The 288,358-nt window shown below is 40.5% G+C and overlaps 12 protein-coding genes across 47 annotated transcripts in view; 8 read left to right on the top strand and 4 right to left on the bottom strand.

Annotated features, from left to right (window-relative positions):
• Positions 1-8,431, top strand: part of lrrc41 (leucine rich repeat containing 41) — an 8,693-nt gene extending 262 nt beyond the window's left edge. The window contains exons 2-9 of the mRNA XM_077534333.1: positions 462-613; positions 2,075-2,768; positions 4,531-4,755; positions 4,825-4,992; positions 5,879-5,977; positions 7,140-7,268; positions 7,357-7,429; positions 7,710-8,431. Of these exons, the coding sequence (XP_077390459.1) occupies positions 462-613; positions 2,075-2,768; positions 4,531-4,755; positions 4,825-4,992; positions 5,879-5,977; positions 7,140-7,268; positions 7,357-7,429; positions 7,710-7,929 (1,760 nt within the window). The 3' untranslated portion in view covers positions 7,930-8,431. The remainder of the gene's footprint in view (positions 1-461; positions 614-2,074; positions 2,769-4,530; positions 4,756-4,824; positions 4,993-5,878; positions 5,978-7,139; positions 7,269-7,356; positions 7,430-7,709) is intronic.
• Positions 8,432-22,232: 13,801 nt separating this feature from the next.
• Positions 22,233-62,224, bottom strand: LOC144027210 (cadherin-2-like). The gene is made up of 16 exons (XM_077534565.1): positions 62,083-62,224; positions 59,234-59,342; positions 42,226-42,452; positions 39,754-39,957; positions 38,451-38,606; positions 35,884-36,028; positions 35,619-35,791; positions 34,710-34,847; positions 34,444-34,629; positions 34,115-34,368; positions 31,984-32,126; positions 30,630-30,866; positions 29,550-29,783; positions 28,930-29,069; positions 27,976-28,143; positions 22,233-24,660 (listed from the first exon to the last, which is right to left on the bottom strand). The coding sequence occupies exons 1-16, from the start codon at positions 62,128-62,130 to the stop codon at positions 24,451-24,453; spliced, it is 2,772 nt and encodes a 923-aa protein (XP_077390691.1). The 5' UTR covers positions 62,131-62,224; the 3' UTR covers positions 22,233-24,450.
• LOC144027209 (desmoglein-2.1-like) lies at positions 27,087-97,638 on the top strand. 10 transcript variants are annotated; one of them, XM_077534554.1, is made up of 20 exons: positions 27,087-27,205; positions 27,936-39,969; positions 42,248-42,497; positions 45,539-45,665; positions 49,588-49,674; positions 84,043-84,132; positions 87,687-87,764; positions 89,312-89,440; positions 89,559-89,714; positions 90,170-90,311; positions 90,881-91,041; positions 91,139-91,273; positions 91,428-91,613; positions 91,701-91,966; positions 92,059-92,201; positions 92,972-93,193; positions 93,263-93,505; positions 94,734-94,864; positions 94,955-95,194; positions 96,252-97,638. In XM_077534554.1, exons 4-20 carry the CDS (start codon positions 45,570-45,572, stop codon positions 97,194-97,196), a joined length of 3,450 nt encoding a protein of 1,149 aa, XP_077390680.1. In that variant the 5' UTR covers positions 27,087-27,205; positions 27,936-39,969; positions 42,248-42,497; positions 45,539-45,569; the 3' UTR covers positions 97,197-97,638. The 10 variants fall into 10 exon arrangements, with proteins under 10 accessions (XP_077390680.1, XP_077390681.1, XP_077390684.1 ...); XM_077534555.1 differs by lacking the exon at positions 42,248-42,497; XM_077534558.1 differs by lacking the exon at positions 49,588-49,674.
• A 5,052-nt stretch (positions 97,639-102,690) lies between these two features.
• On the top strand, positions 102,691-114,981 carry dsg2.1 (desmoglein 2, tandem duplicate 1). The gene is made up of 14 exons (XM_077534553.1): positions 102,691-102,941; positions 107,518-107,640; positions 107,760-107,918; positions 108,283-108,427; positions 108,507-108,667; positions 108,991-109,125; positions 109,214-109,399; positions 110,021-110,514; positions 110,927-111,069; positions 111,291-111,512; positions 111,599-111,841; positions 112,035-112,165; positions 112,237-112,482; positions 112,649-114,981. Exons 1-14 carry the CDS (start codon positions 102,894-102,896, stop codon positions 113,783-113,785), a joined length of 3,573 nt encoding a protein of 1,190 aa, XP_077390679.1. The 5' UTR covers positions 102,691-102,893; the 3' UTR covers positions 113,786-114,981.
• Positions 114,982-115,651: 670 nt separating this feature from the next.
• Positions 115,652-123,489, top strand: LOC144027455 (divergent protein kinase domain 1A-like). 7 transcript variants are annotated; one of them, XM_077534993.1, is made up of 5 exons: positions 116,813-116,989; positions 119,320-119,454; positions 119,550-119,657; positions 120,140-120,319; positions 121,485-123,489. In XM_077534993.1, the coding sequence occupies exons 1-5, from the start codon at positions 116,909-116,911 to the stop codon at positions 122,274-122,276; spliced, it is 1,296 nt and encodes a 431-aa protein (XP_077391119.1). In that variant the 5' UTR covers positions 116,813-116,908; the 3' UTR covers positions 122,277-123,489. The 7 variants fall into 7 exon arrangements, with proteins under 7 accessions (XP_077391118.1, XP_077391117.1, XP_077391119.1 ...); XM_077534995.1 differs by lacking the exon at positions 116,813-116,989 and adding exons at positions 117,065-117,581; positions 117,759-117,869 and having other exon boundaries at positions 119,320-119,657; XM_077534998.1 differs by lacking the exon at positions 116,813-116,989 and adding an exon at positions 117,066-117,869.
• Positions 123,490-123,943: 454 nt separating this feature from the next.
• Positions 123,944-132,137, top strand: fbxl5 (F-box and leucine-rich repeat protein 5). 2 transcript variants are annotated; one of them, XM_077533491.1, is made up of 11 exons: positions 123,944-124,188; positions 125,256-125,471; positions 125,801-125,896; positions 126,688-126,883; positions 127,073-127,273; positions 128,037-128,180; positions 128,477-128,622; positions 128,939-129,021; positions 130,105-130,686; positions 131,373-131,521; positions 131,640-132,137. In XM_077533491.1, the coding sequence occupies exons 1-11, from the start codon at positions 124,105-124,107 to the stop codon at positions 131,714-131,716; spliced, it is 1,974 nt and encodes a 657-aa protein (XP_077389617.1). In that variant the 5' UTR covers positions 123,944-124,104; the 3' UTR covers positions 131,717-132,137. The 2 variants fall into 2 exon arrangements, with proteins under 2 accessions (XP_077389617.1, XP_077389618.1); XM_077533492.1 differs by having other exon boundaries at positions 123,948-124,188; positions 127,088-127,273.
• Positions 131,350-171,177, bottom strand: cc2d2a (coiled-coil and C2 domain containing 2A). 11 transcript variants are annotated; one of them, XM_077533481.1, is made up of 41 exons: positions 170,924-171,175; positions 170,718-170,802; positions 169,733-169,786; positions 169,544-169,624; positions 169,260-169,380; positions 168,163-168,254; positions 167,981-168,085; positions 166,578-166,661; positions 166,291-166,482; positions 166,027-166,186; positions 165,075-165,211; positions 164,868-164,999; positions 163,489-163,698; positions 163,310-163,416; positions 163,094-163,234; positions 161,788-161,944; positions 160,675-160,943; positions 160,316-160,493; positions 159,296-159,449; positions 159,046-159,199; positions 157,470-157,602; positions 157,197-157,400; positions 156,071-156,163; positions 155,858-155,949; positions 154,306-154,410; positions 154,073-154,219; positions 152,393-152,560; positions 151,036-151,084; positions 150,845-150,954; positions 150,669-150,765; positions 150,491-150,589; positions 148,759-148,935; positions 147,548-147,562; positions 147,259-147,453; positions 147,097-147,186; positions 146,107-146,220; positions 145,478-145,612; positions 145,278-145,400; positions 145,148-145,206; positions 133,072-133,270; positions 131,350-132,962 (listed from the first exon to the last, which is right to left on the bottom strand). In XM_077533481.1, exons 1-41 carry the CDS (start codon positions 170,935-170,937, stop codon positions 132,777-132,779), a joined length of 5,217 nt encoding a protein of 1,738 aa, XP_077389607.1. In that variant the 5' UTR covers positions 170,938-171,175; the 3' UTR covers positions 131,350-132,776. The 11 variants fall into 11 exon arrangements, with proteins under 11 accessions (XP_077389607.1, XP_077389605.1, XP_077389606.1 ...); XM_077533479.1 differs by having other exon boundaries at positions 163,310-163,698; XM_077533480.1 differs by having other exon boundaries at positions 154,306-154,407; positions 163,310-163,698.
• A 684-nt stretch (positions 171,178-171,861) lies between these two features.
• c1qtnf7 (C1q and TNF related 7) lies at positions 171,862-177,207 on the bottom strand. 4 transcript variants are annotated; one of them, XM_077534352.1, is made up of 3 exons: positions 177,039-177,207; positions 174,518-174,742; positions 171,862-172,741 (listed from the first exon to the last, which is right to left on the bottom strand). In XM_077534352.1, the coding sequence occupies exons 1-3, from the start codon at positions 177,043-177,045 to the stop codon at positions 172,113-172,115; spliced, it is 861 nt and encodes a 286-aa protein (XP_077390478.1). In that variant the 5' UTR covers positions 177,046-177,207; the 3' UTR covers positions 171,862-172,112. The 4 variants fall into 4 exon arrangements, with proteins under 4 accessions (XP_077390478.1, XP_077390480.1, XP_077390479.1 ...); XM_077534354.1 differs by lacking the exon at positions 177,039-177,207 and adding an exon at positions 176,137-176,189; XM_077534353.1 differs by lacking the exon at positions 177,039-177,207 and adding an exon at positions 175,703-176,085.
• Positions 177,208-178,159: 952 nt separating this feature from the next.
• Positions 178,160-228,258, bottom strand: cpeb2 (cytoplasmic polyadenylation element binding protein 2). 5 transcript variants are annotated; one of them, XM_077534939.1, is made up of 14 exons: positions 227,848-228,258; positions 219,031-219,143; positions 205,724-205,982; positions 201,204-201,322; positions 194,358-195,551; positions 193,434-193,709; positions 190,696-190,786; positions 188,954-189,004; positions 188,847-188,870; positions 187,653-187,826; positions 186,071-186,279; positions 185,006-185,120; positions 184,738-184,919; positions 178,160-183,607 (listed from the first exon to the last, which is right to left on the bottom strand). In XM_077534939.1, the coding sequence occupies exons 5-14, from the start codon at positions 195,141-195,143 to the stop codon at positions 183,380-183,382; spliced, it is 2,136 nt and encodes a 711-aa protein (XP_077391065.1). In that variant the 5' UTR covers positions 195,144-195,551; positions 201,204-201,322; positions 205,724-205,982; positions 219,031-219,143; positions 227,848-228,258; the 3' UTR covers positions 178,160-183,379. The 5 variants fall into 5 exon arrangements, with proteins under 5 accessions (XP_077391065.1, XP_077391064.1, XP_077391067.1 ...); XM_077534938.1 differs by lacking the exon at positions 227,848-228,258 and adding an exon at positions 226,535-226,657; XM_077534941.1 differs by lacking the exon at positions 227,848-228,258 and adding an exon at positions 226,568-226,583.
• ndnf (neuron-derived neurotrophic factor) lies at positions 205,841-219,924 on the top strand. Its single transcript, XM_077534949.1, has 4 exons — positions 205,841-206,147; positions 213,645-213,848; positions 214,082-214,206; positions 217,532-219,924. The coding sequence occupies exons 2-4, from the start codon at positions 213,646-213,648 to the stop codon at positions 218,917-218,919; spliced, it is 1,716 nt and encodes a 571-aa protein (XP_077391075.1). The 5' UTR covers positions 205,841-206,147; position 213,645; the 3' UTR covers positions 218,920-219,924.
• Positions 225,513-267,260, top strand: prdm5 (PR domain containing 5). Of its 3 annotated transcripts, none has more exons than XM_077534946.1 (16): positions 225,513-225,795; positions 227,160-227,243; positions 227,423-227,545; positions 229,361-229,529; positions 229,768-229,945; positions 230,297-230,392; positions 231,132-231,253; positions 231,930-232,009; positions 232,362-232,446; positions 232,522-232,679; positions 233,088-233,181; positions 234,947-235,107; positions 239,755-239,848; positions 257,253-257,338; positions 264,928-265,032; positions 267,096-267,260. In XM_077534946.1, exons 1-16 carry the CDS (start codon positions 225,703-225,705, stop codon positions 267,258-267,260), a joined length of 1,893 nt encoding a protein of 630 aa, XP_077391072.1. In that variant the 5' UTR covers positions 225,513-225,702. The 3 variants fall into 3 exon arrangements, with proteins under 3 accessions (XP_077391072.1, XP_077391074.1, XP_077391073.1); XM_077534948.1 differs by lacking the exon at positions 225,513-225,795 and adding an exon at positions 226,439-226,513; XM_077534947.1 differs by lacking the exon at positions 225,513-225,795 and adding an exon at positions 226,519-226,632.
• A 16,023-nt stretch (positions 267,261-283,283) lies between these two features.
• The window catches only part of LOC144027433 (chymotrypsin-like elastase family member 3B), a 56,949-nt gene continuing 51,874 nt past the window's right edge, over positions 283,284-288,358 (top strand). The window contains exon 1 of the mRNA XM_077534950.1: positions 283,284-283,412. Coding sequence (XP_077391076.1) covers positions 283,371-283,412 — 42 coding nt within the window. The 5' untranslated portion in view covers positions 283,284-283,370. The remainder of the gene's footprint in view (positions 283,413-288,358) is intronic.

The following is a 288,358-nucleotide window of genomic DNA, read 5'->3' as shown; positions in this document are numbered from 1 at the left end:
AAACAAGGCAAATGTTTGTTTTTTGACACTTGTCTTCTCTCTTTTTTTGGGGGGCATATACGTTTACCAAGAGAAGCACTTTTTTGCTTTATTTCGTTGTCGTATCTCAATTTTAAGAAAAAAAAAAAAGTCAATCTAACAGCGCAATTACGCCTCCTGTAAAATCCAAAATTGTTGATTATTTGGCCATTTTACGTTAATGTCGGTCACACAGTGGCCAGCAAAATTGTCATTGTCAACCCAACTGAAGACATTTTTTTCTCTCAAGAATTAGGATAGGACAAAAAAATAAATCAATCAATCAATCAAATAGCGATTCACCCCACACCCATTTGAGATTACAGTTTAAACGAGCTCATCAAACTATGGTCTTTACATCCAAGAAATACATTCCTATGAGACAATGAATGTATTTCTGTGTCTCCATCTCTGACAAACTTTTCCCCTTCCCTTCGTGTCAGATCTGCCAGCAGACCTGTTGAAAGATCTCCTTCCTTACTTGGACCCAGTTCAGCTGGATCATCTTCAGCCAGACCTTGAGGTCAAAGGAATATCCACCTTCTCGGCATGGATGAAGATGTACCAAAACTCGGTGATTGGCAGGGACGACAAGGTCGGTGTCGTGACAGTAAAGAAACCACACATTGACTCAAGTTCACACACAGTGAAACACTGGTTCACCTTTGCTATATTGTAGATTTTTTTTTCTTTTAAGCAGTTGCATTCTTTCTTTGACTTGAGTGCTCGTGTGAATGAGACGCTCCAGCGAATCTTAAAGTGGCGATTGAAGGACTGCGCCCGTGAAATTTACTGTCGTCCTAAAATAGCGGCTTTAATTTAGCGATGACAGAAGCCCGGTTAAAATAATGTTGACAGATTGATGGGTTGACGATTAACAGCTTGGTTCTGTTTGAAATAATTGACAGTGACGCGAGGGTGTCCTCGCTTGTTGACGAATGACTGACACTCAAAATTCAGTGACAAGCCCACCTCTGCTTATCATTTGATTTGAATGATGTCAATGTGTCAGTACAGATGAACAATTCAGTTGAATTTATTGAAACAATGGAATTGACATGGCGACAGTTGCAATGAAAATGGTTTATAGGGAAAAACAATTTCTAAAATGGGAGCGAAAAAAAAATAAAAAGGATTCCAAGTGAAGTAAATAATTAAAATACTGCAGTGTTAATGTAGGAAAAAAAAGTCAAGGTAATTTTACTAGAATGTTCATCTTTCTCATAAAATAATAAATGAATTGGATGATAAAGGATAAAGAATGCCATCATAGGTGCAACAATTCATGTATTAATTGATAACTGATCGATTATCAAATTAATCAACTATTTTGATAACCAATTTATCATTTAAGATGCATTGTTTAACTTCCAAATGTCCAAATTATTGTAATTTCAGCATTTCAACAGTAAATTTTCTCCTCCTTTAATGCAGGCTGATTGACAGATGGATGAAAATAATTGTTAGCTGCAACCAGTTTGCCTTATTGCAATAGGCAACTAACAATTATTTTAACTCATTGACTCACAGCCATTTTCACAGAAGCAACCCGCTTCGTTTTACTGGATTTTGACTGATTTCACAAGCCCCATAGAATATTGTATTTTATTGCTATGATAAAAACATGTACCCTATCAAAAGAACGATTAGAGTCTCTTCTTTCATCAGGAAAAAAAAGTGTGTTTGTATCTGTTTCCATTTTGCAGTAATTAGCATTAGAATAGAGCAAAGTTTCATCATTATTCACAAACCTGTTGAAAACACTGGCAAAAAGAGCTTGTTGCAACATGGCCCTGGTTGATCTCTTATACGCTGCTGCCACCTGCTGGCCGCTTTTTGTAAGAACTACCATTGCTTTTAGCGACCTCTTCAGGTCAGAGGCTGCATCCAATGTGCTCTAGCATAAAAATACACAAAGAAGTTAAAAATACGTTTTTGGGACCATGGCAATATTTAAAATAGGCAGTTTTTCTACTTTTTGGGAGTAACTTCATCTCTTGATTATTTCTTCAATTTCTGCCTCATGTTTACAGCTTGTGGTCTTATCTGATTCCAGAAAAGGACGTTTGAAACGTCACAAGAGGCGAAAGTGGAAGTGATGCGACGGCTGTTTGCCCAGTGTGTCTGCGAGAATTCCGACGGCTTGGGCCAATGGTTTTACATGAGCAGGAGCGAATTCCACGCGACGGCGGTCAAATACGTCAACCGCCTGGAGCTCAGCTCTGACACGATGCCCGACGTGGACTTGCGTGCGCTTCTCTCCAGTCTGGAAAGGACGGTGGAGTCGCTGACGTTTGCGTGGCCGGACGACGACGCGTCCCGGGAGATGGCCGGACTGCTGTCCTTCTTGGCCCATCGCTTTTTGGATCACGGCGTGGTGAAACACGTGGAACTCCGCTCGCCTTTCAGCAACTTCTTGCCCTGGCTGTTCACGGAACGCGGCCATCTGTATAAACCTGCCCTGGTGGAGGACAACCTTGACAATTTGGTTCACGCTTTTACTGGCTATAGTGAAAGTTCGGACCGATATTGTGATGAAAACGGTCCAAGCGTCAAACGCTGCCGGGTGGCCAGTGAACTGTTTTATGGGCATCGTTGTGCAGACTCGTATCCCGGCTGCGTGAGGCCGTGTCCAGATTTAAAGATCCAAACGCTGGTCGTGAATGAATGTACTTTGGATCAGGTGGAATATGTCATCAACATCCTGCCCACGTTTGACAGCCTGACCACTCTGACGCTGTCAACACCCTGTGAGTTGAGTGTATAATATGTGATAAACTTGTCGTTCTGATTAATATTACATTAGCGGAATCTGAGCTATGAAGTAAAATCCAGTTGTTTTTATCCGTCTCAAGGGGCCATTTTGCCACTTGCTGTTGACTGAAGATGACGTCACAGTAGCGCAGGTCTCAGGTAACAACCGGTCACAACTCAGCTTTAAAAAAACAAATAAATAAATAAAAAAGGTGAGCTATGATTGGATGTGGCCTGAGCCCTGAGCAACTGTGATGTCATCTTCAGCCGCCAGAAAGTGGCAAAATGGCCGCCCCCTGGAGATGGATAAAAAACGGCTGGATTTTGTTGCTAAACTCAACCTGCGATTGGCTGGCAACCAGTCCAGGGTGTCCCCCGCCTACTGCCCAGAGCCAGCTGAGATAGGCTCCAGCACCCCCCGCGACCCTTGTGAGGAATAAGCGGTCAAGAAAATGGATGGACAATATTAACCAGAATACCTATTTAGACTAGTCTGGCTGCATAGAACATGTTATTGTCAAGAATTTTTTTTGGGGGGGGGAGTTGACTTCCCGTTTAAACCCAAGTACATTTCCTTAGCCGTCCTGTTAGCGGCTAACGCTTTAGCCAGTCCTCATTTGCTCACTTTCACATCCCTCAACAGCCAAGGTTCACTTTTTACAGGCATGCACACGCTTTCGTCAACGCAGACAGTGTGGAATGTAAAGATTCATCTATAATGCATACCTGGTTGTTATTTTGCACATTTTTCCCATCGTGGAGGTGTTCTGGAGCGTAACCCCCAGAGACAAGCGAGGAATAGCTACTATATAGATATCATACACTGTTGCGCACTAACATCAATACAATTCTATTATAAAATAACGTTTAACACAGACACAAAATCAGTAGATTAATAACGTGACAGCTAAGGATGTCCCATTCACATGAAATGATTGAATAAAAAGGGTCTGATCAGGTGATTTTCAGCTGATTGGAGAAAAAAAAAAGTTTTTTCTTAACTCTTTGACCACCAAAAACGTTTAATGACGTATTCTGAAATCCTAATGAACGTCGCCAAAATCGTTAATTTACGTTTATTACTTTTTTGTTTTTGTTTTTTCTCTCAATGTTACTAAACAAAAAATATTCCTGTCCAAGTCACTGTTGTGACACTGTTGTGTTATGTCACTCAAATGACCTAATTTGAAATGGTGATTACTCAAGAACGGATTAAGGTCGAAACATCCTTTTTTTTTTTTTTTCTCATGAAAGAATGGAATCCAATCTTTCATATGGTATCCACCATATTCTATCTGCTTTGACAGATGAGTGAAAATGCTCAAAATCGGCCGGCACCGTTGGGTTTTTTTGGATAACGTTTGGCAGTGAAAGAGTTAATTTTTTTAGAAATTTTTCAAGGCATAAAGTGGCCAAATAAGCCAAAGATATATACATTTTGCCAAAAGGAACGGTAAAAGCTTATGTTACACAATGGTATGTTCTTTTTTTCTGTTTTTTTTTTTTTTTTTTAAGTGGACAGTGACAGTATAGGGACCTTTTTAACAATTTGTGAAAAAAAAAGCTGAAATTGACCATATTTAGTTGTCAAAGGTTTTTGACTGACAGCGATGCAACTTTTTTTTTCTCTTTTTTTATTTTTATGCTCATATTGTTTGCTCTTCCCATTTTCAAAGATCAAAAAAGGAAGAAAAGTGTCGTGACTCTAATGTTTGGTGTTGTTTTTCTTCATGGACCGTTCAACTTGTGTTTGTTTAGACATATGTGCGCTTCCCATCAGCATCATCGAAGACATGGCGGCAGCGCTGGCGTCTTTATCTTCACGTCCGCGCCGCTCCCTCCGTCGTCTGTCCATCCACAGGCTGTACCGCGGGGACCTGCTGTGCCACCTGCTGGAAGCTTACCGGGAGCTGAAGGAGCTGCACGTGGGGGTCACCACGCATGTCACTCACGAGTCCAGCAACAAGCGAAAAGAACTCGGAGGTGAGTGTATGCGGGATTGAAATTGCCAAACGTCGGTCATCTCGATCCGCTTTGCCGATCGTCCCTCAGGTGAAGTTCAGCTGGAGCGTCTGTCAGTCAGTGTGGACATGTTGACGCAGGACGCCGGCTTCCTCTTGTCCACGTTGCGAGCGTGCCCCCGTCTGCTCTCGCTGCGCCTCTCGGGCATGCGCTTGACCGCCCGCCAATCCCAGAAGGAACTCCTCAAAACACTCGCACGTGAGCACGTTTCTATCTTATGTTCGTTAGTCGTCATCATTTGAAAATAGGGAAGATACATTTTCTCCACATCAGTGACTTTGACACTAATATTTTTAGTGACATTTGTTGACTGACCATTAGTATTGATTTTTAGGAAATATAGGAAATATACCCAATTGTGACTTAGGAGGTTTCGGGCCGACGCCCACAATGTGGTGATAATTGAACTTAAAAAAAAAAAAAAAAAGTCTGTTGATAAAAATAAATAACAATACAACAAATATGAATTTGGATAACATTTATCAGAATCCAATTTATTGTCAATGTACATGCAATTATTGAGAATTGAAATCTCCAGTCAGAATGTAAAAAAATAAAATAAAAAAAACTTTGCACATCCTGCTGCAAAATAGTGCATACAAAAAATATAATCTTGCTATTTTAAATGAAAATGCATTGGAGAGTTTTTGCACGTAAAATAGTTTTGGTTTCTATTTTGTGCATTGTACGTCTTGTACACGTCTGATATGATTTTATTTCCTGTATTTACCATTGCTGCTGAAATGATGCAAATTTCTCCAATGTGGGACTAATAAAGTTAATCATATTCTAAATATTTAATATATTACTGTAATATACTTTGAACCTTACACGCCACTTCCTCAGTTTTTGCAAATTTCCAATTTGCAGTTCTCCGTGGCTCTGCACACTTTATTAATGTCTCTCCAGTCAATTATGTTGTTTGACGGTATGTACGATAGCTTAGCAATTAGCACGTCATCGCCATCTTTCTGTTGTTGTTTTTTATTTGATGGAGGTCTTTTTTTTCCCCCCACATTCTCTTGCGGCTAGCCAAACAATTTGTATCCATCTGATGTATATGCCTGATGATGTGTGCGTTTAGAGTCGAACGTCCGCCTGACGAGTCTCATCTTGCAAGACCTCAACTTGTCCGATTGTTTGGAGGAGATCGTGAAGCTGCTGAGCGTCTGCAAGCTGGAAGGTAACGCTCCTCTATTTCATTCACAACTTACCTTCTGGTTTCCCTCCTCCCCCATCTTTCATGCTGGTCTTCATTTTCACCTCCTCTTCCACCTCATCCTTCTTGTTCTTCTCCTTTTTCATGTTTGTCTTATCCTTGACATCACCATTTTCTCCCCCTTTGTCGACTCTGAATACACCGCTAGTGTTTTATTTAAAGAAACCCTGTTGTGGATTTGTCCTCACAAGGGTCGCGGGGGGTGCTGGAGCCTATCTCAGCTGGCTTTGGGCAGTAGGCGGCGTACACCCTGGACTGGTTGCCAGCCAATCGCAGGGCACACAGAGACGAACAACCATCCACACTCACAAGCACACCTAGTGACAATTCAGAGCACCCAATTAACCTGCCATGCATGTCTTTGGAATGTGGGAGGAGACCGGAGTACCCGGAGAAGACCCACACAGGCACGTGGAGAACATGCAAACTCCACCCAGGAAGGCCGGAGCCTGGACTCGAACCCAAGTCTTCAGTACTGGGAGGCGGACGTGCTAACCACTCACCGTGCCGCCAAAAACAATTTATAATAAAAAAAATAAAAATAAAAAAAGTAGGGATGCACGCACGATAATGCTATTTTCAACCGATACCGATAAATCAATAATTTAGAAGTGCCAATGTCGATAACCGATGAGTAAGCCGATAATTGTTTGTAAATGTGTATTGCTTTCGAGTCCCACTATAAGACTAACAAATGCATTGAAACATTTAACATTAAACTTTGCACAATATTTCAATGTATGTAAAGCACCATGAAGCTGAATTTTATTGATATGAGCCACAACAGATGTCATGTCTATAATTATTGCTGGATTTCTTTATTATCTGGTTTATCTGTATGAAATCAAATTGCCGATAATTATCGGCAGATTTCTCGATTATCTGTTTTATCTGTTTGAAGTCAAATTGGCCGATAATTGCCGATAATTATCGGCCACCGATATTATCGTGCATCCCTAAAAAAAAAGAGGAACTCAAACCTGATAAAATAGATTAAAAATCCTCCACAAATTCTTCCTCCCATCCTGTTCCTTTTTCTCCTCTTCATAGTTTCTCCTTCCTCTCCTCTTCTTTATATTCTCATCTCGTCCCCACCTCCTCGTTCTCCTCCTTTGCGGTCTTCCAGAGCTCCACCTTGCCGACTGTCGCCTTCTGGAGCTTGCCGCCGACAAGGCTGCGAGTCTGCGTCAGCTGACGGACGCCCTGAAGACGCAGCCGTCCCTGCGCAAGCTCAACTTGTCTCACAATCGGCTGGGTAAGCCACGGCGTCACCTCACCTCATCGCGCCCTCCGTTTTCCTCGCTGACGGCCAACTAACTCGGTGAGTGTTTGGACGTTTGCAGCCAAACACGTGCACGTGCTGGCTCAGCTTTTCTCCGGACCTGCGGCCGGCTCGCTGGAGTATCTCCATATCGGGTGAGTGCTTAGCATCGCAGTCGCGAGTTAGCTTTTTCAATAAAAATCACATTGCATTTTTTTTTTTTTTTTTTGGAACGGATTAAGGGGATTTCCATTCATTTCAATGGGGAAGTATGATTTGGAATGTGTTATTGTGGTCAGTTTGAGCCTCATTCCCACCTCAATTTCCAGGAACTTTTACTTCCTCATCCTCACACTTGGTTGCGCAGAGAGAAAGTACATCACATTGTAACTTCCAAAAGTTTATTCATTATTTATTTATTTATTTTTTGTCCAGGGCCAACTTCATCCAACCAGCAGACCTGCTGCTGTTTGCCGATGCCTTGATCTCGCATCCTCCCCCGCGCCGACTCACCCTGGACCTCACGACCAACCCGGGAGATCGCGACGCCGGCACGTGGAAGGCGGCGCTGGCCAAGCTCCGCCCCTTCTGTCATCTCCTGACCAACGCGTGGAACTCGAGGAACGTCATGGCCGATTACGTCAGCGTCATGTGAGGCGGCTGAAGGGCACGTACGTACCAACCAGAGAAAACGTTTCTTTTCTTCAAACGCAATGCAAGGAAGTGACAGCGACGTGCTGGTCGTGTTCGTCGCTGTTGGTCAGTATGGAAAAGCGTTTTGAGTAATTTGCTGTTTTTGATATTCAGCTCACACATCTTTCTCCATTGAAATCAATGGATTGCACTGATCAACACTGATGTCAAAGTACATCGTCATGGCGTGACCAATCAACACGCATTATGTACATACTTGAAACGTAATTTTGTTTACTTTTTTCCCATGTTTTGACTTGGTTATGTTTTCTACTACTACATTGGCCCGTGTGCACAATTAGTCAAGGGACTGGAGGTCAAATCTGGGTCAAAGTGAAGTCTTGTGAAAACTTTCTGGATGCAATAAAAGCGCATCCAGTGCTTCACTTTTAGACTTTGATGAGGAAAAAAAATAAAAAAATTATCAACCGGTGACGTCTTGCATACATGGGATTTTGTTCTTTTTCGTTTTTAATAAATGTGCAAGAATTTCTCAAAACTGTTTCACAGTGTCATTATGAGGATGCGTACTATTATCTAGCTAATCAACTACAATATCTTGTGCTATGGACACAACCCAACAGAGATACTAACTGTTGGTTGGAATTGGAGCAGAAGGATTGTAATAATCTTAGACTGTCAGATTTACTCTTTATTACAAAATCAATAAGACGACATAATTGTTTTAAAAACCCAATGATAGCCGCCACCCTGACTGCCTGGTGGAAGGCATTAGAAATTACAAACTCCCAATTGGCGCCCTGTGGGCTCTCTCCCATTTGGCATAACCCCGACTTTCAACTTAATAATCAGTCGTTCCATTTAAGCCTATGGGAGCAGAAAGGAATTACACACCTTCATCATCTTTTCTCAGATAATAAGTTTATATCGTATACAAACTTGGTCCAGAAATATGAAATAAAAAAGGGAAATTTCTTACATTATCTGCAAGTTAAAAATATGGTTAAGAAACAAATCCCAACACTTCAGGATACGCTCCAACTGCCTGTCTTAGCTAAAGATATTATAAAGCTTTCTCCAACAACAATAAAGAAAATATCAAAAATATATAAGTTATTTTTATACACAAATAAAACGTATTTACCGACTTTAAAATGGGAAAAAGACTTGTCTATAGTTCCGGAACCAGACTTTTGGACCCAAATCTGTGAAAATGTATTTAAAATGACCAAACAGACAAATTTGCAACTTATCCAATATAAGATACTTCATAGAACATATATTACACAATATATGATGAAAAAAATGGGACTCTCTGACTCCGACATTTGTCTCCAGTGCTCACAAAACACTGCCGATACTTATCTTCATGCTTTATGGTCATGTACTCCAGTGCTGCATTTCTGGACTAAAATCTTGGAAAAGCTCGCTGATATATTAAACTGTAGGCTTCCTTTATCTCCAAGACTGTGTTTACTAGGTGACTTAACAATAACTGAGCTACCATGTAAACAATCTCAATCTATATTTATAGCCCTTACTATTGCTAAAAAAATAATCCTTGTCAATTGGAAAAATAAACAATCTCTAAATATCGACCACTGGTTAAACTTACTAATAAATTATATCTCACTGGAAAAAATCTCTGCCTTAAATAAAAATCAAGTATCAAGATTTAAACAAATATGGTCTATGTACATAGAATATTTTAATCTCAATTTGGCAACTTAATCCTGCCAAGATTCTGCCTGTTAACGAGAGCCACCACATCGTTACAACTTCTGTTTTCGCTGCTCCTGTATTTGGTATTTTGTATCTGATTGTTTTTATTTTTATATAGTCAGGAACCTAGTTGCTGCTAGTGGGCTCGAGCATACCACACTATACGACACTATACTCAATAACTCCTTAAGATCTATTTCTAGTGGGCACTAAGCATCAACACTTGGTGTTACTGCATGCTAATTAGTCAATTTTCTTGATGCCGTCCCCTGTGGTCGGGCGGGGGTGGTTCTGCACCCCCCCCCACCCCCCCCCCCCCCCGTTGTCTGCTCGGTGGCGGTTGCGTCTTGGCCGCTCCCTGGGCCCCCTGTGGGGTGCGGTGTTGGGGTGCTTCCCCTGGTGCCCGGGGCGGTGCCGTCCCGGCGCGGTCCGCTGCTCCGTGCCCGGCGGCGCGGTTCGGGGTGGGTGGGCCTCCGGTGTGCCCCGTGGTTCCCTCTCCCCTCCCCCTTCCTCCCCCCCGTCGCCTCTCCCTCCTCGCCTCCTCCCGCCCATCCTCCTCTGCCTCCCGGTCCCTTTTCCCTTGTCGCCCTCCCTCCTCCTCTCCCCTCCCGCCTCCTGCCCTGCAGCCGCCCTTTCGCCTTCTTGTCGTCTTCTCCCCGCTTCCCCCGCCCCCCCCCCCCCCTTCCCTGTCTGCCCTGCGGCCCCTCCCCCTCCCTCTCCCTGGGCCTGGGGCTCCCTCCCCGGCCCGGGCGTCGGGCTCCGGGGGCCGGGCGAGGGTTTGGGGCCTGCCCCACTCCGGTATAACTCCTGGCGCCCCGGGCGGGCTCCGGTGGCCGGTGGGCTGTCCGGTAGCCCTGCTGCGCTGGCTGTCCGCCCATTGTGGTGCCGGGTGGATGAGGTGGGGGGCGGCAGGGGGTGGGGGTGCTGGGGGGCGGGCGTGCCACCTACACCCGCCGGGTTGGGTGAGGCCCCGCTGGTCGCTCCTCTTACTCACTTCAATAGCTTGCACTATACACTTTGTAAATATACACATAGGGCACACAACACATTTCTTGGTGGGGTGGGGAAGGGTGGAAACACCGTCTTCACCCTTCAACTCCCCTCCAATTTTAATGCACCTCACGTCCAAGGGGAGGGGTGAGTTGGGGCGGGGAGCCATCAGAGGGGATGGACTGCAGTGCCTGGCAGCGCTGTGGTCCCCCCCATTTGTGTCCCTGCCCCACCACTTTGTCCCTCCATTCCCTTTTTTTAATGCACCACACATATACATATTCATTTTTTGGGGGGGGATACGGGTGTGTCGGAGTAGGGGAAATTTTTTCCCTCTGCTCCGACTCACCTGCTCCCAATTTTAATGCACCACACGCACACACTTGTATATACACTGGGTGGGGCCACATTCACGGTGTAAGGGTAGAGCTCGCCAGTCGGCGAGCTGGCGGACTCAGTAACAGGGTTAGGTGTCACTTGTACTCTGGCGTGACGACCGGGGCCTCTCCCCACCGGGCTCGGTGTTCTGGTGTCCCGCCTTCTCCCCTGGTGCTTCCTCCTCTGCTTCCCCCCTCCCGCCGCTGTGCAAATCTCGCGCGGCTGGAGGTGGGGTGGGCACATCTTCCCTCTCTGCGCTGCTGCCCGGTGCCGGTTTCCGGGGGGGGGTGGGGGGTTCTCGCGGGGGGCCGGGTTCGCGGGGGGGGGTGGCGGCCGTCGGGGGGGGGGCGGCTTGTTTGGGGGGGGGGGGTGGAGGTATGGGTGGGTGGGGGGTTGGGTGCTGGGGGTCGGGGTGTGTTCGGGGGTTTGGGGGTCGGGGGTGGTGGGGCCTGGGTCGTGGTGGATGGCGGGTTTGGGTGGGGTGCGGGGGGGTCGTGGGGGGATGGGGGCTGGGGACCGGTGGGGCGCTGTGGGGGCCCGCTGGGCCTCGTTCTGCGGCCTTGGGCTCGGGGGTGTGGGCCGGGGCTGGGGCGGGGGTGTTCCGGGTGTCTGGGTCGGCTCGCCGACCGGTGTCCGCTCGGGTGGCTTGGGGGTGGCCTTGGTGCTGCCGCGGCCTGGGGATTCCGGGGGGGGGGGGGGGGGTGCTCGCTTTGCTGGACCGCGGTTGACGGCTTCTTTCTTTGGTGGTGGTCCTTATGCATGCCAGATCCGTCGCACCAGCATCTACTGAAACTCAACAGAAGTACCCTCTCCCTCCCACAGCCCCTTGAATCAGTTGGTGCTGGTGTCTGTGGTTCTCACTTTGCTTTATCTATCCTTCCCTCCTTCCTCTCTTTAGTTTTTCCTCTGGTCACTTGAGATCTTAATTTATTAGAAGTATGAGGTTTCTGGGGTTGGCATAAGACTCCGGTTTTGTAACCACGCAGGAGGGGTCTTGTTGGTGCTGGACTTCACTTTGATGGATTGGATGTACTGGCTTCTATTGATCTCACTCTGCCTTATCGATCCTTCCCTCCTTCCTCTCTTTAGTTTTTCCTCTGGGCTCTTGAGATCTCGCTAAATTTGCTGGAATTTAGAGGCTTCCGGGGTTGGCGTAAGACTTTGATTTTGTAATCATGGGGAAGGCAGGAAGTGTTTGGTCGGTGCTGGATGTCACTTTGATTTACCTTTCTTTTCTCTTTATTTCTTTTTTTTTCTGACCTTTTCTCTGGTCTCCTGACCATTTAAATCTCACGACTCTGGCAAGATTCTGAAGTACCTGGTTAAGGCGAAGGGTAATGGGATATTTATAAGGTTTTAGGTGAATGAATGAGTATAAATTTATACGTATTTGCACGCACGCACACGCACGCACGCAAACGCACGCAAACGCACGCAAACGCACACACGCAAACGCACGCACGCACGCAAACGCACGCACGTAAACGCACGCAAACGCACGCACACATACACACACAAAAAAAAAAAAAAAAAAAAAAAAAAAAAAGAGCAATGATGACAAGACGTTGAATCGGTAAGACCACCGAATGAACAATTCTGAGCTCTTCAAAAAAAAAAAAAAAAAAAAAAAAAAAAAAAAAAAATGAGGATGCGTGAAGAATTTTAGAGTGTTGGGTGGAAAAGTAACAATATGGGGGAAAAAAGTGAAGCGGTGTGAAAACTAGCACTGGCCAGTCTGGCAGATAAAATTATGGACCATTTTTTGTTGCAAGGATTACTGGGAAATAAACAAAAAACTAGCTTGTTGCGGAAAGCAAAAATGTTTCACATGAACATGATTTTGAAGGATGAGTGTAGTAAAAATGAAAAAGTAGACTTATAGGGCTGATTTTCAGCACCAAAACATTAATATTTTGTCCAGAATTAATTTGATAAATTCATTATTTTTCATGTAGAATTAATACCTTTTAAAAACTATTTTTTTCCACTTGCTGTCGACTGAAGATGACATCAACTGCGCTGAGGAAGTAGGTGGAAAAATTAGTTTTCAGAGGTATTAATTGTATATAAAAAATAAAGTAATTATCAAATTCATTCTGGACAAAATACTAACCTTTTAAGTGCTGAAAATGGCTCCTTTCCCCCCCCTCACATATTTGTTCTCCATAGTTAGCTTGCGGGTGTAATGACATCCGTGTCCTCTAGAGGGCAGCATATATCTGCTAGCAAAAACTAGAATGTGAAGTTGTCCCTCATACCCAGTGACGTCAACGACACGTCCAGTCCTTGAGGGCCTGAGTCCTGCATGTTTTCCAGGTTTTCCATGTTCAACACCGTTGACTTATATTTACGCTCATTAGCAAGCTCTGCGGGGGGGAAAAAATTACTTACTATTTATCACGTGAGTGTAATAACACCTGTGTCCTCTAGAGGGCAGCGTTTTTCACCCTCCCAGTTTTTTGGTTGTTGTTTTTTTGGCCTGCAAAGAGAACGCCGCCGTAACTCAAATGTGCTCTCTCATCTTTCTCTCGCTTGCCCCTTTGCTGCTTCCCACAATCTGCCGCTGTCTCCAGGGAGGCAGCCATGTTTGTTGTTGCTCTCGAAATAACCTGTTTATTCTGCATGATGCTCTCATCTCGTGACTGGATTTTTTTTTTTTTTTTACGATCTGAGGTGTCCTTAGCTTGCCCGCTCGCAGTCACCATATTGCAGTGAAAAAAAAAAACAGTAGTAGTAACAATATCCAAATATCACGATATGATGTTATCACGATATGAATCTCACGATACAATAATTATTACGATCTTGTGAGGAGGTTGGCGATATTTTAAGTAATAACCTTATTTATTTAATTTGTTTTTTTTTTTATTCTTTATTATTATTATTATTAGTAGTAGTAGTATTATTATTAGTAGTATTATTATTATGATTAATTCACTCTGGTGTAATAACCTTATTTATTTATTGATTTAATTTTTATTTATTATTATTATTATTATTATTATTATTATTATTATTAATTCAATCTCTGGTGTAATAACCTTATTTATTGATTGATTGCATTTTTATTATTATTATTATTATTATTATTATTATTATTATTATTATTAATTCAATCTCTGGTGTAATAACCTTATTTATTGATTGATTGAATTTTTTTTTTATTTTATTATCTGTTCTTATTGCTGCTGGACATGTAAATTTCCCAGAGGGAGCCATCCCAAAGTCAAGTCTAAGTCTAAATCTAAGTGTAGCTTTTAAATATCGTGAACATGACGATGACGATATTGTGGCAGTTTTAGTATCACAATATCACGATATTGCCGGTATCGTTGCATATGAAAAACAAAAATCACCTAAGGCGCCATGTTAGCAGATTGGTAGCTAGTGTTGTGACAGGGTTATTGAATAAATGGTAACAAATACAAAATTCTACTTTTAAGGGCTGCCAGGTGGCGGGCGACATGCAACCCAGAATACTTGCCAAATAAAAGAATTTAACAGGGATTCGGACTCGAAGGTACGACTGCGCTTCCCTTGTGACAAGTCGACACAAACGCGACGTGATCGCTAACCGACGCGTGAACAGAAAACTCGTTGAAAATGAGAAGAGCTCCGGATGATTTACAAGAACGACTTGCCATGGGAGAGTCTTTCTTCCTGAGTTAAGGTTTCGAGTCTTGAGCGAGCTCAGTGTGTCTCTGCCAGCGCACTGATAAGAGTCACGCTGCCCGCTTCCCCTGGCAGTTGCCACGGCAACCAGTGTGTCTCAGCAGCACAGGGCCCCGCAGGCGTACCGGAATAAAATATTGCCAGTCTCCGGATGGACCAGCAAATAGACACATCCTTAGGATAGCAAATAGTCTCATCGCTGGTCAGTCGGTAGACAACGATGGGTAAGCAAGTGGATGCATCCATGATGTCCAGTAAATAGACACATCCCTTCGTCTGGAGACACATTCATGTACCACGAAGTAGACACATCCGTGGGGCTAATAAATTGACTCATCTCTGGGCTACTCGGGGTGTAACGATATCCAAAACATCACGATACCATATTATCACGATATGAAGGTCACAATATGATAATTATCACGATATTGTGGGGACGATGGCGATACAAAAAAAAAGTCACAATATAGTAAAAAAAACAAAAAAAAAAACAGTATTGTGTGTATAAAATATATATAAAAATTAAGGGTGTCAAAATTAGTGCGTTAATCTTGAGTTCATTTAAAGTTCCTTTAATGCCACTAATATTTTTTTAACGCGTGGTTAATGACCGCCCCTGACTTTGAGAGCAAATTCTGGGGGAATTCCAGTCGCAATGCAGCAGACACGTCCACATCAACAAGTTTAGCAGTAACAAATTTAATAAATAATGCATATATTTGTGGAGACTGCCGTCAAGTTGTATTTTACAATTTTAAAAATGTGCAGAATTTCACAAGTTACTTGCGATTATGCCATCTAGTGGCAGAAAAATGACCAACACAAATCAATATCACACTTGTGTTTTTTTTTAACATACATCTTTATTCAATTTTAATATTTATTATGAATTTATTGTATCAATGACATTTGCAGCCATTTTCCCACTTTTATATTAACAAAAATATGAAAATTGAGGGAAAAATATTGTATTGTACACTTAGAACAGATCTAAAATTTGTGATTAAGTCGTACCATTATTTACGATTAACAATTTGAATCGCCTGACAATCCTAATAAAAATATATAAATATATATATAGAGGCACTTTACTTGCTCTAATGCAAGCGCACATTGAGTTCACCATTAGCGTGGATTTTAAACATCGAAGGGCCAAAACATGCCGTATGAAAATTAAACTAGTCACCAGATATCACGATATTGCCGTTATTATTGCATTTCTAGGAGCATTTCCCTTTCATGCAACCATGGGCCTCGGTCCAGTCAATAGACATATCCTTTTGATACATTAATTTGCAATAATAAGTCGAGGTGTGTTATCATCACAGTTTGGCACAACTTAGAAGACGGTCGAGTGTCAAAAGAAACTTTGAATCATGGGACGTCTTTTATTTTGACGAGTGAGCGACAACAATCCGATGTGCTTTTATTGTGCTGGGAAGAGAGGCAGGAACATGAATGATTGATGTCGAGGAAAAAAGGAGAGAAAAAAAAGAAAAGCTCCTCGAAAGTTTGGACTTCACAAAAGATGCCAAGACTGACTTCCCATCCATCCTCAATCTGTCAGGAAGGAAGAAAAAGTCAGCTTGTCCTCCATCTTTTGTTCTTCTTCTCCTCTTCCGTCTTTCTTCTCCGCTGCCAAAGTGAAAGTGGAGCAGCAGATTTTTGAGCCCTGCAGCGCCGACGGGCTGCAAAATTCAAAACGACTAGCGGCGTGCGATACCGCAAATTTTGGTATCGATCCGATACCAAGTAAATGCAGGGCCAGTATCGCCTATAGCGATACTTTGTGAAAATTATGTATAATTATTTTTCTTAAATTAAGGTATCATTGAATTGCTTATTCACAATCACATTTCAACCTTTTAGTGTTTTTGTGTTTACTTTTTAAACAAGACATTAGTACAGTTTGATAAATCGAAAATACTTTATCAGTGTTTTTCCCCAACCTTCCAACATAACAAAATATTTTTCTTAAATAAACAAAGTATACAAAGTGACCATAGAAAAAGAAATTTAAACAAGTACTTTCTTATAATGTTCAGAAACTACAAATATATAAAAAAAAAAAACTAAAAATGTTGTCGTTTATCGCTTCTTTTTCACCCTAAATAAAGATGTTGAAGATTATCATGCAACAACAAATATAAAACATAAACCATACCAAAAAAAAAAAAGCCCGTTAATCTGTTTGACTAAACCGCAGCCGTGCATAAAAAGAGTCGAACTGAAACTAAACTGCTAGATCGATATTTTAGTAGCAGTATCGATCCGATATCAATACCGACTTTGTATCCGTCTACCACTCACTAACATCCATTTTATTTTGTACTGTAAACTGTCATGGGGCGAATTTTTTTTATTTATTTTATTTTTTTTTACAGAATTGCCTACATTCATAATAAAACGCCAAACTATGTCCTAGTAACATTTTCATATAATTTCAAACTACTAATCTTACAGCGTCCCATGTAAAGTAAGAACTAGTCTAATCCGGAAGTAGTCTAATTACTGGAAGTAGGGGGCGTGTCTATTTTTAGTGAGCGGTGCTGCTGTAAAATGTTTGACTGACTGATGGATTTGAAAGATCTATTTTTGGCCACTCAAGTGTCAACCGATGGCAGAACAGTCCGACAGCCGGAGAGGAGTAATACATGCCGACTGAGCGATATGTGTTGCTCAGCCAATAACAAACACACGGCTGGCGCGGTTACAGAACGCATGGCAGCAGGAAGTCAACATAGAAGAAGAGAGAAAAACAAAAACAAAAAACCATTAGAAGTGTTTGCCAGAGTTAGCATAACGCCGCCAAGTTGTAGGTAGCAACGGTGTGTGAGTGGTCGGTCGCCAACACCTTCCTCACTCGCGTGTGAGCGGAGCAAGAAGCAGATGGCGACTGATATCGCTGATATGTGTCTTAGTAAATAGACGCGTCCCAGAATGTGATTACATTGGCACATCCCTGGGTCGGGAAATAGATAGACACCATCAAGTGTCAGGTTTACATCTATTAAACACGACACATCAAGGAGACAGTTCAAGGCTCGCAAGGACTGACTGATACAATTCACTCCTGCACTCTCTGAAGAATCCTCTCCTCACCCTCTCTTTTTATTTGGTTTCCATGCGGCCGCGCCCCCTAGTTTCAAGTGTAACAGTTATTCCGACATCAAGTAAGTAGTCACATCACTGGGTCAGGAAGTAGACATATCTATGGTTCAGTAAATAGACACATCCCTCTGTTCTAGTAAGTCGACACATTCCTGGGCCAGTACACAACCAAATACCATAAAATAATAATAATAACAAAACCACAGGTACGCAAATAAATAATAACAAATTAATAACCACACCCTTAGCCCGGTTATCCAGTAAATTGACACATCCCCGGGCCAGCAACGACACACATCCACATGATCTAGTAATTAGAACACCTGTCTGGGCTAGAAAAATGTTTTATTTATTTAAAATTGTCCAAATCCTCCGATTTCAGCACATCAACAGTAATCGTTTACTGATTTCTGTAGTTATTGATGAAAGAAGACTGATTATCTTCTGTCTTTAGTCAAAATAAGACATTTGCAAACATCTGTTTTTACTTTGGAAAACATTGATCGAATCGGGTACCACAGTACATCAATCTATCATTTTATTATTTTTTTATCACTATATGAAATTGGGGGCGGCACGGTAGTCGAGTGGTTAGCACGTCCGCTTCCCAGTTCTGAGGTCTCCGGTTCGAGCCCAGGCTCGGACCTTCCTGGGTGGAGTTTGCATGTTCTCCCCGTGCCCGCGTGGGTCTTCTCCGGGTACTCCGGTCTCCTCCCACATTCCAAAGACATGCATGGCAGGTTAATTGGGCGCTCCGAATTGTCCCTAGGTGTGCGTGTGAGTGTGGATGGTTGTTCGTCTCTGTGTGCCCTGCGATTGGTTGGCAACCAGTCCAGGGTGTCCCCCGCCTACTGCCCAGAGCCAGCTGAGATAGGCGCCAGCAGCCCCCGCGACCCTTGTGAGGAATAAGCGGTCTAGAAAATGGATGGATGGATGGATATATGAAATTGAACTACCAGAATAAATACCAATCACTGGTTAATAAACAGTAATCAAGGGGAAGATGCTTTTGTAATATACTTTAATGCAAAATTCAAATGAATCCGATTAATCGATTGAATAATCGATAGCTTATTGATTGATTGATTGATTCTAAGAATATTCGATAGTGACGGCACTAAGACAGTGAATGACAGGAGCAAGTCACCAGTGGAAGGGGGGGAAAAAAAAAAAAACATTTGAAAGTGTTAGCTAGCGTTAGCGCAGCGCTGCCAATTTGTGGCGTTGAAAATAAATGTGCAAATGACGTGAATGGTTGCCAACACCTTCCTCACTCGTCAATAGAAAGAAGCAGAAGCCGACCGCATACTCGCAAAAATAACTGACAGAATCTTCTAGAATTTCAAAAGAAGTCCAATCTTAATCCGCTTTCTGCATTTGATGCTAATATGCTAGGAGACGCATGACGCGATACCTTTCGCCACATGATGCCGTAATCTTCATCCCGGAGGAGCGGGACAACGCTGTGGAACGTCAGTCATACTCACGAGCGCACGTCCTCCTCCTGTCCCGCCGCTAAATGCTAAACGCTAGCTAGCGTCCCGCAGGGGAAGGACATTTGTGGATTAGGTCTTTCTTTTGCGTTGATGCTAACTGTCGTCTGTCGCTTGTCGTCCTTGTTGGCGACAACATGGCCGCCTTGACTGTGCAAAGTGTAAATGCTCACAAAATGTGATCACGCCATGTTTGACAGGGTTCAGGGTTTAATTAGTTGAACAAGGACGAGTCTATTAACCGGCCCGGCGGACGCGTCTATTTACTGGATCGCAGTCATTTGTCTAATTACTGGTCCAAGGATGAGTCCGTTTCCTGGTCAATTTCAGATATGTTGTCTATTTATTCAATCACAGTGATGTCCACATTGGATGTGTCTTATTTCCTGCACCATGAATGTATCCATGTATTGAGGTCAGGGATGCATCTATTTAATGGATCAGCATGAGTACGTTTACCTTGTAAATAAACTAAATTCCCTGGCCAGTAAATAGCCTCATAATTGTGATGTGTTTATATATTGACTCATTAGCTCCCAAAAACGTATAAATACGTCATATTTTAAATGTCTTGTGTCCCAAAGACGTATTTATACGTTTCTTGTTGTTGTTGTTGTTGTTGTTTTTTTATGCCAGAGCATAGAGAAGGCTTTGATGCAGTCTCTCTACTGCAGAAAATGGTTGAGTGGCAGCAGAGTATAAGAGATCAACCAGGCCATGTTAAAACAAACTGATTTCCCCACAATTCTAAGCAGAATTGTGAAAAACGATGAAATTTAGCTATGTTCTATTGCTAATTGACGCACAGCGGAAACAGATAGGAAAATACTTTTTTTTTTTTTCCTGATCAAAGAAGAGACTCTAATCTCTCTTTTGGTATGTTCTATATTTTTATAGCAATAGAACATAATATAGGGATGTGTCTATTTACTGGACTGTTAAGTTTTGGCTCTGATCTAGACTTACTGCAATGGATTTGGATTTTTACCTCTCACTTTTGTTATTTTTCCTTTTATTCTTGTTGCATCAAGTGTACGCCACAATGGATGACTGCTTCCAGAATTTGTAATTTTTTTTTCTTCTTCTTCCAGAATCTTCCACTGACATTTTCACGCGTGTGCGTGCGTTTCTGCGCGTGTGTAACAAAAGGCTGGCTAATGAAGGAGCTTAACGGCTTTTCATCAGAAGCAGCAGGCTGAACGTTTTTTTTGACACTAATTGCAGGTAATGCAGACACTTGAGTGGACCAATCACAGCTAATTATCCGGTCCCGCTGCGCGCGTGCGCGTGCGTGTGCGTGTGCGCGCTTTATAGAATCTCTCCCCCGCTGTTTGCTGATTGCAGTGGTCCCTCGCTACTTCACGGTTCACTTATCGCGGATTCATGATATTGCACATTTGCATTTGGCTCCAAAATTGATACATTTATCTTGGGTTGTACCTCACTATTATTATTATTATTATTATTATTATTATTATTATTATTATTAGCAGAGATTATAACTTGAACTTTGACCCTAGGGGGCAATTAGGCCACAACATAAAAAGTTTCCGGCTACACTGGACAGACAGACAAGTTTTCAGAGCTCGAAATTCACTTTTGGAATTTTGCATACATTTAAAAACCTTAAATGGGAAAAAAAAAAAAAAAAAAAAAAGTAGCAAAAGTATTGAGAGCGCGCGTGCGTGCGTCCGGGGGCGGTCTATGTTCTGGGAGGATAAGCGGCGACGAGTGCTTGAGCGAGAAGTCTCTTTGACGTGAAAAAGCTTCAGGCGGACGCTCCACTTTGATGATGCTTTGATTTTAGTTTTTTTTTTTTTTTTTTTAAAGCCGCTTTTCGACTTCTCTCCTTTCTGTGACTCCACGGTGACTTCATCCCCTTGCGGTCACTTTATTCGCAACACCACCTTCATCACATTGCCAAGAAAATGGATAAAAAAAAGTCAAATGATTTTTCTGGTTACATAAAGATTTCCGTTAATTGCTTGAATAATTGGAATGAACCTTTCGATATATGTTTTGATTTTTGGAGTGACTAAATCATTTCGTAGCTGCAATTTTCACAATGTTTTTCAAAATCAACAAATAAAACCTTTTTTAAAAATCATTTCAATAATTTGTTACACAATTTTAAATGTATTTATTCAATTTATTTCATGCTAATTAAAACTAAGATTTAAATAAAACATTAAAAATGAAGGCATTTTTATTTTGCAATTAAATGTTTTAATCTAAATTTTTCTATTTTAACTGGAAAATCAATTAAAATTAAATAAAAAAAACAGAATGTCTTTTAACAGAATGTAAAATGAATTTAAACGTCAATTAATAAAAATAAATACATTTCTCAATAAAAGCTTTAAAAATGGAAAACTACATTAAAACATAAAAAATGACATTTTTAATTTGAAAATTTTATTTTAATCATTTTTTTCTATTTTAACTGAAAAATAAAATAATTTAATTTAAAAAAAATGATTTAATCATTAGTAATGCAAATCTTTTCACAATATAAAATGAAATTAAAAGTCAATTAATAAAAAATTAAAATTTCTCAATAAAAACTTTAAAAAATTGAAAACTACATTAAAACAAAAAAATGAAGACATATTTTATTTGCAATTAAATGTTAATTTAATCTATGTTTTTAGTTTAACTGGAAAAACAAAAATTAAAAAACAAATTGATTTAATCAATAACAATGCAAATGTTTTAACAGAATATAAAATGAAATTAAAAGTCAATTAATAAAAAAAATAAAATTTCTCAATGTGGTTTAGGTCTTTCTTTGCGTTGATGCTAACGTTGTGAACGGAAAACTACAAACATAAAAAATTGAAGTCTTTCTACATTTAAATTGAAATCTAAGACACGTATGTTGTATGTATGTTTTGAAATTTTGCGTGTGCACTGGCGAGAAATGGCACTTTGGTCACGATGAAAAGCTGTAAACATGCAAAAACATTTTTAATGTGTAATCCAAAGAACATGTACAAGGATTGCGATCGTTATCCAACAACGAGAAAAAGTAAAGAAAACAAAACAAAAAATTTGTACAGTTTACAGTGAGAATCCATCTGGAATGTTCCCTTCCCGACAAAAACGACAACAAGGCCTAGAAAAAAAGCCAACGCAAAGCTTTGCTTCGGCGTCGCTCGTTTGGCGAACTTGTGCGCTACCGAGTGCAACTGACGCTGGCTCCCTCTGCTGGCCGGAGGCTGCATACATTTTATTTTGCAAACAGAAAGAAGAGCTTGGTGTTCACTGTACATCTCTTCTTGCCAACAGTTTTAAAAACAAACAAAAAGGAAAATTACGTCAACTTTTGTGTGCAGCTCAAACTTTTCTTAACCACTTTTCTTAAAATTGACTTTGAATTTTTTTTATTTATAATTTTAATGTATTTTTTTAAATACCTCAACAAAATTGTAAATTTAAGATTTTTTTTCAATTTATTAAACTAAATGTATTTTTATTCCATGCAGATTTCAATCAAATGGTGACAAGGTAAATTATTATTATTATTATTATTATTATTATTATTATTATTATTATTATTATTATTATTATTTACTGTTGAACTTAATTTGAAAGTTTTTTTTTTGTAATAATGTAGAAGCAAAAAAAAAAAAAAAAAAAAAAAAAAAATTTAAATGTCCAATTGTCACTTTTTAAAATGAAAAATGAAACTAAAAGTTGACCAATAAAAATTATACATTTAAAAAAAATACAAATCCCATATTTGGTGGCTAAATGCTAACAGTGTCGTACACGTTTGTGGTTATGATGTCAAGTTTTGAGCAAAGTGGAGCAGCACAAGAAAGCTGACACATTTTTGTTGACCTTTCACCCATCCGTCCGTGTGTCCATCCAGCCGTCCGATGTGTCTCTGTGGGAACTGCACACGCACGCACGCACAAAATGGTGGCCAGCCCTGGGCTTGCTTGAAATGAGGGGTGGGCAAACTTTTCAATTTTTAGAGTTTTTCAAATGGACACGTGCGCAAAAGTCATTTCAGAGATGGAAAAAAAAAAAAAAGTGTAAATGTTAATGTCAAATTGTTCATTTCACTTATTTCATCATCATTATTAATAAAACAATGATATAAGAGCTTATTCTGTTTGTTATGTTGTTTTAATTTTTGCTTAATTGTAAAATTGTTCATAAATGAATCAGATAAAAAAAAAAAAAAACTCAATTCCTTTATTCAAAAATGGCAAATATGCAAGGACCACTGTATTTTACTTAACCATTATTTTAAAAAATAAAAATATTTTAATGTGAAGTCAAATACCGTAGTAAATTTTTATTAATAAATAAATTATTTGTACTTTTGATCATTTGTTTATTTTAATTATAGTTAGTTCACCTATTTAATATTATTATAGAACTCATTTTAATCAATAACAAATAATTTAAGTAAAACAGGTAAATATTTTAATTTTATTTGTATACTAATGTAATTAATAGCCATTTAATATTATCTTTGACCTTTTTGTAATTAATATATGATAAACATAAATGACTGGAAATTTAATGCAAGTAAAATGGGTTTATTTTTTGTATTTTTATTCTCGCTATTAACTTATTTAATATAATTAATATGATAAAATACTAATGTAATAAATTATTCTAATATATATGAAGTGTCTTAAATTGTTTATTTTAATAAGAAATTGACTCTAAATTAAAATGTAAAATAAATGAAAAAAGGGAGAAAAAATAAAAATCACTAATTTTGATCCTCATAATTAATAAGACCAATTAAAAAGTTAATTAACCAATTATCTAAATGTAATAAATATTTAACTTTTGCCTGTATTCTGTTATTTACAGTAAATCCATTTAACAATTATTAATGACTCCTAAAAAAAAAAAATACATTTAAGGGAAAACGGGCAGAATTAATTACAAGACCGTTGATCATATAAAGGTTTGCTGGGCCGCCTGTTGCCTGCGGGCCGCACTTTGCCACACCCCCCTGCTCCAAATGGACCAATCAGAGCCAGCGCAAGCCAACAAGAAGAATGTACATAAAGGCACGTTTGACCTCAGTGTTCGCGTGAGATTCAAGTGGAGTCCGCGTCGTCGTCGTCGTCGTCGCGCGTTCCCAAATAAAAGCCGTCCCTCCTGGTGGGGGCTCGCCTTTCGGGCCCTCAGTCGTCGGCGCCGCCGCCATAGAGGTCGGCCAGCTTGCGGAACCTGGGCCCCCAGTCGCCGAGGTAGTCGTAGTCCTGGTCGGCGCAGCTGGAGGCCGAGTGCAGGCTACTGAGCGAGCCGGCCGTCGAGCCGCCGCCCTCGTAGTCGAACACCAGCAGCGAGTCGTAGGGCGGCGCCGTCGGGTCGTTGTCCGCCGCCTTCAGGCCCTGGAAGCAAGTATTGCGTCATCATATCACACAGACAGTCAACTGTAGGGGTGTTAAAAAAAAATCGATTCGGCAATATATTGCGATACTACAGCACGCAATTCTCGAATCGATTCAGTAGGCAGCCGAATCGATTTTTTTAACATCCATTTTTGATGGAAATATATTCAACAACACGTCTAACTTTCACACTTTAAGCATGGAAGAATGTTATATTAATGGAACATTAAGCCTGAATATTTTATTTCAATTCCTGTTTGTTACATACAGCGGCTCACAGTTATAAAACTGAAGTTTCAGATCAATAAATAATACAATTTCATACAAATCTTACAGGGTACATGTACAAGTTTACTGAACGGTATTTTCTAAATTGAGTAAAAAAATAAAAAATAAAAAATCGCAACAATCGACTTGTAAATTCATATCGAGATTAATCCGTATTGAATCGAATCGTGACCTATGAATCGTGATACGGATCGAATCGTCAGGTACAAGGCAATTCACACCCCTAGTCAACTGCATAGTCCACTGCATAAAAATCCATTATGAAGTCAAGTCAGGTGTCAGTCAGTCATCGAAACACACAATTTGCCGAACCGGCGGGCTGCGAGTACCCGCTACGGATTACGGCGGTAATCCGTTCGCGTCGCCAGAACCCACTTCAAGCCTCTCGTGACCCGTGTTGGACCCTTTCACGCAGTCTGACAGGTGAGCGGCGCCCCCAATGTCAAACTGGCTAACCTCCTTGTTAACACCCCCTTCCCCGAAGGAGGAGACCTGTCACAACTCACGTGAGCCAAATCGCTGGAATGGAAAATTGCACAGTTGAGTTGGAGAAGACGTTTCTTTCTTTCTTTCTTTTTTTTTTCTTTTTTTTTTTTTTTTTTGGTACAATTTCTTTGTTTAGAATACACCAGAAGTGACGTCAATCTGACTGCTGCGGAACAACTGAAAGGGGGAGGAGCCAAGAACACTGCCGGCATTGCAAAAGCAGCAAAGGGTGCCAGTTCCGTCAAAGTAGTCATTGTGTGAACACAACACAATTACAGTACATACGACACAACACAGACACACGCTTAAATTACACAGTCCAGAGATATTTTTTATTTTTTTGCCATAAATATTAATTTGGCCACTAGAGTGCACTATAGAGCTGTCAAAATTAATCAATTAATTGACAACTAATCGATAATTATCAAATTAATTGACAGCTATTTGAATAATTGAGTAATCATTAGGAGCGCCATTATTATTTATTATTGTTTTTATTATATTTATAAATAATAAAATAATACTAATAAATAATATCAACACCTTTAAATAATCACTAAGTATTTTTTTTCAGATTTTTCAGGAAACAAAAAAATAACCATGAGGAGATGATTTCGGCAAAAAAAATTCACAAAAAAAAACAAAACTGATGTAGGCAATATTTCAAGAGGGTGACGATACGTAATTTAAGTTATAAAGTTAATAAATATAAATATATTATGCAATATAAATAATGTAATAGACATTTAATAAAGCAATACAAATAATACTACAAAATAAAATTATGGGAAAATGGTCTTTTAATACTGTACACTTAATTACGATTTTTTTTTTATTAATTAGATTATTCGATTAATTGATAGAATAATCAATTCTGAATGATCATGACAGCCCTAGCGTAGTATTTGCAGGAAATACGTGTGTTGCAGGAGATGGACAGCAGGCGGCGCCGTGCAAAAAACAAACAAAAAACAAAGAAAAAAAAAAACAGATTACGAAATGGGGAGGATTTGGGTCAAACTGGAGAGACGCTGCCTGTTTCTCCTACTAGAGGAGATTCCACAGATTAAGAGATGAGTAACTTCCATTTGAAAACACGCACGCACACATTCACAAATAAAAATGCATACTTGATTGATGATGAGCTGTCACGTCGTGTCATGTGTCACAAGCTCATTTCAACCCGTTTCGCAATCAAATGGATCCAAATGCAACAACTCCTTTCCAGCCACACAACAGAGCCGAGTTAAATTTAGCTTCTCTTTATGAACGTGTTGTTAAAAATAAATACTGTATACAGAAGGAAATAAAAATATATCTTAGCGATTCTCTTTTCTCTTGTTGTTCGGTTTGTTGCATGATTAGTGTGATCGCCACAGAGTATGGGTATTTTTCTTATTATTATTTTTGAATTTTCCCTGTAAATCTATTTTTCTTTTTTTTTTTGCTGGAGGATTACATTTATTGTCACCAACAGTTTCCTCTTCTTTCTTTTTTTTACGTTAGTTTTTAACTCAATGAAAGTTGGTTAGAAATCCAGTTCGCCCCTGTAAATCTCTTTTGTCTCTAATGTTTTCATTTAATGCTTAGGACGAAAAGTACTCAATTTGGTCAACAGGTGGCAGTGTAAGGCCACGGGTCATCTTTGGAGTACCGGACACTTGTAGTTTAGTGCGCATGCGAGGCGAGCGGCCATTTTCTGGAGAGAGCCGATGAAAACTGGCGAACGGCAGACGGCAGGTGTTGCGGTACTGTCTTCATTGTTTTACAGGTGAGTAAAGCTTTATGAAATTGCTTTATTATAGCCCCATATGTTTGAACACGTTCTATTTGTTTTCTTTTTGTGTAAAATAAGTACAGCCGCTGTGAATCCACACCTTCTGTTACTGAGCGTGAAGTAGTAAAATGGCGTCTACTTGCGATGTGATGTTTCAGTGTGTCAAGTCAAGTGTAACGTGACATTATTTCCACTCAAATAGTGTTTTGGTTTATTGATAAAGTGGCTCCAATTGTGTATATACTGTGTTCTTTAACAATTTAAGAAAGCAATTGACAATTCCGAACATTGTATTGCCTTTGCATTTGACTAGCATAGAAACAACGGATAATGTTATAGTAGTCAAACATTTCATCACATTTTGAAATCAACATAATACTCACAAATTACAACAATCCAAAATCCAATGTTTTTCAATGAATGGAAAGAGTCATTTCACGGAGTAAGAACGCCTTTTTCACTTGTGACGTAAGCTCAGAAATGTCAATAAGAAGTTTACATTTCAAGTATTTTACTCATCTATATAACATTTATACCATCGTTGTGACTTTATGCTATATTTTAGGCCTATAGATGTTTCTCTAGCATCTTGATAGATTAAAACAACAACAAAAAAACAACTCATTTGTCATGACTACAAGAGTCTTACGTACACACACCTTGAAAGCAGAATTTGAAGCCCTACTCGCAGTTTGCAACCCTAACACCATTTGAATGTGTACAGGTGGTCAAATTGAAGCCACTCGGAATCCAAATCCACCAACCTCATGGATGAAGTCGCCGATGTCTCCGGGGTGCGGCGCGGCCGACCTGAGCGGATAGCGGTGGTCGTGGTGGAGCGGCCTCTCGTCCAGACGCCGGATGCCCACCTTGGCGCCGCACTCGTTCTCCGCCACCGCGTCGGGCTGCTGCAGCTGGCTCAGGTCGTAGTCCTGAATGCACACAAACACACAAAAAAAAACATACGTGACGCCATTGGAGACGCACAAGCCGTCCTCACTGAAAGTTCACCTCTGCGACAAGCTGAGGTGCTAAGGCCACGACTGAAATTGAAAATGAAAATAACGCTTAGACGTACTTTGAATCCTTAATCCAAAATGATAATCCAGGATCCAATTTTAAAACCCTAAATTGAAAAACTACTTTTAAAGAAACATTCACTGTTGTAAAACCATAAACTTAAAAGTTGACTTTGAAACATGAACTCTAGTTCACAACTTGAAACCCCAATTTCAAACCCTCACCTCTTGACACCCTACTTTGGAACCATAACTGTAGTTCACAACCCAAACCTTGGCCCTATCTAAGTGTGAAATACAACAGTCAAAATAAAAATAAACAACATAAAATGACCCAAAATAATCAAGTAAAAATGTAATCAAAATTAAAATGTAAAATTTGATATTTTACACGTTTTTTTGTAATAAAAAAAATCTCAAACGTGAAATGTGCATTGCAAAATGAAACAAAAATGTAAAATGACTTAAGATATAAAATGAAAAATTAAATAGACAAAAAAGACCAAACTGTGAATTAAAAAAATAAATATTGAGTTTAAAATTAAAGAACAATGAAAAATGACAAAATTATAAAAATAATTGAAAATAAAATAAATATTTAAAAAATTACATAAAATTAATAACATATTTTTAAAAAACACAACTTTGAATTCTGAATGAAAACTTTGGAATGGAATATTTAATGGAACTTGTTGGTACCTGGTCCTCCTCGCCGCCACCTTCCTCATCATACTTGAGGATGTTGTCGCGCACGTCGTCCTCGGGGTCGATGAGGAGTTGCTTGGCCTGCCGCTCTTTGTCACGCCGTTTCATCCACACGCCCAACAGCAGCACCAACACTAAACACACACACACACGCACAAATCTTTTAGTTTTTCCACTAAAACTTGTTCACATCTCCAAAAGTTTCTTTTCAAGCTTTTTGAAAGCTGACAACTGATTTGAAACCCAAACCTGACTTTCAAACCCTTCAATGCCTCCAGTGGAGAACAAGCTTGCTTGTCACCAAACAATTTACACTTGTTAAACTCTTGTTTGAAGCTACGTGGTTTGGAACGTCACAGCTGCTAGCTTGTCTGTTGTACTCTCAACTCTTGTTGTTTAGCGAGGAGGAGGCTGCTTTATATCAGGTGAGGCAAACTTATTTTGGAGTATCTTCTGTCCCGTTCAGTGTTGAGTTTTCTCTATATTAGGCAAGGTAGACTTATTAGGGAGTATCTATTTGGCTTGCAAGCAGACAAACAAGCCTCTGCGGAGGAGGCACGTGCGGCATGTGTGCGTGCGGCTCTGTTACTCTCAGTGTAAATCGTCCACATTACCGAGCAGCACGATGATGCAGATGAGGATGCCGATGACGGCGCCCATGCCCAGGCCGGCGGCCATGACGCGCTGCACGTCCACGCAGTCGCCGTGGCGGTCGCAGCGGCACACCTTGACGCGCAGGTACGACGTGTTGGTCATGGGCGGGTTGCCCGAGTCGGTGATGCCCACGGGCACCTCGTAGACGCCGTGCGCCAGCGGCCCGCCGCGCAGACGCAGCTGAGCGTGCTCACCTGCCGGGTCCAAAACAGCAGAACATTTTGGTGACGGTTTGCCATGTGAATGGGATATTTTGTCGTTATGGAGATGTCATGGTGTCTGATTAATATTGTGTTTGTGGAATATGAATTAAGCAGTGAAATCCACCTGTTATCATCCATCTCAGGGGGCAGCCATTTTGCCACTTGTTGTCGACTGAAAATTACATCACAGTGCCTAATGGCTCATCTTGAAAATGTTACATGAGCAAACCAAGCGAACAGGTGAGCTGTGATTGGTTGTTACTGAATCCCGAGGCACTGTGATGTTATTTTCAGTCGACAGCAAGTGGCAGTACAGAGCAAAATGGCCGCCGCCTGGATTTTGCTGCTTAATTCAGATTCCACAAATGCCATGTTAATCAAAATATTGTATAGAACATATTTTTGGAAAGAAAATGTTTTGACTTGGCGGCACCCTTTAAAAAAATAAAACACCTCATATCGTCACAAAAACATTGTATTTAGCATCAATAGGCTACATTTTACCATTAAAATATTTGCTCACAAAAGGCTTATGTATGATGTTACATTTTGCCACAAAAACACTTAGCTCAAAAAAGGCTTTACCAAAGTATCATATCGTCGCTCTCCTGTGCAAAACTAATAATTAAGTCCTTTTTTGATTTTATGTTTTGGAGATTTCTGCACTCCCTTTTATCCCATGTACGTAAAAATGTAAAAAAAAAAAAAATGGACAGAACTGTTTTTTACAGGACAGCGACGATATATATTTTAAAAAAAAAAAGGTAATTTTAGATTTTGACAATGTTTTTCCACCAAAAGATAAATTTGGTCTCACTGTTGAGTGCGTCTGCTTACCGGTGAGTCGGCTGAGCGTCCAGTTGCGTCGCACGTCCGACGGCCGGGCGGGCAGCTCGAATGCGAAAGGCCCGCCGTTGGAGCCGAGGTCCGGGTCCACAGCGGTGATGTTGATGCCGCTGCCGGTCTCGGGCCTCTCGCACATCTCCACCTCAGGAGGGAAGACGTGCGGCGCGTTGTCGTTGATGTCCATGAGGTACAACTGGAGCGTGCCCGTACCGCTGGCAGGTGGCACACCTGTGCAGTCATGAACATGGAAAACACACAATACATAAATACACAAGACATGCATATAAAACACAAATGCATACATAAAACACAGACGAGCAGTTTAAAGACACAAGACACACACACACACACACATTCAGAACAGATGCACACAGACTTTTAACACAAATACACAACACACGGTGTTTAGTGAAGCTGGTGATGTGGCATTTCCGGGCGCAAACAGAGGAAGCACGGCTGTGACATTCCGTTCTCGCCGGCCATTTTCCATTTTAAACAGACAATTGTTTTTTTTCTGCGACTAGAAAGAACGATTATGAGCAGAACCAGAGGAAGAATTTGGGAACATGGGGAATAAATGCAAGTATTGTAGGCAGTGGACACTACAGATCTGTTGTCCCCCGGAGGGCCAATGGTGGGATAATGGAATGAATTGCTCCTTACAAGTAGTCTCAAAATAAAAATTAGCTCTAGATGCTTACATTATACTGCATGTAAGAAGCTTGTAAGCTCTCTTTTGAATCCATCAAAAATCAACAAGAACACCTTTGTCTGCTCCTAGCAAAGCAATTTATAATTTTTTTAAATGCTATATTGCTGATAACTCAAAATGCTCACGTCATGCTACCTAGACTAGACGTAGGTTGCTATGTTGACATCCACAGTCATTTCTGTCCATCGGAAATGAACAAGAGTAATTCATAATTTTGTAAAATAAAGCTATGCGTAGGTAGCATGATGTGCTATAATGCTAACATCATGCTACTTACGCTAAGCCTAATTACTTGAATTGATGGGGGGGGGGGCGTGGGGGAATGAAACCATTCTTATTTCTAACATACTCGACACTATGTGGTGTTATCTCCAAATGCTAATGCTACGTTAATCACGTAAGACCTAGTTACTATGCGAGCCGATTGAATCTGTCAGAAATCAACAGAAACACATTCACTTTCTGCTCCAATATCAATCATGTATTTTCTGTAGAATGCTATGTTATTAGCTTATAAATGCTAACACAACTCTACTAAAGTTTGCAACGTCAATGGTCTTGGCTAGACAATCATCAGGACACTTCATTAGGCACACGGTGGAATCAAAACCTTTTTGTTTTTTGTAGTCTCACCGTTGTCTATGGCCATGAACGTGATGTTGTACAGGTTGTTCTTGACGTATGGCGATTCGCGGTCCAGAATGGCAATGGTGGAGATACGCCCGTTGACCGGGTCGATCTCCAGCCAATTGGCGGGGTCGAACATCTTGGAGTACCTGGAATGGTCAGTTCAAGAAAGCCAGCTGTTAGCAACGGCTAATTTATTCATACACTGCTACTAAATAAAGAAGGCCTTAAGAAAACAGGTGCGGTAATTAAAGCGGATAATCTCAACTTTTCACTGTAACTATGCAGTCACATTTAGTTAAACCACACATAGTCTAGTCTCGTTTCACGCAATAACTTTAAAGAAACATAAAAACATCTCAGAAGGTAAGTAAAAGCACATGACTACATATGACACATTCCAAGAGAATCCGTTAAAAGTGAGCCACTGAGCATTTTAAATACAGGCGAGGGACAAGTTCTTTTAAGTTTCACATATTTTTGAAGGCTATTCCCGGAAAGTGGAGCAGAGCACGAGAAAGCCTTTTGTTCAATTTCAGTCCCGCAACTCGGAGGAGAATCATTCCTCTAAAAGATCTTTGAACAATCAAAGAGCAGATTTAAGCCGGGAGCATAACGACAATCTCTCTGTCCCAAAGTACATTGGCACATTTGCCATTTGTTTGACTTGACTCAACTTATTTCCCTTGGAAAAATTTATAATTCTTTAAAAAAAAAAAAAAAAAGAAAAAAAAGAGGATTCAAGCTGTTCACTGCTACCCAAAGTTGAACTTTACTATCAAACTAAATGTAAAACTATGAGAATTGGCCATTGTGTATAGCATAGCCTTTTATCCCGTAGCTTAATGCTCATGCTAATACACAAACAGTGAAGCCAAGCCACACATTTATTCATCCATCAATCCATTTTAATACAGTCATAGAGTATATTCTTTATCCTCTGTGAGGAGCTTAGAGGATGTCAAATACTGTACAATATATACTGATTGCGCTCCATTTTTCTGAGCAGTGTATATATGAAAGTAGACATTTAGACACACACTGATGACGAGTCAAAACGGCTTGGTTACAATCAAAATGCAACAACAAAAACGAGCATTGCAAACCACACAGCGTGTGTTGGAATGTCCACGTGTCCAGACCCGTCACCAGAGCCCAGACTTAAGGGGGGGCACATGAAATGCATGGGTGGTGGGCCCAATTATTATTATGAATACCCTACAGACAGCATTAACTTGCCCAATATATTTGGATAAATTAATGTAGCACTTCAGTCCATTGAATGGCGCCCTCTGACAGTATTATCATAGATAGCATTTACAATACATACACATACAGTGGACTGCAGCGGCGTCGTGAGTACATTGACACTGCAGCCATATTGGATGAGGCAAAGTGATGCTATTTGTAAAGATGCCTCGTTACGTTTCTCCTTGGAGATGCATAAAGCCACAACTCATTGGATTAATTAGGAACTATTACCTTTGATTATATTACCTCATTCAAAGTCAATCTTACACTTGCCGATGGCAAATACAATTGTCACATCCAATGTGGCGGATGCGCTGACAAATCGCCTCAAACGGAGAATGCCGCCAGAAAACGTTGCTTGGGAATGTCACCCTTTTTGTCTTGAACAAAGGGCTACCTTACCGTTGGCCGTAGCCGACGCCGAAAACGAGAACAATTCACAAGCGGCGAGCATTAGAGCATTATTTTATTTATTTTTTAAATCTTGCAGGGGAAAAAAAAGTTAAGGGGGTCTTCTCTCCGCCGGGAGGCAAAACTTTGACAATATGAGAGTGTGAAAGCGCCACGACGGATGGATTTATTCATGGCACTTTGATGTCACGGAGAGAGGAACGCACTCTAGAACCTGACGGTAAAAAGCAAAAACCTGGTTGCACAATCCAACTGACAAAAGTTACAGACTTCAAACCCCGCAACGTGACTGTAAAATGCCAAAACCTGACTAAAAGAAGTCACAACCAGCCTGCAAAATGCCACTGGTAAAAGCCAATCCAACTACACAAAAGCACAACTGCAAGAAGCTAAACTGAATAATAAAACTCAAATCAGGATCTGACGGTAAGACAACGATGCTCAAAATAGCTGTAACCCTCCTGGAGGTTCTCACCGGATGGTCTGCCTCATGAAGCGGTCGGGGTCCTGCGCTGTGAAGGTGGTGAGCGGCGAGCCGGCGGCCAGGCCCTCGTCCAGTTTGATGGGTTTGGGATTGGGGCTGAACTCGGGGCTCTCGTTGAGGTCCAGGATGCGGATGGAGACGGTGGCGGTAGACTGGCGTGGCGGGTGGATGCCACGGGCCAGCGGGACTTCATTCTCTGCCGCCACGTTCAGCACGTACGAGCGAGACAGCTCGAAGTCGATGGGCTGAGGAGGAACACGTGATGGATATCAGTGTTGGACGGCACAAGGGTAGTTGGTTAGGCGTCCGAGGGTTCGTACCTTGACCACGGTCAGGAGCCCCTTGTTGGTGGAGGGGTCGGTGGGAATGGAGAAGTGTCCTTTGGAGTCTCCACTGATGATGCGGTAAACGGCGTTCCAGGCCGAAGAGTGCGGCTGGTCCTTGTCCGTCACCGTCAGGTTGGTTACGATCACGTTCACCAGGTTCTCGTGGACCTCGCCGAAGAACTGCCGTAGTCGTCCAGCAATATTAGCGGAGGAAACCGTTTGGCATGCGTCAGTGAAAGATGAGATGAGACGAGACGTACCGTGTCGGTGGTGAATTCCGGCGGGTTGTCGTTGACGTCGGTGATCCTGATGACGGTGGTGGCCGTGTTGGAAAGGCCGTAAGTGGGGTTGCCCTCCATGTCGGTGGCTTGGATGATCAACGTGTACTGAGACACTTTCTGAAAACAAACACAACCGGGAAGAACACAGCATGAGAGATGACTTACCATGTGAAAACATACGATACAAATCACGCCAATCACCATGTGACAAGCTTAGCTATGATTCAGCCCATTTACCATGTGATAAGATACCTTCAATTACATGCCGTAAGATTCAGTCCAACTGCCAAACCATATAATATGTTTCAGGCAAATTACCTTGAGACAGGATGCGGTATAATTTGCTCCAATTAACATGTGACAAGATTCAGTCAAATTTACAGTTAACATCATTTACCATGCAATAGAATACGATTTAGTTAAATTAGCATGTGATATTAGACAATTCACTCGAATAATATACACTTCAAATGTGACACCATCCAATTTCCTCCAAATAACATATAACAAGATACGGTTCACTCCAATTACAATGCAATACCATGTACTACAATTAGCAGAGACCTTCTCTGATTTTTACTAATAATCTTCACGTGCAACACCTGCGCTGTCATGAAATGACTTATCGACGGGCATCCACAGCCTCCATCTTTTTGACGGCCCCGTGCTGGCATGCAAATGACAAATGGCGTGCCCGTCGGAATGGCGAGAACATTTTGCCGGCTCTACTAGTGTTGGATTATGACTAAAAAAAGACACAATCTGTCTTAGCGCTGCGGGAAGCGCTGCGGGCCAGACAGACGCTGACAGGCGGAGAGTCCATATGGCCAACGACGCACCCCCCCCCACCTACCCGTCACCCCAACCCACACACAAACACACACACACCTCGCGGTCCAGGCCTGCTGCCACGGTGATGATGTCACCAGTCTTGTTGTTAATGGTGAACATGTTGGGGGACGGGCTTTGGGGACTCTGAGTCAGGATCTTGTATCGCAGCATCCCGTTCGCCGTCTTGGGATCGTCCTTGTCCACAGCCGTCACGGTCATCACGAAGGTCCCTGCAAGGAAGTTGAAATATTTTAAGAATTTCTGATATGCTCTATCACAAACCTGCTTGGCAATGGGAAAAATATTTGTGCAGATAGCGTACCCGGCTTGGAGCCCTCTGGCACGGTGCCGTTGAAGACGTTGTGTGTGAACTCGGGCCGGTTATCGTTCTGGTCGATGACGTTGATGTGGATCTCCACTGGCGTCTCCACCTGGTTGCCGTTCAGGTCCACAGCGTGGGCGCGCAACTGCGCACAGCAAACACACAAACGGAGGAACACGCCAAAAGGCTACGTTTAGCATTAGCGGGTCAGTGGGGTCCCATCCTGGGATAGCAAAACGGCAGCAATGTTTTGGTTTGTAGATTTGTGAGGGTGAATATGTGATGCGAATGCCCTCTTGAAAGGTCGTACTTATTATTCTTGGACCAAATATGCATACTCCCTGATTTTGAAATAGATTTTTTATTCAGCTCCTGAAGCCAATTTCACTTAGCCACTTACTATGAGTAGAACCACCAAAAAGTCTGATTACCTTTAGTGGTGCGTGCTGCTCAAATTCAGAGAATTATACTTTGAGTATATAAACGCAAAAACATAGCCTCCACTAGCTTAATGCTAACATACATGGGCTAACAATTAGCAACCATCTTGTTGCATCAAATCTTGTTACCCTTTAGCTCGATATCTGAACACAGTGCAGCCATATTAGTATTGTATGTTTTTAGAGCAATGTTATTTTTTTTTCTCATTAAAAAGCAATTTTATTTTATATATGTTTTTTTTTTTTTGGGACGTTTGGAACAGATGAATTCAGTGGGGAAAGATGCATGTGCTTTTCCAATAACAGCAATCCTCTGATAGTGTGCAAAACTGCCTTCTGGGTTTGTGAACAGTAACGGAATGTATATTGGACACCTCATGCGCATGTAATAATCTCCCTTTAAAGCTACGCGGTTCTATTTATGTTCACAAATACTCCATGTAAATGCATTGCCATGAACGTTTGTCTCAACATTGGCATGGTACAAAGCACCAATGTGAATGCTTGACTCTCAGCATCGGGCCAATTAGACGCCTGGCTGGCCAGCCTTCGCGTGCCTTGTTTTTGTCAGCGTGGCAGAGGAGCAAGATGAATGCGGCAGGCATGAAAAAAAGACCAAATATGATGAATAAAGCTATCGGCTGGCCTGCGACCCTCGGTCATTAATTCGTTTAGGGCGTCCTCTCCCTCATGAATAAACATGGCGGCCCATCTCGGCTCACACTTCTGACAACTACATCCAGCGCCATGAATATTCATCGGGCGGCTTAAATGAAAATGACCCTGCTGCGACTCCAGATTTGCACTCCCCGGTGCTCCGCCGCGCAGCTTCCGATCAAAAGGTTACGCTCGTCTCTCGGAGAGGCGGGTGTGACTGCGGTAGACGCCGTCGGGCTTGATTTTAAGGAGAACTTCATCGTTTTCATCTTTAAGCATGAGAGAGAAATTATTTGGTAGTCATGTTGAAAATAAAACAGGATGCCTGATTCTGACTAGCGCTGCATTCCCCCATAGTACAGTACATCGCATTACATTTGCAGGTTCTGGGTTCCATTATTTCGCAGTCTTTTATAACTACTTTGTTCTGTCTCCCATTTATTATTATTGTTATATGGTTGGACACTATATCTTTGACACAAAATTTAACAGAATGACAACAGGAAGTATTTCAAGCTTAGCCTTATTTTTGCTAAAGACGATTGAATCTGAATACCGCTTTAATCCTGATTTTTGCGGCTACAAAAAACAATGGCTGTAAGTTGTTGCTGTAAGTTGATTATATAATGTACATCTTTTGGCACAATTAATTAGGTTTATTGTCATAAGAATTTAATTTTGTTGGGATAAGAGGTTTTGTTTCCTCAAAACAGGTGGCTTGGTACGCCGTTAGTTTGTACAATGTTTTTGTCTCATCCATTGCTCTTGTGATCTCACTCTATTTCAGTGTTTTTAAATGAGCTTGTATTAGTTTAAAACTGCATTTTAAGACCTTGAAAATAAAGTGTTGAAATACTATAAAAACAGGCCTAGGCAGTACAGCATTTTTATATTGCGTATTTCACTTATTGTGAAACGTAAACCCCACGATGGAGGGATAATTGTTGTTGTGTTTACACGGTTATGCCTGTCTGCCACACAGTTCTAAGGTACAGGGTTAGAATCTCCTCCTTCCTCTGTTGAATTTTCATGTTCTACTTCCCGCATGCTTGGGTTACCGCGAGGTAATTAATATTCAATCACTGTTGTGCGTTCACCTACTCACAGTTGTAACAGTATCTGGAATCATGTTAAGTTCAAGGAAGTGTTAAAACGCCCACTAGCATGAGCAGAAGAGTTGTGAGACAAGAATTTGAAGAGACACCGGCTTTGTTCAAATTTCTGGTCTGGCTTAATTTTTAATAAACGTGGATCAGTGATTTTTGTGGATTAATCATCCATCCAATATCTAGTACGCATCTTATCTTCACCAGGGTCGCGGGCATGCTGGATTTTATCCCAGCTGTCTTTGGGCAGTAGGTGGGGTACACCCTCGACTGGTTGCCAATGACCGAGATACTTGATAAGGGCCTTGGCACCGCATACCGAGCCCCCAACAAATCCCCAGACCTCAGTCCGGTCAAAACTTACATGAAAGTTGGAAATGTGCTCCCGGTCAAGAGGCTTGGTGACGGACAGCTGACCCGAGATGGGATTGATGATGAAGATGCCCGTCGGCGGCTGGTCGGCACCAGGACCTGTCACGCTGTAGCGCAGCAACCAGCTCTTGTCTCGGTCCGATCGGATCTGCGGCACAGGCAGAACCCACAGATGGAGTACTTGGGACGGCGTGGAAGGAGTTTTAGGTTAATTGGAGTGAGGGTTGTGGTGTGCATGGTGAGCAGGCGGCAAGGATCGGGTGGGAGTCTTGCCAATCTGTTTAAGATAAACAAGTATGTTTTTTCTGCGTGAATGAATTTAAACAAAGTTAGAGAAGCCCTGCTGTGAAAAGTACCGTCCAAGGTTTAATTCCTGTCAGTTGCCACGGCAACAGTGGATCGCCTTCATGTGTCAAAATTCTTGTTGCGTTTGGTTCCCAAACAGGAAGGAGATGTTTGGCCTCACAGGCTCTCCATCACTTTGGGATGAATAATGAAAACGTACATCTGGGCCCGTAGGGCCCGGCGGCGTGTTCGCTCGGAGCGAGGGTTAACCGCCACGCCTAGGGGCACGCGTTCACTTTCGGATCGCTGCAACTGTCAGACTGCATTAAATTGTTAATACTGAAAAAAGAAGAAGGCTTTCCCAATGCTGGTAAGTCCAAAAAATCTTATGCGACCGTGAACGATCAGGGCACACTATGACTATTGTAACCCTTTTCCACTGCTCTAGAACCTTTTCACATTTTGCTGAGCTCTGATTTCATAGTCTGCTTCTATCTCATGTACTGATTAGCTTTCTACCAGTCAATCAAGGTTAACATTTTGCAAATACGCCATTTTGCATACATTGAGATCTTTATGTAAATATGCAGTTTAAAAAATATATTGTAGCAGAGTATCAAGTGGTCTAACAAAGTTGCATCCAGGTGAAAATGGCAGAAAAATTAGATATCAAAATTGGCCTGGGGCGTGGCCAGAGAGTGGCAAGAGGTGGACATGTAGCTCCGCCCCTGTCTGCCCACCAAAACACCGACGATTTATATTTGGCTACAAATATGAATAATTATACACAGAAATGCAATAGTTGACCACAAAAAAAAAAGTTATTTTCCCACCAAAACATTAATACAAAGGCTATATATACAGTTACAAAATTACAGATTTTTTTCTGGCTATTTAACATTTTATGAATGCATATTGTGCCTTTGCAATATTTTCTATGTATCCAAAATGTGCTGCAGTGCTTTAGTCTGTTCTGGCAGCGTGCGTGTTGTGTGTTGCACGTGTCTTACTCTGACAAGGTCCTCGGGGAACTGTCCTCGCGAGTTCTCGGGCACGTTGATGGGCGGAATGACCCAGTCCCTCTTGACTCGCCGCAGAGCACCGTCACCCCTGACGACCGCTCGGCTGCTGCTGCTGCGCCATGGGAACAGCATCTTCATCTCCGTCTTCATCTCGGGTGCACGCTGAGTCAGCGTTGCGTCAGCGGGCTTCACCTGCAAGACAAGGTAAATAAACAAGCGTCATGCGCTGCCTGTGGGACACGCACGCATGCACACTGTCAACAACGTACATGCACACACGCAGACTGGAATATACTCTGACATGCACACTGTTTGTCACAATTACACTCTATCTATCTCTCGTGCACAACACTGAGACAGGCTCAGCGACTGCATGTACTGTATGAATCTCTGCTCTTATCGCGCTGGCTTGGATTAATGCCCTCATTACTGTCTCCAATCTCTGATAAATGGCCGCCACCTGTCACTGTGCGTAGGCATGTGTGTGTGTGTGTGTGTGTGTGTGTGTGTGTGTGTGTGTGTGTGTGTGTGTGTGTGTGTGTGTGTGTGTGTGTGTGTGTGTGTGTGTGTGTGTGTGTGTGTGAGAGCACAGCTCCATCATGGTGGCGGGTCACCACCAAGAACGGACGCCGGAGGCTTCACCCTGACTTGTAATAAAAGAGAGAAAAAAGGAAGAAAAAAAAAAAGCGCCTGATCTCGGACATTTTCAGCCGCCGTTGGCCGGCCTAAATGCTGTCCGGGGAATAAAAGCCTCATAAAAAGGCCATAAAAAGTAAAATCGTTTGTTGAATGGCATGAAAAATGCATTCTAGGAGGAAAGGGCTAATGTCAACGACAGTCTAATTACAATTAAAACCAAACAAAAAAAAAATAAAAAGTGTGTAAAAATGTGATGCACTTTTGATCAATTTTCTGATCCACTTTTGTGATAGATTTGTGTTTTCTATGCACAAGATGAAAGAGGTAAAAAAAAAAAAAAAAAAAAAATCACATTACTCCTATGGCGCCATGTTAGCTAGTGAAGGTTTAGCTAGCATTGGCAGGCTGATTGTCAGCCGGTTTGATGGCGAACAGGCGCATAATTCCAGTTAAATTCAGTAAAAGCAGCCCCATTTGATAACGCAGCGTTGTAAACTTCCACGGCAACAGAAAATGAAGGTTGCGTGTGTATTCCTCGGTCAACTTTGTTCTCCTGCTGATTACGAAAGAAACGAGAAAAGGTAAAGCAAACTTTTTTTTTTTTTTTTTCCTCTAGTGAAAGAAGAGTTATTTTATTTGGTAAATTTGGTGTATGCTACACATATAGTCAAAGATGTAGAGAAATTTCGGGATGGCTATCGTCAGTGGTTAACAGCGGATCAGGTCAGATGCTAACACCTAGCATACGGTACAGTAAGTGTGCAGCTAACAAAGTATACGCTATTTTATGTAGCACTGAGTCTAAAACATAATTAAATGGCTAATAGAAAAGGGTTAGGGTTAAATTATTAATACAGGCAATTGTAAACGTTTTAAAAGAGGAATCTTGTTATATTAATGATGGGTCTTGGTCTCTAACCTCCACTAAGAGTAAAGTTTCACTGTACTGCGTAGTCAAGGCTAGTCGCAGCGGAGAGTGTTGACACTGCTTGTTTGCCTGGCTGGCTGCCAAGATGCGTTCAGATGAGAGCAGACAATCAAAGGCGGGTTAAATGCATTCTTATTAACAGCATTATGTGCAAAACAAACTGACAGATGGCTCTTTGACTCGCATTGTGTCTGCGGCAATCGACGTTCTGCCAAACCAACGCCTGCCGGCTGTGAATTTTATAGTGTGCTAGTTACATATGTGCAGAGTTCATGTTAAATGATTGAGGGCACCCTGGGGGTGGGGGTCTGGGTTCAAACATTGTAAATTCAGAATCCTGGTCTCCTCGCAAGGCCATTTGACTTTAAAATAGTAAAAAATTGTGGCCGCTAAAAGGGTTTCTAATTTTTACTTAAATAGGGAAGTTTGATATCACTTTGATATACTCACCGATGCTGATATCATAGAGTGATACCACTGGTTCTTTTAATACATACAATACCCCCCCCCCCCCCCCTAATAAAAAAAACACCAATATGTCCCAATGTGACATTTTTTTCATAATCTTAAAATTGCATGAAATTAATGGCCATGTTCTATTCTTTGAATTTCTCATTTTTTGTTCCTGATTATAAAACGGCCACAAGACAGCTGTCATTTGTACTGATGCCTATATATAAGTACAAGATACAAGTCTCCTATTTCCACCTGGTATCGATATCGGCCATTCTAAATGAATATTTTCAACCATAAATATACGGGTACGCTATGATCTCAGAATTCATCTTTCATTATTACTCTTAAAAATAAATGGCTGCCAACAGGCCAAGCTTAGCTCCTCCCCTAACATGCAAAGATCTTAAACAATCATGATGTGTCCTCGTCAATCTCACCTGTCCACTCCCCGTTGTGTAGGGCTGGACAAGAAGGCGCACTCTGGTCTTCCAAACCTGTCTGGTGCGAGGGTCTCGAGCGTAGATGACCGCCATTTTCTCCCCTTCTGTCGCCCGATTCACCGTGTAAACCACACCCTCCTGGCTCACGTGGAAGTCGGACGAGTCGTCGGCGTTGAGTTGCACCTTCCCTCCGCCGCTGCCAACGTTGCAGTCCCGGAAGGTCACTGAGGACAAGAAAGGGAGGCGGACTTAAGCGAAAACACTCACAGGTTGACACAATACACACAGTAAAGCACTGTAAAAATGCATTTTATATGCTCCACAGCGCCACCTGCGGGTCTTGCCGCCTTTATACAAACAAAACTTTGATGGTTTCGCAGTGGCATGTCAGCGGCGCGTAAACGAGTTGACGCGCTGTGTGATGTGCTAATTAAACAAGCGCTTCAAAGTGATGAAAGTAAATCCATTTAATCCTCCAATCAAAAACAAGACGTCAGCGCCGTCAGCTTTGTTCTGCCCGAGAGCGCGGCGCCTGCTCGCATCACACCGCACCTGATTTATACTTTAATTGCAGTCACAGCTCGCGTTCACGCATCTATTTTTAAAAACGAATCTACTTGGGAGTCAAAACAAGAAAAGCTTCCACTTTTACATAAAAAAAATATTCACATGCTGTCGAGTCAAATGTGGGTGGGGTGGGGGCACAGCATGAACCTGGAAAAATAATTGAGCTTAAATGAAACACATAACAGGGGTGGGGCTGGGGTGTTGGGGGGATCAACTAATATGATTGCAGCTTTCTGAGGCTTTCATTCTGTATGACCTGTATTATACTGTCCCCTGGTGGCCAAGACGAGCACACCAGAAGGAGCAGCACAATGAATCAGAGGGACAAACATTTAATTATTATGTTACTCTTTATATAAAATACAATTTTATAGACAGCTATTTTCCTTAAAAAAATACAAAGATGTAAAATGGTGGTCAAACCATTCCCATGATGCATCAGTTCTTGGAAAGCTCACGCATCTGTCCCACTCCGCCCTCCTTTCCTGCCGACCTGCCGGCCGTCAATGCGCACTCATTATAAACGCTGGCGTGGAAAAACAGCCACACCGTCGGATTTAACACACCGCTGCTCCACATGTGAGTGCGAGGAGGAGGAAGTGGAGCGGAACAAAAGAGATGTTGCTGACTGTTTTGCCTCGGACCGCTCGCGTCGGCTGGAAAACAAGCAAACGCCTCACTCGGGCGACGTATGGCGAATAATTTATAGGTTTTCTTTCTAACCTTTCGAAGGACATCTTTACAACATCTTCCACTACGGCAGCACAAGCTCACCCAGCAGGGAGGTTAAAAGGCACTTTTGCCCTGCAACTTCCCCTAAGGACTTCAGTGATGGCCGCAAGCAATGCTTAAAAGGTCCCTTTGGAAAATGTGCCATAAAAACACAGCTAACTTTTCGTCTGTGCGTATTCACACCGAGCAATAATTGGGGATGTGGGCCGAGGGAAAATCTGGGAGCAATTGAGGCCCCCTAAAACGTAAACAATTTCAAATAGATGTCACCAGATGGCGGCAAAGCACTACATGAAGCTCTTCAACTTACTTCAACATAGTTTCTACAACAAGATGCCGCCAGATGGTAGCAAAGCATTACATGAAGCTCCTTAATCCATCCATCCATTCATCCATCCATCCATTTTCTTAACCGCTTGCTCCTCACAAGGGTCATGGGGGTTGCTGGAGCCTATCCCAGCTGGCTTTGCGCACACCTAGGGACAATTCGCAGCGCCCAATTAACCTGCCTTTCGTGTCCTTGGAATGTGGGAGGAGACCGGAGTACCCAGAGAAGACCTCCTTAATTCACTTGAACATATTTCCTTGGCACCAAGATGCCACCAAATGGCGGCAAAGCACTACATGACGCTCCTCAACTTACTTCAATGTAGTTTCTCGACAACAAGATGCCAGCAGGTTGCGGAAAAACATAACGTGAATGTGCTCAACTTCAATAATATATTTCCTTGGCACCAAGATGCCACCAAATGGCGGGAAAGCACTATATGAATTTATGCAACAAATTTTTGTACTTTCCAGGGTGTGTAAATGTAACATACTTCACACAATCTCGCCCCATCACAGTTTTTCTTCTGCCCCTAACTTAGCAAGGCAGGATGAAGATCCGTTCTTTTCAAATTGGGGGGGGGGAAAAAAACATAAAAAAATGGCACCATGTGTCTCTGCACTTAGATCAACTAAAGAATATATTGACAATTAACATGCTTTAGTGGCAAGCTGGCACAACAAACAGGCCGTGAGCAAACAGAGCGAGGGTCACCTCGACGTGTTTGGCGGCACACCGACACGGACTTTGACCACGGGGGACGTAGAGGGCCGCTTGAACGCTGGTCGGGCTGAAAACACGGAATGCTTGCTACGTGTAAAGATGGATTTTTGTAGGCCAAATCCCGCCACGGTCGACCGTGATAGGTTTAGCGCACAAAAAGACGCGCACGTTTACATAAACACGCACGCACGCACGCACGGAAAGAGTAAAGATTAAAAGTCAACAAAGGGAACTTAACAGGATTAAAGCCTCACTAGTGAATTTTTTCCAAACAATTTTCCCTGTGTGCTAAATAATCACAAATGCTGCTCAACTTTCCAGCCTGGCGGCGTGTGTGCGTGCGTGTGCGACAGCTGGGTGTTGCTAGATAAAGTGTGTCTTGAAGCCCAGCCAGAGGTTGCGTCTTGGCACTGTCAGCCACCCGGGAATGTGGATAATATGATTTTTCATGAATTTCATTAAGACACGCTCGCTCCCTCTCTCTCACGCACCGCACCTTCACACACAATCAGCACTGTGGAAAATACTCAATTACACGTTGATTATCACCGTAAAAAATGGACGCCTTGTAAAAAATAATTGACTGAGAAAATGTGGTTGCACAAGTGCACACACCCTCGGTGGTGACTCGAATAGAGATGTGAATAGCCCGTTAAAAACAATTTTATTTATTTATTTATTTTGTATTTGAGTCAGCATTGTTGCGTCTGTTGTCACTGAGAATGTGGAATGAACACGTTTCAGTTTGTGTCATGTATGTATAGTATTTAGCAGTGGGTCCTGGGTTGTGAGAAAAGCTTGGTGCCATCTAGGCGGACGCCCAGAATTGTTTGTGCATGTATTGGAATATTTATCCGGCTAATGAGCCTTAAATTCGACTGCTAAACAGTCAGTCAATAAAGCACAGCTCGGCAGTGCATCAACACTTTGTATACTTTCTCTTTGTTTACTTCATTGCAGGCCTCTCACACAGTCGCATACGAAGGGCGCCATGACACAATACCGATGGATTTACTGGAACAATGCAAGAAAAACACCCTGTATTCTACGGTTGGTCAACGTACAACGAGGGATCCTGGAAGTTGAAGTAAGTAAAACTAAAAAGGAACACACCAGTGTAAACTCCGGTTTTAATATCTTAAGAATAAATTATTCTATTAATTATACCATCAATTAATTGAATAGTCAGATTCAAATGTATTTTGCAAAACAAAAATAATCTTTTTTTTTTTTTAATTATTATTAACCAATTGATGTTGGTTAAATAAAAACCCAGAAAATGGGGGGGGGGGGGAATAAAAAGCAAATCTTGTTTTGAATGCCATCATTGTCATTTGCCTTTTATATTAGCAAAGCTGGGGAGTATTAAAATCAGAAATCTGATTGTGAAACAAATGTGAGATCTAATTTTAAGGCCATATCACCTCCATCCACTGTTAGCTTTAGCCTGCTAACAGCATCTGTTAGCTTCTGTGCCCGCCAAGTTTGCTTGCCATCGACAGACGAGCTGTGAAATCCAAATGAAAAGCTTTGATAAAACAGTCTGTCAGCACCAGGAACGACCATGAAATCTTCCCCGAAATAGCCACCACTCTAGTGTAACATTTTGTTGGCATCACCTCGGTCTCCATGGCAACCCCCCAGCCAGGAGGATGTTGTCCTCTATGGAGCCGTCAAGCAAGCACGTCAAATCCATCAAAACGTCGCCCGGCGAGGTAAACAAAAAGGCACGGCAGCAATTCACACGCTTCCCAGTGCGACCGGCTGACGGACGAGCGGAGGCCAATTAGCGCCGCGACAGGCCGAGGCCGTCACCTGCTGTTCGCACGTTTGTCCGTTCATGGACTCCACAAGTGGCAGCGTTAATGCGGCCACAAGAAGGAAAAAAAAATCCATACACTTGAGCGATGGCGGCGGTCCAACGGGAATGCTAGCCTCAGCTCCACCGCTGCCATTCATCTTTTTATTACTGTCAGGAAATATGCGCCCATGTTTTTTTGCCAGCTCGGCACAAATCAGCCACTGCAGCACAGAAACGCAGGAAATTAGAAATTTTTGATTTTCTCTGAGAAAATTGCAAAAGAATGTGGTAATAAATTGGAGTTACTTTGGGAGACTCAGCACAAATAAACTTGCTGACATTCTAGAAAATTGGATTTCAGACTTTGGGCCCCATTTTGGTAGGCAGGCAGGCAGGCACGTGCGCTCGGCGTAACAACGCTGGCATATTACCGTGTATGTTGTACCTCGCTGGGCATTTAATACATTACACGCCTCCGCCTCACCTGACAATTTGGTGACAGAAAGCAGAGTCGAATTCATTTTGGGATGTCAGCACAAATCAGATAGCGTTCTTCATTCATAAATATTCGTTATAACTCCACGTAACACAACATACGTGACAGTATGCCGCTATCTCCCTGCATAAAATTATGCGGTGAACTACTGAATTGTATGGAATTCTTATAGAATAAAAACAACAAATGAAGCAAAATTGCAAGAATGTTAGTTTGCTGGAAGTTAAAATGAGTTTTGAGGACCAAAATAAAACAATTTATCCCTATCCGCCATTTTGGTTGTTAACTTTTGAACGCTTTCAGGTCAGAACTGGGGAAAAAACGACGACTTCCCACCATCCTCAAATGCAACATAACACCTACATGTAAATGCTAAAATTAGCCAAAAATGTCCACCCTGTTAGTTTGACTGAATGGGTGGGTGGTGGTGGTGGGGGGGGGGGGGGGGGGGGTGTTAACGCTTGACCAATATGCAGCGTATCATCCACTTAATGAACTTCAAATGAAAAAACCTAAAAGCCTAAAATCACTTCTTGCTAATATCGACCACTCTCGATTCCAGAAAGGAGTATGTATATTGGAAACTTCAGACTTTCACATTTAAGAAAAGTGCAGTGAAATAGAAAATTCAATCAGAAATTAGTAATTTAAGAACATCTGCGAAAATTGTCAGATTTCCCAGAAATGTAAAACGTCAACACGGGTAAACAAAGAAGTCCGCCAACTTTCTAATTCGGAATATTAGCACTCGTACTGATGACGTAGCGCGGAAGCGAGCATAGCCAACCGCCCGCGCTCATCGTAGCAACACAGCATCACCGGGCCTTCTGCTTCGCGTCAAACGGGATGTTTTCATTGCGTTTATGTGGCGGCACTGCGTCATGCCGAGGCAGCGCATCACGGCAAATTGACAACAGAGAAGCGCTGACTCGCCGCCAGATGTAAATCCACTTGATGATGGACATATAAATCTGATACATACACACACACAAACGCGGAGCGATGGAAGTGGTTTAAGGAAAGGCTGCGCTTAAAGCCAGTCGCCATCTGTTATTGCGACAGTCCAGGACACACAATCAATATTTGTAGCGCCGCGCTGCGACAAGCGCTGATGGGCTGGGCCCGCACTCGTGGCCAAATGAGATTTACTTCATTACGCTTCTTTATTTAATTGTGCCAGCGCCTGCACGGAGACGCCAAAGAGCCCGCGGGGAAATCAAACTGCCCGCCGCATTTTTTCATTTCATTTTTAATAGAGCCATTCGGCTTATAAGGACACAATAGACGACGACGTTGGCCGTCAAAGCAAAACAACGCGGCGGCTATTTAAGATGACGATAATTGACTTTTAGCTTTGCGCCTGCTTTGGTCCCACAAAGCAGAAATTTCACGAGGGCTTCGTTCAGAATCACTCTGTCTCCTACTGTTTAAGGACCCTATATAATGAACGACACCCGAGTGCAGTGTTACAAACATTTTTCTTGTGATGAGTCAACTATACTGTATATTTCACTATAAAAATCCCCTTTATACTTTCTAGTCATTAGGGAGGAAGGGAAATGAGTAAAGTGACTCAATTAACCACTATTGTATGTCAGATTTTTCAGTGGACTAGTTAGTCAACTACATAAAAATCTCTATCTAGTAATTTAGGAGTACGGAAATGAGTAAAAGATTCCAACATGGCCAGAGTCTGGTCAACTTTTGACACCTTCCAAACAGATTCTACTGTGCTGGACTATGAAGGTACACTGAAGACCGACTTCTGAGACTTCCGGAAAGCTTTTGAGCGGTTACACAGTGACACCCGCCACCTTGTGGAATCTGGTGTACCGCAGGGATGTATCATCTTCCCGATACTCTTTCTGAATGCTTTTGACTCTAGACCCTGCGTAAGACCATATCAGTAAAACCTAGCCTAGAGACACCCGGTGGATGTTTGTCTAGAAAAAAAAAATGTGGATTGGAATGCTACTATGGTGCGGCACGGTAGATGACTGGTTTAGCACATCCGCACTCCAGTACTGAGGACTCGGGTTTGAGTCCAGGCTCCGATCTTCCATGTGGAGTTTGTATGTTCTCCCCGTGCCTGCGTGGGTCTCCTCCGGGTACTCCGGTCTCCGCCCACATTCCAAAGACATGGCAGGTCAATTGGTGTGCTTGTCCGTTTGGATGGTTGTTTGTCTCTGTGTGGCCTGCGATTGGCTGGCAACCAGTTCAGGGTGCACCCCGCCTGCTGCCCAGAGCCAACTGAGATAGGCTCCAGCACCCCCCGCGACCGTTGTGAGGAACAAGCGGTTCAGAAAATAGATGGATGGAATGCTACTCTGATTCGGAACTGCTTTTGAAAAGTCCACACAACCGCAAATGCCATTCAAAGTTTAAGGTTCTTTTGGAAGGTCAGCACAAATCAACTTTCGTGTTGAAGAAATTGACAAAATCAGAAATGTATGACTTTCCAAGTCGTATTTGCAATTCCCAAAAATTAGACCCTCAATGACGTCATGGCATACATGGCAGGAAATTCCAATCCTATGTCATGCCTATCCCGCTCACAACCACTTGGGGGCATAATTTGCGCGGTTTGCGATCATTTTTGTGATGTAGCATCGTTGTCTGCGATTCATTTCTTTCTCTGGTGACACCATCTCTCAGCATTTCACCTGCCATTACTGTGAGATAATTGCATTTTCTCGGCTGTTTGTTTCCAAGATGATTATGCCGAGAAAAGCGATTTCCCCTGGGGCATCCATCTTGCATTGGATTTTCCGACCGGATCTGAGACTTGTGACTTCCCAGGTAAATTACAATCCGTGCTTCAGTGATTCCGCGACTAATGGCAGTCGCCATCACCGCACACACAGACGCGTACACGCACGTACATGCACACACCGGGTGTTAAAGGAGTCATTCACAGGTCTGCTCGCTCCCCCTCGAAAAATAGATCACCGCTAGAATTTGGGCGAATCAAGCGCACCTTGTGTCCGTCTCGGGAACGTTTAGCGTCGTTCTCACCGCGGCCCCCCCGAGGGAGGAACTTCACTTTCGAGGGTGTGGGGGTGAAATAGTTGCGGGAAAAAATGATCCTGAGTTTTCATCCGAGACCGCCGGTAAACGACGTAAATCTCGTTGGCGGAGGAAATCGATGGCGGTGCTGCAGGGGACGAGCAGCCTGGGAAAAAACACATTCGCGCGCGTACACACACAAGAACACACACACGGAAAGAGATAAAACGGCGTTTTAGAGCACCTGAGGCTGCTGGGAAGTCTGGCCAGGCTTAGTATTCTGAACAACTACGATGTGAGCTGTTAGCTACATGAAGGCGCACAAAAACGTGGACTTCGGCTGTTTACGGAATCACTCGCTTATCCACAATACAGTGGTGCCTCGACTTACAAATTTTATTAACCAAACAAGCGTAATTAATCATTTAAATGTGTAAGTCAACGTCATTCAATTCCCTACTCTCTCATCACTACTATGAAAAGTATTTTCTTTGACGTTCAAGCTCTTCTTCATGTAATTTGTCTGTATCAGAGCCGTTGACCAAGTTTGGCCAACTCTGTTTCAGCAGGGTAACAAGATGGTGTCTGTCATGTGACTGGCAGTTGACTAATCACAGCGTAGAGTACTACTCTATGACATATGGACGCCATTGGCCATTACAACGGCTCTGGTCTGTATTATACTGTACTGCCCCCTAATGGCTTATTACAGTATTTTAACTTATTACACTGTACAATATAGTAGCTAGTAGCTAGGGAAGGAGGATTCAAGACTTTTGAGTCATGGAACAAATTCAACTCGTCATCCAAGCCCCCATTGTTGTTCACTTTGTGAAAGTCCCGATAGAGCGTTTAGGGAGTACGAAACGAGTCCCAACGTCTTCGTTAGCCGCTAGTTTGCCAGCTCCCATTTTTGAGTCGCTCTCATCTCCCGCAAGCTCACCATCATCATGTCGAAATGAATGAATGAATGGAGTCCAACAAAGAGAGCACAGAGGCCTCTAACAGTGACGCAGATGGCTCCATTTGGCACGCCGGCGTTTACTTTGCACCACCTCTCGTTTGCTGACGTGTCACATTTGTGCCGCAATTACGGTTAATTTAATAGCATTTTGGCTCCACTGGCCCCCGGATTACTTTCTGCTGCTCGGCGTGCAGCCTTTTTAAACGGCGTCCAGGATAACGGGTGTCGTTTAGGTTAACGTGTGTTGTGTTGTACAGATGATTGATTTGGGAAGCAAGTAAAGCCTACGCGTTTGTTTGTTTTTTATGATCTGATGATCATTTTTTGTGTGTTGCTTTTTGTTGACAACGGTAATCTATAATCCAGCCTCATGCATTGTACGAGTAGAAGCTTTAGCAAAACAAATCAGTATTTGTTGAGCAAACATTTGATTAAATCGCTACCGAGTTCAATAGACACACATGCTAAACAGTAAAGTTATGACCCTCGAAAGCAAATCGTGACTTATGTAATGGTTTGTAACCTCATGACCTCATTTACTACAGCACATCTTCAGATTTCCTGGTAAAATTGGCACCAAAATGGAAAACTGTCGTTGCTTGTAGATAGATATTGATAGAGGCTACTTTACTTATCAGAAAACATATCACATCCTAACCCTTTTTTGTGTGGGTTTGGGGTGGCTGGAACAGATTAATGGCACGTCTATTCACGTCAATGGGGACTCAATTAGCCTAACTCCCAACCACCTCACGTAAATATCCCGACGCGCCCTCCTACACACACGCACGCACACGCATACGCTGGTAGCGGTTAGTCAGATGTGAGGTCGGGCGTGCAGACATCATTCATTTAGCAGCAAATGGCTGAGAGACAGCGAGAGGGAGGAAGACAAATGGGCGGACTGGATTTAACGCAACACGGCGAGCGAGAGTGAGAGAGAGAGAGCACCTAGGGGACGTCTAACACGCACACACACATGACATAACACAGACAAACGCACACTAGCTTGAACTGTGGCGTTGGGATTTGTAAACTCATTGTAGAGATTATAATGAGAAACAGGCCTCGCACGCACGCGTATGCGTGTTTGCTGTGTTTTCATGTGATGAAGAGAAGCCGTGACTTTTGTCAATGTCAGCATTTTTTGACACGCCGAAAGTGGAAAAATCCTCGACAATTTACCATAAAATGAAATAAGTCTAATTGGTTTTCTTGTCTGGTAGGAGATAAAAGGAGTGAAGACAAATCTTCACAGAGAAGAATCATCATTTGCTTTTCTCCAGGAAATATTATACTGCTTAAAGGGGCACTCTAGGCAAAACTTTTCTTTGCTGTAATATGTTCTCGTTACACTAGTTTACACACGGTATTCTGAGGAATTAAGCAGATGAAGCCATCCATTTTCATCCGTCTTTTGGCTTGTACCACCCTCTGCTGTCAACTGAAAACTGACGTCAAAGTGCCCTCGGGCCCGCATTGCGAACGTCACGTCACTATTTTTGACAAGTTATTCATTGCAGAAGATAAAGAATATATGCCAATGAGTCTTATTATAATGTTACAGTTGTGTTCAATTAATTTGTTGCTTGAGGGCTTACAAGACTGCAACGATTAACGCTATCCGTTAGCCAGTCAGTCCTGTTTTTACACTATGTGCTAGTATTAAGCTAGCGGGGAACGTTCTGAAGGCACATATCTCAAGGCTCGGCTTTAGTCGCACAGAATGACTTCCACGCATGCTGCGTGTCAACGTCATGAGCGTTCTCATCTCCGCGTTTTGTTTACACCTTTAAACGACGTCACTCGCTGACAGCTCTCGCCGGGCGGCGCGGGCGAAGACGTTAAGTGTTGGGAAGCACAACTGCAGAGGCGCTAACAAGCGGAGGAGAGAGCAGCGGGATGGAAAGGCGCATTCAGAGAGCAGGGATGAAGGGATGGAGGGAAGGGAAGGGGAGGATGCGGAGCGCTTTGATTCGGGATCCCCATCTCGCTCCATCCCGCATGCAGCTGCCAGGCTGATGTATGAGGCCGGAAGAAAGGAGGACATGCTCCCCCTCCCCGGCTCGCAAGAGGAGGGGACCGTTCAGGCTCATTTGTGCCACACGTGAGAAAAAAACGCTTCCGGAGGCTTCCGTCCAAACGCATTGCAGGAGGATTTGTGTCCAGAAATGGGGGACAGTCAAATGAAAAATGCGCATATCTGGAATTGAAGCATGTTTATACCAAGCGCCACATTTACTATTTCAATGTTAACTTCAAAAGTACATAATCACAAAAAACAAAACAAAAAAAACAAAAACAATAATCACCATAATTTAAAAATGTATATTCGCTTGAAAGAATCACACATTAAAATCATAAAATGGTACAGATAAATTATTATTTTTTTAATAATACATATTTTCTTCATTTTATTAGTTAAAACTGACAAAATTTAAAAAATGGAAATTACATGTATTTGCGATTGGCTGGCAACCAGTCCAGGGTGTCCCCCGCCTACTGCCCAAAGCCAGCTGAAATAGGCTCCAGCCCCCCCCCCCCCCGGGACCCTTGTTAGGAATAAGCGGTCAAGAAAATGTATGAATTGATTGATGGATGGAAATTACATGTATATATTCCCTTGAAAAATAATACATTTAAACTATGAATAATAATTATGATGCATACATATTAATATAAATGATTTTTAAATTAAAAATTGAAACTAAATGCAAATTATCTAAAAATAAATAAATAAATAAAATAAAATAAAATTAATGGACGGATGAATCAGGCCAAGAAAAACTGTAATAAAGCAACCTATTATTGAATAAATTAAATGTGGTACATAAATATTTGGATGAAATTAACTTTTATTGGCAAGTTTTTCCAGAGCGGTTTTGGATGTCTTTATGTTGCAAACCTAACACGTCCAAGAAAATAATTCCATTAAAAACAAAGTCCAAAGTTTTCACAAAACATATCACATATGCTGTATATATAGATAAACTTGACTTGACTTGTATGTGCTCCGCGGGCCATACCTTGCACACCTTTGATTTTGATTAGAAGAGGCGCCCTCTAGTGGATTCATTGCTAAAGCTCCATCAGTGGTTACATGTTTTCAAATTTCAATCTATTTTTGCGTCATACTGGGAGCAGAAAAGAGCCTCGAGTGGGAGTGCCACGCTTGCTTAATGTGTGTGTGTTGGCTCAAATAGTGGGGTTTTTCCAGAGTGCGTGCGCGCGCGCGTGTGTATGCGTTGTAGTCGTATCACTGATGGATGGACGCTTTCTGCCTTAATAGGACGGATGGATGGGAAAAGGACCAAGGTCAGAACAGCCGGGCCTGTTGCTCGCCACAGGAAGTGCAGAATAGCAGCTGACCTCGGTGTGACTCACACACACACGTGCACGCACGCACACACACACTTAGCGGGGGGACAGTCCTCTGACTAACATGCTGGCTTGGCAGCTGTATCAACTTTCCCTTCCCACATTTTGTTTTTGTTTGCTGGCGTTGTGAAACAGAAACCTGACTCAGTTCCCCGAAACCGTTTTCTCCGTTTTACGACGTTTCCAAAAAAAAAAAAAACTTTTAAGAACGGCGACAGGATGCTGGGAATATTTTCACCGTTCAAGACATTCCAGGAGCTCGTTTAAGGCCGTGTTAAATTTGATGACGTATTCACACAGTTGTTAAATGACAATTGCCACTTGCACAACTTGCACTTGGCTTCCTGTGGCACAGTAGACATGTTCATCTATTACTGTAATGTGACCATCCCTCACATAACCATCATATTGCATAATAGAAATAAATAGAATGACTAGAAATAATCCATAGTATGAAACATTGTCTGACTTGGTCATGCACAGTTAACGTGTGAAAGCCATAAAATTAATGTTCCTAATTGCTCCTCTCACAAGTTATTCACAATAACCGCACCTTGCACAATAGAAATCAATAACTAGAAGTAATCCACAGGGTCAAAAAATTGTTACGGCAAGCTAGGCCGCCTGTGATACAGTAGACGCGACAAACAGAATGACTAAAAATAATCCATAGTGTCAAACAAAATTCATCTGTGGCGTGCTTGGTTACACATGCCTGCACAAGTCGTACAATTAATCCTCTCGACCGTTATTCATGAATTGTGCACAAGGAAGATAAAGAGAACCACCAGAAATAAAACACAACAAAAATCAATCATCGGCATGGAAGGAAATGGACACGGGCACAACTAAAACATGTCATACAATTAATATAATGCACTGATTTCTTTACGATGAACTATATTTTGCACAATAAAATACCGCGGAGTGTAAAATGCTGAGTCATGCTGCATCTCCCAGAAATACACGCGCACAAAAGAACCCATTATTAAGATGGAAAGTTTTTTTTTTTTTTTCCCCACTACTGGTGAAAGTCAATGGTAAGCGTTTTCAAACAATTGACCATCATATTATCTCCAATTCCTGTTTCCTGTTAGCTATCTGTTAACTGTCACCTTTGACCTCCTTCCCCATCATCCCCCACCGCCATCAGTCTGTCTGGTCCCTCCAACTTCCATCCTCTTATTAATAACAAACACTTGCTCTGCTCCAATTAAATAATTCACAGCGCGCGGGGCCGTCTGATTGGATTGGAGGGCGGCCTGCTAGCCAAATGATACTCGGATAGCTTCAAGCGCTAATTCGCCGGCGGCCCGTCGGCCATTTTGGGTGGGTCGCCAGCAGCTAGCAAACAAAAAGAAAAAAAAAAAATGAATTGGAAAAATATGGGTATGTGAATTATTGGCTGTTATAATTGAAAAGAAAAAACGAAAAAAAATAAAATAAAATAAAAAGAAAAGAAAAAACACGGTAATGCCAAAATGTCTTCATGATTTTCATATATATTGTGAAAATGTTAATTCCATTTGTGAATGTATAGGATTTTTTGTTTCCTGTCGCTTAATGTGACTTTTCCTGAAACCTAACACTCGCATGAAATCATCAACTCTTTAGGCCCAAAACCTCGTCTCCGGCTTCTTTGTGAACCCTACTTTGCAACCCTCACTTGTTAGGCGGTAATAACGTAAACGAGGCCGGCTGTCAGCCGTGTCCTGTTGTTGTTCTTGTTGTTTTGTGTTCGTTTGTTTGACCGCGGTGTTGTGTCGGCTGCAGACGCTCTCGCCTTGTTCCGCTTCGCCGCGTCTGGACAAGCTCAGTCAAGCGCAAAGGCGCACACACGTTCAGCTTTGTGTCATTGAGACTTTTTGCTGGTCTCATCTATCCAAAGTCACTTTTTTTTACCTTTTTGTGGCGGAGCCGAGAGTTTTTTCTTTGGTCTGATTTTCACAGTCGGAAGGTTCAAATCAATTTGCAAAAAGTGAAGCAGAAGCTTCCTCTTGACATTCTGGATTAGCCGCGCATCGATCGATGTTTTTGCGAAAACAGGAGACGCTTCCGAGCAAAAGTCTTGCCTTGATGTTTTTATGGCTTCTGCTTTGAAGAGGCTGGAAAGCAAGTGGCGTCCATTTTGGTGCAGGAGGAGGCTGCCATCTGTTGGGAAATCCTCACTTCACCCTGACTTAAGTTGAAACCTGCATTTTTAAAACTTGAAATATTAACACAGACTCCAAATTTGAAACTGTAACTTGAAACCCTAATTTGAAACCATATTGTACTTTAAATCCCTAACTCCGCCTTAAAAACCTGACTTAAAATCATCCTTTGAAGCTCTGATCCTAACTTAAGTGTGACTTTAACCTAAACTTGAAGCCCTATTTTAAAAGTAAAACCCTTGTTTGAACCCGTACCCATGACTTGAAACTAGGGAGGGGCGCGTACCACTACCAGGTATCAGTACCGGCCACATGCAAGTCTTATTCTAAGATATCGGGTTCTCGCGGAGGGTTTCAATACCAGCCATTGATACTTCAGGGGCAAAAAAAAATATGATGTAGACTGCAGCAGTTAAAACCTTAGCACTTGCTTCAAACACTCACTTGAAACCATACTTTGAATTTCTGACGCTGACTTAAGACTTAAACCCTGTGATTTTAAACCTTAACACAGGCTTGAAGCAATAATTTGAAACCCAATCTTGAAACCCTTATCCTTGTTTGACAACCAAACACGGACGTGAAATCCTAACCCTGTCTTGAAACCCTATTTTTAAACTGCATTTTGACACCCTGACCTGACATTTAACTCTTATTTGAAACCGTAACCCAGACATGAAACCATGTCCCTTGTTTGGAAAACAAACTCTCACCCAGACTTGAAACATTAACACTGGTTTCCAAACGTAACTTTAAACTCCAGCTTTAAATTGTAATGCTGACTTGAAATCCTAACCCAAGGTCAAAACCTTGATTGTGCGGCGGTTATTGTTCTTTTTGGAAGGTTCTTTCCTTGACTGAAAACAAAACAAGAAGTGAAGAGAAGAAGTTTTGAGTCAGATGAGAAAGTCCCCGGTTGTTGTTCCACACCAGGCCTGACATGACTGAAGGATTAAAGCCAAAGTTGTGCCAAACCAAGTTGAATCAAAAGGAATCCAGTTGAGCTTCAACTGTGAAGCGATTCATCAAAGTTCAAAAGACAATTCACAGTTGAATTAGTGTGAAAATTAAAAACCTTTGTCGAATTTTCCACAGTGTTTTATATTCTGTGAAGAAATCATGCGTCAGCTCTGGCTTAAAACCCTAATTTGTAAGCACTAATACTTGATACCTGAGCTATTTTTTTTGTTTTTGTTTTGTTTACCTTTTTGTACTTGTTTTGAGATAAATAAAGATCAAATCAAACCCTAACAATGGCTTAGAAACTCCAATAGTGGCTTGAAGCTCTAATTGGAAGCCTTGAAACCTTCATTTGAAACTCTAAACCCGTCTCGAAAATTTCACCCTAACTTGAAAACATCACTTGAAATCTTTCAAATTTTAAAAACCCTAACTTACCTTTACCCCTGACCCTTGAACTTGAAACCTTACCCTAACTATAAATCCCTAACTTGAAACCCTACCTTAAATCCTTCAATCTGAAAGCCGTTGAGTTCATAGCAGTGACAACGATGCATGTCGCAAAAACAGCAACATCATTCCCTTCATGTAAACTTGTTTTTAATTTCCCCCCCCCCTTTTTTTAAGGTACTGTAATCTCTTCTGGTGCAAAACAAACAGCTTCTGCTTTCATGCCGGGAATCAAACGTAAATATTTAAGTCCCTTCAATCTTAAACTTAAGCTGCCACCACTGCGCATAAGCTTCACTTTTTTTTCTTTTCTTTTTTTTTTTAAACTCTTTTTAAATCCTGTTGCTGAGTTGAGGCCAAATATTTGCATGCCTGTGATTAAGTCCACGCGCACATGACCGCGCACACGTACACACACGTGCATGAATGTATTCATTTGCCTCCAAGTAAAAGTTGGAAGCTGAGCCGCATCCACGCTTCTGGCATCCAAAAAGAAATTCGGGACTTTCAGGAGGAGATGTTCACATCGCGTTAAAATCATAGATTTGTTTAAGAAAAAAAAAAAAAAAGAAAAAAAAAAGGGGTAAAAGTTTATAAATGTACTGGGTGCGGCAATTACAATTACGGTATATGGAACACACAGACAAAAGTAAAACTGATAAGAAATATTTAACTTTGTAAATAAATAAATAAATACTCTTGTGAATTACAAATCTACATTAAAAATACGATCATGTGCTCCTCCTTCAAAATGCTAAAAACCACACCCACAACAATAAATAAATCACCAATAAATTATGCTAACTGTAATTATATAATACGACGACGACAATTATGATTATTAAGATTAAAAAGTAAGGCGACTTGGCAAGTATACATATGGTGTGACGGGAACGATTCCCAGTTCTTTTTGTTGTCTGCAGGCATGTACACGGACACCTATGAGTGTCACTTGGCCAATCGGATGAAAATGTATTCCGTCGAGTCAATACACTGCTGACCTTTGAACTTGTTTTTGTCCTCAAATTCAAGTATTGTGCAACCAGGCCGAGCACACAAAAACCTCAAATGTTGAAAGCAGAAATACATGGAATGTGTGTGTGCGAGGGGTGTATTAAGGGTTTGAGTTGTGTGAGGCAAGCGTGTGTATGCGTGGGCATGTCGAGTCGGCGTGTTCGCGTGTGCGTGTGCTGGTGTGTGATCACAGACATCCAAAATGTGTGTGGGCTGCTTTAGCGGATGCGCCTAATCCAGCTCCACTCTCAGTCTTTGCAAAAGCCACCCACCCTCCCCTTCAATCTCCATTGTGGCTCAAATGGCGGCATTACTCTTAAACAACCCCCAACCACCAGCGGGAGATTATTACTCCGTCTTTGTGTGTGTGTGTGTGTGTGTGTGTGTGTGTGTGTGTGTGTGTGCGTGCGTGCGCGTAGCGTGCGAGACTGACCGTTGACGACGGCCTGTCCCTGTTCCAGCTCGCGCTGCGTCTCCACCGTGTATTCGTCCTGCGAGAAGCCTCTCATGCATGGCCAAGGAGGCCCGCCCAGGGCCGCCACCTGCATGCACACAAAAAAACAAATGTGGGACAAATGTTGTGCAAAACAAAGCTAAGACTTTTGGCTTTAAAAAAAAAAAAATATTTTTTTTTTTGTGCTCTTTTGGTAACACCCCTAAAACATGTTTGTTTTTGTTTTTTTGTTAATGTTGCTATAAGATACTAGAAGTTGCTTTTGCCAACATTAAACAATACAACCAACCAGCCAGTTAACCAATTAACTAACCAGACAACCCGCAACTATGCAACTGAACAAACCAACCAAACATTGTCCAACAGCCACACAACAAACAACTCAAAACAATGATGACATTTCTCATTAACAATAATAAACCAACCATCTATCCAACTATGTACCAACCAACCAACCATTCTGACAACCAACAGACCAATCAATTGTACAACTATGCTGCAAACAAACCAACTAATTAACCAACAATGCAACTAACTATACACCAGCCCAATTAATCAACCGACCAATTAACCACTGACCAACTAAATAACTACTCAAACAATTTAAAAGAATTAACCAAGTAAGCAACCAGTTAACCAACTCGTCAACTAACCACTCAGCAGGAGTCATTTCGCAGTTCACAGGTATGCTTGGCTTTTTCTTTGGCTTTTTGTGTGTGCGCGTGTGTGTGTGTGTGTGTGTGTGTTCTTTTTATTACTAATGAATAATATCAGTGATGTCAGGAAATGGAAGCTATTGCAACATAGGAAGTAAGCCGCAAAATCAGATGAAACCCAAGACTCCCTGCGGGAATAATAACTGCAGCGTGCACAATTAATGAGGTCAGATCATCGCGATGATCATTAGTGTGTCTCCTGTTGTTTCCAACATGGACCCTGATGCCCCCCAACCCCTTTTCCCGTCTGACATGCTTGCATGTAAAGCATCTGTTGCAGCTTGTTACCGCGCTAATGGGTTAGTATGTGTGTGTGTGTGTGGGGGGGGGGCGATTAAGTGGGGGCGGCGGTGGCGGCGTAGTATGGCCGCTGATTTGCTTCCACTTAACCCAAAAACTTGGATTTAGCGTAGCCGGATTATGTCAGCAGGAAGTCGGCTCGGCTCACATATGGACCAGCCAGCAAACGTTCTACGACCGAGTCTGCTTCCCAAACTAAGCGAAGCTAAACTAAGCTAGGCTGTAAGCTATCCAAGTTTTTTTGAGCAAATGAGCGTCTCATATTCACTCATGTAAGGATCCATTTTACGTTGACCCTCTTATCCCGGACTAGACGAAAGAACTAGGAAAGATGATACTGCGGGAACGCTAAAGGATTGATAGTAATAGTAACAAATCCAATAGAACTAAGTTAATATAGCTATATATCTAGCGAAATATAACTAGTCAATATCGATAGAACTTGTGAAGATTGATACGAGTAAAATGTTTCAAACTAGTAAAGTTACCTATATAGATAAAGAAAGTTGGTAAATGTCGGTTGACCTAGTAAAGATAGAACAAATGTAGGTAAGCAAAACAAGTACAAGGAGTCCTCGAGTTAAGGCACACTCGACCTAAGACGTTTCGACTTTACAATGGTTACGCCCAGTCCGCCATTTTGGACCCATCCACCATTTTAGCTCCTCCTCCGCCCTATAGCCTGCAGTGTTTTACCCTTGTGTGTTTTCCGCTAGCCCTTAGCTAATGCTAGCGCTTGTGCCCTTGTGGGAGTATCTTTATTTGTTTTTTTTGCCCTCTTTTTTTGCACATCCTGGCGCCAAAGAAGAAGAAAGCTTCTATCAATGTTGTTCCAGCCAAAAGAAAAGCAATCATCATGGAAACGAAGCTAAACATCATAAAAATATCGCAGAAATGAGAGACACCGACGAACATCGGCAAAGACTTGGGCTTCAGTCAGACAGTAGGACAGCATCTTATTTACTTTTATTTTTTTAATGTGTTTTAGATTTTTCTGATGCAAATTTTGATGGAAATATTGACTTTAACGGGGCAATTCCACTTAAGTTGAAATTCGGGTTACGTCGCTAGCGTAGGAACGACACTCCGACGTAACTCAAAGACTCCCTGTATACTGTAGCTCAAACTGGTACAGATAGAACTACGCTAGAACTAGAACAGCTAGATATCCAGATAAACAGAACTAGTCAGCAAACACAGAAAGAAATATAGATCAAAATAGTAAAGATAGCTATCGAGACAAATAGAACGAGTAAATATAGATGATGCTCGTACAGTATAATTTGCACAGTATATAACTTGTTTCGAGAGATATAAAATACTATACACAGAGAAAACAATAGAACTAAACTCGTACAGAAAGATAAATAGAAGCAGCAGAACAGATTTGAACAGGAATCATTATGGGATGCAAGCAAAGAAGGGGTGCGCGTGTGTGTTTATGTGCATGCGTGCGCCTTCTTCAGTGTGTGTGTTGCCTCCCGCCCTCCAGCAGCCACAGTGCAAAGTATGAAACGAAGGCATGTCAAAATGAATGACAGGATCGCCATGGCAACGTCATCATTACGAGCCGCTCTCAAATCAGCAACAAGCGCCCTTTCGCTAATCGTACTGTACACTGTACTGACGCTACATCACGACGATGTGAGCTGCTCCCAGATCAGCCGCCAGCCCCATCATCCCCATACTGTACTATCACAAAACGCGTGTGCGCAAAATCATTATCAGAGCATCTCTATGTGCGCTGCAGCCGGGTGGGCTCGATGAGGATGGGTGGGGGGGTCTCGCAAGGGTGCGCGTGTGTGCGTGTACCTGCAGCGGGGCCGCCATGAGCGTCCAACAGATCCACACTGGCCGCATGTCGAGCTCGTTTCTCGGGATCCTGCGTCCCTCCAGCCGCCCGCCTCGCTTGTACTGTGAGCCCTCTGCGCTCAGCTGACGAGCCAGACCCCCACCGCCTCCTCTTTCTCCTCTTCTTCCTCCTCCTCCTCCTCTCCTCCATACCCCGCCTTATAACGTCTCTCTGGCGCCCCCTACCGCTCAACACACTCATGGCGGGCATGCTGTCACAGCTAGTGCACTTTTTTTCATCCCAGGGGAATTGAACAGGGTACATTGAGTGGCATTATGTTTTGTAGTCATTTTAAGTTGTAAATATTGTTTATTAAAAAAATGTAGGTAATCTAGCAGAGAAGTAACGACAAAGCAGAGATGAACAAGCAACTTTAATTTGACCATAATATTGAGATTTGCGTTTACAAATCATGTTTCAGTCGTGTAAACTGGACTGACACTGGTAGATGTTTGTCTTTAAACGTCACCTTTACTCATCTTTAACCTTTTACTGTTTACCCTTGCAAGAAAAAAAAATAATTCTTTAGCCTTTGAAAATTAAAAATATTCACGTTTGACACCACACTCTAACACATTGCTGTAAAAATACGGGAAATTTTCAACAGTAGTGCACCGTTTTTTATTAATACAGTTGAATACTGTAAATTCTGACGTAATGGAGGAACAAATACAGAAAGCTGCTATAAAATAGTACGATACAAAGCCGTTCCCTTTCTTTTTCTTTTTTTCTTTTTTTACAGTAAGGCACTGCAATTGTACGGATGAGTATTTTATTTTTCATTCAACTAGGACCCTTGCAATTTTCTACTCCTCTGGAAAAAATTCACAGACATATAGTCAACAGAACTAGTAGTACAGAAAGGTACAATTATAGGAATAAATATAGATCTCAACTAGGTAAACAGCTTTTCTGTATATTGTCAAGTCATCTTTATTTATAGAGCGCGTTAAAACAGCCTTAGCTGTCTCAAAGCGCTTTACAGAAACACAACAAAACATAAAAAGATTGTGTCACATTCTGTGCCATTGTGGCAAACGGTAGTATACTGAAGCACATTGCGGCGCATTTGATCACATTGTAGCACAATGCAGCCCTTTGACGCACATGGTAACAGATTGTAGCGCAATGTAGCTTGTTGTTAATAAATGTGAGCGTGAATGCATGCTTCCTGTACACAAATGCAAATCGATACTTTTTATATAAAGATTGCACGCGCGCACACGGGCGCGGAGTTGAAGCGCAGAGGCGGATGAAATGTAAAAAGTTTTCTGTAAAGATCACAGAGGTGAAGGAGACGGTTTCATGGGAACTTGAAAAGAAAGAAAAACAAACCAAAAAAAAATGCTATAACAAGCTTTGGAAAATGAGCGGCACTACAGCAGAGCTGAATTAGCCAGGGGTGAAAGGTCGTATCGGTAGCTACATTCCAGATACTTTTTTTGAAAAGTTTGGCCCTGCAACAGACTATTTCTATTTATATCACGTCCGGTGCATGTTTTAATCCAAACTATCAGTTTTTATCTGTCAATATGACCAGTGCTTGACATCTTTTTAAATGTGTTTTAAACAGTTAAATTGCTACAAGTGCACTTTTCAAAGCAGACGTGCGGATGTGGGGGGGGGAAAGCTGCGGGAGGAAAAAAAAAAAAAAAAAAAGATGAAATAAAATGTCGGATTTGGGACGCGGCGACGAAACACAAAGAACGGCTTTGAAAGTGTGACGAGAGGAGGAAGAGGAGGAGGAAGACGATGATGGTGATGCTGAGATTTGGCTCACATGAACGCTAGATGGGGATTTGGACGGAATGAAAAGAAAAAAATTGGCCCACTGCATCAATAAGGATATGAAAAGGTGTGTGTGTGTGTGCGTGTGTAATGTGTTAGTGTTTGTGCAAACTCCTCATCTTCTTGCTTTTTCCGCCACGTGTCCATCCATTCCTCCTCCTTATCGTCTTTTCCATTCTTCTTCCTCTCTCTCGTTCTCTCTCTTAAGTAATCTTTTCTCTCCCAGATTGTTGTGTTTGCCCGCAGGCGTTTTCCCTCTTCATCTGTTTGCTCCCTCGACGCGTTCTTCCCCGCTCGCTCCTCACACAAACTCGCAAACATGCCACATACAGTTAGTGGACAAATCTTTAGGTACACCCACACCAAAGGTTCACCAAGTAGTGGTCTGTAAAGGACAAGTAACATTGCTGTTGTACTGAGAAGTGAGACCATTTTATGTACACTTACTTTATCTGTATACTGCCCCCAAGTGGCCAAGGTGTGAACACCAGAAGGAGCAACACAATGTCAATTGAAAGGAAGCAAAAAAACGTGCATTCTGTTTAATGATGTCATCCTATCGTGCATCACTAGTGCGCAGCAACGTTTTGTACGTTTTGCACGGCGCCGGCATAGCTCATCAAATGCTACGTCACGCGTGCGTGAATTGTTTCATCTCGTGTGCCAGCATGCGTGGCTTCCTCCTTTACTGGGTCTTCATGTCTGATGCTCGGGTTTGTGCGCCGCTCGCTCGTCTGTCTCCTTGATTACTCTGTGCTCTCCTCACCGCTCACCGCTGTCAACTCCAATTAGACCACAATGCCAGCCTAGTGTGTGTGTGCGCGTGTGCATTGTGTGTGTGTGTGTGTGTGTGTGTGTGCGTGGGAACGGAGGATCCTTGAGGCAGCAGAGTTTTGTAACATCGTGTTTTTTTCTTTTTTATGACACAAAATTGGCTCCAAACGTACACAGATACAGGCACAATTATTTACAGTTATAATTGTTTACAAACATACGATTGCTCAAAAATTGTATGCAAAACAGTTTACAAACCACGCCCACGGCCATGTTAAGAATCTGGTTAAGAAATACAACAAGACTACGGTAGTCAAAAACCAGGTCAAGAAACATGACAAGAACCAGTACAGAAACAAGAACCCAGGCAAGGAGCAAATCTAGAATCCAGTTAGAACCGCAAGAATCAGTGAAGAACAAAATTAAGGATGAAATCGAAACCTATGCCAAGAACCAAATCAACAACTAGGTCCATAACCATGGCATGAACCAATCAAAAACCAAGTCAAGAAACAAGATAAGAACAAAGTACCAAGTCCAAAACCAGGTCAAGAACCAATGGCAAGAACCAGTCAATAAACAATTTGAGAACCAAGTGAAGAAATAAGTTAAAAACAAAGTCAAGCAGTAGTCAAGAACCCTGGCGAGTACCCCGTGAAGAAGAGAATCTAGACTCAAGTCAAGAACCACATGAAGAACCAGTCAAGAACAAGGCCAACAGTCAAGCATCAGTCAGAATCCAAGTCAAGAAGCAAGTCACAACCCAAGTCAACAACCAGTCCAGACCAGAATCAAGAACCCGTCAAGAAGCTAATGAACCAAGTGAAGAACCACAATTAAGAACCAATTAAGAACAAAGTGAAAAATGAAGTCAAGAACTATGTTGAGAAGCAGTCACGAAACAAAGAACCAAGGCAACATCCCATCAAATACTAAAACAACAATTGCAAGAACCCAGTCAAGAAGTAAATGTAGAACTAAGTCAAGAATTACCTTAATAACCACTCCAGAATAGAGTTAAGAACTAAGTCAACAACCAAGTAAATAACAAGCCGAGGACCAAGTCAAGAAAAAGCTAGAAATAAAATCAAGAACTACTGCATGAACCAAAACTAGGACCACGTTAAGAACCTAGTTAACAACAGTGTCAACAACCAGGTCAATAAACCATGACAAGAACCAGGATGTTCTCTGAAACGATCAAGCTGATCAATGAAATGTGATCATGATCACCATGTTTCACGTGCCAGCGCACGCACGTGTGTTGTGGTGCAGCAAAGTGGGCCAGCTTGACACCCCCCCGACATCAAATAAAAAAGAATACATCTGCAAAAGTTGGGGGCGAAAAAGATGTGAAATCGAAGGCGCTTACTTATTCAGAGCCGACTGACTATGTGGGACGTCAAAGTGGGACACGTTCCTCTTTCATCATTCAGCACCAAACTGCACTGTAAAGTAGAAGATGTCATATATATTTTTTTTCCACAAAAAAAAAACATTTCTACCTGAGGAGATGGGGTGGAAGCGTTTACGAGACATTTGATTGGGTACACCTTCAGCACCGGGGACAAATCCGTTGGTCCATTGGTCCCCGAATTCCTGCCTAGATAATGGATGTTGTACGACGTTTATTATTTCCTTGCCACCTTGAACACATCATTAGGCGACTGACTGACTGAACGCACTGTGTAGCTGACAAACTGGCTGGCTGATTATTTAGCGTACTGACTAAACGACAAGCTAACTTATGAACTGACGGGCTAATTAGCTAACTGATTGAACGACTGACTGACAAACGATCAGACTGGCTCATTAACCACCTGGCTGCTCCCAGTCATCTAAAAACAGTATCCCGACTTGCTGATGCAATACTTGATTCACTGACTGATTAACCAAAAATGTACCAAATGGCTGACTGACTAATTAACTGACTGACCGACTTCACTTGGTGATGCAGGTTGAACACTTTCGGAAGCGGTTGCCCGGCGGCCATCCGGCAAGTGAAGCAGATGGAACTGGGAGGGGGGAGGGCGACGATGTCGTGTTTGTAGTGCCGTTAGTCACCGTGACGACTTTGCCCTCCCGAGTGCGGCGGCCATCTTTCATCACCCCTCCCAACCTCTCCCGTCTCATCCATCACAGCCGCCAGCCAGCCTGCAAAATTAACGACTGCGCGTGAATCAAAGTTTTCCTGCAGGAGATCACATTTGCACATAAAACAACATCTCTCGCATGGAAAGTTTTTTTTTCCTCCATCTGTCATAGGAGATATTGTTGAAGCCCACTCACATCCATCCAGACCCTCCATCTTGGAATACAGTGAACTCTCACCAAACAGCCATACGCAAAATGGCTTCCTTTATTAGTCAACACTTTTATTGATGCTTCTACAGAGGAAACGGGCAAATCAGCAACGGTTTCCCGTATGATTGCAAGCGTTTGGGGCGGCAGCGGGAACGAAGAGACTGAAGGAAACGGAGTGTGTGGGCGCCAGGCAGCAGATTGAAGCCCGCGCGCACGCGCCGGCACGTCTCATAATTAAAAGACGCCAGCTGCCAAGTCGTCAGCGACTGGCGTCGCTTCTGCTTCCGCTTCCCAATCCGGCCCTTCATCTTCCCCGGCACGATCACCTCGGCAATCGCAAGCTTGTGTGACGGGATGATTGGAATGGTCTGCTGGACAATTGGCAAATATCAACCGGGTGGGATAATATGAGCTGGACGGGTATGAATTTGGTGGTCATGAACTTGACAGGTGTTAAGTAGGCGGGTATGAACTTGGTCGGGTATGACTTGGAAAAGGAGCCGGCATCCACGAGGATGCGACAGATGTTAGCGGCACCATTGAGGGACACCAGGATCTATTTTTACGCACTGTGAAGAGGAAGAATGCACTCAAAGTTAAAGATTGATTAACGAACGCTGAGTGGAACCCAGAAGTACTGAGCAGGATGAAGTTGTTAACGTCAAAGTGACACAAACGACAAATGACGGCTGCGCACGGAGGCGGCACCAAAGGTGTTGGAAAGTTGACTGTGGCACCGGTGACCTGTAGATGGCGCTAATGCGCACTTCACAGGCAATGACCAAAGGCTGAAAAAAAAAAAAAACTTTTCAACCTGCACCTTTTTGTGGAGCTGGACCAAAATGTCAAGTGGCTGAACTTGTTCAATCAGGGAATCTGTTCTGATGTCGTATTTGCATAATTGACTTACCAAATAATTGACTGAAAAACTATCTGACTTAATGCTGCACTTGTAAATGACTAACCAACTAAACAAGTAACCGACTGACTGACTAAATAAACATCTAACTAAACTAACTGACCCAAATGACTAGCTGAATAACTTAAAAACAAACAAACGTGTAAACCAGAATTTTCTTTTTACATTAAGTCTTAATTTTCCTAAATGAAGTAAAGCCACAGAGTGTAATCTTTAGCGCCATCTAGTGATAACTAATAATTGACTAAAAATTCAAAAACTCACTATTGATTTCAAGAATATACAAAAATAATGTTCTATCACATCAGCGTACATTATTTAAAATATAATCATAGGTCTTGTAACCACTAATTATATGGCTTGTAGTCTCACCTTACAAGATGATGACATGTTTTGCCGCCAACTTGCTGCTACGGATGCCCAAAAGACAACTTTGCGAATGTAGTTAGCCCTGGTGGAGATGTACCAGATGGATATTGCGGAGAACTCACTTGAGTGAACCATATCAATCTGGCTATAATGCCAGGTTACTTTTTTGGGGGAGGGGGGGATAAATATATTGTTTTCCCTGTCAAATTACAAATTATGCTTGCAAAAAAAAAATTACAAATCAATCTATGAATGGGCTACTTTTGGTACAAGTTGCACGTATGTACGGTAATTGTGTTCATAAAACACATTCCGTTGGAAGGCGATGCCAGTTTTGCTTGTCGGCCGTTCGGAGTGACAGCAGAGTGACACGCGTTGTGAAGTCGACGTGAAAAGCTGCTTTGTGCTTTTTGATGCCGCTCGACAGCTTCTGCTTTCATATGCTAATGCTGAGCAGAAATGACTCACTGCAAGGACGCAGGGAAAAAAAGTCGTTTTCGAGAGAGAAAAATCACATTGGAAGTGTAAATAAATAATAATAAAAACTACTTCTAGGAAGAGCTGCAAATGGGGTGACAGGATAATGCTGTTTAATTTTTTTTACATTCTATTGAATTCAGTCATTGCAGTATCTTCATAAAATACAATATTAAGTACAAATTGCCTGATTAAAAAAAAAAAAAAAGATAGGATTCCAAATTTTTTGTTGGTGTTTTTTAGGGTGCTGGAACAGATTAATGACGTTTCCATTCGTTTCAGAGGGGAATCATGATTTGTTATACAGGCTGCGAGTTACAAGCGTGGTCACTAAACTCAAACTCATATCTCAAGGCACCACTTTTGGTTCAGTATTTTTTTTTTCAACTGTAAAAAAATACTTAGGCCATTATTTTTTAAAAGATTATATTTTTAATTTGCAACATTTATGTGGCTACCAAGGAGCTGCTGTTTTGACAAAAATTGCGACAAAAATTAGCTAACGCTTTCAAGTCCGTGAAGACTAATATACTTTTGGACAAAAAGTCACATTTTTGTCAAGAAAAAAAACTTTAGAATCCAGAAGAGAATAAAGTCGGATTTTCTAGATAAAAAAAAATAATAATAAGATGAAAAGTTTTTTTCAAGGCTATATTTTCTCTAGTCACACTTTCATTTGCTAACGCAACGAGTACAAAGCGGCGTTCAAAGGAGCTCAGCAGTGAAGTCGATGAATGACTGTTAATTCCACTTAGCATCATTTTTTTTTTTTTTTCTCTCTCCCAGAGGGAGGCAAATATCAAACGTCGTCGTGTCATCGACATGACACCTCAAAGCGGCAAACAATCACGCACGTCGCTACTCTTACAAGTGCGTGTGCGCTTTGCCTCCTTCAATATTTGCGCGGCTAAGCGGCAGCGAGCTGACAGGCCCCACGCAAGCGCCGACATCCTTCTGCTGTCAAGAAACACGCCGGCTGAGCTCGCGCGCCGGCTTTTCACGCAGCTCGTCTGCTCGACTTCGAAAGCGCACGCGCACAAACGCGTATGTTCAGGCAACAATTTGCTGAGCGTTGTGCGGAATTTTTCCTAGTTTCTCTGAGTCCTGGATTTGGATTTTGGCCTGTTTTACTGCCATTTTGTTGCTTTTTGTCAGTTGTGGACTGACAAAGGGCTTTAGTTGAAGGGCTACATAAACAATCTTGACTTGACTTGATTGTGTGATGCTTTGGCTTGAGGCCCTCACACTTCTACCACATGTTCTGCCCCATTTTCTGTGTGAAAGGTACAGATAAGGAAATGGCGAGTTGAGGTCAACCAGAAAATTTGTTGCGAGCAAAGGGAAGTGCCAGTGTCAGACAAGTATTTCTCTGTCATCATCTAATGTAGTTGTGTAATTGCAGGAGATAACGTTTTAAGACCCTTTCACACAGCTATAATAAGCACAGGAGTGGAAAGTTTTAACACCCACTCGACAGAACTGCGAGGAGAGGTTGTCACGCGAGCGGCGCGGCGGATGCGGCGGCACGACTGGCCTCTTCATCCATATTGATGGCGGAGGCGTTCAGTGTCACCGGAGACTGCGTTTCCGTCCGCTTCCGCTAATAGCGACGCCCGCGCAAAACCCCAAACCCGCCACGTTTAGGTCTCATTGATGTCCCGTCTTGCTTTTCACGGTCACCGGCAGAACATGGATCGTATTTGCCTTCGTTGACCAGTGACTTCGGGGAAAATGCAGCAGAAGGGTTTGTGTTGTTGTTTCCCAACTCTTAAAAAAATAGCAATTAGTACTTCCCTATTCGTCATTTTATAATGTTTTAGAGTCAGTGATGCAAAGATATTCATTTTTAAATAGGTATTGTATAACAAAATGACTTGAATTGGTGACTCACTAGCTGCTAGCACTAGCCATTAGCAGCTAATGAGTTCATGTCCACCTTTCTCCGCATCATCTTCACAAGTTGACTTCCCTGCTGACTGACTGACTGAGTGACCGACTGACAACTCACTGAGTAATCGGCTAAGTGATAATGACAATCGAGGTGATATACTCCTAACTGACCGACTGAGCAACTGACTGACCGTCGCGTTGATGTTTTTGTCCCTTTCGCTTTTTATGGACACTGGCAGAACTTTTTATTTTTCCTCGAGGAACTTTGGCTCTTACCCGCCGAGTGCTTCTCAGCTGCACTGAAGCTGGAAATCAACTTTCCCAATTACATTGGCGAGATAGAACTTCTCCCAACGCTTGCTACGCATCGACTGACTTCTCTGTCGGTACTTTTTTCTGTCCAGCTGTCTACAAGCCTATCGAGTAGGAGCAACTCAAACCGTGTTAATTATTCATTTGCATAGTTGGTTGTTGAAATGGTTAATTGGTTCATTAGTTGTTTTTTAAATTGGGTAACTGGTTTGTAGGTAATTTGGTTAGTTGGTTAGCAGTTGGGTGAGTGAGTATTGAGTTAAAGATGACTTGACTTAATTGGTTGATTTAGTGCATTGGTGTCCAAACGATGGCCCGGGGGCCATTTGCGGCCCTCCGTCCATTTTTCAGTGGCCCGCGACATATGCTAAAAATGGCATTTGACCCAGTTCAAATAAAATAAACAAAATAGAAATGCTTGGAGATGGTCAAAGTAAGAAGGGAGGGTATCGAAAAACAGGTGCCGTTTAAGGTTATTTTAGTTAACTAAAACGAATGAAAAAACTAAAATTCAATAAACAATATTTTTACCGAAGTAAAATGAAAATGCTTTTTAAAAAATGAAAACTAACTGAATGTTTACAAAACTAACTGAAACGAAAAAGTTTGGACACCCCTGATTCAGTGTGTACGTATGTACAGTCTTCCCTCGCTATAACGCAGTTCACTTTTCGCGGTCTCGCTGTATCGCGGATTTTTTTTTAAGTGCAATTTTGCATATTTTTTTACAGTAATATACCCATTTTATAAAATTTATGAAGGTTTGAACATTGTCAATGTTTGAACAAGAGAGAAATGTGAGAACATGTAAATGCCTCAATGAGAAAAGTGTATACATTGTGCGGTCGGGGATTTTAGAGCCTTAAAACATTTATAAGAGTTGTAAAACAAAGTTAACTACTTCGCGGATTTCATTTATTGCGGGTATTTTTTGGAACCTAACCCCAGCGGAAAACGAGGGAACACTCTAGTCGGTTGTTTAACTGGTGAAATGGTTAGTTTGTGAGTTGCACGTGCAAAGCCACCTGCGCCATGCCTCATTTGCACACTCCAAGCTTTTTATAGACAATTGCACCTTCAAGTGAGCCTCTCGCGTGTTTTTTTTTTTTTTTTTTTTTTTTTTTCCCCCCCAATCCCCTGTGGCGGTCTCGTGGCGAGAGGCGCGGGATGTCGGGGATCAGAGGGAGAGCCGGGCTGTCGGCGGTAATTGATGCGTTTGAGGAAATTCCGCTACACTCGACCCCGCGGGGACGCCGAAAGGCAGGCAGGAACGCTAAATAGCGAGACGCTCAGCGAAAGGCTGTTTCTGTTGTTGACTCTTTCGTCAGCTGACATGCACAGAAATGCAATCGGTTTGTGCACCTTAAAAATTCAACTCTCACTTCCGTACTATATAGCAAGTGAAACATAAACAGTATGTGTGGATGCATTTATTACCAGCTGAAGTAAACATTAACTCAACTAGGGGTGCACCGATCACAATTTTCTGGCCGATCCTCGATCTTTTAAAAAGTCTGATCCCCGATTATTGCCGATACCGATTTTTTTGAATTACAAGCAGCATATACCTTCAGTGTTCCAATCTTGTTTTATAGGAAAACACTGAACAATATCGGCGAAATAAAATTTAATTGCACGTGAAGTGGTTCTCTCAAATAAAAATTAAAATCCTATGAATCATCTCAGCAGAAGAGGACAGTGGCTGACTTTTTCAGACCTCTGAGGAGGGAGATGAGATTGGTGGAAAAGATCGGCCGATCACCGATCTTCCAAAATTAACTCTTTTTACTGCCACACGTTATCAAAACGTTATCATTCACATCATCCTTGAAAACATTCTATTTCATCAGATTTCGTCACGTTTCATTGTAATTTGGCAGCCCATTGAAGAGATGCAATGCTGCCATCTGGTGACCATAGTTAGTGAGTGTTTTTGATTCTACAACCCATTGACCAGGCAGCGCTGCACTTAGATGTTGCACTGCCCATTGATGAAAAAACAAAACAAAAAAAAAACATAGTTGACGTCATTTAACGTTTACGGCGGCGTACATTGTGATTTTATTAATTGTAATTAATCGTTTTTGATGGTCAAAGAATTAAGGAAATCGGGGCCGATAAATCGGTGCACCCCTAAACTCAACTGAAACAAATTTAGAGCTTCGGGGTACATCATTTCTCTCGTATTATTGTGAAAAGTGCCATATTGGTTGGTTGGGTTTGTTGTCTAACTAGTTGGTTTGCTGCTTAGTTAGTTGGTTGGTTGTTGAGTTATTTGGTTTTTGTCGTTTGCATAGTATGTTAGCCAATTTTTGTAGTTGGCTATTGTCATTTTCATGGTTTTGATCAGGCTGTTGGTTGACTGGCTGCTTTGTTGTTGTTGTTGTTGTTAGTTTGACCAATAGTTTGCAAGATGGCAAGTTGGTCAGTTTGTTGGTTGGTCAAGTAATTATTAGGGTAACTTGTAAGTTAGTTACTAGTTGACTGACTAAAGATAGTCAAGTCCTTAGTAGTTGGTTGACTGACTTGCAGTTTGGTTAGCTTGCTGGTATGGTTAGTTGTTTAGTTGTTTTGTCAGTTATTTGGTTGGCTACAGGTTTGTTATGTTAATTTGCGGTTTAGTTGACTGTTTTTTGATTGAATGATAACGTTTCTTGGGTAATTCAATGGCTAGTTGGCTCATTAACTGGATGGATAGTTTAGTTCTTCTGATTTCAATTTGTTGGTTAATTGGATAGTTAACTAGTTAGTCAGTCAGTCAGTGGTGTCTACTTGCAAGGAATCCTTTAAAACGTTGCCAACGGAATGCCGGTAAGAATAAATGGGAGCTAAAATGGTTTCTTATCACATCTCATCATCACCGTCTTATCACCTCCGCTGTGTGAACATGTTTTCTCTCTTTTTTTTTTTTTTTTTTTTTTTTTTTTTTTTTATAACAGCCCACGTGCTGCGTTATGGTGACGTGCTGATAAAGCGTCGCGCGTGCACGAAGTTCACGGCACACGCTAACACCACTTTTTCCGCTGACTGACAATCATTTTGAAACTGGAGATTCAGCATGCAGGTTGCCATAGCGACAAACTCAAAGTGAGATGTAATTAAAGACAAAAAAACTCCAGCGTCAAACTTTCTCGGCGGCTAAATTTAGGCTGTAGGGACTCAAATGAGAACATCTTCTGAAGATTTTCTGATTTTCAGGAACATGCTACCTGGAAGTTTCACTGGAGGTGTGAGGGTCTTCAGTTACCATGGAGACCAGTGTTAGTGTTTAACTCATTCACTCCCAGCCAGTTTCACAGAAGCAATCCCGTTCGCTCCCGGCTGTTTTACTGGATTTTGACTGATGTTGAAAAGCCCACAAATATTGTGTTCTATTGCTATAAAAGCATGGAACCTATCAAAGGAAAGTTTAAAGTTTCTTCTTTGATCAGGAAAAATAAGCATGTTTCTATCTGTTTCCGTTTTGCAGCAATTAGCATTAGAAGAGCGCTAAGTGTCATCAGTTTTCACAAATCTATTCAAAATTGTAAGTAATTGAGCTTTTTTTCTAGATGGCCCTGGTTGATCTCCTTTGCTCTGCTGCCACCTGTTGGCCGTTTGTGTAATAACTACCATTTCTGCAACCGTTTTTTGCAGTTATGAGGCTGCATCAAAGCCTTCTGTATGCTCTAGAATAAAAAAAAACAAAAAAAACGTATAAATACGTCTTTGGGACACTTAAAACATAAAAAAAAACGTATTTACACGTTATTGGCAGCAAATGGGTTAAGGGACAGGATAGGAGTTAACGTTACCATATGAATATTGAGGTGATAGGGTACATTTACTATCCTGGTATAAAGACTAATCCTGACGTGAAATCTCAATTTGAAACCCTGAATACAAATTGGAACCCTAGTTTCAAACCCTAGATCTAGTTTGAATCATTTGAAAATCTAATCCTTGTTTAAAAAACCAATTTTATTAATCATGACACATCACTAAACTCGTGTGTCGTGTGTGTGTGTGTGTGTGTGTGTGTGCTACCTGGCTGTGACTCAGGATAGACTTGAAGCTCATTAAAAGTTTGTTCCTCTGGAGGAGACTTGACTTGTACGTTTGCTTGGAGTTCTGCAAGAAGGATGATGATGATGATGAAGAAAAAGATGATAATGACAACCCATTTAGTCTTTTCATGCTGATAATCGCGGCTAACTGCCTGCACTTGTTTGACTGAAGGCATGCCGGCGTGATGCGGTAATGAGCGCGCGTGCGTACAGTCAGGTCGCCATGGCAACGCAGCTCCCCCGCGGTCAAATGAGTCAAATGTTGACGGAGGTCCAAAATCTTGACAAGCACACTATACCATATGTTTACAGTAATACATAGAATACGAGCAAGACAAGGATGATGATGATGATGATTTTATATGAAATTAACCGTAATTTGAAACCCCAACAGTAGTTTGACAGCTATAATTTGAAACCTTAGCCCTGTTTTGAAGTCCTCATTCAAAACATACAGCATAGTTATTAAGCTTTTATTCATACCTGGATTTAATATTATTTATGACATCATTATGATTTCTTAGATTCAGGATTAAAAATGTTGACAAGTTGAATAATCCTTCATTTAAACCTATCGTGAGCCTGTCTTGAAATCCTGATTTGAAATCCTGACCTAAATCAGGCTTAAAACCAAAAATGTGTGACCAGGCTTGAAACAGTTTCTTTGTGTCCAAGTATTCATAATGTGTTGGTTGGGATTTGTCACCATGATAAAAAAATATTAACCCAAATCATTTTTTCCCAATACTTTTTTGTTTCAAGTGGCGCCATGTGACCCAGCAATTTTTTTATTTTTTTTATTTTATTTTTTTTTTAATGTTGCGTGTTTGAGGACGGCGCTTTAATGAATAATTGAGAGCACGTTCTCTTGTCAGCGCGTCACAGGGCATCTTTGATTCAAACACTCCGGGACATCCCGTTCCTCCTAACATCCTCACACCCTCCCGCCGTCACTTCGGCTTTTGATTAAAAAAAAAAAAAAAAAAAAATCGAGAAAAATCTCTCTGCGGTGATGATGAGAGCAGGAACACTTCATCAGGAAGACACCGTCAGGATCAAATCAGGACACTTGTGCTGAGAAGGAGCTTCATTAACAAGACACCACCACAACAGCAGCAAATACCTCATAACGACCAGCAGAATCTACGACCGCTACATTAACAATAATCAACACATTACAAAAACTACAAAAATAACCGCACCAGAAACTACAACAATCGACAAAAAACAAAAACTCTGCCTGCACCACCTACGACAGAAAACCTTGTTTTGTTTTCCTTAACCCACTTTTTAAACCCTAATATGAACCCCAAATCAAGTTCTAGTATGGGCCCAATAATCGAGTTTTAAAATGTTACTTGCAACTCTCACTTGAACTGTGAATAAAATGTGAGTCTTCAAACGCTAGCCTAGTTTGACATCCTAATCGGAAATAATTTTAATCCGAAGACACAATGTAAACACTACTTTGAACCACTAATCCAGGTTTAAAACACTAATCTGGAACCGTGACTGTAGTTTGAAACGGTAAACCTGTTTTAAAGCCCTAATTCGAAAGCTCAAATTTCCATCCATCCATTCATTCTCTCAATCACTTCTTCGCTCGTCTTCACATTCAAAACCATCGCTGAGTGGGAGGTGAGATCAGGCGAATGCACCGCTACACCAGTGGACAAACCCAAATTGGAACCAGTCATCATATTTTATCGTCAAAGTATCATTTAGCATGTAATAACAAGTACGACTTTTATGTGTTGAACATTACATGAGGAACGAGGCTGCGATCCGGCGGTTAGCTTAGCGTGCTATCGCTAACCGACATTAAAGCTGATTTGTTGCAAACGGCTCCCGTTAGCCTTGGTCTGAATATTAGCATGGCACTGAATTATGAATTGCTGCTTGTATATTTTAAAAAGGAAACGTTGATCGGCGTTGCACGCCCTCTGGTGGCCGAGTCTCACGGGAGCGACGTTAAAAAATCCATGAAAACTCGTTCGCGCGACACAGATCTCAAATCCTGTTTTACGATGAATTATGCAAACCTTTGCATTTATTATTTGGGTGGAGTGGGGGTGGGGGGGTGGGGGGGGGGGGGGGGGTGAACTAATCTGTACCGCCAACCCAGGCTCGAAACGCTAATTTGAAAGCCTTAACCAGGCTTGAATCCTTGTATGAACACTAAAGCAGGGATTTGATTCACAGCGGTGGAGAATCACATTCAGATTTTGATTCTGAACTGCCTTGAGATAAGAATAAGAAAAGCTGTTTCGGACCTGCAACAAAAAACAAAACAAAAATACTTTTCAATAAAAAAAAAAAGCAACCTACCATATTGTGTTTGATAAAACAACAGTAAGTAAAAGCACAATTTAATGAAATGCTTCAAAAGAATGGACATTGTTCTGCTCCTTCGGACTCTTACTTTTCATTTCTGTCTTATTGTTATCACGTACACTACAGTAAGGATTTAAAAAGTGTAAGAATCACATTCTGATTCTTTAATCTAGCGGAGGGGTCACCAACATGGTGCCCGTGGGGCACTAAGGTAGCCCCCCAAGGATGACATGGGTAGCCCACAGGATCTTCTCCAGATCCTGCGTGAATACTCATCATGGAGAATGTGAGCGTCAGATTGTATTGTTATCCATCATTTCATCATCACAAGAGGGGCACGCGACTTTTCGTGGCCCGGATGTGCGTGACAAGTTATTGGTCGTTTTCTTTCATCTTTGATCTTGTGCGCTCGTGTTTCATTTTCCACAGGAAGCCGTGGAGCAAATTCGGCTTCCTCCCAGACAAAACCCAAAACACACAAACACAAAACAAGACAAGCCAAGCATTTTGCTTGGGTTTCCTCTTTCCGCCGCTGATGTGTTGCGTAGTAAACAAGAGGCCTTAATGAAATCTTTCATCAGCAGCTGACTGGCCGCTGGGGACCGCCGCCGTCTAATGCGCCAATTCATTATGAAAATGACTTACGAGACGCCCGTTCCAGGCGGCGGCAGACATTATTACGCGCCCGCGCTGATTGCATTATGGCAGCGGAATAACGGAGATGTCGCAGCTCAGTGGAGGGATGTCGCCCGTAATGACACAACACAAGAAAACATTCGCGAGTGACGCGTCAAACACTTTCATTGGCTTTATCGCGCTCCATCTTACGCAAATGATCCATCCGTCCATCTTCTTGAGCGCTTATTCCTCACAAGGGGTGCTGGAGCCTATCTCAGCTGGCTTTGGGCAGTAGGCGGGGTACACCCTGGACCGGTTGCCAGCCAATCGCAGGGCACACAGAGACGAACAACCATCCAAACGCACAAGCACACCTAAGGGACAATTCGGAGCACCCAATTAACCTGCCACGCATGTCTTTGGAATGTGGGAGGAGACCGGAGTAGCCGGAGAAAACCCACGCAGGCACGGGGAGAACATGCAAACTCCACCCAGGAAGGCCGGAGCCTGTCCTCAGAACTGGGAGGCGGACGTGCTAAAAATCAGTCAAAATCCAGTAAAACAGCCGGCAGCGAAAATGGCTGGGAGTGAATGAGTTAATTATGTTATTAGGTATTTAGAAAATACTACTTTAGTTTAATCAATACATGTCTAAATTATATATTTTTTTCTGAATATATCCATCCATGTCTTTTCTTTACCCGCTCATCCCCACGAGAGCAAATGAGTTAAATGCTCTTGCGCGTGTCCCATTTTCTTTCTCTCAGCGTCGTTCTGGCTCCAAAAAAAGCGATAAAGGCGCATCACAAAGAACTCAAAAGTTTTGTTTTTTCTGGCACACGCTATAAAAGAGTGAGTTGAGACGCGCGCCCAGACTAAATGCATTACTGGCCTCATAAAGTCAAACGAGAGACTTCCAAGCAGAGTTCACTGAGAAGATTTAACAGGAGGTGATGGAGGGGAAAACGTTCCAGAAATTTCAAAAGTGTGACGTGAAGTAAAAGTCTCAAGTCAAGAGCCGCATTTGGTATGTTTGGGATTTGATGGCGCAACATCAATGGCAACGTTCATGCCAGTGAAAAACCACATCACAGAAATCCGGAAACGTGCTGCATTCAAGGAACATGTGAAATATTTAGTGGTTTGAAATATTTAGCGATTTTACAAAGTATGGACCGATCTGTGCTGCATGAAAATTGGTGTGTATGTGTGTCACTGTCACGATATGACCCACTCCTCGATCTTTAATCTGTATTAGGGATTTACATGATCAAAAGTCCGGTAATATTTGTTGCAATCATTTAGCTGTTTTTGAGCTGTATTTGAAATTAGCCCATTTTTATGAATTAATTTCTTCATATATATATATATAATTAAAAAAAATAATTATTGGTTTGAACTTTATGATGATAATTTTAAATGATGAAATAAAAAATTGCACTCCATTTAACAAATCCATTGTGGTCCTTGATCCCAAAGATTTGTCCACTTATCCTTGTTTGAGTGGATCTCAAAAGTCTACACACCCCTGTTTAATTGCCCTGTTTTTGTGATAGAAAAAAAAAAGAGATCCAGTCGAACGGTTGAGCTTTATTTTGGGTTAATTAGTGGCGTATTAAAAACTTGCAGGTGTTTACCAACTCTCATTTAACGTACAGTTGAATGTGATTGGTTATTTCTGAATGCAGTCACATCTACTGCACACTTTTACTGAGTTGCACCAGTTATAGGTTATATTAAATTAAGCTTGGAAAAATGTTTTGACATGATTTATCTTGGTCTCATCTTTTTTTATATATAACATAAACCTGGCTTTTCATATCCATTGTAAATTATCAATGCATGAATTATTTGGCAAGTTAGCAAATAAAAAAATTACTAAGGCTGCCAAAGGGGGAAAAAAAAAAGGTTTGCTGTTTGAGGTCAAAACAAAATACTGTACTAGTTGATCGTGATTTTCAGCCATGTTTTTTTGTTTACAGCCAGCTGGAAGTCTTTCAAGTCAGACCTAGTAAACTTCCAAGTTTTTTTTTTTATTCCCAGTTTTTCGGAGGCGGCAAATTATTTCCCAGAAGCCTCACCGACACAAACTCAGACATCCAAAAAAGTTGAGAGTGAATAACAAAACACTCCACAGAACAACAACAGCAACAGGAGCTACAAGAGATTCCGACATGTTCTCAAGCTGTAGGATCCAATTAGAGACCTGAGTCGTGTTTTGGTAGCAAACAGTTCAACCTCAAAAATTCATTCGCTAGTACGTGTTCTTGTTTTTTGGCGGAGGCCATGGTTCGCATATGCGATAACAAAAAAGTCAGTTGTTTAACTTTTAAGGGTCACCTATCTGTCTGCTATACAAAATTCAAATTTGCTGACAATCAAGACAAAATAGGAAACAGAATTTTGTTTTCAAGGACCACCTGGAAGTGGCCAAATAGATTATGTTTTTGAAGGACCAGTGACCAATCCTAAAATGGCCCCTTTAAACCAAATCTGCAGGTATGGCTTCTTAAGACTTTTTTTTTTTTTTCTGAGGTCTACTCATGACAGACGTGTACCAAATTTTGTGTTGCTAGGTGAAACTGGCTTGAGATGCTTGGAGATATTTTTTGAAACGGCATCATTTGATTGGCTTTCGTGTTAACATGCATGATCTCACTTTCCAGTTGCCGGATCTTGCAAAATAGATGTGCATTGTAATGCTCTATAGTGCCCCCAGAGGCCTGTTTATTTATTTATTTTTGACGGAAATAAATCCAATCATGACTGAGCATTGCTGTTCGACAAGTTGGCTTGTATTTTTTTTTTTCTTAAGAAAAAGGACGAAAACAAAACTAGTGTGAGAATTTAAAATGACAAGAAGTCGTCCTCAGAGAGAGCCTGCCAGAAAGTAATAAATAAATAAATAAACGAACGAATAGATGAGAGTCAGCATCTCCTGTTTGGTGTCTCGGCTTGCAGCGGGCTCATGAATATTTGATGACATCATTTTGGGGCTGTCAAGTCACATGACAAGACGCATACACGCTATTGATTAACGGCCGAGGCGCACTGATTGTCTTACGGTGTCAAAAACGCTGTCATTATTGCTTCTCCGCGTCCTTCGTTAATTATGCAGCACATAAATCATCAACTATATAAAAGCTTTTTTCAAAATTATTATTACTGAAACAAGAATGGGGTAAAATAATCATTAGGATATAAGAACATGAGTTAGGTTTATTGAAAACTTTCTTCCATATTTCACCTTTTATACATTAACATTAGCTTCCTTAACGTCTAGATACAAATTTCCCTGTTACGGAAGTAACAAATGATAATTTTCTTATAGGGAGAAACAATTGTTAAAATATTTATTTTTGAGATTTAGTTTCTATACTTTCCATCTAAATTTTCCGCTGCCTTCTTTTGCAGGCTGTCCTTTTCGAACAGCGTCTTTCTGCTGAAGTTGATAAAGCGCTAGCTCAGCTAATGCTAACAGATGGTTAGCGCATTCTATTTAAAGGTTCAGCAATCTCAAAGTTGAGATGCGGCAAAATCGGCATTAGTGCTCCAAATGCTCGAATAAGTCCGGCAGGCTAAAAAAAAAAAAAAAAAAAAAAAAAAAAACTCAGATGGCGCAGTCCAGATGAAAATAAATACTGTGCATGTTGACACTTTAATTTGAGTGCCGCCGCTCGTTGGCTGAAAGTGCTGCGTCAACATTTGTCAGGCCCGGGAGCACGAGGCGCTAACGTCTTGATGGAAGGCGCCCGATCGATAGCAATAGCCGATCGAGTTCCGCTTCGGTAACTCCGGCCTGCCGCGCGCCTGACGCTAAGCTAATTAGCAACGTAATGGAGTGAACGCTTTGCGATGCGTTTGACCGCGCTCTTGACACCAAGCTGCTGACTTTTCCGGCCACTTTTAACCGCCGCACTTCACAAACACTTCATTAGCCGGCTAATTAATCCTGTGGTTGGGGTGCAGCAGGAACAGGAACGCAGTTTAACACATCACTTTAAGAGCGTAAAAAGCTTAATATCGGAAATGACCACATGGTTGTACGGAGCACCTCTGGTGTCAGGGTCTGATTATTTTTTTTTGGCTAATCTGTACCCACAGTTTAGCAATCTGTACCCACAGTTTAAAACTGTACCCAACGTTTGAGTGGTTGCTTGACAACAGTATTAACAGCGAACGGCTGCTTCTTTTACTAAACTGTGGGTACAGATTAGTAAACTGTGGGTACAGATTAGTAAACTGTGGGTACAGATTAGTAAACTGTGGGTACAGATTAGTAAACTGTGGGTACAGATTAGTAAACTGTGGGTACAGATTAGTAAACTGTGGGTACAGATTAGTAAACTGTGGGTACAGATTGCTAAACTGTGGGTACAGTTTACTAAACTGTGGGCACAGATTATTAAATTGTGGTTACAGTTTACTAAACTGTGGGCACAGATTAGCAAAAAAAAATAAAATAAATTCAGACCCTGACACCAGAGGGGCTCCGTATGGTTGCTAGAAAAAAAGTCAATTAAATAAAGTAAAAGGTACTCGCATGTTTGCGAGGTTCCGAGCAGAATGACACGCCCAAATAAGGTCGCTTTGTTCTTGTTAGAAACGGGCACAAGCATATATGTACATGTGATGTTTGTTAATAAAGGGACAGGAACACTTACGGTTCACAGTGCAGCTAATTAGAGAGTTAAAAATAGATTACGCTAACAAATGGGGTGTCAGTGACACTCCCAGGAGGGGGTGTGTGCGCGTGCACAAAAATATTTATGCAGAACCGCATTTGATACGTGTGTTATTATGTGTCTTTATGTGTTTGTGTAGAACAATGTGTGAGCGTGTGTGTGATGTGTAGCGTTTAATGAAAGCAGCTGTTTGCTGCGACGGAACTAATTGTGCTTCCTTAAAGCGTCGCATCCGTCTTGATTTGCCTCAGTAAGCCGCCGGAAGCCGTTTGGCGGAATTAATGGAGGTGAGGCGGGCAGGGCCGCACCAACCAGCGGGAATCGCCGCCTCCATTAGCGCGACGACGGCGCAAAGACGACGGTGACATCACTGCATAGGGACAGTCTCAACTGTCGTGACTGATTCATAACGTCGACATCAGCCCGTTTCTATAGCAACGGATCGCTAACAGTATACTTTGACATCGAAGACCTGCTGCAACTGATTCCGTATCCCACCGTTGATTTAGTCCCTCCTTATCACCAACACGCACATTTGCAGAGGTGAGGCGCCAACGACTCCACAGAGGCGCTGAAATTGTGGCGGCTTTTATGATAAACAAGTCTTCATTAAAGAAGACAAAAAAAAAGAGGACGAGCGGGTTTGAAGGCACAAAAGCGCCGCGGGGATTTTCAAGGTCTTGTCTAATCCGCTGAAGATTGTTTACGGCCGGCGCTAAAAGCCTGCAGAAGACTAAGAACAAAAACGTGAAGATGAGCAAGAAGATGGACAAGAAGAGCAAAAATAAAAAGAAGAAAAACAAAATCAAAGAGAATAAAAATGGAGAACATTAACAACAAAAAATAAATAAATAATTTCTACTGGCTGTATTTATTTCTGACCAACCACTGTGGATTCAAAGAAAGTCCTTCAGCATTTTCAAGTGTTGTGGAATATTGATCAATGACAGTCATACAAACATGTAGCGAGCTGAAGCTGGGATGTGCAAAATTGGCAAACATTTGCCGCCAATTTCGAGTCAACTGTTTAAGGAAATTAATAGCAGGAGAGAAGAAGATAATAGAATGTCTGCTGCTTTTAGTGTACATTGTTCGATTGTGCTTGCCGGAGGGGGAGGAGCTAGAAGAGGTGGTGACCCGAATGTGAAGGGTCAGAGAATTTGGCCTGCCCTTGTCTTGGTTCTGGGTAGGGGGCACCAATGATTTTGTCAGCAGTCCGAACTGTCCGTTGTAGTCACATTTTGTTCTTTTTTTGTGGGAAGGCTTCAGTTACATTTGTCAACAACTGTCTTGGCTATGTCACATATGCTCAAATGCGAACATTTCAGCCTTTTTAGGAACAGAGTAACTTTAGAACGTCACCTAGAAAGTGTTGAAGTAACTCGTAACTACTCCTCCCATCAGGTGACCTCCATACTAACACGACAGTCTGGCTCCATCACCTCATCCGTCTCCACCTTCTCCCCTCCCCTCTCTCCACTTGAGCGCAGACAGGTAGGCAAGCAGTGACATCTACGGGCTGAGTGAGTATTTGCATGTGTGAGTTTTTTTTTTTTTTTTCTCTGTTGACGTCTGTGTTAGTGTATATGTATTTGGTCCATCTTATTTCAAGGTATCCGTACTCACAGATCCGTACTCAAGATGGCATTATGTATGATCAGGGACTAGGATTTAGAAATTAGAAGAATAGTAACTGTTCATTCATTTCATAGAATTTGGTGACTACTCATTACTCGACTATCGGTCTAAAAAAAAAAAAAAAAAAAAAAAAAAAAAGCAACCTAGCATGCTCTGATGCTAGTAACACATCTTCGTTCGTCACTGTCGCGACCGAAACCAACAAACAAAAAATATAGCCATGTATGCTAACTTAGCAACCTAGCATTCTCTGATGCTAGCAACGCATCTTCATTCGTTACTGTCGAGACCGAAACAAACAAAAAATATAGCCATGTATGCTAACTTAGCAGCCTGGCATGCTCTGATACTAGTAACACATCTTCGTTCGTCACTGTCACGACCGAAACAAACAAAATATATAGCCATGTATGCTAACTTAGCAGCTGAGCATTCTCCAATGCTAGCAACGCATCTTCATTCGTCACTGTCGTGACCGAAACAAACAAAAAATATAGCCATATATGCTAACTTAGCAACCTAGCATGCTCTGATGCTAGCAACACATCTTCATTCGTCACTGTCGCGACCGAAACTAACAAACAAAAAACATAGCCATGTATACTAACTTAGCAGCTTAGCATGCTATGATGCTAGCAACTTTTTTTCCATTGGTCTCTGTAGCAACTGGAGCTCAAAACAAAAACAATAATTGTCTTGTATGCTAATTTAGCAGGTAGCATGCTATGATGCTAGCAACTGTTCTTCCCTGCCTTCATTCTTTTGTTGATTGACATGCGAGACTGTCCAAACTGTGACTGAATCATGCAGGATCTAAACCCTCTCTCTGCTCTGATTGGTCGACCATATTGAACGACGGGAAGATAAAGTAACCACACAAACAATGAGCGTCTGTTCCAAACGGTCATGTCAATCAACGTGGTCTCCCACGGCAACGCTGATATTGCCTTTGTAGTCCTCTTGTACTTTCCCACCGCAAGGAGAACGCAAGCAGCGTCGAGCCATCAGAAATGATGAATATTGTAACGCAAAGATGTTAAAGGTAACGTGCGAACGTGTCAGCTCACGCCGTTGGAAATATTTGTGTGCATGGGCGGAATCAAGCATGAATGTTTGCGTTGGACTTTAATGCATGAGGGACTCTTAAAAAGCTCGTAACACACCCAAGGTGTGCTGGACTTCTGACTTCTTGATTGATTGATTTACACTAAGGTGCCTTTCTCACCAGTACAACCAGTTTTTGAGACCTTTGAGGTCTCCAGTGGTTGACTGAGATATGTGCAAATATTCAACAGCTAACTTGATGAAGCAATCAGTCAACCCAATGTAAATGAGAATGTCCCAATGAGAGAAGACTGGATGGGTGCCATCGCCTCATGAACGGCGTCCTTCCTTAAATGCAGCGCTCCCTGAGCCAAAAGCTACCACAATAAAACCAGCAATTGTCTGAACTGCTGACGGAACGTTGTGCACCAACATTTTGGTGGCCTGATTTGGAGCGTTCCAACTTCAACGGAACTGTGTATGAAGACAACGTTTTCTCTCATAATGAGCTTCCAGTGTTGGTCAATTAGCATACATCGCATGAACTTTGCAGCCGATTGAACCTTGACCCTTTGGAGGTTCAACTCCTCATGGCCGAATGCCAAGTTTGCATTAATAGAAATATGTCAAGCAGTTTTCTGACTCACGTCCAAGTGACACTCCTGCATTCAAATGGAAAAATACCGCACACCCTTCCTGCCCCCCGTCTGATACGGCAAACACTTGTTGTACGACTCGTTTGATGGATGCCGCTTTAATCGCTACGTCCACCCTGTCATCAAGTTTATCACCTTTTAATGCATGTGTCAAACATACACGGCTGCCAAGGGAATGCAAATTAAAGCGGAAACCGGCGTTTACGTCGGGGTAGGGCGATGGTGACAACTATAAAGTTTTTCCTTTACGATTGAGAAAAGTTTTGCAACAGACGATAACAGTCGAAAATACTGCATTCAGCATTCCTGGCCAGAAGGTGATGTCATTGAATGTACACAACATTGTGGAGAGACCATATCATCGTCAACTGATGGGGGAGGGGGAGTACTTTCTGGGCAAAACTAAGGAAAACATTAAGAAACCAGGTAGATGACATGGAAAAAATAAGTGCAACAGTGTTCCAAATTGTAACACAACACACACAGCATTGTGGAGTGACCACATGTCATAATTGACTGAAAAGTTACAAATCTGGGCTAAACTAAATAAAATTAAGAAATTAGCCAGACTGCATGGAAGAAATAAGTTTTGTGAAATGTACACACAACATTGTGGCGCTAACGCATGCCATAATCTATTGGAAATTTAAAAAAATAATAATAATTTTTAAAAAAAGCACTTTCTGGGCAAAGCTAAAGAAAACATTAAGAAACGAGGCAGACTGCATGAAAGAAATTAGTGCAGTAGCATCCCGAAATGCAAACTTGTGGTACTACTGCATGTCAGATTGTATTGTAACCGGTCCGGTCACTTGCTGAGAAGTCGGCGAAGATTTACGCAGGACACGCTTGACTGATGAGCCCATTCAAAGGCTTCGACTTCTTCTTGTGGCTTTTGTTGGTGCTGTTGGCAAGCGCGGACATGTCACATGCCAACTGCATAAAAAGTATGTTTAACAAAAAAAAAAAAAAAACATGCACAGGTCCATGACACACGTCCAGTATGAAAGATTAAGTGCATAGGAAAACTATATTTTATTGATGAATTAATTTATTCATATACAGTATAGTAAATCAGCAATATAGTCAGTAATCAGTAAAATCAGCAATACACAAAACAATTATTTAACAAATGTTTAAAATGTTATCCAATCAATATATAAATACCAATGATTTATGAATGTATTTATTTTGATTTTATTTTTTATGAATTTATAGATTACACAAAATACAATTTGTCATGTTCAATATTGAAATTATCTAAAACTATACAAATACTGCAAATACACAAATAATATAATGGTAAATTCAATATATTTGTATGTTTTTACACATTTGGAATACTGCGGATAAAATAAAACACTGACTAACACTATGCCAATAATTCCCATTACCAATTATAGAATTAAAAAAAAAAATTGAAGTGTGATCTACTCAGTGACTGGATTTAAAATCTTAAAACCTTTTGTAGTAAAAGTAAAAGCACACTTTGAAGAACAACTTCAAAATGTTGATCAATGTTGCTATTGATGCTTCAACGTGCCAATAAATTTAAGTTAAAAAAAATGCAATCAATTTCATGAATTTTTTTCGAGGGCATCTGAGTTGATTGTCAATAGGCGGTCCTTATGTCACAGCTTCATAACATTTCATGCACACACCCTGAGAGGGCGTTCTGCTTTACAAAGCTTTCCCTCTCCTTATTCTCAGCTCAGACCTGAAGAGGACCTCCTGCAAGGCATCATTATGGTCCGAGCGCTTTTTCCTGCCAGTATTTTGTTTCTAATGGTGAGTGAATTTGAATTATTAATCATTTTTTCGTGTCAGTCAGGAGAGGAGAGGAGAGGATGTGGGCAGGTGAACATTTGGAATGTATTTAGGTGGAAAGCAGTAAACCTACTGACATTAACTCACCACACATAAGAAGTGGCTTTTTTTTTTTTTTGCCTTACATGTTACTCTACACTACAAAACGTTTTGTTGGAGTGAACAGGTGGACAGTAAGGATATATACAGGTGGATGTTAAACACTTCCACCCTTGTGAGGAATGTCCTACAGCATTCATAGATGGACATCGGGGAGAGACAGACAATCGGACATGGACCGGATATAATGCGGAGGTTTTCCTGAGGTGCATGGGCGCACACGAAAGGCATTTTCCTGGAAAGACGGAAGGTTAAAAAGTCTAAATCAAAAGTGTTTTCAGGCTTCGTTCCTCAGCCAATGAATGCAGGTTGCCATGGTGACCAGTCACGTGCGGGTTGACCTGTCTTAAGTTTCACACGAACAGAGCACCATTCATTGCATTCATTGACTTTTTTTTTTTTTTTTACGAGACAGGCAATTACAGCAAAAAAAAAAAAAAAAAAAAAGATCAGGAAACCATGCTGGAAAGAGTGTGACATTTTGCTACCAATTGGCTATTTTGGAGTCATTTTGGACATTTCCAGAGGTACTTCAAAAACAAATTGGTCATATGGATAATTTATTATTATTATTATTATTGTTGTTTCTATTATTTAATTCCGCTCCATAAAACAGTTTCATGTAGCAACAGGAAATTTGGCAGAAAAGCTTCAACAGACGAGACACAGGAAGTCAGCCATTTTGCTATGAAGCGGCCATTTTTTCGATCATTTTGGATCATTTTATCCAACTGCCACCAAATTTGATCAAATATTCTAGACTTGAGTTTTCTGTCCCACTGTGCAGCTTGTTTTCTTAACCATGGACAAAATCGTCCACGAAGACAAGAGGTTTGCTTAACTCATTGACTGGCAGACATTTTCGCTCTCGGCTGTTTTACTGGATTTTGACTGATTTTGCAAGTCCCACAGAATATTGTGTTCTATTGCTATAAAAACATGGAACCTACCAAAAGAAAGGTAAGTCTCTTCTTTCATTGGGGGTTTCCGTTTTGCAGCAATTAGCATTAGAATATAGCTAAGTTTCATCATTATTCACAAATATGTTTAGAATTGTGTGGAAACAGTTTGTTTTCAACATGGCCCTGGTTGATCTCTTATACTCTGCTGCCACCTGCTGGCAGTTTTTGTCATTACCACTTTTTCACTCGTTCACTGCAGTCCAGAGGATACATCAAAACCTGTATACGCTAGCCTTAAAAAAAAAACAAAAAAAAACAATGTGTATATATATATATATATATATATGTATGTCTTTGGGACACTTAAAACATTTAAAATAGAACGTACTTATACGTTTTTGGGAGCAAATGAGTTAAACGGAAGCTCATAGACTGTAATATATGTGTTGAATGATAAATCTGCTCCCGGTGATGTCACGGACTTTCTTGTCGTCTACTGCATTACAGCTCCAGAACACACTTGTACTGACGCTCCACTCTGGGAATGAACCAGTCCGGAAAAGAAGAGAATGGGTCATCCCTCCGAAGCAGCTCAAGGAAAATGAAGATTACACTGGGAAGCAGTATATCGCCAAGGTAAGAGCCACTTTTGTCCACCGGGAGGCGCTACTGGAGCATGTGAAGCATCCCCAGCATTTCAGTTCCATTTTTGCAGCTCCTATTCAGTTTTTGTATGTCATGTGTCTTATTTCAGATTCGGTCAGATTTTGAAGTTGACAGGGACATCAGCTACTCCCTGCAGGGCGTCGGCGCAAGCGAATACCCCTTCGACGTCTTCGTGGTGGACCCCAAAACGGGACTCATACGCGTCACCCAAAAGCTCGACAGGGAGAAAATCGATAATTACAATGTGAGCGACCCCTCCTGTAATTACTCACCTTTTTTTTTTTATTTAATACCTGTAAATAAATATAGATTTGTACTCCTGAATCAGAAATAATTTTACTTTTTGATATTTCATATCACAATGCTTGGCAAAAGGGCCATTTCATTAGGTACACCTCCACACTTTATTTGTATTTTTTTATTTTATTTTTTTTTTTACAAAATAAAGACATTGATGAATGTGAATATTAACATTACATCATTTTCTACCCAAACTTTTAACAAAAAAAAAATGAAAAAGAAAAATTTGAAGACATAATAGCAACCTAGCTATATGCCAAACTAAAGTGGATGCATAGCTCTAAAATGAAAAAAAAAAAAAAACGAATTGGGAAAGGTTATTGTAATACCTCAAATCGGCCACTGGTGGTGCTGTGGAGGAAGTCAAGTCAAAGTTGTTTGTCCTATTTGTCCTTTCAGCTGTTGGGCATCGCCAGATTCAACGACGGCACCGAGGCGGAGAAAAGGATTGACATCCGCGTAAAGGTGCTGGACGAGAACGACAACGAGCCGCGGTTTGACGCCATGCAGCCCGTGGACGTGTACGAACGCAGCCCAGCGGGTTAGAGAACAGATGAACAATAACAACACATGAGACATACAGATCCATGAACGTAGAATTTTGTATTTTATTGAGGTACAGTATTCTTGTCTGAATTTTCTATAGCGTTTATCTTGATTAGGGTCAGACTTGAAGCCATGCGAATGTACAGTACCATTACATCATCAGTGACAAGTCTCTAGCGACTAGCCATACATTCCTCCGGTTCTGATCATTGCATAATTTTATGGAAAATAAGGGGGAAATGGTGAAAAAAATGCCAAAATGTCTCGCACTGTAAACAGGTGTGATAGACAAAACAGATTCACACCAAAATAGATTAGCGATTAGAATTTAAAGTAAACTAAAATATGTTTGTTGCCATTCCACTTCAGTCCTGTAGATGGCAGTGTAGCATTACAAAGCATGTGACAACTGACAGCCATGGGCTGGATCATTAGGCCTCAATGCCATTTCTTCTTCTTTGGCCCCAGGTTTTTTTTTTGTTTGTTTTGTTTTTGCATTTTCCTAGCATGTCTCCTTGGTAGAGTCAAAACGTATCATGTGCTTGGATGTCTTGTATTTTCCAGGGACTCCCGTCACGACCGTCACCGCGACCGACGCGGATGAACCGGGCAACCCCAACTCTCAGCTGTTCTACACCATCGTGAAGCAGGACCCGCCTCACAACATGTTCCACATGAACAGCGACGGAAACATCTACGTGGACAAGTCTACTCTGGATAGAGAGGTGCCGGCTCCTCCAAAAATAAATTCAATGTATGAAATTTGAATTTTTCTAAAAAAAAAACCCAAAACTTTTGAATGTTGTGGTTTTGTGATGTCAGACAACAGATCAGTACTTTGTGACGGTGCAAGCTCAGGACCTCAACGGCGACCTTGACGGACTGACAGGAACCAGCACGCTGACCATCAATGTGCTGGACATCAACGACAACCTTCCAATGCTGGAAAAAGACCGCGTAAGTTTTGTTTTTAAACCACAAGCTGGTCATCTTATTGGTCACGTAATCTGCTCGAGTAGTCGATTGAGTCTGGACGTTCTGAAAGCATGGATCAGATTTTCAGATGTCTTGTCAAAGGTCACGCGATGAACTGACTAGTCGTGCTTTGCAGTACGAGGGCAGCATCATGGAGAACACGAAGGGTGTGGAGGTGATGAGGTTCAAAGCTCAAGACTTGGACCTGAAGGACACGGAAAACTGGCAAAGCGTGTTTGATATCGCCAAAGGCAACGAGGCCAAATACTTCAGCATCAAGACGGACCCAAAGACCAACGAGGGAATCCTGATGCTTGACAAGGTACGCGCGAAAAATAAACAGACGCAGGCTAGCCACGTTAGTGTCGCAACGTGTCGCAATTTGAAAAAAAAACGTCCGATTTTGCAGCCGGTGGATTATGAGGACGTGAAGGATCTTGTCCTTGAACTCACCGTGAGGAACAAGGCTCCGCTTTATGAAGGACTTCAGCAAAGCGCGCCGCCGAAAACCTACCCGGTCAAAATCAACGTGCAAAACCAGCGTGAAGGTCCACATTTTGATCCCAAAGTCAAAGTGATCGCCATGTCGGAGGGAAGCAGCACGACCGTCAATGACGTCATTGCTCGCTACCCGGCACTAGATGGCGACACCGGGAAACCGGCGGAGAAAGTCAAGTGAGCTGCTGCACACCGAATCCAAAATACACGGCATGCCGCTGGGTTCTTCACCGGAATGAATCGGTGTGATAGTTTGAACTGTCTTGTAGGTATCTTAAAGGTTCGGACCCTGACAACTGGCTCACCATTGACCCAGAAACCGCTGACATCAGACTGAACAAGATGCCCGACAGAGAGTCCACTTTCTTGGTCAACGGGACGTACTACGCTCAAGTCATCTGCGTTTCGGAAGGTGCGCTATACCGCAGTTGAATCATTTTGGTGGTGTCCCGGTAGGGGAAGTAACACAGTACAAATACTTATAGAACTGTATTTGACTCGATTTGAGATTTATGATGTTGATTAGGGATAGACCGATATGGTTTTTTCAGGGCCGATATCAATGCTGATTATTAGTACTCGAGGAGGTTGATGACATCGTCATTTTCATTAAAAAAATAAATAAATAACTAAATAAAGAATAAAAAAATTAATTAAAAAAAAGCTGGGAATCTTGCCGTCAAAATGTTTTTTAAATGCATATGGCAATCTTGACGTTGTTGTAATATCTTAAAGCTTTTATTGAACTTTTTTTTTCTTAGGCAATAGACATCCTTTAAAATTTCTAAATAAAAAAAAATTAAAAAAAAATGTTCAAGAAGTGCCCTCGGTCATCAGTACGTCTTAAAAAGTTAAATGGAAATGGAAACAAGTAAATATCATGGCTCTCTATAGTTTTCTACAGTAAATCTTTTTTTCAAAATTTAAAAATAAGGCAATTTCATTTTTCACATTTCTAGTTTTAATGTCAGATCAAAACAAATGTTTCAAAAGGTTCCCGGCATCTCTTTTAAAGTTAACGGAAAATTTAAATAAATAGTTTCCTGAGATGTTAAAAAAGTTTTGGATTATATTTTATGGGCTGCCAGATTTTTCAAAAAGGCAGATACTGATATTCGTTAAAATGCACCGGTATCTGAACTTAATTAGACGGTTGTTTCCGCTTGTGGTTGCCACAAACAGACACCCCCTCGAGCACCGCCACTGGCACTGTGGCCATCCAGGTGGAAGACTTCAACGACCACTGTCCCACCCTGACCGGCACCCTGCAGACATTGTGCATCCCTGACGACACGGTCATCGTCAGCGCTATCGACAGAGACGACTTTCCCAACGGAGCTCCTTTCACCTTCGATATCATCCCGGAGGGAAGTCCGGGAAAATGGCAGGTGGAGCATCTCAACGGTGAGGAGACGACGTCTGCTTTGGATCTCATCGAACGTTCATCTCATGAAGGAAATCTGTGTTGGGCAGATACCGCAGCCATCCTGAGGGCCCAGCACTCCTTACGGTCGGGTCCGCATCAGGTGGAATTATTGGTGAAGGACCAGCAAGGGAAGACGTGCTCGGAACCGCAGAAGGTGACGGTCCGGGTGTGCACCTGCGAGGACGGAGTGATTTGCGGAAAACGAGGCGGACGAGGTCAGCCTGACAAGAAATCCGAGTTGGGACCCGCAGGCATCGGACTTCTGCTAATGGGCCTGCTGCTGCTGTTGCGTAAGTGCCATCAAACCAGTGTGAAGGTTGGACGGAAATCAGGGGGAAGAGTTATAGCACCAAAATATATTGTTACCACTAGGGGGAGCCTGTGCATCTCTTCATGTTGACACCTTCATCACACGTTTGACATTTCAAGATGTGACTCAGAGTTTCGTTGTTCTTTTTTATTGCGAGTAGTCAAACTTAATAACAAAAACTTGAAGTTAATATTTGATAGCAAATAAATCTGTATGAGTACATCTGGTAATCAACAAAAGTGATGCAAAAAAAAACAAAAAATAAATGGGAGACATGCTTGGCCTTTTTCAGGAACGGCTTCATGAGACTTGTTTGTGGTTTTGCTTATGATAGACGAGCCTACAAAATTTGATGTTGAAGGGAAACTTTTTTTGTTTTTTTTTAATGTCTTTTTGTTATTCAAAGAAAACGACACCTTCAGTGTCATCCGATTTTGAGCATTTTCACATAATTCATCTTTCAAGGCAAACAGAATATTGTGTGCTATGACTACGTAAATGTGGTGGATACCATATGAAAGATTAGATTCCATTCTCTTGTTAGAAAAAAAGGTATGACTCTACCTTATTCTGTTCTTTAGTCATCACTATTTGAAAATAGGTCATTTGAGTGACACCAAGCTATAATGTAAAAAAAAAAAAAAAAAAAGAAGTAGAAAACAAGCGTTTTGCGAAAAGATACATTTTCTGTACAACAGTGAATTTGACACTAATATTTTTTGTTTAGTGACGCGCTGTGGATTAGATTTAATGTGACAAAAACTTTGATCATTCACGACATCCTTGAAAACGTATTTCCTAAGTTCCGCCATGTTTTCATGTCATTTCATCCACGGAATCCCATTGAAAAGAGATACGATGCTGCCATCTTCCGGCCATACTTAGTGTGTGTTTATTTAACTCATTCATGAAACCGGAGCTGCCCAAGACGTTGCACTGCCCATTAAAAAAAAAAGACAAAAAAAAAACTAGTTGACATCAATTAATGTTTGTGGCGGTACTCGTTGGGAATTCCATGAACGTCAATTCACGTTAACGGCAGGAAAAGTTAAAGATAACTCTCTCACATGTATGATTCAATTTTGGTAGCAATTGGACAAAATCTCAAAGACGAGTTGCCATTTCTCGTTGATATGCCCATTCTTAAGAAGTAAATGACAGATGAACATTTTAAGATATGAAATACAAGCGTATTGTTGTTGTTCCAGTGGTTCCCCTGCTGTTGCTCTTCTGCCAGTGTGGAGGCAATCTGGGCCTGCCGGGAGGTGCTGCGGAAATCCCGTTTGAAACCACGTCCCACTTGGTCAACTACTGCACCGAAGGCCAGGGGGAGAACGCGGTTAGTCCCGCTCCACTCGGCCAGCTCTCGAAGTCGCTTGTGCAGTTTTTTAAACAACGTTTCCATCCCTTTTGTCGGCTCGGTGGCCAGGAGGTGCCGCTAAACTTCATCCCGGCACAGCAGGTGGCCGAAGACGTGAGCGATCGCGTGAACCAGTCGGCCTTTGTAGACGCCTTCCAGGGAAACGTGGAGCAGTCTTGGGCGAGGAGGCAGGCCAACATGAACACCTTCTACTCCAGGTTCGGGGGCGCTGCGGTGGGATGCCAGGCCGTGGCGGAGTACGACAGCATCGCTCTACCGGACCACCTGATCGCCCAATACTACCAGCAGGTGAGAAATAGCTTTGAACCTGTGATTGAACTTCTCTGCTGGCCAACTGTTGACGAACTTGATTGCGACCGACATCAGCTTTGTGGGACAAAACGGTGGACCGGATCAAACGGTGGACCGGATCACGAACACCAATCTCCTCGTCGTTCATGACATTCTGAAATAAATATAATATATAAGTAGCTTTGGTGCCCAAAGCGCTTTACAAAGCCTCACATTCACCCAATCACACACCGGCAGTCGACTGCAGCCATGCAGGGCGCTGGGAGCAAATCGGGGTTCAGTGTCTTGCTCAAGGACACTTTGACGTGGTCACCCAGGGGTGAATGTTGAACTCGCAACCTCACTGATGGCAGACGACCACTCTACCACTGAGCCATGCCACCCCGGGAACTCCCACGTTTTTGTATTCTATATTGAGTGGAATTTATAGCAACATTAGGTCAACCACTATGTAGGACCAAAACTGCCAAAACAAAAAAATAAATAAACAAATAATAAATAAAAGTGACAATAAAAATGGATATAGAAAATATATTCAGGGAGTCCTCGAGTTAAGACGTTTCGACTGTTTGGCCCCGTTTCGACTTTTTGGCCCCATCCACCATTTTGGCCCCTCGGCCGTTATTTAGCCCTTAGCTAGTGCTAGCGCTTGTGCACTTTCGTTGTGGTAGTATCTTTGGCTTTTTCGCCCTCTTTTTTTTTTTTTCACTCTCCCCTTCTTTTCCATCCACCTCTACAGCATGTTCTTATTTTTTTTTATTTTTATTATTATTATTTGAATGTATTTTAGATTTTTTATGGAAATTGATTTGATGTAAATATTGAATTTAATGGGGAAATTCGACTTAAGTCGAAATGCGGGTTGCATCCCTAGCGTAGGAACGGAACTCCCATGTAACTTGAGGACTATATATGATATATATATTTATTCATTATTTATTTATTTAATTTCAATTTTGGCAGTTTTGGTCCTCCATAAACCACAGCTCTGGATCAGTTGTAATCTTCACGACTTTCACATAATTTTTTTTTTTTTTTTTACTTGTTTCAATAGAAGGTGTACAGCGAAGGCGGCAGAGGAAACCTGGCGACGAAGGACGCTCACTTGAAGTACAATTTTGAGGGCCAAGGCTCCTCGGCCGGCTCGGTGGGCTGCTGCAGCCTCCTGGGGAACGACAACGACCTGCAGTTCCTCGACGACCTGGGCCCCAAGTTCAAGACCCTGGCGGAGCTGTGCGGCGGCCAGAAGATCCGACCAGATGTCATTCCGCCACCGGCAAAGATCTTAACGGAACCAAGGCCGGAACTCGCCAAGCTGCCGCCGGTCGTCCCCGCGGTAGACCAAACTGTGACTCGGCTGGCGAAGCAAAACACGACTACGTGGAATCAAGACATGGCGGCAGTGGTGGAAGGGATGGAAAACCAAGGCCAGATGTTCTTGCTCCAGCAGCAGCAGCCCGTTTATTACGCCGCCACCGCCGCTCCCATGCAATACGTAGTCCAGCCACAAGTCCAGAACGCCGTGCTGCTGGCCGAGGCACCGGCGAGCCATCTCCAGGGTGTCGTTCTGGCAGCGCCTGCGACGCAAGGCGTGCTCGTATCTGGCGGACACACCAAGGATGCCGGCGTGGTGCTGGTAGAAAACCCCAAGATCCAGACCCAGATCCACGCCAGAAATCAGCCCAGCCTCCAGAAGATGGTGGTGGTGGAAAGCAAGCTCCCTGTGGGGTCTGTGAAAGTTGACGGGGGGATCGGAACCTCGTTGGTGCAAGGAGGTGGAGCAGCTGAGCGCATTTCTGGAGCTCAGAAAGTCCTGTTGGTGGAAGGCTCATCCAGCGTAAACCAAGCTGGAAGCGTGTCCCATAAGAGGAACACCTCCGGATCCAAAATGTCCTGCAACGTCAAAAGCACCGCCACCAAGTCCACTGGACCTCAGGCGGCTTCTTCCAGAATCCCAACGTACCGCAAGGTTGTGGTGCAGCAGGAGACACGCAAATGACGGATTTTGGTTATCAGACGTTCCCGTTGTAAATGATACTCGGATACTTTTCCTCAACTGGATTATGAGGCAATCCTGCTGTTTCCAGTGCCCTTATCTCAATTCCCTCCCTCTCTTTTTTTGGTATGTAAAAGCATGTTTGTTTGATTGTTGTTGTTTTTTTATACACTTGTCAGCACTAGCAACAAATATTGTGGAAGCTTTCATACGTGCAGTTGGATTTCTCCGGTCTGAATCAGTTGTGAATCATTTGTTTCAAAAATACATTGCACATGTTTGAAGATAATTACTAAAAAATGTGCAAACTGAATTTTGGCGCTAGAGCTTTAAACACTTTTTCACCATTTCAGTGTTCCTGATTTTTGAGGGGGCGTGGTTAAAATGGGGCCTGGTGTCAGGCATCAGAACCAATTTTACGGCAAATAAAATAAACATAAAAGCAGTTGAACTGGCGAACGCCACATGCAAGAAAGCGTACAAATGAGGAACGCTTTTTGGGTGTGTCTACTGAGATTGTGTGTGTGTGTGTGTGTGTGTGTGTGTGTGTGGGTGTGTGTGTGCCTGTGCATGTGTGAGTCTGTCGCGGAACCGGTTTTCAAACCCCCAACACACACGCAACACGCTGACACTTAACTGTTGCCACTCTAAAGCTCAACATGACGCTTCATAAGCGGATCTGCTCATTTGGTCATTTATGTTTCATATCATTAAGTGAGCAACCAGGCCCGTGTCCTTATAGATGCATGTACTATCTTTCTGTCTCGATTCGTGCATATGTTATGTACTTCTGTAGTTTCTCCTACTCGGATGACGTTTGTCGACGACTTGCGCTCGGACACACCTGTGCAAGAGGGGAAACAAAGCAGCAGGTTGCAAGGCCACACCCCGTCATCTGTGCTCAGAAGCTTTGTAATTAGAAAGTGCAACAGAAATACTTAAAAGTGTGTTCCTGTCGCAAGGTCAAACGAATGATGCATTGAGGATTAGGGTTGGAAGCCACAATGCTAAATGTTGCTTTTTACATGGTTTGACACATATCAGAACGCATTTGCAAATATTCATGTTAGATTAGATTATGCTGTGATATGTTAATCCTAACCCCTAACCTTAAAAGCATCCCCTAAATTTAACTCGAACCGGAACCCTGACCCCCGAGCACTATCACCAACTGTTAAAACACTTGAACGCATTTCTCTAACCACTAAGCATTATAAACCCTAAACTTTTTTTTGTTTGTTTGTTTTTGTTATTACTTGCATCTAACACTAATCATAATTGCAACCCTCATAATGGTATTATTATTTTTTTTTTCCCTGGTAAAAAAAAAAAAAAAAAAAAAACAGCAAGGAAAATGACTTTTCTTTGTGATATTGGTCAAATAAAAAAATGAGATAAATGAGTATTAAAGTGGGCTAACAATTTTTTTTTTTTGGGGGGCAATAAAGGCATATACTATTGGAGACGTCAAGGAAAAATACAATAATATATTCTGTGCGGTGTTCTGATTAATATTGTGCATGTGGAATAAGAATTAAATAGCAAAGTTATCTAGGGGGCGGCCATTTTGTCTTTTACAGCCATTTGTTGAAAACGACATTTCAGTGCTAAAGGGCTCAGCTAACGACCATCACGGCTCACCTGTTTTCTGCGTTTGGTCCATGTGACCTTCCCAAGTTGAGTCCTGAGGTACTCTGATGTCATTTTCAGTTGACAGCAAGTGGCAGTAGAAGATAAAATGGACGCCCCCGTGGATTTCACAAGCGCAACATAAATCCGAATACCATGTTTAAGACTAGTTGTGGACACATACAAAATGTTATTGTGATGAATTTTTTGGGACTTGACTTACATTTTAAGATGAATGCTGATGTTTTAGTTCCAATTGTGAACTATAGGATGCAGGCAAGAACTCCTTTATTGCACTCAACACTTCCTCCCCATTTCCAAGATGGCTGCACCCCATGAAAGCAGGCTTCACCATCCCAGAAAGCGAGAAGAGAGTCACGGAGATTGACATGTAAGTGCGTCTGCATGTTATTATATTAGTGAATTAGTGAAATGTTATTTGTCATCTTTCATAACCTATTGATAGAGTTGACAAATGTTTGGACTAAAGTAAAATCGTAGGAAAACCACCATTTTGGTCAAAACAAGTAACCAGCGGAAGTAATCATTGCCATATAAACCACACCCCAAAATCGCAAATTGAAGCTCAGCAGCGGCTGAAATATTCTCACTAGCGAGCGAAACGAGTTGTTTTGATGGATGACTTGTTTTTGGGCGTGGTGGCTACTCTTAAGACTTTTCATCCACAGTTTGTCTCCTCCAGTCATCATGTGAGTCAATTAAATGTGACTCATAGACTCAGGTCTTTGTTTATGCTGTCGAGTCTCGGCAACACCGACACCGACTCATAATGTTTTGGCCACTTTTTTGTCAAAACACCAGGTGAGGGCTCCAAAAAGAGGACTTTGGGGGCGGCATGGCTCACTGGTATGGTGGTCGTCTCCCAACCCAGAGGTTGTGGGTTCGATCCCAGGCCATTGTGACCACGTCGAAGTATCCTTGAGCAAGATACTGAACCCCCAATTGCTCCTGATGCTGCGTCATCAGTAGGTGAATGGGTAGTCAAAAATGTAAAGCGCTTTGAGGGCCTTGAAGGTGGAAAAGCGCTATATAAATGAAGTGCCATTTGCCATTTGCCATTTGGATCCAACTTTCACCTCTAGGGGGCTATTTTAACTCATTCACTCCCAGCCATTTTCATGTTCTATTGCTATAAAAACATGGAACCAACCAAAATAAAGATTAAAGTCTCTTCTTTCACCCAAAAAAAAAAGTATATTTGTATCTGATTTTACATTTTGCAGCAATTAGCATTAGCATTAGCTAAGTTTCACCATTATTCACAAACCTGTTGAAAATACTGGGGAAAAAGAGCTTGTTGCAACATGGCCCCTGGCTGATCTCTTATACTTTGCTGCCAACTGCTGGCCATTTCTTTTCTTTTTTTTTGTATAACTAACATTGCTTTAAGCGACCTCTTCAGGTCAGAAACTGCATCAAAGCCTTCATAATGCTCCAGCATACAAAAACCTAATTAAAAAAAAAAAAAAAAAAAAAACGTATAAATAAGTTTTTGGGAGTGAATGAGTTAATTTGGCTAACAATGTAAATGCATATGCAACTAAATAATAAATATAATACAATTTTTAAAAAATCAGTGATGACCTAAACCTGGCAATAAGTGAACCCCAATGGAGCAGGAAATGACTTTATAGTGTAAGAATCCAGAAAAATGGTCACTTAAAAATCAGCAGTATAGCGGAAGGTGGTCCATTTTTCAATTAAGGACAATAGACGGCCATTTTCTTGCTGACAGACCTACTACTAGGTGAGTCAGCCAATCACGAGGCTAAAGTGAAACCGATCCGATGACATACGATCCAGCGGCAAAACAGGCCCGACCACTCTTTGTCTTCATGAAACGCGGCCGGTGGAAGCCCAGCTTAGAGTGACAGCCGCATTGTTCTGCTGGAACGAGCTCCCACCGCTAACTATAACTCACACTACACTTACTTAACTTACTTACTCACACTTTCTGGGCGTGGCACTCCTGTCAGCAGTTTTTGGGCGAGACAGCGATTCTCACTTTTTCTTTTTCTTTTTTTTAAACTTTCTTCAAAACGTCAGCATATCTTTTGGATGACATTGATGTTTCTGACATGTGATAAAGCCTAAAAAAATGTTCAGAGATTAAATGACATTGATTAGATGGTAGATGCATTAGAAGTAAAATATGATATAAGTATGGTAAATTAGAGGTACACGTTTTCAAGTATTAATATGGTGAAGTATAATTAAAATTCAATTACAATTTCAATTATTACGCTCCACAATTACAAAATTGGCATAATCGTAAAAAAAAAAAAAAAAAAAAAAAATTGAGTCATTTAAATTTATACATTTTCTCCTTTTTTCTTTTTTTTTAAATTATTATTTAAAAATAATTTAATACATTTTGTTGAATTTTATTTGTCTTAATATTTTATATGTTTGAGCATTTTCTTGTTTTGTACCAAAAAAATCAAATGATCTGCAACCAATCAGTTCATGACACGAAGCCAACTTAACCAATCATCAACTCGATAACGTGCTCCCTTGCTTTTTTTTTTTCCCTCAATTCTCTCAGCAGCTGCCAAAATGTCACAGCAGCATCGCTTGCGAGTTTGATCAAGTTCTGCTCCGTTTAGTCACGAGAACAACAGGAACTCTTCAAAGGTGCACTTTTCCGCCACGGACAATTGTGTTGAGAATACATCAATACTTTAGCAGGTGTGATTAAACAACAAAGTAATAGTCAAAACCTTGACATCAATCTGGGACCATTAAGACGTTGCACAAATGAGTTTGTTATCATTAACAACAAATGTGTTAAGTGGTCTCAAATGTGAAAACTGTGCAAAACGGTTAATTAAAATGTTGTGAAAGTAGTAAATAGAGAAAATGTTAAAAATGCAGAAAATGTAATGTTGCATAGGGAGTAAAATGTTTATAAAATTTAGTAAATGTGCAGAAATGTAGCTGAATATTGGGTCAAAGGAGTGTAGTTGAAATACTGTAAAAGGACTAAAACGCTGAAATGTAGGTTAAATGCTGGGTCAAAATGCAGTAAATGTAAAAAAATAAAATAAAATATGGTCCAAATATAGTCAAAATGTATTCCAGTGATTAACATGATGCCCACTATAAGTCGTCCTTTGACAAAAATAACCATTAAACCCACAGGCTTGTCCAGTGACAAGATTAATTTTAGCCAATCATATTGTGAACAGATGGCTTTTGTTGACAGTTTGACAATTTGGTGGGAATTGACCGAGGTCAGGAATCCTCGGGCTGGAGGTGGCTAAAATGTTGGTCAAAATGGGGTAAAATGTTCGTGAAGTTGTAAAATGGAGGTCAAACGGGTAAATAGAGAATACGGCGGTCAAAATGTAGTTAGTGTTGAAAAATGTTTGGTCATAATGTAGTACGTGTTTTTCAAATTGGGTTCAAGGGTTGTAAAATGGAGGCCAGATGCCATTAATGGTGTGCAAAATATCGTCAACAGTGTCAAATGGAGAGTTAAATACGTGTCAGATGTTTGGTCAAAATGGAGAAATTGTGTTAAATGTAAATGGTGAGAAATGCGTTGGATCAAAATGTGGCGTGACGTGTTCAAACGTAGGAAATAAAGTTTAAAAAAAATCAAGTGTAAATAAAATGCAGGAATAGCAAAAATGTTCCTCAACTTTTGTCCTGAATTGCGTAAAATATCAAATCACATTTTGCAAAACGTTAAAAGTTTGCATTTATTGTCGCCACAATTGTACACGGGACACATTTGTTGTCCCCACAGGCACTATTAAAACATAGACAGTAAGTGGCTAATAACTACGTACACAATGTGTATCGTAATCATAGTGCAGCAAACAAGGGAACAAAATGGAATCTCGTAAAAAGAAAAAAGATCACCGAGGCCAAATATTTCTGCCAGTTCTCTCATACGCACACACACACGCGAACCTGTCACGGCCTGCTAGGTGTGTGCGTGCGTGTGCGGTGAGAATAAAGTACTCCTCCCCTTGATAAATAAGCCTCCTCCCTGGCCCGGTCGTGTCAGATGATCAGGAAGCGAACGCGGGCATCGTTTCATGGATGCGGGCAGCAGTCATGATTATCAAGCTTGTGTCGCTGTTGTTGGCTGTAAGTACGAACTTTTGACACGTTTTGACATTTTTACGGTTGTTTCACCTGTGTGGAATTTTGGAATGTGAAACTTGGACCCTCCCATGCGTTACTTATCCGTACCTTACATAGAATCTAAGGTAGGTAAGGTAGTTGATAGTTTGGGTGTGTTTATTTGACACTTGAATGTGTTGATCCCAAATAGATGGTTGTCGTAGCAATGCAGGTGCAAGTTGAAACTAACCCTAAAGGCAGTCAGGTGCAAATTACGGTTGTGTGTTTTGGTAAGATAGTGGAAATGGTGTCAAATTGTGGTCAAAATTTAGTAAATTGTGTAAAATGTGGGTTGAAATGGTGTACAACGCAGGTAACATTTAAAAAAAATGTAAATGTTGTAAATGGAAAAATTTGTTTTTAAAAAAAATGAAGGAAATGGCATCAAATGGTGGGTAAATGTTGGTACGATTGTTTAATAAATCGGATAAATGCTTGCTCAAGATCTGTTCACTGTTGTAAAATGTAGTAAATTGCGTAAAATGTTGTGAAATGCCAGTAGAATAGTGGTCTAAATGTTGTAAACATTGGAAAAGGCTGCTCAAAATGCCATATGTGGCGTAAAATACGAGTTATAATTCAACAACTTGAGTAAAATGTTGGTCACAATGAAGTAAGTTGTGCCAAAATGGATTAAAATGATGTTACATGTTCAAAAAAAGGTTGAAAGGTAATGCAAAGAAAATTGTGAAAAGACAATAGCTCATAAAAATATGCTAAATGGTGTCAAATGACTTTCAAACAATTTCAATGATTTTATTAATTTACGCCAAAGCTCCCGATATTTCCAAGTGCATAATTCCGTATATCTTACGATTAAACAAGTTATCTAGCCACGTCAGCCAATCATCTTCTCAACAAACTCACCGTGTTCATTTTCCAAGTTTGTTTGTGCTTGTCATATAAAACCAAAAATGTTTGGCTGCGCTTGTGGGAAAAAAAGCATGACCCGAGAAAACATATTTGTGTAGGTCGTTGAGATAAGCACGTCATGTTGCAAAGTCAACATCAAATACACAATGTTGGACGTCGGGCAACGAGGATGTCGATAGCGGACGATAACATATTGATACAGTATTGAATTGGATGCTAACGTAGCGATACTGTATCGATATTGGATGCTAGCATGTTGATATCGGATGACAACCAGGTCTTGGGTCACCATGTTTTAGCTATTTCACACTTAACTGCATAAATCCTTCACAGTTAAATTGACGCTACATTTGAACAATATTTAGCAGTTTGTTTTGATGGCGAGAACATGAATTTGCTTCATTCACGCCACACGGAACCGGAGAAAGGATACCAACAACACCGACTGTCAGCTGTTAAACAAGTTGCAACATAAATATGCTTGCCAGATACGGCAACTTCTTCGCTCACCGTTCTTCAGGCCGGCTCTTTTTGTGACTATTATGCTAGCTAGTGCGAGGTGGTTAGAAAGAAGATTATGTTTAGGTCCACATATGGTATCTTCTGATTAGCGTTTGTGTATTAGCGTTTGTGCTAGTTTAATTCTAGGGTTTGGGCCTTGGATTTTAGGGATAGGGTTAACGTTGGAGTTAGACCTTCTGAATAGTTTACGGTTAGCATTTGGGCCTTTCAAAAATAGTTTAGCATAAGACATTTGGGCTAATTTATATCGGGTTAGTGCCTCTAAAAGTAGTGAACTTGATCTTTCTGGCTAATGCTAAGCTGCCCCTTCTTTTTTGCTACATGGGTGAAAACGCACGAGGAGCAATTCCCCCCCCCCCCGGGAAAGTTTCTTTCATACCGATTCTGTACATTCTTTACGGAGCGCGTGTGGCGACTTGATGGTTTTGGCAGCCAAAGGATGCGTTGCCACGCCCGCTTGTGTGAGTTTGTGTCATCGCCGCTCGCATGCCCCGGCACGGAGTTCAGTCTGCGGGCGTGGCAGGTAGACGGGCAAGTTGACGGCCCGGCGGGTAGCAAGGGTGTGTCGGCCGCTCCTCTCTATGTTCGTGTGGCTGTTGGGAGGCATGAGCAGCAATATCGTCACCGCATGTGGACGTGGGGGTTAGGGTGATAATTTAGGATTTGGGTTGATGTCTGGGTGTTTGAATGTTAGGATAGGGTGCTAGGGCTTCAGGTGTTGCAATGTTAGTGTCAGGGATACAGTTTTAGGATGTCAGAGTTGGTTTTAGGGTCTTAGAGTTATACTTAGGGTTTTTGGGTGTTATAATATTACGATTAGGGTGTTAGAATTTGGTTGTTAGGGCTTCAGGATTGTTGGGCATGAAGATATTAGCATGTTCTGGGTCTGGGTTGCGAGGGTTAGTGTGATAGGGTCTAAAGATGTTAGAGTGAAGGCCTTGGGATTTTAGGGTCGGATTTAAGACAAGGATTTTCAGATGTGAGAGTTAGGACACTTGGATGTTTGGTTTAGCACGTTAGCATGATGTTAGCATGTTAGGATTAGAGTCTTGGGATGTTAGGGTTCGAATAATAAGTTGTTGTTGTTGTTGTTGTTGTTGTTTTTTAATAGAATAATAAGGTGTTAGGATGAAAGCCAGAAGTTTGGTTTAGCACGTTAGCATGATGTTAGCATGTTAGGATTAGAGTATTGGGATGTTAGGGTTAGAATAATATGTTGTTGTTGTTGTTGTTGTTTTTTTTTTTTTAATAGAATAATAAGGTGTTCGGATGAAAGCCAGAAGTTTGGTTTAGCATGTTAGCATGATATTAGCATGTTAATATTAGAGGCTTGGGGTGTTTGGGTTAGAATAATAAGTTGTTGTTGTTGTTTTTTATAGAATAATAAGGTGTTAGGATGAAAGCCAGAAGTTTGGTTTAGCACGTTAGCATGATGTTAGCATGTTAGGATTAGAGTCTTGGGATGTTAGGGTTAGAATAATATGTTGTTGTTGTTGTTGTTGTTGTTGTTTTTTAATAGAATAATAAGGTGTTCGGATGAAAGCCAGAAGTTTGGTTTAGCATGTTAGCATGATATTAGCATGTTAATATTAGAGGCTTGGGGTGTTTGGGTTAGAATAATAAGTTGTTGTTGTTGTTTTTTATAGAATAATAAGGTGTTAGGATGAAAGCCAGAAGTTTGGTTTAGCATGTTAGCATGATGTTAGCATGTTAGGATGAAAGTCTTGGGCTGTTAAAGTTACAATAAAAAGGTGTTGTTAGATGGTAGTTGGTGTTATGATGATAGGGTGTGTGAATGTTTGGGTTAGATGGAATGCTAGTGCGTCGGGCTGGGGCTACATTAGCATTTAGGAACATCATATCATGACCATGATTGAACATCACATTGTAGTGTGAACGGAGCGAAAACATGACCATTGTGGTGTAATTAATGCGAACAATATTATTGCCATGACGTTTTCATGACTGTGCTACATGGTTGTTGTCTTATTATTCATTTTGCTGACTGTTGACAAGAGCAGGGCCGGGCCATGTGTTTCACGTTAAGCCCGCCTGACTTTACTGTCACCTTGCCACCGCCTCAACTTTCAGTTGCAGGCCCGACAGGTTTGTCCGCATTCAGCCGCCAACTAGCTAGCGCCGGCGGACGTCAGTCAGTGCCTCGGGCTCACACGACTGTGGGAAGACGAGTAACACGGTCTATACAAAAACCTCAAGCATCTTGCAAGATACTGGGAACAACAGAGTCAGCAGTATGACATGCTTCCATAAATACGACACATACGTTTGTGAACATGAACAAGGAACAACAGAAAAAGTCAGAAGCACTGTACTGGATAAAGCAGCAATACTTGTGTCCACCAGTACTATACATAATTGTTGAATCACTGACGTTTCACTTTAATTTAGCAGGAAAAAAAAAGTTAAAAGCTTAAATTATGAAAAGTTCAACTGAAAATAGTTTAGTGTTTTTTTGTACTTTAAGTTATTTTGCAGCTACAGATAAATCAATTAATTAATTATTTAATTAATTTTATTTTATAAAATTATATTATAGCAGTTTTTTTTTTAAATCAATTTAGCTTTACTTCTAGACAACAAAATCAAGTTTGCTGCTTTATAGAATTTGAATTTACGAATTGATTATTTAAAAAAAATCAACTGCTCATCTATTATGTTGTTATATTTTTATCATTTAAAAAATCCTTGCTTCTGTTCCTTGGGATTAATCTGGGAAGAAAAAAAAAGACCCTCAAAGGTAAAAGGTTGCTCCTCAAATCAAGACATTGATTCACAAAACTGCTCAAAAATAAATATAGACCATACAGGCAGCCACAAGTTTACAGCTTGCTCGCTACCTTGCTTGTACTAGTGGACACGTACGTGCACACATGAAAAGTGCAGCTTTCAAATTAAAAGCACACATATTTTACATTTTACTCTGACTTAATGGTCTCCATGAAGGTCCGTCCGAGACTGAGGGCGGGGCAAGATTACCCCTGAGGTTTGTCGCATATCATACATACATAAATGCAGTTGTAAATGTAAACAAAATGCAGCAAGAATAGTCAGCAAATCAAGTCAAGCAGTGTTATGTCAGGCAAATAAATAAATATGCATTCATGAATGTGAATTCTTTTGCCAGCTCCAGACGGTTGTACCGGTGGAGGGTGATGCAGTCCTATCCAGACAAAAAAGGCACTGGGTCCCGCCTCCAAAGGCTCTCCTGGAAAACTCGGAAGAATACATCAACAAAGTCGTGGCGAAAGTGAGTACAGAACAGTAGCAGGCATTGCTAGACATTTGCTCTGTTGCCCCCGTGTGGTCAAATTGTGCACAGGTGGAAACGTGAGTACTGTATTCATCCATCGGCACTGTACGTTTCAGATCCACTCGGACTTCGATAACAAGAAAGGGAACTTGAAGTACTCTCTGGAGGGCGTGGGTGCAAATCAGTACCCCTTCCATGTCTTCGTGGTGGACCCCGATTCGGGTGAAATTAGGCTCACCAAAAAGCTGGACAGGGAGGAGTTGAGCATGTACAATGTGAGTTGACAAGGGCTAATCAGCATCCTCGGTTTGTGGGCCAATCGGTGTCCTTGTTTGACAGGATGGGGAGGAGCCATCTAATATCCACAATCATAATCTAAAATCCCAACCTTTGTTTTAAATCTTCCTAATTTAAAACTCCTCATTTGGAACCCAACAATAACCTTGTAGCAAAGCCTCTAATCCTAATTTGAAGTCTTAAACCCTAATTTGAAACCCAAACCAGGATGGAAACCTAAATTTGAAACCCTAACCCATGCTGAAAAGCCTCATTTGAAAGACAAGGTTGGCTTTCACATTGACGGCCGCTGGCTCGAGCCTCGATACCGAAGTGTGAAATGACCGGTCGCCGTGCTTGCAGCTGTCGGGCGTGGCGACCTACACGGACGGCAGAGGACTGGCGGAGAAAAACATCGACATCCGCTTCAGGGTGAAGGACGAGAACGACAACTCTCCCGTCTTCGATGTCATGCCGGCCGCTTCGGTCAACGAGCGCAGCGGCGTAGGTGAGCGCACGAGTCGCCTGGGTGGGTTTGCGCTGTGCCGCCGCGGCGTGTCTGATTGGTCGCCTTCTTTTTGTCGCAGGGACGTACGTGATGAAAGTCAGCGCCACGGACGCCGACGAGCCGGGAAATCCCAACTCCCAGATCGCGTACAGCATCGTCAAACAGGAGCCGTCCAACGACATGTTCTACATGGAGAAAGACGGCACCATCTACGTCAAACGGATTGACTTGGACAGAGAGGTACGGTGTGGACATGCCTGGAAACCCTAACCCTTGAAACTCTCAACCAGAAATCTTAACTAGAAACACAGACTCGAAACCCAAATTTGTAACCTCAATCTGTCTTGAGACTCGAAACCAGGCTCAACATCCCCGTTTGAAACCCTAACCCTCGCTTGAAATTTAACCCAGCTAAGCTTGAAATCCTAATTTGATACTCTTACCCATGTTAGCAACCCTCACCATGCCTTCAAATCTTAATTTGCAACCGTAACCCAGACTTGAAAAACCTTACTTGAACTTTAGCTCTTGTGTTTTTGCACTGCCGCCAAATGACCTTTCAGGAATCGGAGCAGTACACGCTTACGGTGAAGGGTCAGGACCTGAACGGTGCACCGAGCGGGAACAGCGCCATCAGCACCGTCATGGTGAAACTGCTCGACGTCAACGACAACCCGCCCACCCTGGAAAAGAGCATGGTAGGTCACCTGCAATTTGCAAAGCCTTCATTTTGGTGAGGTGTTTGGTAGGAACTGTATCAAATGTCCCGCTGCGGTCTACCGGCAGTACGAGGGCAGCATCGAGGAGAACACGCAAGGCGTGGAGGTGATGCGGATCAAAGCTGAAGATCTGGACCTGCAAGGGACGGAGAACTGGCAAAGTGTCTTCAAGATCGTCAAAGGCAACGAGGCCGGGTACTTCAGCATGATCACCGACTCGGAGAACAACGAGGGCGTCCTCATGCTCGATAAGGTACGAAATGTCAAGAAAGATTTTGAGACAGGAAATGTTAGACTCTTGGTTGAGTCACTGAGCATTCTAAGGCCTCCAAAGCCAGTCAAACGTGAGGTATGACCACCCCTGCTGATCACTAGCTGGAGCTTTGGAATCAGCGTCCATCTTTTGGAACCTCTCAGAACTCATTTGAAACCTTACCTTGAATACTTAAACCAGGCTTCAAACCTTAATTTAAGCCATCATTTGAAGTCATAACCTGTCTGGAAACTTTAAAACAGATTTGAACCCCTTAATTTGAAACCCTTACCCTTGTTTGGAATTGACCATAAACCAGTGTTGAAACAGTGACATTTTAATGAGCTTCAAACCCTAAACTGGTTTGAAACCCTAACACCAAATCTAATCACAACCCTTGGATTGAAACACTGTCCAAATTCATAGTTTTATATTAAACTCGACTTCTGCTTGCCCTGAGCACAAAAGCACAAATAATGGAGGATGGGGCCCCCAAAGAAATCCGTAAATAAGCTAATTTTAAAATTCTGAACCAAAACTCGGCGGCGATTTGCTATACGAGTAAATACAATTTTGAATTTTACCATTGTGCAGTCCATGATAGCGCGTGTCCTGTTACAGGCTGTGGATTATGAGGACGTGAAGAACCTGGACCTGGGAATCGCTGTGCTGAACATGGCTCCACCGTTTGATCCATCCGACCCATCTACAGCTAGCATAGGTTTTGGCGGAGGTGGAGGAGGAGGCGGTGGTGGTGGAGGAGGAGGAGGAGGAGGAGGAGGAGGAGGAGGAGGTGGCGGTGGAGGAGGCGGCGGAGGTGGTGGAGGTGGAGGAGGCGGAGGAGGTACCTTTTCCAGTACCAGCACTAGTTGGTTAGAAGGTTTCAACACCGGCATGACGAGTACAACTGGAGGAGTCACGTGGAAAGGCACCACGTACAAAACCTATCCCATCAATATCAAGGTCAAGAACCAGCGCGAGGGCCCCCATTTCGAGCCCAAAGTCAAAGTGATCACCATGTCGGAGGGAGGCAGCTCCACCTTCAACATGAACAACATCATCACTCGCTACGCCGCTCTGGATGGCGACACGGGGAAACCGGCCAAAAACGTCAGGTGAGTGGCTGCACCAGATAAGATTTCACGTGGTCTCCCCTCCCACCAAAGATATGCGTATAGGGTTTACTGGTGAACAAAATAGAAGGGATAGTTGCCTTGTCATTGAATCTGGCGCTCTTCACCTTGAATTCAGAAAGCCCTTTGTTGTTGTATTCCCCATCTCCATGCAGGTTAAGGAAGATTTAGTTTTGCTAGACAATTAGTTGTGCTGGACTAGAATTGCTCAACTTGGGGATTACAAATCAAATCATGCAGTCACTCAACTCTATAGATCACTTTGTCTTAAGACAGAACCCAAAAATAGGAGATACGATGAAAATCGCAGAGGCCCCAGAATTGAACCCTGCGGGACACCATACGTTCTGTTATTCATTGCACAAAATGGCTGAGTGTATGCACTGTGTTGCAGGTATGTGAAAGGTTCGGATCCTGACAACTGGCTCACCATTGACCCAAAGACCGCCGATATCAGACTGAATAAGATGCCCGACAGAGAGTCCACGTTGTTAGTGAACGGCACCTACTATGCCAAAGTCCTCGCCATTTCTGAAGGTACACAACCATGATCTGGTTCTGCCCCACCTGTCAGTTCACTCCAGTATACTTTTGAGTCCCGAAGGGAAACTTGTCTTGACACCTTAAACAGTAATTGCATTGCTCTAAAGGGAAATCTAAATCTTATCTGTCGCTCTTATTTCTCTTCATATGGTTTAAACGTAGCCTCCTTAGCAGAAAAAGACACTGAATCTTGCTGGTCTATTCCCCACAAACAGATGTACCGTCAAGTACCGCCACCGGGACTGTGGCTATCCAGGTGGAAGATTTCAACGACCACTGTCCCACCCTGACTAGTACCCTCGAGACTCTGTGCCTTCCCGACGACACGATCATCGTCAGCGCTGTCGACGAAGACGACTTCCCCAACGGAGCTCCGTTCACCTTTGATATCGTCCCGGAGGGCACGAAGGGAAATTGGCATGTGGAGCATCTCAATGGTGAGGAGACAACATCGGGTTTGTTTGGGATCTCGGTCAACTTTAATCTTCACTCTGATGCTCATGGATTGAGTTTGTGTGGGCAGATACCGCAGCCATCCTGAGAGTCCAGGATTCCCTCTGGCCTGGTGTCCACGAGGTGGAATTATTGGTGAAGGATGCTCAGGGGCAGGCGTGTCCGGAACCGCAGAAGGTGACGCTCCAGGCGTGCACCTGTGAGGACGGCGTGATTTGCGGAAAACGAGGCGGAAGAGGTCAGCCCAGCAAGAAGTCCGCGTTGGGACCTGCAGGCATTGGACTGCTGCTCCTGGGCCTGCTGCTGCTACTGCGTAAGTAAAAAAAAAAAAAAATGGTTTTAGTCTGGTTAAAGGTTGAGCCCGTTCATGGCATGAGCCAAATCGGCACCTGCTTTGGGTCTCACAACCACTAGCCAGCATGTACATGGACAATCAAACGTCTTGCCATACCAACTGGTTGGTTTGGTGGAGTCTGTCTAAACAAAACAACTTTCTGTTCCCGCAGTTATCCCTTTACTGCTGCTCTTCTGCCAATGCGGCGCAGCTGCAGGCATAGCAGGAAACTTTATCGATATGCCTTCTGACACCAAATCCCACCTCATCAATTACCGCACCGAGGGCCAAGGAGAGAACACGGTGTGTATTGGAGAATGTCGTCATCTTTCCTTGCGCAAGAAATGTCCTGACAAACGTTTGAACTGTCGCAGGAGGTGCCGCTGATGAACATGCCGACGCAAGTTGATGCTGTGGACATCCAAAAGCAAGACGCGCAATTTTACGCGGACGGGAGGAACATGCAGGGCTTTCAGGAGGACTTCTCCAGCATCAAACGAGATGCTACTATGGGAATGAGAAACCAGCGAAGGCTCTACTCGGAGTACCAAAGAGAGTCAGGAGCGGCTTATGACGATATCGGTTTTCCGCAACACATCCTTGCGCAGTACTACGCTCAGGTGAGACTTGTCAGACTTGCCCCTTTATATGTCCCAATCAGAGATGTCAAAAGAAAGACTCTGGTAAACACTGAAGTACTGAATCAACACAAATGGCAATAGCAGATCAACAAATTATTATTATGATACACTGTGATCAAAACATGACTTCATCATCCCTCAACAGAAGATGAACAGCGGAGGAGAGGACCTGGCAGTGAAGGACGCGCTCTTGGTGTACGACAACGAGGGCCAAGGCTCCTTGGCCGGCTCGGTGGGCTGCTGCAGCCTCCTGGAGAACGACAACGACCTGCAGTTCCTCGACAACCTCGGCCCCAAGTTCAAGACCCTGGCGGAGGTGTGCGGCGGCAAGAAGATCCAACAAGATCTCCCCCCGCCGCCCACAAGAGTCGTGATGCAACCGAAGCCGGAGCCAATCAAGCTACCGCCAGTTGTCCCCAAAGTCGACCAGACGGTGACCCGGGTGGTGAAGGAAAACACGACCATGCGGAACCAAGGGAGGACCGCGGTGGTGGAAGGGGTGGAAAACCAAGGTCAGATGATCCTGCTCCAACAGCAGCAGCCGGTCTACCTGACCGCTGCCGCCCCTGTGCTGCAGCCCATGCAGTACGTGGTCCAGCCGCAAGTCCAGAACACCATGCTGCTGGCCGAGGCACCGGCGAGCAACCTCCAGGGCATGATGTTGGCGGCTCCGCAAGGCATGCTGGTGCAAGGACAAACGGTGTTGTCTGGCGCACAAGCCCCGGCCCCTGGCATGGTGCTGGTTAGCGGTACCCCGGGCTCGCCTACACAAGGCATGATCGTCCAAGGACAGACGGTGGTATCCGGCGGGCAAGCCCAGGGTCCTGGCCTGGTGCTGCTTAACCCGGGGTCACAGACACAAGGCGTGGTAGTTCAAGGAAAGAAGATGGTCTCTGGGAAACAAGCCCAAGGCCCTGGTATGATGCTGGTAACCGGAACGCAGGCGGGAACCTTACCAAGTGTGGCACTTCAGGGGAAATCCACCGTGTCCAGGGGAAAAGTTCAAGCCCCCCTGAGTCTTGCTGACAACCTGATCAACGCAGGGACCCTCTCAAGCTCCCAGACCGTAATCGAGGGCAAGGTCCCTTTTGGGAAAGTTGTGAGGACGAGCCAAACCTCCATCGAGCAAGGCGGCGTCCGACTGCCAGACATCACCTTGCCCCAGATGAGCAACATCTCTGGAGCTCGCAGCACCACGATGACGTCATCCAGCACCGGCGTCAGCAGAGTCCCCACATACCGCAAGGTGATGGTACAGGAAGAGAAGCTCACTGATCTGTGACACGGGACAAATGACTCTTGAAAGCCACTTTCATCAAGTATTTTGTTACCGTGCCCGGTTTTATTGGTGGTGGATGTTCTGCAGCAGCCCTGCCTCGGCGCGAAGCTACATGCGGCTGCACGTTCCTGCTATACGGCTCCTACCCGACGTACACTTTACGCTCTTTCTTCAGCACCCTCAAGTAGAATGTGGAGACCCTAGTCGACACTTCGTGAAGATCCCGCGCCGGTTTAAGTCCTCGGATGTCTCTTTGTTGGATACGTTGGTTGGGCCTCCATGTTCCTTCGCTAGCTCTCATAACCAACCGGATAATTGGCTAAGCTTTGGCTTCCATGACTTTTTAACAGCTTTGTGAACTTTCTGGACTAAAGTGTGACATTTGATAAATGGTACTTCATTTCTATAGCGCTTTTCAACCTGACAAGGCCCTCAAAGCGCTTTACATTCGACTGCTCATGATGCAGCATCAGGAGCAACCGGGGGTTCATTGTCTTGCTCAAAATACTTCAACGTGGGTCACAATGGCATTGGATCGAACCCGCAACCTCTGGTTTGGGAGACGACTACTCTACCACTGAACCACATCGCCCCCACTTGAATATTACATCAACAGGAAGTGTGCTGCTTTGCTGGGGAGATTTCCTTCACTTTGGTGTGTCCTAAATGAAGCTGTTTGTTGTGTTTTCACTTGCCAGATGTCTTAACAACACATCTGACATGCGCTTTTGCCAAAATACCACCAAGGGTCAAGTATTTGCAGTACACTTTTCACCATCTTGCTGAAATGGTCAAAAGCGCCGTCATCCTCAATGTGCCAACAAGTAATCAAGTATGTGTCATTGGGCAAATAATAATCAGCATTAAGCTTAATGCAGCTCTGCTTAACTTAATGTTTCAAACTGTGGATTAATTAGTTGATTGATGGATGAACAGGTGTTTCCCAAGACTTTGGTCCATGTGGGGTATTTGGCATTCAGGATTTGGTTTTTCTATAGATGATAAATATTCTGCTGACTGGATGTGCTGTATAGTATGGATGCTTATGGATGTGTATTGAAGCTGGGTGGGATCATTGTATGTTTTTCATGTGTCAGGAGAAGGTTTTTGATGTATTTTTTTTAACAGTGGTTCTCTTTTTGATTAATTTGAAGATGTTTTCTAAAGCAAAATAAAAAGATGAGGCGGCCAGATTTGAAGCATGTCACTGGTTCTTTCAGCTCATTCAACACGAGCAACTCGTTCGACTTGTTTATGATGAGTTTAATCACATACTCCATAAAGGCATTTTCACACTGCACTTGGTTTTTATGGTTTTTATGTTTTGCCCATATTTGGGAAGTCAACCAGGAAGTAGCCTGGAGGTTTGTCCCCCCCCTCTTAGATGATCATATGACGACTCATTTTTTTTAGCTTGTTAAATCACATTAAAAAAAGATGCATTCTGACACATTAGGATCGGCAAGTAAAATAGAAATATTTTAATGAAAAATACATTTAAATGATTTTCAAAGACGACATTACAAGCAATAAGATTAAACCGTTAATCTGATTGAGTATAATAGAAATACAATAAATAAAAAATACCACGCATAAAAAAATAAGAAAATGTTTCAAAATAATAAAGTAAAAAATGGATTCAAAACTTAAAATAAAAAAAAACTATTTTTCAAAAATTAATAGATAAAATCTTTTTTTTTTTAAGTAGCCAGTTTGCTAAAAAAAAAAAAAAAAAAAAAAAAAAAATTATATATATATATATATATATTTGTTTGAAAGAATAAAATTTTTCAAAATTTGATGAGCTGACACCTTGTTGAGGAGGAGGTCGTGTTGTGGGTGTGACCATTTAAGACGAAAAGCACCTGTACCGTACCGCAGCGCTCTCCCACTCCAAACTTCCAATCTCAGCAAGACGCACAGAAGAAGTTGGAGAAGACTTCCTTGCAGACAAGGTCCAGCACTCCTGATCATCTTCATCACGATAGTGAAGATGATGTACAACTGTATTCACAATATTCGTGCAAGCACAGGTAGTTGTACCTGCATTTTTATTTTTTGTATTTGTTGGTAGATGATGTACCTAATGAAGTGTCTATCATGTTGTTTTGTTCATCCTCCCACTCTCAAATTACTCTGCAGCAAATCAGCATCCTGATGACATAATGACAGGAAATGACCGTGTTTGTGCTTCCATTTTGGCTTTCTGCACTCCCACGCAGCAGCTTCATACCTTCCCGCTCCTTGGAATATTTTGTTTCTTTTTAATCTTTTTTTTTTTTTTTTTTAATCTAATTTCTTGCATTTTTTTTCAGTCGCTTCGAATTGTTGAGTGTGCGGCAACAGTGTATTAGCCAATCAGATTTTTGGATCGGGTTGAGGACAGCAGGTGTGAGCAACTGGCATGACCCACAAAAATATTTGATGCTAAGATACATTCCCAAAATGACAAAGTGTTGAATTCAGTGTGTGAGTTTACTGTACAGTAGTTCATATAATCCTTCTCTTTCAAAAAGGAAACCAAAAGTCAATTGCAGGTGACTTAAAATATTGTGGTTAGCTCAAAATGCTAATGTTGGGCTTTTCATGTGAGACCTATTTGCTCATCCACATTGCCTTTAAAATCACCCCCAAAAAAATCAAATCAAAACAACCACACTTTTATCTACTCCGTGATAAACAATTTAACAATTATTTGTCAAATAATGCTATGTTGTGGTTTGCTAAATGCTAAACTAGCTAGCAACTTTATGTGCTTGCTAACGTTATCGAACAGATTGATATTCGGTTTGCATCCACCAGGGGGCGTAGGGGGATTGCCATGACTGTTGTAAATAATCTTTTGATTTCATTTTAATCAATTGACTGCATTTTATAATACTATTTAACATATAATAAAGTCTGTGTTTAAGACTTAGAAATGTGATGATGTCAGAAGGGCTGTGCATATGAAGTGGGGGGGGGGGGGGGGGGGGGGGGGGGGGCCGCATCACGGCGAGCCTCGCTCGAAAGCAGCCTCTCCGCGCACCCACCTCCGCGAGGGAGGGGGGGGGATACGTCGCCGTCACGTGTGGGTCCGGTCCGGTGGGCTTGACGCCAGCTCGATGCCAGTTTGCTTGCTCGGCCATGATGGCGAGAGCTCAGCTGCCTTGGAGATTCTTCTTCTTCATCGTCTTCTTCTTCTTCCGGAAGCCCCTGCAACCGCAGGTTAGTCAAGATGGTGTGTGTGTGTGTGTGTGTGTGTGTGCGGGGGGGGGTATGTGTGTGCGTGCGCGCATACGTCTCTGAGGGGGGGGCCTGCTGCTCATCTCCGTTGCTATGGCGACCGCTTCCATGATGAAGCATGAATCCGTCCCAGCCGTCATGCGGCGAGGCGTTCACTGACTTTTATGGACTTCGAGAACGTAGATTCACATTCAGACATGGAATCATAGTGAATTATGCAGACTTAATGTCTAATTCAATTCAATTAGGTTTTACGTATTGTGACTCACTACAGGGCATAAATTCACAGAGTCATTAAGTCACAGAGTTTGATAGACTACGATGGTTTTTACGTAGACTCACATGTAGCAATAAGAAAAAAAAAAATGTTTTCAGTGCCTTCTCGAATGCAACACTGTAAAAGTGCTTAAGAGAGGTCCCCGGTGGTCTCTCAACCACGGAAGTAAAACTCTGCTCGGAAGCACCGAAAACTTCGATAAGAGATCACAGACTGATAAGGAAGTTTCTGACTTGCTGTAACGTAGACTCCAAGTGACGTGCTTCTTGGCTGGTGGTGTGGCGCTTATATTATATGGTCAGATTTATTTACAAGCTACACAAAGTGACGTATTTGCCAAACATTTGACCTATTATGTATTTCTTATGTATGCCACTTGTAATGTAGTCCTGTTTTGTCAGTCAGCAAAACGACATGCACCAGACTCGAGTGTTAGCCAAAAAGCGCTTTCTTAATAATTTGTGCTACTTCCAGAACATTCCTCTGAAAACAGTGCCGCGACTACGGGTGCCGCGCAAGGACATACGTCATAAACACATAGTGAAATGAGTACATTACACCACTGAGAGGTGAACGTTTGTGAATGTAAGTATATTTCACATTGTAAAAATGTTTTTAAACAAAGATTGATTTGAAAGATTATTTCATATTAGCGCTATTGTTTGCACCCCCCCCCCCCCCCCCCCTTTATCGTCATCCATAATGTATGAACGACGCCAAACGTTCTGCTCTCCATCACCTCCGACTGCACTGCTGGTACATTTCAAACGGACACTTCATGAGGGACGCCAGTCACACACGACAGGATGAGTCATTTTAGCGTCAAAATGTAACAAATACGCTCTATTAAAACAAAGTCGTAATACGTAAAGGCAGCAGCCTTTTCTAATCAATAGTCGCGATCAATACGCGAACCTGACGGAGCAGATTGTGGCGGTCGCGTGACGGCTGCTGAAAGCGAACTGAAGGAATGAATTTTAGTCTTTTATTTTTAACTCATTGACTGGCAACCATTTTGACAGAAGCAACAACTCAACTCACTTCACTCCCGACTGTTTTACTGGATTTTGACTGATTTTGCAAGGCCCGCAGAATATTGTGTTCTATTGCTATAAAAAAAACACATGGAACCTTACATGATTAGATTAGAGTCTCTTCTCCAATCAGGAAAGAAAAGTAGATTTCTATCGGTTTCCATTTTGCAGCAATTAGCATTAAAATATAGCTAAGTTTCATCATTACTCACAAATCTGTTTAAAATTAGGAAAAACAGCTTGTTGCAACATGGCTCTGGTTGATCTCTTATACTCTGCTGTCACCTGCTGGCCGTTTCTGTAATTGCATTGTTTAAACCGTTCCCCTCAGTTCAGAGGCTGCATCAAAGCCTTCTGTATGCTCTAAAATAAAACAAAAAAACAAAAACGTATAAATACGTCTTTGGGACACTGGTAATATTTACAATAGAACATATGTTTACGTTTTTGGGAGCAAATGTTATAAAGAGTTTTGAAGTAGGGTTCCAACTCCCAACTTCCAAATCCAACATGCTTAGGATTTCAAATCTGGGTTAGGGTTTCAAATTAAGGTTTCAAGTCAGGGTAAGGGCTACAAATGAGGGTTGGCAAGCCATGCTGGGTTTCAAATTACGGTTTCAAGTCTTGATTAAGATTTCAAACAAGAGTAATGCTTTCCATCCACAGTTAGGGTTTGACGTTAACATTTCAAATCAGAGTAAGGGATTCGAGTCGCGGTTAGGGTATCAAAAGAGATTTCAAGCATTCATTTGGGTTATAATGTGCGGTTTTAAGACTTTATTTGGGTTTCAAGCAAGGATGAGGCTTTCGAGTGAGAGTTGTTTCAGCTAAGCCTTGATTAGGGTTTCAAGCTCGTGTTTGGGTTTTTTTATGATCGGAATAATATCTTGAAAGATGGGAGGGTGACGAGGAAAAGCACTTTTGGGAATCCTGATGCTGAACTCGAGCACTCTCACTCTGCGTGTTATGTGTGTGCGTTTGCATGCCCCTCCCCCAAATAGGCACGTTTGTCGTCGACACACCTGAAGTGTTTGTTCGTATGCTGGCTGGCGGTGTTGGTGGGCAGCTGGGTGGTCTACGTGGAGTACTCGTCCTACACGGAGCTGTGCCGGGGACGCCAATGCACCGCGGCCATGGTGAACGGACAACAAAAAAAACGCCCAAAACACTCAGCAGGTTTTGCTTCGTTCGCCGGCCATCTTGTCTGATGCTGCTGCTGTTGTGTTTGAAGTGTGCCAAATACAGAAACGGTCTTGTTGACGGCTCGGCCTGCAGCAGCTTGTGCGACAAGAACACGTTGGAGCTCAACAAGTGTCTCAGCACGCACGCCAACAAACAGGTCTCGGAAGCAAATTCACTGTTAACTCATTCACTCCCAGCCATTTTCATCTTCTATTGCTATAAAAAAAAAAAAAAAAAAAAAGATGGAACCTACCAAAAGAACAATGTGTCTCTTCTTTCATCAGGAAGAAAAAGAACAGTAGATTTTTTTTTTTTATCTCTTTTTATGTTTTGTAGCAATTAGCATTAAAATTCATCATTATTCACAAACCTGTTGAAAATACTGGGAAAAAAAGAGCTTGTTGCAACATGGATCTGGTTGATCTCGTATACTTTGCTGCCACCTGCTGGCCGTTTTTTTTTTTTTTTTGGGTAATAACTACCATCGCTTTAAGCAACCACTTCAGGTCAGAAATTGCATAAAAGCCTGCATACAAAAACTCTAGCAAACAGAAACCTAAAAAACATATAAATACGTTTTTTTGGGAGTGAATGAGTTAATAAATCTCTTTCTATTCTCTTCTGGATGCGGTTTTGCAGGTGTACTCGGGCATGTGGGGCGCCCTGGAGGGCGTGGTCAGGTGCCAGATGGACGAGGCCCCCGCTTACGACGTGACGAGCCAGATGGAGGCCAGGAAGGAGGCCGCCGCCCTCTTCGACACCCCCGCCAAGGGGACCTCCGTGGAAAGGTTCCGGGAGATGATCCTGGACCACCTCAAGGTAGACCGTGGACAACTTCAGACCATGGCAACGTGACAGAGCCTTTTTTTTTTATACGGTATTTGTCTGACAGCGTTAGTGTATTACAAAAGCATTTATTTCCCTGATTATTGTTTATCTCAGTTGCTACCAAAAACGTATAAATACGTTCTATTTTAAATGTTACCATTGCCCCAAAGACGTAATTATGTTTTTTTTTATGCTAGAGCATACAGCAGGCTTTGATGCAGCCTCTTAACTGAAGAGAATGGTTGAAGCAATGGTAGTTATTACAAAAACGCCCAGCAGGTGGCAGCAGAGTATAAGAGATTGACCAGGGCCATGTTGCAACAAGCTCTTTTTGTCATTGTTTTCACCAGGAATGTCAGTAGTAGATGAAAATTAGCTATATTCTAATGCTACTTGCTGCAAAACAGAAACAGATAGAAATGAAGTTTTTTTTCCCTGATGAAAGAAGAGACTCTAATCTTTCTTTTTGTAGGTTTCAAGTATTTGTAGCGATACAAAGCAAAATTTTGTGGGCCTTGCAAAATCAGTCAAAATCCAGCAAAACAGCTGGGGGAGCAAAGTGAATGAGTTGTTCATCGGAGTGTGACGATATATCGATATCGCGTTAAATCGTGATACTTTGTCTCCCGATAGATTATCGATACGTCTACGCAAGTATCGCGACATTTGTAGTTAATATAAAAAGCAGTCCATTGACCAAAATACAGCCACGAAACGGCTCCATTGTTCATGACTTATTGAGCAATTACTTGGAAGGCCACTAGGGGGAGCGCCTCATAAGAGTGGCAGGGAAATGGACATAAGTCTTCAGGCGAAGAAGACTCATGAGCTTAGTTTTAAATTATTATCATTATTATTATTATAATTATTATTGTAATAAATATTATTTATTTTTATTATTATTGCTATGTATATGTAATATATATTTATACATTGTATTATGTATTTATATTTGTATTTATTTATATTTTTATATTATGAATTATTTATTTTTTATTTGTATTATTTATTTATTATTTAAATAATTATAATAAACCATTTTAAATTAAAAAAAAAAGGCTCCAAATGATTATTTGATTATTCAAATAGCTGTCGCTGAATTTGACCATCGCTTACTTGCCGATGATTCGATTCCTTTGGATTTTGCTCCTCGCAGGCCAAAGTGGACGAGGAGCAGGCCAACCTGGGCGAGCTGACGGCCCGCGTCCTGGCGGCGGCCGACGCCAACAGGGACGGTCGCGTTTCCCTGGCGGAGGCTCGCTCGTCGTGGGCGCTGCTGCAGCTCGACGACTTCCTGCTGTCGCTGGCGCTGCAGGAACGCGGACACACGGCCAAGATCCTCGGCTTCTGCGGCGACCTCTACGTGACGGAGAAGGTCCCGAACGCCCCGCTGTACGCCGTCAGGGCGCCGGCGTGGGCGCGGCGCGCCGCCGACCGCTGGTTCGCCCCCGCGTGGCCCCACAGAGCTAAGATCTCCATCGGGCTCCTGGAGCTGGTCGAGGATCTGTTCCACGGGGCCTTCGGAAGCTTCCTGATGTGCGACCTGAGCGCCGCCCGCTTCGGCTACACCGCCCGCCACGATTTTCGGGTGGCGGACGCCCAGGACATCGTCCCCGAGGCCGCCTTCCGGCAAGCCATCCGGCGGCGGCGGTGCGACGAGGACGCCGACTGCGTTTACGGCGCCGACTGTCTGACTTCCTGCGATCTCACCAAGCGGCGCTGCAACCCCGAGGTGGCCCAGCCCAACCTGGCGAAGGCCTGCCGGGTGCTGGAGGACTACGTCCTGCGGGGGGCGCCCTCGGACATCCGCGAGGAGCTGGAGAAGCAGCTGGACGCTTGCGTGGCGCTGAGGGCGTCGGCGGAGCGGGCCGAGATCCAACACTCGCTGGTCCTCAACAACCTCAAGACGTTGTTGTGGAAGAAGATCTCGCACGACAAAGACGCCTAAACGAAAGATATCGCAGGATTCTGGTCTGGATCTGGATTTTGGCGGGAGTCTTTCGTTTTCGTTACGAAAACATCTTCTTGGGAATTCGGATCCGGATCCAGATGGATGCGTTTTTATCCGGACCCAGACCTATTCCGTTATGGGGACTACATGTAGTTTTAGTTCCTGGAACTTAACTTTTGTGGGATTTGATAGTCTTATATTAACTTAACCAACACATTTTTAACCAAATATGTTTGGATTTTATTTACATTCACCTTGTTTTAATTGACACAACTTTTAGAGGACTTACGGTATTGTCATTGTTAACTACTGTCACTTTGTGGGTATTAGTGTCTTGTTTAGTAACTATTTGGGGATTGACAATATGTAGTCTTGATTTGTTTTTTAATCTTTTGGAGAGTTACGGTATTCTTTATAACCAGTGCTACTTGGTAGGAATTTAACGAAGTCTTTGTAACGGGAGCGACTTTGGGGGATTAGTGTTTGTTTTAACCAGTGTAATTTTTTGGGGCTTGTCTCATTTCGGGCCATTAGCATTAGCAATAGCATTAGCATAATAACAGAATTCCAGGTAGAAGTTGTGCGCCCTCACCTCTTCTTCTTGACCTCTGTGGGAGGTTTCTTTTCAGGGTTTGGGTTCATTTCCCCATACTGAAAACAGTCAAGTCCATTTTAGGTTAGGCTTTTTGTGAGTCGAGAATTTCACACACAGCTTTTCTGATACATGGAACACACCTTCTTGATGATTTACATTTACTCACTACTACTACTTCAATTTGAGCATGAAACTAATCAGTAAGTCAAACTATTTGTACATTTATAATTGTATTGCACGCATCAAAATATGTTTTGCTGGGTTCTGTGTGAATGGCACATAGTTAAATTCGTCCGTAATACCAGAGTCTGAATGAAAAAGGTACTGATGTGCAAAAGGTGAAGTCAAGTTGAAGCAATTGCCGAGCTTCCGAGGTCATATCAGCCATTTCACTCCCTTTTGTATTGGCCAGATGGATTATTTTACAGGTCTGTATAAAACGGTAAAAACACACAACGAGTTGTTACTCTTACAACAGAATAAGTCACGGCACGCACACACTGAGAGATCAATATAATTCTTACATGTGTAATTGTTTTGTGATATTGTAGAGTGAGATTTTTCTAATGCAAAAATAATATGACTTGGCAAAATAAAGGTATTCGGATAACGGGGGAGATGCCACAGACTTCCGACTTTGGGATTTCACACAACAGCGCCATTTCCGGCTGGTGCTGCCAACACTCGCACCCATCACCGCCGGCCCCCCAACCGCGAAAAATCTAACATGTTCTGGATAATCTTGAGACATGCTACCATATAAACAGAATGATGTTGGCAACAAATAAATACAATTTCATATAACAAATCAGCGTTGGCAAGTCAAAACAAACTCAATAACGGCCCCTGACGGCAAAAGATGGCGTCACAGTCGACGACACGTTGCTTGTCACGTGATACAGTTAAACACGCCCCCTTTTACCAGAGCCATACATAGATTCTGCCTTGAGTGGGTTAACGCGTGGTTACAAAACGTCCTCAGGTCTGCCATATTGAATGTGTCAGCAAAGTGTACGTACGTAACGGGCCTCAGTCACGGCGACTCCCGGTACAAGATGGCGGTTAGAGATACACGTCCTCACCCAGCAAGAGCTCTCTCTAGTTGTTGTATAGCTCTATGATCTCTACCCTGGACCAAACCCCTACAAGTGACGACAACGTCGACGACGACGCAAGAGCTCAGTGCTAAATGCTAACGTAGCTAAATACACATCTTCCAGTCTGGTAAACATGGCTCCCTTTCCGGACGAGGTGGACGTTTTCACGGGCCCGCACTGGCGAATGAAGCAGCTGGTGGGCCTTTATTCCGAGAAGGTGAGTGTTTGAGAGAGTTTATTGAACCTCTGTGGTCTTAAAGTCTTCTTTTTAAAGAACGCATATAGCGGCAACGGTACCCCGCAAAAGACGACGCTCGCTAGCGTTAGCATGTTAGCTTGCGGGGCTATGTGATTATGCAACAGGCTTTTATTAGGACGCCACACCTCTCTGGATTTATTGCCATTCAGCGGATAACCTGACTGAATATTTGCTCATTTCAAAACAAAAATGTTGATTCATAATGACGGTAATGCGACGTAGCGTGCGCTTATCTTGCAAGCTGGCGTTAGTGAAGGGGTGTTGCTGTTGCGTATTATGACGTTAAAAACAAAACAGTAAATATGTGGTAATTATGTACTTTCCCATCCACAAAAGCAAACAGTAAGTTTCTTTTAATAGACACACAGTTTTCAAATATTAAAGTTTGTCACAGTTTGTTTTGATTTACATGCAAGACGAAAATAAAGAGTCATAATTTATTGAGAATACGTATTTTTCCCTTGACCGGCAACTCGCTATCTAGCGTTATTTTGCCGTGAATTGCTAATTGTCGTGTTAAAACATGACATTTTAAAAATTATAGTTTTATGAGAATATGTAATTGTGAGAGTTATGAGAGTAAAGTCCACCGAAAAATAGTAATTTTTGTAAGACTCAAAAGTTAAATAAAATAAGACTTGGAAAAGTAATTTTGTTGTATAGTAGTTGTGGAAATCATTAAACGAGAGTTCCTTGCTAATACTAAAAACAAAAACTAAAAAAAAAGCTAATATATTGTAAACTGTAAAATATACACCATAGCAAGTTTTACGTGTGGGAATTATTTTCGTTTTGAAGCTAAGAAAGTTTTTTAATATGGGAAATTGAGAGTTAAAAAAATGTTACTGATTAAAGAAGATGTTTTAATTCTGTGCTTTCCCTCACAAAATCAAACAACCTTTTTGTTGTTATTGCTTCCACTTTTTAAATGACCGTTTTGCCCGCCAATCTGCGTTTCGTTTGACTTGCGCGGCGGTTCATACGTTTTTTTTTTTTATTATTATTATTATTTTTTTGCTCGGCAGCTGTCGGAGACCAACTTCTCCAACAACAGCGACTTCCGCTCCTTCCTCAAGTCGCTGCTGGCCACCTTCAAGGAGTTCAAGATGCACGAGCAGATCGAGAACGAGTACATCATCAGCCTGTTGGAGCAGCGCTGCTGCACCGTCTACAACATGCACTCGGACAACAAACTCTCCGACATGCTGCTGCTCCTCGAGAAGGGCTTGCACAACGTCAAGGTCGGCCTGCTTGTCGTGCTGATCTATAAAAAATTAAAAAAAAAAAAAAAAAAGTTTGTCTTTAAGTTAAAAAAAGTCAGTGACACTTGCGCATGTGTTGACTTCTAATGTGGTCATGCGCCGTTTGGGCACATACTAACCGTTTTTTTTCAAATTGCAATGTGCTGACTCATTGCCATCTGGACTAATACGAGTCTGTGGTCATTTCGAAAGTGAAAGTAGAGAAGTGTGCTTACTAATGCTGTCAGTGAGCCCATTTTGGGATTTGCAGCGACGGCGCTTTTCATGCATCGAAATCAATCAGCGACGTGTGTGTGTTTGTTTTTTAGAGTGAATACGAGCAGCTCAACTACGCTCAGCAGCTGAAGGAGAGACTGGAGGCCTTCACGCAGGACTTCTTGCCGCACATGAAGGAGGAGGAAGAGGTAACATATGTGGCATGGAAGTTTTTTTTTTTTTTTTTTTTTTCTTTTCCGGCCCAAAAAAATGTACATGCACAAAACACTGCTGTTAAATCGTCCAACATGAGAATTTGTGTCACGGATTGCTGAAAGCAACTCCTGATTTGCTACAAATGACCTCCTAACGGACGCCACAAGATGGCGACAAATCCCCGGAGAGGATCATAAATATGAATACCGTCTCAGAAAATGAGAATATTGTGATCAAGTCCATTATTTTCTGTAATGCAATTCAATAAGCAAAAATGCCATCCATTCAGGATTCATTACAAATCAATTGAAATATTGCAAGCCTTTTATTGTTTTTTAATATTGCTGATTATGGCTCTTTTTCTTTTCTTTTTTTTTTACTTGGTCTGAGGAAATATTCTAATATTTTGAGATAAGATATTTGAGTTTTCTTAAGCTGCAAGCCCTAATCAGCAATATTAAAAATAACAAGTCTTGCAATATTTCAGTTGATTTGTAATGAATCCAGAACGGATGGCATTTTTGCCTATTTAATTGCATTACAGAAAGTAATGGACTTTATCATAATATTCAAATTTTCTGAGACAGCCCTGTAACTTGTACGCAATCACAAACCCATGTGACACAGACGGCTTTCAGTCGACCTTTACATGAGGCTGAGATCGCCACACCAGCTAAAAAGTGTGCGCCGATATCATGGCAGCTTGTGTGTGCGCGCGTGTGCATTTTTTGCCGTCCAAACGTGCGGTCGGTCCCACCGAAGACTCAGCCGGCGTTCGTTGCAGGTGTTCCAGCCCATGCTGATGCAGCACTTCAGCTACGAGGAGCTGAAGGCCATCAAGAAGCAGGTGATGGCGCAGCACTGCACTCAGCAGCCGTGGAACCGCGCCGCCGACGTCCTCAAAGGCTTCAGCCTGTGGAGCCGCGCCGAGGAGCTGCAGAAGGCCTTCAAATACGCCGACCACGAGAAAAGCGATTATGGTGAGCCTCACAAAAAGTCAAAAAAAAAATAAAATACAATAACAGCTTTTAACAATAACATACAATTATATGTAGTAAGATTTTATTGGGAAAAAAAACGAGGTTGTCCTTTTTTAACCTGTCAAACCTTTGGTAGACTTTTCGGAGTCCAAATATTATTATTATTATTTTTCTTCTTCTAATGCCCAGCTGGTCTTCCCACAGAAGCGGAGAACGACGGGACTGGCTCGGCGGACATCTCGCAGCTTCCGGCTGAAGTCGTCTTGAGGATCTTCCGCTATTTGGACCCGCAAGATCTTTGCCGCTGCAGCCAAGTGTGCGCTTTCTGGTCGGAGCTGGCCAAGACCGGTTCTCTCTGGAGGCACCTCTACCCTGTCCGCTGGGCCCGAGGTAGTCAGGATGTGAAGGAAAAAAAGAAGAACTTTCTCAATGTTGTCTGTTGACCTGACATGCAAACATTTTAGAGAAAAAAACTGTTAAAATGTGAGCCAATGACGTTGGTTAAATATGAATATATATTTTTTTATTTTACAAATTCTTAGATACATTAAGAAGACATTTAGTCACACACAAAGATGTAATTACGAGATAAAAAAAAAAATCCAATATTTGTTTTGTAATTGTGTGAGTCATATTATAGGACAACATTGAATAGTTTGTTATAAAAATTGTAATATTTTCACAAAATCATATTTCAAGAGGAGAAAACATGTATATTGCAAGAAAAAGATGCAGGATCTTTTCAAAAAATTTGGATAAATTATTATATATGGAAATGTAAAGACCATAATAGATAATAAATAAAAAATCAAATATTACAGGAAAAGAAGTGAATTTCTGAGCAGAGAATTTTATTTATACTTTTATGTAAATAGTTGTAATTGCATGTTGAATAGTCTTAATTGCATCCCAATGTGTATAATGACCAAAGTAGATTTTTAGGGGGAAAAAAATACAAAAACAGTTTCCAAAATTTTTTTTATTGCAAATTTCCTAGAATTTTTTAATTATGTTTTTTTTTTTTAATGTAAAGAAATGTAATTTAATAAGGCTAAAGAAGTGTTGATAATGAAATATTGAATGAATGAGTGAATATGGAAAAAAACACAATTTTCCGAGCAACTAAAAAAAGAAAATGTCGATGCATCCACAGGTGACTTTTGCAACGGCCGCCCCGGCGACGGCGACGGCGACGGCGACGCTGACCAGGAGCCGGATGACGGCTGGCTGAAGAGCCGAGAGAAGGAAGTGCGAGCGTACCAGGAGTGGGACGAGGACGCCGACATTGACGAATCTGGTGACCTTCGCTTATCTTCATTCTTCAGCGCACACATACAAACTGCAGTGATGCCTTGACTTCAGAGACAAATTCCTTCCCAAATCAAACTCGTCACTCACATCATCTTTCCCCTAAAAAAAAAAAAAAAACAAATCAAAAAAATTGATCAACTGATGTCTCCTAACCAGAAAAACAATTCATTTGTTGATTCAAAACCAAGTCAAGGTGGCACTGCGTGCGAGCCGCAAGCGTGACTGTTGCGATTGTGATTTAAATGCCATCAAACGCCGCCGCTGCTGCTTGCGGCGTCTCAGACGAGCGCGGCGACTCGTCGGCCATCAGCACGGCCCAGCGCGAGAAGAGACTCCTCAACGGGATCGTCCGCCATCTTCTCCCCGCCGTCGGCCAGCACGTCAAGTCGCTCGTGCTGGCCTACGGCTCCACCGTCTCCAGCAAAATGGTGCGTGTTGGTTGTGTGTGCGTGTGCAAATTGTTGAGAGGAGGGAAAAAACAAAAAAAACAATAATAATAAATATATCAAAATTCATCACAAATGTTAAAGAAAATACCTCAATTTTTGAAAAAAATAAAATAGAGATACTAAAATTACACAAATACTGGTAAAATACATTTAAAAATAATTTGAAAACAAATACATAAATTTGAAAAAAAAAAACTACAAGTTAAAAATATATGTGAAAATGATAAATGGGAATAAATAGAAAGTGTGATGAAGCAACAGTTTGTGTTACGTAATTAAAGGTGTTGTTGAACAGGTGCGCCAGATGCTCAATCTCTGCCCTAACGTGGCTCACCTGGACCTGACGCAGACGGATGTCACCGATTTTGCTTTCGACAGGTAAACTTCCAAATTGTGTCACACCTTTCATCACATGACATCTGTTCGGGGGGGCCTGCTTCCTTCTTGACAATCTCGCCATGGTTTTGCGGTTCAATAAGATAAACAGTGCTATGCAAGTTGCTAATTGCTGCCACACCAAAAATAAAAATAAAAACTAAGTTAAACTTTAAAATTTAATGAATCGATGGATTTCAGCCGCCTTAAAATAATGTTTAAAGCCCATCGTGAAATTTTACCAATTAACATGCAAATAAAAAATAAAAAAGGGGGGGGGAGCGAGTACTTTACAGGACTGTCTCAGAAAAAGAGAATATTGTGATAAAGTTCTTTATTTTCTGTAATGCAATTTAAAACAAAAATGTCATCCATTATGGATTCATGACAAATCAACTGAAATATTGCAAGCCTTTTATTATTTTAATATTGCTGATTATGCCATTTTTTACTTGGTCTGAGGAAATATTCTAATATTTTGAAATAGGATATTGAGTTTTCTTAAGATGTAAGCCATAATCAGCAATATTAAAATAATAAAAGGCTTGCAATATTTCAGTTGATTTGTCATGAATCCAGAATGGATGACATTTTTGTTTTAAATTGCATTACAGAAAATAAAGAACTTTATCACAATATTCTCATTTTCTGAGAGTCCTTGTAAGAGGAACTGATTTTTTTTTTTTTTCTAAACCTAAATACGGAAGGGAAAAAAAGTGATGCATTTCAACTGAAGGTGTCAGTTTGTGGAACAATCTGGATCATGTAACTAAATCATCTGTCCATTCATATTTAAAAGATTTTTTATTTTTTTTATAAGAACTCAATTACTGGGGGGAGAAAAAAAAAATGTACATTCACTTTTATTTATTTTTTCTGATCAGGGGCAGATACTACAAGTTTAACTTTTTTATTTATTTATTTTTTCTTCTCCCTTTATTATTTATTTATATATTTTTTTATGTAGCAATTATTATTTCCGTTCATACTTGTCACTCATTTTGAAAAGAGCAGCACTTCATTATTTATTATTGAGACATTCTTGCGACGAGAGCATTGTGATATTTTGACCGTTGTTGTGGTCAGCTGGTCATCGGCGGGCGCGTGCGCTTCTCTGGAGCACCTGGACCTGTCCGGCTGCGACAAGATCACGGACCACGTCCTCAAGAGACTCTCCCTGGCGCTGGGCGACCTCGGCTCCCCGTGGCAGTCGCGGCGCCAGCGCCGGCGGCGGCGGGCCCTCCTCCTGAAGCAGCCCGGCTGGGGGCCCGCGCGGGTGCCGGCCGACATCGAGGACTCGGCCGAGTGGACGCGGCGAGGCTGCGAGGACATGGACGAGGAAGAGGAGGAGGAGGAAGAGCGCTTTGTGGAGACGCCGCTGGCGCGCGGCCTGTGCTGCTGTAGGCGGGGCCTCCGAGTCGGGAACGGCCCCAACGCTGCCGCCGCCGCCGCCGCCATTTTGCGCTACGCCGTGTCGGCAGACAGGTTTTGCGCTCACGCCGCCTGCTGCAAGGGCCACAACGGCGACGCGGCCCTCAGGACTAATGGCCGCCGCCCGCCAATGGACGGCAAACGGCCCAACAACCGGACTAAGCGATCGGGCGCCAGGCGCGCGCTCAACTTTCTCAGCCTGTCCGGATGCTACCAGGTCACAGATGCGGGACTCAGGTAGGTCCGCACAGAGCAAGTAAAAAAAAAAAATATATATATATATATATTTTACTGATTATCAGATCAGTAATTTAAAAAACGTACTTTTAGTGGAAAAATGACTAAAAAAAACACAAAAATGCTGAATGGGAGAAGCATCATACCAAATTGAAAAACAAATATAATAAAAAAAATACTGTTCTGTATTTTATAAAAAAAAAAACTTTTGTTAGAAAAAAAAATGAATGTAAATGAAAAAAAAAACATGATGAATGAAAAAGCATTTATAACAAAGTAAAAATCATACCAAAATGAAAAAAACACAAGCAACAAAAAAAATATAATTAACAGGATATTTAATGTATTTATTTTTTTATTAACACCAATTTCCATTATTGTTGGTAGTTTTTGGAACGTAACGCCCATGAAAACGAGGGAACACCGTATACAAGCACTGCTATGTGAAAAAACACTTATGCGCTTATGTTTTTTTTTTTTGTTTTTTTTTTTGGATATCTGCATTCAGTTTCATCCCAAAAACTTAAAAATGACAAAAACTGACATGTTCTTCACATAGCAACAATATGTGACTTTGAATATGTTTGACTTTAAAAGACTGGCTTTTTTTTTTGGTCTTCTGAAAAAGTCCCATAATTTCTCTTTTGAGCAAGCATGTTGAGCGTTTGCTTGTTTGTTTGTTTGAGGGCCATGTCGGAGCTTGGAGGCCTCCCGGTCCTCGAGCATCTCAACCTGTCGGGCTGCCTGTCGGTCACGGAGGCGGGGCTTTACCAGCTGGTGTCGGCATGCCCCGCCCTCAACGACGAACACTTCTACTACTGCGACAACATCAACGGTACAAAAAACAAAACACATACTCACAAAATCACCAGTTTAGATTTTTTTTGGACTTTTTTGTGCAAAGTTGCAAACTACATGTGACGTTCTTTCATGTTTGTTTTGTTTGTGTTGAGGTCCAAACGCAGACACGGCGAGCGGATGTCAGAACCTGCAGTGCGGATTCCGGGCGTGCTGTCGCTCGGGAGAGTGAACCGACATTAGCCACGCCCCCTCCCCCTATAATTGCACTTTATCCAACTGGGTGTCACTTGCTGTACGTTTCTGTGTGAAACTGTAAGACGTCTTCTCTCCGTAAACACTCCCGAGGACCAGAATTTCAAGAGCCCCTCTTTCATCCTAACAACCATCCAGTCGATTAGTTTTGTTTTTTCTTTTAACAAGCCTGACAAATGGTTTAGAAGCAGCTTACAAACACTCACTCATAAAGGAAGGTTGTCATTTCATGAGGGAAAAAAAAGTGACCTGACGAGACACAAAAAGGTTTGTACATTAACAGGAGCCAGAAATATACAAAAAGAAAAGTTGAAATGTTACAAACACGCTCGCAATTTTTTTGGTTTGTTGCAATGGAGAAAGATGTTCGAATAAAGTCAATATTTTGAGAAAGTCCATTTGGGAATTACATTTGTTGGGGGGAAAACTTGTATAAGAAAGTTGTACTTTTTTTTTTTTTTTTAAATACTGCTATGATTAACATTTGTGATGTTCTAGGATGCCTCTTAGTTTCATTTGAATTCCCAAAACAAAATGACTGATGACCTTTTGAACTCTTAAAGGGATACTTGACTCATTGAACCATTTTTTGCAGTAAAAACTTAATTTTATCCACAAAGTTGATAACTTATTTTTTTTATGTACAATTAATACCTTTTAAAAGCTAATTTTTCCACTTGCTGTCTGTCGACTGATGACATCACCTGTGCCGAAGAAGTAGGTAACGACCAATCATGGCTCAACCGTTTTCTGGGTTTAGGTCAGTAAACTGAGCCAAAGTCGACAGCAAGTGGAACTTTTTGAAGGTATTAATTGTATATAAAAAATAAGTTATCAAATTAATTCTGGACAAAATCTAAACTTCTTCCTACCGAAAATGTCAATGAGTCACGTATGGCTTTAAATTTTGTTAACGCTGCTGAGAAAAAACAAAACAAAAATGTAGCACCTCAGTGGTGTCAAGACCCCCCAAATGGCGACGGATCCTGACGCTTGTGCCACCAAAAACGCCACCTTGGTTCTTGTTTTTGCGCCGGTCAGGAGCGCACGAGCGAGGCGAGGTACACCCAGACGGACAGCACGTTGTTGGGGTACGGGTGCACGTAGACGGCCAGGGCGAATTCCACGTTGGCCATCTGGATGGTGTGCACCCCCGTGCTGTGCACCGCCTCCACCACGGGGCCCATCTCGGAGAACGCCATGTGCAGCGGGAAACCTGAAATCTGACGGGGGGGGGGGGGTTAAAAAAAAATCCTGAGTGGCTCGTATCTTGAAAAATTCAAAAGGTCAGGGTGGCCATTTGCAAGTTCTTGGTGATTGGTCGCCACTCACCCGGTTGTCACCCAGCAGGTTCTGCAGCTCGTGTCGGTGACCCTCGGCCAGGTCGCGCCCGGCGCCGCCGCCTGCGCCGCTGGCCCCCTGCTCCAGACTGGGCAGGAAGTGCTTGAGGGCGGTGGTGCAGTAGCGGTTCCAGCGGGTGGGCCGGTGGGGGCGCCATTCCATCAACTTGTCGCGCAGCACCTTCTCCAGCCTGAACCGCACAAACCACAAGCAGGAGCAACATTCCCCACGTGCACCAAGCAAGAAGGGATTGGGTGCCCCCCGGTGGCCATTCGTAGTATGCATAGTACATCATTTAATTACCATGTGATTAGTAATGTTATTTTGAATTATGAAGCACAATTAATTGTGATTGTTTATTGAAAATGGAGATGTGCAATTTAAAAAACAAAAAAAAAACTCATTAAACATGGTTGTTAAAAAAAAAAAAAAACACGCCTTGCTATACATGGACGTGATTTGTTGTGATTGTATTGTATTGGTGTTAATGTTTTATGTTGTTTGTTTTTTTGTGTTCCTGTAAAGCGCTTTGTGACAGCTCAAGTTGTTTGAAAGCGCTATGTAAATAAACGAGCTGAGTTGAAAAAACAAATTTTCTATAAACAAACATAAAAAAAATGTAAAGCTTTACTATAAAACAAGTTATTTTAACTTACTAAAACAAACCTTACAATACATGGCCATCTTTTTAAATATACCTTACAATACATGGTCGTTTAAAAAAAAACAAAAATTGCCTTACTTTACATGTCGTTTAAAAAAAAACAAAATTTCCTTACTATACATGGTCGTTTAAAAAAAAAAAAAAAGCCTTACTTTACATGGTCGTTTAAAAAAAAAAAAAAGTGCCTTATACATGGTCGTTTAAAAAAAAAAAAAGCCTTACTATACATGGTCGTTTAAAAAAAAAAAAAAAATGCCTTACTATACATGGTCGTTTAAAAAAAAAAAATTGCCTTACTATACATGGTCGTTTAAAAAAAAAAAAAGCTTTACTATACATGGTCGTTTAAAAAAATAAAAATAAAAAAAGCCTTACTATACATGGTCGTAAAAAAAAAAAAATTGCCTTACTATACATGGTCGTTTTTAAAAAAAAAAAAAAGCCTTACTATACATGGTCGTTTAAAAAAAAAAAAAATGCCTTACTAAACATGGTCGTATAAAAAAAAAAAAAATTGCCTTATACATGGTCATTTAAAAGAAAAAAAATTGCCTTACTATACATGGTCGTTTAAAAAAAAAAAAAAAGCCTTACTATACATGGTCGTTTAAAAAAAAAAAAAAAAAAGCCTTATACATGGTCATTTAAAAGAAAAAAAATTGCCTTACTATACATGGTCGTTTAAAAAAAAAATGCTTTACTATTCATGGTCGTTAAAAAAAAATAAAAAAAAATTGCCTTACTATACATGGTCGTAAAAAAAAAAAAAAAATTGTCTTACTATACATGGTCGTTAAAAAAATGATTGCCTTACTATACATGGTTGTTAAAAAAAAAAAAATTGCCTTACTATACATGGTCGTTTAAAAAAAAATAAATAATAATTGCCTTACTATACATGGTCGTTTTTTGAGAAAAAAATGAATAAATAAAAAAAAGGCTTACTATACATGGTCGTTTAAAAAAAATAAAATAAATTGCCTTACTATACATGGTCGTTTAAAAAAATGCCTTACTATACATGGTCGTTTAAAAAAAAAAAAATTGCCTTATACATGGTCATTTAAAAGAAAAAAAATTGCCTTACTATACATGGTCGTTTAAAAAAAAAAATTGCCTTACTATACATGGTCGTTTAAAAAAAAAAAAAGCTTTACTATACATGGTCGTTTAAAAAAATAAAAATAAAAAAAGCCTTACTATACATGGTCGTATAAAAAAAAAAAAATGCCTTACTAAACATGGTCGTATAAAAAAAAAAAAAAAATTGCCTTATACATGGTCATTTAAAAGAAAAAAAATTGCCTTACTATATATGGTCGTTTAAAAAAAAAAAAGCTTTACTATACATGGTCGTTTAAAAAAATAAAAATAAAAAAAGCCTTACTATACATGGTCGTTTAAAAAAAAAAAAAATGCCTTACTAAACATGGTCGTATAAAAAAAAAAAAAAAATTGCCTTATACATGGTCATTTAAAAGAAAAAAAATTGCCTTACTATACATGGTCGTTTAAAAAAAAATGCCTTACTATACATGGTCGTTAAAAAAAAAAAAAAAAGCCTTACTATACATGGTCGTTAAAAAAAAAAAAAAAAAGCCTTACTATACATGGTCGTTTAAAAAAAAAAAAAAAAAAAGCATTATACATGGTCATTTAAAAGAAAAAAAATTGCCTTACTATACATGGTCGTTTTTTGAGAAAAAAATGAATAAATAAAAAAAAGGCTTACTATACATGGTCGTTTAAAAAAAATAAAATAAATTGCCTTACTATACATGGTCGTTTAAAAAAAAAAAATTGCCTTATACATGGTCATTTAAAAGAAAAAAAATTGCCTTACTATACATGGTCGTTTTTAAAAAAAAAAATGCCTTACTATACATGGTCGTTTAAAAGAAAAAAAAAAATGCCTTACTATACATGGTCGTTTAAAAAAAAAAAAAAAATGCCTTACTATACATGGTCGTTTAAAAGAAAAAAAAAAATGCCTTACTATACATGGTCGTTTAAAAGAAAAAAAAAATGCCTTACTATACATGGTCGTTTAAAAAAAAAAAAAAAATGCCTTACTATACATGGTCGTTTAAAAAAATGCCTTACTATACATGGTCGTTTAAAAAAAAAAAAATTGCCTTATACATGGTCATTTAAAAGAAAAAAAAATGCCTTACTATACATGGTCGTTTAAAAGAAAAAAAAAAAATGCCTTACTATACATGGTCGTTTAAAAAAAAATAATTGCCTTATACATGGTCATTTAAAAGAAAAAAAATTGCCTTACTATACATGGTCGTTTAAAAGAAAAAAAAAAATGCCTTACTATACATGGTCGTTTAAAAAAAAAAAAAAATGCCTTACTATACATGGTCGTTTAAAAAAAAAAAATTGCCTTACTATACATGGTCGTTTAAAAAAAAAAAAAGCTTTACTATACATGGTCGTTTAAAAAAATAAAAATAAAAAAAGCCTTACTATACATGGTCGTTTAAAAGAAAAAAAAAATGCCTTACTATACATGGTCGTTTAAAAAAAAAAAAAAAATGCCTTACTATACATGGTCGTTTAAAAAAAAAAAAAATGCCTTACTAAACATGGTCGTATAAAAAAAAAAAAAAAATTGCCTTATACATGGTCATTTAAAAGAAAAAAAATTGCCTTACTATACATGGTCGTTTAAAAAAAAATGCCTTACTATACATGGTCGTTAAAAAAAAAAAAAAAGCCTTACTATACATGGTCGTTAAAAAAAAAAAAAAAAGCCTTACTATACATGGTCGTTTAAAAAAAAAAAAAAAAAGCCTTATACATGGTCATTTAAAAGAAAAACAATTGCCTTACTATACATGGTCGTTTAAAAAAAAAATAATAATAATTGCCTTACTATACATGGTCGTTTTTTGAGAAAAAAATGAATAAATAAAAAAAAGGCTTACTATACATGGTCGTTTAAAAAAAATAAAATAAATTGCCTTACTATACATGGTCGTTTAAAAAAATGCCTTACTATACATGGTCGTTTAAAAAAAAAAAATTGCCTTATACATGGTCATTTAAAAGAAAAAAAATTGCCTTACTATACATGGTCGTTTTTAAAAAAAAAAATGCCTTACTATACATGGTCGTTTAAAAGAAAAAAAAAAATGCCTTACTATACATGGTCGTTTAAAAAAAAAAAAAAAATGCCTTACTATACATGGTCGTTTAAAAGAAAAAAAAAAATGCCTTACTATACATGGTCGTTAAAAAAAAAAAAAAAAATGCCTTACTATACATGGTCGTTTAAAAGAAAAAAAAAAATGCCTTACTATACATGGTCGTTTAAAAGAAAAAAAAAATGCCTTACTATACATGGTCGTTTAAAAAAAAAAAAATTGCCTTACTATACATGGTCGTTTAAAAAAAAAAAAAGCTTTACTATACATGGTCGTAAAAAAAAAAAAATTGCCTTACTATACATGGTCGTTTAAAAAAAAAAAAAATGCCTTACTAAACATGGTCGTATAAAAAAAAAAAAAAAATTGCCTTACTATACATGGTCGTTTAAAAAAAAAAAAAAAAGCCTTACTATACATGGTCGTTAAAAAAAAAAAAAAAAAGCCTTATACATGGTCATTTAAAAGAAAAAAAATTGCCTTACTATACATGGTCGTTTAAAAAAAAAATTGCCTTACTATACATGGTCGTTTTAAAAAAAAAATGCTTTACTATTCATGGTCGTTAAAAAAAAATAAAAAAAAATTGCCTTACTATACATGGTCGTAAAAAAAAAAAAAAATTGTCTTACTATACATGGTCGTTAAAAAAATGATTGCCTTACTATACATGGTTGTTTAAAAAAAAAAAAATTGCCTTACTATACATGGTCGTTTTAAAAAAAAAATGCTTTACTATTCATGGTCGTTAAAAAAAAATAAAAAAAAATTGCCTTACTATACATGGTCGTAAAAAAAAAAAAAAAATTGTCTTACTATACATGGTCGTTAAAAAAATGATTGCCTTACTATACATGGTCGTTTAAAAAAAAAAAAATTGCCTTATACATGGTCATTTAAAAGAAAAAAAATTGCCTTACTATACATGGTCGTTTAAAAGAAAAAAAAAAATGCCTTACTATACATGGTCGTTTAAAAGAAAAAAAAAAATGCCTTACTATACATGGTCGTTTAAAAAAAAAAAAAAAATGCCTTACTATACATGGTCGTTTAAAAAAAAAAAATTGCCTTACTATACATGGTCGTTTAAAAAAAAAAAAAGCTTTACTATACATGGTCGTTTAAAAAAATAAAAATAAAAAAAGCCTTACTATACATGGTCGTTTAAAAAAAAAAAAAATGCCTTACTAAACATGGTCGTTTAAAAAAAAAAAATTGCCTTATACATGGTCATTTAAAAGAAAAAAAATTGCCTTACTATACATGGTCGTTTAAAAGAAAAAAAAAAATGCCTTACTATACATGGTCGTTTAAAAGAAAAAAAAAATGCCTTACTATACATGGTCGTTTAAAAAAAAAAAAAAAATGCCTTACTATACATGGTCGTTTAAAAAAAAAAAATTGCCTTACTATACATGGTCGTTTAAAAAAAAAAAAAGCTTTACTATACATGGTCGTTTAAAAAAATAAAAATAAAAAAAGCCTTACTATACATGGTCGTTTAAAAAAAAAAAAAATGCCTTACTAAACATGGTCGTATAAAAAAAAAAAAAAAATTGCCTTATACATGGTCATTTAAAAGAAAAAAAATTGCCTTACTATACATGGTCGTTTAAAAAAAAAAAAAGCTTTACTATACATGGTCGTTTAAAAAAATAAAAATAAAAAAAGCCTTACTATACATGGTCGTTTAAAAAAAAAAAAAATGCCTTACTAAACATGGTCGTATAAAAAAAAAAAAAAAATTGCCTTATACATGGTCATTTAAAAGAAAAAAAATTGCCTTACTATACATGGTCGTTTAAAAAAAAATGCCTTACTATACATGGTCGTTAAAAAAAAAAAAAAGCCTTACTATACATGGTCGTTAAAAAAAAAAAAAAAAGCCTTACTATACATGGTCGTTTAAAAAAAAAAAAAAAAAGCCTTATACATGGTCATTTAAAAGAAAAAAAATTGCCTTACTATACATGGTCGTTTTTTGAGAAAAAAATGAATAAATAAAAAAAAGGCTTACTATACATGGTCGTTTAAAAAAAATAAAATAAATTGCCTTACTATACATGGTCGTTTAAAAAAATGCCTTACTATACATGGTCGTTTAAAAAAAAAAAATTGCCTTATACATGGTCATTTAAAAGAAAAAAAATTGCCTTACTATACATGGTCGTTTTAAAAAAAAAAAATGCCTTACTATACATGGTCGTTTAAAAGAAAAAAAAAATGCCTTACTATACATGGTCGTTTAAAAAAAAAAAAAAAATGCCTTACTATACATGGTCGTTTAAAAGAAAAAAAAAATGCCTTACTATACATGGTCGTTAAAAAAAAAAAAAAAAATGCCTTACTATACATGGTCGTTTAAAAGAAAAAAAAAAATGCCTTACTATACATGGTCGTTTAAAAGAAAAAAAAAATGCCTTACTATACATGGTCGTTTAAAAAAAAAAAAAAAATGCCTTACTATACATGGTCGTTTAAAAAAAAAAAAATTGCCTTACTATACATGGTCGTTTAAAAAAAAAAAAAGCTTTACTATACATGGTCGTTTAAAAAAATAAAAATAAAAAAAGCCTTACTATACATGGTCGTAAAAAAAAAAAAATTGCCTTACTATACATGGTCGTTTTTTAAAAAAAAAAAAGCCTTACTATACATGGTCGTTTAAAAAAAAAAAAAATGCCTTACTAAACATGGTCGTATAAAAAAAAAAAAAAAATTGCCTTATACATGGTCATTTAAAAGAAAAAAAATTGCCTTACTATACATGGTCGTTTAAAAAAAAAAAAAAAAGCCTTACTATACATGGTCGTTTAAAAAAAAAAAAAAAAAGCCTTATACATGGTCATTTAAAAGAAAAAAAATTGCCTTACTATACATGGTCGTTTAAAAAAAAAATTGCCTTACTATACATGGTCGTTTTAAAAAAAAAATGCTTTACTATTCATGGTCGTTAAAAAAAAATAAAAAAAAATTGCCTTACTATACATGGTCGTAAAAAAAAAAAAAAAATTGTCTTACTATACATGGTCGTTAAAAAAATGATTGCCTTACTATACATGGTTGTTAAAAAAAAAAAAATTGCCTTACTATACATGGTCGTTTAAAAAAAAATAAATAATAATTGCCTTACTATACATGGTCGTTTTTTGAGAAAAAAATGAATAAATAAAAAAAAGGCTTACTATACATGGTCGTTTAAAAAAAATAAAATAAATTGCCTTACTATACATGGTCGTTTAAAAAAATGCCTTACTATACATGGTCGTTTAAAAAAAAAAAAATTGCCTTATACATGGTCATTTAAAAGAAAAAAAATTGCCTTACTATACATGGTCGTTTAAAAGAAAAAAAAAATGCCTTACTATACATGGTCGTTTAAAAGAAAAAAAAAAATGCCTTACTATACATGGTCGTTTAAAAAAAAAAAAAAAATGCCTTACTATACATGGTCGTTTAAAAAAAAAAAATTGCCTTACTATACATGGTCGTTTAAAAAAAAAAAAAGCTTTACTATACATGGTCGTTTAAAAAAATAAAAATAAAAAAAGCCTTACTATACATGGTCGTTTAAAAAAAAAAAAAATGCCTTACTAAACATGGTCGTATAAAAAAAAAAAAAAAATTGCCTTATACATGGTCATTTAAAAGAAAAAAAATTGCCTTACTATACATGGTCGTTTAAAAAAAAAAAAAGCTTTACTATACATGGTCGTTTAAAAAAATAAAAATAAAAAAAGCCTTACTATACATGGTCGTTTAAAAAAAAAAAAAAAAGCCTTACTATACATGGTCGTTTAAAAAAAAAAAAAAAAGCCTTATACATGGTCATTTAAAAGAAAAAAAATTGCCTTACTATACATGGTCGTTTAAAAAAAAATGCCTTACTATACATGGTTGTTTAAAAAAAAAAAAAAAAAAGCCTTACTATACATGGTCGTTTAAAAAAAAAAAATTGCCTTACTATACATGGTCGTTTAAAAAAAAAAAAAGCTTTACTATACATGGTCGTTTAAAAAAATAAAAATAAAAAAAGCCTTACTATACATGGTCGTAAAAAAAAAAAAATTGCCTTACTATACATGGTCGTTTTTAAAAAAAAAAAAAGCCTTACTATACATGGTTGTTAAAAAAAAAAAAATTGCCTTACTATACATGGTCGTTTAAAAAAAAAATAATAATAATTGCCTTACTATACATGGTCGTTTTTTGAGAAAAAAATGAATAAATAAAAAAAAGGCTTACTATACATGGTCGTTTAAAAAAAATAAAATAAATTGCCTTACTATACATGGTCGTTTAAAAAAATGCCTTACTATACATGGTCGTTTAAAAAAAAAAAAATTGCCTTATACATGGTCATTTAAAAGAAAAAAAATTGCCTTACTATACATGGTCGTTTTTAAAAAAAAAAATGCCTTACTATACATGGTCGTTTAAAAGAAAAAAAAAAATGCCTTACTATACATGGTCGTTTAAAAAAAAAAAAAAATGCCTTACTATACATGGTCGTTTAAAAAAAAAAAATTGCCTTACTATACATGGTGGTTTAAAAAAAAAAAAAGCTTTACTATACATGGTCGTTTAAAAAAATAAAAATAAAAAAAGCCTTACTATACATGGTCGTAAAAAAAAAAAAATTGCCTTACTATACATGGTCGTTTTAAAAAAAAAAAAAAAGCCTTACTATACATGGTCGTTTAAAAAAAAAAAAAAAATTGCCTTATACATGGTCATTTAAAAGAAAAAAAATTGCCTTACTATACATGGTCGTTTAAAAAAAAAAAAAAAAGCCTTACTATACATGGTCGTTTAAAAAAAAAAAAAAAAAGCCTTATACATGGTCATTTAAAAGAAAAAAAATTGCCTTACTATACATGGTCGTTTTAAAAAAAAAATGCTTTACTATTCATGGTCGTTAAAAAAAAATAAAAAAAAATTGCCTTACTATACATGGTCGTTGAAAAAAAAAAAAAAAAAAGCCTTACTATACATGGTCGTTTAAAAGAAAAAAAAAAATGCCTTACTATACATGGTCGTTTAAAAAAAAAATTGCCTTACTATACATGGTTGTTTAAAAAAAAACCCATTGCCTTACTATACATGGTCGTAAAAAAAAAAAAAAAAGCCTTACTATACATGGTCGTTTAAAAAAAAAAAAAAAAAAGCCTTATACATGGTCATTTAAAAGAAAAAAAATTGCCTTACTATACATGGTCGTTTTAAAAAAAAAATGCTTTATTCATGGTCGTTAAAAAAAAATAAAAAAAAATTGCCTTACTATACATGGTCGTAAAAAAAAAAAAAAAATTGTCTTACTATACATGGTCGTTAAAAAAATGATTGCCTTACTATACATGGTTGTTAAAAAAAAAAAAATTGCCTTACTATACATGGTCGTTTAAAAAAAAAATAATAATAATTGCCTTACTATACATGGTCGTTTTATGAGAAAAAAATGAATAAATAAAAAAAAGGCTTACTATACATGGTCGTTTAAAAAAAATAAAATAAATTGCCTTACTATACATGGTCGTTTAAAAAAAAAAAAATTGCCTTATACATGGTCATTTAAAAGAAAAAAAATTGCCTTACTATACATGGTCGTTTTAAAAAAAAAAAATGCCTTACTATACATGGTCGTTTAAAAGAAAAAAAAAAATGCCTTACTATACATGGTCGTTTAAAAAAAAAAAAAAAATGCCTTACTATACATGGTCGTTTAAAAGAAAAAAAAAAATGCCTTACTATACATGGTCGTTTAAAAAAAAAAAAAAAATGCCTTACTATACATGGTCGTTTAAAAAAAAAAAAAAAAGCCTTATACATGGTCATTTAAAAGAAAAAAAATTGCCTTACTATACATGGTCGTTTTAAAAAAAAAATGCTTTACTATTCATGGTCGTTAAAAAAAAATAAAAAAAAATTGCCTTACTATACATGGTCGTAAAAAAAAAAAAAAAATTGTCTTACTATACATGGTCGTTAAAAAAATGATTGCCTTACTATACATGGTTGTTAAAAAAAAAAAAATTGCCTTACTATACATGGTCGTTTAAAAAAAAAAAAATAATAATTGCCTTACTATACATGGTCGTTTTTTGAGAAAAAAATGAATAAATAAAAAAAAGGCTTACTATACATGGTCGTTTAAAAAAAATAAAATAAATTGCCTTACTATACATGGTCGTTTAAAAAAAAAAAAATTGCCTTATACATGGTCATTTAAAAGAAAAAAAATTGCCTTACTATACATGGTCGTTTTTAAAAAAAAAAATGCCTTACTATACATGGTCGTTTAAAAGAAAAAAAAAAATGCCTTACTATACATGGTCGTTTAAAAAAAAAAAAAAATGCCTTACTATACATGGTCGTTTAAAAGAAAAAAAAAATGCCTTACTATACATGGTCGTTTAAAAAAAAAAAAAAAATGCCTTACTATACATGGTCGTTTAAAAAAAAAAAATTGCCTTACTATACATGGTCGTTTAAAAAAAAAAAAAGCTTTACTATACATGGTCGTTTAAAAAAATAAAAATAAAAAAAGCCTTACTATACATGGTCGTAAAAAAAAAAAAATTGCCTTACTATACATGGTCGTTTAAAAAAAAAAAAAAAGCCTTACTATACATGGTTGTTAAAAAAAAAAAAATTGCCTTACTATACATGGTCGTTTAAAAAAAAAATAATAATAATTGCCTTACTATACATGGTCGTTTTTTGAGAAAAAAATGAATAAATAAAAAAAAGGCTTACTATACATGGTCGTTTAAAAAAAATAAAATAAATTGCCTTACTATACATGGTCGTTTAAAAAAATGCCTTACTATACATGGTCGTTTAAAAAAAAAAAAATTGCCTTATACATGGTCATTTAAAAGAAAAAAAATTGCCTTACTATACATGGTCGTTTTTAAAAAAAAAAATGCCTTACTATACATGGTCGTTTAAAAGAAAAAAAAAAATGCCTTACTATACATGGTCGTTTAAAAAAAAAAAAAAAATGCCTTACTATACATGGTCGTTTAAAAAAAAAAAATTGCCTTACTATACATGGTCGTTTAAAAAAAAAAAAAGCTTTACTATACATGGTCGTTTAAAAAAATAAAAATAAAAAAAGCCTTACTATACATGGTCGTAAAAAAAAAAAAATTGCCTTACTATACATGGTCGTTTTTAAAAAAAAAAAAAGCCTTACTATACATGGTCGTTTAAAAAAAAAAAAAATGCCTTACTAAACATGGTCGTATAAAAAAAAAAAAAAAAATTGCCTTATACATGGTCATTTAAAAGAAAAAAAATTGCCTTACTATACATGGTCGTTTAAAAAAAAAAAAAAAAGCCTTACTATACATGGTCGTTTAAAAAAAAAAAAAAAAAGCCTTATACATGGTCATTTAAAAGAAAAAAAATTGCCTTACTATACATGGTCGTTTAAAAAAAAATGCCTTACTATACATGGTCGTTGAAAAAAAAAAAAAAAAAAGCCTTACTATACATGGTCGTTTAAAAGAAAAAAAAAAATGCCTTACTATACATGGTCGTTTAAAAGAAAAAAAAAAATGCCTTACTATACATGGTCGTTTAAAAAAAAAATTGCCTTACTATACATGGTTGTTTAAAAAAAAAACCCATTGCCTTACTATACATGGTCGTTAAAAAAAAAAAAAAAAGCCTTACTATACATGGTCGTTTAAAAAAAAAAAAAAAAAAGCCTTATACATGGTCATTTAAAAGAAAAAAAATTGCCTTACTATACATGGTCGTTTTAAAAAAAAATGCTTTACTATTCATGGTCGTTAAAAAAAAATAAAAAAAAATTGCCTTACTATACATGGTCGTAAAAAAAAAAAAAAATTGTCTTACTATACATGGTCGTTAAAAAAATGATTGCCTTACTATACATGGTTGTTAAAAAAAAAAAAATTGCCTTACTATACATGGTCGTTTAAAAAAAAAAAAATAATAATTGCCTTACTATACATGGTCGTTTTTTGAGAAAAAAATGAATAAATAAAAAAAAGGCTTACTATACATGGTCGTTTAAAAAAAATAAAATAAATTGCCTTACTATACATGGTCGTTTAAAAAAAATGCCTTACTATTATGATCTTAAAAAAAAATAAAAAAATAAACTTTACATAGTTTAAAAAAAACGCCTTACTATACATGGTCGCAAAACCCCCCCAAAAAACGCCTTACTAGTAACGCTAATGTTTGTACTGTAATGCAATACATGACCTCTCACCTGTCTTGAAGCTCCGCTGCGGTCGCTTTGTCCGCGTGTTGGTACACCAGCTCTTCTGGCTGCAAGCGCACATACATTCTAGAATCAAATCAATAAATATTATGAATATATTACTGATGCACGTCGTCACCTGCACACTGTTCAGTCCGGGATGCGCGAAGGAGCGCGTAAAAAAAGGCCTCCATCCATTTGCTCGGCTCACGTCGAAGCTTATCCTCATGGGGGACACGTGCTCTTGAATGTTGAACCACACCTGACGCAATCAGCAAGAGGCGCGGTTGTGTGATTTGGACCAGATTGTCGCATGTATCGTATCGATTATTTACTGACGTTGTCAGCGCTGACGAGGCAGCCGACGGCCTGCAGGGGGCAGAAGGTGTCGTACTGGCCGTAGTATTGTCCGCTGCTCGGGTTCCAGATCAGGTAGCGGCCTTGTTCCAGCGTCAGCACGTACGCGCTGGAACCCTGACGACACAAAACAACCTCGGGAAAAGCAGCTACGGGCCACATCAAGCCTCCGTCGCATCACGTGCGAGTATTTTCGGATCTTTGTGAGGCTATTTTGTCTCCTTTCGAACAGTGAGGTCAAATTGGGAATGTAGCATGCACCACACTGCCACTAAGAGGCCAAGGCATGCACTGCAGCAATTTTCCTTTGCTTACTGTTTGTTATTGCTCCCATTTTTAATATTTTGTTGTCGTTCTTTCAAGTTATATTTAAAGTTGTAGATGTAGATGAATATATTTGTAAATTGAAAACTAAACTTTGAAATCAATGAATAATAGTGTTTATTAAGGTTTCAATATCAAGCAAAATGATTGTAATAATAGTAATAATAATTATTTGAATTAGTATTATTACTTTATGTTAGACAGTACAATACTGTCTATTTGTTGCCATTTTTCTGGTTTAAAAAAAAACAAACATTACAACTGCATACACAAAATGGCTGCCTCACCTCTGGTATGGCAGTGCCAATGACGAGCCAGGCCTTCTTGCCCAGGTGCAGGAAGTAGTTGCACAACAACACGGCATGCTCCTCTTCGTCTCCTGCCAGCAATGTCAGGAATTGCTGGAGGGGAAAAAAAAAAAAATCTTCCAAAATATATTGCATTTAATATGGTCCAAATGGGTGTGTGTTTTTTTTTTTTATTTCTTTTTTTTTCTATTTAAAAAAATATATAAAATTACAAAATAAACCCTCAAATGTAGGTGAGGCATTAAAAAAAAAGAAAAAAAAAAGATTTGACATTTTTTAATTTGTTTTTACAACAGATTTTCTGTAAAAAAAAAAAATATATATATATATATAAAAATAAAAATCTCCAAATAATCAGTAAATAGCCCAAAATTTATAATATGATTGGACTTATTATTATTATTATTATTATTAGTTTTGATTACAAAAAGAACCCTCAAAAGTGGGTGGGTATTTTTATTTTTATTTTTAAATCTGATTGAACTTTTTTTTTTTTTTTTTTTTTTAAACAATCCATTTTCTTTAAAATTGCGCCAAATTAGACAATACCTAAAAATGTGTAATAATTTATTCTATATTTTTTTTTTATTTTAATTTCTAAATGATCCTTCAAAAGTGGGTGGGCATTTTTTTTTATATCTGATTTGACTTTTTTTTTTTTTTTTTTAACAATACATTTTTCTTTAAAATTGCTCCAAAAAAATCAGGCAATACCCCAAAATTTAGAATAAATTATATATTGTTATTATTATTATTATTATTATTTTTGGGGGGGATGTTCGATTCCACTTTTTTTTTTCCCAGACTGATACCAGCACGAGTTTGAAAGAGACCTATACAACCCAATATTACCATTTAGCCTATAATTTGACATGACATTGAGATTTTCTATTCTGCTAATTTGCAGCGCCTGATGATAAAACGGCCACAAGAGGGCAGCCTGTCATTAGCATGACGTCTGATACTGACATCGCAGGTGCTCCACAGGTCACAGATGCCGGCGAAGGCGACTCTGTCCGGCAGAGACGGGATGAGCGAGACAAAGCGCGCCACCTGAGCCTGCGTGGATGCAAAACACGTTACCGATTTTTTGGAACGCATCAACCGCCAAGTTAACGCCGCCGCGCTCACCGCCGCCTCCTGGGCGTCGTCGACCAGCAGCTCCCGCGGCGGGTTGAGCGGCCGGATGTAGCGCGTGATGAAGACCGTCTTGCCGTTGAGGTCCACCACGGTGGTGGTGCACGGCCGGCCCGGGAACTCGCCGGCCGCCGCCCGCTCGAAGCGCTCGGCCGCCTGCAGCAGACGCTCGTCCTCTTGGCTGTCAAACTGGGCGGGGGGGGGAAAAAAATTAAATTCAAAAGTCAACCGAGGGGGGACGGCGGAAAGGAGCGGCCGACGTGCGGCTCGAGCGGACGCTTACCTTCAGTTCTTTTATCTAGAAACATGCGGAGGAGCAGAAAGGAGAGAAACTGGTGAAAGATTTTTAGGAATAAAAAAATAAATAAAAATAATAAGGGACGTGCCAAGCAGGGTTATTATAGTTTTGGAATTTTCATTTTAGTTAGTTTTTATTTCGTTTGGAGTTTTGTTTTTTAAATTTAGTTTGTTTTAATTCGTTTTCAGGGTGGTTCCATTTGTATTCGTTTTAGTTACTTAATAAATGCTGACTTTTAGTTTACTTTTAGTTAGTTTCAGCATGAGTTTTAGTTTTTTGTTTTTTTTCAATTCTGTATTATGCACAATATTTAAAGGGATACTTGACTCACTAAGCCATTTTCAGTAGTAAAAAAAAAAAAATTCATATTTTGTCTATAATTAATGTAGGAACTTCATTATTTTTCATGTACAATTAATAATTTTCTACTTGCTGTCGACTTATGATGACATCACCTGTGCTGGGGAAGTAGATAACGACCAATCATGGCTCAATTTACTGACCAAAACCAGAAAACAGGTGAGCCATGATTGGTCGTTACCTACTTCCTCAGCACAGGTGATGTCATCATCAGTCGACAGCCAGTGGAAAAAAGTACTTTTTAAAGGTATTAATTGTACATGAAAAATAATGAAGTTATCAAATTCACTCTGGACAAAATACGAACTTTTCACTGCTGAAAATTGTTCATTGAGTCAAGTATCCCTTTCAAAAAAACAGCATGGGAGCGACGTCATCTGAAGGTGCTTTTCTATTGGCTGCTGCTAGATGACATCACTTCTCTGCGACACACTTTCAAACGTTCGTATTCCGGGCGGTTAATATCAAAATAAATATACTTAAAATCACATTTAAAATAATAAATAAATAAGTTTAAACATAAAACGTAGTTTCAGTTTTCATTTTTGTTTTTTGAATTTTTGTTTTTGTTTTTTCATTAGTTAACTAAAATAACCTTGTTGCCAAGTCCCTGGTATTGAAACATAAACATGCAAACAAATGAGTTAAAAAGTCAAAACTACATGCAAGATTTTACAAATAGTGGCCAGACGTTTGTTTATTTAAAAAAAAAAAAAAAAAAAAAAAAGAGTGAATTTCTCGTAGTACTAGTATCGGTCGTTGGCCACTATTTGCACAAAGGAGGTCCACACGTGCAAAGTATAGAGACCGTTGCGGTGGCACATTAAGAGGCGGACCTTCTCCCTGATGGACTCGCCGGGCATCAGCTGCGGCTCGATGGTGATGAAGAGCGTGATGAAGGCTCCCTGGCACAAGCTCTGCATGGCCTCGTAGGCGCCGGCGTTGCCGTGGCCGCGCTCCTTGCTGTAGCCCAGCAGCACGGCCGGCGTGCTCACCTTGAACGTGCCGTCGATCTGACGCAACACAACATTTGGGTTTTTACATTGAAGGTTTTCATCCATCATTTAAATCAGATGATGTATTTATTTGTTGTATTTTTGTAATATCAAACATTTTAGTATTTTTTTTCAATGTTTGTGTATTTTTGGCCATTAACAAAATTGCATGTTTCATCTCGTTTTGTCAGAATACATTTGAATTTTTCTTTTATATTTTGTACTGTTCATGTAATATTTTTGTAACTTCGTAAGTTATTATTGTTCCTGTATTTGTCAAATATTGTTTTTCATTTTTTGTCATATTTGCATTATCGCCTATTTTAGCATTTTCTTTTCAAATCTGTATTTTGAGAATACATGCTTATTTTTAAAATATTTCATATTTTTTATGTTTGTGTATATATTTTCACAATATTTGGATCTTCTCAAATATTTGTGTATTATTGTTTATTTCGTTTTAAACATTTTCATCAAATAATTTAGTTAGAATGTTTGTATTTATTTTTTTTTTAGTATTCCTCATGTAATATTTTTGCAAAGTTATTTGTCATCAAAGATTTTTTTTTCAATATTTTGTGTACATTTTTTTTTTATCACATTTTGTCTAAATATACATTTTTTTTCTCTACTATTGTTTTTCCATGTTATATTTTCATACCCGCATAATTTGTGTTTTGCCTGACATTTTATTTTTCTGAATATTGGTGGATTATTGTATGTTTATTTGCTGATATTTGAATATTTATCACTGTTATCCAAAGTTTGGATTTTTCATGCTACCTGTGCATATAGATCAGAATAGCTCGTAATTCTAATAATTTTCTTTCGTGCATTTGATGTAATTATGTGTTTTGTATACATTTTTTTTTCAAGATTGTTTTCCATTTAATATTTTCTTTATTTTTGTCAGAAAATATTTGCATTTATAGCATATTTTAGTTTTTTCTTTTTAAATGTATATATTTTTTTGTGTATATCTAAATTGATCAAATTGTTCCTCTAATATTTGTGTATTTTTTGTCCTGAATATTGGTGTAATTTTTGTATGTTTCTTTGCTGATATTTGAATATTTTTCACTGAATATTGTTATCCAAAGTTGGAAATTTTTCATGCCACCTGTGCATATATTTCATCTAATATTTAGCTCAGAATAGCTAGTATTTTTTTTTATTTAGTTGTTTTGTGTATTTCACGTAATTATGTTTTTGCATACATTTTTAAAGATTATTTTTCATTTAATATTTTTTTATATTTTGTTGGAAAAAATTAGCATTTATAGTCTATTTTAGTATTTTCTTTTTAAATGTAAATACATTTTTTTTTGCAATATTTGCGTATTTTTAAATTCATCCAATTTTTCCTTTAATATTAGTGTATTTTTGTCCTGAATATTTTGACATTCTCAAATATTGTATTTAAAAAAAAAATACTTTTGCATTTTTCTTAAATGTATTTCTTGGAGCAATACTGTGACAGAACACTGACAATTGCGATGGTTTTGCTTAATATAACGAGAGTTTCATCTGTCCGCAGCGTCGAGCGTTTATCATCGTCGAAACTTGATCTGACCCTGGACTGCGAGTAGATGGTGCTGAAGGGAATCTTGACGCATCCCAGCCAGTGCTTCTCCACCCGCGTGTGCAGCGTTTTGCCTTCGTCTTTGTCGCTCTGCGCGCACAACAAACTCTCGCATGAATTGCGACCACATGAATCGGGACGTTTGGAGGAGAAAAACAAACAAACTCACCGTCCCAATTTCATGAAGCACCTCATCAAATATGTTGATGTAGACGTCATCCTTGACCGACTGCAAGCTCGCGATGCCGTAGTCCCCGTTTGGCGCACTGACGGCACGAAACAGGACGACGGTATCGGTGACGATATTTCCATCGTCGTCATCGTCAGACCACGATCGGCGTTTACCGAAAAGGCAGCCGCAGCTCCTCGTTCCAGCAAGGGTTGGGCCCCTCGGCGGTGGTCGTTTGGAAGACGTTGCGCTGGAAGGAAACCTCCACGAAGGGCCTCACCTGGACCTGCCGGCGCAACACAAACACCTCATCGGTTGCGGTTGACACTTTTCCGCGGCACAGTGCCCGCTCACGAGTCCGCCCTACCTGGCTGATGAGCCAGTCGCTGGCCTGCGTGGCGCCCTGTCCCGCCTTCCTAAAACATGAAGATTACTTTACACATTAAGTGAAAAAAAATAATCGATAATGCTTGCCTTCAGAGTTAATTTGACTTGAATTTGAGTTAAGTGACATTGCAAAGTCCATTTTTTATGAAAATGAGTTTCAAGCATTCTGCCACTAGATGGCAACAGTGCCACCATCAGTTCTTGCAATAAAAGTATCTCTTGTGTTTTGTGCTCCGCTTTTCCCATTTTTGATGGAGGTATTTTGCCAAATTATCAAACACAGATACTTAGAAAGTACTATAAAATGCTGATTAAAAAAAAATGCCCAAAAAATCAATTCTCACAAGAATCGCAATTCTCATTCAGTATGATTCAGAATCGATTTTAAAAGTTATTTTATCCTGTCTTGCCCTTGTTTGTTTGTGTGTCTTTATTAGGAGTGATTTTCATGTTGTACACAATTTGGCCACTTAGGGGCAGTGTTGTTCCGCGTGTTCTGATACACTGTTAAGTTGTTGCCACGTTAACTCATTTGCTCCCAAAAACGTATAAATATGTTCTATTTTATATGTTTTAAGTGTCCCAAAGACGTATTTATATGTTTTTTTGTTTTGTTTTTTATGCTATGGCATTTTTTGATGCAGCCTCTCAACTGCAAAGAACGGTTGAAGAAATGGTAGTTATTACACTACCAGCCAGAAGGTGGCAGCAGAGTATAAGAGATCAACCAGGACCATGTTGAAAAAAAAAGCTCAATTATTCACAATTCTAAATAAATTTGTGAATAATGATAAACTTAGCTATATTCTAATGCTACTTGCTGTAAAACATAAACAGATAGAAATATACTTTTTTTTTTTTCCTGATGAAAGAAGAGACTTTAATCTTTCTTTTGGTAGGTTTCATGTTTTCATAGCAATAGAACACAATATTCTGTGGGCCTTGCAAAATTAGTTATAATCCAGTAAAACAGCTGGGAGCGAAGGGGCTTGCTTTAGTGAAAATGGCGGCGAGTGAATGAGTTAAAGAGTAGAAGAAGTCACGATCAAGTTATTACAATAAACATGTTTTTTCATTATTATTATTATTATTATTATTTTTTGCAGCATAGGAAAAGCATATGCCGGTGAGTTGTTTTGTGTGAATATCCGTCGTTCTTTTGAGTGACAAAAGTGCCGCGAGTAGCGCGCTAATGAACTTCAGCGAGTCAGTCTGACATTGAAGCAGAAATCATTATTCAATCAAATCAATTTGAATTAGAAACCATTCTGAATGGAATCGCAGGCCCAAATATCGGAATGGAATCGTGAGACAGTTTTTCCCAGTCGACGGCTCACCCGCCCTGCGAGCGGCGCACGGGGATGTCGTACGCCCGCAGGATGTTGACCAGCAGCTTGATGTCGCCGTCGGACAAGTTCTGAGTCGTCACCTTCTTCCTCTCCTTCCGCTGAGGCTTCAGAGGACGCTTGGCCTCAGTCAGGTGGAAGATGTTTAAGCCCAGAAGCCTGATTGTTTGGTTCCCCACAAAAAAAAACATTTGGTCAGCTAAATTGTCGTGTAGGCATGTCAATCCACATCAGGGGTGTCCAAAGTCTGCCATGCCGACCATTTGTTAAAGACGTAAAGCAACTAGCCCAGCAGAAACACAATTGGACAAATATGGCCACCAGATACAAACGTGGTTGCATCATTTAGTTCATTGATGAAAGTAATATTATAGTAAGTAACTCAAAAAGTTGCAGTTAACAATTACAGTTAAAAGGAGTGTGAAACTTTGAGACATAGATTTGTGTTGAGGTCATTTCTTTGCTACTAGGGGGCATTGGTGTTTCATGTTGGATGTTGGTGACAGGAAAACTACGTTTTTCTGTTCAAATTCACAGCAATTAATATTTGAAAAATGAAGCAACTTTTGTTCATTGTAAATTACAACTAGTCACCAGTCCCCCCCAAAAAATGTAAAAAAAATTATCATAATAATTATTGCTAAATTGTATTATACTGACTGATTTACACAACGCTGTGTTTAAAATAAAGCATGAAAAAGTATTTAACATCTGCACATTTGTATTTAATGCTTTTTAATGATATTTAAGGCCCTAATTTTAGCAAAATCCATGTAATGATTTTTTATGTTTTTTAATTAATGACCCGCAGAAAGAAACAATGTGACTACAGAAATGACATTTTTCAAATTTCATAACGCTGCAGTGAAGAATAATAAAGTGTTTGCATATGATTTGCTTTTGGGTCCAAATTTTGTGTCAGTTTTGGTACAAAAAAAAAAAAGCTTGTGGCTCAGCCATTCACGTCCCAGAATCGATGATAACACTCGAGCAAAACGGCTTTGAAGATTTGTCATCTTACTCGAAGATATGATTTTGAATGTGGGAAAAATGGAATGGTGAGTAGGGATTTCTCAAATCACATTTTTTTTTTTTTTTTTTTGCACCTGAGTCCAAGTCACATTATTTTGAGTATCTGCTGATACAACTCAAATATTCAAATTGTCTCCATTACCTTTAACAGAAAGCTGTAATTTTAGCATTTAGCAATTTTTTTTTATCCCTCCCCAAAAAAATAACTACAACAATATCAATATTGCACAACGTGGCTTGAAAAATGTCCAGCTGGCATTCCCATCCTTTCATTTTTTTGTGTCTGCTGCCCTCGGAGGGGGAAAAAACAAAACATTTGGACACCCTTGATCTACATTGAAGGACAAATTGTCTTCACAGAAACAAAAACCGACAGGATTATATCTCATAACACTTGTTCAGTCCCGCCAGGAATTTGTACAAACACACAAATGGACTTCAAAATACTTTGTATACACTTTTGAACAAATTGGAGCAGAATTTGAGTTTAAAAAACAACAACAACGTCGTCTTAGCAAAGTCATAGCGGGAGTGAATACAACACAAAATCTACTGCTGCTAATTGGGTTAATGGGTTCAAGCTATCCGGGAAGGGGGGGGGGGGGGGGGGGGGGTCAGGAGGACAAGAACTGAACGTACCCTGGACCGGCACCACTGTTAAACATGCATAGCAGAAGAAAACAAAGAGATAAATACAATAGAAAACATGAAACCAAATCGAGAAAAAAAAAAAAAAAAAAACCCTGACAAGTAACTTTGTGATTGCAAACTGCTCCTAAATGGCGCCTTGAATGGTCCCAGAGTGAAAAAAATAAAAAAATAAAAATTACGATCCACTTTGGAAGACGTAGAAACACGTTCGGCGTACTTACATCATCAAATCTGCCCTGCAAGTCATTTGCCTGGGATTCCTCAGCTCTAAAAACTCACTGCCATCCCGAAGGTGGCGATCTGGCGCTCTTTGCAAAAAAGCTCTTCTTTTCATTTGCGTGCGTGCGTGCGTGCGTGTGTGTGCATGCGTGTGTTGTTGTTGTTGTCATTTTGGTTTACACAAACAGAACAAACATGCAGAGGAAACACAACAACAGAAAATGGAATTAGTGCTTTCTCTACAAGGACATGCAACGTGCGCTCAAAACAAGCAAGACAATCGGAAACCTTTTCACCGTGATGTTCCGCCACACATACTTCCGGGTGGCAACAGATCCAAACAAACATTTTTTTTATACAACGCAGAGAATATTTGGTGCAGTAAAAAAGTGTGTGCCATGTGAAATTGACATAAATAAATAAATAAATAATTAAATAAATGTGAACATTCTTCTTCAGTTTTCATAAGTAAGTCACTGGTGAGCTTTTTTCTTTTTTTTTTTTAGAACCGAACCGTAGGCTACTGATGGTTTCCTTGGGGCTAACTAATACCCACTGGCACAATTTTTTTGCTTTGTTTTATTTCATTTTTTTTTTTTCGTACGATGCATATTAACTAATTTGCTCCCAATAACGTGTGAATACGTTTTTTTTTTGTTTTTTTTTATGTTTTAAGTGTCCCAAAGACGTATTTATACGGTCTTTTGTTTTTTTTTTTATGCTAGAGCATACAGAAGGCTTTGATGCAGCCTCTCAACTGCAAAGAACGGTTGCAGAAATGGTAGTTATTACACAAGCGGCCAGCAGGTGGCAGCAGAGCAAAAGGAGATCAACCAGGGCCATCTAGAAAAAAAGCTCAATTACTTACAATTTTAAATAGATTTGTGAAAACTGATGAAACTTAGCTCTCTTCTAATGCTAATTGCTGCAAAACGGAAACGGATAGAATCATACTTTTTTTTTACCTGATGAAAGAAGAGACTTTAATCTTTCTTTTGGTAGGTTCCATGCTTTTATAGCAATTGAACACAATATTCTGTGGGCCTTGCAAAATCAGTCAAAATCCAGTAAAGCAGCCGGGAGCGAACGGGATTGCGAAATGTGATTGCGAGTGAATGAGTTAATCAACAGAGCAAAATGGCATCCATGGTTTGCAGTGCCTCTTTTTCGTTTTGCTCCCTCCCTCCTCTTGACCCGAGAAGGAGAAAATAAAGTCAATTGGAGGCAATTAACTTCAAAGAGGCAGCTGTTTGACCAAATGTGCGAGCAGCCAATCAGAGTGTGCCCTACTTAGAAGTTAAAAAAAAAAAAAAAAAAAAAAAAAAAAGTTCTTATTGAATTTTCCGAACCCCTTCTATCCACGGTAAACCATCAAACCGGTAATCGACCCAATCTTTAGTCGGAGGCCAAAACGAATTGTTGAAAAAATTATATTTGTAGTTGCTCACTTTTTTGCCACCTGGAAGTCGCCTTTGTTTACAAACACTATGAAAAGGTCTTTGGTGAGCTACAATGATCGAAATGTAAGACGAGCGCAATGACTGATCACGTTACCCAAAAAAGGGCATCTCCTCCTCGATGACCATGTCGGACAGCATGAAGTGATGGCTGGCCAGGAGGAACCTGTGGATGACCGCCTCGCGGATCTGCGGGGAGAAATGCGCATTACGGCGAGCCTCCATTTTGACCGCTGACGTGAAAAACAAGCACACGCTCGTATTTAAACATTTGATAACAAGATGATTTTTATTTTTTTTGCTCAGTCACCTTCTGGAGGTACTTGGCCACCAAGGCTCTGTGCGAATCCAGATGATCTTTGGTGTCAATGATCTCGCCTTCCTTCAGCCTCTTCTCGTAATCCTGAAGGAAAAAACAGGCCACGTCTTTTTCTTGCATCACGGATTTTGGTGAAAATGAAATGACAGATATGGATTGCAGCAAGAAAAGTTGTTGACTTGTAAAAAACAAAAAAAACAAAAAAACAAACAAAAACAAAACAAAACATGTTTTTATTTTCAAAGGAAAAAAAAATCTAAGTTTTTATTTAGGAAGCATTAAAGAAAGTGCTTGCTTGATTTTGGGAGGTTTTTTTTATTTTGCATTTAACATTCTTAAATATTCATTTTGTTTTGAATTAAAATCACCAATTTTGAACACTTGTTTAAACAGTTTTTATTTTATTCAACAGATTTTATGAATTTATTCTAATTTAGCAAATCAAAAAGGATTTTTTTTTTCATTTTTTTTTTTTTTTACATTTTTTAAGAAAATCAGAAAAAAATGTTTATTAAAATTCACAGAAAGTGAGTTATCTGCTTGAAGAAGTAAAAATGTTGATACTAACATTACCACAATAGCACGAGCATATTCTTCATGAATGTTTATTAGCATAGTGATAACCTATAATGAACGCACCTACAACGGGATGGTTGAAAATATTCAAACGGCATAAAGCAGAAATGTCCAAAGTTTATAAGGGTGAAGATTGGCCGCAGAAATTTTAAGCATTAAAGTTATTTTTCATTTGATTTTTTTTTTTTTTTACATAAAGAATTTTAGAAACCATCCACATATAACTACAAAGTTGAAAAGAATGACGACAAAGAATGATGAGCCTACCAATCAAAAATGTAATAAATATATCTATTTTGAACTCAATTTCATCCATCCATTGTTCTAACGCTTGCTCCTCACAAGGGTCGCGGGGGGTGCTGGAGCCTATCCCAGCTGGCTTCGGGCACTTAGGCTGGGTAAACCCCTGAACTGGTCGCCAGCCATTCTCTGTTGAACTCAATTTTTTTCCTCATAATATTTCGTGCTACTTACACGATGCCACCTGATATATGTGTCAGAGTATTTCTTGATACGGCCTCCTTCGTTGGCGTGGGCCTACCTGAAAGACTTTATCCGTGACCTCTCTCTCGCGAGAGGGGACGAACTTGTAGTTGCGAAACTCGGGCACCTCCTGATGCCGCAGCGCCAGCAGGCGGAAGCGGCGGGACTGCGCCAGCTGCTCGTCGCTGGCAAAGTTGAACTCTTCCTGCAGCTGCTCCAGGCGGAAGTAGTCAGGAGCCGTCACCTCGCCGCTGCGAGCCACCTGAAACAAATGAAGACAAGCGTGTCGGAAATAAACGAGCGATGATTTGGTTATTTTTTAAGCGCATACTTTGAGCAGCTGCATAATGGAGGCATTTTTGGGATCGTTGGGGTCCAGTCGAGACTGCATGGCCCACTCGCCGATTTTTTTCACATCGCCTGACGAGCCGATGTGGGGGATGGCATCAAAATGGCCGACGCCACTGAAAGGAAAAATTCATGAAATACATAGACAATGCGTTAACATGTCAAATTGGAGGTTATGTAAATTATATTTTTGGACAACTATCAACTATATCTATTTAATTAGTTTTACAAAAGCAACATATTTTGTGATTTTGTGTCTTTATGTTCTTTGTTAAAAAACCCTAAAAAAGTTATTTCATATGGAACTGCCAATGTTCAGTAAACATTTTTGACTGGGGAGTACGTTCCGATTAGGGGTGTGACGATATATCGATATCGCGATAAACCGTGATACTTTGTCTCTCGATTGATTATCGATACATCTACACAAGTATCACGATATTTGTAGTTAATATACAGCCACTATAACGGCTCCATTGTTCTTGACTTATTGAGCAATTACTTAGCGGGCCACTAGGGGGAGCGTCTCATAAGCGTGGCGGGGAAATGGACGCAAGTCTTCAGGCGAAGAAGACTCATCAGCTTAGTTTCATTATTATTATTATCATTAGTATTATTTTTTATATATATATATATATATATATATATATATATATATATATATATATATATATATATATATATATATATATATATATATATATATATTACACATATTTATATATTATATTATGTATTTATAGTTTTAGAATATTATGAATTACTATTTTTTATTATTTATTTATTTTATTTTTTTATGATTATTTATTGATATTTATTTATTTTATTATTATTTTGTTTTTATTTATTATTAATATTTTATGATTAGTTTTATCGTCGATTATCGTGGATTTATTACCTGAGCAATATATCGATAATCGCGGTACCGTCATATCGTGAGATAATCGTTATCGCGAGCCTTGTATCGCATCTATCGTATTGTGAGATGCCCACAGGTTCCCATCCCTATTTCGAATGTATTTAAATATGTCCGAACCTACTTGCAAATACATTCAAACATACTTGCAAGTATGTTCGAATGTACTTGTAGGCTAAATGCTACAAACATAGCATATTTTCACATAATGCATATTACTTCCAGTGGCATTAAAGAAAACAAAAAACAAAACAGAACCTAAATCATACACTGTGCACGTAATATTAAATCATAAACCTTACAAATAAATTAACAAATAAATTTTGGAACGTATCGGTATATTGTAGGCTAAATGTTTAATAATATAATTTTTTTTTTTCTCCCGTAATATCCCATGGCATAAAAGTAAATTATGTTATGTTTGTAGCATTTAGCCTACAAGTATGTTCGAATGTATTTGCGAGTACGTTCGTAGACATTTAAATCTGAACGTGCTTGACAGTTAAAAATGTTTAATCCACATTGGAAGTTCTATGCTTCCGTAATGTCATTAGCTTTCGTTAACTATAATAAACTTCATACTAATTCCAGCAGTTGAGAAAAAACGAAAAAAAATTCAAATGAGCGACAACGGCTCTCGTACCCGTGAAGGGCACTGCCGGGATGCTGCGACGACATGGGAGGCGCGAGCGGCACGTCGTCCTCGCCGACGCCCCAGCAGACGCAGCACGACACCTTACCGGAGGTCAGGAGGGTCACGTGGTCGCTGCCGTCCGCCGTGAAGGAAAGGGGGACATCTGCGCATTCGAGACGTACAACCATCATATACATCAACGTCACAGATATTCCCAAGCGTGTCTTTTGATATTAAACGACAAAAGCGAGACACTGACCGCTGCCCACGCCCTCGTGGTCAAACATCACCCGCTGGTTGCTGCTGAACTCAAACTCCTGGATGGAGGAGTTGCCCGGCAACACCGAGGAATGCGGCACGGGCACGTAGACTTGTGCCAGGAGCGAGCACGACGAGCCCGCCTCCTCGAAAACCTGCGCGGCGCAAACACGCAGGTACATGGGTGTCAAATAGCGCAGTTGATCTTCTCGTCATGTTTGGAAACATGTTTGAAAACAAACACAACAAAAAAAGTCGTAAATAGTTGGACACATGACGGAAGTGGCGTTTTCCTCCATTCACCCCTCTAAGAGAAATTCCCGGTCATTCTGCTCTCCAAGCACCAGCCCTTCCCATCTTGAGAAAACAACCGAGTGCTCACTTTATGACATCATAAAGTGCGGGCCCACCCCCCGCTCCGCCTCTGCGGACTAAAGGCACGCCCGCTTTCTCCGAGACCGCCATGGGAGAGTGACAAAAGTAGCCTTTATCAGTAATTAAACATTCTGCCCAAATGAATTCAAAGCAATCGATTATCCTTCATATTTGAATTGGCAAAGTGCAATGACAATTGGCCGTCTTAAAATCCCACAAAGGTTCTGGCTGACACTTGTGTGAACTGCAAGTAAAACTTTTGCACTGTGAAACCTAGCCCGAACGAATAGTATAGTGGTTAGTGTGATCATTCTGTGAGCAGCAAGTCCCTGGTTCGAAACCAGCCCAGGTTTATTTTTAATTTTCCTCCTCCTTTCCGCTCCCCATTTTGTTTCTAATGTTTATTGAAGAATTGATGGCTTGCATTCAGACGAGTTCTTACAGCAAACAACTTAAAATACGGTGGTGTAATCGCTTGAAGTCAAAGTTTAACGTGTGATTGAAGGTTTTTTTTACTAATGGAGTCGTCACAAAAAAAAAAAAATAAATGCTCATTCTTTTGCCACTCGCAAGTAAATGTGATGTGACGGAGAAAAGGTCTGGAGCGCGTCCATCGCGTGCCGACTGAGCAGATGTAAACAATTACCTGTAAGGTAATGCTTCGCGGACAGTTGACAATCTTCAGGTTGAAAATCTGCCCAAAGTGCACCCGGAAGTCGGAAGTGAGCGCGCGGCTGTGAGTCTGCGACACTTCCTTGTCGTTGTACAGGATCTTGACGAAAACCCAGCGTCTGGCAACATCCTCGCGTCGGGCAACTTCGCCCCTTTGGGAAATCAGGACACCAAAAAAAAAAAAACTGCACAGTCGAGAATTCGCAATGCCAAGATGGGAATTTTGAAAAAGTCTGAAGCAAACAAAGTTGTGACTTTCGTTTCAATCTGTGCCACCCAAAATAAATAAATATCGTCTGCCTTCGATTGCACCGATCGAAGTCGTCCTCGTACCTGGGGCAGACCTCGGTCTCAGAGACCTTCCCGGAAGCGCTCAGCTCCGGAAACAGGTTGGCCTCGCCTGGCTTGCGGCGGATTCGGGACGCTTTCTCGCGGACGAGCTGCTCGATGGCGTCAAAGTCCAACTTTTGCGGGGGCTGCGGCTTGGGGGGCCCTTCCTCGGCGGGCCCCTCCGATTCGCTGGCCTCCTGCTGTTCTTCTTCTTCTGTTTCGTCCTGGGTTTGTCCTTTCGTCTTCTTCTTCTGCTTCTTCTTCTTGGATTTCTGCAGAGAGGAACGTAAGATCAACCGCAGCGAGTATACAACTGCTCTCTTAACCTGCCTCACGTTGGGATTTTGGCCTGTTCTACTGCCGCTTCTCCTCTCTCCTGCCCCCTCCTCTCCTGCTTGACTTGAATTAAGAGGCCAAATGAAGCAAACACTATTAGGACTACAAATTAACTCATTTGCTCCCAAAAACGTATAAATACGTTCTATTTAAAATATTATCATGCCCCCAAAGACGTATTTATACGTTTTTTTTTTTATGCTAGAGCATACAAACGGCTTTGATGCAGCCTCTGAAATGAAGAGAATGCTTGAAGCAATGGTAGTTCTTACAAAAACGGCCAGCAGGTGGCAGCAGAGTAAAAGAGATCAACCAGGGCCATGTTGCAAAAAGCTCTTTTACCTAATTGTTTTAAACAGATTTGTGAATAATGATGAAACTTACCTATATTCTAATGCCAATTGCTGCAAAACGGAACCAGATAGAAACAATACTTTTTTCCTGATGAAAGAAGAGACTCTACTCTTTCTTTTGGTAGGATCCATGTTTTTATCGCAATAGAACACAATATTCTGTGGGCCTTGCAAAATCAGTCAAAATCCAGTAAAACAGCCGAGCGTGAAAATGGCTACACGGGTCAGCATGAGTGATTGAGAAGCCCCAAGGCAGATTAGTAGCCTGGCGTGGCAACAGAGGATGAAATCTGAGTGGACAGAAAAATCGAACATCTACATACATGTAGTGGAAGCAGTAAAAATGTTGGCTTGTAAATGTCGGCTTCTGATTGTGTTGGAGAAGGTTTTTGACAAGCACGGCGGAGGCATGAAGACGTGCGGCCACCTGTTTCCTCCTCCAGGCCTTCCACTCGTCCAGCTGCTTCTTGTAGTCGGCCATCTTCCTCTGGTAGTCCACCTCGCCCTCGGCCTCCAGCTCCCACACCTCCGACAGAATGTCCCTCTCGAACTCGCGCTCGTCCGACTGGCGGTCCACGTTCTCCCTGGGCCAGTGACACATACAGTACCGGGAAAAGTAAACAGACACTTCTTACCCGTGTGTCAATTGGACAAAAAAATTACGGAGAAATAAAGTCTATGTGTATGATTTCCAAAAAATATATAATATAATATATAATTATTTTTTTTTACAAGTTTTCATACTCTTGTTAGTTAACATAAAAGTGGACAAATATGGACATCAAATACAATACTTTTAGTTCATTGCGACAGTAATTTTACAATAAGTAATTCATAGTTATTTGAAGTTAAAAAGATTGAATCATTCGTGTTGAGGAATTTTTCTGCCACCCGATGGCATTAGTGTTTCATGTTGGACGTTTGTGACAGGAACAGCACATTTTTCTTTTTCGAATTCAATGTAAAATAAAGGATGAACAATAATTGTATTTAAAATTATTGATCCCTTTGGGATGGCTCCCTCTGGGAAATTTACATGTCCAGCAGCAATAAGAACAAAAAATAAAATAAAAAATAATTCAATCAATCAATAAATAAGGTTATTACACCAGAGATTGAATTAATAATAATAATAAAATAAAAAATAAAAATTCAATCAATCAATCAATAAATAAGGTTATTACACCAGAGATTGATTTAATAATAGTAATAATAAAATAAAAAATAAAAATTCAATCAATCAATAAATAAGGTTATTACACCAGAGATTGAATTAATAACAATAATAATAATAATAATAAACTAAAAACTAAAAATTCAATCAATAATAATAATAATAATAATAATAGTAATAATAATAATAATAATAATAAATAATAATAATAATAATAAATAATGCCCTGGATATTGTATTTAATGTGTCTTAATGTTGTCAAAATCCATGTAATGACTTTTAATGACCTGTGGAAACCCTGATACATAAATATAGCAAAAAACAAACAAAAAGGAAACATTAGACGTTGCTACATTTTTTATGTAAATATTTTAAGAATTTAACACACCATGAGGTGTATCAAATAAAGAAAAATGTTTGCAAAATAAAAAATACTTTTAAAAAAGACAAAAGAACAAAATAAAGTTGTTTCAAGAAAGCAGATGCACGTAAAGTTTTGACCAGTTCAAGCACAGATCGTTACAAAACAAAACAAAAAACAAGCCAAAACCCCGCCTACCGTCTTAGATAGAGCTTGTGAGGCGTGTTGGTGAACTTCTGAAACTCTCGAAGGGCTTTGATCTCCTTCCAGACTTTGATCAGGTTCTTCAGCAGCGTCCTGTCCTTCTCCTGCTCGCCGTCGCGCAGTTGCCGCGTGCTCCTGCGGCGACATCCCGCACGCGTCGGGGAAAAAATCGGGCGCTAATGGGGAAATCGTCGGCGCCATGGCACTCACTTGACCTCCACGCTGTACTCCACGATCCGCCGCTGCATGGCCTGCGAGAGGCTCTGCTCGCTGTGGATCTCCAGCATGTTCCGCATGGTGTTCCTCAAGCCGTTCAACTGCAGCACGCGTCCGAACGAGATTTTTCTCTCGGGCCGATCGGCGACGGGCGACGAAGCGTCGGCGCTTACCTTGTCGGTGAGGTGCTCGGCGAGGTTGTTGCGCTGCCGGTTGAGGTACTGGTCGAAGAGCTGCGCCAGACGCGACGCCAGCACGTGCTCGCGGCTGAAGAGCGGGTGATGGGAGAAGATGAGCCCCGACACGTCCACGTCCAGCTGGTACGCTCGCCCGCCGTCCGCCGCGTTGGAGATGTACTGCTGCGTGCGCTTGGAATCCACGGGCTGGTGATGGAGGGGGAGGACGGTCAACTGTCATTTGATCGGATGCGTCTTGTAACTCGAGAAGTCAGGCGTCGAAAATTTTGAATCGGAATTAATCGTGTGACTTCAATAATTAACTCACGGTTAATCGCAAATTCATTGCACATTTTATATCTCAATTTATATCTACATTGACAATCAAATGTACAATAAAATATAACTTTTTCGAATTTTTCATATTGTAAACATACAAGTGTTAAGAATTTTTTTTTTGTCATTGATAGAAACAATTTTTCATTTTTTTTTATTAAAAATATGTACTGTACTGTAACAAACGAGTGTGATATTGATTTGTGTCAACTGAGATTATTTTTCAATAAAAATACAAAATAAAATACAATTATAAGTACAATAAAAATATTTAAATATTTATATATTTAAATATTTATTAAATAAAATATTTTTTTCTAATTTTTCATACTCTTAACATAAAAGTGGGGAAAAATGTTAAACTAATAGAAATATGGTTGCATTTTTGAGTCACTGAAACAGTAATTTCATAACAATTCACTTTTTTTTTTAAAAATAAAAACATGTACTGTACTGTAGAAAATGAGTGTGATATTGATTTTGGTTGAGATAATTTTTCAATAAAACAATACAACAAAACAATAAAATACAATTACAAATACAATAAAAAAATATTTAAATATTTATATATTATTTAAATATTTAATAAAACATGTTTTTTTCCCCTCATTTTTCCATACTCTTGTTAACATAAAAGTGGGAAGAAATGCTAAACTAATAGAAATATGGTTGCATTTTTTTAGTCAGTGATACAGTAATTTAATAACAATCCATATTTAAAAAAAAAATAAAAATATATACTGTAAAAAAAAAAAAAACAAGTGTGATATTTATTTGTGTTGGTTATTTTTCTGCCACTAGATGACATAATTGCGCTTGCAAGACAATGGTGACAGCTCAGTGCATTTTTCTTTCATATTAAGAGCTAAATAATTTTTAACATTAAGTAATATTTTTAAAATTGTAAAATACAACTTCAGAGTAAGGGGGCGGTCATTAATCGCGTGTTAAATAAATGAGTGGAACTTTAAATGAACACCCACTTGTAACGAACATTAATTCTGCATATTAAATCTGACCGTCCACAGAGGCCAGCTGACCTTCCTGTAGACCGTTTGCAGGGCGGGGTCCAGGTCGTCCTCCATGCGGAAGAACGGCGGCCTGGTGGACGATTCCTTGATGGGGTCCGGCAAAGCGATGATCCTGCCGTCATCGCCGAACCACTTGGATCCCTAAAAAAAAAAAAAAATGTGTCAAAAAGACAAACCGGCGGCGGTCCGGCGCGGCGCGACGGGGACGTCCGTCACCTCCTCCATTTTCAAAAGGCGGTTCTCCAGAATGTTCTCGTTGGTGGGCGTCACGACAGGCCGCTCGCCCACGTAAAGACCCTCGTCCTCCAGGTAGCGCGGCCTCATGTTGTCAGGGAGTTTCGATGAGATCGGCACTATGACACCCACATGGGAAACACGTTTTTTGACAATAACGTGGAACACATTTCAGACACAACCGCTCGAGGTGAAAATCCACAATAAAGAAATTATTATTCGGAACTATTTTGTGACTTTTGTGTGTTACAAATGCTGGTGTAATACAATAATCAAATAGGACTGCAACCAATCATTATATCAGTAATTGATTATTTACTGTGGATGAGCTTCAATTTCAAGCATTTGTAAATTTCAAAAATTGCAATTCAATGAAAACAAGATAATTAAATGATTAATGTATTCTAAAAACAATTACATTGATAACCAATTAGCTGTCAATCAATCATTGCATCTCTATAATCAAACGTTATAAACCAAGTTTATTTATTTGAATTTTCTTCGATAATGTTTAATTGTCTATTTTAGACAAAACAATATTATTTGTCCTCTTTATAAACATGCAACATTTTTTCTTAATTTTTGTGCTGGAACAGATGACTTTCCATTTCCATTTCGATTAATTTCACTGGCGAAGATTGATTAGACATTCATCCATTCATCCATCCATTTTCTGAACCGCTTGTTCCTCACAAGTGTCGCGGGGGTTGCTGGAGCCTATCTCAGCTGGCTATGGGCAGCAGGCGGGGGACACCCTGAACTGGTTGCCAGCCAATCGCATTGATTAGCCACAATCAGTCAATTAGTAAAGTAACAGAACAAATTCATTTCATATAATCAAGGCACCACTGAACGCTGAAAAAAAAAAATATATATCATGAACTCATAAACAGCTTAAACGGCAAAATGTGAAAACTGACGTCGATTTTCATACCCGTCCGAGAGCTCGGCGTGTAGACGAGCGCGCGGTGGCGCAGCGCGATCGCCCGCAGGCCGACGTACTCGGCCCCCCGGACTTCCACAAAGTCCTTGGACGTTTTCTGGATGACGAAGACGTTGCCGTCCTCGTCCTGCATGAGAGGCTCTTCCTCGTTCTGAAGGCGACAGAGCGAATCCTGAAACCTCCGTCGTCGGGTACGGACGATCGCGTGACGTCCACAACCACGTTTAGATGCCGCGTTATCCAAGTCCGTCTTACGTGCTCTCGGTTGGGGTCCTGGCTGTTTTCCTCAGCCTCGTCCGGCGGCTCTTGGCCGCCATCCTCGTCCGATTTCCCCCGCGTCCGACTCTTCGCGCTCGTGCTCGCCTCCGCCTCCGGCTCGGGCTCGGGCTCGAAGTTGAGCGTGAAGAAGTTGTACGCCTCCTCGGTGGTCGGGCGCCCCTTCCCCACCTGTTCAACAGCCCCCGGGAAAAAAAGAAATGGCTGGTTGTTGACCAACAGCTGCATATTGTGACGTCATACACACATTTGAGCGGCAGTCTTACACGTTTGGTGGCCTCTTGGAACTTCACCCTGGTGCTGGCGGCCTGAGGGACAAGCGGAGCGCTGGAATCGCCTTCCGAATCCGCCTGGAACGCAGCAGCACAAGTTCAGACGCACGTACTTTCTCCATCACTCAACGTCACTCAACTATCCCCATTTGTCACTCTTGAATAGTTTTAGATTTCTAGTTTTCAATTATTTTACAAATTTTGCCACAGATGAAATGAATAATGTAAATCTCTAAAACAATAATTCCATTATAAAAATAGTTGTCGATAAACGAGAACTTTTTTCAGTGACATACCCCCTGTGAAATGTTTTTTTTTTTTCAGCCAAGTACTCCTAACCAGCGCAAAGCATTTCTGATTGAAGAAAAATAAATTAATTAATTAAACCATGCTGTGCCATCATTTTCTGATTTATTAAACTTTATTGATTTATATTCATGTGGTCTATTGAACCCTTTGGAAATCATAAAAAGATAGAACTGAAAGAAAGAAAGAAAGAAAGAAAGAAAGAAAGAAAGAAAGAAAAAAGAAAGAAAGAATGAAAAAAGAGGGAACGAAAGAAAGAACAAAGAAAGAAAGAAATAGAGAAAGAAAGAAAAAGAAAAAAGCAAAAGGAAAATGAAAGAAAGAAAAAGAAAGAAAGAAAGAAAGAAAGAAAGAAAGAAAGAAAGAGTAAAAGGAAAAAGAACAAAAGACAGAAAGAAAGTAAAAAAGAAAGGAAGGAAAGAAAGTAAAAGGCAAGAAAGAAAGAAAGAAAGAAAGAAAGAAAGAAGGAAAGAAAGAAAGAAAAAAGAAAGTAAAAGAAAGAAAGAAATAGAGAAAGAAAGAAAAAGAAAAAAGCAAAAAAGCAAAAGGAAAAGGAAAGAAAGAAAAAGAAAAAGAAAAAGAAAAAGAAAAAGAAAAAGAAAAAGAAAAAGAAAAAGAAAGAAAGAAAGAAAAAAAGGAAAGTAAAAGAAAGAAAGAAATAGAGAAAGAAAAAAAAGAAAAAAGCAAAAGGAAAAGGAAAGAAAGAAAAAGAAAGGAAAAAGAAAAAGAAAGAAAGAAAGAAAGAAAGAAGGAAAGAAAGAAAGAAAGATAGAAAGAAAGAAAGAAAGAAAGAAAGAAAGAAAGAAAGAAAGAAAGAAAGAAAGAAAAAGAAAGAAAGAAAGAAAGAAAAATATTTGAATTATAAATAAAGATTTGTGCACATGTAAATTATGAATCAACATCAAGTGTCATCTTTTGGGATCATCGTGAAGCTTCTCACAAACAAATAATGAAGTGGCTGGATGGACGTACATCGACTTTTTCAAATGTATTTGAAAATCTCCCGAACCCGCTGAAGTGTCTTGACGTTTGCGAACCACTCAACTCGACGATCGGCGGATGAATGGGTTCATTTTGCCACCTGGACTCACCTCCCTGTCGGACCTGCCGACGGCTGTCGTTCTGTCCCGGAGGCTGTGCTGGCGACCGGCGTCGACCGCTGACGTCTCCTGCCGCTGGAGGCTCTCGCCTTGCGACTGCAACGCGCAAAACGAACAAAAGCGTCGCGTCCCCGCGCGAAACGCAATCGAAATTTCTTCCGATAAGATCTCACCCTGGCCGCCCTCAGCTTCTCCTCCAGACGTCGCGTCACGAAGCGGTCGAACTGCTGCGCGTTGCGACTCTTCGGGGCTTTCGAGGCGAGGCCTAGATTCGAGGGGTTTCAAACATACGGCACGCGGGCCAAAACCAGGCCGTCAGCGGGTTCAATCTGGCCCGTGAGGACACCACACAAACTGCATTTTTTTTGTCACTCAAATTTGCTGTTTTCCTGGATTTTATTGATTTTGCAAGGCGCAAAGAATACACTGTTCTATTGCTATAAAAACATGGAAACTACCAAAAGAAAGATTAGTCTCTTCTTTTATCAGGGGAAAAAAATGTGTATCTGTTTCCATTTTTGAAGCAATTTAGATTATCATTATTCACAAACCTGTTGAAAAACACTGGCAAAAAGAGCTTGTTGCAACATGGCCCTGGCTGATCTCTTATACTCAGCTGCCACCTGCTGGCCATTTTTTTATTTTTTATTTTTAAATAATAACTACCATTGCTTTAAGCGACCCCTTTAAGCCAGAAGCTGTATCAAAGCCTTCTGTATGCTCTAGCATAAATTTTTTTGTTTTTTTAAATAAAAAAAAAATACAAAAAAACACTCAAAAAATTAGAAATACGTTTTTGGGACTACAGGACAAAGTATTAAAAACAGATTTATACGTTTTGGGTTTTGAATGAGTTAAAATAGGATTGGATGCAAAAGAATATCTTGTGCTAATTTTTGTTATGAACTTCAGACTGTTCTGCAATAAGATAATAATAAATAAGAATTGTTTCTGAATGTACTTGTAATTATTTGCACCCAAAAATTAGTAAAAGTTTTGTTGTTGTTGGTTTTTTTTCCCCAAGATTATTCGGCCAAGGAAATACTGGTCCCGCCCATTTGAGATCAAATCTGAGTCTAAGTGGCCCCTGAATTCAAATGAGTTTTGACAGCCCTAGTTGATGAAGCACACTGTGGAAAAAACAACAACCAAGTTTTCTTTCCAGACCCACCAGCAATAGGTCAAAAATGTATTGCTGTTCTTTTTGTTTCGCAGCTCTCTAAATCCATCTCAAGTAGTTTGTAGAGATGACGATAAAGTATCCACTCACTGGTTGTTGGAGGGTCTGCGGTCCTCTTTGAAGAAGCTTCGTCTTCACTGAGGTGCCGAGCGCTGGAAATTTCCTCCACGTCGTCACCAGACAACTCCTGGGCGGACATCTGCTCCAAAAGCTTTCACACAAACACAATTTACAAGTACAGTAAGTACTACTGTATTTACAAGTACAATGAATGAGCAGTTCATACAGGTGTTTACTCTTATCGCCACCATATTGACGTATGTGTGACATCATGGTGAAATTGTCGACGAGAATCAAGTGCAAACATCACAAACCCTTTTCCTTCTCATTTGTCTCTGGGCCCGTAGTTTTCGCTTCAGCGTTTCTCCGGGGTCTTCCTCGCTGCTTTGGGGATCCTGCAACAAAACACATAAGGCGCAGAGTTAGCACGCTAACAAAATAGCTATTATTGACAGGAAGAATGACATTAAGAATACGGGAATCGTACTGTCGTGAACACCCACCTTCATTGGTGTCTGTAGCGACTCTTCACTCGGTCTGGGGGACGGAACCAAAGCCTGCAAAGGACGTGTTGAGTCACGTTTGACGCGGCGCATTCAAGCACACCTGTGCGTTTCAGTCTTACTGCATGAACACTAAAAATAACACTAAATAAAAGCAAAATAAAGTCAAAGTACTCTGGTGCGACACTTAATATGCACCAAGATGTTGCCTCAAACGACCGGCCCCCACCAAGTAGAGGAGTAGTAAAATAATTAAAAAATAAAAATAAAAAATGACAACGCAGATTGAAGTGTGACAAAAAAACAACAACAAAATTACCCAGAATTGAGGAAAAATTAAAAAGAAACCGACAAAATGTGACAATTATAAGGCAGCATTCGAACAAAAAATATGCCCAATTAATGACAAAAACATGGCAAAAATTGAGAAAAGTCTGACAAAAAATAATCTTAAAGCATACAAAAATACTTTATATTCTCAAGCAGAAAACACACAAAATGTCATATAAAACTAAGAAACCTGACAAAAAAATAAACAGAAATCTGACAAAAAATACTTGAACATAAATCTGTTAAACACAAAAATCAACCTCAAAAAAACAAATATCTGTCATAACACGTTAAAAAAGAAAGAATAGTTTTTAACTGAATTATTTACCTGAATTTTCCCCACCAAAAAAATGGGCAATAATGCAACTTAAATAAGTAATAAGTAATAATAAGTAAATAATAAAAATGAGTTTTAAAAAAATGGCAAATGTCAAGCTAAAAGGAAATCAAACGTGCACAAATGCATTTTCGTCCACAAAGAAAATCTGTAGTCGGGGTTTGAACCCCGAACCACAGAGCTGCGAGACAAACCTGCCAACCACATCACACCACTGCTGTTTCTCATACCATCTGTTCTTCCATCAGCATCAAATGTAACGAGGAAAGCAAAACACACGGTTGTGCTACTTTCAAGTCTCTTCTCGTGCAACTTTACCTCCTCGTCGTCGCCCTCATGTTTGAGTTTCCCCAAAGTTTCTTGCAAGGATCGCCGCTGCTTTCGCAGTTTATCTCGGATGGCGCTAGAAGGGAGAAAAAAAAGAAAAAAAAGAAGAAGTGATGGAGAACCGCTAGCGTTAGCTTAGCCGCATTGAATTGTCGCAGCTGGGTGAGGCTAACAAGATGCTAGCTATTCTCCATTACCTGGGGGAAGCCATGGCGAGAGTAGCGGATACTTCTGACGTTAAAATGGGATTATTCCATCGAGGCTGTTTGGTCCATTATAACCCTCTTGTGTGGGTATGCGGGACTCGTTTACATATTTCTGTTTACCGTGTTATAATTCCGAAATACATACTTAACTTAACCTCAAGGAAGCCTGGATCTGACACGGAAAGCATTTAAGTGACTTTACTAATCCCCCGTTGTAATGTCCCACAGCAATGTGCCCGTTTATGGTACGAGATCTCGCATTGGCTGGTTAAAACTGTCTGTCACCATTTGTGGTCCGCTATTGGTCGTCGTGTTATTAACCCGCCCACATCAAACACTCACCCCACCCACGGCGCTGCTTAGTAACGACACGACGCCATCTACTTTACTACGGAAAGCGAGAAGCCGCCATTGCGCTAAAATTGATATATAATACAATAAAATAAATATGTATGAATAATAACTGTAAAAGTATCACAATACATTATTTTATGCGCTTTGTGTGATTTCATATAAGAATATATTTTGATTTTTTCTTTACACATTTATTTCAACCAATATTTGGTTTGGATAGTTTTCCAGACATCCGGGGATTTCTGATATTCCGCAATGTAACGCTTCCCTACACTATAAAAACAAATGGCATATTGTATTGTTTTTGCCTGTGACTAACATACAAATCAAGCAGATTGTTATAATAGTCAAATGACATTTCATCACATTTTGAAACCAAAATAATTCTCACAAATTAAATTACAACGATCCAAAGTCAAATGCTTTTCAATGATCAGAGTGAGACCGCCATTTTGACTTGTGACGTAAGCTCATAGTTTCCCATTGTGCAAATTCTCACCAATAATATGGAACCAAATACAGAAACTTGAACATTCCTCCAAACAATGTTTATTTAACTTATTTAGAGGCTCAATACACAGATCCACACAAACAACCATTCACTCACATTCACATGGACAATTTCTAGTCTTCAATCAAGTCATGTTTTTTGGAATGATAGGGGGAGACACAGGGTGGCATTTATTTATCAAGTTTAGGTGGATGACACAGAGGGACGGCCATTATTTGAGGAAATACAGTAATATTACAAATCCCTTGAAGAACAAATTAGAAACCATCAAACCCAGAGTAGTTAGCTTGCTAGCTTAGCTTGATTCTCTGAAACTTATGCGTAGTCTGCTGCCAGTGTGTCAAAGTAGTCGGTGTCAGCGTAGAGCAGGAAGCCGGAGAACAAGCTGTCCGCCCAGCCCGGGTCGGCAAATAAACCATTCTGGTCGTGGTAAAAGATCTCCAGCCACACGGCGTCTTCGGCGTTGAGGAACATCACCGTGGACCCCGAGGCCACGTCGTGGTTGCCCGTGTTGGCGTCGAAGGTTTTGATGCGATGCTGTCCGTTGTGCATCAGAGCGATGGCCAAGTGTTTGTTAGCCAGCGTGATGTCATAGGAGAAGTAATAAATGCCGGGATACGCGCAGATGAACTTGCCCGTTTGGGGGTTGTAATGGCCGCCCTCATTGAGGAGGATCTTGTTGAACTTAATGGGCGTGTTCTCTGTCGGGTAGCTGTTGGTGATGCCCGCGGAGAAGGCGGATTTGGGTGTGAGGCTCCCGCATTTGCATTTCCCCGGCGTCCCGCGAATGCCACGTTGGCCCTTTTGTCCTTTCTCGCCGACGCGGCCGACGGGGCCCGGAGGACCTTCGTCTCCGTTCTCTCCCACGGGACCTCGTTTTCCCGTAGGACCCCGCTCACCTCGCTCGCCGATCTTACCTGTGGGTCCAACCCTGCCCTTTAAACCTGGAACACAAAAGTCTAGCGTTAGCATTCGGTACTGACGGAACATTTAAGTGACAATAATCCATCGAAATACTTTTACATCAAATCATTGTAATGAATTTACATGGAAGGCCAGCAGTTGGTAATGAAACTCAATCTTTGGTTACAAAAAGAGTTAGCTGTTGAGTGTCAAGACTGGGGTCCCTCAGGGCTCTGTGCTGAGCCTGCTGCTATATTCCCTCTACATCACGTGTCAAGATCCGGTCTTCGAGGGCCTGTGTCCTGCATGTTTTCGAGGTTTCTCTACTCCAACGAACCTGATCAGGATCATTATCAGGCTCCTGCAGAGCTTGCTGATGAGCTGAAATATGAATCGGCTGTGTTGAACGTGGGAAACCTCTAAAACATGCAGGACTCAGGCCATTGAGGACTGGACTTTAACACCACTTCTCTATGTTACGGTTGAGTGGTGGTGGAACAAAGCCGGCAGCATAACAAGAGGAAAGTGACAATGAATCAACACAGACAGAGGGGAGACAAGAGACAAAATACACACGCTAATCGACACAACGAGACACAGCTAGACAAGACACAAGTGGCAGAGGGTTCTGATAGGTTGACACACGAGGAAGCCAGGCAAACACAGGTGGGCAGGACAATGCTTGATGAGACAATGGGAGACACTAAAGAAATTAAACTCAAACAAAACCCACTCAAAACTAGAACCCCGACAAAAGCAAAAAAGTAAAAAACAAACCAAAACCCAGCCCAAACCATGACACTCTACATCCATGACCATATAATTGTGTAGACCACATCATAGCAAAGTTTACAGACAGCACAACTGTGGTAGGTCTGATGTCAAGAGAGATCTTCCATCTGGGAAACTGGTTTACGGGGAGCCACCTTGACCTGAACACCTCCAAATCAACGGAGCTCACAGTGGATTTCTTCAGGAAAATTTCTTCCAGTCAGTGTAAATGGAGCCAAGGAGGAGAGGGTGGCTAGCATCGGGTACCTTGGCATTACCATCTCATCCGTCATGTCTGGTAAAGAAGGCCAACCAATGATTTTACAATCTTAGAGAGAGCTGAGGGGACTTCATGCTCACCCCGAGGGTGCTCAGGAACTTCTACAACCACAGCACAAAGAGTCAGGAGGCCCCGCCAGGCTTCCCGACACCCCAGAGACAAACTCTTCCCCACTGCCATCAGGGAAACGATACAGGCTACTGAGAGCCAAGATGGAAAAACTGAGAAAAAGGCTTCTTTCTTGTTTGCTACTTGAAGAGTCAAACTCTGTGTGGAGGCGGGATTATGTAACCAGAGATTCAACTGTCCAATTGAAAAGCCAACCCCTTAACACCTGGCTTCTCTCAGCACCGGTTGACTATTTAAAGAAGACAACGGAAACACATTTCCCCCCATGGGTTGCCACGCATGAAATCACCTCGGAACGCGGCCATGTTGACATTTTGAAACAATGGCCGAGTGGGCCAAGCGATCTGTTCTCCAGCCGCCTCTTTTCATGAAAGAATACGCCGCGACCAAGCAGCCTTTGAAAACTTTGACTCGCTGTGTGTTTTTTTGCGTGTGAAATATACGCCTCCTGGGAAGCAGCTGTGTTGATTTCCTCAATAAAAATAACTCCGTACGAAGCTGTAAACAAGTATGACGAACGAAAATGTAATTATTTAGGGTGTACGCAGCTCCACCTTTGCTAATAACAATAGCGGCTTTAAATTGAAACCATACGGAAACTGCACGGTCACGCACGCTACATGTACTTTATTATTACCTGGGTCTCCCTTCTGTCCCTTCTCCCCTGTCCTGCCATCTCTGCCATCTCTCCCGGGGACGCCGGCGTTCCCGTCCGCTCCCGGTGTCCCGCCCGGGCCGGGCTTGCCCGGTGATCCCGGCGCCCCTGGGACGCTGCAGAGGAGACGCGGCGCTCCTTTCAGCAGCTGTCCGACGACGCAGTGGCACAGGCACACGGCTCCCATTAAGGCCCACATCTTCACATCTGCGCAGTCAAACAACAAAGACACTAACATGTTGTCTATCAATGTTATCTCTCTGTTTACTAGGGTTTTACCAATAAACTTATCTTCACAAATAATCTACCGACTGACCTAGTTTGTTTGCCGCCTGTTTCCTACCTAGCTACCTACCAATCTACCTTTTACTGTTTGAAGCACAGGTCTCAAACTCTGGTCCTCGAGGGCCGGAGTCCTGCATGCGATTAGATTCTAATCACATGCAGGATCACTATCAGGCTCCTGCAGAGCTTGCTGAAGAGCAGTTCGTTTGAAATATCAGATTCTGGCCCTCAAGGGGCCGGCGTTTGAGACCTGTGATTTCAAGGATTTCCTTGGGTATCTCCTGCTGAACAACATAACTACCTAATTATCTTAGCCACCATTTATAGGAACATAATGTTAGGTAGCTAGCTAGCTAACTAAGAATGGAATACTACTCGGTGTTGGGTACGCTCTGCATGGGATAATATGATAAGCTGATAAGTTATTTGCAGTTCAATTCATATTGACGCTTGCGCAAGCTAGCATGCGCAGAAGAGTTGAGAAAGACAAATTTGAAGAACTAGCTTGGAAGGAAACAGAAGCAATACGGACAAGCTTCTCCTGTGTTCGTAAAGTTGCCGAATACAGGTCGAGAAAGTAAAAACCTTGCCACAGTTTGGTGTTACCTAACAAGTGTCTACCTTTGAACACAAAAACCGTGCCACTAAAGATAAACAAAAGAAAATAAACCGTGCCTATAGGGAGTATTTGTCTTCTGGATCTAGAGAAACAGTGACTTTGCTCTGAGCTCTTCCTGGACGATCAAACTGATCCTATCTCAATGGAGAGCCCGGACACCCGGTGGAGGAAACTGATTTGTTTCTGCAGTCATGTTCTTTCAGCAAAGACGATTACTATAGCTACTAATTATCTCGTCTTGTGGAAAAAAAATGATCTAATACCTGTTAGCACATCCTCCCAACTGCGATCTCACGTCCCTAGCTTACTGGACCTACTGACTAACTTACCCATCCAACTACGGAATCTGTTTGTTCAACTGGCAGGTTGTGGTGCGACTTATGAATGAACCTCTCGTCAGCCAATCAAATTTGACAACAGAGTTCAGAAGAGGCCAGCAGTGATTCTCACAATGAGAAGATTACGACTTGACTCATTTTCGCACTCTCATCTTCTCAAGTGACCCCCCCGGGCTTTCGTGTATGCGCGAGAGCCTCGAAAATGAAACCCTCTCGTCCACGAGCCAACTCGGGTCCTGGTGCCAAAACATTCCCGAGAGATGACATCACGCCAGGCATTATTTTTCTGTTTGTCCAGGGGAACCTCGGCATGCAGTTGCACTTGTGCAGACAGAAAGCCAAGCAGGAATGTTGCTCACGGGGAAACAATCCCCATCGTGTGCGAGTTGCAACACAGCTGGGCTCCCGTCCCGCTCGTCTGGCAAGCGCGCCGACGTCCGTCCGCCAGAACACGGCGGCACCGCCGCCGACCAAATTGTTCTTGGTCCTCGTACGGATTGCACGCGCGGGTGTGAGAAAATGAATCGATGGCAACAAATGGGGCGGAGAAGGGAACATGTGTGTCAGCGCCGCAGGCGTAAATCAAACGTGCCATGTGGAAGCACGATGCAGGACAAGTCGGTCTGCACGCAAACAGGAAGTCAAAATTGGACGGACGAAAGGAGCCTGACCCGGAGCCCTGGCGGTGGCGTCAGTGCGGTTTTGAAGAATGAAACCCCGCCTGAGCGTTTGCCTCCAAAATGGTGATGATGTCAGCATTTGTTGACGTCCGTCCCTCAAGAAACATGCACAGAAACGACGATAAAGGGTTTTTGTTTTTTCCATGGTTGGATTTGCGCCATTGTAGTTAGTAGAACGAGCTCACGTTCTCACACTCATCGGTTGAATGAAGTTTACTTAAAAAAAAGAAAATGACGAGTCATATTTTGTGAGACCGTGACACCAATGCTGCCTGTCTATGACGTTTTGCATTGTGCGTTAGCATTAAGCTAGCGGAGTTTAAAAGTGTAATTCTCTTTAAATGATGTCAAGTTTGACAGCAAACTTGAACTACGAGTGGCAACAAACGACGTGAAGCGTCTTTTTTTTTTTTCCGCAATCACAATTATTCTTGACTCGTCTTTTGAAAAACACGACCGAGCCGATTGCACGCATGAATAACGCCAATGGCAACATTTCCCGCACATGCACACGTACGCACTGATTGCCAATAGATGATCCGATCCATCGAGTCCGAGCGGGAGTAGCAAGTGAGTCTTACCCCCCATGCGGAAGCCGTTCACGTGCAGAGCTTGCGATCTTATTCCGCTAACATCTTCCTTGTCTTTTTTTTTTTGCGTCCGTCAGACGTGCGCGAGCGTTGCTTGTGCTGACGGCGTCCACCAGTGAGTCGGCGAGAGCAGCTGGATGGACTCCCTCCATGGAATCCACCCTCCATCCCGTCCTTCCCGCCCGCCCGCCCCTCGGCCTGGATCCACTCCCTTCTCTGTGCCTCACTCCAGTTCCAAAGTGAGCTGACATCATCCGGGCAAATGAGGAACATGGAGACGCCACTCGAGAGAGACGCACTTGACTTTTGCAGTTTCTGGGTCTGGACTAAGTCCCAGCTGCCTTTGGGCGACAAGTGGGGTACATCCTGGACTGGTTGCCAGACAATTGCTGAGCACTTAACAGAAGGACAGACCTTCTGAGTCTGATCATAGCCACGCCCCTCTCTTACATGTGTAAGTTCACTGAGAATGCTTAGACAGCTTCAACAAAGTAGCAGTGCGAGCAATGCTAAGCTAGCATTAGCACCGTAAGCAGGCCGGCATTATCCACGGCTGTTACGCTAGCAGCTGGACTCCTAACACCAGCGCATCGGTCAGCATCTTCTGATTGGTTGTTTTTGCTTGGGGGATGGTGGTTGTTTTGTTGTTTTTAATCGTAAACCTCCCCTTTAAAAGTAGATGAAAATAAAAGTTATTTCAAAATATTAATTATAAAAATAACAATGCTGTGAGCATGCTCTTTTCTGTTGTTGCATTGTAAAATAAAAATCTAAAAAAAGATTTAAAAAAAAAATAAAATACACCAAAACTAATCACACAAGGATCACATGTAAAATAAAAATTAGTGAAGAAAAAAATATTAACAATGCAATACTAATTACAAAATTAAGAAAAATATGCTATTTAGCATTGAGCTAATATGCTAGTAAAATATATTTATATAAAGAAAAATCTACAAATAAAATATCATAGCCTACCCAAAAAAGTAATGTAATGTTTTTACAACAATTTTCAACAATAAAAGAATTTGTAAAAAAAAAAAAAAAAAAAAAAAAAAAAAAAAAACCCGTAATGGAGTTTTTGATGTTACGAAATCGAAGTAGCCATAGTGTGTCCAAACAGAATGGGTCTTTATTTAGCAAGTGAATTGAAACAAACAAACAAATTTGTAATCACCAGTTAAATACAAAACAAGGCCAAATAAAAAAATAAAACTCAATGTTCATTTTGCATATCAAATAACCATTCAGAAATAACTACTACCATCCAAATACCTCAGAACAATCAACTTTTGTGAGTCAGTATTGTAAACTCTGATTTTTAGAAATAAGTGAACAATAAAATTAGAAATAGTAGCTTAATTAAAACATCTTAGCAATTAGCATCTTCCGTAGCTCCACAACAGAATACAAAATTAAACCAATGACATTTAAAAAAAAAAAAAAAAAGTCTCAAGAACTCTGCTACTGTTGGGTGAAAAAGAAAAAAACAGAAGAAGGTTCAAACAAGGTGAAAATATGCATGAAAAAGTTCTCTCCTTTTGTTAGCAAAACACTATCCAAAATAACTACAATCATTTACATCAGTACAAAGATATCTGGATTTAAAAATAGTTGCAATGAAAAAACGGGGTCTGGTTCCTTTTGTCTTTTTTTTGTTTTTTTTTTGTTTTGTTTGTTTCTCCTCATTGGACAGTAAAAAAAGTGACACTGTGGATCAAAAAACTCTGCAAAATATGCAATGAAAAAAAATAAAATCTGCATCTTAAAAAGGTTTTACACGGTAAGTCTTACTTTTTGTACAAACATTAGAAACGGTATTGCACGTCACAACACAGAATCGAGGTTAGTCAGCCTTTCAAAATGTGTTATTCGAGACAGAGAGAGAGAGAGAGAGAGAATAATAATTCAAGTTTCAGAGCGGCGGGAGAATCTCAAGTGTCTTCCGGAAAGAAGAAGAACAAAACCTTCGTGCTGCCTTCGTCACGTCACGCGTGGGTATGAAAATAAGAATCATATCAAAAACTGTGGATGTGTACGATAACCGGTTGTGTTGGAACTAAAGGTTTGGACATAATCAACCCTCCAGTTACTGGGTCAACTTAACCCGGGCATGTTTCATTATTTATTAATTAATTTTTTTATTAATTTTTTTCAGTCTGTTATGCATCATTAATTCGTTGCGACTCCTTCTGGTGTGCACAACTTGGCCAACGGGGGGCAGTATAACACAGTCATAAGATACAAACAAAGAAGACTTTCAAAAGTAAGTAAGTGTTTCGTCATTCTTCGCGGAGGACGAAGAATATATGCCGGTGAATTGTGTTCTATTTTCTGTCCACAAGTGTTGACGCCATCACTTCCGTTCAAATATCAGCTGTTTAAAGGGTTCAAATTACCACACAGTCGATGCTAGCTTCTTTTAGCCCGACTGTCAGGATGACGTTTTCGCATTATGTGTTAGCATTAGCAAGCGGAAACCGAATCTATGTGGGTGTTTTCAATACATAATTTGCAATTCTATTTGTTTTATTGCTAATTTTGACAGTAAATTTCAGATTTTTGAAGAATATCTACTAATTATATCTGCCAAACTGCACCTAGTTGATATCTCACAAAAAAAATCAGTAAAAAATAAATAAATAAATAAGTAAAAAAAAATTAGGTCACTAGTCTCTCAAGGCACCACTATAGCCACCATTACATTAGTAAAAAAAAAGAATAAGATTTTTTTCATTTTAAAGTTTAAAAAAAATAGTGTTTGTGTGTAGTGTTAAAATAAAAAAAAAAAGAAAATGAACAAAAATAATGTAAAATTAGCTTTTTATCTAACACGTTTGGAATTGAAACATCCCGGGGTCAAATTGACCCAAGAAATTCATCACTGTAACAGGAGGGTTTATAGAAGGGCAATAGAATCATTTTTAAATAGAAAAATACAATCAAAATGAAATATTTTTTGTTTAGAAAAATAGTGAAATAAATGTGATTTTTTTTTTCCTTTACAAAAACAGACAACAAATATTTAAAAAAATAATAATAATCAGAACAAAACAAAAACGACACAAGTCAAGTGTTACAGGTGACCATATTCAAACATCAGGGACGACATTAAGAATATATTAGAAAATATTCAATTCTCTCTTCTCTATCCACACACACGCACGCACACACAAACATAACTTAAGACTTCACACGCTACGCATGAAAAAAAATTGCACGATAATTCATCCGTGGGACAATAAATAACAGGAGGATGTTGAAGAGAATCTGCACTTAAACCACGTCGGGTGAATAAGAAATATATAGAAAAGTAGTGCATAATAATAATAATAATAATAATAATATATATATTACTATATTTAAAAAAAAATGCAATCAGGGAAGGTCCAGTGAGGGGAAGTAGTCAACACAAGCGACAGCGTAACCATGACAACACAGCAAAGTCACACTTGTACAGTACCATCCGAGGGCAGATTGTCCCGAAACATCGTCCAATCAGATCCTTTGCATCCCTGTCGCCATAGAAACGGTAAACCCCGCCTCCTAGCCCACCTCTTGGCGATGTTGGTTAACCAGAGCCTCGGTCTACGCGCATACGCACGCACGCACGCACACGGACGACAAAACAAAACAAAACACACAACCACCGAAGAGCACACTTTTTGTTTTTTTTTCGTCCACTAAAAGTCTACAGCAGAATCACCTTTTCGGCGTCAACGGACAGATAAACACTGAAGCATGCAAGATTAAATGTGTTTTTTTTTTTCTTTCTTTGTATTAATTCGCTCGGGAGTTTCACCCCGACACACACGCGCTCCTTTTAGCTTCATGCTACTTAGAACTGATTCGTCGTATATATATTTTTTTTAATCGTCTGTTAATTTCCGTACGTCCATTCTAGCATGCTAGCTGATTCCAAACATGCGCTGCCCTAAATGCATCGCCGCATTATTTATTTATTTCAACGCCATCAAATATTTGTCCTATACAACTACTCATACAGTATATACGTTGTTAAATTCTTAATAGCAGCGAGGTTTCCTACGATAGCTTGTTGCGTTTACTGTAAATATAGTGAGTGGTGAAAAGATTCTGAGGTATCATTCCATGTTTTTTCCCCCCCGCCTCGCCCCGTGTCACTGATTTGGAAAAACCGCATCGATGCGAAAATGGGAGGTGGGCAAAGTCGAGCCGTAAATGTTTTGCCACAGGAGGTAGTATCAATCGGAGACGTAACTTTGCGCTGAAAAATGTCGGAAAGGGCCTAATTTGATTCAGTCTAAAGTCATTTGTCAGAGAGAATTCATGTTCGAAGAGAACCGCTAAAAACGCACAAAGTCTGAGAACTGTGTTGGAACTGAATTGTGGAGATTTAGCGTTCAATTTTCAGCATTTCCTGACTGTTTGGCTGAAACGGCATCAAGTGACATATTTCGGCATCCGACATGTGTCGCTCCTCCTTACTATATAAGAACTTTGGAGTCTTTGTCCACATCAGCAGTTAGTTAGCTAGCTAGCTAACAGTGTATCCTAGTTAGCTAGCTAGGTAGTTAGCTAATAGCATGTCCTAGCTAGCTAGCTAGCTAGCATGTCCCAAAAGCAGCAACTAACTGCTGATGTGGACAAAGCTAACAGCATGTCCTAGTTAGCTAGCTAGCTAACAGCATGTCCTAGCTAGCTAGCTAACAGCATGTCCTAGCTAGATAGCTAGGACATGCTGTTAGCTAGCTAGCTAACTAGGACATGCTGTTAGCTTTGTCCAGTTAGCTAGCTAGCTAACAGTATGGCCTAGCTAGCTAGCTAACAGCATGTCCCAATCAATAGCAGCAACTAACTGCTGACGTGGACAAAGCTAACAGCATGTCCTAGTTAGCTAGCTAGCTAACAGCATGTCCTAGCTAGCTAGAGAGCTAGCTAACAGCATGTAGCTAGCTAGGTAGGTCTACACGCTGAAAACGCATCGTCCCTTCAAATAGTCCACAGATGTGGTTGCTTTAGAGCGCCTTGCTGTTTTCGCATTTTAATAAAAAGTCCGCCAAGTAGCATATTTAACTGACGTATCATCATTTTGAAAGCTCATTTTATATACCTGGCAATTATTTTAATCATTCAAACTTGTTTATAACACTCTTCTCTGGAGTGTGTCGAATTTACAAGACCTTTATTGTTACTTTACACGGATTTAGATTAAGTTCCCGTCACTAGTTCTGTGTGAAAGGCAAAAGCAGACAAATTGTTACGGCTCTTGTGTACGCTAGCACTGCTCATCCGTTATTTAAGAACTCAACTGCGATGAATCTGATGCGACAGAACCAACAGATACGGTTTAAACGCAATTAGTCTGCTGTCTAAAATATTTTTATCGTTGAAATTTCAGCGTCCATCCCATTTCTCTGTGAAAGGCAAACGCGGATGAATTCAGATTCTGCAAATTTGCAGGATCTCGTTTGTGAAAGAGGCTAAAAGTCAGTAGTCTTGCGTCCTAAAACTGCGTCGGCATTTCTGCTCCCTATCGTGGTTCTCACTTACCTTTGGTTCGTGTTCTCAGCAGGACGTGCACCGACCGCATGGGGGGTGACTCGCCGCGGACCACCACCTCATGTGCAAACATTCCCATCCATATCTTTTCGTCTCACGTAAAAAAATAATAATTTAAAAAAATGTATAAAAGTCATTTTTTTGTTTCATCTCTAGAAGATGAAGGTACCACAAAAAAAAAGAAAGAAAAAAAAAAAAGAAAGGAGCCTGAGATGTGGGGTGGGAAAAGAAGCGATGCTCGTGGCTGCTAAAAAAAAAAAAAAAAAAGCTCGTCCGCTATCTAGAAATGACGCGTGCGCGGTTTAGTGCAAGGGTGTCCAAACTTTTCTTCCGAGGGCCGAAAACGGACAATTCAAAGGAGTCAAGGGGCCACAGTGACGTCCTTCGACTTCATCACGTCAAAACCACGCCAAAATGATTTCATATCGTCACTGTCAGGTGGAAACTTCATATCCAAATATGGTAAACATTTTTCACAAATCGATACTCTGATTCTGACCCTATTTTTTTTTTTTTTTTTTTTACAGATTATTAACCAATTTAAAGCGATGAAAATAGCTTGAGATTGATTTTTCTCTTTACTCTCTTGAACTAATTAAGTACTGTAAAACTCATCCTCATTCTGTGGGAACTGTGCACCATTATGCGGTCTCAAGATCGTCTAAAAGACCTTTGGAAAAGATTTTCTCAAGAGGATGGGTATGAATTTAAATATATCCCGTGGTGGGCTCCAGGTTTGGACACCCCTGCTTTAGCGTTATGAGCTGGTGGGGCGGTTACACTGCTAGCTTCTAGTTCCAGCGGAAGTGGATCTGGCGCGGGCGGTCGGCGCCCTCCTTGACCAGCGGCTTGTGGAACTCACGGCCGGCGCGCGAGTGGATGTTGGCCCAGCAGAACTCGCAGTAGTACTGCAGGCAGGTGACGTTGGCGCAGAAGAAGGGCGCGAACTTGCCGCCGCAGCGAGCGCCCTGGCACTCGTCGCACAACTGGTCGTCCAGCACGTACGGTTTCACTTCCACCTGCGGCAGAACCAGCAGACCGCATGAAAAAAAAAAAAAAAGTTGCCAGGAGCGTCTTTCACGCAGAGAGACCACAAAATTCGCACATTTTTCAGCCGTCGGTCAGGTTGGTCTCCCGGTCTGTCCGCCAATCTCAGTTTGGCCTGTCAGTCGGTCAATCTTTCTGTCAGTCCGTCCACCAATCTCAATCCGGTCGGTCAGTATGTCCGTTGGACGTTCACTGATCTAAATCTGGTCAGTCAGTGTGTTGCTGGATCGTCTCATCTTTCCTCAGATTGATCCACCAATCAAACAATCTTTTGGTATGTCCGTCTATCCATCAATTTATCTCAATCCCGTCAATCAGTCTGTCCACCAATCTCGATCCGGTCTGTCAGGATTGAATTTGTGTTGTATTTAAAGGGATACTTGACTCATTGAGCCATTTTCAGCAGTAAATAGTTAATATTTTATCTATCATTAATGTGGTAACGTCATTATTTTTTCATGTATAATTAATACCTTTAAAAATTTATTTTTCAACTTGTTGTCGCCTGACGACCAATTATGGCTCAGTTTGCTAACCAACCCCAGAAAACAGGTGAGCCCTGATTGGTTGTTCGCTACTTCTTTAGCACAGGTGATGTCATCATCAGTTGACAGCAAGTGGAAAAAAAAATAGTTTTTAACTGTACTAATTGTACATGAAAAATAATGAAGTTATCAAATTCATTCTGGACAAAATATGAACTTTTCACTGCTGAAAATGGCTCAATGAGTCAAGTATCCTTTTAACATGTTTATGTCGGTCTATGAGTTTATTATTTTATTTTGGAAACAAATTGTAACTTAAGGTGGTGTATAAAATAATGATATCCAGTGCAATTTCATGCGCAGGGTACATTGCTCATCTGAGTATTGCTTGTGAAATTAAGAATGTAGATGTTTTAATTGTTTTCATTTTTTTTTTTTTTGACTCTACAAACTCATCTCACGTGCCGGATTAAACCCCTTTGCGGGCCGGATCCGGCCCGCGGGCCGTATGTTTGACAACCCCCGATTTACAAGTTGAATTCGATTCCACGACCACTCGTACGCCAAAGCGACGTTTCCCATTGAAATGAACGGAAACGCCAACGACGTCATCGTACCCGTTTATCGATGTCGCCGTGCTGCAGCTGCACAAATCTGGCGCTGATGGCGGCGATGTAGCTCTGCTGGTTGGAGAAGGCCACGCGCCCCGCCCCTTTGGGGTACTTGAGCTCCGGGTCGGTATCGATCCCGGCGTAGCACACGCCCCCGTAGAGGCGGTCCATGATCATGGCCAGTTCGACTAGGCGGGGGAAGCGAGACCGTTCAAGAGTTAGCGATGATCTCGAAGATCCTGGCGGAGAAAAGAGATAAAATGGCGGCCATTACTTGCTCTCAGGGGACGAGGGACGCCTCCCACAAAGATGGTCTTGCGAGGGTCCAGGGGCTGAGATCCATCCATCACAAAGTCGCTGTCGCTCAGGTTCCACGGGCGGATTTGCACCTGCAGACCAAACGCTTGTTTACTCGCTTTGATTCTCATATTTTTTCATTGCGGGAATGCTGAATGCATCCCACAAATTTAATTTGTTTGCCGAGAAACAACTCACACATAATACTTCCGATTTACACCGTTCAAATTTCAACTTGCTTCAAAAAGTCACGCCTTCCGGGGTATTTATCATCTGATTCCACATTACTTACAGTGCTCGCACAATTTAACTTTAAATATCAACTTTTCCCCATTCATTTTCAATGGGACGGACATTGAAGTTTTTCCCACTTTCCATGCCCACTTCCATACATACAACTGTCATCATTAACAACTCTCTGATACTGCTCAGCGGCGCACTTGATTAAGTGCGTTGTCCAGTAGTCAGGAGGTTCCGGGTTCGAATCCCACCTCCGACTGTACATGGCAAATATTCTTATAGTAATATAACTGTATACCAGCATATAAGGAAATGCATTACAATTTCACTTGAAATTTGGCTTTCATCAGATGACTATTTTTAAAATAAAATACGCCATTAGCCATGAATTTGAACAATGCAAGTTAGCTCAGTCATTAGAGCAATTTATTCTCCCCGTGGAGAACCTGGGTCAAGACCCTGCTTGGACCACATTTGAGTACATTCGATGGTTTGATGCAAACTGACTATCGTTTCAGGAAATGGATTATAATTTCTCTGAAATGATGAAATCTCACCTTAGACAGATTGTCGTTCAAGTTTTCTTATTCATTTATCTTTCAACTTCAATTCAAACTTTGTAATTTTCACGTAATTTATCTTTCAATTTACTTCATCAGCATTCAGCTTTCAGCATTCCCACGCAATTTCTCCAGCAATTGCACTTAGTCTAGTTTCAAGACAAAATTCAACTAAAAACATAAAAGTTTGACTGAGTTCATTGCCATGGAATGTTTTTTTTTTTATATTTAATGTTTCTCACAGGTTTGTCCTTGATGGTGGGGCTGGAGACGCACAGGTAGAGCTTCCCGTCCTCCTCCATGCAGGCTTCGATCAGGGCCTGCACGGACGTCTCCTCCTGGAACAGCAGGAAGGCGTAACCTTTGGGTGGAAAGTACGACTTGCTCTCAGCTTTGTGCGGCCAGTCGACCACCAGGTGGCCGAAGCGCCGGAAACTGGACGTGATTTCATCTGCAGGAGAAAAAAAAAAAAAAAAAAAAAAGTGCTTTTGTCAGTATTGCACAGAATGTAAATATGAACATAAGCACTTTTGTGTGTTTAATTTTGTGCTGTCAAAGTTAAAGCGTGAACTAATTAATTCATCACAAAAAAATTATCACATTAATCATGTATTAATGCAGATTAATCACACTATTAATTTTGAGCGCAGATGATCCATTAGCTGACAGCAGATGGTTATGTTAGTCTTTTTACATTTTTCTACATTTTTTCAAAGACGTCCTCATCACATTTAATGTCGAAAAAATTAACAACAGTTGCTCTTTAAATTTGCCGGACAAAAAAATGTTGATTTAAAAAAAAAAAAAAAAAAAAAAAAAAAAAAGCCTTTTTAATTAAGTGATTAACTCAACTCAACTCAACTTTATTTATAAAGCGCTTTAAGAACATAAACAAACAAAGTTTTGCGGTAAACAAGAACAAAGCAAACATTTTGAAGTGCGAATACAGGTTTGTTTGTTTTTTAAACAAGTAAATACATTTTACATCAGTAAAAAAAAAAATAATGATAATTAAGTGATTAATCATAATGAATCAAAATTCAAAGATGTGATTAATCTGACTAAAAAAATGTAATCGTTTGACAGCTCTAGTTTAATTTCAAAGTGAAATAGAACCTTGATCAACTGCAGTATTTTTTTTTTTTTGGTTTACCACTAGAGGGCGCTCGCGTACCACACTTTGAGAATCACTGTCCTTGCAGACCCGATGAGGGCCGACGGTGTCGGTGTCAGATGTGAACGGACTGCCAGATTGTATCGGGGTCGCCTGCAGATGACGTCACGCTACAGGATTGTCTGGAAATTATCCGTTTACAATTGATCAAAATAACAAAATTTATGGGCTGAATTTGTAAAAACGTAAATAAACCTAAAAATATAAACGCATGATACTTTAAGAGTGGGGGGAAAAAAATAGATTAAAGCGCCTTTGGGCTTGCCGGTGACGTCAGCACAGCAGCGCGAACAAAGTTAGCTTCGGTTTGGTTTCTTTTTTCCTTTTTAGCTGTTTACAAATCAACCACAATAATAAAAAAAACTTACAATATTTCTCACATCTGAGACAATTATTTTGTGTATTTATCATTTAGTCAATCTATTTTTATTATTTATTCAATATATTTTGCATTCATATTCTTAGGTTTATTTGTGTTTACAATTTCAGTCCGTACATTTTGTTATTTAAATTACATCTTTTTCATTTTGTGTTTGACGTCAACCGGATAATTTCCAGCCAATCCTGTCGCGAGATGTGTTCGTTCGCCGACCCCGATCCCATCTGGCAGTCGGATCACATCTTACGCCGACACGTCATTAATTTCTCACCTTCATCTATGTCAGGCGGCAACCCGCCCACAAAGACCTTGCGCGAGAAGCGCTCGATGCGCTCGCCGTTCTGATGCGGGAAACAGCCGGCCGAGCCCAGAACTCCCGGGATCCCCTGGTTGCCGTGGCCATCGTCCAGGAGGTTGTCGTCGATGGGGAAAAGAGAAGAGCGCCCTGCGGGGGGAGGAATTGAGAGCGGGTGACATCAAGGGCAAAGCGGCTCATGCGTTATGGTGGTTTTTCGGCACCTACGAGGATTATCCGCAATTGAGTTGAAACACAAAGCTGGAAAAAAGAACAAAGCCTCGCCTGCTCAATCCAGCAACGTCAAGCATGCTCCGTCTTTATGCACAACACAATAGCAATCTATCCGGCCATCCGTCTATCTATTCATCCATCCGTCTGTCGATCCATTCATCCGTCCATCCATCAATCTATCCATCCATCCGTCTGTGCATCCATCCGTCTGCGCATCCATCCGTCTGTCCATCCATCCATCCATCCATCCATCCGTCCGTTCATCCATCCATCCATCCATCATCTATCCATCCATCCATCCGTCTGTCCGTCCATCTGTCCATCCGTCCATCCATCTGTCTATATATCCGTCCGTCCATCCATCCATCCGTCTGTCCATCCATCCATCTATCCATCCATCCATCCATCCGTCTATCTATCTATCTATCCGTCTGTCCATCCATCCATCTATCCGTCCGTCCGTCCATCCATCCATCCGTCCGTCTGTCCGTCCGTTCATCCATCCATCCGTCTGTCCGTCCATCTATCCATCCGTCCATCTGTCTGTCCATCCATCCATCTGTCTATATATCCGTCCGTCCATCCATCCGTCCATCCATCCGTCCGTCTGTCCATCCATCCATCTGTCCATCCATCCATCCATCCATCCATCCATCCATCCATCCATCCATCCATCCATCCATCCATTCAGCAAAAACAGCATATGTGTAATAATTTGGAAAACAGTGAGATACAAAATGGCCTCCTTTTCGATGACATCATCATCATCGTCATCATCATCAGTGAACATTAATCAGTTAATTACAGGCTGATGGCTTTTCTGAATCAGACTAAAAAAGCACAGGAGGATAAAAACAAGTCACACAATTAAAAACAAAACAAAACAAAACAAAAAAAACATAATAAGCAGATGTGCTTAATTAGTTGAAGGTTTACCTCGACGTCTCCCATAGCTCCTAGCTGCGTGTAAATATAGGAGAATTTTTCAGTTCGTATAAGTGTCGCTGGAAGTGAACACCGTAACGACATTAAAACATAATTACCATTGAGCATGAGGAGCCCGTCGGCAGCCTGGTTCAGGCACCCAATGCGCCCTGGACAAAGAAACGCACTTCAGTCAGACATGGATGGAACATTGCTAACATTGTTAGCTTAACATGCGACCCAGTGTGTTATGATGATCCATCAAAACTTAGTACAGTGAGTCAACAAGTAACTTTGAAAGTTTTTTTTTACTATAGATAGCACAAGATGACAGCAAAACTATTTTTGGGAGAGGTTAAAAAAAAAATCCTTATATAATATTTTGCCTTTTGACGATAGTTCTGTCCGCTGCTAGCAGGAGGATTGGTTAGCGTTGACAGTTTCTAAAAGCTGTCAATACGCTAAACAGTGACATTTTAGAAGGCCTTGAAAAATCTGAAAATCTTCTATATAACAGTTTTGGGTTTGCTAACCGTTGAGTATTTTTGCTAAAGTAGTCATCATGTTAGCGTTGTTTGTTAGGCTCGCTAGCTTGTGTGGCTCCTTGGCTGCTATTTGCCACATAGTTTAGTTTGCTAGCTAGCTCATATCCGTGATATAAAATTAGCAATATTGTATTTGTAAAGTCAAAGGCATATCCCCCCCCCCAAGCCAGCTCTTGTGTTGTCTCTTAGTAACTCATGAATTTATTGTAGAACTAATTAGCTATTAGCCTAATTAGCTATTCTAGCTTACATGTTCTAAGGTATAGTTTGCCAGATATCATTAACATATATGAATGGCTTTACATATCATATGTAGCCTATCATGTCGTTTTAATTAAAGTAACAACCTAGCTAAAGCAACTTCATTTATAAAATTGCACATCAAGTCCCCTACGTTTGGAAGCGTCTAAAAATAGCAACAGCAGCCCACTCTGGCGCAGCCTTCCTTCGCCTTGGCCCGCATGGCCACTCCAGGCTGTCAAACGCAGCGTGCGAAAGGGCGACGGCGTCTAAAATTAGCCCTGCCCGCTATCCCGAAGTCCCCGCTCGGCCCGTGTGCTCTCCATCTGCTGCTACAGGAAGAACAACAAAGCTGCCCGTGGTGCGTTTGTGACCTCCCCCAGGGTGGTTGCGTTTAATACATCATCCCCCTGTTTGCTTATAAGCAGGATCATGCATACTGTAGAAAATGTTTGTGATGAAAGGGTTGGGGAAGGTTGGTGGAAGAAATCATTTGAATATTGTTTAGTTCAGTTAGACACCATAGACTTAGTAGCTGTTTATCAGTGCCCCCCCAAATAATTTTTTGGGGTTAAATGTTTCTTTTTATTTATTTCAATGCACAATGACATGAATAATGCATGGATTTTTTTTTGCTATTCACAATTCCCCACTTATTGTTGTTATTCTTTTGGGAGGCTGTAACGGATTAATGACATTCCCATTCACGTCAATGGAAAAAGATTATTTGGGTTACAACCACGCATGGTGACGGATTAAATTAAACTTGTATCTCAAGGAACTACTGTTAATATTTTCTTGCTTTGGCCTGAGCACAAAAATAGCACAAAAAAAAAAAAAAAAAAAGACTGTACGGTACACTCGAGCCCTCTCGTGTTTTCCAGGTTAACCGGATCAGAGTCGCTTGGTGGTGTAAAGACCCAGCTGGAGGCCCGCACGTATTAGGCTCTCAGCGGGGGAGAAAATAAGCTTCGGTGCAGTAACACTACACAGCTTCTCAGGAGGCCTTCCATTCGACACACGCACGCACGCAAACACACACACGCGCAGTCCGGAAAGTGATAGGCGGCGCTCACCTTTCATGGGATCCTGCTCGGCTCGCATGATGTCAATCAGGGAGCTCTCCAGCGAATGCATGTTGAGACTCTCGTACAGCCTGGAGCGGTCCTGGAAAGCGCAAAAGAAAAAAAAAAGAAAAAAAAGACGCTTTTAGGTCATCACAATTTGTCTCGGGAATAATACTTCTCATCATCATAATCATAATAAAGCCTGGCCAGTGTTTGGCTCGGCCGAGATTAACATTCTTTCCGTATTTATTCAGTTTAGGGGTCCGCAAGGTATGCTGGCCAGGGCTGTATATGGGTAAGTCCCCGGATTTACGGGCCAAGGGAGTCCAGGAGTGGAAACCAAGAAGCGGGAACACAGTCATGAAAGAGATGACGCACTCATACGCGACTATTTTGGTCTCCGGCTAACATGATGAGCTCACGCTATATGTTGAAAATGGAATCGGCACTCGAGTAGCTGGCCTGACGTAATTAGTCGGCCACTAAAACGTTACATACTGTCCATTAGGGTTGTGCAAATAATCGAAATTCAATTACAATTTCATTTATTGCACTCCACTATTATAAAAATCAGCATAATCAGAAAAAAAAAAAAGATTAATACTAATTTTTGAGTTGTTTAATGTTATACATTTGCACCTCTTTTAAAAAATGTAAATAACTAATTTAATAAATTCTGTTTCATCCAAAAGGAACTTGCATAATTATAGTGTTTCTATTTTTTCATTGGTCTTAAACATTTTCTTGTTTTGTACCAAAAAAAAAAAAAAAATCATTTGAATAATCGTGATTTCAATTATTGACAAAATAATTGTGATTATTATTTTTTCCATAATCGAGCAGCCCTACTGTCCATTTTCACCCAGGCCAAAAAAATATTCTCATAATAATTGTCCATCACGTTGATTTTAATAGCAACAGACCGATTAATCAGGCGGCCAATTATATCGGTTGATATATTCGGACTTTCCAAATAATACCCGAGTTAACTTTTGCCGATTAAATGCTGATAGATTCTTACGTTCTCATGCAACAGTAAACACTGCTCAGTAAGTACGGGCATCATCATGAAAGGTTATCGCGTTCAAATGTGAAAATTGTCACATTATATAATTATATTATATTTTAGCATGATATGACAAGATCATTTTCCTGATTAAATATTATGTTTCCTGTTTTAGGTGATAAATATCACATTTTACTTTGAAAAATCACACAATTAATGCTAATCTCTCTTTAACATTTTATTTATGTTCTATGACTGGTGTTGCATTTGAGGAGGTGGGATTTGGGAAACACCGAAGCTTGACATAAAAGATGTTTTTTTTTTGGTCCTTACTCGGTTTTAAAACAATGGCAGTGCATTATTGGCACCATCCAATGGAAAGTGAATGCAATGAGACCTGTGGATTATCATACCGCTGATGTTTTTCCGCTCTTTTTTTTTTTTTCTTCTTTAATACGTATTCTTATAACGTTTTAGCTCAAAAGCGTGGCCCCATCTCGACAGCGCTTGTCACCGACTGCCAAACATTAAGCAGAGAGGAAGGAAGGAGAAGGTCTTGGAATCTGAACAATTCCTGCTGTGACAAGTGTTTATATGGAAATGAAGATCAGCGCCATCCGCGCGATCGCCGCCGCTTCCTGACCTCATCGTACTCGAACCAGAAGTCATTTGGTCTTTCGGTAATCCGGGGTGACCGTCAAGTCTGGAATGTCTTTCCAAAGCGGAAAATGCAAGTATAAATTGAAACTACGGTATTGATACAGACAAAACGAGGGAAAAAAAAAAAAAAGTATATACTGTATATATATATATATATATATATATATATATATATATATATATATATATATATATATATATATATATATATATATATATATATATATATATACATTTTTTTTCTCATGTTTGACCTCGGGGAACATGCTTTGTTATTTTGATTATTATTATTATTATTATTATTATTATTATTTATTTTTGTACTGTCTTAGAATAAAGTGCAATTGCACCTCCACTACATTAGGGGGCAGTGATGCTCTCATTGGCAGAGTGTGGGCAGGGAACATTCGCTCGGTGGTGTAGGGGTTTTGTTTTCTTCTTTTTCCTAGGGAGGGGCATGACAGAAAATGAGTGAGAAGCACTGCCTTAGTTCAATATTGAATATGGGGGATTATATTCTTGTATCATATTTTATTCTTCAATGGTGGAATCTTATTCAGGTCGACTTTAACGTAAATGGTAAAAAAAAATAAAATGAATTCGATATTATTATAAAAACGCACTTCCAAAAATAAGCGGCTCTGCGTTACAATGTTCACATTATCAAAATCATACCCAAGTTTTGATTTCAGCATACAAAAGGGGAGGTTTCAAAACACGTCCATTATATGGACAGAAATGTGATTAATCGTCTTTTGTCCTCCCCGGAGAAAAGGCAGTAAATCACATTTTGGCCAATTCCAGCGAGATACGATCACCAAACCAGGATGACAAACACGCGCCATGCCGAGCACTTTGCGGCCAATCACGTCACTCCCCATGTGAGCCGGCGGCGTGAAATGACATCATTTCATTTTCCGGGAAAAGACATTAAGCAGCACGCGTATTGGCTTGCATCAGATTATTGTTAGATTACATCGTGTGAGGAATAAAAGTGTTTGTAACACCAGACGTCCCTCAAACTCATACTCAATGTTGTGAAAAGGTGGGAGGGGTCAAATCCGGCCCACCCGTCACGTACCTGGAGGGGCATCAAAGTGTTGCTGTTGCCGTCGGCACGAAAGACGTTGTCGTCCAGCCACGACTTGTGCCCCAGCGAGGCGGCCGAGCGCGGGAACTTGGGCGGGGCGATGACGTTGCTCTGGTAGGACTTCTTGAGGGGCGACGAGGCGTGGCCGCCCTGGCCCGGCATGCCCTGGGCGCCCGCCCCCTTGCGGTGGTCCCGCCCCCAGGACACGCCTCCCGAGCTCCAGCCGTTGCCCTGGTGAGCGCCCCAAGGAGACTGCTTCATCACGGGCTAAGTGAGGGGTCAACGGAAGCAATTAGGAGACGGATGAGTGAAGGTTGCGTGTGTGTGATGTGGTATGCTTTGGATCATGTGAAAAACAGAAAAACATATGTGACATTATTACATATACCAACCTCCATTATTTGTGAGAATTGCCTAATGAAAGTTTTGGGGGTTTATGAAAACAATTTAAATGTACTTGGTCCCCACAAAATTTACTCAGTTGTGGAAAGGACGTTAAGGGGCTAAAAATAGAGCAAATAAAGAAAAATAGCCGCCAAAACCAGTTTGACCAGTAATCACAAAATTGGGTGATATATCTATCATGGCAGAACAGTTTTAAGCATCCATCATGATCCAGAATCAAACTAAAAGTTGTCTTTTTTTGGGGGGGGGTTGTTGGGGACCTTCTCTGCCTCTTCTTCTTGCTGTTATTATGCATCATCTCTTCCAGGAATTCTCAGTGCTGCCTGGCATGTTGCGGCACAACGTGGTACTGCACTGAACGGGCGACTATAAATGGGGGCTTGCTTTGTAAATTAAAAACCCAATGCAAAAAAAAAAAGACTGCTTAAATGTTTGAGTTACCGATAAACCGCGATATAGCAGATAAAATGATGGCGTCTTCCTGCCTGGTAAAAAAGGTCTGGAGCCCACCTGATGTTGGTTGTAGTTGTTCCTCTGCTGCAAGAAGGCGCCCTGCTGGTTGTGCATCTGCGGGCTGATGGGAGAGCGGCGGATCTGCGGAGAGAAAGGCCCGCCGCCGAAGCCCTGCACGTTAATCCCGGAGCACGGATTCGCCGTGAAGCCCTGGAAGAAGGCCGGGTTGATGGACGACGAAGGCATCCCCGCGTAGAAGCCGCCGCCGCCGCCGCCGCTGCTGTCGGCGGAGGTGCAGGGCGCAGGTGGAGCGGGAGGAGGCGGGGGAGCAGGGAGAGGGAGAGGGGGAGGAGGGGGCGACGAGCTGCACGTCTGAACCGACCAAGGCGCGCCGAAGCCCGCCAGGGAGGGCGAGGACGAGCCGCCGCCGGTGCCGGCGCTCTGCATCTCCGGGAAGGCGGCGCCCAGACCTCCGGGCAACATGCTACAGTCATTGCCGTTGTTGACGTGGTGGGCCCCGGGGGAGTCCATTGGGACGACGCGCGGCGGAATCACGGAAGTCGGCGGCGGTGGCCTCGCGGCATTTGCGGCGTCCTCGCGCGGGTCGAGGGGCGAGGAAGGGGCCGCCGACTCGGGGGCAAGCTCGCCGGACCGTCGCTGTCTTTCCCGGCCGAGCTGAAGGTCACGGGCGGGCCGCGTCGGACGGAAGCCTCGCTGCTCGTAATCCGGCGGCACCGGGCGGCGGCGGTCGGTTGGCGCCGGCTGTCGGCCGCAGCTGTCGGGCTCCTCGTCGGCGGACGGCGGCGTCGGAGTGCGTGTCACCCCCGCAGGCTCATCCTGCATGTTTTGCGGCACCGATCCGCTTCGTTTAACGCTTGTAACTGATGACAATGTGGAGGGAGGATGTCTGGCAGGGGAGGGAGGGAGGGAGGGAGGGAGGGGGTCTGGCCTACGGAACCGGCACCGGCTCCCTCTTTGGTTTGGGTCGCTATGGCGAGCTTTCACCTACACGACCCATCGAATATGTTTTTTGTTGTTGTTTTTTTTGTAACGGGAGGGGGGTCCTGCTCTCCGTTAGCTCGTGCGGTCCACGTCGGTTGCTGGCTGCCCCCCTCCTCGCTCCTCTGCTGCTGCTGCTGCGGCAGAGGGATTAAAGGTCTCAGACGGAACCGACGTCACGGTCGCATCACGCCCGGGTGCGCGCGCCTCGACGCCGGCCTGCCTCGCCTCGCTCGCTCGCTGCCCGCCTGCCTGCAAAGGGCGCCGCAGAGTTTACGTCATTTTTCCTCCTTGGTGCTTCATTATTCATAAAGTGCAGTGTGGGGCCGACACCCTTTTTTGCAACTCTAAACGTAGGACATATTCTGTTATAAATAATGCTACATACGTACTTTTAAAAATAACTTATTGGAAGGAATATAGGAGGAAAGGGTCACCACCAACCCTACTTTGAAATCCTAATATTAGCTTGAAAGTTGCAAGCACTGGCCTTATAATCTTAACCCTCATTTTAAACGCCTAACCAAACATACTGTATATGGTTGGAATAATAACCCAGGCTAGAAGCTCTAACTTGAATCTCAAAACCTGGGTAGAAACGTGACACCTTAATCTTGTCTCGAAACCCGGCGTTTAAACCCCAACTTTGTCCGTCCTTGAACCCCTATTTGAAATCTTAAACCTTGTTTAAAACCCCAATTAGAAACCCTACTTTGGAACACCAACCCAGAATAGAACTTTATTTTGAAACCCTAATCCTCAAACTCTAATGATGAAACCTTATTTAAAACTCCAACACAGGCTAGAAACCTACTTTGAAAACCAAACCCAAATTCCATATTTTAAAACCCCACTTTGAAGTCTTAAACCTGATTTGACACCTTTGTGAATGTTGGAAATATAACATTTCTGGGTAGCGGGGTGCCTCAAGGGTCCATCTTCTTGCCACTGTTTTTCTCCGCCCATACTAACAATGACACCAGATCGACAAGACAGACAGACAGACAGACGCCACATCAGCGTTGAGGTTGGCCTTGGTGGAGGACCGTGCTCCTGCCCAAGTGGCAAATGCATCACTTAGGTGGGATTACTTCCTATCCGCCCTACTCACTGTACCTTCATCCATTTTTGGGATGTCAGAGGAATCTCGACCCTAAAACTATATCCCACCCTGAAAAGGTCCCAGATGGGACAAGGCCGTCCGTGCGGTGGCCTCGTTTGGCGGGTTAGTGATTAGCCAGCGTTGGAGGAGGGAGCGAGAAATGCCAGCTGCTGATAGTTGCGGGGTGGTTTTTGGAAAGGGGGTGGGGGGAGAGAGATTCCCAGCTGCCTCCACCAAATGTGACACAGCTATCCAAAAGTGATAGAGAAAAATAAATAAAAAGTGATATTATGGTGGCAAAAGTACACGTATTTGTGTTTGACTCTGATTCAACTTCTGTTCTAAAGTAAAAAGTACCGATTCGGAAAAGTAAAAATGAATTTTTTTTTTTTTGTCAGTTACCTAAATAAAGCAATGATACCAACAAAGAACGTTTCAATAGTTTCTAAGCTGTAGACTTGTGTCCATAAAAGGTTGCTGAAATTGGTAATTTGGTTAAAATAGAAAAAAAGGCCTCAAAATCAGTTGGATGGAATTCAATAAGATCAACCAGAGTGAAGTGAAAATCAAAAACTTAAAAGGGATACTTCACTTATTTAGCCCATTATAGTAATAAAAAAGTGAATATTTTGTCTATAATTCATTTGATACTTTTGTTATTTTTCACGTCCAATTAGTACCTTTAAAAACACATTTTGCAACTTGCTGTCGACTGAAAATGACATCACAAGGGCTCAGGTAACAAATCACAGCTCACCTGTTTTCTAGGTTTGGTCATGTGACATTCACAAGCTGAACTGTGATTGGTTACCTGAGCCCTTGTACTAATTGTATGTGAAAAATAATGAAAATATTAAGTTTATTATAGGCAAAATATGAATGTTTGACTGCCAAAAATGGCTAAATAAGTAAAGTATCCATTTAACAATTTAAGGAAAACTATTTCATCTGCGTTCTATTGTCTTATTTTGTAATACAGTATTATACAGTACAGCTTTTTAGATGAAAAACATATGACAAAATATGTTGGCGTTTTTGTGATGCTAAACAGATATAGCAATTGCATTCATTTCAATGGGAAAAGATGATCTGAGATTCAAGTGACTCGAGTTATGAGCATAACATTAATTGTTGAGACTGCAAAACTATTGCTGTAAAAAAAATAAATAAATAACCCAATGACCCAGATTTTTGGGTTAAATAATAAATATCCCACAATCTTAAAACTACTGCATCAAAAATAAGCACATTTTCTCAAAAATTGGAACGACCCACTAATTGGGTCAATCTGACCTTTCTTTTCCTTTTCCTTTTTTATTTATTTTTTTTTTTTTATAAAAGAAATCCACTAATTGGGTCAATCTGACCTTTTTTTTTTTTTTTTTTTTTTTTTAAATCTATTAATCTAATTAATCTATTATTTATTTATTTACAAAACAACACTTTTTTGGGGGGGTACAAAATTACGTTGTTTTGTCAAGTTGGGTCAAATTAACCCAAGTAGCAATTTATGTATTTTTGTGACCCAAACTGGTTTATTTACAATCCAGCAGTTGTGGGTGCAAAAAGTTGGACCTAATGAACAACCCACAACATATCACGTGTTGTTTGTGTGTGTGCGTGTGTGCGTTTTTTTGCAGAAAGCAACCCATTTTTTTTGTGTTGTTTTGCGAGTTATTTGGGTTTACCCCGTTCGGCTCATTTTTGGTCCATGTCGTTTGTGCATCCATTGTCACTGTCAACTCGTGTTTGTCCCCCTCTCACAAGCGCCTGGCCTTGCTCAAGCTTATCAAACGTCGCCGTGTTGGTAAAGCATGTCGTCTCTCATCCTGTCGTCATAGCAACAGGTCATCTGAATCACTTGAGTTCGCTGTGCTTGATTACTCGACCGGCCTCATTGCGTGTATGCGACGCGTTGATCAGTTCGTCCCGTTTGACTGTCGGTCGTGATGACTCTATCGTTGGGAGTGCCCCCCCTTGTACCTGTAATCCCATTTGGGGAGACACAGGAAGTGGTGTGGACCACTCAACATGGCTGCTGGTGATGTGGAAGACGACATCACGGGGGCATGCAACCATCTTAAAATGTAATCAAAACCGATTTTCTTTTAAGGCCATATCAGCGAGCAGCTAGCCATATGAGGCTAATGTTAGTGTGTTTTTATGTTTGTATGTTTTGGCATCCCTGCCATGGCTTTCATGGCCTCCATCTGATGGGGTCATTGTTGTGGTTTTACTGAGGTGTCTTTGTTGCGCTCAATTGTCCCTTTGTGTCCTCTCCCTGGGAGCTGAATAGCTCGTTGTGACGACGGACACTTTTTTATTTATTTTTTCTTTTCTTGTTGTCACGTCGCTACGCCGCATGCTAACCGGGTCAGATCGCAATCATTTGGTTTTGATCTGCGAGGGTCACGCGACTGTCACTCTGCCGGCACACCTGTAGTAGGTGAATATCACTGATAGAGAAAGACCACATCAAAGAATGTCTCAATAGTTTGACCAGAACACATTTAAATGTATTCAAAAACGTATTCAAAGATAAATAAATGAATTATAAGATCATTTTTACGATACGATATTATCACGGTATGAAGCGCATATTACAATATCGTGGGGAGGCTGGTGATATTTAACACATTCATTGCCAGACAGCAAAAAATGCATCATTTGACGTCATTTTCCGTCAATGGCAGTGAATGAGTTAACAAAGGTCAAAATATTGTAAAAAAAAAAAAAAAAAAAAAGTATATAACAGCAATACATATAAACCACCTCTAATAACAATATTAGCACACATATTGACTCGGTTCACAGGCATATTGCGTTCCCCTATATCTGACAATTAGCATAGATTTTTAAACATCAAAGGGCCAAAACATCCCTAATGAAAATTAAATTGCACTACAAAACTAGCCACCAGAGGGTGCTAGAACTGCACAAATGGAAATCAACCTGACTTTTTTTTTTTAAACAGATGTTCCTTTTGAATATCGTGAACATGACGACGGCGATATTGTGGCAGTTTTAATATCACAATATCACGATATTGCCCTTATCGTTAAAATCACTAGCGTCCAGGACAGTGCTTATTTAAAGTCTATTATAAAAGTGAAACATGATACAAAAAGAATGACACATTTAACATTGTATATGTAGGATACGTATACATGTTTATTTATATATATTTATATGTTCAACCTAATCATTTATATAAGGACAAATATATGAAACGCCATCGACAGGCTAACTAACAAGGGTTAGGACTTCAAAATAGGGTTTTAAACAAGGTCTTAAAGTTGGGTCTCAGAGTAGAAGTAGGGTTTCAAAGCCGGGTCACAATTTATGACAGTATCTATAAAATTACTGGTTAAACCGTCAAAATGTGTGACCTCAGTTTTCAAATTAGGGTTTCAAGCTATGATTAAAGTTTCAAATGAGGATTTTATGATATGTTATAGGGTTTCAAACTGTTTCAGAATAGTTTTAAAATTAGGGTTAACGCTTCAAAGTAGGGTTTGGGTTTCAATGTCATAGTTTGTAACAGTTGGGTCAAAAATGACCGTATTGATTAAAAAAAAAATCAAATAGTCAAAATGTGTGACCTAAGTTTTCAAAGTAGGGTTTTCAAGCTAGGCTTCGGGTTCAGTCGAGTGTCCTCTTGCTGCGATTGTGTGTATGGACGCCGTTGATATCGAAAACATGCTAGCTATGTGCTTCCTGGCAGGGGGCTTGTGATTGAATCAAGGGGGAAGCACCTGTCTGCATTAGTGCAGGTAATGCAGTTATGTGTGCGTACATCTGCCTTGTGTACAATGTCGGGTGGGGGGGATCCTGGCGCCAGGAATTGAGGGTCTAGGGGGGTTGCCTGTGTTCCTTCGGGTGTCATTAGATGACGTTGATTATGGAACCAGTGGACGTCTTACATGGTTTCTACCTCATGGCCATTAACATGCCTTGTTCGACATACTTAATCATTTTAAAATGTGAAATAGGGTCCATATGGGGATTTACACGTCTTGTACTAATTTTTAATATGTCCTAGTGTTTCTTAATTCAAGGCCTCAGTATGACTACAAAACTGTCACGCTACCGCCATCAAGTGGTCACTGTGATTACTGAAGGCAGTGACACCGCAATCCGCCTTTCTGTCCCTACGAGCAGTAAATAATCAATATAATAGTGGTACAGCATTGCTATACCAGCATCATACAAAGCTGCAAATATTGATTTTGTGTCATTTCGCAAGGTAAAATACATGTATTGTTATTCCTCACAGTGAAGATGAGGTGATGTATCTTATCGTACTGTTATTGGACAGCAAACTTGAAATACAATAAAGAAGTATATTTTTGCCAACAGATTCTGAATTTGGAATGCTAACGCTAATAAAACAAAACAACAACAAAAACGATTGTTATTAGAGGGGATTTTTGTGTAGTTTCATGTTGAGCCAGCTGGGGGCAGTGTTCACTAGCTTAATGACTGGCTGAAAAAATATCTGACAGAAGAAGCCTTACTTCCAATGAGTCTATTGGGAGATAAATATCCCAAACTATCACTATTCCAGCCACAAATATTGTATGGATATCAGAATGTAGAAGATTATTATTTTTCATGGTGCAGAATTGACTTAATGATGTAGTGTATTGTTCTCTCTGAACGTAAAACATCCATGCAGCGTTTTCAGATATTATCATAATGTATCATTACGTTAGCAGCAGAAATAAAAATTGTACTTGTAATGTTTTTTTTTTTTTTTATTTAATCTCTCACAATAAAAGGTATTGATACACGATGCTCACCTGTTTTCTTAGTTTTGGTCATGTGACATTTTGCTAGCTGAGCCGTGATTGGTCGCTACCTGTGCCCAGCAACTGCGATGTCATTTTCACTTGACAGCTCGTGGCAAAATGGCTGCCCCCTGAGATGGAGAAAAAAAAAAAAAGGTAGATATCATTGCTTAATTCATATTCCACACATGTAATAAAGGTGGGGGATTAACTTTTCTTTTAAAATACAGAAATAAGATAAAAATTTCAATTTAAACGGTCCAAATTAAGGAGCAACTTTGCAGCTGTATGTTTGATGACGTCATCACGCCTTCCTCCTCTCTTATCTCCCACAGAACCTGAGAGCGCCTCGTCGTCTTCGTCTTCCTCATGTTGTCTGTGTTTATTCTCCACATTCCTCGCCCGGAGCTGCTCAGCTCTAACGTTTCACTAAAAGGACTCAACAAGGCTTGTGCCATCATCAATGTAAACTTTGGGCCTTTTGTTTACATGCGCCACCGCTCCTTTCCTTTCCCCCCCTTTTTCCTCCAGTCTTCACTTTGAGGCTAATGTCGCGATCTGCTGCCCTCTTATTGGATAATGTCGACATGAGGCGCTCGCTCGTGTCCACTACTCCACGTCTGCTTTCGATTGAGCCTTTTTTTTTTGTCTCATCTGCAGCCAAAAGATGCTCTGATGTTTTTTTTTTTTCCGAGGGTCTGACTTCACGCCAGCGTGGGAAACCTGCGGTCCCGGGGCCATGTGGGGCTTGTTAGGAGCATCATGGTAGTGTTTTTTGTTTTGTTTTTTTGGCTAACCAGCTGACAGCAACTTATCAAATTTTTTTGAGGGATAGTAGGAACATGGAAAACATGCCAAAAACATACAAATTAAATATTTAAAAAGATGACTCAAAACACAGACACATGCTAAAAACTACAAAAGCAGATTGTCTGGGGAAAAAAAAACCCTACAAAAATTAGCTGAGAAAATCTGGCTCAAAAACAGACAAAAATATGGAGGAAAAAAAAAGAGAAAATACAACAGGTACTGAAAAAAAGGACTGACAGAAGTAGCCCCCCAAAAATCATTATAATATCATCAAACAACAAAAACATTTCCTACACCACTCAAACAAAAAAAAAGTTTAACAAAAACTTAAAATGCTGACTGACTTTTCTTTTTTTAACATGGCAGGATGATGGGCAAAAAGCAGGAAAAATAAGAAAAATAGTGGGAAAATATACAGGTAGCAGACAAAAATAGTCAAAATCAAACAATAAATTGATCAAACGGACAAAAATCACTCAAAAAAAACATACTAAAAACATAAGAGAAGTTTCAAAAGCTAAAAGCTAGCAAGAAAATGACAAAAGCATGACAAAAAATGGGGAAAAATATCTAAAAAAAAAATAAATAAAAAAATCTCTCATTGATATGAGAAGTGACCCAAAAACTGATCAGACAAAAAAGGGAGGGGGAAAAAAAAAGAAAAAGTTTAGCAGATGTGACGCTGTGTGGAGCCCTTTTGAAGGCAAAGAATGAAGAAGGCTGATGGGAAATGTCGGATGAGGACGTCCTGGCTTGGTTTCCTGTTCCGTGTGCCCACCTGGCGGTCAGCAAACAGCCCGTCTGTCAGCGCACGCCAATGACACCACAGCACGCAAACACAAACGGGAAAAGCTGTCTTTGTTCTACCGGGGGGCCATTTTGGGGACAAGGTCCCCTCGGAATGGCTTGAATTGCTTCCCTTTTTACGGCTTCTCCATACTCAAAATGTTTGGAAATTTCAGCCCCCAATGACAGCTTCACTTTTGCAATGTAAAATTTCTGGAAAGGGTTCCAAAAGTCCTTCCGAGAATATTTTCTAGATTTTTTTTTTTTTTTTTTAAGAACAGCGTAAATGTAACACAGCATTTTCTGGGGCTGCTTTGTTACTTCAGGACCCGGATGACTTGCTGTTATTGATGAACTTTTACATTTCTTGACTAGAAAATCTTGAGGGAGAATTTTTGGTCATCAGTATTGTGACCCAAAGCTGAAGAATTCTTCCCGACAACAATCAAAATTACATCAGCAAGTCAACATCTGAATGTCTTTTAAATAAATAAATAAATAAATAAATAAATAAATAAATAAATAAATAAATAAATAAATAAATAAATCGTGTTGCCGAATTAGATTTAAAAACTGCATTTTGTGTTTCCTTGTGCTGTCTTTGACTAATATTTAAAGTTGTCAATTGTGGTAAAGTAAAACGAAACCATAAAATTACAGATTTAAGCTCCTGACACAAACTACTCCACGAATTACACTGTCAGTCCTCTCACATCCGCTAGATGTCGCTATTGCACCAATTTTACTTCCCTACCAGGCTGCTTCATCAACTTCTGCCTGTGAATTACATACATACAGTACTTTTTATTGACACATTTCTCATCCAAAGTGTTAAAAATGTAATTAGAGGAATGCATGTGCATACAGTGGAGTGTGCACGGGGAACAGGAAACGGCGGCATCCCATAATTCCACATTGTGTGCGCCCCCCTCCTGCATTGAAAGCATCCATTCACTCTTATCTGAGCACAAATATTGACTTACCCGTGTTGCTTTTTGTCTTCCCGGGGAATGATCAACAAGGAGGACACAGTTGGGAAGTGGCGAAGACCAAAAACAATCAAACTGAATTGCTCAGATTCTTCTGCCAGCTGCCAGACCAAATTTGGGGAGCGCAATCTTTTGTGCTGATGAAATCAGTCCACTTATTACACCTAATTTTAGCAATTTATTTGGGTAAAATTAGAATAATGCATTGTGCGTTATTCTTGTAAAATTGAAATTAAAGCTTGTACAAATTACAAATATTGATTGTAATATTCCAACTGTATTATCACTAAAAGATTTAACTTGTGATAAAAATGACTAATATTAATATTTTGTTGTAAAATACCATCTTTATTCTTTTTGACAGTTAAATAGCAATGGCAATTAAATTATTTAGTCTATTATTGTAAAAACACAATGCACACCGAAAAAGAGTTATAATTGCCTTCAGATGCCGCAAGATGGCGGCAATGCACTTTTTCCCGATTAGACAAGGCTATGGCCTAATGAAATGAAGCTCCTCCCCATTACATCCTTACATTTATAAAACCAATAATTCTTTTCCTTCTTAACTCTTATTTTTTCTTTCACTTTTATTTAAGATCGTATAGCATTTATATTTTCAAACCAACAAAACTAATAAAATGACTCAAATTTACTCTAATTATCGTGAAAATGCACTTCATTTTCATATTTTGAGCCTCATTTTAAATGTATTTATGTCAGTATTGCTGTACGGAATTATTTACTGCACTTTATTACACAGTGCTGATAATTAATGATCTCTTTTTAAATATCATGCACTTGAAAAATACCCCATATATTAAAAAAATAGCTTAAACTAATACTAAATCTAATAAAAAAAACTAAAACAAAGCATTTTAAAAATAATGAAAAAACAAAAAGTCACAAACCTGCCCTAAAAACAAATTAAAATGAACTAAATACAAAAACAAAAGTCTAAACGAAATTAATAATAATAATAATATTGCAACCATAGTTCACAGCCGCCAAATTTTTGCTCACAAGTCAAAGTGAAAAACAGCCTGAAGGCACCACTGTATTCATCTTTTACATACAAGGGAACCATAAAGTAGACGTTTCATAACGTGTACTTGAACGCCCCGAAGTGTTTGCGAACGACTTCCTACGTACAAACATATATCGTTTATTGTATGCAACGCGTAAATAATATTACCGCTACTTGCCGAGTTGTGATTGTATCGCATTGCTCTTCATCTTTAATGTCGTTAGCTTTGTTGTTTCTGTAAAGCGCTTTGTAAATGTGACTTGATGTTAGTTGCTTGTTATTAACTCATTTACTCCCAAAAACGTATAAATACGTTTTTTTTTTTTTTTTTTTTTTTTTTTTTTTTTTTTTTTAATATTACCAAACCATGCTCCCAAAGACGTACGTTTTGGCTTTGATGCAGCCTCCGAACAGAAGAGAATGCTTAAAGCAATGGTAGTCATTACAAAAACGGCCAGCAGATGGCATCCGAGTATAAGAGATCAAAATGCTCTTTTCCCCACTATTTTAAACAAATTTGTGTAATGATGAAACTTAGCCATATAATTGATGCAAAATGGAAACAGATAGAAATATACTTTTTTTTTTTTTTTCCTGATGAAAGAAGAGGCTCTAATCTTTTTTTTTTAATAACAATAGGACACAATCTTCTATGGGCCTTGCAAAATCAGTCAAAATCCAGTGAAACAGCAAAAATGTCCTGGGAGTGAACGAGTTAATATGCCACCAGATGGCGCCGATGCAATACTTTTATATTAGATGCAACAAATGTGCTCTTTTCCCATAATAGAGAACCCCACGGGGAGAAAAAAAAACAAAAACAATTAAAAATGTTAATTTGGCCTTTTTGTTACGGGAAACACCCTCTGTCATTCATAGTCATTAAAACCTACTTAAATCTAGTAACGGAGTATTCTTACTTGAGTAGCCGCCACCAGTGGATGGTGCAGGGTGAAGGATACTTCCTCATCCTCATGTCACCACTTTCTCTCTTTTCCAACGGAGTGGGGGGCTGGCGCGTCCAATCCACTGGAGGTCGTCCGGAGCGGCGGGGGAGGGACGCAAGCACCCACGCACGCGGGCGGGATACCCTCTCACCCCCGCTTCACTCGCTCCTGGAGCTCATTTTGGCGCTGGCTCCCAACGCAGGCACACACAACACACGAGAGAGCAGCGACCCTGAGCGAGACCGACAGACAGACAGACAGACAGACAGACAGATAGACAGGGAGAGTCGATGTGAGAGGGAAAGAGGACTACTGGCCGCCAACAGAACTTTTTCTTCAGTGGAGCTGCGGCACAACATCCATCGGAACACGGCAAGCTAGCTGGTTATTTCGAAAGGTAACTTTTGCTCTTCTTTGCATCTATGATGCGTTTAAACGACTTCTTCTCGTGGGACGTTTTTTTTTTTTTTTTTGTCCCTCAGGCTTCTCCCTGTGCTTGTTCAAAGAGAGGATGAGAAGAGAGGAAGTGGCTTCTTTTGGTTTTTGTTATTTTGTGCGGTTTGCATCTCCGGGCTCAGTAAAAAAAAAAAAAAAAAGTTTCAAAGAGTCAAGACGCGGCTCGCACGCAAACTTTTGACGAGAAGTCTTGAACACAGGTTTTGGATTCGTCACTTTGCTCGTAATTCAAATGTGGACCCGAAAAGCAACATTGAAGTGTTTTCATTCAGTCGGGAAGTCTAAAACGCGACGCGAGTGTTTTGAATCACAATTGTTGGCTCGCTGTTTGAATTGCGGAGCCTGAACACAGCACTTAAGTGGTTTTCATTCAGGAAAAAAAAAAAAAAAAGACAGTTTAATTGACAGTTCAACCCTGAATGCACCAAATTTAAAGATCAAATAAAATCAAATAAATATTGCTGTTGAGTTGCGGACATTGAATGCAACACAGTGTTTTGACTCATTTTTGATAATTAAGACAAACAACCCAATTGTTTAATTTTCTTGCAAAGTTTGAAACGCAAACCCTGAATGCAACACATTCGAGAAATGACATCGTTGAATTGATGAGCACGAACGCACCACTAGCGTTTCAATTTCTTATGAAATCACTATGATTTCAATTTGCACACAAAAGTCGAATTCACCGCTCGTGTTTTAATTCAAGAAATCCTGTTGTGGATTTGTGGACCCTGAACGCACCATCCATCCATCTAACGTTTAAATCCAAAATCTACCTTTGTTGACCTTTGAACCCCGCATGCAACATTAGCGCTCTAAATGATGAAATCGCTCTGTTTTAAACCGGCATTGAAGACTTAGAATTCCGGACCCTGAATGCAACGCTCATCATTTTATACAATGAATACAAAGTTTGAATTGGGGACCCTGAACGCACCACGAGTTACTGATTCATGGCACGGCCGTGTTATTACTTTGCACTGCTTAGCTTTAGTGCATCTGTTTCGCGGTCGTGGGGTTCGAATCCGAGCTCCGGCTTTCCTGTGTGGCGTTTGCATGTTCTCCGTGTGTAAGTGTTGCTTTTCCGCGGGTTCTCCAAATTCCTCCCACATTCTAAAAAGAGTCATGGCAGTTTAATTGAAGACTCTCAATTGTCTGTATAGGTGAGAATGTGTGTGAATGCTTGTTGCCTGTTCTGGGTGCACCCTACATATAACCCCCCCCCACTCATAATGTCGCCATCTACAGGAATCTGTTAGTCATGACAGTAATTTGCGAATCTGAATTTCACAGACGAGGTGCGAAGGCAACTGTTAAGTGAACTATGTAGTCCACGGTGCCAAAATCCCTCTAGCTTGTGAAGTACAGTCCCTACACCATCATCACCACAAAGCGATTTGTACTGCACATTTTATGGAACTTTTAAGTCCACTATATAAAATTCCCAGTGATTAGGGAGTAGGGAATGAGTAACCGATTGTGGTGGGTTGCATGAGCGGGTGGGAGAGGAGGCAGTAGCGAGGGTGGTGGTGGTGGTGGTGGTGGTGGTGGTGTCTGGGGTTAAAGTGTGAATAAGTGAGTTTAGTAGCGGGGGTGAGGCCACAATGAATGATGAACAAAAAAAAAAAAAAAAAAAGAAAGTTTTGAAATGGAAAGGTCCGCACGGCATAGCGTAGCTAAAGCCACATTTGCATATGAAAACTTGCCGCTGAAAGAAATTCCGACATGTTGCTGCTGTTATTGTCGATCGGGCCTGAGCGCTACTGCCGAAATCAGTCAAAGTGCGAAGAATCGCTGGATTAAATGTCACGCCGATGCATGATGTTCGTGTTTTAATCCGGGTCAGTACATTTGTACAGTTCAAATGTGTTTAACTTTAAAGTACAACACGTGTTTTGAATAACTGTTTTTCTTATTTAGGTACAATTTTATACAGTTTGTATAGATAGAGCCATAAATGCATTGGGTGTGATGTGTTATGCTTTGGATCTTGTGCTTTTCCTTATTAGACATATTGGACATATGATGCGGTATGCTTTGGATTATGCCATATCATACGATGGATGAATGGATGAATCATCCATCTCCCTCCCAAGCCTCATTCCCGCCAGTCTTTGAGCAGAGTTTAGGGAGTCAAAGTGTGTTTTTTTTTTTTTTTTCCCACGAGGCTTCCCCTTGGCTTGGCCCTTTGGGGAAGACTTTCTTTCCCATGGGCCATCTTCCCTTGGCCGGGGCCACAAAGCCACCACATCACTCGGATGTCCCTCCCTCATGCCTCTCCTCCCTTCCTTGCATGAATGTTTTTTTTTTTGGGAAAAAAAAAAAAAACTGAGCAGAAAAAGTATGTCAAAAATATGTTACAAGAAAAAAAAAGAAAAAAAAAAGATGCTAGTTAAAAATGGTTTAACAAAAAACAAAAAAAAACAAAAAATGTGTCCAAGGCTCAATTACAAAAATGTAAAAAAAAAAAAAAAAAAAAAAAAAAAAAGACAAAAATCTGACAAAAAATATATACGATACATGCTGTCAAAAATCAGGCTTTTTTGGGGGGGAAAATGCTGAACAGAAAAATATGTCAAAAATATGTTACAAAAAGTAAATAATGTAAAAAAAAAAAAAAAAGCTGCCTAAAAATGGCTGAACAAATAAAATAAAAAATGTGTCCAAGTATCATTAAAATTACAAAAATGTAAAAGAAAGAAAGAAAGAAAGAAAAAAAACATTACAAAACATACTGTCAAAAATCAGGCTTTTTGTTTAAGCTGAACAGAAAAATGTCAAAAATATTTTACAAGAAATACAAAATGAAAAAAACAAAAAAAACTGCCATGCCAAAAAGTGGCTTAAAAAATGTGTCCAAGGCTGGACTAAAAAAAAAACAAAAAAAAACCAGACAAAAATCTGACAAAAAAATACATACAATACATGCTGGCAAAAATCAGGCTTTTTTTTTTTTTTTTTTTTTTTTAAAGAAAATGCTGAACAGAAAAATATGTCAAAAATATGTCACAAGAAGTAAAAAATGTAAAAAAAAAAATAGCTGCCAAAAATGGCTGAACAAATAATAAAAATGTGTCCAAGGCTCATTAAAATTACAAAAATGTAAAAAAGAAAGAGAGAAAAAAACCATACAAAAATCTGACAAAAATACATACAAAACGTTCTGCCAAAAATCAGGGTTTTTGGGGGGAGTGGGGGGAAGCTGAACAGAAACATGTTACAAATATTTTACAAGAAGTAAAAAATGTCAAAAAGGCGGCCAAAAATGGCTCAATAAATAACAAAAATGTGTCCACAGCTCATTAAAATTACGGGAAAAAAAATACGTACAAAACAAGCTGTCAAAAATCAGGCAAAAAAAATAAATAAAAAATCCTCATATACGTGACAACCCTTTTCCCCGCCTCCCATCCCTGAATGACTTTTTGTCGGCAGCTGACCCCACTGGCACAACATTCCAGGATGCGGCGCTAAGTGCAGGGCAGGGGAAGGAAAATGGGCTCGCGCTATCCCGCTCGTGACCGCCTGGAAAACTCCGGAGCTGCAATGGATGATTGTTTTGGATGGCAGGGAGACAGCCACGATGCCAAGAAATGCAACCGCCAAGTCGTACGCTGTGTTGGATCTTGAAGCCTTACTTAGTGTTCATTCTCAAAGTGGGTTAAGGAGCATTCAAGAGTAGCGGACCTGCTTTGGAAGCCCCTCGTCTTCCTCCAAGCAGCACAATGGCCCCCGCGGAGCCACCGTAAAATGTCTTTATTTGACTTGAAATCAAACTGTATTTTTATTTCGTTAATGAATTCCATGTGGCCGACAGCAGGACGCGTTTTGATCCTGATGAGGAGCCGGAGGGAGAGATGAAGTGACAGAGGTGGGGGCAGAGACACTTTGTTAGTATGTTAAAATGGACAGAAAATGGAAAAAAAAACAAAAAAACTACAAAAATGTAAAAAATGTAAGGGGGAAAAAACTAAACGAAAAAAACAAAACAAAAAAACCCCAGGTAAAATACATTTTAAAAAATGGGCAACATTTGGGCAAATAAACAAAACAAATAAATAAATAAACAAAACAAAAAATATCTAAAAATATTAGGAGCAAGGGAAAAAAACATGACAAAAATGGATACAAATAAATGGGAAAAAAAATACTCCAAAAATTATTTAACAAAAAAAAAAAATAGGCCAAAAACAAAAACTACAAAATACCAAAGCTTTGACAAAAATTGAGAAAAAGAAACTGACACAAACCTGGTACAACTGACAAAAAACAAACACACACACAAAAAAAGATTTAACCATTGACAAAAATTGACCAAAAAAAGGCCAAACTTGACCAAAAATGGGCAAGAAATGACAAATTTGACAAAATGACATGATGAAAACGGATATACACGAAATGTGATAAAAGCATACAGAAAAAAAAAGGCAAAAAATATGACAAAACTTAGAAAAAATTGGGAAAAACAGATAAAACTAAATAAAATAAAAATTGACAAACCAACCAAAAATACAACTCCACCCACCCCTGTAATTTGACAAACTGAAAACAATTTATAAATAAATACCAAAATAAAAAGAACTCAAAACCGATAAAATTGAGTTAATGGCTGTGTGGTAGCGGCTGCATGACCTCAGATTTTGTTAAAGCCGACACTAATGTGATGAAAGTCAGGTTGACGTCGATTGGTCCCCGATGACATCATTGATTTTTGTTTGTTTTTTTTCACTAATCAAAAACATCACAGGATGATCTGTTACAGCTGACACTTTATTGTGGTGCGCCGGCCAAATGGGGGGGGGATTATCTTAATTTTATTGAAATCATTGTGCACTAGGAAAGTCGACTACCGTGTGGTATGCTTCAGATCAGGAGTTCTTCCTTTCAGTCAACTAAAGTCGCTTTTGCCTTTTTGAATGCCCTTTCACCCCCCCCCCCCTCCCCCCAACAAACTATCGTCATACAGTTGTTGCTCAAACGTCGCTCACGCGTTCCAGATGCAAATTTTTTTTTGTTATGTCACCCAATGTCAATGTGTGTATGTGCGCGTGTTGCGTGACCATGTTGACATAATTGCGTATCTCATCACGGCTGCTCCGCACGTGTGGCTCGTGTGTTTCCTAATGATGATGACATCATGACACTGAAGGCACAAATCTTAATGTGACAGGATGTGACATCGGCGCTAAAAGTGAAAACATTTGAATAGAGTATTATGAAAGCTTTCTTTCTTCCTTCCCGTCTTTGACATACAAATATGTTCATGGCTCAATGTGGCCTGTTACGCGTTTATCCATTAGGAAAAAAAGAACGAGACTGTACCAAATTGAAGAGTAAAGATTGATGAAAATAGCAAACTCCCTCCTAAATGTCTTTACATTTTGTTTTTTTCCCCTAGCTTTTAGGGATGTAACGATATCCAAACATCACGATACGATATTATCATGATATGAAGGTCACGATACAATAATTATCCCGATATTGCGGGGGCGTTATTTAAAAAAAGATCGCAATATTGTAAATAAGAGAGCTCATACTAAAAAAAAAAAAAAAATGTGCGTTTGTACATAACAGCAATGCATATAAACCACCTACAATCTCTAATAACAATATTGAGGCACTTATTTGCTAATGCAAGCACACATTGATCGCTTCACAAGCAAATTCGGTTCCCCTTCATCTGACAATTAGCATAGATTTTAAACATAGAAGGCTAAAACATACCTAATGAAAATTAAATTGCACTAATAAACTAGCCACTAGAGGGTGCTAGAACTGCACAAATGGAAATCAACCTGACTTTTTTTTTTTTTTTACAGATGTGTTCCTTTTAAATATTGTGACCATAACGTCAACGATATTGTGCCAGTTTTAATATCACAATATCCCCATATTGCCCTTATCGTGACATCCCAACTAGCTTTATATTAATTTGACTTGCAACATGACTTTGATCAGGAGTTGTTCCTTTTAGTTAGTTAGTTAATTGCTCCTTTTTAAACTGCTCTTAACATTCATGTTTTGTACAAAAAGTGATGTTTTGCTGTATGTGTGTGGTCAGCAAGGGAGAGGCTGCTTGTGCTTGGTTGGTGTTTTTTTTTTGGGGGGGGGGGGGGGGTTGGGTTTTTGGTTGGTTGCATGGGTGATTTAAAGGACACGGCGTGGATGGCGGTAAAGTATCTGGCTAATCTGCCGCCATTACGCTGATTAAATCGCCAGGGATTTGAGCGTTCCCATCAGCCGCAATCAATGGTTCCAAAATCAATATGGAGGACATGCGAGATCCTCTCAGCAGCGCGCCCATCTGTGCGCCAACAAAAACGTCAATAAAATGTTAAACGACACGGATTTTGGGGGGGGTGGGGGGGGGATTTTTAAAAATGTATTATTAAGCGGTTTATGAACCTGCTGTGGTTTCCCCTCCTTCACGCATCCGTGTTTTAAAATTTAATCCCTCCGTCCGCTTGGTCGCCCGCCATCCTTTCACTTTTTATCTGTCACGCGATAGCTAATCTGTCACTCGCGTTGGGCGTTAAGTATGGTCTCGCATCCGCAAGGCAAGGCAAGGCAAGGCAAAAAAAAAATTACAAATCATAAAATTAAGAGACCATTGCAAAATTACAGCATCTCATATTTTACTCTTTATAGTAACAAAACATAAACACAGGGTAAAACATTTATTTGGTATTTTCTTCCAGAGCTGTATATGTGTATATACAGTGATACCTTGACTTACGAGTGCCCCAATTCACATATTTTTCAAGTTACTCACTCAGTCAACTTTCTGCTTTGTGTTGCAAGCAAAAATTTGACATACGAGTAACCTTGAGTGCCGCCCCCCCCCCAACAAACAAACAAACAAACAAACAAACAAAATACAAAATGGAGTAGCCAAAATTGTCACTTTTATACAAATTGATTTTTCTTAATCACACATTAAACAATGTTCTTGTTCTGCTTTTTTATAAGTAATAAAAATTGAAACGCACGCTATAGCTACTTGTCTTAACTTGGTATGTCTGTACATAAAGTATTCATCCAACGTAACCATGTGTTCTAAATGCTGTATTACTGTATTAAAAAAAAACAAAAAAAACAGCTGAAGTTATCTATTGATGTCTTAGCATGTTCCTGAAGTAGCGTTAGCTTAGCTTGCGCAGAACTAAAGGATAGAAAAATTGACTAAAAGAAAAAAAGTTATTCATCTAGTGTTGCTGTTAATGCTTGAATTGTTATCTTGAAATATTTTTTGTACAAAGACATTAACTCCTAATTAAATACACAGTTACAATTAGTTATCATAGTTTTGTAAGAGGCATGCTAGCTGTTGTTAGCATTGCTTTATCGAAAAGTGAAGCTAAAATTGCTGACGCTAACATGAAAAGAGTGCATCAAGGTAATGAAAATGGACAAACATGGTTTGTTTGTGTTCCAGGATGAGGCAGTGTAAAGGATGGAGTGGTGGGCTGCTGCTGCTGGTTCTACTGGGGGTTCTGGGGACTTTGGCGCAGAAGCTGCCCACGCGAGATGAGGGACTTTTCCAGATGCAGATCCGGGACAAATCTATTTTCCACGACTCATCCGTTATTCCCGACGGAGCAGAGATCAGTGGCTACCTCTTCAGGGACACGCCCAAAAGGTAAAAAATGACAAAATAAGCGGGATAAAATTGTTTTGATGCACCCGACATTTCGGAGCAAGCACATTCCTGTCATGTAAATCAAACTTTAACGCCGTGCCGGTTTAGAACAAGATCAATAATTTATCTGCGAGACATGTTGACATGCCTGGTTTGGTGCTGCGGTTTCGGTTAGCAACAGATGGGCTCAGTTTTTGGATATGAATGTGACGCTGGTTAACGTTCCCCCCCAGGTACTACTTTGTGGTGGAAGAAGACAACACGCCGCTGTCGGTGACGGTGACCCCGTGCGACGCGCCGCTGGAGTGGACGCTGACGCTGCAGGAGCTGCCCGAGGAGGCTAGCGGCGAGGCGTCAGGTAATGGACCAGCAGGACCACGAGCGGGACTTTAATGACTAGTCTGATGTGGAAAAGTGTGCGTGTCGGCCGGGTTTTCATTAAGTCGCTCCGTCTGACCGCTTGCGGGCCGGCATGCCTTTAATTTGAGAGTCGGTGCGCGCGAATCAAAGCCATTTACGTCCCTTTACTTAGGCCGCCCTCATCGTTTCAAGTTGGGTCCCACACTCTGTCTGTCTGTCTGTCTGTCTGTCTGTCTGTGTCTTGCTTCCCTCCTCTTTAGAGTCTAACTAGAGTCCTAAAGTATCCTCCAGTTCTGTTTTGTTCGATGCTGAGGCATCACAAAAGCTTTACCAACGATATCAATAGTAACACGAAACTTTGCCAGTGATACTGGCACAAATCTTTGGATTGATACCAACAGTAGCGATATTTCATTGTCAGCGATACAGACAGTAATATGATACTTTTCCATATCGCAAACTTTTCCAACAATAACTTTTCTTTGCCATCTTCATGTATACTATGCCAATATTTTGACAATGAAACTGATAGTTTCATGATATTTTACCATTTATACAGATAGTATTACGTGGCTTTTTGGGGCCGATCATGATTGCTGATCAGAGAATAAAAAAAAAAAAACGATTTACGATCATCGATTTGATCATAATATAGAGAAATATGTCTATTTAAATTACTTGTTTATTTACTGCGTATTAAAAAAAATAGGCTTTATCATATAAAGTTTTTTGCGGTCAACCAAACAAATTATACTCAATCTCCGATTCAATCAAAAGATGTAGAAATATACACTCCATAGATTAGCTGGCAACCAGTTCAGGGTGTACCCCGCCTACTGCCCGAAGCCAGCCGGAATAGGCTCCAGCACCCCCGCGACCCTTGTGAGGAATGAGCGGTTAAGAAAATGGATGGAAGATAGAAATGATAATGAGGTTTAGCAGCACAGAAAAGGAAATTGCTAGAAATTTTGTCTATGACCAATATTTTAACGATAGTTTGACAACATCGTAGATATTACAACTGTACTTGCATACAAATCAAATCATACAACTAGGAGGGTATGTTAGGATACTTTTAGCGCAAGCAGTACGGATACAATCATGATACTTGACCATATCACCACTGTGCTAACAATACCAATGATATCATGATACTTTGCCAGGTTACAGATATAAGTACCAGTACTTTGCAGACTGGGCATCTGAAAATAAAAGATTCTATAAGCGAGGGGTGTCCAAAGTCCAGTTTGTGAATAATTACATACTGTATCCTAAAAATAGCTTTGACATGGCCCGTCATGCTATTTTAAAAGGAACGAAATGCGGGATAGTATTGGGGGGGTTAGTGAGGGCTCTCTATGTGACATAAGCATCTGAACGATAATATACGTGAACACCTGGACGGATGTCACCTCGAACCTCCGCCAGATGATTTATTGCTCGCGCTCACTGTCGAGGACTTGTTCCTGGCATCAAAAGGAGCCGAGTTGCTTCCGTAAGTGGAGCAACCGTTTCAAAATTGGACTGGGGAGTTTGTTCTCATGGCTGCGCTGGGAGCAGATCACTGGAGCGTTAATTTTTAGTACACCGCCGAGAACACTCTCTGGTTGTCAAACATAATATTATGGTTTCTCTTGCAAGAGCTCGAACTGTTTCCGAAGCCGCAAGGCGCTCCTTTGTAGCCACGGCCAAGTCAACGGCCGGCCGGCGCTGTGATCTTTTTGGGATGTTTGCAGTGAAAACACGACGGGCGCGTTTGTGGATAATTGTACGCGTGAGGCTTCCTCGTCATCTCAACCTTCAAAATCCTCACGTCAGCGACAGCAAAAGTATCAAGATAGTTTAACAGCAACTAGTGTTAATTTCGTCAACGAAAACTAAGCAAAAATAATTTAGTCAACACACATTTTTCACCGGGATAAAACCCTCTTTAAATCACTATACAGTATGCATTTTCGTCGACGAGACGAAAATGTACTTCACTTAATAAAAACTGGACAAAAATCTAGGGCTATTTTAGTTCAAGAAAAAAAAAAAAAAAAAGAGACGAAAATTATATGTTTTTGTAAAATCTTGTCTCTGCTAATCTGTGTGACACACAATGACACGCCCCCTCTCAAATCTGCAGCTAGTGAGTGCAACATGCACAAACACATGGTACAGACAGGAGGTGGATTTACAGTGAATGGTTAAAAAAAGTAGATTATAGTTATAATGCAACATTAATCTAACCAACGGCTATAAATTCCAACAATAATGCTGATCCGACCGCAAATTAATGCTGGCTAACTTACTAGCTCTTAGCACAGAGCCATAGTAGCCACTTGTTGATATACTGTAATTGTATGTCAAGTTGTTTTTCATCAATAAAGATGAGAGAAAATTTTATGTGAAATAGTTTTAGATCCAAAATGTTGAACATTGTATGCTGCCCAAAAAATATACAGGGTAAAATGATTGTCCTGACTAAAACTAGACTAAAACGTTGACAGTTTTTGTTGACTAAAACTAGATGAATAAAATTATTCTTGGACTAAAATAAAGATTAAAATGCTAGATTTATTGGAAAAAAAAAATTGGGATGAGGTTGACTAACTATGTTAAAAACTAACGAGCGTGACTGACACTGGACTAAAACTGAGACGAAATTTAAAAATGGCGGCTAAAATTAACACTACCAACAAAACTGATGGTATCATGAGACTTTGCCAACAATATTTTATCAATATCAAAATTTTGTAGCTAGGATGTATTAGGGATGTAACGATATCCAAACATCACGATACGGTATTGTCACGATACGATAATTATCACGATATTGTGGGAAGGTTGGTGATACAAAAAAGGTCACAATATTGTAAAAGAAAAAAAAAGTTCATTCTAAAAAAAAAAAAAAAGACAATATTGTGCTTTTGTACATTACAGCAATGCTTATAAACAACCTGCAATCTCTAATAACACTTAATATTGAGGCACTTACTTGCTAATGCAAGCACACATTGAGTTCCTCCACATATTGACTTGGTTTATATGCATATAAGGGCCAAAACATGCCTTGTGAAAATTAAATTGCACTAAATAACTAGCCACCAGAGGGTGCTAGAACCGCACAAATGGAAATCAACCTGACTATTTTTTTAAGATGATCTGCTTTTTAATATTGTGATATGACGACGACGATATATTGTGGCAGTTTTAATATCGCAATATCACGATATTGCCGTTATCATTACATCCCTAGTATGTATACAGTTTGATGGTATCATATTTACCACTGACACGAACCATATCCCTAAATCTTGATGTGCCTGTGGTGTTTCCAGGGGAGCCTGAGCCGTTGGACCAGCAGAAGCAGCAGGTGACGGTGGACGAGGGCACGGAGCTGTTCACCTACAAGGGCAACGACGTGGAGTCCTACGTGTCCACCAGCACGCCATCCGGCCTCTACCAGTTGGAGCTGCTGTCCACCGAGAAGGACAGCAACTTCAAGGTGTACGCCTCCACCACGCCGGAGTCCGACCAGCCCTACCCGGAGCTGCCCTACGACCCGCGCGTGGACGTGACCTCGCTGGGTCGCACCACCGTCACCCTGGCCTGGAAGCCCACGCCCACCGGCTTCCTGATGGGCCAGCCGGTGCAGTACTGCGTGGTCGTCAACAAGGAGCACAACTTCAAGAGCATGTGCGCCGCCGAAGCCAAGATCGGCGGCGCCGACGACGCCTTCATGCTGGCGCCCAAGCCTGGCAGGGACTTCAGTCCGTTCGACTTCGCCCATTTCGGCTTCGTCCCGCCCGGCAAAGATCGAGGCCCGGCGAGCAACAAGATCTCGCGGGCGTACCCGGCCAAGCCGAAAATGTCCGACATTCACAAGTTGTGCATCGGGAACAAAAACATCTTCACCGTCTCCGACCTGAAGCCCGATACGCAGTACTACTTTGACGTGTTTGCCGTCAACTCGGCGACCAACACCAGCACGGCCTACGTGGGCACCTTTGCCCGTACCAAGGAGGAAGCCCGGCAGAAGACGACGGAGCTCAAGGACGGCAAAGTGTCGGATGTGTTCGTCAAGAGAAAAGGCAGCAAGTTCCTCCGTTTCGCCCCCGTGTCGTCGCACCAGCGGGTGACGCTGTTCGTGCACGCCTGCCTGGACTCCGTACAGGTGCAGGTGAGGCGCGACGGCAAGCTGCTGCTCTCGCAAAACGTGGAGGGCGTGCGACAGTTCCAACTGCGCGGCAAGCCCAAGGCCAAGTACCTGATCCGCCTGCGGGGAAGCCGCAAGGGCGCGTCCACCCTGAAAGTACTCGCCACCACCCAAGGGGGCAGCAAGCAGCCGTTCCCGTCCCTGCCCGAGGACACCCGCATCAAGGCCTTCGACAAGCTTCGAACCTGCTCCTCCGTCACCGTGGCCTGGCTGGGAACGCAGGAGCGCAACAAGTACTGCGTCTACCGCAGGGAAGTGGCCGACGACTACGGCGAGGAGCAGAGGCGGCGCGAGCAGAACCGCTGCGCCGGGCCCGAGACGCGGCGCAAGTCGGAGAAGGTCCTGTGCAAGTACTTCTACAGCGCCAACCTGCAGAAGGCGGTGACCACCGAGACGGTGGCCGGGCTGGAGCCCGGCAAGAGCTACCTGCTGGACGTCTACGTGGTGGCGCACAGCGGCCACTCGGTCAAGTACCAGAGCAAACTGGTGAAAACGAGGAAGTACTGTTAAAAATGACTACGCACAGAGGAAGAAATTTATTATAAATATATATATATATATATATATATATGGAATAAGTTTATTTAACTCTTTTCAAAGATATACAGACTGACTACTCACTTGCGGCGGAAGACGGAACTGTTGCTGGAGACATCCACCTGTATATTTATGTTTACATTTCCCCTCCACCTCGTGAGCAGGCTTGTCTTTCATCGTCGCTGCATGACTCTTGACTATCGGAAATCAAAAAACAAAAAAAAAGTGACTGATTATTTTGTTACCTGTTTCTTCTTTTTTTTATGGAACACACACAAATAGGGATGCACGATAATGCAATTTTCAACCGATATCCAATAAACCAATAATTTAGATAATACCGATGTCGATAACTGATGTAGGATAATTGTTTGCAAACTTAACTTGAATACAAACACTTTCGACTCCTGCGATAAGTCTAACATGTACAAATACATTGAAAAATTGTGTAAAGCAGCATGAAGCTGTATTTGATTAACTCAATCAATCCCAAAAACGTGTAAAAACCTTTTAAAATACTTTGTCGTTGACTCCCAAAAACGTGTTTACATGTTTTTTAATGTCTTTTTTTTATGCAAGAGCATACAAAAGGCTTTGATGCAGCTTATGAGTTGAAGAGGTGGCTTAAAGCAATGGTAGTTATTTAAAAAAAAACAAAAAAACGGACAGCAGGTGGCAGCAGAGTATACGAGATCAGCCAGGACCATGCTGATGTCACAAATATGCGACACTACCGAAGGAGAGGGGAGGGCTTGAGGAGTTGGGCGCAACTTGAGCCACAAAAAAAAACACAACAGATGGACAAAGTCTGTCTATTATTACCGGCTGATTTCTTTATCATCTGGTTTATCTGTTTGACATCAAATTGATCGATAATTATCGTGCATCCCTACACACAAACAAAAGAAAAGTCACATCCGCCAGTTCTGATGGTAAGGTTTCGAGACTGGGCATTCCTGTATGTAAGTAGACTCTGTACTTTTTTTTTTTTTATGCATTTGAAACAGTGTTTTTTTTACACAAGAATCTGCACTTGGACTTACAGAGTGTGACTACATTTGCCCATCAGTGCACGTCACAATCAGCCGGGACCACGATCGCGATTCATCAAATGATCCATCCGCCAGATATTATATCAACACAAATGTGTTTGTAGTGTTATTGTACAGTGTTCCCTTACTATGTCGCAGATTTTTAAGCAATCATTTTTGTTGTACTGTATAATTACGTCTTGTGATGCCCTCGCATGTGGGAAAGGACAGCCACGGTTGCCGATGCACTTTTTCAGCCATCGATTAAGAGCTGGGAGAACAGCAAAACATAAACGCTGCTGCTGTCGGCCACAGCTCACACAGAGACACTCAGATGGAGACTCGGCAATACGTTATAATACGTACGGTATTTTGTGTACATTTTATGTTTTGTCTTCAAATTTGTATAATGTGTTTAAAAAGTGTGTTTTAATACGTTCATGTGTTCAAAGTGTTTTAAAGGTAAAACTATAACAAAGATATCTTTTATATGGTTTCTCTATATTGCAGGTATTCACAAAAAAAAAACAAGATTTTCATTTAAAAACAAACAATGAAGAAAATAATCAGTCACTTTTTAAATTAGTTGATTTTCACCGGCCAAATGAAAATCGAAAGAATCATCCACGGATTGAGGAAGCCATCTTGTACAGACCTCTCGCTGCCTATTCTCCACCAAGACTTTTTAAATTATTTTCTACTTTTTCTCTGTGTGTTTCACTTGATGAAGTGTTACCGTGACATTCCCTTGTGTAATCGCTCTCTTGTAACTGTGTGTGTCCTGTGCTTTGGCGACGTTTGTGTTATTATCACTGTATCGATGTGCGTTTGTGTGTGCGATGGCCCGAATGTGTGCGTGAGTGCGTGTCATGTGTACAGAGTTGTCCTGACAATATTCATGTACATAAAGCACTAAATATAGAAGACGTAATCCCTGTGTCACCCCGGGTGTCGTGTTCTTTTCGCCCGAGCACAATCGGGATAAAAGTGCCTCATGTTTAACGTGATGGCACGCAGAGACATTTGAAACAATCACAAGGATTATGCCAGACAAGTAAACTTGGCCGCTTACAAGTTGAACAACAATTTCTTTTGCAATCGCATTTTTTTTGTAAACATTCATATGCGGTAATTTAGGGGACCAAGCTTGAGAAGTTAGAAAATAAAACAGCCTACAAAACCAATTTTACCTAGCAAAATGAAATTTGGTTGGTATTATAACAAGATACACATAAAAATGTTAAGGAACCATGACGCAAATCGAACAGGAAGTCAGCCATTTTGGTTTGAATTGGCAATTTTTGCACTCCGTAACATGAACAGTTTTTTTCCACTCTAACACCAGTTTCACTAGTTAACATGATATTGGGTGGACTTTTGAGCTAGAACATGACACACAAAAAAGTTTCAAGGACCCATTTTGGAAAGGTAATAGCGAGTCAGCCATTTTAATTTGAAGCAACCATTTCTTACTTTGTAATGTTCCCTAGACAGTTAGTCGAACAGTTTCACTAGAGAACATGAAATTAGGTGGACTTTTGTGCTAATAACATGACACACAAAAAAGTTTCAAGGACCCGTCTTGGAAATGAAACAGCGCGTCAGCCATTTTGGTTTGAAGCAGCCATTTCTTACTCTGTAATGTCCCCGAGAACGATAGTCGACCACATTAGAGGGTATAGGAAAGCAAGCTTGGCAATTTAGTGTCGCCCATCTTCCTCAGATACCGAATTCCAATTGGGGTTTGTTTGGTTGAACTCCCTAGTAGGGGTTTGTCAAAGTATGAGCGCTATAATTTGCCCCAAAATGGCTGCTTGAAACCACACGATGTGACTTCCTGTTCAATTTACAAGTGGATGTGGGCAGTGTGAGGAGTGTACCACTACAGCTTTTTTGATAGCTACTTTGTATGCAAAGATACCAAGAAACTATTTATGACGAAAATAACAATACAATCTCTCTTCAAAACACTGTGCTGAATAAAGATAATACAATTTTAAAAGCAAAAATAGTTATCTACCACTTTCTGCCCTGTGTCAAGGTCCGATTTATGAACATTAATAATCCTCAAGTAACTGTTTTACATAAAACGGTCATCTTAAAATAGTTTGCTCTTGTCTTGGATCTGAATGTGGATTTGGTGGGATAAGTTAAAGTCAAACGATTTTCACAGTGGCCCTCGCTTCATTTCGTTTGTCTGTATTGGGCCTTCCAAAGAAAAGGTTTGGTCACCCCTGTAGGCGGACAACTTTGCTTTTTGCCACCCGGAAGTACATATGACATTGTGGCAAGAAGTTCTTTTCAGGGCGCTGTTGAATGTTGTCAAGTATGCTCAGCATCAATTGAGCGCTTCCCCACTTGGAGGAAGTGCAGGGAGGCTCCTGCCACCTGAATTCCATTAACCTCCTGTTGCCCCGCAATAACGCGGAGGAGCTTCCAACGAGCTGCCAGAGTGTCATGGGATAGCCTGATAAAAGCGGATGCATGTACTCACCGCATATGTGAATGCCATCTATTGTGTTGTGGTTAGTTTTTTTTTTTTTTTAAGCTTCAACACACATCAAGTAAAATCAAAGCAAAAAAAAAAAAAAACGATTCATTTTCCACAACATTGCTTGACTTTCATTTCCTCATATGAAATCATGGTAATTGTATAAAATGATAAAGTAGCTTTAAAACGGTATGGGAAGTGTTTAAAAAGTTTTCTTCAAACCAAAATGATTGACTCACCGCCGTGAGAGTTTGTGGTATCATATGGGCCATACCGACATCCTCGTTCAAATGCTGGTCTTTTGATAATACCGAGAACCTTAACTAGAGCATCTTTACTCGGGCTACCGTACTCTGGAATGCCCTTCCTGCTGAAATTAGTATTGCTACCTCATTAGAAATTAGTGTTGTTCCGATACCGTTTTTTGGTCCCCGATACCGATACCCAGCTTTGCAGTATCGGCCGATACCGATACCATACAGATACATAGGTTGTTTTTTTTCCCTCAACATAAAAAAGCTGTCCTGCCATTGGTTCAGAGCATTCAAGGGCCAATAGGATATCTTAGATCGGCATGCAGTGATCATGTCACATATCAGTGAATGTCGTGCACGAGCAAGACACAAGATGCTGCATCCAAAATCCTATATTAGCTTTGGAATTAATGGTATCGGCATGTTACTTGTGAGTAGTCACCGATACCGATACCACTGTTTTAATGCAGTATCGGCACCTCTGCCGATACCAGTATCGGTATCGGAACAACACTAGTAGAAATATTTAGATACTGATTTACTCTAAAATTTAATTGAACCAAATGTAGGCCTGTTTTATTGCCGCTTCCCCTTTTTCTTGCTCCCTCCTGTCTTGCTTCAAGAGAGGGCGAGTTGACGTTGGTATGGAGAATTCTGCATTGGTCCTGAGGAGGAACCACTTCCCTGAAAGTATCATCCTGTTGTATTTTTGTCTAATTAAACATTGTCCTTACGCCATCATTGTATAGTATCACATTAGGATTTGCATCTTGGTCTTCCAGGAAGGGAGATTTTCCCATCCCCCAATCGGTGCAATCTCTTCTTCTTCTTCTTCTTCTTTTTAAAGTATTGCCTTGACCCGTAGGTTGTTAAGATTTGTCCAATTTCTGGCTCGTGAATCCCTTTGAGACTCTTTTTTTTTTTTTTTTTTTTATTAAAGTGCTATATAAATTACCTTGACTGTTTTTACACAAAAAAGTTATGACCCTAGTCATATTTATTTTTTTTAAAACATATTTGTAAGAAAAAGATTATTATTATTTTTTTTAAAGTTGCAATTTTAGAAATAGGAAGTTTGCGTAAAGGCTCGTGTACGGGCTGCGAAAATGGAGCTGCAAAACAACAAGGGCTGTCCACCTTGTAATTTCTCCTGCTTCATCAGCACTGTAATTCCCCCAAAAAACAACACAGGATCATCCAAATGAAAACACGGCTCATCCCGTGACCTCACCGCTTCAGGAAATGGTTTATTCGGCCTTGAAATAGGGAGTTGCGGCGAATGTAGCAGTATCAGGTTTGGGCCATTTGAAGGGGGGCTTGGGGGTGGGGGTGTGCACACATCAATTTTGGAAAATGGTGTATGGAAGTATTTGTGCGTTGGCCAAATGGGAGTTTTTCCCTCCAGAGAAAATATTTGCTCCAGTCTGAAAGAATCTCCACTCGGCCGTGTCCTAAATGTGATTTGTGTCGTTTTTGGCGCGAGCTGACATCAGTCGGTGGTCCGAGTAAAAGCCAAGCGGCCCGGACGGCTGGCGGCGGTCCCAAAGAGTCTGCGTGTTGGTCGGGAACGTCTTTAATTAAGAGACAAATGCGTCTCTGTCGTCTGCTTTGTCAATTTGTCCAATGTATAGCGCCGCCGTCGTCCATCAGGCTGAAGCGGTTGGCGACGTCTGGGCCAGATCCCGCTGGAAATTTATAATAACCGGGGGAAAAGTCTGTCATTTTAAAGCCATTTCACTTTGCCCGTGCCAAAGAATGTGACGCCCGTCTGTCTAATGTCAAATATAAATAGTATCATATATACAGTCATACGTCAAACGTAAAGAAAGACGTTCAAACAATTCGGAATTTCAATGAAATTTGACGTCGTGCGAAACATTAGCCAACTATCTCAATCTAGTGATCTGAATTTACGAGGACCCTAATCCTAATCCCGTCTCTTTGATTTTTTTAAGATTTTTTATTTATTTATTATTATTTAAAAAACTTAGAAAAAATATATATTTTAACTCATTCCAACCCAAAAACGTGTAAATAGGTTTTTGGGAGTGAAGGACAAACTATTAAAAACATATTTACACGTTTTTGGGTTGGAATGAGTTAATAACAAAATTATTATTTTTTGTTTTTTTTGTTTTTGTTTTTTGTTTTTTTAAGTCAGGAAATCATATGACGATAAAGTTTTTGCATAAACCAGGAAGTAGCCTGCTAATTGAGAAATAACTTATGGTATCACTTGGGTGTTAGTGGATGTCTAATTAAAAAAAAATACATGATGACGTCAATAATAATATGAACAGTAGAATGCATGCAAGGTTGCAAGGTATCCAAAGCATGTCGTTTTTATTTCATAAGATACATTAAAAAAAATATATAATACAAATAAAATAATAAAAATAATGTGACAAAAATGAAATCCGATATCATACAATAAAATATGCATATTAAAGCAACAATGTAATACAATATGAATGTATTTAAAAAGATAATAATATCTATAACTAAAGTATAGTAAAATAAACATATATCTTAAATGTAATAATGAAATATATATATGACTGTGGTATAACAACACTAAAAAAAATACTTACAAAATTTAACAATATTGAAATAGAATAATCAAAAATTATTTATTTGATAATATAATAACCCAACATAAAATATATATAATACAACTAAAATCAACCAAATCCTGATTTTGCTGAGTCCGCATGGATTGGATACAGCAAAAGGTACAGCTTCTAGTTACAAACTTTTTGGACCAATCAGAAGGCGCCGTTTGCCTTTCCTGCCACGAGCAGAGTAGCAACAAGTCCGACCTGGACCCGGACCCGCACCAAGACCTGGACTATCCTCGCCGTGGAGGACGTGAAGAAATTCAACGTTAGAATGCTCCCTCGCCTTTAACGTCCTGCCTCAAAAACGTCCATTTTGTCGGATTTTTGTGTGTGTTTTGTTTGTCCGCTCATGACAGCACACCATGTTGGGGATGTACGTGCCGGACAGATTCTCCCTCCAGTCGTCCAAAGTCCAGGATGGAATCGGTCTGTTCACGGCGCGACGGGTCAAAAAGGTTTGTCCTCCTCCCTTCCCCACCACGACAAAGCTTACTCGAAGTGTCTTTTGTTTCGAGGTGGCCCCTCTTTTCAAAGTGGCTGTCAAACGCGAGAGAGTTGTGACGTGAAGTGCCACGTAGCAACACAACTTTTTTTTTTTTTTTCCCCCCTCCACCTCACCACCACCATTTTTTTTTCCGCTTTTCACGTTCGCCGAGTTCACATTCACGACAGCAACTCCACACAATAAGTTAACTTTACTGCATATGACGTGTGAATAGTCCAGAAAGGCACTTACGGAACGTCTCCTCGCTGTGTTTATATGAAGTAGTTCTTTAAAAAAGGGGGGGAAGATGACGTGTGCGGTCAACACGCCCCCCTTGCCTGGAGTTTGGGAAGTTGGTGGTGCGTTCACTTGTTACACGAAAGTGTGGGAGAATTTAATGTTACAAAAAAAAACAAAAAAAGGTGGTATAATTATTATGTAATATTGCAGAGATAAAGTGATATAATACAAAAATATATGTTCTATGCCGCCCCAAACACGACATTCTGATTAATATTGCATTTGTGTAATTTAAATTCAGCAGCAAATTCCACTCGTTTTTTTTTTGTTTTTTTTGTTTTTAATTATTATTTTTTTTATTATTAAATCCATCTAAAGGAGCAGCCATTTAGCCACTTGCTGTTGACTGAAAATTATCTCTCAGTAGGCCTACCTATGGCTCAGGACAGGTAATACCGATCACAGCTCACCTGTTTTCATGGACTTGAATAAATGATGCTTACTCGCTGCTGGGAGATCTGGGAGATGTGAAGCTACCGGCGGCCATCTTACGCTGCCACTCACCAAGGTTTGATGTCTCCACTGCGTTTTACTGTTATTTTCTGCCTCTATGGCGAAAATACCACCGTGTATGACATACAGTTGGCATACAGAGAAGCTCTATATGTACATTTTATTGCTAAGAAAAATACTTTTAATTTTCTCTTGTAAGGTATATCTCTTTGCGAGATTACTCCATACAGGGATCCTAGCGTAAAACACACACCAATAACATTGTTTTCAGCTCATAAATATAGAAGTTTTCAGTCAGCGTGACAATGTAAGATGGCTGCCCTCTTGCTTTAGCTGTTAGGGTCGTAATGACATTCCATTCATGTTGCCTGTTTTCTGAATCTGGTCATGTGACGTTCACAAGCTGACTTTCACTTTAAAAGTACATTATACAGAAGCGTTTGCAACCATTCCTAATCACACAAAAAAAAATCCATATTATGTAATAATGTGATGATAAATATGTTTTAACGTGATAAGTTATCAACTTTTATGAATGTTTATTAGTGTTTGACAACATGTTTTATTATTTTGTCCTCAAAGGGAGAAAAGTTTGGCCCCTTCGCAGGCGAGAAGAAGTTGCCATGTGAACTTGACGAAAGCTCCGACACAAGGCTTATGTGGGAGGTGAGCGCACGTACTCTAGCTTTAGGCTAACACACAATGCAGATTACCATAGACTGGCTAACGGAACTAGCATTGATATCGTGGCGGTGTCTTATGAAATCATAATGGAAAACCTGTGAAATAATTGCATTACTGTATGTTTTTATAAAGTGTTAGTGTGCTATTTTTCCTCATTTCAGGTCCGAGGCAGTAAGGGTGACGTCCTGTATATCCTGGACGCCAGCAATCCGCGCTACGCCAACTGGCTGCGTTTTGTCCACCAGGCGCCCTCGCAGGAGCAGAAGAACCTGGCAGCCATTCAGGTACATTTCCTCTCTCCGGCGGACACAATGGAGCCTTTTAAAACGACTTTTAATATGCCACTCCCGACAATAGCGTGCCTCTCTGCTCCAGAATCTTTGTGGTTTGTACCGCATATTGTTATTATTTTGATTATGATTATCCTTGTCAATCAAACTGACCACTCTTTTTAAAGCATTTTTTTCCTTTTCTTTTAACCACTTTTTTGCCTTATTACAAAATAGTTTGATTTCATTTTGACTTGAAATTTTACAGACAGCATGCCATAATTTTATTTTAGTTTATTTTTTTTGAACAAGCATACCTGATGAAAAGTTTGTCCAGAGCACTTTTGAGCTCAGACTGGAGCGACGGTTCATCTTTCAACCCAAAGCACACAGAGCCAAGATATCAAAGGAGTGGCTTTGGGACAACTCTGTCAATGTCCTTGAGTGGCCCAGACAGAGCCCAGACTCGCATCGCATTCAACATCCCTGGGGAGATCACTATAATGGCCGTACACCAATCCGCCCAGTGATAGGTGTGCCAAGCTTTTGGCATCATATTCAAAAGTCCTGCGTGACATCAGCAAATCAAAGGTGACATATTTGGGCCTTACGACCATGTTGAGTGATAAGCGAGCCTGGTTCAAAGTTCACCAGATCAAACCCTTTAAAAAAAAATGTCTTCATTAACTTTGTTGTCCCGAGACATCCGGCTAATGACGTCAAACTTGTATTTTGCCAGAACGGGGGGTATTCCAAAAACGCATAAATAACGATTAAGAGGAGGAAAGCGGCACAATAAATGTCAGCGCTGACGAAAGGCAGAGCTTTAAGGACACATGCGGGTGACCTTTGGGCGGCCAATCACGTGGGCCATTCAGGGTATTAATGCACCTCTTTGACCTGTTGTTTTTTTTCTCTTTGTTTTGCTGAAGGATCATCTCCTTGTCACAGACACGTGAGCTAAAAGTGAATGAACTCATTGACTGGAAGCCGTTTCCAAAGCAGAGTTCCCATGTTGGCAACGATTTTAGAGCATTTTGAATGATCCTTCAAGACCTACACAATAGTGCGTTATGTGAAAATATAAACACAAAACCTACCAAAAGAAAAAGTTATTTCATTAGAAAAGTGTCATGTCTGGGGTCATGCCAGGGTTAAGTTTGAGTTCATGACCTGTTAAGTTGGTTTCCTGACCGTGAGGTCAAGTGCCTGTTATGTACTGATGTAACTAGGATCTAGTTTAAACTGGTTTTAGGCTATGTGATGTCATGTGATGTCAAGGGATATGTGATGTCAAGAATCTTTAATCCCTTTACCTGGTCAACAGCCAATCAGATAATTCCATGTCAGTCCTGTTACCCACATGTCTAGTCACAACCAATCAGATCGATTCCTTAGATTCGCAGAGTCCTGATTCCTTAGATTCCTAGAGTCTATATAAACCCCCTTTGTCGGATTATTACTTCTGTTACATACTGTTCTCTGTGCAACTCTCTTTGTGTCTCGTCTAGCCAAGTTTGTTCCACGCCTCTCAATGTGAAGAAATAGTTAAAATCTTATTTGTGAGTTTGTTTTTAGCTTTGTCCATTCTTTGAACAATTCAACGAATAGGTGAGTCGTGCGAGGACTCCTACCTGTTGAAAAACTTATTTGAGGAATACAGTAGACGATGGTGGCGGTAAACGGTTTGATTTCAGTTGACAAATTTAAACCTCCACGTGAGTTAATTGCGGGACGGTGAGGGCGTTGTGAGCAGTCCCATTGTCGCGATTGAGCAAAACAACAGGGAGTTCTTCGACTTTCATCTTCAAATCGGCCTGCGCTTTTCAGGACGGCGAGAACATCTTCTACTTGGCCGTGGACGACATCGAGACGGACACCGAGCTCCTGATCGGCTTCCTGGACAGCGACATGGAGGAAGAGGAGGAGGAGGAAGAGGAGGAGGTCACAAAAGACGAGGACGAGAGCAGCAAAGAGGCAAAGCACCTGGTTGAGATGGGTAAGGCACGCTTTCCATCACCGCCAATTAGAAACAGGCGATAAGGCTTTGAAATGTAATTCTATACTTTTTTTCTACAAAAAATACGTTTTTCCTTATTCTCTTTTGAAAGCAAACGACATCTGTTTATCATCAACGAAAAAGTGTGAATTTGAAAAAAAATCTCATCGGCCCTACTGCCACCACATCAGCAAATATTTGTTGATCTTATCGCTGTACCTGACTTGTGCGAGCCCAGAACTGGTGATCAAGAAGGAGGACCACCCGTGTCTATTGTGCGAGAGCAGCTTCCCCAGCGAGGAGATCCTGGCCGCCCACCTGCAAAGTTTGCACCAGAGGCCCAGCACGGACGAGAAGGAGTTTAAGTGCAGGAACTGTGGCAAGAAGTTTCCTGTCAAGCAAGCGCTGCAGCGCCAGTGAGTTCATTTAGGTTTCGTATAGTTAGAAAAAAAATAAATAAATCACAATTGGTAGTGTTTTAGCAACAAAGTCATGAAAGAAATAAGACGGATTTGTCTACCTCTGTTTCAGTTTAGATATAGACATTCACTTGGAAGGAGCTGGTCGGGTATTGTTCACAAAAATGTACACAACATTGCGAAAGGTGGTGGTGGGGTTTTAGTCACTGAATTGAAGATATATGCTGTTTTACCAAGTCTTAGTCTGAGACGAGACAATACCAAGCCCTTCAAAATGTGGTCTCAAGGCCAGTCTTGAGTGCTGCTACACTCCTAAGTACTGTGATTTGGTGTGAACTTTTCCTCCAGTGTTTTGCACTGTTCCGAGTCGGTGAGCCCTTCGGGAGACTCCAAAGGTCATCACCAGTGTTCCCTGTGCCACAGCTCCTTCACTTCAGAGTCCAGGTAGTCTTTTAACATTATTTTGCAGCTGGTTCGGGATGAAGGGTGATTCAAGTCACATGGTTTGACTCTTTTTTAATTTAAATTTTTTTAATTTTTTAAAAAAATTTATTCATTTATTTTTTTAAATTTTCCTCATAATATTTGAGTAGTTTTTCATGTATTCACCCCCTCAATATTTTTTCTTTTTAAATTTTTTATTATTATTATTATTATTATTTTTTGTTTAGTTTTTTATTTACGAGTTTGGGGTGAAGCTAAGACTCCAAGTCGTGATTGACTGAGTAAGACACCTTGAATGGGTTGAATGGGTTGATGAATGGGTTTGGGCTCATACTCAAAATATTTGTTTACTGTTTCAGCAGTGAATCCCCGAATCAACTCAAATTGGTCACTGATTGTCCTCTTACCGAAAAACGTCCCAAAAAAATTAAAAGTCCAATTTAATTATAAAATGGTAAATGGTACAGGGCGGCACGGTGGATGACTGGTTAGCACGTCCGCCCCCCCCAGCGCTGGCTTCGGCCTTCCTGGGTGGAGTTTGCATGTTCTCCCCGTGCTTGCGTGGGTCTTATCCGGGTACTCCGGTTTCCTCTCACATTCCAAAGACATGCATGGCAGGTTAATTGGCTCTGAATTGTCCCTTGGTGTGCTACCTTGCACATATATGTGGCTTACTTTATCTTCCTATCTGTTACATATCAAATCCTCCTCTCGACTGTCCTTGTCTTCATGCGTGCAGTTTCGAGCAGCACAAGGAGGCGTGTAAAGGCGACGCCCGCTTCATCTGCAAGGAAGAGAGCTGCGGCAAACGGTTCAAGAGCAAGGACGCGCTGAAGAAGCATAAAGGGAACGTTCATACAGGTCAGCAGCGCTTTTACGGCTCCTCCAGTAGCTCTGCCATGTTCGCCTCTAATTACCACGTAATTGCACAGCGGCACCTTCTGGGCTCCGGATAATTTGGCTATTTAGGGCAGGATGTAGGCCACGGGTGAGCCGAGATGGAGACTTTGATATCACCGGGTGATTGAGCTGAGATTTAGGGTCCCAAGTGTGGTCTGGACGGCGGGTGGGGGAAGTGGTTCAGACAGGACGGATTGGGGTCATGTGATCACCAAATAAGATCTAGTCGCCATCACAGTACTTGTTTTGTTTTTAAATTTATGTATTTTTTTTTACGCCTTTTCATTTGTTATTTTGTATTTGTCACTTCTAATTGAGGTTGTAAAACTGTAACACTGACAGATAAAACAGAAAATATGCAAACACAAAAATGTTCATTTAATCATATATCGTCTAACAAGGTCCATTAGCGAAATGCTAACATAATGTGAAACCCCATAGATGAAATGATAAAAGTTAGCATCAATGTTACAGTAATAATAAAACTTTACACAAGTGCTACTTTAACTTACTTTGTAGACCAGCAACGCATACAAACAAAGCATATAAAAAAATAAATAAAAATAAATAATAATAATAATAATAATAATAATATATACTATTTTTTTTAATTACTTTTTTGGGGTTTGTTTTTTAGGAAGCGCACGAAGGAAACTCACTTGCACCATATGCAACAGGAAGTGCTCGTCATCTCTAAATCTGCAAGAGCACAGAAAGGTAAGGAATATTAAATATATTTAATAGGTATTCGGATTAAATATAATTTTTGCCAATTTGGGCTGGGCTATAATACTGTCGTTAGCTCCCAGGTTAACATCAGCTCAGCAAGATTGCATTTGGGGGACATTATTTCTCATTGTGATTTTTTTTAAGGCTAATTTAGCGCTGAGAGCTAAAACTATTAAAAACCTGGCACATTTTCTGAGGACAAACTGGGTTGTACTGTAATAACGTCTAAGATAATGTGCTATTTAGCTAGAGAAGCTTTTCTATGAGCATAATGCAAAAAAAATAAAAATTCTGAAATAAATAAATTAATAAAACGAGCATTGTTTTTCCTATCAACCAGATCCACGAAATATTCGACTGCCACGCATGTGACAAGAAGTTCATCTCCACGAATCAGCTCAAACGACACATGATCACACACTCAGGTGAGATAAACCAGCCCTCATCATTTTTCTTATTATTTGCAAAACGTTGACTATTTTTTTTTCTCGGTTTGACAGAGAAGCGTCCGTACACGTGCGAGATCTGCAGCCGTTCGTTCAAGCGCCTCGACCAGGTGACGGCGCACAAGATCATCCACAGTGAGGACAAGCCATACAAGTGCAAACTGTGCGGCAAAGAGTTCGCCCACCGGAACGTCTACAAGAACCACAAGAAGGTCATAACTTAAGTATTTAAAAAAAAAACATACGCCCATACACAAAAAGACACTTTTTAAAGTGCTTCTTAGCGCCTTGTCACGAAGGCTGCCGTCCGAGCTGTCCGTCAGGGTCTCACTGGTGGCTACAATTTAGTATAATCTGCGCTCCCCAGCGCGACCCCTTCTTCTCCTCCGTGTTTACTTTGGGGATCGAGGTGTCACTCAGATAGATAAATAGAGGGCAGCGTGGCGGAGGAGCAAAAACAGAAGCACTTTGAACTTTAATCCCCTTCCGAGCAGCTTGTCTTCATCAAGTCAACAGAGCCGAGCGGCGCTAGTAGCGAGCCTCGTGGATGATCCCGTCACGTCGACTTGGATAAACGCTCTGTTGTTCTCTCTCCCCCTCTCGCTCTTTTCTGCTTGCAGACCCACTCAGAGGAAAGACCATTCCAGTGTGACGAGTGCAAGGCCCTCTTCCGTACCCCCTTCTCTCTACAGCGCCACCTACTCATCCACAACAGTAAGGACAATATCATCATCTCCAGTTTCGACGGTTGTGTGTTAAAACGAATGAACAAGTTGAAAATAATGCTATGTCTAAATGACATATTTAGTAAAAGTATTTACAGTTTTCACTGAACTGTGGATGAGAGGGTAAATGCCAACAGTAAGTCTGGAAGAACAAAAGAGAAATGTGGAAGATTTTTTTTTTTTTCTTTGCTTGGTTGCTATGATTTATCACACGTTATTTCATATAAAAGAAAGGGAGAAGTGGTCCTAAAATTGATCCCTGTGGGACTCCCTTTTCAAAGGTGAATAGGTCAGAGTTTATCCCTTTCGGTGTATACTATGTCCAGTAGGGATGTAACGGTATCCAAACATCACGATACGATATTATCACGATATGAAGGTCACGATACGATAATTATTACAATATTGTGGGGGCGTTGGCGATATTTAAAAAAGATCACAATATTGTAAAAAAAGAGCGCTCATACTAAAAATAAAGCACAATTTTGTGCTTTTGTACATAACAGCAATGCATATAAACCACCTACAATCTCTAATAATAATATTGAGGCACTTACTTGCTAATGCAAGCACACATTGATTGGTTCACAAGCGAATTAGGTTCCCCTTCATCTGACAATTAGCATAGATTTTAAACATAGAAGGCCAAAACATCCCTAATGAAAATTAAATTGCACTAATAAACTAGCCACTAGGTGGTGCTAGAACTGCACAAATGGAAATCAACCTGACTTTTTAACAAGTGTGTTCCTTTTAAATATTGTGAACATGACGCCGACGATATTGTGGCAGTTTTAATATTGCGATATCACGATATTGCCCTTATTGTGACATCCCTAATGTCCAGTGAGACTTAATGCCAGAGCTGGGCAAAACCACTGTTAAATCGGCCCGTCATTAATTGATGGATGTCCACCTTTTGGCGAGTGATTTACGACGCAAAGCCTCGGAAAAATACACATAACGATGGTTTTGCCCAGCTCTGCTTGATACAAAGCTGACATGCTAACAGTAACCTGCATGGACAAAGCGCTGATGCCGATTCATAAGGGTTGTTTTTTTTTTTTTACCCAAGGTTTCGTGCTGTACCCGTTTATTCCAGGTCATGCGGCAGCAAAAGAGTCTCACGCGTATCTGTAAGCTTAGCATCAAGATATTGTGTTCGCTGTAGGCTGAGCGACTGAATTGGTTTGTGTGGTCCTCATTGTCCGCAAACGACAAAGACACGATAAAGCTCAAGGCACTTCTCACCAAGGTTGTATAAAGAGGAAGGCCATACGATAGCAGTGTTCCGACAACGTATCAGTGGATGATGTCACTGCTGGTGGCTCAATAAGGTACTGATTAAATCTGTCTCCCATTGTTGAAAAAATAATGAAAAATGGGAGTCTTTCTTGTTACTGTAACTGTTTTTGTTTTAGACTAGCCCGCTCGGGCCAATTTGACCCGGGGATATTATTACTGTTCCTGAATGTAAAGAGAGGGTTAAATAAGGAGAAAATCTCTCTCACCCGTGGCCAAATTTACTGTCTGGAGTTGTCTTTTTTTTTTTTTTTTTTTGGTTCTATTCTGTCAAACAGCCATTTCATGTTCACTTTAAACTTACATCACATACAATACAGGACGACATTGTTGGCTGAGGGTGGCCCTTTGTAGTCCCCGTAATGGCCTCAGACAAATTGCTCTGGCGCGACAAAAAGAAGACTTCGCCCCGGAGAAGCTTTTGTCGACAAATTCTCGCATTCTCGCCGCAGGTGAGCGGACGTTCAAGTGCGACCAGTGCAACGCGACCTTCAAGCGCAAGGACACGCTCAACGTGCACATCCAGGTGGTGCACGACGGACACAAGAAGTACAAGTGTGACCTGTGCGAGAAGGCCTTCGTCACGCCTTCCGTCCTCAAGAGCCACAAGAAGGTGAAAAAATGGTGACTTCTCTTTGTTGGGCTGCGGGTGAAATGCTCATGACAAAACATTAGGTACACTTCTGAATCTAATGACAGAAAACGTAATACATTAGTGTAAAAATCTATACAGAAATATTAAATACAGAATAGAAACAATAAATACAAATATAAATACAGATACTGACAAAAGATATACAAATACTTGAGGAAAAGTGTAATATTAAGTGGGACAAAAGTAACCCAAAAAAAAGTAGCCAAATACAAGAAAAAAAAATAGATAAAAATATCTAACTATTCGAAAAAAATGCAAACATTGTGAAAAAAATCCATCCATCCATCCATCCATCCATCCATCCATCATTAGCCAAAAAAGTACACCAGCTGAAAACTTTTGAAAAAAAAAATTCAGCAAAAAAATACAAAAAAAAAAAAAAGTAACAAAAACAAAAAATATGCAAAATCCCATAAATGCTTGCAAAAATAGAGAAATTAGGGAGGTACAATACTTTACATAAAAACAAATCACACATTTTAGAAGAAATGTAGAAATATTAGAAAATACACAAACAGAGAAAAAATCCAAAATGTCATGACAAAAATTGTAAATATTAGATAAAACAATACCAAAATATTCAAAACAATACAACACCATTGAACAACTATATTAGAAAGCAATACCAAAATAGTAGGCTTACTGTATATGTGCATCGCCTGACCAATGATTTTAACGTCTTCTTGCCTCTCAAGTAGGTTTCATTGCTTGGCTTGGCCACGTTAAGCGACTTAAATGTTAAATGTAACAGTGTTGATGTCTGTCAAGAAACGTCCATCTCGACCCAGCTAGGGAGGCCCATATAAAAGCTGGGAATGTATCTCTTCCTTGATTGAAAATGGCAGCTCGTCCATTAAGCTCTACGGGGTTTCAGAGGCCCAAACTGATCCAGCCGCTGATTAGCAGCCCCTCCCCGATCAGACAACGTGCGTCCAGATTGAAATCGTCAGTGGCTTCTTGCCACGTGGCCAATGGGTGCCGCTCGGGGGGCCGTCTCTGAACAGCGGGGACCGCGGAGGCCGCTGCGCGATCGCATATCGTGATCAAAGTGGTCCTCGCGCAGGAGACGACAACCTGCCGGCGGCAAACTCGGCCCCGTGGAAAATAATGGCAAATACTTATCAATGCCATGTTCGCTGAGGCTCACTACGCCTGCTGTCATTGTGCACAAATGTTACAAGGAAATGGAAAGCATAAGGAATACCAACGTCCCCCACAAAAAAAATAAAAAATAAAAAATAAAAAAATAAAAAATAAAAAATTAGATGGTCTGGGTTTGAAATATTAGCAAAAAAATTAAGTTAAAACAATAAATAAATATTAGATCCAAAGTTCATACATTTAAAATAAAATGAAGAAATATATGATGAAGCATTCTCTAAAAATGATTGGACAACAATATTAGTAAACGTACAGTATGCACAAATATGAAAAAAAAAATTAACTATATTAGCAACTATAAAAAATTGGATGATTTTTTACTTGGGCATTTAAAGAAATAAAGAATTATTTGCTGACATTTACAGAGATATTAGACCAAACTTCGGCCTAAAATACAAAAATATTAGTCAAACGTTGTGAAAAACAGACAAAAAAATGCTGAAAATTACATACACAAAATATACAATATTTGAAGAAATGGAAAGCATAAGGAATACCAACATTCCACACTAAATCAGACGGAAAAAAAAAAAATTAGATGGGGGGGAATATTAGCAAAAAATGGAAGATTAAGTTAAAACAATAAATAAATAATAGATCCACAGTATAATAAAAATGAAGAAATATGATGAAACATTCTCTAAAAATGATTGGACAACAATATTAGTAAACATACAGTATGCACAAATATTAAAAAAAAATGTAACTATATTAGCAACAAATAAAAACTCGGATGATTTTTTACTTGGGCAAATAAAGAAATAAAGAATTATTTGCTGACATTTACATACGCAAAATATACAAAAATATTTGACAACAACAACAGGAAATAATAGCAAAGGTTTAAAAAATTCTACAATTTTGAATAAAGAATTGAAAAAAAGTAAATTTTGTATGTATTTTTCTTTGTCTATTAGATCAAAACTAAAGACATATTTGATGAATTACACATAAAATATTAGCCAAACAAATATTGGACAAAAATAGAAAAAAATGCAGACGCCTATGCTGGATAAAGATGAAAAGAATGCTAATAAATAGCGTTGCCAATGCGGGCTTTCCACCAGCTGGTCCACAAAGTGGTGATCAAAGTTCTGCTGGCCCCGGAGACGACAACCTGCTGGCCGCTGACTTTGCCCGCCGCAAAACAACGTCAGGTATTCCTCAATGCCATGTTCGCTCAGGCTCACTCCGGCGCGTCGCATTTTTTGCCCGGCCTGACGCAAATCAGAAGTAATGGCCGCGAAGAGTGAAGCCAAACAGCTCGAAGCACGTTCCTGGTTTGATCTCACGGCCATTACTCTTGGAAAATGCTCGCCTTGGAACGCCAGGCCTTCCTGAGCTTTCAATCATTGTTTCAACTGACAAATGACTTTGTACAAATGAAAAATGGCTTCAAAGGTTCACTCGGCCGCTGTCGATCTGGAGCTGGTTTAAAAAACGCTGGAACGGGGCTATTGGTGGATATTTTCAGCAGAAACAATTGTAATCAATAAGCCGAGTGTCGGAGGACGTTGTGTTGACACTGCCAACGATTTGGGATTTATTCCAAAACAATAGCAATGTGGCAAAAACTGTTTAATTCTTTACAATGAAATTTAATTCTGTCATTACAATATATTTTAATTTTTTTTTTCATTAAAAAAAACAACACATTTTTGTTATTTTTTTTTAATATCTGGCGTTACAACTGATACTTTCCCGTCTATGTGCAAACAAGTACATGCACGTGTTGTACGTTTTGCAGCGGATTTGACATCTCTGTCCAAAGTGCAAATGACAGGCTCGCTGGGTAAGCAGTCACATTCATACCGGGCCACAAAATATGTTTCCAGTAAATTCCCCGCATTCCCCAGTCGAGCTTTCCCCCCCCACAGCGGTGCGTTTACGACGCAGCAGCACACCGACAATGTTTGCTCCATAGAAGCATGTGGGGCTCGCGTGCATTCGAATCGGTGGAGGTTTTTTGCGGGAAGGTCGGCGGTGTGCGATGGGGGTGTTGGGAGGTGACGGGAGATGAAGGAAAAGGATATGAGGGCACATGTGCACAGTGACCTTCAGCGCCTAAACGTTACAATCTTGTGTCAGGGCAATATTTGCTACACAGTGAAACATTCAATTCAATTACTTGTAGTTCCTTTACAAGTTGGCAACGCAATTTAATTGCGTTGCAAACAAATACATATCGGGTGCCTAAATTATAGATTTTTTTATTTTTTTTTAACTCATTCACTCCCAGGACATTTTCGCTGTTTTACTGGATTTTGACTAATTTTGCAAGGCCCATAGCATATTGTGTCCTATTGCTATAAAAACATGGAACCTACCAAAAGAAAAATTAAAGTCTCTTCTTTCATCAGGAAAAAAAAAGTGTATTTCTAGCTGTTTGCATTTTGCATCAATTAGCATTAGAACATGGCTAAGTTTCATCATTATTCACAAATCTGTTTAAAATAGTGGGGAAAAGAGCTTTTTGATCTCTTATACTCTGCTGCCATCTGCTGGCCGTTTTTGTTATAACTACCATTGCTTCAAGCATTCTCTTCAGTTCAGAGGTTGCATCAAAGCCAAAACGTATAATTACATCTTTGGGAGCATGGTAATATTTAAAATAGAACGTATTTATACGTTTTTGGGAGTAAATGAGTTAAGATTTTGTATTATTTCCTGTTGTTGTTGTTGAATATTTCTTTATATTTTGCGTATGTAATTTTCAGTAATTTTTGTAGTTTTTTTTATTATTATTATTATTTTTTTGTCTGCTAGTTTTTTCACGTTCAACTAATATTTTTGTATTTTTGGTCGAAGTTTGGTCTAATATCTCTGTAAATGTCAGCAAATATTTCTTTATGTCTTTATTAGCCCAGTTAAAATTCATCCAAGTTTTTATTAGTTGCAACTATTGTTAAATTTTTCTCATATTTGTGCATACTGTACGTTTACTAATATTGTTGTCCAATCCTTTTTAGAGACTGTTTCATTATATCTTTCCGTATTTTACTTTAAATGTATGTATTGTGGATCTAATATTATTGTTTTAATTTAATTTTACATTTTTTTGCTAATATTTTTATATTTTTTTCCCCATCTACAATTTCTATTTTTTTTATTTCTTTGCAATTTAATTGCATAACAAATCATTTTTCTCCATTGCAATGAATTGAAATGTCATTCATTTGTTGAAGCCCCCCAAAGAACACAATTTTTTTTTTCCGTCTTTCAAATAAAGAAATATCGCACGTTTATTTTGTAAAAACATAATAAGCTCAACTCCTCAGTTCACTTCAACGTAGTTCCTTGGCACCAAGGCACAATCAAAATACTTCAGTTCTTCAAATTTTGGCTGACAACACGATGGTGTTTTACGGAGCGATACTGTCAACTGCTGCAACGAACAAACGTGACGAAAAGTGTATCATTTACGCAAAAATGACTTTGTTTCAGACGCACACGGGCGAGAAGGAGAAGATCTGCCCGTACTGCGGACAGAAGTTCGCCAGCAACGGCACGCTGAGGGTCCACATCCGCAGTCACACAGGTCAGTCATCTCAATGCTAACCTCGTTAGCTTAGCTAGCTAAAATGTCACGCTAGTAGCATAACATTAGCATTACAACAACACTTATACTCAAGCTATGGACTACTTTTATGTACCATGCTGTGATTGGCTGGTCTGCATTTCAGGTGGGGGTGTGGCTTAGCAAACTTGAGATATTTTTAAAGAAGGATAAAGGAGAATCTAAAAGGCCAAACTAGAACAAAATTGTAGAAGTCTCGCACACCTTTTCACTACATTTCTCGCTTAAATTAGCCAGTTTTTAGAGTTGGAAATGTCTTAAGGGCAACCACAAACAAAACGTCAACCTGTCATTTGATACATTTTAGTCTTGGTACATATTTTTTTTTTTGGTTGATTTTCCCCCCCGAACATAATCTGTAAATGCGCTGCACACACGGGCTACGAGACAGAATGGAGCGCTTGGATGTTCATTAAAGGGCCTTAAACTGGAAAGTTACGCATTCCTGCGCATCTCCTTACCAACTGACTGCTGCCGAGACCTGGCATGACCACACACGCGCACACACACACACACACACACACACACTTGGCTTCCCTACTCTCTCCCCCATCTTTATTCTCCGCGGTGTTCTCTCCTGCCATGTTTGGGACAAATGATGTCAGTTTATTTCTGTCAGTGGACGGAGTTATGCAAATTACCAACGGTGAAAACAACTTACAAAAACAACTTACAACCCGATCAAACGTTTTTATACAAATCTGTGAGAAATTTTAGTTCAGTTCCCAGTGTGTTCCTTTCGATTCTGCAGTTTTTATTTAATGTCATGGTTTGAGTTCACGCCAGCAGTATTCTGTTTACAAACATTATGCAAATGTTTATTGTGATATGGTTTTTCCATAGAAGCCAATCTTCTCGGGAGGCCGTAAAACTGGATTTCACACATGCATTTGCTTTAGCGCAGTTACCCCTTCTGGGACAGACATAGCCTACATTACAAACTTTTCACTATTGACTTTAACTAGCCTTGAGCAGAGAAAAAGACCCTTTTATGCTGCTTGTAAAACAAAAAGAAAACCAAAAAAATTGATTTTGAGGTAGTATCTGAGACATGACAAAAACAGAAGGATGCCAGAAATGTACATATTGTACGTATGTTCTATACACTACTCACAAAAAGTTACAGATATTCGGCTTTCGGGTGAAATTTCAAACGATGTCAACCAATTTCCTGGTTCAATTCGAATTGGCATTTAAACTGTCCCGTTCATGTTCATATTTTGACATCATAACAAGGCCCAAGATGACAGCAAAAAAATTGATCAACACAATACGACGCTTCAAACAGGAAGCGGCCACTGACCAAAGAATGTCAAAGTATCATCAGCGTGCTGCAACCGAGATGCAGAAAGACTTGAACGGACATAAAAGGCAAAGAAGTTGACGTCCTTGGATACAGCTCAAACACCTGTTGTAAATTTTGCTGTTCAGCACCTTGTTAGAAAACACGTTGTGCAAAAAACATTTGGATAACAGTTGGACATGTGCGTTCAATAAAGTCAAATAAAGTTCACCTGTAAAAAGCTATAGGGTTTTAGGTTTATCCTTAAATTTTGTGAGGGATTTTGCAAAATGTTGGTGGTTTCAGTGTGAGAAGGGTATAAATGCTGGATCCTATGTTGAGGAACACTAACGCCCAATTCACACCAGATGCGGTGCGGGTGCGTCTGCGGTGCGGAACGGATACGGCGATGCGGAAGGTTTCCGCAAGCATTTTTTCCGGATGCGGATTTTCATGAAGCTGGATAAATGACACGAGCCGAACAGGAAGTCGGGCGTCTCGCATCGAGGTAAATCCGGTATATTTCAAAATAAAACCGTTTGCGAACTCGTTTTTTTTTTTTTTTTGGCAGGGAAGCTAGCTAACTACATAGCATGACATGAGTCAGACATTTAAGACAAAAATCAGCTCAGAATAAATTTAACATGACAAAATAACACTATTTAACCTGGGCATTATCTTATTTTGAAATGACTTGGTCAGAACCATCAGAAGCCGAAAACCGGTCACAATAACGCCGAAGGGTTTTAAACACAAAACGTATTTACCCATGGTGGAACAGTCATGGTAGAAGTCCCAGAAATAACGTACAGAAAGCATATCGATGTGACAACAGGAAAGCATGGCTATTGTTTACAAAATAACACTCTATATGCACGGTTGTTATTGCGTGAACTCCCGTAATCTTGTGGTCTGGCGGGTGCAGATTTCCGGACACGCAACGCATGCCGCGAGGAAGCCGTACGGAAAACGCACCGCGTCCTTTCCGCAGTCAGTGTGAATTGGGCGTCAAGCCGTCGCCAATGTACTGGGGTGCAGGAGGTTCCAGAAACCGTCATCCTGTGAAAATGAAGAAAATAGAGATATCCCGCATTCGCTGGCTTCTGGTAAAAAGCAATTCTGGATCTTCTTTTGACATGCTAATTTTGCAAAGTACTTTATCTGTGTGAAAGAGGCTTCGAGCCTTAACAGTGATGTGGCACTCATTTCGCACCAAGAACCTTTGGATGACCCTTATATGGACCCCCCCCAAAAAAAAGCTGTTGGAGAAAATGTACTGTGGTTCCAGGGTAATTTGTCCGGATCAAAAATACCTTTTGATGGGATGTGGTCTGCAACACGTCTTTGGAATATCTTTTTCCACCTCAGACAGCTGGCAAAAGGTGAAGCCTTTTCTAAGAAAAGCAGCACTCGAAACAGCAATCCGTGCCATCATCTGGATGCTGCGCTGCTGTGGAAAAGCACAAACAGTCACGTCAATATCTCAGGAGCGCTGCGTGAAACCGACGAGCGCCAGGACAGGTCTGTGAAGTTCAACACCCGACACTCACTTTACACCAAGAGCTTGTTTGACCCTGGAACTAGGAACTTTCGGATCAGGTGGAAACGTTCTGACCCGTGGGATGCTGTTGTGGCAATCGCCGCGCAGAAATGTCATTGCCGGATCTTCCGTTTCATTGGTTGGCCTTCAGGTGTTGCTGCGCTCAGTGTGGTCTCCATCTTTGTCAACAGCTTCCTTTTTGTGAATGCGTGTGTTTGTGTGCATGTGTGTCAGGCAGGAGAGAATGTAAAGCCGTGTGGCCCGGTCTGATTGTATTTATGTAGAATAAACAAAAGCGAGGAATGCTGGGGGAGGGGTGGGAGCCGAGGGGACACCTCAAAGAAAGAAAGAAAGAAGTAAAAGGAGAAAGAAGCACTCCAAGAAAGCATCCAGCCGGATGACCCGTGACCCCGACTGGCTGTAAATCTGTCCCCTCCTTCTATAGGTGGAGATGTTTGTGTGCGTGTGTTTGTCGTGTGTGCGTGGGTTTTTGTGTCCCGTAGCGGCGATCTCGACAAGGTCATGTTGTTCTCAGACAGAAGAAGAAAGACTCCGGACTTGTATAAATGTTGTGTCGGAGCTGTGGAAAGTGTGAAATCAACAGCGTTAATGTAGTAAGAAACGACTTTTACCCTCTAGTTAAGTTTGTATCAACTGATTATGGGTCAAATTGACCATTTAATGTAGTTAGAACTTAAACCCGCATGTCAGGAACAGCAATAAGATCATTGGGTCAGTTTGACCCGGGCATTCTCAGACACGAGAAGGACTTTGTATGTGTTTTCTCGAAACTGTGGAATGTGTGAACTCAAGACATTTCATGTAGTAAGAATTTAAACCCTCCAGTTCTGGGTCAAATTGACCCCTATACAGTATTTACATCATGCATAGTTAACTCATTCACTCCCAACCATTTTCACTTAAGTGTTTTCCTGGATTTTGACTAATTTTTCAAGGCCCGTGAAATATTATGTTCTATTGCTATAAAAATATGGAACATACCAAAAGAGAGATTAGAGTCTCTTCTTTTATCAGGGGAAAAAAAAGTATATTCCTTTCTGTTTCTGCTGTGCAACAATTAGCAATAGAACATAGCTAAGTTTCATCGTTTTTCACAATTCTGCTTGGAACTGTGGGGAAATCAGCTTGTTTTAACATGGCCTGGTTGATCTCTTATACTCTGCTGCCACTCAACCATTTTCTGCAGTAGAGAGACTGCATCAAAGCCTTCTCTATGCTAGGCATAAAAAAACGTATAAGTATGTCTTTGGGACAACTTAAAACATTTAAAATGTGACGTATTTATACGTTTTTGGGAGCTAATGAGTTAATGTAGCATGTAGTTCAGCCGTCCTGTTGTGTTGTTTTTTTTCCATGAACAACAATCATGTTGCAGGGTCAAATTGACCCGGGCACAGTAATGAAAGCATGTGCTGTGGTGTTACATTTGCATTAAATGCTCCTGGGTTAAACTGACCCATGAATATATAAAGGCACGGTCTTCCGTTTTCTAAATACAGGATTTTTACCCATGAACTCCTTCTCAATCAACACCTCTGGGCTTCTGTTAATGTGTGGTGGTGATTTTTTCCTAAAAGCCTGTATTTTTCCAATTTCTGTTTGTTTTGTCAACAGCGGGACGTTTCTGTGGACAGACAGTTGTTTACCCCTCCAGCCAATCTCAGAGGGGGGTGTAGGGGGTGGGGGCGAATTTGTCGGCTGCATGAAGTCAGTCCCGCGGCAACTTGGCAGCACGCATGGATTATTTTTTTCACTTTTTTTTTTATTCACACAAGCTTACATGTGTGAGTGAATGTCCACAGAAACGTCCCGCTGTTGACAAAACAAACACAAAATGGCAAAATACAGGATAGGGTGGTGGGGGTTTAAGAAAAAATCACCACCATACATTAACAGAAGCCCAGAGGTGTCGATTGAGGAGTTCATGGGTAAAAATCCTGTATTTATATACTGCATTTTCCTGAGTGAAAACGGAAGACCGCGCCTTTAAAACATGCACAGTTCATGTAGTAAGAAAGCGTGAACTCTCCTGTTACGTTCAGGACCAACAATGTTCACGGGTCAGACTTACAAAAGCATATTTTGAAAGCAAATGCAGTTAATTTCGTAAAACAGATCTGTCTCATTTGGTTTGCAGGAACAGGAATATTGTCCTTGGGTCAGTTTGACCCGGGCATGTCAAAACAACACAGTAAATGTACAATAGTAAGAAAAAACATCAACCCTTCGGTTTCATTCTTTTTTGCAAGTATGAGAAGTCAAATTTACCCTCAAACATTATGCAATTAATGTAGTAAAATAAAAGAATTGGCTCCGCTGTCATGTTTTAGGAACAATAATGTCCACGGGTCAAATTGACCCAGACGTATTTAGAACATTCACCGTTCATATAGTAAGAAAGAACTTGAACTCACTTGTTACCTTCCTTAGGAAATGTTGTTGGGTCAAACTGATTCAGGACATGTGAACCCTTCACATCTGAACTTTTGGGCGAGAGACGAGGCGCACCGTCGACTGGTCGCCGGTTAATCGAAGAGCACTTGTAGACGAGCATTCTCACTTATGGGCATGTTTTTCAGAAAACTGAGATTCAAACCATTCGACTGTCAGGCAGGCAATCATGACCCCACCATGCTCTGCATATCAAAATATACAATACGAATACAAAATGGAGCACAAATAATCAGGATTACACACTGGAGCGTCACGGAACGACAACGAAGACATCAAGTAAACCTGTAGGGATTGTTTTATTTCCGTTTTTTTTTTACCATTCCAGTATCCGTCGTGACTTTTGTAACCATTTACAAAGACAACACATTTTTATCATATCTGCAAATTTTTTTGACTCGCTCCGGGACTCTGGCTAACCGGCCGCTACGTCCCTGGCTGTCAGTAACGTGCGAAAGACGGCCTCCAGCCGAGCTAAAAAGCTCTTCAACGGGCAACGCTGGGCTCGTCTTGTTTGTCTTCCTGCTTCACAGGAACCGTTCGCCGTTGATTATTTATCCGCTACGCACAGACGACTTTCGAAAGGATTCCCAGGAGATTTCCTCTCCTTCATCTCAATACTGCTAAACAGTGGTTGGCGCGATGAGAGACAGAGGTGGCAAAAGTACTCTGACTCTGTACTCTGTACTTTTTTATTTTTATTTTTTTTATTTTTATTTTTTAAGTTTTACACCACTTACTTTGGTGTAAACATTTTTTTTTAGTTTATAATATTTAGTGAGCGGGTTGTAATGTGATGTTGATCAATCAATGACATCATTGATCATTTTTTTTAGCACAGTACAGCGGTCCAACCCTTTTTTGAGACTGGTTTCACATAAAGACAGGAGGACTCCATTAAGGCGTGGCCAACAAGTGTTAAAGTAACAACTTTATCCGTATCATAACTCGCGCCAACCAATGTCGCAACCTCTGATGTTGCCGATCATTCTCATAATGTTTTGAGATTCCCCCACAAGCCTACAAAAAATCAAGTTTCTGCAGCAAAACACTTTGATCACAGTCCCAGAAAAAATATAAATATTTGTGACATAAGATGGTTTTACTAAAATTCATTTTAGTAGACACGGGTCACATCTGACTTGGAATGGTCTCAGTGTGCATAAACTTTGTTGACTCTCTACAAAAGAACATTTTGAAATACCGTATTTTCACGACTATAAGGCGCACCTAAAAGCCTTCAATTTTTTCAAAAGCTGACCATGCGCCTTATAATCCAGTGCGCCTTATATATGGATCAATATTGAGCCTCAACAGGTCTCGCTGTCAAGACAGCTATCGGTGACCCTGCACGATCGGTGACGCGCATGCGCAGAAGATCCCGCCATCTTGGATCGCTAGCTAATACTAACACTTTACCTCAGAGAAAATAATAAAACAGCTGTTTATTCATTTTGGGAGTGAATGGAGTTGTCAGAAAGCTGGTTTGTAATCTATTAATGAAGTTTGACTGACCTATCTGACTGTTTTGTTGACATTCCCTTTAGCGCAGCACCATCTAATGGATGCATAACGTAACCCCAGCCTCTACTATAGCGCCTTATATATGGAAAAAGTTTTTAAAAATGTCATTCATTGAAGGTGCGCCTTATAATGCGGTGCGCCTTATAGTGCGGAAAATACGGTATTTGGAATGTTGAAATGTGTATTTTGGGCCACTTCATGAAAAGTCATCAAATTTTAGGGTGCAAAAAACAAAATTCAAGGTGTTTTTATTGTGATCAAAACAGGTCAAATTTGATCCAAACAGTATGTAACAATTTAGTTTCGTAACTAAGTATTTGTACTTTGTTACTTTCCCAAGCGCTGATGAGTGAGACGGGTCAAGCCGAGAAACGGAATACAGGAAAAACGCGGCGCCGTAAATCTCGTCGCGGTGGCTGTATATTTAGCTTGGATTTAGTTTCCCTTTAATGGTGTTTGATCGGGCCGAAGTCAAACAAATTAGTCGTCGTCCCGCAGCGGCTGGCGCGGCCTGGCCGAGCTGTCCCGCTATGAGATCACCAACAAGCCATAAAATGCCAGCTGTCAAAAAACAAACAAAAAAAAACGCTGGACGGAGCGCGGCCACGACCTTGTGGAACTCGGTAGTCATGTTGGATCTTTCTCTTCTTTTGCTAATTTATTCACTTGGCCCCCACACTGGCGCAAAAATGGCTCCGTCGCTACATCAGAACGCGGTGAGGGTGGATTTTCCCAGCATGCGTGAGAGTTTGTGTACGAGGAGAACATGGCCAACAACCAAAAGTGGGACGGTGGAGAATATACCGAGGCCGTAAGTCAAGTGTCACTCTGACATCATTGGAAAAAAAGTCTCGTTCGGCCGCAGTTTGCAGTGTAAACCCGGGAGAGCGTGTTTGAACAAATCGGGCTTTCATGCTTCCCAACACTCAAAAAAAGTGGCTGCACGTATTCATGAAAAAAAAAGTCAGGAGGCTCAAGTCATCTTTTGGAGGAGCTACAAATCTACACCAGTGATTATTGCATACAAAAAAAAACAAAAAAAAAAACTACGGGTGCAAAGGCCACTGTAAAGTGAATTCTGAGATTTGTTTCAAAACAGATTACTGTATATATTTGTAAACATGATTGTTGTAAAAGCTCACACTAGTGCTCATTCCGTCAACAAAAACGAAACAAAAATAATTTCGTCAACTCACATTTTTCACTAGACTAGACTAGAATAAAACCCTCATTAATAAATAATAAGTGGAACAAAATCAGTATGCGTTTTTGTCGACTAATGAAGACGAGACGAAAATGTCCTTCACTTAATAAAAACTGGACTAAAATATATGGATTTTATATATATATATATATATATATATATATATATATATATGGATATTTTAGTTCATGAACAAAAACGAGATGAATATTCTATGATTTTGTAAAATCTTGTCTCTGATAATCTGTCACGTTTGTGACACTGTCATGTGACACAGCACGAACACATGGGAGGTGGATTCACGGTGAAAGGTTAAAAAAATAAATAAATTATAGCTAGAATTTTAACATTAATCCAACGGCTATAACGTTCCAACAATAATGTTAATGTGACTGCTAACTAATGCTGGCTAACTTACGAGCTCATAGAATGGAGCAATAGTAGCCACTGTAATTGTGTGTCAAGTTGTTTTTCATCACGTGAAATAGTTTTAGATCTGAAAAGGTTCAATAAATCTGCTGACAAAAAAAAAATACATGCAGGGGTAAAAATTGTTGTGCTGACTAAAACTAGACTAAAACGTTTTTGTTGACAAAAACTAGAGGAATACAATTGGGTTTTATTGGACTAAAAAAATGCAAGATTTATGGTTGACTAAAAATTGACTCAATAAAAATGGGATGAGGTTGACTAACTGTGATTAACTCATTCACTTCCAATCCAATTAAAACGACGTTTGACGTCTATAGTCGTCAATGGCAGCGAATGAGTTAAAAACTAACAAGCGTGACTGAAATTGGACTAAAACTGAGACTGAATTTAAAAATGGCGGATAAAATTAACACTAGCGCACATTGAAAACAATCAAGTACTGCGTAAACTCCAACTTAATGCTGCCTTTATATTCCCGCCTGTTCCCAGGCGTATATAGAAATCACGGATCCCGTTACGTATTATGTGATAGGTTGTGATTGCCGTGGTTTCCGGGCCAGATTTTTTTCAACTGTATAACATTTTTTGCTACTGCAGTCACAGTGCGGATGAGAAACCGCGTTGGCCGTGATAAAACCGGGTGCAACGAAACCCGACAGTCCGTAAAAAGAGCCAATCAAAAACTTGGAAGTGATCCACGGTGGGACGGGAAAACATATTTCTTCCCGCGGCAGTCCTTGGATGCAATGCAACGCGGTGGTTTATCCGACCCGGTAATTAGTCATTCCCCCACTCAAGTTTTGATCCTAACAGCAATTGACATCCCCAATCCTAATGACATCAACAACCCCAAATTATCAAATGGGTCATCACTATTCAAACCGTTGCAGCATTGTCAACTGGAGTGTAATCACAGCGTAATAGCCAGTTTCTAAATCAAGCCGTTCCAGACTTTCAAAAAAAAAAAAAAAAAAGAGAAAAGCGCCGCCACTTAAGATTATGAAGCATTGCTATAATTACACAAACAAGCTTGTCATTGAGTCTAATGTCCGACAAATGTCTGCTGTGCGTGCTGAGCTGGCGCTGGCATGAAATCAGAGAGTCGGGCCGGTGCAAACGTTCCCTTCACGAGGGGGGAGACAACTTCCAATAAACAAACTGATATACGGTTCACTTTGTTTCTTGGTCCTGCTTTCTGAAGTCACTCGTTTCACGTAATGGGCTCCATCTCGCTGTCATTTGTTACGCTAATTGTGCGCAGGCCAGACTTGGAAAAAGTACGGAAAGACCATTTAATCGGGAACGTGGATTGTTTTCTCGCTGCCGTTGTCATGGTCACGGCTTGGAATGCGTTATTGGTCTGTAAAACGTGAATAGCATATTTGCAGCGCAGTTCTGAGTTCATTCTCTGCTTCTTCGGTTCCTTCTCGCATCCATTTTGGATATCGCTGATCTTTTTTTTTTTTCCAGCAGTTTTCTGTCCGAAATAACTGAAAAACTGAAGACGAATCGTCCATCACCGTTTAACCCGATGATTGTGAATCGTCGTCTTTCTCGTCCAGGCTGGACTGCGCTTTCTCGAGCCCAAAAAATCAGCTGCGAATCAGCCACGAAGAAGCATTTGAAAACATATGCACGGATATCTCAAATATCTGATATGGATATGCCACACGTGCCGGGGGGTGCGAAAAGGGTTTGGCGGAAGTGGAGGCGCTTGTCGTAAGCACGAAGGGTCAAGTTGAGAAAGTTGTCAGGCATTCCTCGGGGCGGATCAAAGGCAATCTCATATCCACGATATCGTATTACTCTGCAGCCCTCCCGTTGGCATGCGAGGAGGACGGTGGACCGGGTGGACTGTGGCTCAAGCGGAGGAAGCCGGGGGGATTAATCGTGACAGACAGCGCTAATGTCTTTCAGGCCCCGGAGCTGCAAAAGCGTTCTCCGTAACAGCAGAACCGCGACAAGGCCCGACCATCTGCTAAACAGACCCGCCGACAGCGGTGGCACGTAACAAATGACAAATACTTCGTTACTGAAGAGGCTGAGAAAAGTGAGGGATAAGTCTTCATCTTTGGGCTGTTTGGACAAAAGCACGTTGCTGACATTTTGTTAAGATCTGTAGGAAATTGTTATGAAACAGTTTAGTTCAATTTCCGCGTAAGATTTGAAGACTCCTGAACTTTTGAGGCAGATGTACTAATGAAGTTCCTCATTCCAGTATTTCATTCGATTTGTTGTGTCTTTTTAATTCTATGGCATACGTTTGAAAATAGACATGTACTTCCTACTTCATTGTCAAAATAGAAATTGTATACAGTAAATTTTGTAGAGTAAATTTTACTGTAAGAAGACTATATTCGGTCCCAGTCTAAACTTTTACACATGCAAGAGAGTAAAATACTAAAACAACATCACACTCAAGAATTGAAGAACGATCCCACAACCTTCAGCATGGAATACAGCCACTCTACCACTTGAGCTATGCTCGACTAATTGTTAGTTAACATATTGCGGACGTGTCCCAAAGGAGACCAAAAATGGAGGTATACGAAGACTCCACCTGACCCCTGCGACATATTCACACCGTGGAGGAGTGGCATGGGTCAGTGGTTAGGTTGGCTGTCTCCCAACCTGAAGGTTCTGTGATTGTTCCTTAACTGTTCAGTTTTTTTTTGTTTTTAGCTCATTTTCTTCCAAAAACGTCTAAAAACGGTTTATTTTAACCCCTTATCATATGAGCAATTTTGCCGAAAATGCTTTAAAAAAAAGTTCCTGAACCGTTTAGAGTATCGGCATAGTTTATAAATTTTTTTTAAGAATGTTTGCCCGCCAGAGACCATACGAATTTTAAGGGGTTAATATTGTCATTGTCCTAAAAAAAAAAAAAGTATTTATACGTTTTTTCAAGTGTTTTTTTCTTTTTTTCATGCTAGAGCATGCAGAAGGCTTTGATGCAACCCCTGTACTGAAGAGGATGCTTAAAGCAATGGTAGTTATTACAAAAATGACCAGAGGTGGCAGCAGAGTATAAGAGATCAATCAGGGCCATGTTGCAAAAAAAAGCTCTTTTCCTCAATGGTTTAAACAGATTTGTGAATAATGATGAAACTTAGCTATATTCTAATGCTAATTGCTGCAAAACGGAAACAGATCGAACTATTCTTTTTTATTTTATTTTATTTTTTTAGCGCAATAGAGAACAGTATTCTGTGGGCCTTGCAAAATCGGCCAAAATCCAGTAAAATAGCCGGCAGCGAAGGTGAAAATGGCTGGGAGTGAATGATTTAATATTTTACTCTCTTCCGAGTATAAAGTCTGACGGAATATAGTCTTTTTTTTCAGAGTAAAATTTACCGTGTAAGCAAGTATGAACGTGCTATATCGCTAACCCTTGCTAGCGCAGGTGCATTAGCATAAAAACACTCTCTTTACACAAGTCGTCTGTACGTTTTCTACTTACATTAAGTTCTAGAGTGTAAATACTTTTCCCATCTCTTCTCCGGGAAGGGTGGGGACACAAAACGGATCGATTATCAGAAGAAGGCCACGGCAGGGAGAAGTCGCTGGTGGGGGGGAGGCGCGAGGTTTGTTGCGTCTAGATGCCCCGGGGGTCAAAGAAGACGGTATTCCGTTTCAGCACATGCTAAATCAGTTAGCGTCACGGCGCTCGTAAAGCCGCCGCCGCCTCCTCGTAATCCCCGAGCAATCTGCTTCAATCTGGAGAATAAGTGCAGGTTTCCCGTTACGGTCACTCAACCTCACCGCTGAAAGGCAACACGGTTACAGAGAGCGGCCGCGGCTCCGTGGCGCAGTTGTTACTTCCGCTTGAGAATATCGAATGCGCTCCCCACCCCTGCAAAAGTCCAAGAAACTCAGCCAAAGGAAGAAGCCGGTTTTGATGGATGACAATTTCCAGTACATCGATTTGGCATTTGTACGTTTGCCTATGTGCAGATATTTTTTTTTTTTAATGAAAACATAAAAATACATCTATGGCAATTACAATGAGTGTCAATTATTTACCTCGGAAACAAAAATGCAAATGAATGCTATAAATAAAATAAAAAAATCTGATACATTTATTTATTTTCTCCGCTCGCAGAAAATGTTTCAAAACTAAAGGTAATTGGTACATTTGGGGAAAATCTTTTGTTTTCCTGGTGTACTTTCCTGTTTCCTAAAGAGCAGTAAGTCGCTGTACATCCAAATGACCCAAATTGGTGCTGCTGTTTTGGTTAGCAACATAGGTTCTCTCGTGTTTAATGCCAGTGCGTGAACAGTACATCTTTGAACTGAGGTAATTAACTCATTTGCTCCCAAAAACGTAGAAAAGTTTGTTACCATGCTCCCAAAGACGTATTTATACGTTTTTTTTTGTTTTTTTGTTTTTGTTAATGTTTTTTTTAAATGCTAGAGCATACAGAAAGAAGGCTTTGATGCAGCCTCTGAACTGATGACAACGGTTGAAGCAATGGTAGTTATTACAAAAACGGCCAGCAGGTGGCAACAGAGTTTAAGAGATCAACCAGGCCCATGTTTTCCCCACAGTTCTCAACAGATTTGTGAAAAATAATGAAACTTAGCTATATTCTAATGCTTATTGCTGCAAAACGGAAACAGATGGAAATATCCTTTTTTTTCCCCTGATGACAGAAAAGACTCTAATCTTTTTTGGGGAGGTTCCATGTTTTTATACTAATAGAACAGAATATTTTGTGGGCCTTGCAAAATCAGTCAAAATCCAGTAAAACAGCCGAAAGCGAAGGGGTTTGCTTCAGTGAAAATCTTTGGGAGTGAATGAGTTAATTACCAGGGCAGACAGTTAGTTACCACTCACTCGTGGCACAATTTCCGATGTTACGTTCTGTTGCGAGACAAAATTTGAGTTCCGAGCGAAACTTCATATACGGTGTTGCACAAATACAACATTGTTGTTTGAGGAGGCAGGATGTCCGAAGTGAATGGCGCACCCGGCGATTGTGGAAATACTTTATTACATAAATACCGCAGTGTATATCAGATTTTCACTGTGGGCTATTTTCAAACATTCCACGAGGCCTGTCTTTTCACTCAAACGACACAAAACCTCGCAGGTCCGAAAATTCCCCGCGAGAGGTCTTCAGAAGAGGCGCGCAGTGACACGACCACGTAAAAGGCGTAACCTCAGGTTGGCGTGCAAACGTCGACTCGCGGCGTCCGATGACGCACCGCAACATGTCCCAAAATCCCCTTTACCCCCCAACCGGTGCATTTTCAGCCCCTCGGCCTTTTTCTGTTGTTGACAAACAGGAAAATGTGAAGACCAGATGTGTTTTGAAAGCGAGTAAACCCGATGCCTGGTGTAGCGTGTGCGTGTGTGTGTGGTATGGGGTTGAGTCCTGGGGAAGGCATTAGCGTGCTAACGGCGGCGCGGCAGAGTGTGCCAGTGCGCGCTGTGGCTTTGGATGGCGGCCCTTTGCAGGAGCTGGCCATTGTCCGCTAATGCGAGGCGCAGACGGCGCGCAAACATCAAACCTTTGCTAGCTAGCTAGCTTCTAGATGCTAAATGCTAAACTTGAAACGGCTTTATTTGTTTTTGTTTTTTTATTACTAACAATTATTCACTTTCATTTTATTTGGTCATTGCTCTCCTTTTCAACAAACAAAATGTACATATTTCATTGCAAAATTTTCAATTCGCATAAAATTGTTTTCTTTAACGCGTCCGTTTAAAATAAATGCAGCAATTCAAAGTCGACACACTCGCGCCACGAGAACAACGTCATAATTGGATTTTAATGAAAACGATAAAAACACATTTAACGACATTGTCATCATGTTCATGGCGTCTCGTCTGCTTAGCTGTGAGAAAGCGAAGAGCCCATTATATATTGTTTTCCCCAGGACACCTTTGGATTTATTAAGCGTGTTCGCATGGCACATCCCCGAGCTAATGCAGCTAATTAACCTTAAATAAAGCACTTGCTTGCCTTTGCAAATATTAGCTGGCGACGCGAGATGTTACGTTCCACACTAATCTGCTATATGTGGAAATTTGTGACATAGATAGACCCTTCTTTCACCAGAAACTATAAATGTTTGGTTCTTCCCAAAATCAGAGAAAAAGAGATCCTTGTTAAAAGAAACATATTAATGAGGAAAGTGACTATAATATCTTTAGCTTTTGTGACACTTTAAACAACAACAAGAACAAGGCCAAGTGTAAATTCTGGAGAAATTGCGTGGGAATGCTGAAAGCTGAATGCAAATAGCTGTTCAGTGACATTATAATCCATTTCCTGATCTGATAGTCAGTTGGTATCAAACCATCGAATGTACTAAAACGTGGTTTCAACCCAGGTTCTCAGTAGGGGAGGCAATTGCTCTAAGGACTGAGCTAACGTTCCTTGCTCATTCATTGAATTTATTAGTTATGTCTGATACATTAGTGTCACATATGGTTGACTGGCTTCACTACGTACGTACAATATTCCCAATGTGATAAAATGTGAATCCAGGATCGTTGTGCGTGGATCCTGTCAAAAAGTTTTCATGGCTCATAAATAGTGACCTCATGCTTTTTTTTTCTTTTTTTTTAAAGATCAGCAATCAAGTGTGGTGCAAGCGGATCAAGCGCACGCTAAAATAGATCCATGTGTCCGTGCGGCCTTTGACTGACAGCCTGTCACTTCTCCTTTGTCATCATTCGGGAGTGCGCTCACATGGGGATCATTCGTTTTTGTTTTTTTGGCCCGAGTCGCTTTTCACTCCGACCGACTGAAGTGCTCCCTGAAGCGTAAGGATGCCGAGCCAGGACATTTTTTATTTTATTTTTTTTGCTGGCCAAGACAAACGTTTGCGTGGCTCAGAAAGCAAACGCTCGTGCTCCGCCGGTAGCCGGGTCAAGTCGGCTTTGGAGATCGCACAAAGAGATAAAGCAGACGCACAGTCGAAGCAGCTGCTTCAGGATGACCTGATTCAAGACGCGTGTTCTTCTACCTGCCGTTGTGGAGGTTACGCAACTTGTTTGTTGTCAGTTTTCCACCGAGCCGTACGATTGGGTCAACTTTGGTACAAGACACAATGTCGAAAATTGTGAATCGCGGCGGTACGTGTTCACAAGTTTGGATTGGTTTAGTGTGAAAGCAAACTCCTCTGCACATCAATGGTGGGAAGTATTTATATTCAAGTAGATTTTTTTTTATTAATGTGCAAAATTTTTTTTTTGATGACGTTTGACTTTTTCTCCTTACATTTAAATCCATATCTGTACTTCGTACTTCTTACTTTGTCAAAATCAGCTCATTAGTATTTTTTTTTCCAACCTCTGTGGATGACGACGTGACGTAAAAATACATAAAGTCAACCGCAGTTGAGATTTTAAATGAAGTGAGCTCTTGAGGTCTCATCAGACAGGAAGAAATGTCACAAATGAAAGTTTTAGTGGTGGGTGAGGGAAGCGAGATTATTTACATACGAAAAGGAAAAACAAGGAACAAATCAGGACTAAAAGACTAAATTAACAAAGATAGAATCAAAGTAACAAAAACCACTGCAAACTTTTGGGCAACATGACATGACGAAGACGATTTGACTCACTCTAACAAAAAGCTGACACAGACTGAAAGAAACCAGGGAATTAAATAGAATCCAAGTGATGAGACAATGAGGCACAGCTGCGCATGACACAAGTGACTGGAGGCAGATAATTGGTAGACTACAAGGAAACACGGCTGACGAGAACAGGCGGAGACAAAAACCTAATAAGGAGTTAAGAAAAAAAAAAACTGTATCAAAACAACGTCAACAAAAACGGATCGGCCCCCAAACACATTTTTGTCGACAGTGGAGTAGGTGCCTTGGGACGGATACCAAAGACATGGACCAAAGACCGACAACAAGGCTTTGGTCTAACCGATTTGGTTCAAACAAACTCGGGTTGAATTTCTGTGATTGTTCAAGTGTGAAAGCTAATATCCAAACTGTGGAAACCGTTTTGACACAAATGCCGAACTACGCACTGTCTGAAGCACCGGTCCTCGAGGTCCGGAGTCCCGCAGGTTTTAGATGTTTACGCCTACCAACATACTAGATACTAAAGATCAGGATCGTTATCAGGCATGCTGATGAGCTAATTTTGTGATTCTGGTGTGCTAATGGGCGGAAACATCGAAAACCATGTGGGACTCGAGGACCGGAATTGGTGAACCTTGGTCTCAAGACTTGGACAATCCAAAGACACGGGTCGAACAAAAAATACGCAAAGGACATGGACCGACCAAAGACACGTATACCCTCCCGACTAAATTCACAAAGAGACCAAAGAAGGAGACTAAAAAAATTCCGGGATAAAATTAAACGTGCAAAGTCGCTAGTGTAAATGGTGGTCTCAAGACTTTGGTCCAGTCTAACATTTTGGTCCACTGTTGAGGATTCTTAACCTGGCAATAGCCACGTTTAATGGATATGCGCCGCAATATCCATCTGGTACCTCTCCACAGTAATTTCGTCAGGAAAAGGCGGGACATTCTGTACAATAAAAGTCGACCTGATTGGACGATGCGACATTGTACACATTTGTTTTAACCAATCACGGCCACGGGTGAAAATTTCATGTTCGTTCTTCGGTGAATCATTCTACGCGAACAGAATTAATTGCAGCGTCCATTCGTCCATGTTAGGTTTGTTTGTGAGCCCCTTCGTCGGCGCTGGCTTCCTGGTTTCGTCACAGTTGCGTATCCCGCCCTCAAACACAACGTCGCTCTGTGATTGGTCCGAACCACGGCGGTTATCTGCGGGAGCGGTACAAGATGTATTCTCCGGGGGTTTGCGAGCTCACAAACACCGCGAGAATTCATCTTGCGAGATCAAGGTTCGAGGATTCTAGCGAGCCGCTGAACGATGCATTGAACATGCCAATCTGATCCCGCAGGCGAACGTCCCTACCAGTGCCCGTACTGCGACAAAGCCTTCAGCAAGAACGACGGCCTGAAGATGCACATCCGCACGCACACTCGAGTAAGTCTCGCAGCTTCTTCTTTTTCTCCTTTGGCCCAGCTGCCGCGATTGTCTTCCCAAATGCGCAACTTCAACATCTGGATCGTCTCACCGGCGTACTCATTAGCGACGTGTTGGTCGGATTAAGCGCGGAGCGTATGCCCAAATTCTTGACTTTTAAGTACGTGAGCAATTCAGTTTGGATGGCAGAAATCCACGGAGCTGGAAAATCTGCAATACGACATTGCAAATTTAAGCTATCTAACCTCGACTTAAACACTTATATCAAGCCATAAAGTCTTATTGATCTTGTTATGAGAATTATTTACTATACAAGAGCAAAATTTCTAAGATTATTAATCTTGTTTTAAGATTATTTGTCTTTTATTTCTTATTTAGTTTGTAAATCCTAAAATCAGTTAATTTTCACACATAATAAGCTAAAATGCGCTAACAGTCTATGTTCACTAAAAAAAAAAAAAAAAAAAAAAAAAAAAATCAGATATCTAACCTAGACTTAAAGGGAGACTTTACTGATTTAGCCATTTTTGGCAGTCAAACATGAATATTTTGCCTATAATAAATTTGATATTTTCATTATTTTTCATGTACAATTAGTAGCTTTAAAAACACATTTTGCAACTTGCTATCGACTGAAAATGACATCACAAGGGCTCAGGTAACCAATCACAGGTCAGCTTGTGAATGTCACATGACCAAACCTAGAAAACAGCTGAGCTGTGATTGGTTCCCTGAGCCCTTGTGATGTCATTTTCAGTCGACAGCAAGTTGCAAAATGTGTTTTTAAAAGTACTAATTGTACGTGAAAAATAATGAAAGTATAAAATTAATTATAGACAAAATCTTAACTTTTTATTGCTATAATGGGCTAAATAAGTGAAGTATCCCTTTAAATGCTTATATCAAGCCAAAGTCTTCTTTGTCTTGTTTTGACAAATTTTATACTTTGCAAGATCAGAATTTCCAAGATTATTAATCTTGTTTTAAGATTATTTGTCTCGTTTCTAACGTAGTTTGTAAATCTTAAAATTGTAATTTTTATGCACAATAAGCTAAAACAACCCTACAACATACTGTTGCATTTTATTGTAAGCAATTTCCTGGTCATACTTACTAAGCTCATTGTCCCTCTTTCCAGTGAATAGGCTAACAGCTATGTGGTCTACCCTCAGACACGGAGGTTGTGGGTTCGATCCCAGGCTGAGTCAAACCAAATGCAATTAAAAATGATTAAGTGTTTATGCCTTATTTTAAGATTTAATTGCGTGTTATGTTACTTAGAATAAGTGCATACAGCTCATTTTAAGATTTAATTTCCTTGATTTGTTGCTTAGAATAAGTGTTTTAAGCTCATTTTAAGATTAATATAGAGCTGCGCATTTTTCTTATTTCAAGAAATCTAAGTAAGTAAAATTATCTTACTGCACTGGCAGATCATTTCACTTGCTTTTAGTAAATTTACACTAAGAACAAGTGTATTTTTATCTCATATTAAGCAGACGTGTTTTTGCAGTGAAGTTCAGCAAAACTTACTAGATCAGATTCTCAAAATTTTTGCATCAAGTACTACCTTAACTCATTCACTGCCAATGACGACTATAGACGTCAAAATCCAAGCAAACAGCCAGTTTTAATTTTGAAAAAAAAAGAAAAAAAGAAAAAATTTAAAATTAAAATTTTAATAAAAAAATAATAATTTAGTTTTAGTTATAGTCTTCTGACTAAATTTAATTAAAGCCTTAGTCATAACTCAGTCACCTGATTGTATTTGAGTTTTAATCCAACTTTAGTCAACAAAAATAAAGAGCAATTTTAGTCGACTAAAATTGGCTTTTGGAGGCCGAGACCCAATATGTGGTCTCAGTAAGACCAAGACCGATCACAAGAACGTCAACGCCCGTGTTGTAGGGTAATAGGAATCCGTTCTACGCACAATGGTAGCACTTAGCAATGAAATTGTTGTCATCGTTGTTATTCATAACAACAATGATTAATAACTATGAATGAAAACAATGAATAACTAAAACTTCAATTCAAATTTCTTGTCAAAATTCGCACTGGCTGTTTGCTTGGATTTTTGACGTCTATAGTCGTCATTGGCAGTGAATGAGTTAACAAGTACTTTGCTTTCACCTGATGACCTTCTAATGCTGTAAATATCTGTGATGAAACAAAACCATATACATTGTTTACTTTGTTTATCCTTCCACAACTTTAAACCCATTTAAACTTTTGAAAACACACCTTTTAAAACGTCTGTGCAGGTCGATTGTTTTTGTTTATTTTTGGCTGATGGTAATCATAAATGAAGAGTTTTCCAGGAAGTCTGTCTCTCCTAAGTATTGTTGTGCTGTGGCCTCTCCATGACCCGCCGTCCCGCCACTCGTCGTGATTCACGCTAACTGACTCACCACACATTTACCCCAATAAAGCTTCCTCTGAACCGCAAAAAGTAGCATGTGGATAAATACATGTGGGAAGTCGCTTATACTGTACGTGTTTTTAGCTTTTGTCCATATTGAGGCACGTACTCGGTGACAAAAACCTCACCCTCATATATGTATTTATATATACACACCGGAAGGATATACACACTTGGGAAAGTAGCCAGACTCGCCGTCTCTGCCTGGAGCGATACGTTGACGTGCTTTAAAAGTAGCCGGCGTTTTGTAAACAGTCGACTCAACAAGGCGACTGTGAACTTTTCATGCGAGCGTGTGAATGTGAAGTCAAGTCGCCGAGGAGCAGGAAGGAAAATTCAGCCGTCGTTTTGTTCCTGTGTTTGGCATGTGCATGGAAGGCTATTTTTCAAATGCGTTTTGGAGGCTTTCCTCTACAATGTATATTTAGTTCCCCCTTGGAATTCTTTAAAAATTCAGCCCTCGAAGCCAGTTTGACTACGTTACAGTATATACGTTTTACAAAGTACAGGGAGTCCTCGAGTTACGTCGGAGTTACGTTCCTAACTTCCTACGCTAGCGATGTAACTCGAATTTCGACTTAAGTCGAATTTCCCCTTTAAAGTCAATATTTACATCAAAATAATTTGCATAAAAAATCTAAAATACATAAAAAAAAAATAAGATGCTGTACTGAAGTACCGACTGGAGCTCAAGTCTTTGCCGATGTTCATCGGTGTCTCTCCTATCTGTGATCCATCATGGTTGCTTTTCTTTTGGCTGGACCAACATTGATAAAAAATGTAGCTTTCTTCTTGTTTGAGGTCATGATGTGGTAAAAAGAGGGTGAAAAAGCCAAAGATACTCCAACAAGTGCACAAGCGCTAGCATTAGCTAACGGCTAAATAGTGGACGAGGGGAAAACACTGTGGGCTATATGGTGGACGAGGAGCCAAAATGGCGGACCAGGCATAACCACTGTAAAGATCTTAGCTCGATTGCCCCTTAACTCGAGGACTCCTTGTAGTTGGCACGTAAATCATGAGTAGACCTACAAAAACATTTCAAAGACCTGTGCTTGAAAACACACAAGAAATCTGCCATTTTGGTTTGAAGCGGCCATTTCTCAATGACAACTTTCAGGATTGTGATTGATTGCAATTATGTTGTTCTTAAGTTCTGTAAATGTGAAGAAAAAACTATTTCATTTTTTTAAACTGTAAAATACTGCACACTGCTTTTTTCACCCCCTCTAAAAAACCCAATGGTGTTCTTTGGAGTCATGTCGTCACGGTTATCCATTAAGTCCAATCCTGTCAGCACCGTTCACTTTGCACATTTGTTTTGATTTTTAACGCTGTCCAGATCGCACAGGTGTCATTATCGAGCGCACCGCTGATTAGCTCGCGAACGTTTTCCCCCCACTCCAGGCCGCCCGCTCTGTCTTTGCTCACGCTGAAATATATATCCGGAACGGTTCAGCAGCACAGACCGATGATTGTTTTGAGCAAAACTAATGGTGGCAAAAAGCTGACAAGCGTTATTTAGCCAAAAAATGGAGCAAAACTGCCTATTATCAATATTCGATGATGCATTCCTGAACACTGAGATGTAAACCTCATCGAAAATAATGTTGTTTCAGCAATCATTTTCATAAATACACCCCAAAAAAATTTATTTTGCTGTTAGTGAAGCAAATTTAACACTGCACAGTATTGTACAGTACATCCATCCATCCATCCATCCATCCATCCATCCATCCATCCATTTTCTTGACCGCTTATTCCTCACAAGGTTCGCGGGGGGTGCTGGAGCCTATCTCAGCTGGCTCTGGGCAGTAGGCGGGGCACACCCTGGACTGGTCGCTAGCCAATCGCAGGTTCCAAAAAATACCCGCGATAAATGAAATCCGGGAAGTAGTTTGCGTTCTGTTTTCCATTTATTATAAATGTTTTAAGGCTCTAAAACACCTTATGACACAGTTGGAAAAACTTTTGAGGCTTTTACATTTTCTCAAATGTCTCTCTTGTTTAAACATTTCAATGTTAAAACCATAAATTTTGTAAAATAGGTTATTTACTGTAAATAAAACCAACAAAACAAAAAAAAAGCATGCAAAATTGCACAAAAAAAAAATCTGCGATACAGCGAGGCCACAACAAATTAACCGCGTTATAGTGAGGGAGCAATGTATTGAAAAACATTAACTCATTCACTCCCTGGACATTTTCGCTGTTTTACTGGATTTTGACTGATTTTGCAAGGCCCATAGCATATTGTGTCCTATTGCTATAAAAACATGGAACCTACCAAAAGAAAAATTAAAGTCTCTTCTTTCATCAGGAAAAAAAGTATTTCTAGCTGTTTCCATTTTGCATTAGAACATGGCTAAGTTTCATCATTATTCACAAATCTGTTTAAAATAGTGAGGAAAAGAGCTTTTTGATCTCTTATACTCTGCTGCCATCTGCTGGCCGTTTTTGTAATAACTACCATTGCTTCAAGTATTCTCTTCAGTTCAGAGGTTGCATCAAAGCCAAAACGTATAATTACATCTTTGGGAGCATGGTAATATTCAAAATAGAACGTATTTATACGTTTTTGGGAGTAAATGAGTTAACATATAAAAACAGACTGTAAATAAATAAACTGTTTCCCAAACCGCTTCATTTTTATGACTTCATTTGGGTCACGCTTCCCGTATCTTTAGCAGCTTCTCCATCTTCTCATGTAAACAGGATTTTCACGCATCCCTGCGACAAACGGACGTTCAACTTATATTTGGCAAGCTGCTTCAGCTATTAACGTTCGGGGTTCAGCTTTGTCGTGTGTTTTTGGACACAAAACCACATCAGCGTCGAGCCAGAATGAAACACGTTTGAACAGCCACGGTTACGAGGAGCTTTTTAATAAAGTCGTTTTTTGTTTTTTTTTAAACGGTCGCGTGGCTTTGGCAGCACGACGGCGCGGCCAAGTAGACGTTTATATTTAAAAAGGTGCCTCTGCGGGTCAACGGGGGGGGAATCATCCAGCCCGAAATGTTTTTGTTTGATTTCAACAGTGACCTGCGTCAACCTCAATTAAAGACGAGCGCGTGCTGCCGTGTGTGTTTTAAAACGGCCATGAAAGGAAACTTGCGTACGTAATGAGAAGCTTGCGCGGCCGCAAGAACAACAAGCCGCCGGCCCAAACAAAATGGAAAAAGTTTCAAAATGATCCGTTCAAAGGTGTGCCCCAATCAACCACTTCAAACGATAGATGAGTGTAGAAAAAGAAGAAAAAAAAAATCAGATCTGTATGTGCCACTTCCTGTCCGCGCGTGGCTTTACAAATAAGGACGCCGCGCGAGGAAGCAAACTTTTTGTCCCTGTAAACAAACAAAGACTCTTAAAAAGCTTTTTGCCTTTTCCATCGGGTCGGAGGTCACCCGGCCGAAACAGCTGGCGCAGAGTGAAGGTCAACAGGTACAGATGTGGCGCGTTAGCGCGGGTCACCGATGCATTGTGGGTACTCTCAAAGCCCCGCGTCCATGTGCTTCCTGACCCTTCAACTTTAACCTTCTTCTTTTCATGGCCAAAAGAAATTCCGCGTGGTCAATGTGTTCAAACTGCGGCCCGGGGGCCCGTTTGCGGCCTGCTGTCTGTGGAGAAAAGAGATTTGGTCGTTCCGTCAATCACACAACTTATGGTAATAATAATAATATTAATGATTGTAGATTTGCAAAATTGCAAAGGAAATATTTGCAAGTAAAATAGTATCTATTTATAAACAAAATAAATAAGGACAAAGGATAAAGGTAAATAAGGATAATTCAGTTAGAGCAGAAAACGAATGTGATTTTTTTTTTTTTTTTTGTGCTCCTTTTTCATCTCCATTTCAAGGTCCTCTTTGTATAGATTGATTTTGTGTTGGATCCGAATGTATAATTGTGAAGTGGATCTTACATCTCATTTTGGCAAAATTTGGAAGTTGGAAGTCTGACAAGTTTTGGCAACTCGCACTTCAGCAAAGTTTGTATATCTTTAGTCCTGTTTTTTTTTAATTTCTTTTGAGACCATTTGTCATTTTAATGGAATATTGTAGATGAAAATCCATTTTCAGAATTTTCCTGCCATTTTTCAGTGTGCCGCCATTTTGAATTTCTTGAAATTCGTGACATTTTGTCGAAAGATACCACCACTTTTTTTTTTTTTTTTCACTTTCCTGTACATTCTCAAAATATTTTTACACTTACTGCCAATTTTCCTTGTGAGCCGACAAAATTGGTGAGCAATTTTTTATTTTTTTAATTTAATTTTTATTAAGAATAACAGCCGCTTAAACATAGTTGGTCCAAAGAAAAATCACCAGAAACAACAAACATGCAAATAGTAAATGAAATTTCACAATTTTTGAACATTTCAAAATGACAGCACACAATAAAAAAATAGCGTGAAACTTTTGTCAAAACGAGAAAAGAAAAGAAAAAAAACCCTGACCAATTAATATAAATATAAATATAAATAAAAAAATTCTCATGTGGCACTCATAAGTCAAAGCTCTGTATAATTTATAATGAGAGTAATAATATAATATCATAATATCATCATTACATACAGTAATGATTTGTTTTTGCAAAATAAATAAATTAAAGGTCCTTCAACTTTCTTACCCTGGAAGAAAAAGTTTGCTCACCACTGAATTAGATGCACACGCACACACACACACACACACACACAAACTGCCTTTTGTATCCTGTGTCAGCTGTGCCCCGCCCACCTGATAGCGCTTTTTCCCAGGCCCTCAACTTCCTGCATTCAATCCCGTTGCCTTGACAACTCACCTCTAAACAAGCCCAAAGCCTTTTTGCAATCGCACCCACGGTGACTGAGGGCACCCGGGACGACAAACAGCGGCGTCCAATCAGGGCTTGGGTGGGCCTACAGATATGAGGCCACGCCCTGACAAAAGGTGAAGACGCCATCTTGGTACAGGCGAGCTGATACGCGTTCAGATCTCTTCCTGTGATTGCGGCGTGGTTCAGTTTGAGTGTTTTTTTCCATATCCTAATGGTATGTTGTTTGTCCTCACTAGTAAGACAATCCAGTGCACTAGTAGACCTTACTAGTACCACCAATGCCACTTCAGGCCTCACTTTGACCTTTCGATGAAAGTCAGCATTACGTAATGTTGTGTATGTGCGTGTTGCAGGAGAAACCATACAAATGCAGCGAGTGCAACAAGGCCTTCAGTCAGAAAAGAGGCCTGGATGAACACATGAGGACGCACACGGGAGAAAAGCCGTTCCAGTGTGACGTGAGTATCCCTCGCCTCCACGCTACACGTTGTTAAACGATGCTCGTTTGACAATAACAGGAAGTAGAAACCTACCGAAATTAAGCCAGCAACAGTCGACTTAAATGTAACACAGAAGTCTCCAAGTAACCAGACCAAAGTCCGATGTTGACCAACCTTGTTAGCAGGCTAGTGTTAGCATGTTAGCATTCAGTTGTTAGCATGCTAACTGTTAGGTAGGAACTCAGAGCACATTCTATCTATCTTGGTAGGGTTGAGACCTTCAGTAACTTTAGTCGTTATAGGCCCACTCGGGTTGTTAGCATGCTAGTTGTTAGCATGTTAGCATTCAGTTGTTAGCATGCTAAATGTTAGGTAGAAACTCTGAGCACATTCTTTCCATCTTGGTATGGTTGAGACCTTTAGTAACTTTAGTCGTTATAGGCCCACTCGGGTTGTTAGCATGCTAGTTGTTAGCATGTTAGCATTCAGTTGTTAGCATGCTAACTGTTAGGTAGGAACTCTGAGCACATTCTATCTTGGTAGGGTTGAGAACTTTAGTAACTTTAGTCGTTATAGGCACACTCGGGTTGTTAGCATGCTAGTTATTAGCATATCAGCATTCAGTTGTTAGCATGCTAACTGTTAGGTAGGAACTCAGAGCACATTCTATCTATCTTGGTAGGGTTGAGACCTTCAGTAACTTTAGTCGTTATAGGCCCACTCGGGTTGTTAGTATGCTAGTTGTTAGAATGTTAGCATTCAGTTGTTAGTATGCTAAATGTTAGGTAGAAACTCTGAGCACATTCTTTCCATCTTGGTATGGTTGAGACCTTTAGTAACTTTAGTCGTTATAGGCCCACTCGGGTTGTTAGCATGCTAGTTGTTAGCATGTTAGCATTCAGTTGTTAGCATGCTAACTGTTAGGTAGGAACTCTGAGCACATTCTATCTTGGTAGGGTTGAGAACTTTAGTAACTTTAGTCGTTATAGGCCCACTCGGGTTGTTAGCATGCTAGTTATTAGCATATCAGCATTCAGTTGTTAGCATGCTAACTGTTAGGTAGGAACTCTGAGCACATTCTATCTATCTTGGTAGGGTTGAGACCTTTAGTAACTTTAGTCGTTATAGGCCCACTCGGGTTGTTAGCATGCTAGTTGTTAGCATGTTAGCATTCAGTTGTTAGCATGCTAAATGTTAGGTAGGAACTCTGAGCACATTCTTTCCATCTTGGTATGGTTGAGACCTTTAGTAACTTTAGTCGTTATAGGCCCACTCGGGTTGTTAGCATGCTAGTTGTTAGCATGTTAGCATTCAGTTGTTAGCATGCTAACTGTTAGGTAGGAACTCTGAGCACATTCTATCAATATTGGTAGGGTTGAGCCCTTTAGTAACTTTAGTCGTTTTAGGCCCTCGCGGTTGTTAGCATGCTAGTTGTTAGCATGGCAACTATTAGTATTCTACTTATCTATATTAATAGACGATAGTACTTTAGTTTGTTAGTATGGATGAGTCATCTGCGAGTGTGCGTGTGTTTACGTGTTTGTGTGTGTGTAAGAGATGTTCTGGAGCGACTCCAGATGTGGGGCGGAGCCACAAGTGATAGCGATCTTGCCAGGGCCTGATCTCCAGTAAACACACTGACATGATCACAGGGAGGAATTAACCAACCCCCAAAACCCCCCAAACACACACTTTTCTTAAAACGGAGCACATGGAACACAAGTGACAAGCATATGGTGGGCAACGTAGCATTTGAGATCTTCCAAAATGTCTTTTTTTTTTTTTTTTTTTTTCCCCTTTTCGAAAAAGCTACACCTGATGCCCACCAAAATAAAGCTGCTAACACAAACAACCTGACTATTCAGTCAAGATCAAATCAATTCCTTTGATAGTTAAATTAACACATTGTTTGCATGCTAACTGTTAGCATATTAGCATCTGGCCTTGCAATCTGAATAGCACTTTAGCGCCTACCCGTCGCAATGTTCCCAGGTTAACATGGAGGATCCGCGCAGGTTGTTAGCATGCTATCTGTTAGCATTTTGTTTGTTTTTTTACGATTCCCATTTTATCCCCCGCAGGTGTGCGACCTGTCCTTCAGCCTGAAAAAGATGCTGAGTCGCCACAAGCTGACGCACAACCCCAACCGGCCCATGGCCGAGTGCCAGCTGTGCCACAAGAAGTTCACGCGCAACGACTACCTCAAAGTGCACATGGAGAACGTCCACGGAGAGACGGACGGATAAGACGGACGTGATGTGTTGAACATGAATCGCTGAGTAGGCACTTTTTATCCAAATCCAAAATTGTATACTCATGATGTCTTCGATGTGGTTTTCTCAGTGAAAAACCGAGCACCCATTGGACTATTTTTTTTTCTCAGTACTTTAAAGTACAGTACAGTGTTTTTTAGCTGCTTGTTTTTGTTACACCGTGCAAATAGATGACGCTTGTTTTTGTTATTTATCATTGTTTACTGTACCTACATTGGTGCTTATTGCTCCGTGGAATGACAGTGCTCTAAAATGTACTGGATTGTGGAGCATCATCGTCTGTAGCTTGTAATGCATCAACAATGCTAACTTCCTTAGCATCAGGCTCTCGCGTGTAGACCTTTTCACCATGGCGTCACGCGTTCTTCCGGGTGGCAGGAGTCGAACGTTACACATGTAAAACCGTCCCTTCTGCTGTAGGACCTTTGAGCCAAACTTGAATTAAGAAATTGAATGAAGAGAATGTGTGACGTGTTAGTCGAAAAAAAACAAAACTGATGATACGTGAGGTAAATTGAGCGGGAAGTTCAAAAATACACGTGGGGGAAATTTTCATCATTATTCACAAATCTGTTTAGAAATTGCAGGGAAACAGCTTGTTTTCAACATGGCCCTGGTTGATCTCTTATACTCTGCTGCCACCTGCCGACCGTTTTTGTAATTACTACCATTGCTTCACCCCATTCTCTGCAGTTGAGAGGCTGCATCAAAGCATTCTGTATACTCTAGCATTAAAAAACAAAACAAAAACGTATAAATACGTCTTTGGGACACCCAAAACATTTAAAATAGAACGCATTTATACGTTTTTGGGAGCAAATGAGTTAATAGTTCATAAAAGATGAGAAATACTGTAACGTTCGACTTATACTAGCATGCAGCTGTACATTAGTTTGAAGCAATCTCTGAATCTGCTTCATGGATTCTTCTGAAAGATTTACATTTTCAGTATTTATTTCTGCACTTAATAACTTAAAATGACAAAAGCAGAGTTAGCCCACACTAGTTCTCAGTGTCCCAATTTCAGTTTCAAGTCAACTGAAACTTTTCTGCCACCCAGAAGTGTCACGACGCTGATTGTTTACAAACATTATGAAATGTTGGTTCCTTTTCCCTGTAAAGAGCAGCTACGTGCAAAATGGTACCGCACAACTTTTCCAAAAGTGGACCTTGGTGCCTTGTTTTAGTTTTTCGTATGTATTTGGAATATTTAATTTATATTTGTTCAAATGTGTACACAAGCGTATTGCTGCTACATGAAAAAACAAAAAAAAGAGACTTAGTATCATGTAATTAAACGGTATGGAAGAAGTTGATCATCATAAAAGATATCTTTCACGTTACAACGTGAACTCATGTTCTTTCCAGATGTGATGTTTTCAAGTTATAGCATGCAATTATCACAACATCAAGTCGCATGTTCATAATCTTGCACACTCCAGCGCCTCTCATGCGCTGAATTTGATGGTGACGTAACGTGATGATGTCACATTATAGCATGAAAACATCATATTTTGAAATAAACCAAAATGATCACAAATTGTGAAAACATCATAAAATAATGTTTATACATTGACATTACTTATAACATGAAAATATAAGTTATATATTCACTTTATAACTTGAAAAAAATCATATCTTGTCATATTTTGAAATAACGTGAAAACATCTTGAAAATAATTCACTTTATGAAGTGAAAATTTGTATTTCGGTTGACGTAATATTCTCGCATCATAACGTGAAAACATCTTACCTTGAAATAAAGTAATACGTTCACCTGTGAACATGAAAAGACATCTTGAAAATATTTCACATCATGGAGTGAAAACTTCTATCTTGATTAACGTAATATTTTCTCATAATAACGTGAAAACGCATCTCGAAATAATGTAAGACGTTCACCTTATAACGTGGAAACATCGTATCTTGAAATTATTTCACATTATAGAGTGAAAACTTAACGTAATGTTTTCACGTTATAACGTGAAAACAACACACGTCGAAATAATGTAATTCGTTCACATTATAATGTGAAGAATCGTACCCTGACATAATTTCACTTACCGGTAATCGAGTGAAAACTTTGTAGCTCAAATAATGTAATGTTTTCAAGTTATAATGTGAAAACGTATCTTGAAAAAATGTACGATCACCTTATAACGTGAAAACATTGTATATAGAAATTCAATTATTTTCACATTATAGAGTAAAAACCCATCTTAACGTAATATTTTCGCATTATAACGTAAAAACAGCGCATCACGAAATAATGTAATACGTTCACCTTAACGTGAAAAATCACATCTTGAAATAATTTCACTGAATGGAGTGAAAACTTTGTACCTTGAATGATGTAATGTTTTGGAGTTATAATGTGAAAACGTATCTTTAAAAAACATACGATCACCGTATAAGGTGAAAACATCGTATCTTGAAATTATTTCACATTATGGAGTGAAAACTTTTATCTTAACATAACATTTTCGCATTATAACGTGACACAACAACACATCTTGAAATAATGTAATACATTCACCTTATAATCTGAAAAATCGTATCTTGAATTTATGAAAACTTAAATGTAATATTTTAGAGTTATAATGTGACAATGTATCTCGAAAAAACATACGATCACCTTATAACGTGAAAACATCGTATCTTGAAATATGCTAATACGTGAAAACATATCTTGAAATGCCGTGTTAAATTCGCATTATACGCACAAATATTTTATCACCATAACAACAAAACCTTTCAGGTAATTACGTGACACTGAGCCTTCTTTGTGTTTGTGCGGCAGCGCTTTGCTCGGGTAAACTTGGACGCATTTTCACTTGAAGTCCCGTTTGATGTTTTTCCTCCCCGCGATTCGTGTAATGGCATGTTTAGTGAGACGCTGATTAAAAGTGTTTTGCGTCTCGTCGTTAATCTGTCTTCTATTCCGGGCCGGGCTAATTGAGGCCTTTCCTTGGGGCCCGAGCGGCGTCACGCTAAGGTGCCTCCGTCGTCTGCGCTTCCCGGCAGCCCCCGTGCGTGCGTGCGTGAGCGAGCGAGCGAGCGGCCGCATTTAGCTGTGTGAGAAGATGGCGCGTTTGTCAATAAATTGTGGTGCGGAGGATTTGCCGTGCGCCGTGTTCTGGTTACGGCCGCGTCTGCGTCACCGGGGGATGATGGAAGATGCGGCCGGGTCCGACCTCCATCCCGCCGTCAGCTGCTGTGAGCACAATGTCGTCTGTGTTTGCTTGTTTGCGAGTCCAGTGGAAAGAAAAAAAATAAATAAATGAAAACATTCCCACAGACGCACGCCAACATGTTGTAAAAAAAAAACGTCTTCCCACAAAAGTGTTTGGACGGGGGATAAGGTCAATAGAGTGGAGTGCAGTATGGTGGACTTTTCATATGCTGCTGTTGAAGTTGTACAGTGTAATGTAGCAGGATTATATAGTATAAAAAATAAAAATAGTGCAGTACAGTGTACCAAAGTATCGTGTACTTTAGCATAGTAAGAATAAAGTCTCTTCTTTCATCAGGAAAAAAAAGTATGTTTCTATCTGTTTCCGTTTTGCAGCAATTAGCATTAGAAGAGAAGAGAAATCCCTTTTTCCTCTGGTCACTTGAGATCTTAATTTATTAGAAGTACGAGGCTTCTGGGGTTGGCATAAGACTCTGGTTTTGTAACCACGCAGGAGGGGTCTTGTTGGTGCTGGACTTCACTTTGATGGATTGGATGTACTGGCTTCTATGGATCTCACTCTGCCTTATCGATCCTTCCCTCGTTCCTCTCTTTAGTTTTTCCTCTGGTCTCTTGAGATCTCGCTAAATTTGCTGGAATTTAGAGGCTTCCGGGGTTGGCGTAAGACTTTGATTTTGTAATCATGGGGAAGGCAGGAAGTGTTTGGTCGGTGCTGGATTTCACTTTGATTTACCTTTCTTTTCTCTTTATTTCTTTTTTTTTCTGACCTTTTCTCTGGTCTCCTGACCATTTAAACCTCACGACTCTGGCAAGATTCTGAAGTACCTGGTTAAGGCGAAGGGTAATGGGATATTTATAAGGTTTTAGGTGAATGAATGAGTATAAATTTATACGTATTTGCACGCACGCGCACGCAAACGCACACACGCAAACGCACGCACGCACGCAAATGCACGCACACATACACACACACACAAAAAAAAAAAAAAAGAGCAATGATGACAAGACGTTGAATCGGTAAGACTACCGAATGAACAATTCTGAGCTCTTAAAAAGGAAAAAAAAAAAAAAAAAAAAAAAAAAAAAGAGAAGAGAAATCTATTTAAAATTGTAAGTGATTTAGCTTTTTTTCTAGATGGCCCTGGTTGATCTCCTTTTCTCTGCTGCCACCTGCTGGCCGCTTGTGTAATAACTACCATTTCTGCAACCGTTCTTTGAAGTTAAGAGGCTGCATCAAAGCCTTCTGTGTGCTCTAGCATAAAAACAAAAACAAAGACGTATAAATACGTCTTTGGGACACTTAGGAACATAAAAAAAACGTATTTATACGTTATTGGGAGTAAATGAGTTCATCAGGTCAAGTAGCGACGGACGCTCGTTTTGTTGATGAATGACGGACCGTCCGTCAGTACCGACGGAATGCTCACATGTCTGTCATTCGTAAAATAGTGATGGCGTTAAAATAAAATGACGGACTGATGATGACAGTGATGTGGTTTGGCATGACAAAAAATGACGTACCAGCAAAATTTTGTACATTGCCCATCTCCGGTAATTACATAATAATCCACATCATTCCATATCATTCAATTCTGTTCCACATAATTCCACGTCTTTTAGTATCTCTCCACCAATATCATTCCATCATTCCAAAACATTCCACATGCTTCTGGATTTTTGCTTTCACACACAATTTCTAGAGAAATGGCATTTTCCCAATCGTCCCGTAATACAGGAGCATGCGAGTAAGTTATTGTTTAACTGCCAACATGTGATTTATTTATTTTTTTTCTCTTGGGACTTTCCCAGCCGGTCGTGACGTTGCCGCTTCACTCAAACCTTTTTTTTTTTTTTTGCATCGTGCGTGTGCGTGCCTTTAATTGCACGTTTGGAGTGGAAAACTCACATTTCCTGCCCCCCAGCCCTCGTGTGCCCCCCCCCGCCCACCTTCAACTTTCCACAGATTGTCATTACGCCAATTTACAGCCAAGCGCCGGCACGCACCAACGGCAGCAACAGGTAAACGCACCCGTTTCGAAGGTGGGGTTCAAAGGTCATTTATTGTGTGCGCAGGTCAAATAATGTGTGGAAAGGTTCATAATAGGCAGTGAAAATCCTGTTGTCGTGGCAACAGACAGCAAAAGCGTCAGTCAGGGTTCAGGGTTCGATTCCTCCGCCGCGAGGTTTGACCTCCTAAAACGTGGCCTGTGCTAAAAATTGCTAACCCCGTTTAAAATCCTGGTTTAAAACGTCAATCCTGTCTTAAAACCCTACCTTTGAACGAACCATTAACTACTTGTTAAAACACGAACCCGAGCTTGAAATTGTGTTTCGAAATCTTAACCCCTGTTTAATTTGAACACCTATCCTGGATTAAAAACTTACTTTGAAACCATAACCGATTTTAAATCCCAACCCGATTTTGAAGCCCTACCCCATTTTGAAACCACAATCATGTCTTGAAACACTATTTTGAAATCAAAACCCAAATCCTATCTTGATACCCTACCTTAAAACAACTAATACTTACTTTTTAAACCCAAACCCTCGCTTGAAAATTTTTGAAATCCTTGAGAAGGCCCTAATTGTGTCTTGAAACCCAACTGAACCCAATCCTGGCTTGAAACCGTACATACCTTAAAACAACTCACCTTGAATTCAAAACCCAAACCCTCTCTTGAAACCCTACAATCACACGCTAACCCTTGAAACCCAAACACTGAAATTCGTGAAAACCTCACGAAGATGAAGCAGTTTGACGGACGACGAGCTGCGCGTGTTGCGATGTGATCGCCATCCGACATCATTTCGTCCTCGTTGTCGTCGCTCATGTTTTGAATTTGCCCGTTTGCGGCCGTAACACAACACGGTTGCCGCCTGTTTCCTGTCAAGGGGGCCGCACAGTACGCACCCGCCCACCTTTCATGTGCTGATTTGTGTTACGCTCAACTGAACCGTGACACGCAAACACGCGTGCACACTCGTGGGGTGCTAACTTTTCGGCGAGAGCCCCCCCACCACTACTCGCCAACTCCCCCCCCCCGCCAACCCCCTCACTTTCTCCCTTGGACGAGGTTTTGCATCTGGGGCCTGCGAATGAACCCAGACCACACACACACACGAATGCACGCACACATACGATGTGAATGCTTCAGACCCTAACACAGCCTTCAAACTGCAAAACACTACACTTTGTTTAAAACCCTGACCCTGACTTGAAACTCTAACACTTGTTTTAAAGCCCAAACTTGGTCTTAAAACTCTACTATGAAACTGTAACGCTTGCTTTAAAAGCTAAACCATTCACCCTTGCATCAAACCCTACTTTGAAACCCTAACCCTAAAAAAACGTTTTCAAAACCCTAAACTGGACTTCAATCCAAACTTCAAACCCTACTTTAAAACCCAGACTTAAAACCCTAATCTTAAACTGTGACTGCTGTTCAAAACCCTAAACTGAGCACCCCCCCCCCCCAAAAAAAAATACCTTGATTAAAATTTAACTCAGTTTTTGTAAACACTACTTTAAAACCCTAATCTGAAACCCTGACCAAGTGACCATGGAAAGAAATCCTTACCATTGTTTAAAACCCTAACCTGTTTTTTTTTTTTTAACAAAAAAACAACTCTAAATTGGTCTTACAACCTTACGTTAAAAACCCTAACCCAGGCCTAAAACCCCTATATGAAACCTTAACCATTGTTAAAAACCCTAACCTGTTTTTTTTAAACAAAAAAAAACTTAATTGGTCTTACAACCTTACTTTAAAGACCCGAACCCAGGCCTAAAACCCCTATATGAAACCTTAACCATTGTTAAAAACCTTAACCTGAGCCCCCCAAAAAATAATGTAAAAGTTTAACTCTGTTTTAAAACGCTACTTTAATACCCTAACCCAGATTTAAACCCCTAATCTGAGTTTACTGTTGTTCCAATCCTTACTATTGTTTAAAACATTTACCGTGGCCTGTAACCCTAAAGTCTAAATCGGTCTTAGAACCCTAACAACCCATGCTTGAAACCCTACTTCGAAAAGGAGCATGTATTCATAAGTACGCTGGTGTTATGATGGCGAACAGCTGCTGGGGCCAAACAAATCTTGCTCAGGAAGTCAAACAGATGAAACGACTCGTCTGTTCTCGTCTTGTTGACCGCGACTCTGTCCAACCGCGCGCACATACTGACAAACGTGCGTCAGTTGCTCACACAGAAGCAGAAGAGCGGAAAAGTCAAGGTCGTCGGTCGTTCTGGCGACAAAGTTACAAATACTTGGATAAAGTACTTAAGACGATATATCGGGTACCCGTACAACGGTAGAGCCACGTTCAAGGAACCGGACCGAACTTCGTCCTATGTAAATCTGCTAGCTTAATGCTAACATACAACGCAAAAAGTCCGACATCCTTTTCATTCATGTTTTTCAACCGCAAATTATGGACGCCCCCCAAAAAAATAACCCTTCCGTGTAGTCAATCACCCAGTAATCTCCCAGCACTTGTTTACAAACAACTGAAATGGTCTTTTGCCGTTACGCAACAAGAAGAATTTACATAAATGGTAGCAAAAGAAGTCGAATGGCATCCAGGTGCTTCACGCGGATGAGAAATGTCGGGCGCTCCCTTCAGTTGCTCCGTCGACAGATTTATTGCGCCCGTTCGGCGGCCCTCCGCGGGGCTGATCAAATCAGGAAGTTAGAAGATACTGTGTCGCGCGCCGGCCTTGATCCCATAAGTCAGGCGTCAGACTGAAGGATGAGCGTCCGTATCAGTCGGGACCTTCACGTGCTCGTAAATCGCACGCTCGTTAGAAATAAAGCAGGGAAAGCTGCTGAGGGCCAGAAAATCTCAGGAGTTATTTTCTGGCCGCGGACTCCAGACACTGTAACTCCTGCCTGCACCGGAGTCCTTGTTCATGAAGTTGACATTCCAAACAGATTAAAAGTGGTAATATATGACGAGAAACCCCCGCTGTAGGTAGTTGTCGATCACAGGATCGGCGTTTGTTTGTCTGCCATGATGGAGGTCGGGATCAGGAGGATAAGAAACGCTTGAAACGGAAGTCATGTTCATTTCTGTTTGTCTGTATCACTCTATTCAGTTAATATTTATACATTTTCCAATGTCCTTAGATGTGCTAAGAGAGAGTATCATGAAACTTTGGATATAATTCAAACATCTTTCACCGAAAATATGCTGAAATGAAACCAAGACTTTCACTCCATAAGCCAGAATAGTTGACAGTTTAGTGAGCATTAGCTTTAGCCTCAACATTAGCCTTAAGGCTAACTAGTGGTTAGCATAGTTAGAGTGAGCAGATTCCTACATTTCTGAAGTGGATGCACGGTAATCAACTGATATCCAGCGTAGGACATCTTTTATAAATTTATGTTCCTTAAGAGTACTGAACTCAAATGTAAACATTGAAAAAGGTTTTCCTAGCATTGGTCAAAGCGACATTGGAATAGCCAAAGCTAGCCTGACTAACTGCTTTTCTCATCCACAACCATCTTGTTTCCGTAGTCTCAAACATAAATAAAATCTGTGTTCTTCTTGGTCGGACATGTTGCTGCTCCACAGGACATTAGTCTCCGGCAGCAGGAACTAATGTGTACCAAAGTAGCCAGGTACCTGGCTAAAAAAGTTGATCTTGTCTACAAATCTATATAGTCCTATGACTCAGCTGATAAGACACGTCACAACTGTCAGTTTTGCAGTTGTTGACGAAACTAGTCAAGGTGTAAAACACAACCTTTTTTTGTCTTTAAAAAGAAAAACCATAGGACTGCCCAGGTCGCCTACCTGCCATAGGCCTATTTAGCTACCTACGTGTCCATCCATCCTTCAATAACTAGAGAGCTGCACACCAAGCAAGCTGCTACTTGAGGCATATCTGCAGGTTCTGATGGTCATCCATCTGAATAATGAAATCCTTGTTCCTAGCCATATTTCTTAAACATTCTTAAAATGGTATCCGGACTGACCGATTGGCCCTCGCACCTTCCGTTCCACTTCCTCTTCATCTCTGCAGTTCTGAGGAAAGCCAAGTTCTTGTTTATCCAAAATGTTTCCAAACAAGCTGCAACTCTAGACGGGCACAAAAACCAGACCGCTGAGCTAAATTTGTCAGGCTGGAAACTGGAGACTTCGCAGGGGCCTTGTTTTTGGAAAAGGCGGACTTTCTGAAGCGCCGGTCACCTTTGGCAACAACTCCACAGCCCGCATCTTTGTTCTTCCAATCAAAAAGCATGTTTTGATTTGAGTTGTATTAAAAAGCACAACTGGAAAGCCGATCCGTCTCTTTGTAGCCGGCCGACGGGAATACTGGTGCAAGATAAATGGAAGCAGATCGGTCGGGGATCCATCCATCTTCTACCGCTTATCCAAGGTCGGGTCGCGGGGGCAGCAGCTTCAGGAGGGAAACCCAGACCTCCCTCTCCCCAGCCACTTCAACCAGCTCTGCTGGCGGGATCCCAAGGTGTTCCCAGTCCAGCCGAGAGACATAGTCTCTCCAACTTGTCCTGGGTCGTCACCGGGGCCTCCCGCTGGTGGGACATGCCCGGAACACCTCCCCAGGGAGGCGTCCAGGAGGCATCCGAACCTGATACCCGAGCCACCTCAGCTGGCTCCTCTCAACGCGGAGGAGCAGCGGCTCGACTCTGAGTCCCTCCCGGATGACCGAGCTTCTCACCCTATCTCTAAGGGAGACCCCGGACACCCTGCGGAGGAAACTAATTTCGGCCGCTTGTATCCGGGATCTCGTTCTTTCGGTCACGACCCACAGCTCGTGACCATAGGTGAGGGTGGCAACGTAGATCGACATAGATCGTAGATCTATGGTCACGGTCGGGGATCTTCATCGAAAATTCCAGGTTATTGTTTTTTGGTTAGCACAAAGCCGCCAAACAGGTGAGATTATGGTCTTGGGTTATGACTTTTTATACTCCCAAGTTGACCATTCAGGTTCCAATCGGTGCTTTTGTGTATTCCCTGTGAATGGCATCACCCAACGATCGTTTGACTGCCTTCGAGGCGAGGCCGATCTGCCCTCCATCTTACACTCCGCAGACATTTTCCGTAGGGGAAGCACTCAAGTGGTGCCGCTTTCAAACATTTCTCACGGACTAACGTCCCGCAGAAAAATCTCTCCCGGCCTTGACGACAATCCGACTCTGCCGTGGCTTTCGCTTTTCTGACCAAGGAGGTGCGAAAGAACGGCACCGCGCCAAAATGACGGATCCCTCGGCAAATTGCTCCCGTTTTTGATGTGAGGGGAAAGTGATCCGGGAGAGGGATTTGCTCATGTCGGCAAATATATACCAGCCCCCCACCACATCATTAGAGGTGAGCTTTGGGCTTAGGAGGCCTCCTGGGAGGGCCGGAGCGCCTGAAACATCTCAGGGAAGAGCTTCCAGATGGGACGTTGTCAGCGTCAACTGACGTTCACTGTGGATGAGCTGCGACTTTGTGTGTGTATAGAAAGGGGGCGGGTTTGGGGTCACTTACTGAGTGACGGGCTCTCCGTGTAAATGAGTACATCACTCAGGAAGTGACAGGAAAAATAATCATCACTTCAATGGGAACTTGTCTGAAGATCGTTATGGCAAAAAGATACGTTGTGGAGGGTTGAGTTTGTTGGACATTGCAGAAATTCAACAATTTTTGTCCACAAAAATCCAATTTTGCTTTTTAGCAAGGTCGAAATTTTTTGTAGTTTTTCTGGAGGGATGATTGTAGACATGTTTTCTCTACTAAAGTGGACCCTTCCATACTCACAGAATTCCATCCATACATCCATTTTCTGAATCGCTTGCTCCTCACAAGGGTCGTGGGGGGTGCTGGAGCCTATCTCAGCTGGCTTTGGGCAGGACACCCTGAACTGGTTGCCAGCCAATCGCAGGGCACACAGAGACGAACAACCACTCACACTCACAAGCACACCTAGGACAGTTCGGAGCGCCCGATTAAGCTGCCATGCATGTCTTTGGAATGTGGGAGGAAACCGGAGTACCCGGAGAAAATCCACGCAGGCACGGGGAGAACATGCAAACTCCATCCAGGAAGGCCGGAGCCTGGACTCGAACCCGAGTCCTCAATACTGGGAGGCGGACGTGCTAAACCACTCAACCGCCAACTCACAGAATTCATTATTCAAAATTTGTTTTCTTTTTTGTTTTGTTTTGAGGGTTTTTGGGGGCAGGGTGTGCAACGTAAACCCCCGTTCTTCGTGGAAATTGGTGTTCATTTTGACAAGAGATTTTCATTCATTAAATTAATTCAAGTTTTAGTCATAATTTAGTCAGTGTTAGTCGACGAAAATAAAAAGTAATTTTAGTTGACGAAAATAAAAAGTAATTTTAGTCGATGAAAATAAAAAGTAATTTTAGTCGACAAAAATAAAAAGTAATTTTAGTTGACGAAAACAAGTAATTTTAGTTGACGAAAATAAAAAGTAATTTTAGTCGATGAAAATAAAAAGTAATTTTAGTCGACGAAAATAAAAAGTAATTTTAGTCGACGAAAATAAAAAGTAATTTTAGTTGACGAAAATAAAAAGTAATTTTAGTCGACAAAAAAAAAAGAGCAATTTTAGTCAACTAAATTGACATATTAGTCAATATTTCCTTCAGCATACATTTCAACTTTTATACTAAAAATTATAACACGCCTATTTGTAACGGTGGTTTAAAACGCAAGACACGTTTAAATAATACAACGGTGTCTTTATTAACTGTCCAATGAAACATGTCGCTTGAGATTAATCTTACAGCTGCATAAAAGAATGTAAAAGTTTGAACATTAAATCTAGTGCAGTGAACACTGAACAGTTTCTGAGTGGTTCTTTTCTCTCCCATCCGCGTTTTAGTCATTGACGAAATTGCCGGTCAATTTTTAGTTATGATTTTTGTCTCGATGAATGACTTCTATTTTAGTTTCGTTTGAAAAGAAATTTTCCGTGACGCAAAATAGGACAGACATTTTTCGTCAACGAAATTATTCTCTCTTAGAATAGCGGGATTCCACTGTATAATTTTAAGTTGTAATATCACCATTCACCACTAGATGGCCAACAAGGCTTAGTAGTTGCACTCAAACTGGGTCTTATGCTGTCCTATATTAAATCAATCATAATGAATGAGTTCTTGCACTTGATGTTCACTGATTATTGGCATTTCGATTCATTTCAATGGGGAAAATTGATCTTGCATCTGTAAAGTGGTCATTTAATTTCTGAAGCTGGTTCATACCTGGCAAAAAAAAAAAAAGTAGACAAAAAAAAACACAAAAAAAACCCCAAAACAAAACAAAACAAATGGCCGCTTATAAACTTTAAAAAAATCTTATCAGGGTACCAGTGTGATAGTAAAACGAGTATACAGCTGTGCACCACATTGAAATAGTCATTTCTGCCTCACACCTGTCCACGCACGCACGAACACGCATTTCCTGCACTGGCAGCGCGCAGCGACTAAATTGCGCGTAATGAATCTAATTCCCAGAATTCCGTGCGTGAGGGTGCGTGTCTGGCCAAAGTGCGTTCTCAAGTGTGTTTTTTTTTTCCTTTTTTTTTTTCTTTTTTTTTTTTTGTGCTGCGTCTGCGGGCCATATGGGAACCCAACTGGCCGCCGGCCCCCGCACAAAAAAAAAAAAAAAAAAGTGGAAGCCCAGCTGGATTAAAAGTAGCCTGCTTGAATTCCTATAAAAAAAAAAAAAATGCACGTCCGGCTCGGAACACCTCAGAGCAGGCGGGCTGGGGGACACGTGCAGGAAAGCTGCACATTTCCAAATCCACAATATACTTTTTTTTTTTTTACAGACACCGTATTTCTTGATTTAAAAAAACAAAATCAGATTTTCGTAATTCTCTGCAAAAAAAGAATCAAATAATTAAAAAAGGGAAGAAAGAGATCAAGGAAAATCAAATCAAGTCATCTTGATTTAAATAACGCTCCTCAAAAATTCAAAAAGTCTGGTCACTCGTATCTCAAGGCACCACTGTACAATGTTTTTTTAAAAAGAGCTGCTCCAACCAAATCCCCCAAACTTGGACTTGGAGCACATGTCAGCCAGATGCGTAAGCTCCTTCAAAGTGACGATTACGGCCAATTATCGCAACATATAAATGAATTTCATCCATGATTAAGAATGTTTGCGCCGTCCAGGTGTTTGTAATCCCGGCGGCACTCTCAGATAGAAAGCTGTTTATACAAGAGGACGCACAAAAAAACCCCGCCCCTCCCGAATTGCCCAAGCTGGCTGACCCCCATCGGTGGAAGGCATCTGTCCCTTAATACCGCTTTAATGAAGGTCATTGGTTTTAATAGCCTCGTTTCAAACGCCGCTAATTAGAGCTGGCCGGGTGCTCGGGCGGGAGCTTTGTTGGCTTCGGCAAGTAAACGCCGCCGCCCGACCTCGACAGTCAAAAATACCAGGGAGGAAATTGTTACGGTTTTGATTTTTTTTGTGCTCTCTTTAAAAGACCGTAATCAAAAAGGGATCGATTTTTTTTTCTTTTTTTTTCTTTTTTTTTCTTAAAGCATAAACACTTTGGGGCTGTATTCACTTCTGTTGGTAACTTATTCCACTTGCCTGCAGCACAACAGCTAACTGCCGCTTCACCGTGTTTGCTTTGAAATCTGGGGTCCATTAATTGACCTGATTCCACAGACCTCAGAGCCCTACTGGGTTTGCATTCAATTAGAAATTCTTTAATGTGTTCAGGAACCAAAAATAAAATCTCATGTATGAAATTAATTGACAAAGACAAACACAAAGGATGTTGTTGCTATAATTATTACTGGCTTTGCTTTTTTTGAATATATATAGTATAAGGTTTTATGGAATAATTGTCTTCCTGTTTTTCAGAATTTTTTTTCTGCTTTTTATAGTAATTTTTTTCCCTGTTTTTCATTTAAAAAAAATCTGTTCTTTACATTTCATTCCCCGTATTTTTGTTTGTTGGAAGAACTTTTTTTCCCTGTTTTTGTCTCTTTTTTTTTCCACAAGTTTATTTATTTTCTGATTTCTGGAATAATTTTAATCCCATTCTTTTGAAATAATTGTTTTCTCTTTGTCAGATTATTATTATTATTTTTTTTTTTATAAATTTTTCCACTTTTTTCCCCCCACTATATTTTTGGAATATTTTTCTTCAGAATTTTTTTTTCTGATTTTTGGAATATTTTTAATCCGTCTTTTGAAATACCGGTAATTGATTTCTTTTTGTCTGAATCTGTTTGTTTGTTTGTTTGTTTTTTTGGGATTTTTTTTCCCACAGTTTTTTTTTTTGGAGAAAAAAAATAATGGCAGTTAAAAAAAAACTGAAAAATAAATAATTTGGAAAACAAACAAAAACATTATTCCACAACAGAAATCAAATACAATAAAAAACAAAACAAAGCTCCGCAAAAAAACACATTCAGAAAAACAAGTTTGTGTTTTTTTTTTCATGTGAATGTGATACACTCTCCGTAAGTTCAAGTGTTTACGAAAATGTTCTTTGAATTTGACTTGTCGTTATTGTTTTAGTGAGCAGTAATGTTTTGTTGCCACACTTACGTAGTCTGTATGACGCGTACAATTCTGCCGTAAGTAAATGTTCGGCCCACCACTGGCTGCGCATTACATTTCTATCACGACTTCATCAGCACGAGACATCACGTGAAATATTATTCCCGGGATAACGCGTGCGCCCCATCCGTCAAAATGGTGTCATCTTCCCAGCATGCTTTGCTGCTTCCTGCCGTCACACGCTCTCATGCTGATGTACAAGCTGCGAAGAAGCGTCAACGCCATTTTTTTTATTTTTTTTGTTCCGTCTCTGCCGATGATGAAGGCACGAGGCCACTGGTTGCAGACGGCGCTCGTACATCAGATTAGGAGGGGGCGGAGACATGCAACTTGCAATTCTCCTTGTCTGATATTTACTTTGACAATAAACTTTAACTATGCACGGCATTGCTTAAAGCAACAGCTTAATGCTTCTCTTAATTGGAATAATTGTCACCATAAAGTTGTCATATCTCAAAAAAAAAAAAAAAAAATGTCGAGCCAAATGACAGCTCATATCGTCAGAAATTGTTTACAAGTAGAGTAATTATTTTTTTAAATGATCTTTTTGGCCTTTTTCTTCAGTGTACTTGTGTAGGAGCCCTGTGGAACCCCTAACTTGAACTTGGGGTGTGTCATGTGACGTGATGCAAATACTGTGCATACGTAGCCTGATTGTCCAAGCAAGCTGCACATTTTCACCCTGTTGCCTAGCAATGCATGCATTTTTCTTGCTAGTCGAAGCATAATAAACACACAAAAAAACAACAACAACAAATGCTGGACGACACCTCATTCGGCAAGTTTGGTTACCATGGTAACGTCATAACGTTTTTTTTGTTGTTTTTTTTTCAAATCTTCATGTTAAAATATAACATGTTCAAGAGTGAATCTTTTCAAAAGCTCAGCGGCCAAAGCCAAGGACGAAATGTGACTTTGCTTTGCGGATGCGGTTGTCACACGCGAGCGGCTATCAAATTGAGCCGTGATGTATTTTCTGCGCTTTATCCCGCAGGCTTACAGTGACATACGAATCTGTGAACATTCGCTCTCGCACCCTCGCTGAACCCCCCCACCCCCACCGCCGCGCCCCTTTTGTGTGTTTGTTGATTGCTTCCACACACTTGCAACCCAAGTCCAGCTGGAGATTGTAAAAATAAACGGCATGATGGGGAAAAAAAAAAAAAGTGGCTGGATTCGAGCCTGCTCAATTTCTTGCGTTTCATGTTTTTTTTGTTTTGTGTGTTTTTTGGAGCGTGGCACGGGAACGCAGCACAGGGCAACTAATTGGGACCAAAGTGGAGGCCACATGGTGGAAGTTCCTGCGAGAGGGGCGCAGGTACATGGTCAGGTGGCCCTTACATGAGAGGACATCAGGAACATTAGTAAGGATTGCTTCTCACACGCACACTACTTATTTTTTCCGTATGCCCAATTATCATTCTCAAATGGGCTCATATACTCGACTAAAATGTTTGCATGCGCAATTCTGAAACACATCACTACTGTAATGCTCTCACACACTACTGAATATTGTGTGAGAGCAAATTCTTTCTTGCGCTGAATTGTTTGTACAAGCTAATATACACAACTAAATTACTCTGATCAACGCTACTGCAACTCTCTCATGCACACTACTGAAATGCTCTCACATCATTGAAATGGTCTTATTCACTTCTAAAAATCTCCAATGCTATTTGAAACACCATCACACACTACTGAAACACTGTCAAACATACAAGTCAAACATTCTCATACACTTCTGAAATGCTCACAAACACGGTTGAAGTGCACTCACGCGCTACTGAAATAGTCTCACATACGATACTGATTTTATTTTATTTTTTTGCACCACTCAAATGGACTCATACACATGACTGAAACGCTCATCAGCCGTATCGCAACACTGTCACTCACATTACTGAGATGCTCTCACACAGTGAAATGGTCTCATGCACTTCTGAAAAGCTCTAACACACACTATTGAAATGCTCTCACACACTGCTGAAATACCATCAAGCATACTCATACTCATGACTGAAACACTCTACTGCAACACTCTCATTCACATTACTGAGATGCTCTCACACAGTGAAATGGTCTCATTTCAAATGGGCTTTTGAAACACTCTCACTCACACACTACTGAAACTCACATGCTTTTGAAACAGTCTCATACGCTTTTGAAGCACTCATATATGCGCTACTCACAGTAATCAAATGTGCAGCACTCTCATACACTATAGAAATGCTCTCACACTTTGAAATGGTCAAATGCAATTCTAAAAAGCTGGTAACATACTCTGGTGAAACTCTCACACACACTACTGAAAAGCTTTCTCACATACTACTGAAAGGCTATTGCACCATATCACTCTCACACACTACTGAAAAAATCTTGCACACACTGAAATATGTATTGGTCACGTACAGTCTCATGCACTACTGAATTTTGCTCTCATATATATATATATATATATCTCAAAATGCTCTCATATGTACGAGTAAAAATGGTTTCAGTTACAAAGAGAAATCAGCCAATGGGGATATGGGAGTTAATTATAATAATATTAGTTTTTTTTTGTATTTATAAAATGCATAACATTTAAACAATACAATTGAATGAACCGATTTTATGAGAAAAGAGCTAAATTAATGCAACAAATGAGAAGCGCTGATAACGTTAACGCTCGGCGGGCTTGATGGAAGAACGGAGCGGGGCAACCCGTAGTTTGCCCCCCAATGGTCCCGAGTTTGAGTTCAAAGCGACGGACTCTTTTGGCAACTGCTGTTTTCTGTCGTTGCTGTTAGCATCGGCGATCTGACAAAAATCGCTTCGCGGTCATCAAATTGTTCACAGTTGCTCTCATGTCCCTGGAGCGGCGGTGCTTGATTGTAAACAGAAAGTCAGAAAAAAAGAAGAAAAAAAAAAGACGCACTTATCAGGCCAATCGTGGCGTCGCACTGATGAAAGGGCTAAAAAAATAAAATAAAAAATAAGACCAAGAAAAAAAAAAAAAAAAAGTTGTGGCAGGTGGAGCCGCTTGTTGAGTTCATGGGAACCAAAATTACTGTAAGTTTTATGACGTAAATGACACATCATGCAATTTTACACACAGTAAAACAGCACCCAAGTGAATTCCAAGTGAGAGCATTTTCGACAAAATTGTGTGAAGGGTGAAATGCGCAACGAAAAAATATGGAAGCATGTAGAATGACATTGAAGGGTATTGAAAGGTACTTAATAATGTTACAGAGAAATTGGGAATGAATGAGGACTTTTTTGTTGGAATTTTTGTGGCGAAATATTTGATAAGTGTGTAATTTCGGAATAATAATTTTGTCCCTGAGGTGAATTGAATGAATGAAAATTTAGAATTTCTAATGGGAATGATTTAAATCTTTTTTTCTTTTCAATTCATTGAAATGAGAAAAACGTGAATCTGTTTAGCGGAATGTGTCATTGGAATGAATGGAGATTTTTTTGTGGGATGTGGAAAATTTTGTTGAAAATCGTTCCCAAGGTGAATTGAAAAATTGAAAATTTGGAATGGGAATGATGTGAATCTGCACTGAGAATTCGTGGCGATCTTTTGGGGTATAAAATTTGGCAATTTAAGAAAATTTCATTTTTGGAATGAGGAAAAAAAAATAGCACACCTGGTGTGAATTTTTGGAACATGTTGAAAGTGGAATGATGAGAATCGGTGTAAAAATGTGGAAGTAGAAGCATGTCACAAAATTGGCGAGAATAAAATCCGCAAAATTAAACTGTGTATGTACGATTTAAAGATGGTAAGATTGAACCGTGATATGGCGAGGGTCAAATATGAAATGCAACGAGGGTGCAATTTCTGGAGAAATTGTGTGGGAATGCTGAAAGCCGAATGCCAATAGCGGAATGCTTATGAAGAAAATTGAAAGATGAATTATGTGACAATTACAAAGTTTTAATTGAAGTTGAATGATGAATGAATATAAAGAATTGAGCATGATCACAGAGCTGGTAATGATGATCAGTTGTATGTATGAAAGTGGGCGTGGAAAGTGGGACTTAGAAAAAGTTCAATGTTTATCCCATTGAAAATGAATGGGGGAAAAGTTGATAATTAACGTCAAATTGTGCGAGTATTGTAAGTGACGTGGAATCAGACGATATATATTAGGGGTGTGAATTGCCTCGTACCTGACGATTCGATTCGTATCACGATTCACAGGTCACGATTCGATTCGATACCGATTAATCCCGATACGAATTTATAAGTCGATTGTTGCGATTTTTTTTCATTCAAATTTAGAAAATACTAATCAGTAAGCTTGTAGAGTGTAAGATTTATATGAAAATGTATTATTTATTTATCTTATAGAGGTTGTAATCTGTTTCATGTTTGAACAGCATTAAAATAAAATATTAAGGCTTAATGTTCCGTTCATATAACATTCTTCCATGCTCAAGGTGTGAATCCTAACCCGAAGTCAGACGTTTTGTTGAATATTTTTCCATTAAAAATGGAAGTTTAAAAATCGATTCACACACACACACACACACACACACACACACACACACACACACACACACACAAAAAGAGCAATGATGATAAGACGTTGAATCGGTAAGACTACCGAATGAACAATTCTGAGCTCTTTCAAAAAAAAAAAAAAAAAAAAAAAAAAAAAGATTTTTTTTATTGAATCGATTCGAGAATCGCGCGATGTAGTATCGCGATATATCGTCGAATCGATTTTTTTAACACCCCTAATATATATATATATATATATATATATAAATTTGAACCGTATAAATCGTACCACCAATCGAACCGTATTATGTGGGAGTTGTTTCACGGTAAAAAAAAAAGTGAGAAGAATAAAAATCCAAATAACAAATGTTTTATGTTTTCAGCATTCCCACAATTACTGTTTATATAGTAGCGTTTGTGTGTTGCATCTGTGCCTTGAAGGGGCGTGGCTCAGTGAGTGACATCAGAAGCCGCAGTCTGCTTTGGCCGGCTCGTCTGCGTGTGAGCGTCTGGGCGTGAGTTGTGGCCTACAGCAGGTTTCTGTGGCGCACACGCGAATGCGAGGGCATGACAAGCACCTTCATTGCTCGATTCGTTTTCCGCTTCTTCCGGGGTAAATTGAGGACAGTTAGGGAATAAGCAGGTCGTGTCGGGGGGGCACGTCCTCCACATGGCCGCCGCCGCCGCCACCGCTCGCTTTTCAACAGCATGTCATTTTTTTTTTTTTTTTTCCCCCGCCGCCACCCGATAAAAGCTTTTACTCCTCACTCGTCACCAGGAGGGCGACAGCCGGAGCGAGAGGGCTTAAAAAAAAAAAACGAGCCGCCGGCGAAAAGCCATCGGGAGGCTTAATTACACATAAGCTCACTTTAATAAGCGGCGGATCGAATATCGCAGGCGCACGTCCACGGAGCAACATCTGGACGCCGGCGGGTGCCAGCGCTGGAAGGAATGTCAGTAACAGAGTACAAATACTCGCTTACTGTACTCGAGTAGATTTTGTTGTTGGAATTTTTACTCCCCGTATTTGAAAATGTGTGAAGAGGTGGCAGACGTTTTTCACACTGCACTTAACTCATTCACTCGCCGCCATTTTCACATTTCGCAATCCCGTTGGCTCCCGGCTGTTTTACTGGATTTGGACTGATTTTGCAAGGCCCACAGAATATTGTGTTTTATGGCTATAAAAGCATGGAAGAAAGATTAAAGTCTCTTCTTTCATCAGGAAAAAAAAAATATTTTTCTATCTGTTTCCGTTTTGCAGCAATTCGCATTAGAAGAGAGCTAAGTTTCATCGGTTTTCACAAATCTATTCAAAATTGTAAGTAATTGAGCTTTTTTTCCCCCTACATGGACCTGGTTGATCTCCTTTGCTCTGCTGCCACCTGCTGGCCGTTTGTGTAAAAACTACCAATTCTGCACCCGTTCTTTGCAGTTGAGAGGCTGCATCAAAGTCTTCTGTATCCTCTAGCATAAAACAAAAAACAAAAAACGTATAAATACGTCTTTGGGACACTTAGAACATTGAAAAAAACGTATTTATACGTTATTGAGAGTAAATGAGTTAGATCAGAGTGCAGATAATTACGTGAAGAGAGATTCAAGTCAAAATAAAAGTACTGTTTCCACTCCTGTACTTATGCTGCATTCGAGGATGGTCGGAAGTCGGACTTTTGTGTGTACGGGAACGCCCCAGTTTACTCGAGTATAAAACTAAATAGCTTTCTTCATTCATAAATATTTGATATAACTTCACGTAATGCAGTGCTTCTCAATTATTTTCTGTCATGCCCCCCCGAGTAAGAAGAAAAC

This window comes from Festucalex cinctus, chromosome 10, assembly GCF_051991245.1.
Source record: "Festucalex cinctus isolate MCC-2025b chromosome 10, RoL_Fcin_1.0, whole genome shotgun sequence".
Classification (NCBI taxonomy): Eukaryota; Metazoa; Chordata; class Actinopteri; order Syngnathiformes; family Syngnathidae; genus Festucalex; species Festucalex cinctus.
This window is presented reverse-complemented; position numbering and strand designations above follow the sequence as displayed.

What these genes read in the sequence shown, in the direction of transcription:
- LOC144027209 (XM_077534555.1), top strand. Translation starts at nt 45,570, where the DNA reads ATGACACAATACCGATGGATTTACTGGAACAATGCAAGAAAAACACCC. An exon ending in AAACCGGCGGAGAAAGTCAA is followed by an intron (nt 91,967 to 92,058) that starts GTGAGCTGCTGC and finishes ACTGTCTTGTAG; the next exon opens with GTATCTTAAAGGTTCGGACC. An exon ending in GCAGGTGGAGCATCTCAACG is followed by an intron (nt 93,194 to 93,262) that starts GTGAGGAGACGA and finishes TGTGTTGGGCAG; the next exon opens with ATACCGCAGCCATCCTGAGG.
- LOC144027210 (XM_077534565.1), bottom strand. Translation starts at nt 62,130, where the DNA reads ATGCGGCCAGTGTGGATCTGTTGGACGCTCATGGCGGCCCCGCTGCAG. An exon ending in TCATGGCGGCCCCGCTGCAG is followed by an intron (nt 59,343 to 62,082) that starts GTACACGCACAC and finishes GTGTGCATGCAG; the next exon opens with GTGGCGGCCCTGGGCGGGCC. An exon ending in CAGCAGGCCTGGACCGCGAG is followed by an intron (nt 34,848 to 35,618) that starts GTGTGTGTGTGT and finishes GTTTGTTTTCAG; the next exon opens with AAAGTGTCTCAGTACACGTT.
- dsg2.1 (XM_077534553.1), top strand. Translation starts at nt 102,894, where the DNA reads ATGCGGGCAGCAGTCATGATTATCAAGCTTGTGTCGCTGTTGTTGGCT. An exon ending in TTGTGTCGCTGTTGTTGGCT is followed by an intron (nt 102,942 to 107,517) that starts GTAAGTACGAAC and finishes TTCTTTTGCCAG; the next exon opens with CTCCAGACGGTTGTACCGGT. An exon ending in GGGCCTGCTGCTGCTACTGC is followed by an intron (nt 111,842 to 112,034) that starts GTAAGTAAAAAA and finishes CTGTTCCCGCAG; the next exon opens with TTATCCCTTTACTGCTGCTC.
- LOC144027455 (XM_077534991.1), top strand. Translation starts at nt 116,887, where the DNA reads ATGCCAGTTTGCTTGCTCGGCCATGATGGCGAGAGCTCAGCTGCCTTG. An exon ending in GGAAGCCCCTGCAACCGCAG is followed by an intron (nt 116,990 to 119,319) that starts GTTAGTCAAGAT and finishes TCCCCCAAATAG; the next exon opens with GCACGTTTGTCGTCGACACA. An exon ending in GCACGCACGCCAACAAACAG is followed by an intron (nt 119,658 to 120,139) that starts GTCTCGGAAGCA and finishes GCGGTTTTGCAG; the next exon opens with GTGTACTCGGGCATGTGGGG.
- fbxl5 (XM_077533491.1), top strand. Translation starts at nt 124,105, where the DNA reads ATGGCTCCCTTTCCGGACGAGGTGGACGTTTTCACGGGCCCGCACTGG. An exon ending in TGGGCCTTTATTCCGAGAAG is followed by an intron (nt 124,189 to 125,255) that starts GTGAGTGTTTGA and finishes TTTGCTCGGCAG; the next exon opens with CTGTCGGAGACCAACTTCTC. An exon ending in CCACGAGAAAAGCGATTATG is followed by an intron (nt 126,884 to 127,072) that starts GTGAGCCTCACA and finishes TCTAATGCCCAG; the next exon opens with CTGGTCTTCCCACAGAAGCG.
- cc2d2a (XM_077533479.1), bottom strand. An exon ending in TGGCCAAGTACCTCCAGAAG is followed by an intron (nt 155,950 to 156,070) that starts GTGACTGAGCAA and finishes TTCTCCCCGCAG; the next exon opens with ATCCGCGAGGCGGTCATCCA. An exon ending in ACCTGCTGGGTGACAACCGG is followed by an intron (nt 132,963 to 133,071) that starts GTGAGTGGCGAC and finishes CCCCCCCGTCAG; the next exon opens with ATTTCAGGTTTCCCGCTGCA.
- c1qtnf7 (XM_077534352.1), bottom strand. An exon ending in GGGACAGAAGGGAGACCCAG is followed by an intron (nt 172,742 to 174,517) that starts GTAATAATAAAG and finishes TTTGTGTTCCAG; the next exon opens with GTTTAAAGGGCAGGGTTGGA.
- cpeb2 (XM_077534939.1), bottom strand. Translation starts at nt 195,143, where the DNA reads ATGCAGGATGAGCCTGCGGGGGTGACACGCACTCCGACGCCGCCGTCC. An exon ending in ACAACTACAACCAACATCAG is followed by an intron (nt 193,710 to 194,357) that starts GTGGGCTCCAGA and finishes CCCCTCACTTAG; the next exon opens with CCCGTGATGAAGCAGTCTCC. An exon ending in CCCTCGTCCCCTGAGAGCAA is followed by an intron (nt 184,920 to 185,005) that starts GTAATGGCCGCC and finishes TCCCCCGCCTAG; the next exon opens with TCGAACTGGCCATGATCATG.
- ndnf (XM_077534949.1), top strand. Translation starts at nt 213,646, where the DNA reads ATGAGGCAGTGTAAAGGATGGAGTGGTGGGCTGCTGCTGCTGGTTCTA. An exon ending in TTCAGGGACACGCCCAAAAG is followed by an intron (nt 213,849 to 214,081) that starts GTAAAAAATGAC and finishes GTTCCCCCCCAG; the next exon opens with GTACTACTTTGTGGTGGAAG. An exon ending in GGCTAGCGGCGAGGCGTCAG is followed by an intron (nt 214,207 to 217,531) that starts GTAATGGACCAG and finishes TGGTGTTTCCAG; the next exon opens with GGGAGCCTGAGCCGTTGGAC.
- prdm5 (XM_077534946.1), top strand. Translation starts at nt 225,703, where the DNA reads ATGTTGGGGATGTACGTGCCGGACAGATTCTCCCTCCAGTCGTCCAAA. An exon ending in ACACAAGGCTTATGTGGGAG is followed by an intron (nt 227,244 to 227,422) that starts GTGAGCGCACGT and finishes TCCTCATTTCAG; the next exon opens with GTCCGAGGCAGTAAGGGTGA. An exon ending in TCCTTCACTTCAGAGTCCAG is followed by an intron (nt 230,393 to 231,131) that starts GTAGTCTTTTAA and finishes TCATGCGTGCAG; the next exon opens with TTTCGAGCAGCACAAGGAGG.